The sequence below is a fragment of the Alternaria postmessia genome, assembly GCF_024291825.1.
Source record: "Alternaria postmessia strain BMP 2775 chromosome Unknown scaffold_45, whole genome shotgun sequence".
Lineage (NCBI taxonomy): Eukaryota > Fungi > Ascomycota > Dothideomycetes > Pleosporales > Pleosporaceae > Alternaria > Alternaria postmessia.
In genome coordinates this window covers 1-215,846 of record NW_026260118.1, presented here as the reverse complement: position 1 = coordinate 215,846, position 215,846 = coordinate 1, and the positions used below count along the sequence as shown (strand labels likewise).

Sequence of the window (215,846 nt, the reverse complement as noted above, 5' to 3'; positions counted from 1 at the left end):
TAACTATATCTCTTAATTATATCTAATATTATTGCGTTGTTGTAGAGCAATTGCGTAGAGCGTCGCGTCAGGTTAGGTGGGGTGGGCCACTTACTGGTGTGGGCCGCTTACTGGTGGTGCACGTTAGGTCTCAACTTTCACCCATTCACAACACGGAGTCACGACTGGTGCCTGTAGCCTCCATTGCATCCATTCAACATTTCTCTACCAATTCCAATTTACATGGTTTCCAACTTGTCAATGCATGAACTGTGTTGCTTCTGAAATCGGCACTGCATCTAGACTAGATCAAAGCCAAAAGAGACCTTGAAGGTATGTGTTGTTGAAACACGACCCTGAATACATTTGGTATTTTGTTACGCTCAAACCACCTGGGTCCAGAAGCCTTTAGATCCAGCTTGCTCGCGAGACCTATCTGGGTACCAAAACAAATCTCGTTCAATACCCTCATGCATTGTCAATGCGCCGACTGCAAGCACATACCAAAAGACCCCCGACACGCCACCATAATAACTAAATATGGCTGCAAAAAGCAACACATCGTAACAGCACACCCTCACGCTTGAGTCAACCCGATATTCCGGTATCGAGGGCATGGCCCGTCTGTTCCAAACTTTGCCCACACACATTGTCAGCTGTGGCTGAGCCAGAATCCAGACCTGGGAAACGGGTACCGCCCGTGGATAAACAGCTCATCGGAAAAATGTGGCAGCTTACTCTAGACGGCTACGACAGCCGGAATTTCCAGAGACCGGAGTTTTGGGAGATCTACGACGCAGGTCCGAGGCGTGGTCGATGTCAGCTCTATACAAGCGAATGGCATCAGACGTCCTCGCAGCTCTAGAGAATGCCTCCGCGATTGAAAAGAGTACGACCAAGCTATTGTCAGTGTGACCATCACATCAAATCTTCTCCGGAAGAATCACAGGGTTAAGCGGAAGAATATAATCATGGTGATAGTCAATAGATTCAGAAACTATATCTTCGCGGCCAGCACGTCCATTACATCTCCTTTGACAATAAACGCCGACAGCCGAAAGCAAAGTCCCAGTGGTATCGATCGAGTAAATGAAAAGCAAAACTACAAACTTGGTAGTACAGCAAAGAAGTTCGTTGGTCATGTTCGTTCGTTCGTTCATGGAGCCATGTCTGTGTGCGGGTTGCTGTGTAACCTTTTTCATGCATCCCATCCGTATCGCTCAAAACGCTCATGACAAAAACAAAATATCGTATCTCTAATCATGCTCAGAGAGCCCAGTCCAGCGATGCGGGCTCCATACCCACACCGTTGACGCCTCCAACAATATTGTCGGGCATCCAGGGGCCTCTCTCTTCCCTTGTGGCGCCATGCAGGGCATCTGCGCGGTTGAGGGTCTGGACGTCCAAGTCTGTGACGTACGACTTGCCATCAGGCAACTTTGTGCGTACTTCAAACTCCTGGTCGAGCATCATGTCATCTTTCCATAGCCTTCTCTGGCCATCATATACGCACAAGACGCGCTTCTTCATCTTCATCTTATCGGTAGCGCAGCCCCAAGATACCGGGTAGTTCTTGCGCTTCTTGCGTCCGGAACCGGTGATGGCTACGCCGCCTTTGGAGAAAGTGAGGCCAGCGCGAGGACCGGATTTTTGGATGCGAGAAGAGGAGAGGTGGTTTGTTAGGTGGTTACCATCCCCGGCGTGCTGCGTTGCGCCGACACCCCGGGAATGTGTTAGTTGTCAATCCTTCTTCGAGGATTTGATGCCTCCCTTGCCTGAGCGGCCGCGGCGGGAGCCGTATGTGGCATCATCGTGGTCATCGTTATCGACTTCCTCTTCCTCATAGTCATCTTCCTCATCCTCGGCATAGTTGGGTACTGTGTACTCAATGCTCTTAGATAGACCGTTGCGATCGAGAGTCTCAGTGACGTCCGGATCCTCTGCAACGGAGGTAAGAAGGCGTTGGTTGATGGCTTCACTTGGGTCGGTTTGCTGTACAACACGCAGCACACAATCGTCCAAATGTTCGTAGAACTCTTGCGCGTTGGCAAAAGTAACCGAGCAAGTAGAACAGGTACCAGCAACGTTGGGCTGCGAGCCACCGAAAGCCTTGCGGCTTGATGGGCTCTTCTTGCGGCTGTTAGGAGGATTCTGCTCCACGCCGTGAACAGAGGTAAGGTGCCTCTTGAAGACATCAGCACGGTTGAACGACTTCTCAGCCGCTGAACCACTGCCTGGACAGAAACCGCAGACCATTGTGCCCTTGTAGTGCGTGAGCGTGTGACGGTTCTTGTCATATTTCCTCGCGAAACCCTTGGTGTTGTACTCGCAGGTCGCGATCGGGCACTTTTCCGGTCGTTCGTTCTGGTGGGTGAGCATGTGTGCCTTCAGGTCTTTGAAGACGCGCCCACACTCTGGTAGTGGGCACATTCCCTTCTCGCGGGTCTCATCGTTGTCGAAGCTGCTTCCACTCTTGCCTGAGTGGTGCGAGTGAAGAGAGTTGACAGAGCCTCGCCGTTGACCATTGTACTGGGGGTAAGGCTGGTATTGCTGAGTACGAAGATAGGGGCTGGCACTACCCTTCTTGATGCGTGCCGGACCGGGGCGCTGGCTGTGGGAAGAGAGTTGAGAGAGAGCTGGTGAGGGTGGTTGCTCGATGATGGGGAAGTAAGGAGATGGGGTAGTCCTAATCTCAGGGTATGGGCTCTGAGGCGCGAATGCGAATGGCTGAATGAGATTAGGGTCTGCTTATACTGCATTAGTCTCCATCATTTATAGCATTGGGAGGCAACCGACAAGTCTGAGAGAGTTGAGAAGATTGTGAAACTGAAATGACAGAAGGAGAACTAGTTGATGCCATATCACGCATGAGACCATGCGGCAAAAGAGAATTTCTCCGCTCATTTGGTTTCGAGGACCAAGTGGCTGAAGCTGGGGTCGTGGGCGTCTTGAATACATGCCTCTTGTAGATTGGCGAGGTAGGCGATGCAATGAAAGAAGAAGAAGAAGAGACCGTTGGTAAAGGAACTGTTGACTTACCCACATATGACTTATCTGTCGCTACCATTCCTGGGTACTCGTATCCAGTAGTCACCCCTAGTCCCATTGTGCTCCACGAGTCATTGAAATGTGGAACAAGTGATGGGGAGCCCATGGCGGAAGACGACACTGAAGCACCGGATTCAGAAGACGCAGAAAGAATGGGAGGCTGCTCGTGGAAAGAATGTGAAGTTGAGTGGGGAGAGCCGGCAGGGGTCTGATACTGGTAAGGCTTGACACCTTGTGCGATGGCATCATAATGGTATTGCAGGTCTTGAGGCCTTTGCATCTCTGCGAGGGTAGCCATGTGGTCATATGAGGCGCTGAAGGTGTGCTCCATGGCATATGTTGAGGCAGGCACGTAAGGCAAGTTGTGGTGAAAATCCAGATGCTGTTCTTGGTTGCTGGAGTAGAGCTCAAAGTCGTGAGGCATGCTCGGTGGATATTGTGCGTAGTCAACCATGATGAACAATGTGGGAGATGAAACAAAGCAAACTGGAACAGTCGAGTGTCGAGTTGCAGCAGATGCCTATATCGGTAAATGGAGTCAGCATAAGCACTGAGCATGTGCGATGGGATCGTTGGTGTTTGGTTGGTAGGGCTAGCGCAGATTATAAGGGACCGACAGGGGAAAGCTTACCTTCCCGGAGGAGGTGCCGATCCAATTCTAAGGTCGTCGTATGAGTCGGCGATAACTCAAAAGGCGTGGGAACTTTGTAGATCTTTTACTGCATCTAGGCACGAGAGTGACAAGGCGTCGTCCCTCTCTGTAGAGTAGTCCTGGCGGCGGCTGGCTGAAGCGAGGGACAAGTCAGAAGCGGGAAGGACTATGGTGCTGAAGAGAGAACCAAGGCGTCGGAAGAGGTCTGGATGAAGTAGTGTTTGCGTTGATCATAGGCCTGGATGGAGGACGATGCCTCGGGGGGCGAAGTTGGTTTATACATAAGGCCAGAGTCAAGACGGCCGTGGCCCCCAGCGGGAAACAGTGCACGAAGCCATACGACGGCAGGCCAAACCCCTGTCCTGGAGGCTTTACTGCCCTACGAGCTTGGGCCTCTGGCATAGGGTGGCAGATTAGGAAACGGTCAGGCCACGCTAGGAAAAATAAAAGAAGGCAGAAGTTACCGGCCGCCGTCAATTCACGTCCCCGCCTCGATCGCGCGCCCCGACTGCTCAGTGGTAGCACTAACCCCTTGGGAGTCGCGGTGTGCCCGACCCCTGTTTGCGCAAGTCGACGCACCAACAGAGCAAGCCATGCCGAAAGTGACGAGGGGTCGAAGCACGTCAGCGAGTAGGCGTGCAGAGCGTGGGAGCCGTCATGCTGCATCTGGCAAAGACAAGCGGATTAGGGATAGACCCTGAAGAAAACGCACGCTCGATCACCGCTTCGGTCGGGGAGCCATGGGCGGACTGGGGACAGGTCCTGTCCTGCCATTCCGCAAGCCAGGCGGCCCTTAGCGCATCTGATACGCGATCCTCTCGCTTTGCCCGCAGCTCGGACCGTCATGCACGAGCTGTGGCTGGTGACGCTAGCACGCGGCTGTGCAGGCTCATGACGTCTCATTGGACATGGGCACACTGCTAATCTTAGACCATTGCCCGCAACGGGGTCGCTAAGCGAGTCTTCGTGGGGCTCAGTCTGCGCTGCACTGCCTCTCCAACAGGCCGTCTCTTCGTGCTGACCTCACCGAGTTTCTCATCGTCACGTTGTGACATCGTCACTGCGGGACTCGATGATGCACAGTTTTCCTGACTAACCACCGCTCCAAATTGCGGTGCGTCATATCACAGCTCGACCGCAATGCAAGGCTACCGTGGCATGGCGTGACATGGTCCTCTGAATAATCGTCGTCGACCTTTGGTGTGGTGGGCACATTGCAGCTGGCCGGCTATCGCATGTGACGGCGCCTGTACTGGCCATCCTATGGTCGCGACCGAACACCTACCCTACAGCCGTTTGCTAGACTTGCGCCCGTCGTGGGGAGCCAAGTCAGAGCAATTTCGCTCTGGGGGCCTTGCGCTGCCACGGTACGCTATGTGCACACGCCGTGTGTCCTTGACCAGAGCAGAGGCTCCCGACTGCTAGCTGTCATACACGGACCTCATGTTCCGTACCATGCTAACGTACCATCTGGTAATCAGCGTGACATCTTGTTCCGCGTGGTGCCTGAACCCTTATGGCCCGACATCGTGGATAAGGTTTTGGAAGGCGTCAACCACACCCTTCCTGGGACCAACCATTCTATCAGCCATGCCGCCTGCTCTTGGCCAAGTATACCGGCTGCAGTGCAACTGGCGCATGATTGTCGAGTGCGTTGCTACACCCTGATGCACCTCAACCATGGAATGTAACACAGCTGCCCGACAATGGCTTGGATCCAGTCTTACGCCATCAGCAATACCCCAAGCTTCAGTATATTATGTCGCCATGGGCGCAGCACTAATCTCTTCGCCTGATGTATATCAAAGGCCGCTCACAACGGCGCAGGAGAGCTAGCTATAGCATATGCGGGGTGAGCCAGCCATGGAAGTCGCACTACTTGGATTCGATCGAGGCTATTTTAGTTGTAAAGGCTGCTTCCTGTCAATGTAGTCCACAGTTCTGGAGAACCACGCATTCGACGCGGTAGTGAAGCCGTGGCATCTGACAGGACGCAACTCTCCAGTGTAGCCTATGTCTGACTCACGCCGATAAAACCAACGGTTACATGCGAGGCCAAAGACTGCGTTAGACCTACGACTGGATAGAACCTGAGCGTCGTGGCATGATTGAGTTTCGTGTACGCAATTAATTTGGTCATGCAAACAACCCAAGCTCAATCCGAGGGCGTAATCAAGCTACTGCAGGAGCCAGACATCATGTCTCAGCGTTATGATTGCGCACCGCCACAGTTCTGTAGGTTCGCGATATCGCTAGCGCTAAGTGTATGAGCTCGATACCCCGGAGTAATCAAGGAACCATGCCGCAGCTTCTGAGAGACGTGCTTGGGCCGCTCAGGAAGAGGAGAAGGTCGCACCGCCACACCTTGTTGCGATGGCCTAGAACGCCCTGCGACCAGCATTGACCCTGCCTGTCCTGGATATGGGCATGCGGGACACAGCGCAGGAAAGGGCCGACCAGATGAACTATAGCGTAAAGGGCCTGTTTCGCGAAGATGCTGGTCGACCACGACCATTTCGTTTTGTGTTGCACATTTCTCCGAATGATAATTGACCAGATCACGATCGTCTTCGCCTGTATGCAGGACATGTTTCATTTTCCTCTCATGGTGTCCGCACCGGTAACCTTATTGGCCGTCAAGCAGGTTTGCAGGGACTCTGGCGACTTCCGGAGTATTGGTGAATAGTCTGACCCTGAGGATAAGCGCGGAGGGGCTTTCCACCACTGCCATGCTCTTCAAAACATTTCATCACCCCCACGTAATACAACACCTTGAAAGGGGCCTCCAAAATGGTGCCAAATGCCTCTTGGGGCGAGGAGTTGAGCCAGCGATGGTACAAAGTTTTCTTCCAGCATTACTAGTCGTGCGACACGATCTAGGCCGTCTTCCACGTCGCATTACTTTCTTCGCTTGCGTTGATTGACGATTAGACCAATGTTGATGCGATTTCGCTTGCAATAGAGCGCGGTGCTAGATTCACTAGTCGACGCATCCTCTTCTGGAAGGCTACGCAGAAGTGCAGCAGCAGCAAAACATGGACAGACACTGGGGACGCCCAAAGCCACTTTGACGGGTGATCAGCACAGGATTGCTTGCTATGCGAGTACCAATAGTCCGGAACCCTAGTTGAGATATCGGAATCTCAGGGCTCCATGCTATACGAACGATGGGAGGACGAATGACAGGTTCTCAATTCTCAATGGGCTGTAATCATGCTTGATTGATAGCGCCGTGCGCCATCACACACGAAGCTGTGTGAGCTCGTGAGCCAAATTTGGGCTCGTCATAATTGCACACCTCGCATTCTGGGTGCACAGTTCCGAGGAGAACAATGTGAGCGCTGAGCGGCATGGCCCGTAACAGGGCCCCTCCGCCATACTGACTGTCGACCACCGTTGACCGGGTTGACCGTGACATGGCGGAGAGGTAATTCGTTGGCGTCGGCCTCGCCTATGCACTAGCGACCCCGCAAGCAAGCCACAAACCCAATTGGGGGGATGAAAACACCGGCCAGATGGTTGATCATCCTTCCCGCGCACCATGTGCTATACCATGCTGTGTTGGGACGTGAGACAGACGGCGGCCCGAAAGCGAGCATGGATGCGAAGTGAACGTACGAGCAGTTCTTCTGCCGGTGCCCGCGCATGCTTTTTCGTCGCACATGCGGGTGTCCAGACCGTGGCTTCGGTTGATGGATTGCCCACCACGAGCAGAGCCTCATGATCCTCGCAGCCCTGTTGCAAAATGCGCATGACCGGATGCCCAACCCGTAAACCTATGAGTAACAGGGCAGGCATTGGGTTTATATTCCTCCTTGAGCATTATCTTGACAGGGGGACAGAGAAGTATTACTCAAGTATCCAAGGAAAGCCCAATCGTACGGGGGAGCAGACAAACTCTTTCGTCATCCTCCAAGGCGCCTACAACGCAGTCCGTTATTGTAGCGCAGCCTGTCGTTGCTTCGCGCGATAGAGTCCAAGACACGTGTCGGCAACCGTGACTACTAAGGTGTGTCTGTTATATCGCGAGCACGGTTACGGTACCAGAAAGTCTCGCCAGGCGCCGCCTTGTATCTGCAGGCTGGCTGGAGTGGCGCTGCTTCATGCTGCACATGGCTCCCTAGGCGGACCAGATTTCACCGTCGCGGTGGGGTTGAGAGGGGGGTTGAGACTAAGGCCGAGCAGGGCCTGTGATCAGACCACCTGGCATGAAGCAAAAGCAATTCTGCGCCGCGAAGGGGCTTGTGGGACCACGAGATAACAAAGTTAGTTCACCCTTCAACAACACGAAACGTTCCTCGAGGACCCGACGGCGAAGGACTTGATTGGCGCCAACTCTCTTTTAGCAGACCAACACGTTCCGCTTGTTCTGGCCCCCATCGTCGCCAACCCCAGTCCTGCCGGACAGCATCAAGGTAAGCGATACTCTCTCCCATATGCGCGCGCGATCGCATCAAGCTGGTGACAGAGCTTGGCGGTGGAGGGTCCAGGGTGTCTGCACATCAACCAATACCATGCTCTTTGGCTGATGCAGTATGCGGTATGCGAGTTTCTGTTCGCCGACCACTCTGTCGACCCTCGTCCAGTACGAATTATTTTGAGAGAGGTCCTTGCCTGCGCGTGACTTTAGATCGACAATGGTGGCGGAATTGAAGAATGCGCTGTCGCATATCGCAGTCCTGCCGGAACCAAAGAAGGCCGACAAAAGCGCTGTTGCTATACGCTGATTTCGCAGAAGACATGTAGTGTAGAAGTGGAGCGAGAGGTGTAGTCAAAGTAGAGTTGGTGGAGCGGATGTTTCCAGCATGTCGGGACCGGCTTCAGCTCTGGTGGAGGAAAGTACAAATGAAGCAATTGCGCCTAGCGTACGAACGCCATCTCATGTTTATCTCAAAGCTGCGGCGAATTTTTGGTGATATCGCTCGCTTTGTAGTCGAATCAATGTTGCGTCCATACCTTCGGTGTTGTTGTTAAGATGTGATCTATCCATGACCGATATGTATGACGTATTGGAACGGCCCGCAGCCGCTGGAAGTCGCCGCTGCTGAGCAGTCTAGAAAGTGATAGCAAAATGTCTTCTACGACAGACCACATACCACATTCAATCAAGTTCGCACTGTCGCATTCTTCGGAGATTGTGCCAAGCTCCGTAATGTTCACAACTTACACAGGCTGCCGCCTCCCATCCGAGAGCTGTGATCTCTCGCAGCAATAACCCGGAACCTGGTCACAGAAGCCATCCCAAGGCATACATAAAGATCACTTTAGACAAAGCATGGTATCTACACTGCCAGTAGGTACACGTGCGACCTTCTATTAAACGCCTTACAATAGCCTATCCAGATCAAAGCTGACCTAGAAGCCTGGAATAGAATTGCATGTCCTTGTCTACCGTCTATAAGTAACACTGGGAATCGAAAACAACAAAACGCGAAATGAAGTCGCCAAACGAACTTCCTCCCGATCCAAGATATTACAAGCTTGATCAAGCTTGATCATTTCGACTTCTATCCTGGCGCCAGTCGGTCTTTCCGAGAGCGAGTGGCCGTATCCGCCGATTTACTCGTCTTTGAGTCCTGCTACCATTGCTGAAACATCTTCTGCTTTCTTGCGTCCTGAGACGGCTCCTGCAACAGCCTCTGCCTTCTTCAAGTTCCTTCCACTCCACTCGTTATTCCAACAAGTCGCCGCTGTTTTAGCCTTCAAATAGGAATGGAAGTACCCAAACATAGGATAAGCAGGAATGGGCCAAAAATACAGCAAGAAATCGTAAGGATGTTCCCAAAACCACGGAAAGGTTTTGATGAGTTTGGTCAGCCATATGAAAGAGACCAGGAGAATGAGTCTCGTATTTCCATTGGGGGAGTCGAGATATAGTTCTGATCGACAGAAGGCAAGGATCGCCAAAAGATCCCATACCATTGCGAAGTTGTATATCCAGGGGAAATACACTGTCCACACCGAAATAGGCCATTTCCACCAGATAGTGCGATCGCTGAACAGCGCAATGGGATTTTGCCGAAATGTTGTGCGACTCCAGCGTTTGCATTGATCGATGAACTTGAACGTCTCTACGTTTCCCAAAACCGTGGTTATGGTTGCATTGGGCGAGGACTGGATCTTGGTGCTGTATCCATGGTCAATGGTCCATCGTGTGATGAAATTGTCATCATCGGCAAGAAGAGGCCCGAATCCGTTTTGGTTCAGGCCATTCTTCTCGAAGTAGGTAAGGATCTGGCCTGCAAACGGAATGTGCCACTTGGTCAGTCTGGTCAGCCAAGTGAAGACAGATTTGAGAACATGTTCGTTCAAGAATCGATCTTTGAAGTGGTCATTCCGGACGATTGATGTCAAGATGAACAAGGTTCGACCAGATACCGCAAAAACACCACCATCAGCGGTATTCGATGCTTGAGTCTCAAAGCTATGACGCTGGAGATACAGTGCGCCTATAGTGTTCCAGAGACCAGCCCAATACCATGCTTTGTAGTACTGCATGAGACTCATATTGGGATTACGGTTAGGGCGAATGTACCTCACCACTTTTCGCGTCCCAACAAGGCCGATTTCTGGGTCATTGAAGGCGGGAAGAGTTGCGTTCAAGAGCTGCTCATTCCAGATGGCAGTATCGTCGACCATGACAGTAATCCTAGTTTTCACTATGTCGATAGCGTGACAAGTCTGCTTGCGCTTGTTGGAATGATTGACACATGTGTACTTGATTTCCGTGACCATTTCCGAACCGAGTGTTTTGATCGAGTCCTCAATGTGGGCCATGATATCCTCTTGGGCGTTAGGGCTGTTGGCAGAAAAGATCAAGCAGGCAGGCTTGTTTCGGAGAATCTGTTCGGTCATCTCTCTAAACACTGGGTTGTTTGCGGGGCCGACTGTGGGTACAATCACGGTGCAATCTGATGGCTTAAACTTCAGATCCTGAAGGGAATCATTGGACGCTATTTCGTATCGGAAGTAGAAGTATAGAGCGAGGATGGTGCGATAGTATCTCCACGCCATTAAGGCCGAAAACCAAAGTAGTCCTTTGTCCTTGACCGACAAGCTTTTGAAGACAGTAGCGTTTAAAAGTGCCATTAGCACGACGTGAAGAAGATTCCACAGCTCGTGGGGCTTGGGACCTGGAGTTTTCTCTCGGTTGGAATTGATTATGGTGTAGTAGATTATGAAAACGAGCCAGCCACCTAGTGAGAATGTGCTGAAGAGATACCACCAAATTGGGTATGGAGTAGTAACAGGATTGGTGTCTAGACTCCGAAGCCACCAGATCCAGCCGAAGGATATGCTTCCGAAGATAGAGGCGAGCTTTTGCATGTTCTTTGAAGAAGACATCGTCTTCGAAGACGTGGTAGGGCTGCGTGAGCCGATGCTGTTCGTACTTTCCGTTGCGTTCCTCGTTGCTGTTGCTTCTCAGTTGTACTTTGCGGCTATATCTAAAGTAGAGTATAGTAAAATCTGTTCATATAGTCCAAAGGGAGTCATTGTACCACCGGAGTGAGCAACAAAGGCCCTACATTTTGGTGAATACATGAGTCTGCTACAATGCTTTTGCGAGTAGAAGAACATGACAAACGCTACAGTGAGTGATATTGTGAGTGTTCACCGCGGCGACTGCAGGAAAGTGAAGCATACCGAGGCTAGGTGTGAATGAAATCAGTAGTTTATAGTGTGAACAATGTTCACCAATACGTGCCTCTAAGGACTGTTCGCGATGAGTATGCTCGAGGTTTCAAGCGACAACACAGTCTTTCATCTTGCCGACTATCTATCTTGTGGTGCGTTCAACGGACATTTTCTTTCCATTAAAAGTAGCTTGCACCTCAGCACGCAACAACATTGAGTCAGTATCTCATTGGTTTTCCCACATTGATGCAGTGTGGTGAGGTTTTCTATATGACATTTCAGCTACATGACGCTCACGTACGAAGAGGGCGGAAACTCCACCTGAGCATAGAAGCCTTCATGAGTGGAAGTCAACAGGAGACTCATCGATTTTGTACCAAACATGCTCTGAACAGAGCTTTTGACTGCTAGTGTGCTGATCTCACGGTGATCCGCGATTATGTGCTTAGATCACAATGTCACCATGCTTCCACATCTTGAATGTGAGGAGGACAAAATCTGACCCTACAGCCAAGAGTCAGAGCGTCTTCAATCATCCTAAGAAGCAGAGAGAAGCGCATAGTATAGCCGGCTGGGGAACTCGGTGGACGATGCAACAAGAGTGACTGATCCGTTAAAGTCAATTTGGTTTTTTTATCCTCGACTCCCGATACTATGCCCAGATAGCTGTGCAACTTGAGTGCTATATAGTTGACTATAATCGTTGGAGTCGGCTTCGTAACTTCTAGCCAATGACACATATATAACGACAGCACACATGATGACTAGCTGTACGTGTAAGATGTTAGAATATCAGCTTTGGAACATGAAAAGTGATGAGTGCTGTTGGATAGTGAGAACAGAACAACTGAAGTCTATGCGTTGAGCAGATACGCTAGTGACTATGATGGGTAGCACAGCCAATATTCTCTAAGTGTCAGGTCTATGTCTTCTCTTTGTTCAAGCAAGCCGTGCGTCAACATATGCCGCTTCCAATACGGTACTGTATATGTACACTGACAACAGTATGATTGGTAGATCTGTATCCTGGAGGACGATAGGAATATGTTGGCTTCGTGTCACGGCTCCATCGTCTCTTGTCAAATACCATTCTTGGTTTCTGGAAGCCGCGTTGATACAAGGTTGTGTGTAATGGATCGTCCTCGACGGTCGCGACCGCAACTAACACATCAAGTTTCCTCGTCAGAACGATGTACCCGACCTGTTTCTCCGTGAATTCGATTGGAATTGGCTCTTCAGCAAGTTTCTATCGTGCGATTTGAGCGGTGAAGGGTTCGTAACAGGAGACCCAGAAGGTATGCACTTAGTTTCTCTAGTCGACCTAAGCAGTGCTACGTAGAACCACGCGAGCCCCCCGCATGCGATGCTAATCCGGGGTTGAGGCATACACCGACAAATGCGCCGTCGGAAAAGTCCCTGTCTGACGCGGGAGCCGCCCGGTGTGACCTCGAACATCATCAGATGCCACAACCATGGGGAAAGACACTGCGGGGTCGGTATCACAACTTTCCAAAACTTCATCTAAATCTCTTTGTTACCAACCGCAAATCGACTCATGTCGGTCCCGAGGCTCTGTGAAATGATCCTAGCATGAGTGGGAGAGCAAGATGCGTCGGGCAAAGTAGGCAGTCGCTGTTCAAGCGGTGACAGCGCTATCCCCGAACAGACCACGGAATGTACGTTGGACCAACGTCTGGAGAAAGCAAAGTCGTGAGCTCGGTTTCAATCAACTCCTTTTCACAGTCGCAACTATTCATTTCTCCCCAGAACACTTTGTCTTTTCCTCGGCTCACTTGTCGCGTCGCGATGCGGTCCGCGGGAACAGGGCCCGTTTGATGAAATGGCGATACCTCTCCACCACTCACGAGCCTCAGAAGCAGTTCACCAGCAAAACTACTGAAACCGCCAAACATCCAGCGAGCCTAACCGCCACTACTCCTACCACGAGGCTACAAGTGTCTAGACCTTCATCATGCGGCACGTCCACGTTTTTCTACAAGCAATTTCGAACTGCTCAACTGGGCGAATTTTCCGGGACCATTCGAAGTTTGCGACTACGTCCTCACAAGTGCTGTAACATTGCAAGGCTTTTGTCCCTAATCTGCTTTCGACGACCAATGGTATGTGTATACGGCGAGCCAGTAGGTCATGCAATCTCTCCGACAGGATCTCCCTCTGCCAAGTGCAGCCGACCCAAGTGTGTCGTTCGTCCTTAGCCAGGGGGCATATGAGCATGCACATATTCATTGCGAAAAAGATGCGCATGGCTATAAGTATATCAAACAATCCCGGCTTTGATGTCTGTACGACGACACATCTCAACCTTTTGTACATACAACATCATGTCCCTCAAGTCACTGTTCGTTTCTATTCCGTTCCTTTGGCGCTGTGCTACCGCACTACCAGCAGGACCTGGTTCATGGCCTAATGGAACCTCCTTTGTTTACTCCTCTTCAAATGATGTGCATGCATCGGCTGCCTACAACTTGATCGATACGTACGACTCGAGTAACTGGGCGAGCAAGTTTGATGTCCAAGACATTGCCGACCCCACACGTATGTTCGTTGGTCCTCATTCCAGTAGCATGGCCTGACAAGAATTGTAGATGGCTTTGTGGACTATGTCAATGCGCAAGAAGCCCAGCAGTTCGGTCTAATGAAGACACAGAACGGCCAGGTATACATGGGTGTAGACTCAACATCTCGACTCGACCCCAATGGCCCCGGTCGAAAGAGTGTACGTGTCCAAAGCAAGACAGCCTACAACCGTGCGCTTGTTATTGCAGACTTCGCACATGTTCCTGGGAGTGCATGCGGTTCATGGCCAGCTTTGTGAGTCATCTGCCTGCTCTTGTCATACGACGTCACGCTTACATTGCACAGTTGGATGGTCGGTCCTAACTGGCCAAACCAAGGCGAGATAGACATCTACGAAGGCGTACACATGAGCCCTTCCAATCAAGTCACTCTCCACACATCCCCGGGTTGCAACCCTTCCATCGGCCCAGGTGGGGAAACTGGAAGCCGTCTAACAGGAGATTGTGGTGCCGGCGGCGGCTTCAACGGCTGCGGCATCTCAGCCAACAACCCTGTCACATACGGTACACCTTTCAACGCTAATGGCGGTGGTGTATACGCCACTTTATGGACATCTTCTGGCATCAAAGTATGGTACTTTGCTACTCGGGATGTACCAGCGAACATCCGGAACGGTAACCCTGATCCTGCGACTTGGGGTACTCCGATCGCGAATTTCGGCGCAGGTTGTGATTACAATGCCAGGTTCAAGGACCTGAATATCGTATTTGACATAACATTCTGTGGGGATTGGGCGGGCGGCGTCTGGGGCTCAAACTCCTGCTCGCAGATTAACCCGAGTTGCAATGCTTATGTGGCAAACCAGCCACAGAGCTTTTCAGATGTAAGTCTTCATTGTGCTATGCTTTACACAAAAGTGTTTGTGCTAACAATAATTAGACATACTGGCTCGTCAACTCCGTCAAGGTGTACAGTGTCTAAAGACTTGAGGACCCCTCTCCTACTCTTTCGCTTCATCTTTTCCTCCAGTCTATGATCATCTGGTTTTGTTTTCAATGTAAATACCTTTTCTCCTACATTATACTGCTTTGGAGGGGCGGGTTTGGACAACTGCTCTATACCAATTTTCTCTTTGTTCAATATGGCTTTCTTGTACATACCTCTCTCTTTCTATATATATCTAAAGCTTCTACTGCGTGTGAACAGCTTCTCTCAATGCTTCGATTTCACCCTTTTGCCACTCGGTAACCTTGCCTTGCCACTTCTCACCTTTGCCGCCACCCTTCGCTGTGCTCACAACTTCCTTGACCTTCACGGCCATCTTCTCTACCAAGTCTGGTTTGCCAAACACAACAATGGATCCGGAGCTCTTAATCTCACCCGAACACAGCACAACAACAACTTCTCGCTCTTTAACGAAATCCTTGATTTCAAAAAGGACTAGATTGATGAAATCGAGACCATCCGCTCCACGATGCATGAATGCGGTGGTCTGGCCTTGCAAATGGCTCCTTATGCGGTCTCCCTCAAATGCTGCAATCTCAGCTAGTAACTTGTTGACTTTCTTTCGTCCTTCGGAGACTTGGTCGCTTATCCTTTGCACACCAGCCGCGACGTCTGCAGGGGCAGAACCAGATGATAATGACACAGCAATGGAGCGAAGACCGGTGATCGACTCGGTAGCCATCTTTATCGCACGATCTCCCGCGGTGAAGAACAGCCGGCAGTTGGTACCTCGTACGGACTGCATATGGTGTAATAATATGATGTTGATGTGCGACGAGTTTTGCAGATGCGTCCCGCAACAAGCGTTATAATCCATGTCACCAATCTTGATGAACCGTACAACGCCTTTCTCTCTGTCATAGTCTTCTGGTAGGCTGTCGCTTCCCTTGCCTTCTGGTGTTTCCACTGTAATAGGCATACTCTTCCTGATCTTGGCATTGCATTCCGTTTGGATGGTTTGAAGCTCCTCTTCTGACGGTTTCCGTGGCAGTTCGACGTAGTTCATCTCTCCAGGTTGACCCATACTCCACCCAAGGGTGGGCAGATCCATAGAGTCCATGACGGCGGAGAGGAGATGCTGACCGGTATGCTGTTGCATGAGATCCCAGCGACGGGCGAAATCGACAGTTTGACGAACTGGTGTTCCAGGCTCAAGTGGTGCAGGGGAGAAGTGGATGCAACGGAGACCATGACGTTGCATATTTCTTATCGGGATAGCTTCTTTGCGCTCGTCTTTGAGGATGGTGAGCACGCCGTAGTCTGTGTGCTGCCCACCACCTTCTGGGAATAGTACTGAGTCCGCGAGCTCAACAAGCCATGTTTTGCTTCCTGCTACATCCCCATTCTCAAGGCCCTTGGTCGGATCCGTGGACTTCTTCGTCTTTGACTTGCCATTTGGCTGTGAGGACTTTGGGGGCACGAATTCCTCGCACGATACGACTTCCGTGTCGAGCGTTTGCAGATAAGAATCTTTCTGGCATCGTAAAGCGCCTACAATGGCTGGAGTAATAGCTGTGGTAACTCTCATAGTGACAAGACTGCGCGACTGAAATCCAAGAAGAGAAAGTCGAACGGCAGGTGAGGTATGACTCGATGTTCGGAGCGAACTCGAGCGAAAGATAGAGAAGCCGAGGGAAATAGTGCACTTAGTCACAGCGTTGACTATGGACATGGATGGTCACGGCCTGGTAGACTTGCTGCAACCGTTCCAGCGCCATAACCAAGGAATCAAAGTTCTATACAAGCTGTATGGTATTGAGACATCTATGTGCAAACGGGTGGGATGGCTGGTATTCTGAGACTAGACCGCAATGGGATTAGCCTCTTTCCGTCGGATCAGAGCGCGTTGAAGGCTGTTACAATGCCACTTTCAATTGCTCTTCACAGCATGGCGTGACGAACACAGTCTTCAGAACGCGCTCTATTGTTTCCAGACGTGCATCTGGTGGCGACTTTCGTGATGGAGGACAGGGCGGAGTTCGAACGCCTACCGCTTCATGGTTTACAAGCGATGATGACGTACTCGAAGCCAAAAGTCGCAAAGCTTTCGAAGGTCTTTTTTTGATCAGTGCTAATGAACAGATTACTGACCTCCATCCTCACAATGTCGCGACCGAAGAAGCCCACACACGCGGCTGTGACGCGCTTCGTCGAGACGTTTCTACCACTGAAAGAGAACGATGTCCAGCGACTCTACCACGTACCACGACATCCTCGATACGACGCCCAGACGGCTGTAGTCGAGCAGATTGTGCTGAGCGTTACTCCTACGCCAGGCGTCTACTCATTGATCGGCTACCCACTAGACGAGAGCACGATCGGCGCAACGGCCACCATCCCCAAGATATATCCTCGGCCGCCACGGACGCTGTGCTTCCTGCATCGACCCTTCAACCTCGATAGGCGCAGTGTGCGCAAAGGGACGCTCGTACTTTCGAGTCACACGTCTTTTGATGAGGTGCTCACGGTGGGTTGGAACACGGTGCTGGCAGAACGTTTGGGAATAAAGACGACAGACTGTCTTTGTGTCCAGGGCTACAAGGGAGACCCTCAGAGGAAGATTGGGATTGTAGGCCAGGTCTCTACACCTCTTCACAAGCTTCTTGGTCGCATACAGGTCGAGTTTGGTGAGTCAGAACTCGCGCAAGAAGGGCACTCGGGCGAGATTAGTATCGTCGCGATCATGAACGCGTTTAACGAGGACGAGGTGCATCGCGTGTTGGAAATGGCTCAGGAGCGTGGCTGGATAGCAGAAGGTGGAGATGGTAGCCATGTCCTTTACTTGACTGGCCAACCAAGAGCCAGTGGCATAGAAGCTGCGAAAGCGCTGGGCATGTCGGTAGCCTGCGTGGGGCATCGGCAAGCTGAGGACTGGGGTATACACTTTCTAGGTGAAGAGCTCAGGAAGGAATTTCCTGGTACACAAGTGAAGGAGATTTACGAGGAGGAGATACCTATTGTAAGAGAGAAGAAAGTACCTATCGTGCAACATGTTGGTTAATGACGCCGCTGGCAAGCCCCTTCTGGTGTCCTACTCATCCTGCAGCACCTGTTGTCTTTCGCTCCTCCGTTACCTCTGTATGCTGGCTGCCAATCCTGCCATTCGCGTATCTCCACGAGACGTTCTTTCCCATGCGGAGAAGTTGCGGCACGACGCGGTTTCCTCTATTTCAAAGATTGTAATCTCGCGCACTTCATCTCAGGCTTCGACGCCAAGCAAGCCTACCTCCGAGCCTTGAATGATGCTCTTCCTGTGATATTTCGCCATCCATTGGTCTGGTCTTCAGAACCTTGGCACATTGCGATCATAGCCTTCCAGGATGTCCTTTCCTTGCTTCGATACCATCAGTACTGACGTTACTGGCCTATGGACGAGTCCCGGGAAGTGCAAGGCTCCATCGCTTGACCAGGAGCTTCTGAAATCGCCTCCCTCGAAACGCAAATCGAGCGTGAAGCCATGTCCTCGCTCAATGACCATCATCTGTGCTACCAGGCAGCTAGTGGTGGAGAGAGCACAACGCCCGATCTGTTTGGAGGAGAACAGTTGCACCTCAAATGATGGCAAGGAAGTGGCACTAGTCAAAATGGGACGCTCTCATGTTCTCTGCCGGGGGTACATCGAGACACTTTTCCTCGAGCACAAACTGTCCGCTGCCGTGCCGTGGCGCCTACCTTCCCCTACGACCGGATGCTTGCGAGCTGTTTGCCGCTGGGGCAAGTGGGGATACGCCGGCAGGGTCGCTTGTGATGTCAGTCCGTGCTAAAGAGATGCTTGGTAGCGTTAAAGATGCCCTTCGCCAGCTTGCTCAACAGGGTGACGCCTATACGCTATCAAAAAACAATAACACCGAGCAAATCCCCCTCACTCATGTTCGCACAACGCTGAAGCGATACTGATGGCAATACCACCCGGGACTTGATTTTGCTGAGCTACTTGACCCTTTCTTGCTCGCCGTTAACGTCCAGGATACTCGCCATCGCTATGGCCCAGAGCTTAGCGCACCCAAGCTCAACCATACTCACGTCCTATCCCGCGAAATTGATCCTGATGACTATCCGCTTGGAGAAGAGTCATGGATAGCTGCTTTCTTTCGTCAATGGGCTCTGGATCACGAGGAGGAGCACGGAGCGATGGAGGAAGGCTGGGGCGTTTGATCTTTGAAGGCAGGTGAAGACGCGAGCTGGGAGTGGCCCTGTAAGCGGATACAAGCGCACAAGGCTGGGAGTGACGGACAGATTGAGTGTCTCGTAAATTGGGTAGGGCAACGTCACTTGGCACCTCGGGTCAAGAAGGAGCAGCTGGTTGCTGAGGCTCGCGACGTCTATGACAAAATACATGGGCTGGTTCACATCTAGAAAGATGGTAGGACTTGAGAAATGCACGGCCGGAGTTTGGAACGACATACATCACACTATTTGTTGTGTGGGAGGTTAGGGTTGTGGTCGCATATGATGTTTTTCTATCACTTCCTGTACTTCTACAATTCAAAGCATTGGAAGAATGCAAACATCACGCAACTGTTGTCGTGAAGATGCTACACACTATACTGTTCTGGCAATCCGCCACCTCGTTTTCTTACCTTTCTACTACAGTCGCTGATTATTGATGCAGATATTGCCTGTCTGGCCCGAGAATGCTACGCCATGTTACCAAAAAGCTCAAATGTGTCCTTCTGCCCACCCAATCCAAGTCTGACAAAGCTACAAGGCAAGCCAAATCCCTGCGAACGAATCGCATCATGTGCGTCTTCTAGAGACCGAGCCAACGGTTAAGTTGCATCCGCTGACAAGTTCAAGCCATCCTACGTTCCATCTCTTCATGAGACTCTCGAAGGAACTTCGACTTATGATATACGACAACATCATAGGAACTACGCGTCGCTAACTCCCTCTCACTAATGCCCGAATCTACTACGATTATTTACACTCAGCAATACTCCAGACATGCAAGCAAGTCGCAGAAGAAGCTGGTCCTATCCTGCACCGTCGAAGAATTGAAATTTTAGGCCCCCCAGTGTTGACCATTCGCATCAACCCGAACCGTTACGACAGCGCCTTATATTTCATCAAACACCTGCTTAAACTCATTGGTGAGTGTCGTGCAGCAGAGATTGAAGAAACAGGAGCATCAGCCAATGTCATTCTACCATGGTTGTTTAGCGGTGACAAAGACCGCAACATCCGAATAGGCACGTTGTTCTCTGTTGAACTCTCGCAAAGCAGTCCAATCACAAATGGCCGCAAGTTCCAGAATTTCTTTCAGCGCACGATGCGACACATGCGGCGGCAATCAACAGTCGTTGTTCGTCTCCTTGTTGATGGCCTGTTTCGCACGCACCCATTCAATATCATGGAATTCTGGAGTGAGACTGCTGTCGATCTTGAGCAATACTCTCGCATGATCAACTTCCGCTTTGTGTTCGTGGTGCCAAAGCAACAGCTCGAAAGTTACAAGGGGTTGGCGGTTAGGCCGAGATCTGTTCCGCCTTGGATTACGGAGGATATGTGGTCTGTCGAAGCAGCAAAGAGAGGTGGTGTTGATCCGGCTGTCGATTAAGTCTTACTGTTCGCTTAGATGTGAGATTAGGCATGCGATGCATATCTGTACATGTTTTCGAGGCCGTTGCATGTGTGAGACATATGCATGCGTGCTGCCGGCTTCGTATCACCAATTGGTGTTGCTGGTTGCGGCCCCCAAAGCCCGCCACGTCCTTGGGCGGACGCCTCACAATGTGCGCATGATCGCAGCTTCCTTTCTCTGTCTCGCCTGTACAGTCTTGCGGCGCGTGTAATTAACAAGATGCCGGAGATATCCTTTGTGTTTGGGCCGCGAAACAGCTTCTTCTTCGACTGTCCTCAAACCTGGAAATTGTAAGCATGGTAAAGAAAGACGCGAGGCATGGCTAACAGCGTGCAGTCATGAAATCCCGCATACGCTTCGTCAGTTGTTCAATAGCTCCATGAGCCCAGAATGGAGAATCGCTAGCCCTTATTGCCTCGCCCTCGCGCCCCAGATAGACTCCCCAGAGCCGATCTGGTATGCAGGTTGCAAGACTTTAGATGGGGAGGATAAGCTCTGTAAGTGCCTGCCCCGGCCTAAACTCCGCGGCCATGAAACGCATGGCAGATGGCGGTGCGGGCCAGGCCCCTCTTGTCCAATATGGAAACTAATCAAACACAGTCCACTCGCAAACGTACTTCGATGTCAACTATCCTGATCTCGCGCGATGGATCAAGTCGTTCCCAAATGCGGCCCGCTCCTGTTTTGTGACCTTTGGCCAGAACTTCAGCTACTTCGCATGCGCACCCGGACATGGCTCGATATGGGCCGGTATACCTTCGGACCTTGAGAGCAGAGTGAAGAAGTCGCTAGTTACACCAACTTGTGTTGGCATTGGAATGAAAGACGCTTGGTTCGTCTTGTTCTCAAACGGCGACTTGGCGTGGAACTTGAGAGGTTATTACAACTCTTTGAATAAGATCCTTGCTGAAGCTGCGCCGGGTACAGTCAATGTAAGTACAGAGGATATGTTCCGATTGATCGCATGAGTGCAGCACTGATGTTGCCAGTACGTCGCCATTTCGCCGTATAACAAGCAACACTACTTCATCGCATTCCAGGACCGGACCGTCAAGTACAACTTCCAAGGAGCTCCTTCAGAATGGATGCGACTCATGACTGAAGTATTCGATCTCTGGGCCGTTGAGCACTCACGAATGCAACATACCGTTCCGCTACAGGCACAATCATATGCGCATGCGCAACAAGTACCAGCGCAAACATATCTTCAACCGCAGTCAACGCATATCATCAATGCTTCGCGGCTACCTATGGCCATTCCGGTGTCGCCACAATCGGCACCGAGCTCACCATTGCCTATATACACAAGCCCTATACAGCAGAATGCGGTACCAGCTGTCGCATTCGTGGAGAAGACACCGCACTACGGTGTTGCAAATATGCCAGTAGAGCTACCTGGGAATACATTACTCTCTGCACCAAACACAGCGACAGGGTTACCGGAGAAAGAAACAGGAAAAAAGAGAAAAAGCTTTCTATCGAAGCTGTTCTAGGCTACCATCGCTCAGGTCTCAGATTCCGGTTCCGCGATTATCAACCTCGGAATTGCGCGATGTTGTGTGCTTGTGACAAGAACTTGCAGCTTGTATGCGTCGGAAACTTCGCAGATATGCAAGGTTCGTACTGACCTTCCTGATTGGCGCGGACTGCCGAACATGCACTGCCGATCGCGCTGGATATGCTTGTCCACCACAAGAGTGGGAGGGCTATCACGTCACGATGCAGGCCCTTTTCGGTGCTTCTAAAGATATGCCCTATCATCGCTAGATTCGGGATGCAGCTAGCTACGACATACAAGTACAGGTTCTCCGCATTCAAGTTCCTTACAGTATTCTTCCCGCCAGATACCAGTCAGCATCATGGCAACCATCACAAGAGCTTGGAAAGTGGGGGTCTTAGCAACGTGCTTCCTGACAACAATAGCGAGTGCTGCGGGGCCTACAGTCGCTGTTTTGAATGGAACATACGAAGGCTTACATCTTCCCTCGTTCAATCAGGACCTCTTCTTAGGCATTCCGTATGCGCAAGATACCGGAAGTCAGAATCGTTTTCGCATACCACAGTCTTTGAACTCGACATGGAACGGCACGCGCCCCGCCAAATCATACGGAGATACCTGTCCAGACCCATCAGATACTAGCTTCAGCATGAGCGAAGACTGTCTGAGCATCAATATTGTTCGCCCAGCCGGTTCTTCAGCTGGCGATCACGCGAAGCTGCCAGTTGCATTGTGGATTCATGGAGGCAGTTATCAAGTTGGCACCAGCGCGCTTGCGAATTATAACCTCACATATATTGTCCAGCGAAGCGTAGAGATTGGTCGACCTATCATTGCTGCTAGTATCAACTACCGTAAAGGCGGATGGGGTATGATGTACTCTCGAGAGATCCAGGGTACCGGCCAGACAAACCTCTCACTTCGCGACATGCGCAAAGGACTCGCCTGGATCTCAGAGAACATTGGAGCCTTTGGCGGCGACAAGAACACAGTGACCATCTGGGGCGAGTCTGCTGGAAGCTTTGCAGTAGGCCAGCTACTCATGTCCTACGGTGGCCGTACAGATGGCTTGTTTCACCGCAGCATACAAGAGTCCGGATCTGCGGCAACGGCTTGGTACAATGGTGAGTAAGAGATGTCCCTGTAGAACTCTATGTGATTGACACACACTAAATTGGCACACGCGCCTTCTAGGTACTGATTGGTATCAGCCCATCTACGATAACGTCGTTAACAAAACGAACTGCTCTAATGAAGTTGACACACTGGAGTGCCTGCGCACAGTGCCTTATGAGATTATGTTCCCGTTACTTGCGGCTCCGGTTCAAGGTCCCGGCTGGTACCCGACTGTCGATGGAGACATCATTCCTGCCTATCCTACGGAACTGCTCGCTTCAGGCCGTTTCGCTCATATCCCCCACCTCTACGGTACCAACTCTGATGAAGGTACCGACAACGCGCCTGCGGACGGTGTCATCAACACCGACGAAGATCTTCGTGCCTACCTCGCCGGCAGCACAGGCTTCGACTTCCCTGATACGGTTGTCCAGCATATCATGGAGCTCTATCCCAACGACCCCACCCTGGGCATACCCCTTAACACCGACGTGCAGCTTTTTGCAGAGCAGGGTCTCCAGTACAAGCGCATAGCTGCCATCATGGGCGACGCATTCTACCATGCACCCCGCCTCACGGACGCCCGCGCTTACTCCAAATACTCGCCCACGTATATTTACCGCTTCAACACGCTCCCCTGGCAGAACAACAACACTGCTAATGAAGGCGGCAGCGCGCGCGCATACAAGGGTGTCGCGCACTTCACAGAGGTGGCTTTTGTCTTCGCCAACCCCAACTTCTATGGGCCGTGGGAGGAGTACAGAGCGTTAAGCAATCAGATGAGCGCGCAATGGATTAACTTTGTTGCTAGTGGCGATCCTAATAGCAAAGCACTGCCACTGTGGCCGCAGTACAACGAGAGTGCACAAGGATTTGATCTTGTTATCCAGGCAAAGGGGAGAGGGTACAATGGGAGCTATGTTGAGGAGGATACTTGGAGACTTGAGGGAAGGGAGTATTTGAGCAAGTGGGCTAGGAGAAGACATGTTTAAGAACGCAGCCGCAACTTAAGTTCAGGTACTTCCCATAGACAATAACTACATTATAATGCATATTAGTAGCATGCGACATAGTCTGTGATGTAAGAGTACGTAGCAAAGGTATATACATTAGGTAGAATTAGAGGCATAACACTGTCGAAAGTAGGAGAAACCTAAGGTTGAATGAAGTGACACATCTTGTGCAAGAAGCACCAAGCTAGAGACGAAAATATAATCAAGTCAAAAGTGAAGTTGGTAAAAGACACAATCAAGCCAACAGGGGTTCTTGAGAGAGAGCAGCCATATCAAGTAAGGAGAACGAATGAAGAAAAAGGTGATTGATCAAGAAGTCAAGTCAAGCAAACAAAAGAAGAGGTCTTGTGAGGCAAATGGATGCATTGATGCTGAGGCGATACCATGAAGAAGAAGAAAGAGTGAAGTCCAACCCAAGTCCAACCAAGATTCAATCCAACCCGATGAAGCCCAAATCCACCAGCCATCAGCACAATGTCCAAAGCTCTCAAACCCAACCCAAACATCGACCACCGACTGCAGGTATGTTCACCTCGAGTCTCTCATAACCTTTCGCATGCTGCATTTCTCGAAGTTGATCCAGACCCATAAGGGCCGCCATCGAGGTATGCAGGGGTGATGATCTGGGCCGCGACGAACGACAGGCTAGCGGACTAACATCTCCAAGGTAGGCCCAGCTTAGTACCGAAGCACCATAGACTGTCTGTCCTCCAGCACTTTGATGTGAGAATGAATGTCCTCCAGATCATCAACCACCAGCCATGAGGTCTGCCGAAGCAGCCTTGTAGGCCCAAAGCGAGATCCCAGCGAGATCTGTATATTCCGTCTCTTACTGTCTTGACCATAAGTCCTGCACTTCCCACCAGTATGCCAATCCTCCATCCGCTGCTCGTAGGGCCACCTGCAATCCGTCTTGCACCCTGTACCTAATCCTCCTGACGTTGTACGACTCGAGCGGCCGTGAGCATGCGATGCTGCCGTGATGTGTGGAAGGCGGCCTGAATAGGGCTTGAGGATGCTGAGCAGGCTCTATGGTGGAGAGCTGAAGCGGTTGAAGCGGTCCGAAGGCAGCATGCTGAATTTGAAAAGGTTAGCAGGCTGATAATAAGAAAAGAAAGATGGGGGAAGAAACGACGGAGGGAGAGGATAGTTACCATGCTCAAAGTCGAAAGAGGAAGGCGAATGATTGACCATGGCTCAGGGTGATCAAAGGTTGTTGATGATCATCGATAGAGGTCATGTTGGATCAAGGTTGGACCAAGGTTGATTGAAGTGTCGATGACCAAGTAAGGTGTGAGTGTTGTTGAGCAGTGATGTTAATTGAGGAAGAGTGATGCTCATAACGTTGCAAGTGGCCGAGATATGCAAGTGAAGGTGTGATGTCATGTGACAAAATCGAAGTGATCCGGAGTGGTGTTGGAGTGTTGAGCCATGGTCGAATTAAGTTGGAGAAGAAAGTTTGATATAACGTAAAGTGACAGGATGATAGAGAGGTTTGAATTGAGGTAGAATTTGTTGTTGCTAGTAGAAAAAGAGTGTAGGTGGAAGGGTGGAAACGTCCTTTATATATGCGAACTACTGGCCCAAGCGCGGACAACGCTAGGAGCCGGGACTCAAGCTCCGGCCGGGGTTCTGCCGGTGACAGTGAGGTGTAGGTGGGCTCAATAGAGCGGGTATAGAAGGTCTTCGTCGGTAGTGGAAGGGCGGACGCGCGGGCATGGCTAGGTGAAGGTGGAAATCCACCCAGTAGGAGCACGCAAAGCGACATGGTCCGAGCGGCAACTTCAGGTGAGAGCGACTCGGAAATCGGGCACACAAGGCAGCAATTGAGAGTGTGCGAGACGCGTTTTGGCTTGATTGCAGTCACTGAGGTTGAGCTGAACAGCCAGTGCGACGGTGTAGGAGAAGAACAGACAAGCGAGCATGAATAGAAGCGAGAAGATCATAACATAAAACAAAAGATTGGATTATGCGCTCTCCTCACAGCAGACATGGATATTTACATCCTCAATGTGCAAGACCTCTTGAGCATGGCGCTCTGATGTACCTAGGTGACAACTAAAGAGGTTTTTGGCGAGCTTCTTAAAACAACAATCGCAGAAGATAGGCGTGGGAAGCAACCAAAAGCTTTGTTTATATAGTGTGAGCTTTGATCGCCTTAGAGAAAATCCTGCTGTAAGTCGAGTCAGTCTAGATGAGCTGAGCAAGTCTGTGTCTGAGAAGCAGTGAGCAGTGAGCTATGACGTGACTTCATGTTCTTCAAGTCAAAATCTTCATCGTCGACATCAATAATGACGCTCTCTTTGCGAGGAGTTTAAGATGGCCTACATGCTGACTGTTAATGAAGTGGGTGTCGGACTTGCAACTCTGCCAGCAGCAAGCTACGCATTCGCGCCTGCAGTGAACGCCGACACTCAAACGTTGACAGCGATAGATAAAAGCGCCTGCTCCGCTACTAACCGCGCAAAGCTTCTCACTCCCGTTGCTGGGATTGCTCTTAGTCCGCTATGCACCACCTCTGATGCCCACTCGTGCCGGCTGCAAGGTAACATGGAGGCTATATGGCGTGCTGCATGGGCACTGTACTCGGTAGACACATATGCTCCAAAGGAGATAGCTGGACAGCAATACTCGGCAGGACAAGAGTACTAGAAATAAGCCACCTACGGGATGCTGTTGTAGCAGCACGGCAGGTAGACAACATGTCACATATTTAAACAGCCTAGGAGATAATGATAGTTGCGAGGAAGTAGGTTGAGACACACATGGTATTGGCAGGATAGCTATTGTAAAAAAGTAGAGCGCACGATAAGCTAGGTGTTCGAATCAAAGATGTGGGAATTCATGGTCGATGCGGTGGCTACATTAGAAATGCGCATATATTGGGGGCTGACAAGTAATGCAAAACTTATCAAAAGAGTCCGGATCCTCTAGAGCGCCCTCGTAGGACTATGTGCAACCTTTGGGTATCATAGAGAGCTCATCAAGGTAATGTCGTGATTCAGTCCTGCCACGGACATGATTCGAAGAATCGCCCTCAGACTTGGAAGAATCATTTCGAAGTCGTTCTCGGATGCTGCGATTGCGTTGAGATGGCACTCGAAGAAACTTTCGCAACTTCAGTGGCCGCCGGAAGAACGCTCTTATCGAGCTGGTGGCTTGCAGCAAAGGGCGGTTACCCTGGAATAGAGCCATTCTGTGGTAACAGACGCTTCATGGATGCGATTCAACCTTCAGCGCATGTCTGGGACCAGTACAGCGCCGCGCCAATCACCTAGTTCTTGATGATACCGTTTCGTATACATCGGTGTCCCATCCTCATCCGGTATGCGTGTGGATCCAAAAGTCTCTCTCTACCATCCTTCCTTCATCGATACCAGCGAGTACTCCCCGGATCCACTGTGGCGGCCCAGGTAGTTCCCTCTTGCCTTCTGCTGTGGCATCCATGGCATGACCCGTCATTGGGCAAGTTAGAAAGCCACGGTCTTCAACTAATTTGCCCACCTCTTCAACTATCTTTAGACCCTCTCTGGCACTGGCCTTGGCAGCGTTGAGGTTGTCGCGGCGCTCTTGCAGCTTGCGCTCCATCCAGGATGAGGCCTCGTCGATGCCACGGGAAGCGAGGCGCTGGAAAGAACAGAGGAAGCGGTTGATTATGTCGATGAGTATACGATAGAGGAGTTCAGTCGCGATTGCTGTACCAGTCTGCTGGCTGAACAGACGCGACGAGATGAGCGAGGTTGAGTATGAACGTGTTGACAGCGCATTTGATGGCCCTGGACGATAAAGCGTGAGCGAAGAAGATGCCGCCATTTTAGGTGTGTTGCTGGTTTGATTGAAAGGGAATCTTAGTTATGAGTTTGTCAATGAGGGGCTTCGATGCGCTGGAGATGACTATCCTTAAGCCAAAGGCATAAGCAGCGAGCCTTCTACCTTTGTATGCATCATTCCTCAATACTATGCGAACCCTACTACTTATGGCATTTGCGATGCACCAATGAGCTGTAGAATTGGATGCATAGTGGCCCACCGGATAACTCAATATGTCCATGATCGGGGGTCATTACTACCGACCGCGAGATAGGCATCATGCGATCTGGGACGCCTCGCCGGCTTCCACGGACTGCGAGCTGCAGCGCCCCACAATGTCCAAGCTCGACCAACCAGGTGTTCCCATGTCTCTCAAGAGCTTACGCACGTAAATGAGACTCAAAATATTGCCGGCCGTATATCCCACCGTGCCATGCCATCTCTACAGTGTCTGCACGGGCAAATCCAACTCGACCAGCCAAGGTGGGTGTTCAAGCACGCCTGGCTCATCACCCTCCATTGCTGCGTTGACGCACAGAGTCTGCTGCTTATTCTCTCGAAATTCTTGAGCGGCGCCCGGAGTCAAGCTTCTGAATCCTTTCTTACGACATGAATTCTCTCCCATCCATACTTTCGATATCGATCCAATGGGATCGCCTTCCAGCACCGTTTGTCCTTCGTGCCTCAGCACATGCGCTTCGTAGAAGCCGCGACGCGGCGAGTGAATGTGCCCAAAGCAATGCAATCGTGGTTGCACCCTCGCGATAGCGCGTCGCAAATGTTCACACCCCGCACTATGACCGTCAATCTCGTCAAGTATGTATCTCGCTGGGCCGTGGGTCATGACGATGTCAACGTTGTTGGGAATGGTCGAGGTCTCGGTACCAACGTTCTGAGCCCACGACGGGGTGCCTGCAGAGTTGAATCGGTCTTCCTTAGAATGATACTGGAATGCCGATGTGCCGTAGACAGGAGTGTATGGTGATGCGTATATCCTGAAAGTCGCGCCGCATGCTAGCGTGAAGGTATATGTACCTTCCCATAAGAACGTGATGCCATTCTCGCTCGCCTCTGAGCTTGCCTTCGGGCTCACCATTCCGAGCGCTCGTTCTGCATCAGCTTCTTCTCCGCCCTGGGACAGCCAGTAGGACTTGTCCAGCGATATTTCGTGATTGCCACTAATGACAAGTTTCAGGTTAGCTTTAACCTTGCCTAGATGTTGGAGGGCTAGAGAGATGCTTTCTGGGGTGCCGTCTTCGGTCAAGTCGCCGCAATGAAGCAGCACATCGCATGGTGGCAGATTTTCTGGTAACTTAGCCCCATGTGTGTCAGATAGTATGAGGAATCGAACAGGCGTGGAAAGAGAGTGGTTGCCTTCGGGTCGGATTTGATCTGCGGATGTTGAAGCCATCATGAGAGGATTTTCGGGTCGAAGTGCACGAGGGTAGGAAGTATCGGATGAGTAGTCTAGCGTGCTGGTCTAGATAGGGACCATGGTAGACTAGTAACAGTCAGGGACCCATGTACCAGTCAAGTATCATAGATAGATTGTTGTATCCTATAGCACGCGCTCGAAATTGCTGTATGAAGTCACATCAAGCTTGAACAAGACTGCAATGTGCTAATCAAGGATAGTTTAATAATACAAATATTGAAGACATTATATTAGCGTATAAATGGAGATATCTGAATCGACCAAAGCAGTAGGAAACAGCCCGGTTGTTGTCCATCAGCATAGTGATCCGCCACTATATACTTGCTCCATCTACAAGCTTGCCAAAAGCTGAGGTAGCACGCTCTGGCTGGTGTAAGCCCAGCTGGAAGAGCTGTCATGCGCCCTCCACGCGGCACCTGTCCAGAAAGTGTTGCGCTTGCTTTGCAGTCCGTACAGGTGCTTGTAGAATCCGGCGCGGGTAGCCTCCTCACCGACCAACATGTTGTATGGGCTGTGGTTGCTGAATGCGACAAACTCCGGCTCAGTCTCAGTCATATTGTTGGCAGCCTGGAAGCGCTTAAGGTCCGCGATGATCGCAGCCTTAGCCTCCTCGTCGCTCAGATGCTGACCAACCTTGGTGCCGTAGTAGACGAGACTTAGAGTTGGGTTGGCGGTGGGGTTGACATTGTAGATAGCAGGCATGGGTGGCAGCGCGTATGGCTTGTCAAGAGCGAGATTCTGGAGTGTGATGTTCGTAGGGCCAGCGTTTCTGATGATAGAGGTGTAGTATCCGACAGATGTAAATTGGTTAAAAATCTTCAACTCATCGCCGCTAGGGTCGAATTTGGCGAGGTTCTCGGGAGTAGGGGGGATAGCCATAAGGATCTTCTTCGCTTGAATGAGACGGCAGCCCATCGGTGTTTCGACAAGGACCTTGACGCCGCCATCAGCCTTGCTCACACGCTGCGTCTTGGTGACTTTAGAGGATAGAAGAACAGAGTTGGTAGCCTGGAGTTCGGCTGTAAGTTTCTCGAAAAGAAGGCTGTTGTCCATTACCGAGCTGGTCTGAAAGTTCTGCATAGTCTTCAAGAGACCAAGGGAAAAGGTGCGCATCTGCTGCAGAGCGGGGAGCTCGAGGATGTCACCAAAGGCGGAAGTGAGACCGAAGATGGTTTGTACCGCATCAGCGATGTCGTACTTTTGGACGAACTGGCCGAAGGGCATGTACAGATCCTCGGGAACGGGATCTGGCAAATAGAAACCACCCTCGAGTTGAGGATATTTGGCGAGAACCGCACCGTACTTCTGCAGAGCAATAGCCATGGCTGTCTGGTTAGGAGCAGGCAGACCCTGCAAAACCTGCCCAGTCCTGAAGTCAACATTCTGCGTCGGGAGAGCAGGGATGTTGAACCGGGTAGTGGAAAGGTTGAAGCGTGCGAACCATTGGTGCACCAAAGGTTCGTCGTGGTATAGCTTCACACCCATATCAATGGGAATTCCAGTCTCGTTATCCATGTAAGTCTCTGTGTGACCTCCCATACGGGATTTGCTCTCAACGACCACAACCCTCTTTCCTGCGTCCTTGAGTTGGATAGCAGAGTAGGCACCCATACCACCCCCACCAATAATCACGACATCGGTATCGATAACCTGCTCCGGCTTATAGTAGCTGGCATCCATCTTGTTGGCCTTGTTGGGCGCTGCGATGGCCAAAGGAAGGGCGACCACCGCGGCGGCGGCAATAGAAGCAAAGGAACGCATGACTGGAGTAGGTTTGCAGGGAGATAAGAAAGGTAAGGAGTGTGTGGTAATACTTCTCTTACCGACCACCAGACGTGTTGTATTTATATGGTCAAAACATAGCGAGTGATTGTATATGCGGTGGCTCTTCCGGCTCGGTCCTACTGTGTAAGCTGAAGTGTAATTAAAAGTAAGATCGCACTGTCGGAACAATCGACGACAAGCATCACGACTAAGTTCATGCGGGTTGGCAACAGCCCGTCAATAGGGGACTGGGCCGGGGTCTCACGTGCTGACGTAGCGCCGTGGCTATTGCATTCGATGCGTAGGAATCAAGGGCTAGGATGTCGAATAGCTTGCGGTTTCACTATCTGAAGCCTAGAAGGAAGCTGTACAAGAGCGTTTAAGTGCAGTATGGTACTACCAAAGCTAAGTTTGTGATGGTGCCTGATGGTTTTGGGTGATGCTCTCTAGTGCCGATTGCAAGAGCGCGGACCTTGTGCCTTGACATTGATCACCGGTATTGCTGACCGTTGGACTCTTCTCCAGATCAGGCGCAGTACTTTGATGAGTCTTGCCGCTGTCTTAATGCCATTGCTCATGCTGACCCCGCTGAAGCGCCGCGTTCGGAGCGTTCGCCCGACTCTTGGAGGAGTTCGTGGTTTGTCGAGAGTCTGTCGTTGGCACGATCTTCGGTGGCATCTCCGGAGCATTGACGGTGTGTACGAAATGAGAGGAGGTTTTGACTTCACCCACCGTGAAGCTGCGTGGAGGTCTACAGGTGTAACCGTTGCGTAATCTATGTTTCTAATCATTCTCGTTCTGCTTCCAACAGAGTTCTTACCTAGCCATGAAAGTTCTGTACACGCTCATGTGTCACAGTGGATGCGCCTCCGCAGGGCTTGGAAATACGGCAGTGCAGGGCGTCCTTGGTATCACCTACCAATGATGATATTGCGGAGAAGGTTACCCTGTTTTCGAGACGGGGCGATACGTGATGGTAGATGTCAACAGTGTCGCCACTATTCTCAATGGGAAGCTAGCATCATGTGTCTTACATTGCGACGCGCGCAACGCGCAGTTGATGTCGGTGAAATTATGACAGGATAAGTTGTTGGTGTTGATGTGTGGTTAGAGCCCGCGGTAGAAAAGACGGTTAATGTCTAGCCTTGCTGATGGCTAGGTGCAGATCCAACGGTGGGTATTCGCTAGTACTTCCTCAACTACACTTGCAGTAATCCGCCGGCTGGGTACGTTGGATAAGCCAAGGTACCGAGAAGCCATGTAAGACGAAGATCGCTTTGTAGCTGTGTTCTGGGATACCCAGTTGGGAGTGGGACATGTGCTGTGGAATGATGGTAGCGACCCAGGCCGATAGCGCCAACGTGACGGCGCGTCGTTTTCGAGAACCCCGCCATAATTTGGCCGCGACGCTGAAGCGCGACGAGGGATGGATCGCAGAAGGCAGATGCTGATACCACGACAGCCACAAGCTCGCTTTGACCTTTATTGCAACGAAGATGTCGTTGTTTGGTGGTAGCGCCGCGCCATCTCGCTCCTCTTACGTATCTGATGCCTCGTCGTCACCTCCTTCTTCTCCTTCTGCACGCTCATCGCCGTCAGTTGAGGAGGTCTTAGACCCGCGCAACGCGCAAGAAGCACCAAATCTCCATGTGCCGATATCACTCGACATAGACGATGACCTAGACACCGATAGCGGGTCCGCACGGGACGAACCCGACGAGGAGGAAGAGGAAGAAGAAGAAGAAGACGACGACGACGACGACGAACCGGTGCGCCCGAACCGCTTTCTCGGCCAACCCCAAGCATGGCAGAGCCTCACCGAGGCCGATCGCCAGGTAGCAGATTCGCTCGCTCAGATCCAAGACACAGATCTTGCGGCACATCTGTACAACGCCCATGCGCTCAAGCGGCGGTTACGACGACCCGAGGAAGCCACGGCGCAGCTCGAAAACTGGCAGAGTAGGGACAACTGGCTGAAGGCTGGCAAAGACCTCGAATACAAGGATGCGGCAGGCTTCGTGCAGACGGCAATGGTGCCTTCCAAAGAGTGGACGGCATGGCCACTGCCCCCAGCATCACTCTTGGACTCCGACGACGAGCTGGGCGATAGCATGGCGGGCGGTCAGACCGTCGAATGGCCTTCTGCAGGCACAGGCACAGGCATAGGCACACAAGATGTAGGAGATGAGCTCCGAGACGAACTTCAAGCTGTATTTTTACGACTGGCCAAAGAGAGATGGAACTCCCGGGAAGCGGCCTCGTCTGAATCCGACGCCGGCGACTACACAACAGCTTCACGCAGCGAGTCACGATCTCAAAGCCCCAGTCGCGCGCAGTCGCGCTCTACGTCCATGGCTCCATTTCCACCGGAAGATGAAGACGAAGCACACGACGATAGCGACGACGATGAACGCCATCATGCGACTGGAAAGAAACGTGGCAGGAAACCTCGTAACGAGAGACTCACCGAGCCGACTTTGCTAGCCGACGACGCGAGAACACAGCGGCTTCTACAGCCAACGATCCAGGCCATGATGGGAAAGCTAGACGAGCTTGCACTGGCTATCCGCCGAACTCGTGCCAACCATTTCGGTCGCGGCGGGTCGGCAGATTCCTCCATGAGTGACTTCACATCAGGTGCAGAGTCGAGTGCGCCGGAGTCAAGGTCTACATCACGAGCCCGATCGAAGGGTGGAACAAGTCGCGGATCAAGCACCCGACCTCCTTCGCGTGCAAGATCGGCGCGAGCTGCTCACACAGCACAACCAGGAACAAAGACTGCCAAAGATGGAAGAAGGCCTCCCGATAGTGATGCTACCTCAAGTGGAGCATCTGACTGGGAGGCGTCCAACAACATAACCCGCGAACGAAAACGTCGCAGATCCTCAAGCAGCATCGGTGGTAGCGATGCTTCAGAAACACAAGAACTGCAGCTGAGGGAAGGCCTTATGGATTGGAGTGAAGTGCTTGGGTTAGCTGCTGTACAGGGTTGGGACAGAGAAGCTATTGCACGTACGGCTCAGCGTTGCGCAGCTCTGTTTGGTGAGAGCATGTCATTTATGCACTTCCACGAGACTCTTGCTTTGAAGCCTGCTTCCGAGCCTGTGTTCTACACACCTTCAGCTATACCGCCGCCGGCCGTCTCCTTAATCCCGCAGCCTCCAACACCTAAGCGACCCTTCTTCCAGATCGGCACATTGCGTTGTCCGCATGTAGATTGTTATGGGCACGAAAAAGACTTTGCTCTACCTTATCGCGTGGTCGAGCACTGCATGCGAGTCCACGGCTATGACCCTAGAACCAACGATTCTGACAACGAAGAGCGGACGTTTGGTGGTGTGCACATCGATGGGTTCCTACAGCCTGTCACGGCGAAGCCAGGATGGTTAGGGAATGGGCGGGCAAAGGCTGGTAGGGCGAACAAGATGCAAAAGAAGGGACAAGGTCGTAGTCGGGCTACATCAGAAGCTATAATGAGCACTGGAGAATGATTCATGGCCTTGCGCTGGACATGTCCGATATAGCAACACGACAACACATTCGGTATGAAGCACCTGTTCTGAAATGATCCGACCAACATGCCTACTATGCTACCAGCATCTCTTCTGTGCAAACGTCTGACGTATCGGACGTTCCGCTCCACATGTTCAGGCGGGACCCCACATTAGCTTGCGCTAGCGCGATAGCCAACGCGATTTGTCGCGTTGGCTGGAGCGCGACCACCTCTTTCATAATCGCTCCCGCACCCCGCATCGCGGCTGCATCTATCGAGCTCGTCCCTATTGGCCATATCCATCGATAATACATGATTATATCAGTCAATTTATGTTCTCTATGGGCTTTAGTGAGAGGTGACCTTGCATCGTGAGTTGATACCATGGCGCATTCGATCCCTCTTATCACCTCGCCGTGCCCACGCAGTACGTGTTGGCTGTCCCCCGTTGAAATCGCGAACCAAATTTTGAGCTCACACCGCTTGTATAGATGATTATGCGCTGGACGCGTATATGAATAATACCCCTCCGACTACCGGTCCCACGGCCGCTCCGCCGCAGTACTCGCATTACACTCCTTTGCGTTACGCTTCTTCCATAACCGTACCTGTCGAGTACCCCACGTACATGCAGTACCATTCCGACAGCTTGCTCCCGCCAATGTCGAACATGGAAAATATTCCACCTATGGCTGCATTGCGGCCAAACGACGCATCAGAACAGAGGCCAACAAAACGAAAGTCAGATGGAGAACATCCTGACGCCTTCAGAAAGCGACCTAGACAAGCCGTATCGCCAACCAGCCCTAGAGTCCATTCTGCCACGCAAGATCACGCCCAAGCCTATAGTGGGCCTCAGTACGGAACTCAACACAACCCAGTCGAGATACTTTCGAGCCCAGAGCCAACGAAGAGCATACCAAGGCAACAGATGACGAGCTCAAAACAACCTGTCCTGCCGCAAGATCTGCGGAATGCTGGGCTATATGTTCAGGAGCCCAATCTCTCCGCGAAGAAGATTGTATACTACGCGGTAGCAGGTGGGAAAGTGCCTGGTATCTATACAAACTATGATACCGTTCTCGAACAGATTAAAGGCTACAGTGGTGGTTGGCAAAAGAAGTTTCGTACCATAGACGATGCATGGAAATATATGAACGAAAACAGATACCGCGTCGAAATAGCGCTCCAGCGCCAAAGGGAGCGGCAGCAAGAGTCCTACAACTTTGCTCCGACATACGATGCGCACAGGGCTCAACGTACACCTTCACCTCCTCCAAAGTACACTTACCCCCTTCTAACCTCACCTTCCAATCGATTCCAAGGATACGCAAACTACGATCTATCACCTTCCAAAGCAGGACACGTTGTAGGGCAGTCACAGCTTGCAGCAAAGTCTCCAAGACCGAACACTACTGCTAACAAGAACGTTTCTGATCCCGAGATAAGATTGAGCGCAGAACAGCAGAGAGTCGTAGATCTCATCGTGGACGGCGGGAAAAACGTCTTCTACACTGGGTCTGCAGGATGTGGCAAGTCTACTATCTTGAAGGCTTTCGTTCCACTGCTCAAAAAGCAAGGAAAGAACGTTCGGATTGTAGCGCCAACTAATCTCGCCGCGCTTAACGTTGGCGGACAAACGACCTGGAATTTCGCTGGTTGGACAGTGGACAGCATGAACAAATCGTTGGATGTGTTGAAGGCAGCCGCTCACGGCAAAGAAACTTGGAAGAAGTTCGACATGACCGACGTGCTAGTCATCGATGAGATCAGCATGATTGAAAACCTCCAATTTGAGCGATTGAGCGAAGTCATGAAGGCCAGCCGCGCCGGCAAAGCCACTGGCCCATTTGGCGGCGTTCAAGTCGTTGTTACCGGAGACGTAAGTCACTCTACAAGATTCGATGCTGATATGCTAATTACCGTAGTTTTGTCAACTATCACCTGTGAAGCCCTTCCAGCATTGTATGGGGTGTGGATGGAAGCTCATTCATGAAAAGAGAGAAGGAGAGCTACATCATATTTGCGAGAACCTTAAATGTCGCTATGATTTCTGGTTCGACACCGACAAGTGGGCCTTCCGTAGCGAAGCGTGGAAGGTTTGTTGTATACTCCATCCGACTCGTACGGCAGCAACACTGACACAGGCAGGATTGCAAATTCGAACATATCAATCTCACAGAAATTCACAGACAAGACGACAGGAAGTTTATCTCCATACTCCAGAAAATTCGCAGAGGTATAGTTGCCCATCATTGAGACGCCACTGTCGCATATAATTAAACTTGAAAACATGTACTGACACATACTAGATGGTGAGATTGTTAGGCATCACGCAAATATCCTGCTCAATCACACAAAAGAAACCGAAGGCGCCATCCGACTATTCTCCAAGCGCTGGGATGTCGACCGTATAAACAAAGAAAACATTGCGAAGCTTCCTTCACAGCAACTCGCCTACAAGTGTTTAGATAACTTCGTATGGAATGATCGCGAAGACACATCTTTGGAAAAATACTGTGAACAGAAAGAAGATGGTACTCTCAAACAACTAGTATGACGACCTCTGCGAATGTCCGAATATCACTGACTGTCCCACAGAGAGAGCATCGCTACGAAGCTATTGTGCATTTGAAGGAGGGCATGCGCGTGGTGTTACAGGCCAATCTTGAACCCGACGCCGGCCTTGTAAACGGCTCACAAGGCCTGATCATCGGATTTGAGGAATTTGACCCTAACAAGCTACCCCGCGCAGCAGAGGGCAAAGACGATTACGGTGAGCTCAAAGGTACTCATGCCAAATATGCCCAAGGGCAAATTAAAGAATACGCCAATCGGAACCGCCGCCAGCCATGGCCAGTTGTTCGGTTCGACAACGGCCGAACTAAGGTCATCTACGCGGACTGTCCTTGCAACGAACTCGGAAATGTTGACGAGCATGGAGATGAGGGCAAGCTCAGCCTGTTATCGAGGGCACAGATTCCGCTTGTCGCAGGCTATGCCATTACTGTGCACAAGTCGCAGGGCATGACTCTGGATCGCGTTATTGTAGATCTCAAGGAGGCTTTTGAGGCAAGCCAACTCTACGTCGCTCGTAAGTTGCGCTTCATTGATAGAGCTGTAATATATAGACTAATATTTTGAACAGTCAGTAGAGCACGCTCGCTCAAGGGTCTCGACGTTGTGGCACTTCCAAAGAAACCTCTGGGGGGTGCCAATCCACAGGTCAGGGAATTCTTCAATAGATGTAAGTGTCTATGGGCGAGCAACGTGTTAGACATACACTGACTCCTTACACCCGGACACAGACCTTGACCCGAAACAGCCCTGTCCATCATCCCAGACACCGCAAGCATTACAGGCTTCTCAGTCATCACAGTCTTGAGAAGTCAACTCTCCGATGTTCTGCCGTTCCTCTGTGCGTCACTTGCGCGAATGGTGAGCTTCTTGCATATCTTTCATTTGGATACGACAATCTCTCTGGTGGTCGGATCTAGATCTCTGCGTATACCCCATGCCTTTGGTGTTTCGATACTATTTTTATACCAAAACGAATCTCGTTGAATATATTCAACAGCTGTTACTCCTGTAGGAGTAGACGTTGTTGATGAGCATGAAAAATCACAAAATTGCATCACATTGACGAATACAACGAATTAGGCCAGCAAGAAAGTTATGCATACTTCATCATTGGCATAAAGTCGGAATCATATCATGCATTCGAGGATACAAAGAATATACGCGAAAGAAAAGGGGTATCAACTTGTTAAGGAAACTCATCACGTCTCCAACCAGTCTACGTACCAATCTACTCCGTCTTCCGGATGAGACCTTCGCCAGGCTTCACGCGCTGCGCCCACTCGGTCCAGCTGCCATCATACAAGCGCCTCTGTTGTGCCGGGAAGCCAGCTTCTGACAATGCAGCGTCGATGATTGCCGCTGTGACGCCTGTACCACAGCTGTTTATGATTGGCTTAGACGGATCCACCCCCTTGGACTTGAAGATAGCTTGGAGTTCGGAGGCAGGGAGAAGCGTCTTGTCTTTCGAATCGAGAAGGTCCGTGATGGGGACAGAGGTGGAGTGCGGAATGTGCCCAGATGAAAGGCCTAGTAGAGTCAGCTTCACCATGTTGTAGTGTCTCTTATGCAGCTAGAAGCATACCTTCTCTAGGCTCCGGATCAATGCCCTTCCACCGGCCTAAGCTCCTCGCGTCCAATATTTGCACTTCATCCGCACCCTCCTTGCCCAATTCTCTTGCGATATCCTTGACCTCCTCAAAGGCGACGATCCTCTCTTCCTCCAACTTCGGCACTGCATACTCGGTCGGCGCAACCTCCTTTGGCTCTCCGCTCTCCGTTGGGAACCCTTGTTCGATCCACTTGCGGAAGTTGTTCAACACATGCACATTTGGATGTCCGAAGACTCGTAGCGTCCAACCAACTCTTGGGGCTGAGAAGATACCCAGCTCCTTTGTATCATAGACGACTACGCTGTCTTCACGGCGTATACCGAGGTGTCTCATTGCGATTGCGAAGTCTTCGGCAGAAGGAAGCATGTGCGGATATGGCGAGTGAATGTCCTTGACGGCGTCGAGATCGAAGAAACGAGCGCGCGGGATACGCTCTTCAATAAAAGTATTGTACCCATTCCTACCATCGTTGGGCAAAAACCAGGATGCGCAAAGCGGGACGATGCGCGGCTCTGAAGAAAGCTTGCTAGCATTATGCTTCAGAGCTGAATTGAGCTCGGATGGTGAGACGAGATAAGAAGAGAAGTGGTGGTGTGAAGACATTGTCCGTCTACTGCTTGCAGCTATGGGGAAGCGGACAGAGGGAGTGGAAGAGAGTGGGCGTAAAGAGCAGCGGAAGCGTAGGACGAACATATTGGAAGCTGGACGGTGGATACAGTGAACTAGAAAAGGTGTCCTGGTCGGCGAGAAAGAAGAAGGAGCGAAGATATGTGGAGTAGACGGCGAGGTCAAGCTTCCCTATCTGCATCCTCTGTACAGAGGAGGGTCCGCAGTAAGCTTCAAGATTAGTGCGGGGAACTCAGCAAATCTGTCGAAGTGCCATCTACCTTACGCGCACGCAATTTTAGTCGAGTATAACATCATGTGACGCGTTTTTTCGCGCTCGAATATAAAGATCGATTCAGAAGATGATAGCATTACGCGTTTGGATAACGGCATTTGTATGGTCTACGAATTTGTGATTATGATGACGCTGGAAGCTCCAGCTTGAGCTCAGACCCTACTGGTAGCGGAATTAACGCGCCGTGGCCCCTCACCGCCGTAAATCTGCCGCCTCAGCATGTTTTGGTGCTGTTGATCTGCGTCCCACTCAATCTGCGCGCCAACTTCGTGTTCTACCCATTGCGCGACAAAGGACAGGATGAAAGTCACTATACGGGAATGGAATGCTGTCGCCGCATGGCGTTGGGACATGCCAGATGACGATGTCTGTGGTATCTGTCGCAACCCTTACGATAGCACTTGCTCCAAGTGCAAGTTTCCTGGAGACGAGTGTCCACTATGTACGTTTGAAGATGACGAGGGTCGATGAAGACTAACATGATATAGTGCTGGGAGAGTGCAACCATTCCTTTCACATGGTGTGCCTACATCCTCAGAGAGTACCTGTTGCGCCCACAACTAACGTGTCTCAGCACTGTATTTTCTCCTGGCTCAAGCAAGAGAGCTCTCTAGAGAAGTGTCCCATGTGTCGTCAGCGTACGTACAGCTCGAAGCTCACAGAACACCCGCTGACTTGCATTCCCAGCCTTCAAGTCGAAGAGTCAAGACGCGCCAACGGCCACAGAAACCCCAACACAGCCGCAAGAACCCGATACAAGCCCACTGTAGCCTTCAGACCTTAGCACTGATGACGGACATCTCTGAAGAGGCTCGTTACCGACATGCTTCTCGCGTATAGGCTGGGAGTTGGGGCAGTAGTGCTTCACATTCGAAGCGATACTTGGATTATACAGTACTGTTACCATCGGCGTTTGGATTTGGATACCCTAAGGATTTCATTACATACCTCAGCCTATTCACACTGCGACTTTCTCTGTACTTCAGTACTTGGTTCATACCTACGTATCCTTGATGCTGGTAGGGTAGTGTGCATGGACCACGTCCCTTATCGATCGATCACGCATCTTACTAGAGCTCCCAGAACTCCGTTAACTCCAGCCTTCCATCAATCCCCACAACATGTCTAACAACCTCGACACTACAGAACCCCTCTCAGATATTCACGCGTCGTACTCTCCACGATCAACACCGTTGCAGCGCGCCAAACATTCTCCCGACGACGAGCTCCGCGAGCAGCAGCAGCCTGGCGATGCGCCAGAGGACGATGACGATGTACCGTATCCCGAGCCTAGTTTCGAGCAGCCGTTGCTACCACCACCGAACTTCCGACCTTTCTTTACTCTAATCGAAGATACAACGTCGGGCGAGCACTACCACCCGTATACACACTATGTCTTTGCAGACGACGACCCGACCATCATAACCGCCGCATCGATGCGAGGCTTAGGGCTGGATGATACAAAGTACCTCCCACAGGATGCGCCAGGTGGTGGTGAGAGACGACGCAACCAGGGAAGTGAAGAAGGAGACGAGCAAGCCTCACCAGTCGAGTCACCGCTTCCCCCACCTATACCGGGTGTCAAGGAACACTACCTCATAATCGATGTCGCGGCGGACGGACGAACCATCGCAGATGCGCAGTCGCTTTCGTCGGAGTGGCAGATAACGGAAACGGATGTGCGAACAGCTCCGTCGTTCGATGAGGATGCGCCAGATCAAGGGTACATGCTCCGGATTCAAGGCGTTGAGATACCGAGGAAGAGCAAGGGAAAGGGTCAGGCTGGACTGGACAGGCTGAACGAGGCGAGGGACCAACAAGCCGATATCTTCGATGCATTAGACGGATTAGTACAGGGTATCGAGGGAGGACTGGAGACTGCGGGCAAGATCTCGGGCGCGAGGTCAAGAATAGGCGAACAAGGCACACTGGCCGATGCTCGTGAGGATGATATAAGCAAGACGGTGGGTGATCAAGCATGATATCGGCGTGCTCAGTCGTTTCGCAAGTGGCATCAAGTCATATTCCTGGTTTTCATGCCTATCGATATTGAGCGTGCGCTTCAAAGCTGCTACCAAACGTTGACTTATAGAAGAATTGCGGTTGGTGCCGGCTGTGGTTGCCCACATCCAGCGTTCTCGAAATACCATCAATACCCAGCGCACTCTGTAATGAGCGGGTCTTTTATGTTAAGAGTAGCACCACGCTGTCTACCAGTCTATCGCAGGATACGATTCTTACTCAGATGCCATCTTCAACCCTGAAGACATCTCTAATACCGACCTTGGATGGTGCAAAAGTCAGATATGAATCAGCCTAGGATATATCACCTATAATTCGCTTCACAGCACGGTAAAGACAAGGTATTGTGAGTGTCAGTTCAATATGGTTTCTCTCACTTCACTACCCTGAGTCGCTCCTTCCCGCTACCTTCTCTCACCAGGCGAGACGGTATGTGCACGGGTAAATAGTCTATATGATTCAAACTTTCTGCGTCAGACCTCCTCGTCACTCTCGCGTTCCTCTTCTTATCCTTCTCCAGCTTCCACAGGAGTATTCAACGATGGCTATCTTACAAACCCTCCTCACTGTCGCCTCAGTGGCTTCCCTCGCCACGGGCTACGAGCTCAAGGCGACATACGATGCAAGTAATTTCTTCGACGATAGCTCCTTCCGTTTCTACAACGGCTGGGAGAAGTTCACTCATGGTCTCGCTTTCTATATCTCCAAGGAAGAAGCAACTGAACTTGGACTTGCCCGTATCGAGGACGGCAAGGTTCGTCTTGGGGTCGACACAAACCAAGTACTCACTCCAAAGGAGCCTGGTGAGGGCTATGGCCGCAAGAGCATACGATTGGAGGGAGTTCAGATGTTTGATAATGGGCTCTTCATTGCCGATTTTGATCATCTACCTAGTGGATGTGGCATGTGGCCTGCTCTGTAAGCTTGCCCACCTGGAATAACCACAGTTAATTACCTCCAAGGCGTTCAAGGCATTTCGCGCTTCCTGTTCTCTGTGAGATTCGTCGTACATGCAGCAGCTAACCATGTGCAGCTGGCTTCTACACGATAATGCTGACCAAGAGGACTGGTACTCCGAGTTCGACATTATCGAAGGCGTCTCAAAGAATAGTTGGAACGAGCTCAGCATCCACACTGCTCAGATGCCATGTAAGATGCGGGATAATGGCGGTACCGGACAGACGCGCGACGACCTTGAGTGTTCGAGTGGTCACAACTGTGGAGTCAATGGTCCTGACGGCTCCTTCGGCCAGGCCTTCAATGATCGCCACGGCGGAGTCTGGGCAGCAGAGGTCAGCAATAGTGGCATCAAGGCCTGGTTCTTCGCTAGAGGCAGTGAGCCCTCGGGCTTGGACGGTGATCATCCCGATCCTAGCAGATGGGGCAAGCCTGTGATGAACTTTGTTGGGGACAGCTGTGACATCCAGAAGACGTTGGAGAAGATGAAGATCGTACGTATTCCCGTATTCGTTCGTGCCAGTACTCACTGACATGGAAAGATTGTCAACATTACCTTCTGTGGCAAGAATGCGGGTGGCGATACCTGGGCTGGCTACTCAGGTTGCGCTGCAGAAACCCACGACGACTCTTGTAACCACTTCGTTGCAGCTAACCCTGATAAGCTCAAGGAAGTTTTCTATCTTATCAATTCCGTGAGAGTTTACCAGAACGGCGCCGGTAGTGATCTCCCGAAGAACAGCCTCGCATCCGAGATAGCTCAAACAGTCCTCAACTCCACAACGACTGCAAAGCAAGCTGTCATTCCAGTTGCAACGACTACCATCACCACTTCGAACAATCTCATGGCTTTGCCTACAACAATGATTCATGGTACTAACTGCGGCTCATACGACCCGTCAACATCTGCTCCAACCCCAACCACTCTTGCCTCTTTCTACGGCAAGCGTCTTCCAGCGCCGGTTTCCAAGACAGACCCTGAAGTGATTTTAATAGCAACTATCGTCACGACAACGAAAATCATGACGCTGCCTGCGACTCGGACTGGTGGTGATAATTACAGCCCGTACGAGCCTTCCGCCTCGAGAACACTCACCTCTTCCTACACTGGACATCTCTCCGCGATGGCTTCAGAGGCAGCTTCCATGGCTATCACAATCACCACGGTCATAACGGTAACGAAGGTCATGTCTTTGCCTGCGACTTTGACTGGCGGCAACAACTATGGTCCTTATGACCCATCGACGGCGGCTGTCAAGCCTACTGGCACAACCATTGGCGGCATAAACTACATTCCCTTTGATCCGTCGGTTACGTCTATCAAGCTCGTAGGCACAACCACTGGTGGCATCAATTATAGCCCTTACGATCCATTGGCAACATCCGCGCAGCTTGGTGCATAAACTGCCACTGGAGCTGTATCGGCGAAGGCGGTCCATGTCTGCGGATGATGTGGGAGCATATATCGCGCACAAATAGGGCTCTATTTTCTTTCATGTATACCAAGGCGTCATAGACAGAAATATGAGATGGAGATCACAATGTACGGATAAATGAGCAAAAGCGGCAGGACAGACGCAGCGATTTGATTTCAAGATACACCATACAAATGCAGAGATACACAGGTGAATGCAGCGTGCCCTTCATATTTCGATCTAGTATCCTTGCTACCAGGGGATTGTCACGCCGAATCGGTCGACCAATCTCCCACTCTCCCATCCTTCCTCGGTCATACTCGTCAAAACCCGCATACAATCCCCCACACTCTCCCCCACCCCAATTGCTCCTTCCTCCTTCCACTCCACCAGTCCCGTCTCCACCCGTCCCGGGTGCAGCATCAGAAACTGCACATCCGGTATATCGATGACGAAGCTCTTCACTACCGCATTCAGGGCCGCCTTGCTGGCACGATATGCATACCCGCCACCCGCCGTGTTCGCGGATATCGAGCCCATTCGAGATGACAAAATGACGACCTTAGGTTTTGATGAGCTTTGAGTAACAGCGGCTAGTTGGAGGTTTGACAAGAACGATCTGATAACGTTGAAAGTACCCCAGGTGTTGATTTCAAGGGTTTTCATCATGGTCGGGTAATCCATGGCTTCCAGTGTTTCTGCTGCCGCGACGACCCTGTTGCTATCTTTCTCATGAGCCACGATACGTGGAACAAGACCCCGGATACCGGCGCAGTGAAGGACTAAGTTGATGGGTATGGAGCTGAGTATCGATGCAAGGTCTTGGATCTTGGAAGTTGATGTTATGTCAATCTGATGGAATTGAATATTGGTCCCTTGTTGATTGTCAATTTGGATTGGGAAGGATTGGTTGTCGATGCCTATTATGTTGGGCCGTGATGGCAAGGAAGCATAGTGTTGTACGAAGGCAAGACCGAGACCGGAGGATGCGCCTGTTATCAGGATGGTTTCTGATGCCATTGTTTGTGTTAGGTCGGGGTTTTGCGCTGTTGGCGAGTTCGACAGCTGAGGCTTGTAGACACTTGAGAAGATGTGTATAGATACATGGTCAATGTACTCGTCTCAATGTGGCAATTTTGTTGGAAAGGACCTTTACTGCAAAAGTGATGGTGTCGGTATTAGTGGGGGGTAGAGGCACATGCCGCCTATGTTTGCCGATTCCGACAGGTAATGGTTCCCCGCAGTCTACCCGTTAACTGGCAGACAAAGACCCAAACAGGTGGTTCGGCTTTGGACAAGCACATAACGTCTACCTGAGGATGATTCGATGATCGGAAACTTCCAGGTCGATAAATACGGCTTTACAGATCTCCTAGGTATAAAAGAAGCGAATCACGAGAGATAGCTGTAGGGAAGTACACGTCAACGAAGTTGCAATGTTCTACCAACCTGGAAAAGAAGACCACGGATTACCGTACGATCCATTCAAAGTAAGTATGCTTTGCCAGATTTCCAGACGCCATGAAGACAATCAGAAACAGTATTCATCTATCAGAATTATGTACACTCAAAACTCTCTTAGCAGCCACTAAGCCCAACCTAGGCATGCGTCCTTCCCCGACCGATAGGCTGGATATCGACACTCTCACCTGATGGCCACGCAAATCTAGCTCCCTACTCTCAATTCAACAATCTCACCTTCGACCCGCCATACGTAATGTTTAGCGCCAATCAAACGCCTAGCAACTCACAGAAAGATACTGTCCGCAACGTCGAAGCTACAGGAAAGTTTATTTGGAATCTAGCGACGTATGAGCTAAGGGAGGAAGTAAACAGGAGTGCAGTGCAAGAAGAATATGGTGTTGACGAGTTTGAGAAGGCGGGTGTAGAAAAGGAGGACAGTAAGCTGAGTGGAGTTGTTGTAGTTGGCAATAGTGGCGAGGGCAGGAAGGAAATGATGATCCCAATGGTGATGCGCAGTCCGGTGAAGTTCGAGTGCGAGTACTACACTACGTTGCGACTTCCTGGAAACCCGCCTATGGGGTCAGCAGACGTGGTGATAGGGAAGGTAATCGGTGTGCACATCGATGAGCGCGTGTTGACTGATGGCAAGATCGATGTGAGGAAGACGGAGCCGATTGCTCGATGTGGGTACTATGAATATGCGGTCGTGAGGGATACTTTTGAGATGCGCATTCCGGGAGAGGACAAGGCAATTTTAGCGGGGTTAGAGGGGAGTGCTAAAAAGAACGAGATGTTGGATAGGGAAGGGCATGTAGACGATGACGCGAAGCGATGATAGGAGCTGCCATACCAGACAAATATCAGTGGAACAGCCGATGATACCAGTGTGTCTGCCTAAAGGCTGATATGACGAGCAAAATATATACACGAAACATTTTCGTTCCAAATCCCACTCCACAGTCCGGACTTCTGGACGCCAAAACAAGCAGGGTGTCCACGCGTAACAATATGGGCGCAATGATATCAGGTTCGATATCCATGGGACCTTGGAATCTATGTATTGGGACAGCCGCCGTGAAAAGCTTCAACCTATTGACTTGGCCCCAAACAAGGCTTTCTTAGGTAGTGCGATAGCTCCAAGGCAATCAAGCGACATCGCTCTATTGACTTCTCGTGAAAATTAGCAACATCTCCCATATTGCAGCGGCTTCTGGGAGTTCACGTACCAGCCATATAGACCAACTCTTCTATGAAGGCGTCATTCAAGTTTACTTTGTAGCACGGTAGCCACCAGGAAAGGTGTCAACGCAGAATGAGGATGTAACAGAGTCACTAGAACTTGGGCAGGCCAAGCCAACGCCCCAATCACGTAGCATTCGCGTTAGCACGTGGCTGCTTTCGTTCCGAACATGTGAGAACGAATGCTCAACGCCTGTCAAATATTTGGTACTTTGTCGATCGCGCGAGCAAACGGACGACTTTGCTTTTTAGAGAGACGTGTTTCTCTTGCGTAAAATCGCAAGCAGCGGTCGACGAGGAAAGTTTCTTCCAATGAGAAATGCAGAGGTAAGTAATTATGGGATAAGCATATTAAGTAGTAGGCGGAGCAAGCTTGGGATGAGTAACAAGAACATCGCTTATGCAATTTTTGTCTGGTATGATAAGTGCTACAGTAGCTACAACAGCATACAGTGCTCTTGATTCGTCCCATCATAACAACATATTTCCTAGTAAACATAACGGAAGTTGGGATTCTCCTTGTCCGTCAGATCGTCAAATCCGTGAGCGTTGCTAATCTCCTTTCCAAACTCGCGGTCCTTCTTCTTGTTGCGTAGCATGAGGTTGAATCTCAGGAAGGCAATGACACAAAGTAGCGCAGAATAACATCCGAGATGGATAGAGAGCGACTTGAGGTAGCGTGGGTCGCCGTCAAAGAAGACCTTGGGACCGATGGCGTTACCGGCACACCAAGCAAAGAAGTTCATGGTGATGCAGACAGACTTCTTGGTCTGACCTCCGACGTTTCGCGTCAGCATGGACATGCCGAGACCTTGGGCAGCCCAGAAGGTGAAGATGATCCAATAACTGATCAGTAGACCAGCTTTGGTAGCGTTGTTAGTGTTCTTGACAGTCATGATGACGATTGTGCCAGTAAAAGCTGGGATCATGAAAACGGCCATGGTCAACAGGTTTTGCTTTGTCTTCTTGACCATCCAGGCTGAGCCCATGAGTGTGGCAATAATGACTACACCAAGAACCATGGCGAGCAGTTGAACCTGGAGGACATCGAAACCGAGATCCTGAATGATGATGTTGTAGAAGGCACCGAGTCCAGAAGTGGGGAGGGTAGTGAAGATCTGGATACCCATGTAGCAGTAGGTCTGGGGATCGAGGAGAGCCTCCTTGAACTGGTAGGCACGGAACTTCTTGTTTTGGAGACCGGTCTGGTTAGAGCGGACACGCTCAACCATGAGCTTCTTGTCTTCTTCAGACCAGCACTTGGCGCGCATAGGGCTATCAGGAAGTGTAAAAATGACATAGAGTCCCCAGAGGAAAGAGATACAGCCGTAACAGATGAAGATGGCTTGCCATGACCTAATCGGCGCATTTCCGGGGTTCGCCTTGAAGCTAGGATGTCTGATTGTAGAGAAGGCGTATGCGAGAAGACCACCGACGATCTGTTGGGCACCGTCTAGATGAAGAGATTAGTCGTTGTTCTATGAGGTTGACTGTATTCCGCTCACTCATCATGTACCAGTAAGTAACGATCTGAGCCTGCTCCTCACGCTTGTACCAAAGACCAGTCATGATCAAGAAAGCCGGTTGGCAAACGGCCTCGAAGATACCGAGGAGTGTTCGGACAGCAACGAGCGCAGGGAAGCTGAAGCAGAGGGCGTGGCAGGCAAGTACGGTACTCCATGCGAGGATGTTGAAACCAAGGTATTTGGCGACTGGTACTCGTTGGAGAATCCAATTGGTTGGGTATTCGACGACAAGCACAGCGAGGTAGATACAGGTGGTGAGCCACCCAAACTGTCACGAGTCAGTACATGTTACTAGTGCCCACAGACTTTGCAACTCACAGTCTCCTTGGAAAGAAGGCCAGGAACATCGTCACGGATACCCATGATTGAGGTAGCGGACATGGTACCCTTATCTAGCGATTGCAAAAAGTACGTGATGACCATAATGGGCAGTACACGCCGATCAATCATCTTCTTCAACCGCTTGTTCTCTTCTTCAGAGACAAAGACTTCAGAAGCGCCTGCGTATTTGGCAACTTCCTGGTCAATACGGTTGTAGTCCGCATGCTCGCCTTTCTCGTCTCCGACGGAGAGTACGCGCTCGACCTGTGTGATGTCCTTCTTATCGTCCGATTGACGAACAGTCTCGGGTGCGTTGTGTACGCCATCGGCGCTGGCTCTGGCGGTGGCCATCTTGAAAAATAGGCTTCCGAGAAATTGACAGCGGAAGAGAATGAGGTTCAAAAGAAAGACCCCAGGACTCGCAGTGAGCTGGTAAAAAGTGGAAGAGCGGTCGAGTTGATATTTCTACCCGATTTTAGATTGTCCGTCCAAGCGTTCCCCGGCCTCCAGCTACCCCATGCTGGCAGGCTACTCCGCAAATCCTGGGATAAGAACCTGCACCTCAATGTCTAGCCAATATTGATGAGTCGTTGTTATCTCCTTTCTCCTTGTCTCCGTATCCCGGTTTGACGTAGCATACTGGAAAGGCGTGCTGCATGCGCGACCCTGTGGGCGCCAATGCTGCATCTTGAGTCGCTAGTCTCTGGGGTTCGCCAACCCCGCCACGGTGCCGTCCAAACAGCTTGTGGAGTCTTGTGGAGTGCTTGTGAAGGATCAAGCAGTGTGGAGAGCGCCACCACTTGGCAATGGTCCAAGTCTGGTAAAATATCGGCATAGATGATCCCGAACCGCCCCTCGGGTGTGAGAGGGAATGCATGTGATGGGTCAGGCTCGTGCGAGTGGCATGCGAAGCTTTGTTCCCTGGCATGCGGCGGCTGGTGGAAGATTTCGTCCGCCTGCATCGTCGGTGGCGGTTCTCCTTCCCAGGAAGAGTCGAGTCAGGCGGCCAAGCTCCTACACGGCGGTTCTCCTTCCCACCACGGTGCCTTCCGGCTCTCCAAGACATAAGCGATTGGTGACCCTTGACGTCGGTGCTATCGGTATAGTCCTCAACGAGCGTCGGCGTAATGCAGTGCGAGTGCGGCAGAGATCCCATTTTGGGATCTTAGCAGTGGACTTGGGAGGTTTGAGCAGTGGGCGTCAAAGGTCTTGGTGTTTGATGCTTGACACGAGAAAAGAGCCGCGTCTTCCAGGAACCCATCTGCTGGAGCAACACCACGTGTGCCCAGCTCCCAGTCGGGGTAGAGATGGACGAGTCGGTGCAACAGGGCACGAGATCTGGATGGAATCTGGCAGCTGCATGCAGTTCAGATGTAATAGACGCGGTTGAGGACCCTGAGACTTCCCCAGTTTTCGCTCCCCGCTCTGTATCTGGGTTGAGCTCTACCGACGCGTGTGACCGACGGGCTCTATGTAATACCCACTTGGCAGACTACGCGTGTGATAACATCTGGTCTTTTCGATACCTTCCTCCTTCAACTCTTGCCTGTCTTGCTCCAGATTTCGATTGCTTGCGACAAGCCCACCAAACACCTTCTGCGAACGCGATAAACCTCAACGAAGGCGTCCACCATGTCTACACTCACAGTTCACGGCCTGACCAAAGGCCAAATAGACGAGAAGATCCTCCTTCTAACACACAACCTGATCAACATTCACGACACAACGGGCGAGTTCCTCCTGAAACTCGACGATGGCCGCGTTATCGACACAAAAGGCTGGGACGGCTGGGAGTGGACACATGGCATAGGTCTTTATGGTCTGTGGCACTACTACACGCTGACGGGCAGCACTGCAACCATGGACATTATGAAGGGCTGGTTCGAGAAGCAGCTCAGCAAGGGTACAACCAAGAATATCAACACCATGAGCCCGTTCCTCACATTGGCATATCTGTATGAAGAGACAGGAAACAAGACGTTTGTGCCTTGGTTAGACACGTGGGCTGAGTGGGTGATGCATGGACTGCCCCGCACAAAGTTTGGCGGGTTCCAACACGAGACGTACAACTCGTTCAACAAGGATGAACTATGGGACGACACGCTTATGATGAGCGCACTGCCTCTCGCAAAGATTGGTCTTACGCTCGACAGACCAGAATACGTAGAGGAAGCAAAGCGCCAATTCATCCTGCACTGCCAGTACCTCTGCGACACATCCACAGGCCTGTTCTTCCACGGCTGGAAGTGGGAGGACAAGGGTGGATTGGAGGTCGGCCACAACTTTGCGCGCGCGCGATGGGCGCGTGGTAACTCGTGGTTGACGATTGCGATTCCGGATTTCATTGAGTTGCTTGACCTCAAGGAGACAGACCCCCTCCGTCAATTCCTCATCGGCATCCTTGAGTCGCAATGTCAAGCACTGCTGAAGTTGCAAGGCGAGAACGGCATGTGGCGCACACTTCTTGATATTCCTGTCTCAGAAGGCAGCTACGAAGAGGCGTCGGCCACAGCAGGTTTTGCATACGGTATGCTCAAGGCGTGTCGGAAACGATATATTAGCGGAGACGTATACCTCCAGAGCGCAGTCAAGGCGATCAAGGCCGTCATGGGTTGCATCAGCGCGGAGGGTGAGCTGGAGCAGACAAGTTTTGGAACTGGTATGGGACACGATTTGCAGCATTACAAGGATATCGCCATCACCAGTATGCCATATGGCCAGGCCATGGCTATCATGGCGCTGGGAGAGTTTATGAGGACTTTTATCTAAGAGATGGCTATATGAATACACGTATCAAACGACGAATGAATGACTGTACACCAGCACTCGTATGGAAGGGCATGTGGGTTGTGACTGACATGATTTCTTCCGCTCTTGTATACGACTTTTCTGTTCCCAACGATAGTGAGAGAAACATGAGTCGAAGCGGACCAATCTGACTGTCTGTGTGATTCTGAGTATTATTCATCACGGAAGCGCGTCGACCAGCTTGTAGCGTTGTTCAACCAGATGGTCGCCTGAAAGCGTGTCCCATTTGTCGCCAACATATCCTCTCAAAGGCCTTGTGTCCCCTCTGTTGTAGACGATGTCTGAGTCTCGCATCGGATCGGACGGGACGGGCGGTGCTTCGCAAGGCAGCTACGGAGTGTTAGCCATGGGTGAGGCTGTACAAGGCTGCGCGAGGCTGATGCTCTGGAGCTCGAGCGCGAGCTGGCACTTGAGCCACGCGAAACGGGAAGCCATGGCGGGCGTGGTGAGTATTTCAGTGCTTGATACGGACAGTGTCAGTAGCAGAGCAGAGGTTTCTAGAAGCAAGCTGCTCGAGCGTTTGCGCGAAGCTGGCGGGGACAGGCAGGCAGATGCAGAAGTCGCGATTGTTCTGCCCCTCGCTACTAGGCGTTGCCGGGGAAGGCGCGTTTGGCGGTGAGACACAATTGGAAGGGCTGCCCCACCCTGATTGGCTCCGCCGCGGCCTTCTCTGCAGTTCTGCCGCTCTGTCTAGAAGATTCTCGAGCTCCACCAAAGGCTATATCAGCCCCAAACTCGACGCCTCCCACTACTTTTTCTTCATCGAATTGCTCTCTCCCATTTCAACTACACAGACAACCTCGTCTTTCTAGTCTGCTCTTCACCACACGCTACAGAAGAGCCCAGCAAGTCGAACTACCCCGCCTAACTGTACGTCTTCCCCACACTCACACAGCCTAGTCGGCTGCACTGCATCGAGGCACCCATTGCGAGCTCTGTCTGACTCTCTCTCTCCTACAGTCTACTCCCACACAACCGCCACCATGTCTGGGGAGACCTTCGAGTTCCAGGCTGAGATCTCTCAGCTGCTCGGCCTCATCATCAACACCGTCTACTCAAACAAGGAGATCTTCCTGCGAGAACTCATCTCCAACGCCTCCGACGCCCTCGACAAGATCCGATATGAAGCCCTCTCAGACCCAAGCAAGCTCGACAGCGGCAAGGATCTCCGCATCGACATCATCCCCAACAAGGAGGCCAAGACCCTCACCATCCAAGATAGCGGTATCGGTATGACCAAGGCCGACCTCATCAACAACCTGGGTACCATTGCCCGCTCAGGCACAAAGCAGTTCATGGAGGCTCTGTCAGCCGGTGCCGACATCTCCATGATTGGTCAATTCGGTGTTGGTTTCTACTCCGCATACCTTGTCGCTGACCGCGTCACCGTCGTCTCAAAGAACAACGATGACGAGCAGTACGTCTGGGAGTCCAGCGCTGGTGGTACCTTCAAGATCACCGAGGACACCGAGGGCGAGCAGATCGGCCGCGGTACCAAGATCATCCTCCACCTCAAGGATGAGCAGATGGACTACCTCAACGAGTCCAAGATCAAGGAGGTCGTCAAGAAGCACTCCGAGTTCATCTCATACCCCATCTACCTTCACGTCCTGAAGGAGACCGAGAAGGAGGTCGAGGATGAGGACGCTGCCGAGGAGACTGCCGAGGGTGACGAGAAGAAGCCCAAGGTCGAGGAGGTCGACGACGAGGAGGAGGAAAAGAAGGAGAAGAAGACCAAGAAGGTCAAGGAGTCCAAGATCGAGGAGGAGGAGCTCAACAAGCAGAAGCCCATCTGGACTCGCAACCCTCAAGACATCACCACTGAGGAGTACGCTTCATTCTACAAGTCCCTCTCCAACGACTGGGAGGACCACCTTGCCGTCAAGCACTTCTCTGTTGAGGGTCAGCTCGAGTTCCGTGCCATCCTCTTCGTTCCCAAGCGCGCTCCCTTCGACCTCTTCGAGACCAAGAAGACCAAGAACAACATCAAGCTCTACGTCCGCCGTGTCTTCATCACCGATGATGCTACTGACCTGATCCCCGAGTGGCTCAGCTTCGTCAAGGGTGTCGTCGACTCCGAGGACCTTCCCCTCAACCTGTCTCGTGAGACTCTCCAGCAGAACAAGATCATGAAGGTCATCCGCAAGAACATTGTCAAGAAGACCCTTGAGCTCTTCAACGAGATCGCCGAGGACCGTGAGCAGTTCGACAAGTTCTACTCTGCCTTCGGCAAGAACATCAAGCTTGGTATCCACGAGGACTCGCAGAACCGCGCTTCCCTCGCCAAGCTCCTCCGCTTCAACTCCACCAAGTCCGGTGAGGAGCAGACCTCCCTTACCGACTACGTCACCCGCATGCCCGAGCACCAGAAGCAGATGTACTACATCACTGGCGAGTCTCTCAAGGCTGTCCAGAAGTCGCCCTTCCTTGACACCCTCAAGGACAAGGGCTTCGAGGTTCTCTTCCTCGTTGACCCCATTGACGAGTACGCCATGACTCAGCTCAAGGAGTTCGACGGCAAGAAACTTGTCGACATCACCAAGGACTTCGAGCTTGAGGAGTCCGAGGAGGAGAAGAAGGAGCGTGAGGCCGAGGAGAAGGAGTTCGAGGGTCTCGCCAAGAGCCTCAAGACTGTCCTCGGTGACAAGGTCGAGAAGGTTGTTGTCTCACACAAGCTTGTCGGCTCACCTTGCGCTATCCGTACCGGCCAATTCGGTTGGTCAGCCAACATGGAGCGTATCATGAAGGCTCAGGCTCTCCGTGATACTTCCATGAGCTCGTACATGTCTTCCAAGAAGACCTTCGAGATCTCGCCCAAGTCCGCTATCATCAAGGAGCTCAAGCGCAAGGTTGAGGCTGATGGTGAGGATGACCGCACCGTCAAGTCCATCACCCTGCTTCTCTTCGAGACCTCGCTTCTTGTCTCTGGTTTCACCATTGACGAGCCCGTTCAGTACGCTGAGCGCATCCACAAGCTCGTTTCTCTTGGCCTGAACGTCGACGAGGAGGTCGAGACCGAGCAAGAGAAGACCGACGCCTCCGCCGAGGCACCAGCAGCGGCTGGCGAGAGCGCCATGGAGGAGGTTGACTAAGCGCATCGCCCGTCTTGGCTGGTTTCGAAAAGTTTGATCGGCGCTCTGATATCCCTTTCATGTGTCATGGCTTTCTTTCACTTTCTACACCTCACTTGCATGATGGACGGAGCTTAATCTTCGATGGCGTCTTAGAGTGGTGGTACTTTATGCATCACGAGTAATGGATATCCCGAAATGTATCTTACGTAGACTTGCCTCTGGGTAGTTTTCATGAATGATGAAATGTTCAAAACAATCTTGACCTCGGCTGTTTGCTTTTCTTTTGCTTTTTCATGGTGTGCTAGCTAACATGCAGCAACAAGTGTTCATCGTCAATGACAAGATGGCTCCTATCTGTTCCATCATTTCTAGTACCTATTTTCGCGCACCTTGGTTTGACAGACGCCAGTTTGGTGTTGTGATCGATCTAACAACGTCAGGGTCAAGGCCGCCCATGTAACGGCGATCGTCCCGTGTCCGAAAAACAGGATCTCCACGGCCTGGGCCACTTTCGTACCTCCACAACAGCAAGGATGTGAAGGGTGCATGACGTATGAGGAAGCGCGTTCATGATGTCTAGAACGCGATTTCCTGGTACAACATCTGGACTGCTAAAGCCCATCCACGCTTGCTGCTGTTATTGCGATACTTGATCATTCAGCCTCATCTTCTAAAGTGCACGTTGCTATTCCAAAATGTCAGCCGTAGACCAGCTCAAGCAGCAGAATGCTGCACTCCAGTGTAAGCTAGCATATAATGTGAAGGACATGGACTAATCTGTTCCAGCGAGCGTCGGAAACATCTCCAAAGTGGCTGGATCAACCACAACGGCCCCAGCGAAAACAGCAACATCAGCTGCCAAAGCTACGCCAGTGAAGAAGCCCGCTGCGACAGCTACGGACACCATAGGATCGGCTGCTGCACCAGTGAAGAGAGTGCCGAGGAAGTTGAATGCAGCAGGCGCATCTGCTTCAACTCCAGCAAAGACCACAACCACGCCTGTAAAAGCGACTCCAGCCACGGCTTCAACGCCCATAAAGAAGCCAGTGACCGCTGCTTCAGCAAGCAAGCCCGTGTCTACTACTACACCTGTAAAGAAAACGCCCGTCACTGCAGGCAAGACCCCGATTAGTGAAGCTTCAAAGCCAGTACGCCAACGCACACCTCTGGGCACAACCAAGCCACTGCCAATACGTAAGAACCCGGTTACAGGCGCAGCGCAATCTCAGCCTGCCAGCGCAGTCAGTAAGACGACTGGCGCTGCGCCAGTGAAGAAGACCACAACTGCTGCGTCTTCTACTGTAACAAAGGCAACCCCCACAAAGGCTACCCCAGCCAAAGCTACTCCCGTTAAGAGGACGCCGGCCAAAGTGAATCCAGACGGTACGGTCCCTACCAAAACAAACCCTGATGGTACTTACCCAACCCCTCTCTCCGTAATAAAAGCTCATCCCGCTCCAGGCCAACCCACTCCTCAGTCCACGCTAGCCGCGAAGAAGCAACCGGGCATTGTTGGCAAGGGGGTCAATACCGCCACAGGCACTTTGAACAAGACTGTTGGTACGACGACTGGAGGTCTTAACACCATCACCGACTCCGCGACCACGGGTGTAAACAGCACAGTCAACGGCGTGACTGGGTACGCTGGCAAGGGGCTGGACAAGCTACCTGGTGGTGTAGGAAAGCCAGTCAAGCATGTAACGGACAACGTGGGCAAGACAGCTACAGGCGCGGTCGATAACGCATACTATACCGTCGGTTCAGCGACCAAGGGCGTGCAAGGTACTGTTAGCAAGACCACTGGTGCCATTGGAAGGGGTGATGTCAAGGGCACTGTCGCTGGTGCGACGAGTGGAGTTGGTACGCTCACCTTCCCCTACCCTAATCACATGGCGCGCGGTATATGAAGCTTTACTGACACCAGGTCTAGGAAACACTGTGACTGGAGTGGGCAAGGGGGTAGGAAACACGGTAGGCGATGGCCTCGCTGGTCTCGGGAGCACAGTCGGCGGTCCCGTCGGTGGTGTGGTCGGAAACGTAGGCAAAGGTGCCAACAACGCCGTCAGCGGCATTACCAGTGGAGTTGGTGACGGCGTCAGCAAGCTTGGAAAAGGAGATGTTATTGGCGGTGTTGGAAGCACCCTCGGTGGTGTTGGAAAAGGAGTCGGTGGTCTTCTTGGAGGCATCACAGGCTATGGAGAGGACAAGGAAAAATGAAGGTTCAAGGTCGAGAGGTGGTTGGATAGCGTTGAAGAGGTTGAAGATGAGGACGGGGAGCAGAAGAAGACTGAAGGAGATGTTGGGAAAGATGAGCTACACGACTCTGTACTAGAGATGACGGAAGCAGGTGTGCGTGCCCATGTTGAGCAATCGGATTCAGAGCATGCGCACGTCGGACACGATGTCCACGAAACCTGATATATTGTATGTACATCTATGCAAGTTATTATTGCCTGATCAGTAGCTTACCATAACCGCGTACACGTACACATCCATGAAAAATGTTGCTACGGTCAATATCCAAGAGCTGGCAGGTTGAAGATAAAACCATTTCTTCAACACTCATACAATACGCAACACCAATCCGCCTTGCACACTTATCATCACTCTGACTAACCTTGAAAACGCCGCCGGTAAAACGGTTATACAACACCACGCGGCCCTCATCGCTTGGAGAATACCTTGCGAACCTGCCGCTGATCATCTGGAGAAATAACGCCGAGCCGCTCCTTTTACGGCAATCTGCGTGACAGCCTATCATGGTAGCGTGTCTTGCTTGCATTGTCGTGATAGCGCCTCCTGGTGTTTCGCCATGGTATGTTTGGCTCACTTCGAGCGGGCCGTTGTGGCTTTTGAAATTAGGTGCGTGGATGAGGTGGCTGGTGTTGGTGTTAGTGTGATCTGCAAGTATCGAGGGATTTCGAGGAGGTGATGGTCGTTTCGCTACTTTGAGGCTAGGCAAGTGTCCCATGGAGTTGCATATTGCGCTTCATGCTCCATGCTCATATGTTTGGTCCGGATACGACCTGGTCCTTAACTATCGATAGCGTTGATACAGTACTGGAGATGTACTGCTTGGATGTAAAGGAGGCCCACCTGCCAACTCCCTCCTTCTGTATGCATGTCATGCCGTTCCATGGATGCATTGTCTGATCTTGCACGCCCTATGCACCTAGTCTTTCCAACCAACCACATGGTCATCACCAATTGTCTGGTTCTTTGCGGGCCGTTACTTTCATTTACTTCCAAATACCCCGGCTTGGGTACCTGCGCCACTTTTGCGTCGTCACCCCAAGTGCCACGCCGAAGGTTGCCGTGCTTCTCGTGTTTCCAAACGTGCTCAATTGGTACAATGGACATTCGGAGTTTGGGCCGGCCGCGGTAAAGATGAATGTCCTGCCGTCCCATCCGATGATGCTCCCGTCATGAGCTAGGGGAGGCCTTGCAAAAACGTTTGTTTGTTACAGGGTGAGATGAAAAAGGGCTGAGGTTTGACCATCTCACCAGAACGGGTGGCTTGCGTCAACTTTGTAGGATGGACAAGCCTCAAGGCTTGGTATGTTCTGACATACGTCTGCGAAGCTTGTTTGATGGGTGATGCTGGATTGTCGCTCCTATCAGCTCTCACATATGCTTTCTGGTGAGGCATTTTGCACATTAGCTTTTAGCTTGTACTTCGTATCGTCTCACTCCGGTCCCTTGAAGGTTTCGCGGCTCTCAGGTGCAAGAGGGCTTATTTCCTCGAATAAGACGTCGGACAACATCACACAACACAACACATACATCCTCTATTCCTTGCCCGTTGGACGACCATGCTCGGCGACATCAGCACCAGGCTTTTTTCGTTTCAAGCAGCCCTTTTCGCGGAGATTCAAGCCACATGTTCGGATGCATATGTGGCCAAAGCGTTTGCACTAAACCTCTCGTGGACCAATCCAGGGACCAATCCATCCACTTTCACGAGCAACGTGAAGAAAGTGTGGCTGGGCTAGGTAGTATTCCCGGCACCATTTCACTCACTGGAACAATAGCGCAGGCGCGAATTCGTACCACAGTCCTTTTCTGAGCATGTCACTACCCAAGACTATTGGCCTGCCCAGCGTAGCCCGCCGTCAATGCAGCGAACCTGGTGAGGCGGTGCCTGGAAGAAGATCGCTGCAGGGTATCATATTCACTCAAGCCAGTTGCCGAGGCCTAGCGCAAGATGTGAATGCAAGCGTGCGTACACGCTGTGACGCTTTCTCCCGCTCATTTCACGCTTGGTTCAAAGACTCATAAGCCACTCAGCTGCCCTCAACTACACGTGGCTCTTGAGACGATTATACCAAGACGCTGACCTCTGGCACCATTGGAGGGATTCTTGATACCGGGTGCGTCGCTTAACATGTACATACGAGAGTGAACGCGCTAACGAGGGTCTAGATCCCAGTGATAGACTACATATCACCACCCAAAGCAGACTGTCACTATATCGTGAGATTCCGCCCCGCGAGTGTTGGAGTTCCTCATCTTCCACGCCTCAACTCCAAATACCAGAACCATGTTCTTCAAGAGCAAACTACTCCCCTCATTCGTGGGCCTTGCTAGCGTCATCGCCGCTCCAACGAAGCAACCCCGTCTTGAAGACCTCCAGTGCCGCTGCCTCACCTTCTCCACAAGTGCCGCACCTACGCTTTGCTCTTACCAGGAACTACTCACACTCGACTGGGACACGGCTTACTCGCTTGCAACCGTCAACGATCTCAAGATACAGTTCGCTAGTAAGAAAGCCATGACCAAAGTTCTTGCACTTCCCAAGCCTGTGCCTACCAGTATCCTCTTGAGCGTTCATGAGGGACAGGTACGGCCATTGGACCCGGCGAAGAAGGTGCAGAATGAGAATAGAATTGTCTGCGGGTTCGGAGATGAGGTTGAGCACGTGGGGGGTCATGAAAAGAGCCTAGAGGTAGAGGTGCATTATGTCGGAACCGTGCTGGGGCTGTTCATGTTGCTCCTCATCATCTACCTTGTTGGAGACTATCTGTGGACTAGGTGAGCTGCTGCAATTTCTCCTTGAAGGAACTGTGCACTAACAGTTGTTCTAGATACATCTCTCGTGTCGGAAGCATAAAACTGGAAGGAGATGAAAAGACTTTGACAGCCGAGTTCGAAACGTCGACGAACAACTTGTCAATCGACTACCCTTGATCAACCTCGCGGCTTCGACTACTTTGTCCTACACTGTTCATATCAAAGACCTTCATTGAAAGGCATCTCAAGGGTGCAGTTGCACAGACGGGTTTCCCTTGTAAGCAGGGACCATGACAAAGAACTCGCCCGATCCGACTCCTACCTACCAACTCCAGCTGTGATTCCGGATAGACATGTCTGCAGAGCCTCATTATTCACACGATCGTCGTCGAGGTCTGTCACTCACGTTGACAGGAGTCAACAGAGCGTAGTACACTCCCCGAAGCCTTTGTGAGGATTTGGCAGAGCATCCCCACCCATGTGCGTTCCTGTAGAGGTGTCTCAGTCTGCCTGTTGTCTGTTCTTCGATAAGGGTTAAGAGGGCTACAACGCCAGGTGAAAGACGGCGAAGATTGCCATAAAGGGTGACTATCATCAGCGAACAATGCGCATGGGCGCCTCTTGCGAGAAAGTCGGCGATGGATCGTTGGTATCAAATGATTTTGAACATGTTCAAGGCATTCCTTGCTGCTCCATATGGCCCGCTGCTTGAAAGTTCTGGCACTCGTTGAACAGTCAGAGAAAGTGCATTCGTTCCACACTATCGTTCATACATTGTGGTTTTCTATTACAAAAAACTGGACTGTTTAGCACTATACCGCATGACTACTTGCTCAACAACCAAATCTATGATCATACATGATTATATATTCAGGCCTTAACAGCCCTATTACACGTCTTATATACATGTCTATACGCACTCATGATTCTCTTAGTATGTCCTCCGCTGTAAGCTTTCCTTCCCTTCCCTTTTGCTATGCAAACAAAAACAAAAACACGCTCATTGGGGGTATAATCGCTTTCACATGCTTGTTCCCGCGTATTACTCCGGAAGACAACAATGCATTTCTCCAACTCTTCTTGCATATATATACGCCAAACGAGAGTGAGGTCGTCTGACGAAGACGTCGATTGTACATGTATACGTACGAGGGGCGCTCAAGTGGCTGACTCAGGATAGCTGAGCTGGACTTTGGGTTCATAAAGCCTGTTGTTACAAGATTAGTCCCAGCTTCGAACAAGTTGCTCAGTAACGTAGAAGGAACTTACATGAACGTCTCGTAACGAACACCCCTCCTCTTCTCTCTATTACGGTCTGTGCCCTCAGCACCGACGCCGGCATATAGCTGTGGTTCCCAGTCCACGACGTCTCTCCACCGCTTCATCAGCTTGCGCCAATAACATGCTTCAGCTGCTTGCGTCAGATATCTTTCTCTGAACACTTGCACCGAATTGTCTGCGATGCGCTTTGCCTTTTCTGGGTGGTCTAGCAAGTCTTCCATGGCGGAGGAAAGGTCGGAGAAGTCGCGTTCTACTTCGACAAAGTTTTGGTTGGATCCGTTAGAACGGAAGAGGTAGTGGTGATGTTGTATCCATTGCAGTTTGTGCGAGACGATTACGGAGCGGCAGAGCTGGCGGTACTTCAGGGAGCCAGAGTAGGAACGACCTAGTGAGGACTGTTAGCATCGTTTTGACTAATGCCGATAGACACCATCATACCTTCAGCGTGGGCAATGAACATGTAATTACACTGATCCACTGGGCCCAAGAATTGCTCTTTGAAATTTGGATCTGTCCACTTGAGTTGCCCGACATCACTCCACGGTTTGCCCTTGGCAGCATCAAGCAGCGCTCTCCGCAGTTTGGGCGCGAAAGTAATCTTGCCTCTCCAGACCAACTTCTCAATTTTCTGATCCCACGACTCGACGGTTTCTCGCTGCACAGCCTCTTGCGCAACCTCTTCCAGCGTACCCAGTGCAGGCATATCCCAGCTCCAGAAGCCAAAATCGGGTATCAACCACAGGTTGTGGTCTTGGACACGACGGGTAAGGGACCATATTGGCTTCGCGGGCTGAGCAGGGAGGTCTTCAACAGAGAAGACAAACTCAATGTTTGGAATATCGGCGGTTGAGGGGGCAGCGAGAACGGCGCGATAGATGGCACTGAGGGTTGCAATGGCTTTTTGGCGGTTGACGTTATCGACCATGTGAGTTTCGAGGACGTAGAGCTGTGTCATATGTCAGCATAGGCCCTGCATTCCCCAGATAATCGCCAAGACTACACTAGAACGTACCTCTCGGTCATAAATCATAGCCCTGACCATGCCCTTTGTGAGTTCAAAACTGTTGAGATCCGCCTGTGTGACCTTGCCCCAGCGATTCCTGACTTTGACCGCGCGCTCAATGTCCTCGTATTGACCGGGGAAAGCGCTGTCGCACTGGGCCTCATCCAGGCCATAGTTGTTCTTATCCCGCGGATAGGTGAAAGTCCAAAGATTATGTTGCTCCAATTCTGTTGCATTGGTCGCGAGAATGGCCTGGTTGGAGGCACAGTCCAGACAAGTGTCGCATGAGAAAGTGGTACTGAACTCGCACAGACAGCGTCCTGCGGGCATGTACTCCTTGACTAGCGGCGGTAAGGAGGGGTTCTGTGTGCGCGTGCCGTAGAGGATGGTGCAGATGAGCAGGAAGAGCAGAGCGCATGCCGAGACAAAGAAGAAGGAGAGGACTTCTCCGCCGGTGGGACAGCGGCGACGGTACACGGTCTTGTCCTTCCGCTCCTCCACTATCCACATCTTCTTCATGAGCATTGGTGCTAACCGAAACCGGGAGACGCGAAACCGAGACACGATGAGACGAGAGCGTAGACGCGCGAACGTGGTCGGTCGCAGGTGTCTATATTATCGAAATTGGGAGGCTTCGAAGCGTGGATGGGGGCGACATGGATGGCGACACTACCAGATGGATATGCACAGGCGAAGGGGAACACTAGGACTGGGTGAAGGGTGAAGGGCGAGCGGCGATGCGGCTGGTGGAGGTGAAGGATCGAAGGCAGAGCCAAGCCCCGGGCGGAGGAAAGAAGAGGGGCAACAATGGGACTGATGGCGGGAGGGATGACAAAAGCGCTTTCACAGTGGATTTGGCATGCTTGTTGACAAGACGTTTACCTCCATTGGAGATACGGTGAGGCGTTGCGGAGTGCAGTGGGCGGGAAATATAGGGTCAACGCTTGCATAGGACAGGGGTGCGCCATTGTTTGTCGCTTTTAAGCATCTCGGCTGTAACCGCAGCACCAAGTACGAGAATCGCATCCAGCATGAGAATCCCATGCCTGCTGGGATACATAGGCGAGCATCGTCTTCGCTGCGCAGCCTCGGGCGTTCCCTGCGACTGTGTCTGTACGTCCGATTCTGACACTCTGTTCCTCGTGAGGTGCGACATCCTTGGAACTGTTGAACACGCGCGGCCTCTAGCAGCTGCCAGCCCAATCTAGTAAGGCGGCATGCGACCCACTGCATTTCCTTGATGTCACCTAAGCGCGCTTCTTGAAGATGCAATAGTCGCAAACATCATCGTTACTCTGGCCACAGGGCGCATGCATGCGCTTTTAGCTTCGCAGCAGCCGCATCTCCATGTGTTCGCATGCACACACAGATTTCTAGCTCTTGTACTTGGTGTAGTTGCGGCAGCAGAAACTCAATCCGTCGCCCAGATTCCCGACGATATCAAACCCGCTGTTAGTCGCCATTAAACCTCTGCATTTGTGGGCCGTCCCTGGTTGTCGAACCCGTGGCTAGTGGCTTCACCATAGCGCGATGCAGTTCTGCACTTCACAATTGCCGTGGTGGAGTATTACATCATTATACCATGTCGCGTGAAGTATAGGTGGATCTTGCGATAACTTCATGTCGATTTGCAATGCAGGCTTTTTTTCTTCTCTGTAGATCCAAAAAGTGTGATAGATCGAGCACTGTAGACAGGACGTCATTGTTTGCATGTCCATGTACAATTCAACAATAGGATGTTGCATCCTGTGTGATAGATTCAGGTTAACCCGCCAACTCCCTGTAGGCGCTCGACCCGCTGTATGGGGAGGCCATCAATGCTAAGCGTTACTCCTAGATGCAGTAAGACAAAAGAGACACTAAAAGATATACAAGCACAACGGCAAGGTAAAAGCCAAAACCAAATGTCAAAATGAACTGATTGGCAAAAATATGGATGAAAGGCTATGTACATGAGAAGCCTGAAGAAGAATCGGGATAAAAGGTATGTGACGGAAAACAAAGGCTGAAGAAGTGAATGTTGGGTGCTTGCTCAGCCAAGCTTGACCCTGTGAACATGTGGGATCAGCGACCAACAAGTCCTACAATATATTGCAGGAGCATGTAAAGTGCCGATAGATACGGCGGCGCTGATCCTCACATACATACTGTCGCTCACGCTGACAGCACATGCATGTCTTCATCCGCCTCAGGGCAGATTCGGAACGGTTGGAAGACAGTCGTCTTGCCTTTATGAGCGTGTACCGCTAATCCCATCTCACGCATGCGTTCTGCACCACGTCCGGGAGCGGGCCGCTTCTCTTTGGCGCCTTTGCGGTGTTGCTTACGGTACAACTTCTCTTTGCGTCGTTGCCTCTTCTTTTCGAGTCCGACCTTGATGTCAATGGCACGGCGGATGGGCATATCCGACGCATCAGCATCCTCATCATCCTCAAGATCGAATGGATTTCTCATAGTGATGGGGGTTCGAGGAACGGAAGCTGAGACTGTAGGTGCAGGGCGCTCGGCAATACCAGCAAAGCGTATCGACGTATCGCTGCGTTGACGTGTGGTTACAGGATTGACGGAACCGCGACGTGTCGGTGGTGGTGACCTGAGACGCATTGGAGGCGGAGGAGATTGTAGCCGCTTGGGAGAGTTTCCAAACAGCTTACGTGGTGGTGGCGAGCGGTGCACAGCACGCTTTGCAGGTGGAGGTGATCGCAAGCGCTTAGGTGACGGTAGGGGAGAGCGCTTCTTGGAGATATGCTGGCGCCCTCGTCCATCAATATTAACGGGGTCCATGCGACCATGGATCATAAGATGGTCAGACTCGGAGACTTTCTCATTCTCAGAAACCTCGTCCTCGTCATCGTCAGGAAGTTCGGGGTCCGACGTTGGGAATGTAGGGTCGATGTCCTGGGGCGTTGGCTTGTGCTTGGCTGCGCGCCGGCGCTCAAGTGTTGACATGTACGCAGCTTCGGCAGGCCTATCCTCGTCAAGAGTACCACAAACAAAGTCGGTACTGTCAGGCAGCTCAGGACTGGGAACACGGATGTTGACCGGCTTTGACTTTCTGCGCTTGGAAGGCTTATCCATGATCTTGAGACCTTCGCGGCTTTCCAAGGATCCAATCGACGATTCTGATACAGTTCGGTGAGTCTTTAGGCGAAGATGTTCCAAGTGCTCCACAGATGTCGCTGCGGTTGATGCTCCGGGTGCCCACCAATCGTAATCAGATCCAGCATCGTCCTCGTCATCTGAGACGGCAAATCCGTTCTCATCATCAGTCTGGAAGCCTTCATCAGTAGCGTCGCTGTAGGCATCGCTACCGTCCGCATCCTCGTCAAGCAGATCATCGTCATCGTCGTCCATTTCAACATTGTCCCCATCCTCGTCCTCATCCTCGTCTTCTTCGTCGATCGCCTCTTCTTCTGCCACCTCCTCGCCTAGCTTACGCAGGTTGTTCTCGATCTTGAGAGTATCCTGGACAGTAAGTCGGCTTCTGTGGCAGGTAACTTCTTGGGTCCATTCTTCAACCTCCTCTTCCGAGCTAGCAAACTCGTGGAAGCGGTATGCTTCGCAGCGAGCGAGGTCGGAGTTGGAACTCAAACGACGAGTTCGGTCAACCGGGCGTACCTTTCGGACGCTGACAGGAGAATTGTTGCGAACCGTAGAGTCCGAGTCCCGATGCACCTTGGTGGCAGGCTTTGGAGACGAAGGAATGCGGCGTGGTGGTGGTGCGGGACTGGCCATGCGCCTGGGCTTGGAGGATGCCTCTGTGGATGGCTTAGATGGACACGCGAACTTGATGGTGCAGACGCGCTTAGGGGGTTCTCCGGTTTGGGTTGCGGGCGCAGGTGCGGGCTTTGCAGGTGCCTCCACTGGCTTCTTATCCTCCTTTGGGCCGCATGCAAACATGATGCACCTCTTTCTTCCCAAAACGGCTTCAATGCTCTGCTCGGTGCTTTGAGGCACCGTCTTCGGTACCGGAGTGACGTTCTCATCATCGTGCGAGACAACAGATACTGGTAGCTCCAACGGTTTCTTGTTGAACGTAGGCAACATGTTGTGGAACGCTCCCGAGGGGGGCGGTGGGCTCGGTGTACAGGGCCGTGTGCCAGGGCTTGTGAAGCCTCCGTCGCTTGTGAGATCAGCTGTACCGCTGTTGTTGCTCCATGTCGAAACGCACGACATGCCGCGGACTGGGCTTGCATCCGAGTGTTCTTCGACAGGCGAGCTCGCGTTCGAGCCCGACTTGAGTGCAGAAGTGAGAAGCGATTCCTTGCGATCGAAGAGAGGTTTCGATTTGGTGAAGGATGTTGTTGAGGAATGACGAAGGGCCAAGGGTGCAGGACGCTGCGCGCGAGGTTCAGGGGGCTCGTCCAGATCGCCCACAATCTCGTCCTCGGCCGTCATAAGCGGTGGTGAGATATTTGACATGTTCTGCGGGGTGTCTGTTCGCAACGCGCCTTGTCTACCAATGTAATCCTGCTCGTTCGCCATGTGTTCTACAGCCGGGTGGGTGTCGATGGTGGAACGTGCGCAGAGTGGGTGCGAAGTAGTAGGAACAGATGCAATTGTTGAATGGGGCAATGATGTTCGAAGAGTGATGCGGTAATAGTGAAGTTGTAGAGGCGTGATGCAAAATATCGTCGTCGTCCAGGCTGTTTCTTTTTGGCGCAACGCACCTGCCGCAGCGTTCCTGGAGCCAAGTTAGACCAGGAGGTGTGTTGTGTCGATCGTTCGAAAGTCTCGGTATTGGAGTCGGTGCTGGCGTATTACTGCTTGGCTGTATCGATAGTTGTGTGCGAGGGTGGGGCCCCAAGGGAGGCGAAGTGTTATAATATCGACAGCAACATGGCGGACAAGTGTGAAATTGAACCGTGAATGGAACTAAAGGCGGGCTTGAGGACGTGTCAGAAGCGACAAGCGTCGGGCAGTGTCGAGTGGGAAGGGGTACCTGGTGAGGGTGAGGGAGAGTTACCCACCGCAACGTGTGGCGACGGGCCGCAGGCTAGGAATGAGCCCGTTGACAAGTGATGGCTAGCGGGTGTGTAGATCAACGACCGAGTCTGCTGTCAGACGACGACGCTGCGCATGAAATGCTGCAATAGTAGTGTGGCGCGGCGGGTGGGACTTGACTTGTAGGAGAGAGGAGAGAGAGGAATTTGATATGCGCTCTGGCGTCTCGGCACGATTTGGTTTGCAGAAGCAGGAAACAGTGGGTAATCGGCATTTTAATTCGTGCCCACGGACACCAGGCACAGCGCAGCCAATACCACGCTTGGCCTTTGTCAATTGCGCAGTGCCTAAGCATGCACCTGCTCCCGTGCTCCTGCTCAATTCACGCTGCCGCACCCGGGCGATGCGAGCTTGGCCGTCAGTATTGGCAATTTCTGCTCTGCCCCGTCGTTACCACTCATCAAACACTTTGTTTGTTGAATCGGCTTCTTTGTCTGTGCTGGTAGCATGTCATAGTCGCCCACGACTAGAATACACCAGAATCCGGTTTCAGTCTCCCAGGGCCCTCCGTGGACAGCTCCAGCACAGCCGATGCAAGACGCAATCGAATTGCGCACATCCTTGATTCCGCATGCTTCGGAACAAGGACCCTGATCAACGCGAAGGAAGCTCTTCAGGGCCACTTCCCCTCGAAGCGCTCTATCCCGCCGACGACGCCACGCTAGCGACGCCTATGCTCATGCCTCACACCTTCTTTCGACCATCCGTCCGACGTCGCATGCATCCTGCTGCAAGCAACACGACCACATGCACGCGCTGTATGCATCTCTGCTCAGCTCGACTCCAACCACGCCAGCTTACCTTTTCTCAAATGCCTCACTTCTCGACACATCTCCAGAGCTCCATCCAGAGCTCCACTTGCTGCTTCATCTCTCTCCATCAACTCTTCACCGCTACTTGACCGCTTCTTGTACTTTGCGCCTCACCTCCTAGTTCTAGCATGGTGGACGCGTCTACACTGTAGTACATCATCTGACTGTCTATGGGGCGACGCCATTCAAGCCTTCAAAACAACGGGATACCGGTTTCAACCACCGTGCCCTGCATCAATCTGCAAGATACTGCTCGTGCGTCGCCGCGCCCTTGTGCGCAGTGCCCAGCAATAGGGTCCATCAAGCCTGGGATTTCGTTCGCTGAAAGCGAATATGCTCGCCTACACCATCTCGCCAGCAAGCGCCTCAGCCGGCTTAGATCAAGCTTGTTCCAGTCGCCGGCGTTGTGCACGCGGGGAATCAGCCGAACGCTAGGATGCTCTCCAGAATCTCTGAGGCTAGTTTCACGCAATATCAAGTACCGACTACCCCCACGCGCGGTTTTCGCGCCAGTGCTGAAGTCCTGTGTCTTCTATACGTGTGTTGCATACTTGTCAAGTACCCCTCCACGTTACGAAGTTTAGGCATTACCCGGCATCCGGCGCGGCTTGCTACTTGCGGTCAGGCCTAACATTGCTGTCTTCTTCTGAGATAATCCTTGTCTTACCGCAATGACGTAGTTCTCGAAGCCGATAGCCGCTTTGCATATGCGCGTGATATTCAGCACTCGATACGCCCCTCATCGGTCTACGGCGTCGTAAACACTTGTCGTTGCTTTCGATCCCCACGTGTCGAAGGTGGACCTTGGGTGCCAACAAGGTTCCCCTCACTTGCTAGTTGACTCGGCAGTGGAGCGGTACTTGCGCCATACTTGCCTGGATGGTTGTCTTCAAACTTGCCAAAACACTAGAGGCCGAGACGTGTCGCGACGCACTTACAAACGTACTCGAGTACACCTTCTGCAAGAGCCGTTTTGACAAGCTAACGTCCGGTTGAGCGCCAATAGATGTTATAGCAACATTAGGTGACGGAATGCTGTGAACAACTCATCTGTACTCGATCTCGATCCTACACCCACACGCAAAAAGCAGTCTTTCACATGTCTACGTTTTTTTCTCTTTCTACTCATCTGACATCACCCGACATCTCCTACCACACCTTCCATACAGCCCTATCCAACACTTCAACCTCTGCACACCACTTCAATCTTACCGTCGCACAACAACGTCCCGTCCATCCAAGCCAAGCGCGCCTAAGCAATACATAACCTTTCCTCGCTTCAGCCAAGTCCTGGGCATGGCTGGTCATCTGCCTGTTTCATAGATGCGGATCATTTGCAAGTAATACCGAAAGCCAAGCCACATACTCGGGAATAGTCTGGGGGACTTGTGTCAGACTATGGGGTTGGGGAAGACGTGGAGTAGGTACTGTAATCTCCGAGAACAGAAATGGAGGTTGTTTCGCATGACTGGCTTCCATGAGTAATCTTCCGGCGCTGCTTCGAACTAGCGCGTTGGTAATGAAGTAGGTGATCTTGGAGCCGCGAGGCTTAAGGAATCTACCACATTGAATACCTCTTTTTTTTTCAGGAAGCCATTTCATGAGTCGCCTGGATGTCTTACACCCTAGATACGATGGTTAGAATTCAAACTCAAACAATCCTCACTGTTGGAAAATACTACATCACTTTTGGCCAACCCATAAGATTTGTTCATATCATGTAGTGTGCGATGGTGATTATCTCGAATGACTATGACTGCCGTTTGATCGCCCGTAAAGCATTCTAATAGGGCCATGTGGTTGTAGCAATTTTACTACACACACTCCATTAACACTACTCGTTCGAACTGGGTATGCTCAACGGCCTCAACTCTTGAATCTGATTCCCTAGTTGTCTCCCCTCCACTCGCAGCTCCTTCTTCCAATTGTCTCTGACAAAGTCCAATGTCCTCGCAAACACCAGTTCTCTCTCGTTGCGCTCATGCTGAGGCACAAACGTATCTGGAAACTGTGTCCAGCCATGTCTGCAACCGGGCGCGTGCCAAACTTCCATGCCTCCGTTCTGCGTGCTAGGCACGTTGGAAGATCCAGCTTGTCCGCCCCGGTGTCCGTCCCAATCGCCCTCTCGTCCGTCGCCAAAGCGCACAGGACCATTCCAATCATTGTTGTTCATCTTGTCTACCCATACATCGCTTTGTACTGCTAAGCTATCCTTTTCAGGCAAGACGAGGAGGATGGCAGCGTTTTTCTGGATGTGTACAGGATCGTTCAAGCCGGGGCTCGCTCGTGGATGTGGTCGCAGCTTGCGCGGGAGATATGTTGGACCCATGATTGAAAACAGTCCTGGTGCTTTCGGCTTCTGCTGATGGTGATCGTCAGGTCTCAGCGCGTTGGGCAGAGGCTTCATGGGACGCTCATGTGGCAGTAGTCGTGCGTCCAGCGAAGGGTAGAACAAGAGAAGTGGCAGCATGCGAGGCTGTGCTTGGGGTGGGGGTAGGAGAGATGGCCACGACTCGAAAGGATCGTCCAGTATTGTGGCTCTGCGGTTTTCGGGCAATCTGGGCGACATGGTGTCCGCAGGGGCCGGACCATTGGTGCGCGAGTGAGGCCCTAGTGTAGTCGACATTCCAAGCTCGGGACACGGAGGTACTGATATAGCCATGTTCAAAGCAATGTTTCCTCCTGCTGAGAAGCCCGAGATTGCAAGACGTGTAGGGTCGAGAGTGATGGTCTCGCAGTGCTCGACGTGTGGAGCAGTAGGTTCCTTCTTGTTTTCCAGCGCATCCGATCGTATTATCGAGTAGTACCGCTGAATTTCCTCCCTAAGGACCTTGCCGGCCTTCGAAACCCCACTTGTATCGAGTATGGCTGATAGAACGTCTTCGGCGTCGTGGATTGCCGCAGGGAATTGATGGAAAGGTCCTATGCGATACGACACGCTGATGACAACGGCCCCGAGCTCGCGAGACATCATTGAAGCGTACGGCGCTTGTTCCAACGGCGATCCCATTATGAAGCCTCCACCTGGTTCCGTTAGCCTCGAGTGTCCCTGACGTTATGCACCTCGTATCCGGGCTTCATACCATGAAAGTCCAGCACCACAGGCACACGCCATTTTCCAGTCTCTTTCCTGTCTTGATCGCCATTGCCCTCAAGATCGACCGGTTTTGGCGGCACAAAGACGTAGATATAGATGAGGTTGCCTCTTCGACTTGGCAGCGCTACGAGAAATGGATGCGGCCCCTTAGGCGACGTGATGTGTAGGATGGAGAGGGGAACAAAACGCGGAATCTGCACGAGTGCAGTGCTGTGATGCAGTCAGTAAACATGTCATAGATAATTCGCAGTATACCATACCGCCATTGGATGCGAAAAGGAAGGCGGAAGAAGTAGGCAATCGAGTGCCAATAGCTGCTCATCATTACTATGACATGGAGGTAGGTAGGGTGGCGACGTTCATGGCGCGAAGGACTCGTCGTATGCGGCTGCGTCACGCATTGAATGCTGAGTGAGCAATGTGTGTGGGCGCGATTGAGGATACTAAGGGGGACGCGGACTGTGTGCCCAGCTGGAAAGCACGGAAGCCATGGAAGCCATGGGCTGGTGTGACGTCAGATGTTGTTCGCGTGTTGCGATGCAGGTGAAATCGTGCCCTGGCCGAGAATTGTTGATTGTGTTTCAGTTTGGTCCGGGCTGGGCCAAAGCTTAAATGAGCGAAGCATCGCATCGATAATGCATCCATACTCAGACAAGTTATAGCAATTGCAGATCACGTTAGCGTCATGCCCGTCATCTGAAGACATCAAAACGTTGTTCGCGTGTTTGCGCGTTTGCGCATCGTTCCAGCACCCAAACGTAAAGGCATGCAAACAATCTGTAGGGTAACAATGGGGTCGCGCGAACACGGAAGACGCACTATGAAGCCAAGGTTGTGTCCAATCGTCCAGAACACATAAAACATATCAGTCTATTGAAAAGCATTTAAGTACCAAACACACTGTGAGATTCGGTTTATCTAGAGCAGCTGACCATGATCACTATGCCATATGTTGGCGTAGGCGGAGAGCGCAAGCCGCCTGAAGCAGGCTAGGTATCACGTACTTTTGAGCGACACAAGACGCAGACATACCAAAGCAGCCTACCAAGCAGCCACCTTGTCGTCGGCATCAACAGAGAAGCCACCACCACCAAAGCCACTATCATTGCCACCGCCGCCAAAGCCGCCACCGAGACCGTCGTCAGACTCGTCATCAGTACCGTCATGCCAATCGATAGTGGTAGGGTCGTCGGGCATGTGCTCCTGAAGAAACTTTGGAATCTCTTGCTTCGACTCGCTGCAGAGGTGAAGATACAAAGTCAGTGTATGTTTCATGCATTTAGATCAGTCATAACTTACCAGAGAATCTTGCACAGATCTGGACCAAGGTCTTCGTTGCGGTCATTGTAGAAAGACGTGGCCTTGCCCTCGTTGCCGATGCGCGCGGTACGGCCGATGCGGTGGATGTACTCGGTGATACCGTCGTGCATGGTAGAGGGAAGGTCGTAGTTGACGACATGCTTGACATTGGCAACATCAAGACCACGAGCAGTGACGCCGGTAGCAACCAGGATAGGGCAGCGGCCGGTACGGAAGGAACGAAGAGCATCCTCGCGCTCGCGCTGAGTACGGTCTCTAATATGAAGTCAGTATATGTCCCACGTTGGGATCGTACAGGATTGTTGCATACGAGTGAATGGAGGTGACAGGCAAGCCCTTGTTGTACAGATAGTCATCCACCATGTCGCACTTGACCTTCGAGTTAGTGAAGACCAGGGTGCGCTGGGGTCCTTCACTGAAGATCAAGTCGAACAGCGCCTGGCTCTTGGCGCTCTCCTCAGTGAAGATGATCTGCTGCTTGATGTTCTGATGGGTGCTGCCAACCCTACCGACCTTGATACGTACACACTCTTCATCCATATACTCTTTCGCCAATCGGCGAGCAGACTTGGGGAAGGTAGCAGAGAACATGAGGTAAGTGTGGTCAGCATCCGAGTTCTGATCTAGAGAGATTGTTAGCAGATGACGGAGAAGATGAGTCTAATAGCAAGCTATAAAGATTAATGTTTGCAAAGGCTAGCATACCCGAACCCTGGAACAGCTTCTCCATGGCCTTCTCCCAGCCAGTCGAGAGCAGCTCATCAGCCTCGTCGATGACCGTGAATCTTTTTATAATGGTCAGTAATGTGATCACGTTGCGAGCTTGCTTGACTTACTTAAGACGGCGGAATGACAGCAGGTTGACATTCTGCATGAAGTCCATGAGACGACCCGGAGTGGCGACGAGGATGTCACAACCCATCTCGAGCTGCTCGCGCTGGTTCTTGGTAGGCGCACCACCATAGACGACGCAAGGACGCAACATAGTGCGGTAACACAGTCGACGCGCCTAAAGTTTGTGTGTATGCAGTCAGTATGTGTCTCATCTGTAAAGTTCACCCTAAAGGTGCACGCTGTGTTTTATGTTGTACTTTGTACATATAAAACACAGCGAATGCCCTCGGGATACTCGGCAGTGCTAGGAAATATCTCTCACCTCATCGAAGATCTGGCAGGCGAGCTCGCGAGTGGGACAAACAATGAGGACGAGCGGCTCAGCGCGGACTTTGTCAGTCAAAGGGTTGCACCGGACTGGGTTTGGACGCGGAGCAGCTAGTTGACGGGCCTTGCCCATGAGCTTTGACAGAATCGGAAGGAGAAAGGCAGCAGTCTTGCCGGAACCTAAGCAGTGTCAGCGAAAAGAGACTGGATTGTGTTCGAGGTGACTTACCTGTCTGAGCAACAGCAACGACATCATGTCCGGACAAGATGGCGGGGATGCAGTAGGCCTGGATCGGAGTTGGAGCCCGGTACTGGCACAACTTGACGTTGTCGAGCATGACAGGGTGAAGACCAGCATCCTCGAACTAGAGAGATTAGCAGAAGCATCTACGAATACACACAAGTCAATGTTTGTGTGACTCACGTTGCGGACAGGGCTGATCTTGGTGGGACCCTCGAGAGTTATATCGAACGAGAGCGCCTTGATGGCACCGCCGGCGCGCTGGAGATACTGGTCGTCGAACAGCATTTTCTCCAACTCTGGGTTGGGCTCGCCCACGTCACCGAATTCATCGTCCCACTGGTAAATGGCGGCATCGGACAGCCAGACGGCAGTGTCGCGGGTCTCGTCCTCAGCGGGAGTGCCACCAACGACGGTCTCGTACTGGAAAGGGACAGGATTATTCCATCCAGCATCTTGAGCACGCGCGAGATCAGCTGCCTGCTGCTCCTTGCGGGCTGCAGCGGGATCGGTCGCAGTTGCCACAGGCGCTCCAGTGTCAGACATGGTATAGATGAGAGGATGTAGTGCGTGCAGCTACTGCTTGAAAGGGGTTATAAATTGCAGCGTGGACGAGCGTTGGGTGGTCAAGGTAGGTGAGTTGGAAGTCACGGTGAGAGTAGCCGTTGTTGTTTATATCGACAGAAGGAGCAGGAGCAGTACGCAGTAGTGTCTCTTAGCGCGCCTTCCTGGGAGATCCTGGTGCCTGACGACGACCACAGCAACAAGCGAGAGGCGAGAAGCTTCTGTGGCTCAGGTGAAGGAGGAAGATGTCATTATGAGTATGTATGGGTAGCCTGTGTGTCAACTGATATGTACGCTGATGCCAAGGTACCACAAGGAGATGCGGTGTGGTTAGAGCAGCTGCAAAGTCTATGGCACAATGTGGGGCAAAGATGTGACTGATCAACACGATATCCATGCTCTTTTGGAAGAACGAGTTTCTTCGTAGCCACGACACAAGGTGATGAGCGGTGAAGCACCACTTGAGGCCAGGGACCCAAGTGAGAGAAGGAGGAGGAGAAGAAGAAGAAGAAGAAGAGAGAGGGCAGAAAGCCTCCGGTAGGTTTGAAGATAATGAGAGAGTTTGTACCACTTACGAAAGATATTGGCAGCTATGCTAACTGACAGACATATGAAGGGTAGGTATAAACGTCCGACATGTTCAACACCATAGAATGAGAACAAAGACTGTATTGATCGATGATGAAAATCACCACAGCATAACGAAGCGAATCTCACTCAGCACTGCTATATTCCTGTGACATGCAAGAAAGCCCGATATTACTCTTTGCCTCTTGCACGAACAGTAGTCTGAGATGATGACTGCCAGCGCTGTCGGATCGTTTTAGTAACCGGTGATCAGATACTACTCTTGCTAGATAGCAGTATGTGGTTTCTGAAACGAACTATTGTGACGACTACGGCGTTTCGTAGAGATGTCCACTGAGACGTGACTGAAGGAGACTGAGAATGGAACGGCGCAACATGAACAATTCATAGATAAACTCACAAATCGGGTCCGTCGCACCATGCTTTATTGATCTTGGAAACTAGAGTCTTCCCCAGAGTGCGTCGTCTACCTGTCCATAATGTAGGGCTGACACGCATTTCTCACTTTTTACAAGATGGTGCGATGTGTAATTAACCTGCTATATGTCTTTTTTGACAACACATAGCGCAGCAGAGCGTCGCCTCTACGGCGAGTTCCAGTCGTATAAGAGGGCGGAGAAGGCATCTGCAGCGATTGTCGTCGACAAGACCGCCATTGTATACTCCATCTAACTGGAAGTTTGTCAGCACTGTTCTTTCATTTAGGCTCAGAAGCATATCGATCCTTTTCACAACAAGAGAGCATTGAGTTGTGTCAACTCGACTAGATTTGACTTACTTGTTTCACTTACTCTCTGCACATCTGACACCTAGGTAGTTTGCTCGTGCGTTCGAAACCCTCCTGCCTTGATGGAACACTCTGTCTTTCGAAAGACGGCCCTCGGAACAACATCAAGGCCCCTAGCTCGTGAGCCTTTGCGATTGATAACTAGTATTACACACTCTGGATGTTAGAGTTGTTCACTGTGTTCACGAATGAGGACAGCGGATTAAGTCTTGCTCGTACAAGGTCCATAGAAACACGTGGCCATCCCGCTGGAACTTGCATGGGGTACATTGTCAACCTCCAAAGCAGTTATCCAGCAAGGATAGAGTCTTATTCCGCTGCTTTCGACCGTTTCCGTCGTAGTAGTACAAACGAACAAGGTAATATGGGCTTTGGCTTGACGGACTGCCCCAAGACAACTTTCGAGACAGCTCTGCTACATCAAAGTAGACCGCTGGATTCTCTGATACCATAGGCCGAATCAAGTCAGTGCTCACTTGTGCTCGTAGATACACTATCCGCCGTGCCATCACTCGAACAAGTGCCGCGATCTGACCATTAGTTCATTGTCGATATCCAGTGCCCTCGAAACTACGCGTACCTGCTTCTGTTGACTATCTGCATGTTCCCCCGCGGTATCTGCAATAGGATTTTGCAAAGACGTGATACGCATATCACACAGATAAGCATCGTCGGAAAAATGAACGTATTGACGATTCAACGTCCAGTTGCGAGGCAACCTCGTGTATAGTCCAGAAGAGCTACTACGAAGCATTTACGTTAGTTAGATGCCATTTGAAAGTCGGGCCGATAGGCTTACCTGCATCACTCAATACGTCTCTTACATTTCTCCATTGACTGTACTAGAGGTAACTCCTTTTTGATGTTGCGGTCAAAGCAACCAGAGATTGGTGGCTTGTTCCAGTTAGCGAGTGGCCCGACCGGGTGTACGTCATCAATTGTTATTTCCTGGCGTTGTCCACGCGACAACCCGCGCATCTCGCGCATCTTGGTTATCTCACATGCACGCCCCTCGTGCACACGCCTGCAGGTCGTCTTCGTGGTTTCATTTCTTCTTGACGCAACATGCACCTAGACTCATTTCTACCAACTCTTCTGTTCAAGACCCCACGGTTTGACTGATCATGAACGATCCCGGCCTTGATGAGCCAGCCACAGAGGCAGCGCAAGATGTAAACAACAGAGTACACGCCGAGGACGATCAAGCTGAGCAGGAAGAGCGAGAATATCTCGATCCAAGTTATGTTCCCCATTACCCCGGCCCCGCTTCGCATACGCTGACGAATTCAGTCAATGGTGGTTTGCGTCCACAGCGAGCCCCCTCATAGCAGGAACATTCGGGCCTATCGCCAACGGATTTTCGATTTGCGCGCTGGTTGAAAAATGGAGAGTGTATATTCCTCCTGGAAGCGATGAGGGACATGGATCGAAGATCACAGATCCGAAATGGCTTATCGCGGTCAACTCAGTCTCTCTTGTCTTCGCTCTGAGCGCGAACATCAGTCTGCTCCTCAACATGTCAAGGAGACTGACTTTCGAAATTGCGCAGCCTATTACCATCATCGGCTTCTATCTAGCTGGCTTCCTTCTGATGGCGCTTGTAGCTGTCGCTTCATCATCCGTGTTTCGGATCCAGCCTATGGAAGAGCATGCCTTGAGCCAAGCATTCTACTACGCTATTATAGCTGCCGGCATCTACTTTATCATCGCCTCTCTTATGGCCTTTACTGCCTTCGGGGCGTACAAAGGGCACTACGCCAGGGAGTTTCGATTGACAGCTAGTCAGAGGACGCTAATGTTGCAGACTATCGCCTTCATAGTGTATCTGCTTGTTGGCGCTCTGATCTTCTCTTACGTAGAAAACTGGATGTTCCTGGACGCCGTGTTCTGGGCCAACTTTACCCTCCTAACGATAGGATTCGGTGGAGAATTTGTGCCTAAAACACACACTGGTCGCTCACTCTTGATTCCGTATGCAATTGGTGGCTTAGTCACAGTTGGTTTGGTTATTGGTTCCATCCGATCCCTCATTCTAGAGCATGGAAAACAAAAGATGGCTGCTCGATTCATGGAAGTTAAGAGACAGAAGGTCCTCGAGTCTATCGATGGTGACACACATACCATACGCATCTCAATCTTTGAAAAGGTCAATTTCTCTTCAAAAGGGTTGACAGAAGCTCAAAGACGAGAGCAAGAGTTTCGTATAATGCGGCGCGTTCAAACGTTGTCCGAGCGGAAGAGAAGATATACTGCATTGGCTCTGTCAACCACTGCCGCACTTCTGTTATGGTTTCTGGGCGCTCTGGTCTTCATGTACTCGGAAAAGCCCCAGGGATTTACCTACTTCGTGGCGCTATACTACGCCTATGTTTCTCTCCTCACAATTGGTTACGGAGACTATGTCGTCCAAAGCAATGCCGGGAAAGCCTTCATGGTGTTTTGGAGTTTGCTCGCAGTCCCAACACTGACGATTCTTATTTCGAACATGGGTGATACAGTTATTAAGGCTTTCAAAGACTTTACTATCTGGCTGGGTTCACTCACGGTCCTACCAGATGAAGAAGGACTGAGCGCCGCACTTAAAGTCGGATGGAGAAGGATCAAATCCGGCAAGATCGGTGAAGAGGAAAGAGTGGGCTATCATGAGGGTCCTACCAGTCCAAATGAACAACGCACTGATGACCGCTTAGCAGCGTACCTTGAAGAGGAGGAGCTTGGAAAAGCACAGGAGGCGGACGAGCATGGAGACTATCTTGAGCGTGATATCCGATTTTATCACTTCGTTCTCGCAAAGGAGGTTCGGAAACTGATGAAGGACGTTGAGAGTTCGTCGTCGAAACAGTACGAGTACCATGAGTGGCAGTACTACTTGCGTTTAATCGGTCAAGACGAAGATGACGCTTCCAAACATCGACAACCCAAAGCCAATACTCGACACGACGACGGTGAGGCCCCTGATATCGGCTCTGCAGATGACGGAAAGAAGCTCGCATGGAGCTGGCTCGGCATTCGCAGTCCGCTCATGGGCAACCAATCCGAGCCTCAGTGGTTGCTGCAAAGATTAGCCATGAAACTGGAGTCGGAGATGCGCAAGATGAGCTCACCTGACGAAGAAGTAAGAAAGACCAAGCCACCGATCTCTATGGCAGAGTTGAGAAAGAGAAAAGGCAGCGGAAAGACGTCGGACGATGCGCATACGTTGCAAGTAGACGTCGAGGCCTCGACAGTCGATCGATGCGCGAAGAAGGAAGATTGAAGGCGTGAAGGGGCGATATCAGTGCATTAGACGTGAAGTGTGCGTTATGGCGTTTGCATGTATTGATTATGGAGGGTTCATATACATTTTCTAATACATCATAATTGCCTACACCGCAGAGAGTTCTATTCTCTTTCTATGACTTTAGAGCACCACCAACAACAACTCAACTCTCACTATGTCGTTGGTAGCCATTTCGCTGCCGACTTTATGGCTTGCACCTCCTCCAGGCTTTGCTGCTTCTTCACATGATCCCAACATTGAACCTGCATTTATCGCTATCAGTGCCATTTTCGCTAGCCTTGTCGTTGTCCTTGTTGCAGTCATACTTAGCAAGAAGAACAGAGGCAGTTTTCTTGATGACACCAGTGAGCACATAGAGCGAATGGACAAGCACCTCAAGATTAGTGGGCCACTGGAAGACGTACTGAGAAGGAACAATGCAACAGACCACCAACCCAGACCAAGGCTATGGTCAGGGTTTTCCAGTTCCAATTCGGATATCGTTCGAAGAGATCATGAAGTCGAAGATAAAGAAGCAGAAGCAGCAGCAGCAAGTAGAGGAGCTTTTGAACTAGCCAGCAAACCAGTTCGTACACCAATCTTCCACATTATCGCACCACATCCCCCAAACGCTGTTGGGCTCGAGGTCCGTCCGCGTTTATTCTTACAAGGCCATGGATTGCCTACTCGAGATGTTTACCTACCGCCACCCCGAATTCCCCAGTCTGGTAACTACAGCGGCAGTAGTAGCAAGAACAATGCGCTTCTGCAGACGCACTCTGCACATACTGCCAGTCGACATCCGCACTCCGAATTCGGCGACGATAGTACGGTCGTGGGCGACAAAGCCGAAGTCGAGACTCTGCGTAGCGATCTGAATTTTCCGGATACAGACTCCGATAATGCATCTTATGACGAGAGGCAATGGAAGCTAATGGACAACAAGGCACTCGGCTTGCTAGGCAGGCACTGGGAGTGATTTGGAAGAGTACGGAAACATCGATTAGAGTTGGAATTAGAGGTATCAGTATTGTATCAAATCGATGTGTCATCCACATTCCTGCCAGCTCAAACTCTCACTTCAGCCGCCCAAAATCAGCCTTGAGCTCGACGTCTCCATCTTCATCCAAAACTTTGCCTCGATCCCACTCCCTCGCCTGGCCCTTGCTTGTCCACACCACATCCTCCTCATTCTGTGTGTCTCCTCTTTCCCACTTCTTCACCTGCGCGTCTGTGAACCCTGCGGCCTTGAGTCGATCAGCGCCTTGTTGCTGCCAGTGGGCACGGTCGCGCAAGGCTTCCAGAGCATCACCCCAGTCGTCTTCCACATCGGAGGTTACGCAAACGTCTGTAGAGGGGTCGTAGGTGGAAGAGAATCGCGATTCGATGCCCATGTTATTTGCTTTGTAAGCACCACGTCCTTTGGAACGTACGGTGGGTTCGCAAGGTGGTGGAATTGGGCCTACGATAGCTTCGAGGGGATCAGAGTCGGATGCTGGGGATGCGGATCGTTTATTGGAACGTCGGTCGTCTTCATGCGAATTGGTGGTAGTGTGCTTCTGCTTTGGACTTCGAGAACGAGTTCGGTCTCGATGCCTACTACGTCTCCTATGTCTTTCGGTATGCCGTGACCGTGATGGCGAAGATGTTCTAGAATGCGACCTGTGCCTTGTATGTTTGCGCTCGGTGTCGTCTCTCCTTCGAGGTCTCCAACGCTCTTGCTCTTCATTGTACTTGTCTTTGCGCGATTTGTCTCGGGGAGACCTCGATCGTATCCGTTTCCGACGGGAACGGTCTTCCTCTTCACTATCATGTTTTCTCTTATGTCGATACTCATCTCTACTTCTGTCTCGATGTCGACGGGATGATACACCCGCCGAAGCATCCCGTTCCCTGTTTCTATGCTCTCTCCTATGCCTGCTCTTATCCTCACTTCGGTCTCGCCGTCTGCGCGGCGTTGCGTCGTGGCCGTTACTGTCGCTTGCTGCTGTGATCAGCCGTCCTTCGGGGCCTCTGCCATTGTCCTCTTCGCGACCGCCCGCCCTTTTCCGGTCGCGGTCCATCTTCCTAAGCCGGGCGCGTGACTCCTCCGCCTCTTTCGCAAGGAGCGCAGTATTGTGGCTATCAGTCTGGCGAATAAGGTGTTGCAAAAAGTTCTTGTTCGGTCTCGGCGCGCGAGAATTCATCCTGTGGACGTGAGCCTGAGAAATCCCGCAAACGAGTGCTTGTGTACTTTCAACGCGTATGCAACGGCATCGCGGGTACGGAAGCTTGTAACGCACCTCCTCGGATTGAAGGCATCGATGCCAACAAGCTCATATGTCTTTGTGGCCTTCTTCGCATCTTGCTTGAGTAGTTCTGCAACGTATGCATCGTCATCTATGTCGCGCGCCATGACCGGCGGCTGTTGTGTGGGTGGATGGAAGAGTCGCTGAAGTCTGGGCTCCCGAGAACCCTGGACGGCCATGTGAAATCATTCCGGGCCATGCGACGGGCCGGGCTAGCTGCATGCGGTAGTCGCCGCGGGGAACTCAGCCCTACGCGGGCAGTCGCGATTGCCCAAACAAACATTCAATCCCTCTGCAAATCAACATACATACGACGAGCAACATGGGACCCAAACGAAAATCGGCTCCGCCAACACCGGAATCAGTACTGGAACAGTTACAGCAATCCAAGTCGCTGAAGCTTCTGGCCATTGCCGAAACATTATCGCCAAAGGATCTCCCACAGGCTGAGAAGAAGCGCAATTCTGCAGCATCAGAGGACAGCGAACAGAACGGCGACACCCACCCGGCAGCCCTTGAAGCTGATCTGCTCCACTACAAAGTTTGTGTTTTCGCGACCCTACCAAGAATTCACGTCTGACCAAGGATGCAGGAACTCTTCAGCAAACTACGCTTCAGCTATGTCGAACAGGTCACCAAAGAGAAGTTCCTGCGCAGCATAACGGAAAACCCACCCCGCTTAGTCGAGGCTCCTGAGAATGATGAGAAGGAGAGAGAGATACTGGCTCTGAAAGCAGAGCTCAAGGAGCGCAAGTTGGAAGTAGCTGAGATCTTGAAGCAGCTGGAGGACAAGGGAAAAGAGCTTGCGTTGCGCTACGAGGGGCTGCAACTACGCACACAACAGCTTGAGTCACTTCCAGCCGAGATTGCAGGCCTCGAGGCGAGACTTGAGCAGTTGAAGAACGACCAAACACCAGTATCAAAGAACCCTGAGTTGTCTCTGCCACTTCCTGAAACTCAGCGAGTACTCAGCGAACGAGAAGCGGAACTCGCAGCCCTGAATGCGCAAATAGCAAGTCTCCAAGCTACCATCCCGAACCGGACCAGAGACCTGGAGAAGCTCGAGCGTGAGCTGAGACCACTAGAGACACAGAAACAGGGAACCGTAGCGGCAGCCAAAGAGGCCCGGAGACGGAAGGAAGAAGGCGGTGGGATCGGAGATGAGCTAGAGGAGAGAGGCAGATGGCTCCGAGCGTCTGAAAAGGCGCTAAGGGAAATGCTGGAGGTTGAAGGATGACGTCTTTTGTGATGAGCGTGTATGTGATGTGTTTCTGTCGGCGTTACGGACTCGAGATACCACTTGGAACAAATTTTTCTCTTTGCACAGTCTCCTTCCTAATGCACCTGCGAACACGGGGTTGAACATGCCGACAAGCCTAAAAGTCCTAGTGACCGTTCGCCTCATTGCCAACGCATCGCAGTTCAAGGGACGCGCGAGCTAATCGGCCTCGGAAACCAGAAATTCGCGTTGAAACATAATCTGGGCGGCTGGGTGCAGGGGTTTGGGGCGTTGTGGTTGGCCAGCCCCAGCCACTCACCGCCAGAGACCTATCGATTACGTTGCCAGGCCATTCGACCCATAAACATAGGCGCAGGTGGATCCCTCGACGAGCTAGTTGAGCTGGCTACCGATTCCATCCTTTCGTGACATCTGCAGCTGCATTGCTTTGGACAAGATTTCGCAACCTGCATTCCTCGGAAACCTCTTCGCCCAGACGACGTCGAACCGTACGGCGGCGACAGGAGCTGACGTTCCCCCACCACCGTGAGCTGTCCACACGGACACGCTCTACACTACCACACCACCGCCTGGTCTCAGCCTGCGTGTAATTGCTCCACGGCGCAAGGCTCACATTCGCTATTCTTACGCCTGTCACGACGTTACGACTCTCTGTTTCCAGTTCATCGTTGCTTGCCTGCGTTGTTAGCGAGATTCCGGTTTTCTGTCGTTACCTCGTCCGTCAGCCTGGTGTGTTTAACGACTTACGCATCTATCTCACGACTGTTTCTGAACGAATTCGCCTTTGATCTGGAAACGAGTCTTCGCCGCAACAATGTCTGGACTTTCGGATCCGGGGTCGAGTGTCTACGACTCGGCCACGATGCACGTGGGAGACGGAACATGGGATTCGCAGCGCAACACTTTTCTGCTGCCCAACTTGCAAGGCCCAAACTTTGAGACGATGCGATTGAATGGTGAGAAGGCACGCCCTTAGAAGAAGAATGTACCCGCTGACCTTTTAGGCATGGGCAATCGTTTTCGTAGCATGGCCGGCTACAAGGCTCTCATCACAGCGCACGGCGTTTTAGCTGCCATTGCTTTCCTGTTCGTGATACCGGCAGCTATCTTTATGGCTAGCTTCTACCATCGGAACCCGCGAACCGCATTGCGAGTCCACATCTGGTTGCAAGTGCTGGCAGTTCTTCTCTCGACTGCTGCCATCATCTGCAGCTTCCAGGCTGTCGGCCTCGAAAGATCCCTGACCAACCCGCACCACGGTATTGGCGTTGCGCTATATACTCTTGTCATGGTGCAAGCTCTAGGTGGCTCTGTCATACACAGACTAGAGAAGGGCAAGGAACGGTTCAAGATTCCTCTCAAACTTATGGTATGTACAAGACACGAGTCATCTCAACAATTACTGACATGTTCAGATCCACCAATGGCTAGGCCGTACTATCGCACTCCTTGGAATTGCCCAGGTTCCCCTGGGGTTGACTCTCTACGGATCACCGCTAGCTTTGTTCATCCTTTTTGCCATATGGACGTTCATCCTAGTGGTCCTCTACTTCGTCCTTTCGTACAGGACCCAACCAGAGATGGACTTTGACGATCGTAGCACCTACGTAACCGACATGACCTACAGTACCAGGAGAAGCCGGCGGACGAGTAGAGGGCCTGGCGTTGGAAAGCTTGCAGCAGCCGGTGCAGCCGGTGCAGGATTAGCCGCGCTGGGGTCAAGAAGATCTCGAAGCCGTACTCGCAGCCGACGTGGCGGTACAGTGATCAGTTCACGACCTGGCTCTCGTTCTCGGCGTGATTCACGTTCTCGTGTCGCCGACTCTGAGTTCACGGAATCCTACTTGAGCGACGAAAAATACGGTGGTGATCGCAACAAGGGTTCCACATGGAAAGATCGTCTTTTAGGAGCCGGTGCCGCGGCTGGAGGCATCTTCGCCGTGAAGAAGCTGTTCACTCGCAAGCCGAAGCATCCTCCAACAGAGACAGGAAGCGATTTCAGTTACAGCCGCCCAGTTGAACCCTCCGAAGTCACCCAGACCGACCTTTCTAGACTTGAAGAAGGAAGAGCGCCTGAGTCTCCAGCAAACCGTCGTGACAACTGGCGTCGTGACAATCCGCAAGCATCGGCAATGTCTGGAAGTAATCTACGGAGTGGTCATCGTCCAGCTGGAAGTGTAACATCGATCGACTCTTTCGATAGTCGGACCAGTCTTAGCGAAGAGACCGAGATGAGACCTAGGGATCGATCATATGGACTTAAGGAAGGAGTCGCTTCGCTTGGTGTGGTTGGTTTCCTGAAGCATTCTCTGAGCCGACGCAGTAAGAAGAAGGAAGACGAGCGTGTGGAAGAGATGAGGCAACAGGATGAAGAAGAAGAACGCATCGCTCGCATGAACAGCCAACGTCGTAAGAAATACACGGGCGACGGAACGCCGAGAGGCAACAGACCGCCATCTACTATTCTGTCTGACAGCGACATGACCGGTATTACACCTTCAGTGGCACCACGTCCACCCAGACCTATGGACTCTACCGTCACGCCCAACCCTAGTCGCCCTCCTCGCGCTGGTGTATATAGTGTCCTGTCCGACTCTGGATCCGAAGCCTATGACTCTCCTGGAGGCCGTCACCATAGCCGACGTCGCACCGGAGACAATCCTGTGCTGCCCGCTGGTGCGGCTGCAGCAGGCACGGTGACTTCTGCTGGATCTCCTTCTAAGAAAGAGCGCCGCGGTAGTAGAGACGACGTGGCATCTCCTCCTGTATCAGTGAAAGTCAAGATGCACAATGACGGTCGGCATGTCACCCTACGACGACTAAACGAAGAAGAAGCAGCAGCAGAACGTGAGGCAAGGAGGAAGGACCGTCGAAAGAACCGCGCTGGTAGTGTCAGTTCACTGAGTGGCGTTGGAGGAGACCACTGGCGCAGGACGGAAGCCATGGAGGCAGCACAGGCACAAGAGATGGCACAGCAATCTGGAGTGCCTCCGCCAATGCCCATGCCTAGTTCGAGCACCTTACGCATGCCCGAGGCCAACATTCCTCCTCCTCCACCAGGTCCACCACCGATGTTCGGTAACAACCAAAACCTATCTCCGGACTACGGCAACATCCCACCTCCTCCGCCGATCCCAGCGGCGGACACTGTTTTGAGCGGTAGTCCTATCTACGGCAATGGCACGGAAACGGACCTTAGTAATTACGATTCCAACAGGCGTAGGCGGAGAGCAGAGCGCGCACAGGCTAAGCAAGCTAGGTTAGGAGGAAGTCGCGTTGAGTTTTCATAACGACTGTCTGATGGTGATGAGGAACAAAGGTATGAAAGGATGATTTCGCGAGTTGCATTTTCTCTGGCGTTCTGGGTATCGAGTTTTGGCCGTTTGGCCTTGCCGCAGATTCAGCGTCATGAGCATCACATGCTGCTGGTGATGATGAGTAAATAGATTGAGCATAGCTTTTATATACATGTATCCATCTACGCTTCGGCGTAGTATAAGTACTCGTCTTTGCTAATTTTATGCTACAACTTGATAGATGCATCTTGACACACATCGTACTACAACGCGCCACTGGCAACTAAGGCCATGCTCAACAAATTATACCACAAAACTTAACTAGCCGTATAGTAGCTTATCGTAGGTGGATAGTCACCCGTCGGCAGACCATGTGCTCTGTTCTCGTAGGGCCTGATCTTGCTCGTGTCGACGAAAGATTGCATAATGGTAGGGTGTTATAGAAGCTGTGGTGACATGAGCAGGTACTAATCAAGTTGACGGCACTAAGATCGATGACGGCCAAGGTATTGTACAGAAGATCGAGCACTGGTAGGCCTTATCGTTGGGAATTAGCATGTATACTCTAGGCTGGAGGCTATGATGAAAGTATTTGGTGTTCTACCTTACTTCCATGCCTCGTCATCTGCTTTTTTTTTTTGCTGTCATGAGAAACATCCCGTTTTTTGTTTGAGCCTAGCATTGGCGGAATGATGCCCGAATCGGTGCTTTGGGTTCGAGTAAGAGTGCTTCCTGAATGGGAAATCTGTGAGGATTGGGGTACGCCTAAGTTTTCATCCAAAAAAATAATAAGCTGGACCCCAGAATAACGTGTAGGGCGTCCTCTCGTGAACATAGTGGTGTCTTGATACATACATCATGATACTGATAGTTCAATACTGTATGGGTTATTCAAACAAGTCATCGCACAGCCATTGCAGAGTCTGTTGTTACCATAACACCTAGGTACCTTGGTTGGATATTATCATGACTACCTAGGTACCATGGTTGAGCATGGAGATGGCTACTTCAGGCGCAGCATGGTAAGCTGTCCTCATCTCTCGCTACAATATCAACCAAGACACACGTACGCACTCAATCGCTCTATGCAAGAAACCTCACGCAGGTACTTGGTAAATATCGAAACTGTCCAAGGTCCCCAATCAAGTTTCTGGAATAAAACCAACCAAGCTCGAGCACGCAGACTAGAGTAAGTCAATGTCGAGTAAGGTATTCAGGATGCAAGATGTAGCTCGACCATTTTTCTCGGTTCGGCCGAGCAAAGTACCCAGGTAAGTACATGATCATCTATTGGCGTACCAAGACTGATTTCGTGCGGTGACAGACAAACATCCGGTGATACAACTATGAGCTGCTACTACTATGACGCTTGTAAAGTACCGATTTGATGCTACAATTAAGAGACCACTTCGAGAGACGGCAGTCTGAGCTCAAGGCACTGACTCCCGAGGATTCCCAACGTTCTTCGTCAAACGCATGCGACAACAACACAACGGACATATTGCCGTATGCAGTTCTTGATCTGCCGCCTCAAGATACATGAGTCAGCCAGCATGGGTGGACGGACGGCCTGAAGATATCTCTCCAAGTCCTACTAATGATGACTTCTTCATTAGGAGACGCTGTCCGGTTAACGGTGCTGCACACCACGATGTTGCTATCGAAGCTGCTTCATCGTGAAACGCATATCTATACTTGAGGAAGCTGCAATGCACGCTGCACGCTCTAGAACGCCACGTTCATGCTAACGGGTGACGTTGCCTTGTGTCCTCCGCGGAGCCTATGCCAAGCATCACGAATCTTACCAATGGCGCTGCCGCTAGCGGAGCATAGACGAGGGAGATACATAATTCCAGCTCCCCGGATCTACGACAAGCCTCAACACCATCGCTTATTCACACGTTACCAAGACTTCTCTCGCGAACTCCTAAGTTTCTTCCAGTTGGTTGTATTACTATCCTATGAGCAGTGACGTGTGGCGTACGCATGATACCGCTGGTGGCAAACCTACTTTTGGAGGCGGGTCCAGCCTCTCCCATTCGCGGTCTCGACGCCGTTGAACCAATTTTGATCGCTGCCGGCAGCATCTCGGAACCTTGACTGTCTCGATCCGACGGTGGAGACCGCAAAAGGCCCTTTAGGACAGAGGATATAAGCCATGAGGGAGTCGCTACTGTCCCAGTACAAAGAACTCTGTGTTTGCTGTCCTGTACGGAGAAGCACAGTTGTCGACAACGCCTCGTGGCGAATTCGGCATCCCGATGCAACCCTCACTCGCTACGCTTACCAGGGGTTTTTCCCGCGAACCTTACCAACGCATCACCAGCTGCGCCTCGCTGAAACTACCCATCGAATACGAAATCGGATCATGGCTACAGTCTATCTTCCTCCAAACCAGATGCATGAGCTCTGTCCTGCTTGTTGGGTGGCATGACGACGATTGCGGCAAGCACCGGTCCATACCGCCAATGAAGCGCACATGAAGACTCTGAGTATGGAGCAATTGTCGGCGCCATCGCCCCGTTTCTCTACCATCCGTGGGACATGCCCAGTCAGTACCGAAATTCATGTTCGGGAAGCGGTCAGTCCGGAGTTTAGGCCATGAGTCCTGTCAGGTACAATGTTCAGAGCCCAAGATTCCGCCATGGAAACCGCGTAGCGTCATGGACGGAGCCCTTTCAACCTTGCCATGTCAAAATTGCCACAATTTGAGTGCACAGTACCCTTTACATATTCGCGCGCGCATCAGCACTTGGAAAAAATGATCACAAAAACCCTAGGACATCCATTACGGAATACCTGCCCATAACAGCCCAACGGGGGAATCTCGGCTAGTTACAGGTCACCCTAGTATGGCACTAACGAAGCTCCCGTCGCTCTGCAAGAACCGCCCGTGCCATCGCTGCAGCATGCCCAGCGGTCAGCCTAGGATGTTTCTCCAAGCAAGGTCCAGCCCACCAGACCGCCTAAGCCCCATGGCTTGCGACCGTGTGGTAGGCGTTTGACCGGCGTCCGACGCGCTGCCCTGCAGACTCTTTCCCCAGCCGTGGAACCAGGGACGCAGGCCGCTTCTCCATGTTGCATCATTGGACTCGCGAGCTATCAGCCCCATGTCGACTGGCGCAGTGATGCTAACTAGTTGAGTCTAATATGCACTTTGGACGCTTGGGCTTCTCAATCGTCCAGGTTAACCAGGTGCGAATGAGCATTCATTCAAGCACAATGACACAAGGAACCTTCGATGATATCTCCCCGAGTGTAGGCGCAACATGTCTGTTGTACTAATAGGAACCAGCGGATCCGCTCGGCGACTGCATTCCTCATCAAGTAGATGACGAGACGTTCCCACACTAGCTTGCACTCCATCATGGCTTCCACTCCTACCACAACTGCTCCGGTCAAGCGAGCCTGCGATAGGTACGTATCGTCGGTACACATTCACATGCCACACCACTCATTCTTTCTCGTAGCTGTCACCGAAGAAAGGTCAAGTGCATTGGTGAAGGCACGGCCCCTTGCAAGAACTGCGTCTCTGCTGGCCTTGCATGCACATACAATGCCATCCCACAGAAGAAAGGCCCTAAAGGCAGCCGCGCCAAAGTCCTATCTGAACTTCGCGAAACTCAACGCAATGCTCAACTTGCTGCCGGATTCCCAACCGATCTTGGATTCGATGGCCGGACACTATCCTCGACATTTGCTCGCACACCTGGCCTTATGCCCCCCGCTCTCGTTGAGAGCTGCATAGAATACTTCTTCGCCCATGTCTACCCCTCAGAGCCTGTCTTGCATCGCCAAAGAGCGCAAGAAGCCGCAGTCGGTATGGACCGCTCGACAGAGGCATACTGTATGGTGGTTGCACTATGCGCCTACGTCATGATTCAGGCCAACCACAAGCCACCCGTCAGCGTACTACCACGACCAGAAATGGCCCACATGTCAAATGTCGGCATCGGCCATGTCCTGCTGGAAGAGTCGGTTCGTGTACGACAAGGCTACGATCACCGCGAGAATCCCACCCACTACAGCGTGCTCACATCATGGTTCTACAGTGGCTGCTACTTTGGACTGGCGCGCGAGAACACAGCATGGACATACCTCCGGGATGCTACTACACAAGCGCAGCTACTTGGTATGCATGACGAGGAGACCTACAAACACGACCCTCTCGATATATCACGCAAACGAGTTCTGTACTGGCTGCTCTTCATAGCTGAAAGGTATAACTACAAGTCAAGATGTCTTCTCAGTGCGCGCAACTAACTGCTTGTAGGACATATGCGTTACACAAACATCGCCCAATTACCTTACATCCAACCATCCACCCGCCTTCGCTAGACGAGGTTCCTTCCGATCGACCCATTGCCGTTGGACTGGAACTTATGATCAACATGTTCAAGATCATAGACGATACATTCATCAACCTCTGGAATCGAGTGCACAACACACATGCAAGCGCGGCATGGATTACGCAAGTCCAAACCCAACTTTCAGAGGCCGTTCCCGCATATTTTGAGTGCACAGAAGTCCAAGAAGTTCAAATCCGCATCACACAACAATGGCTGCGATCACAGGCATGGCAACTAAGTGTTTGCCAGGGCCTTGTGAGCAGCGTGTCAAATGACATCCCCCTCACATTCAAATACCCCATCGAAATCGCCAGGGACCTTCTCACTATTTCGCACCAATTTTCCCAACAAGCCATGGAAATGCACGGCGTAGGACTGGTAAGCAGTTTCTCATTTTTTTGCTCGTCAGCCCCAAAGCTGGAGATTGTCTCCGTTCGAGCCCCTCCATCTCTCGCTGGAACCATCCCTGTTGTATTTCGATCGCACTAGCGCCGCACTAGGCAACGTCTATCTCTGACGTCCATGCCCTGACTAGCCAAACTGGCTGGTCCGTCCCTCCACCTACACCCCTGCCACGTTTTGCCCTATCTGTCATGCCAAACGTTAGCTAACAGCGCTGCAGATCGAGAAGCTATTCGACATTGCTTGCTGTCTGACTGATGTCGTTGCATGCACATCCTTTTCGCCTGATGCATTTGCTTTGGGCCCTCGCGACTATGTGTCGCGTTTCCTCACTCTCATATCGACCCTTCGTGGTGGACAGACTCGATACCTTCCTCTTCTCCTCGCAAAGCTCTCCGAAGTCCTACCCAACCTTCCGCTTCCCCGGTCACTGAACCTCCCCCAGACGGTTCCCGCAGGCACGCTCGGCCTTAATGCTACTGGCTCGGGGACACTTCCCTCCAATGTCGCCGATGACTATTCGGCGAATCCCAACGCAACGTCGCCCTCGTATCCTTCAAATGATCTGATTCGTCGACTCGCCGCCCAGACCGGAGCCCAACTTCCCTTCAATACATCCCAGCATTCCATGGTCAATGTACCTACTACGCATGTGGGCGACATGTCCCTGTACGACTCCTCACACAGTACAGCACATTCGCACTCATCTAGCTCAGCTCCCAGGAGCACTTCTACGACACCTGGCCCCTACGAGACTCCTATGTCACAACGGGGGTCGCAAATCGTAGGTCACCCGACCATGCAACTCCCCACCTCGCACGGGCACATGCAGAGCCACCACATGGGCGTTAATGCTACAGCATACGACCCACGTTTTTCTATTCAAAGTTACCCCGTCGACCCCATGATGTACAAGCAATAGAATCTGGGTGTGAAGAGCAGGGATATCAACAACGGCGCAGAGGAATTCCTGGTCCTGACAGCGGACCGATTTAGATTTGGTAGTATGGTATAGCTTTTGACCATTCAAGTACATGTTCAGCCTTCGTATCGGCACAGCCTTACAATCATCGAGTGACCAAAGCTTCAAAAAAGGAGCACGTGGAACACGGACGACGTTGAACCGCCTCGTCACGAACCCGGAAGCGTCACCTGCCAGGGCTTAGGACATGAATTCCGCGATTCCCGGTTGTCAGCGATCTCAAGGCTACGAACGTCAATCCTCCGGTAGTTCTTCCGACGGGAAGGAACACTGTCAGCACACGTGCGGGAGGAGGTGCTTGCATGCAGCACCAAGCCCACCGTGGATATTTTAAGCGATTGACATGTGTCCCATGGGTTAATCGATGCACCGGCTTGCCTCTTCAAGATGATGAATCAAGGGCAACCCATGCGCTTGATTACCACAGCCATGGCCCGGACCCCCTTCTCGATCTCAAAGATTACGAAAACATGGCCAAGAGACAAGCACTGTCACTCGTGGTTCTTGGAGTGGGCATGATTGACGGTCGGAACGAGGCGGTTAGGTCTGGGAAAGCCGGTTTTGACATGACATGGTCGTACACCAGTGCGGCTGTGTAGCTTCCACGGGACCCGCAGCCAGGGAAGGGAGGGTATGGCAATCCCGGCCTGTCGTTATTACAACACGAGCTCGGAATCTACCGACACGCAGATGAAGATCATGAAGCAAGGAATGCGAATCCGGATAATTGGTTCGCAAAGGAGAAGTGAGACCTAGTACGCCTAGCATTGTACACGCGTTCAAGTTACTTGCAGTAAAGTTCACGACATGGATGCATTAAAATCCAAATAGCGAAACATGATAGGTGTCCATGTAACTACACCAGTGTTAGTTACATAGACAGGTCGAAAACGTTCAAGTCGCGAAACACACGTCATGCCACATCCCACGCGACTTTCCCATATGCAACATGGTACCGACTCATGTCCATTGGGCTGCAACAGGGCTTTCATTACCACCTGGGCACCAATCACACGATTCGCGTTCAGAGTGTCTCAAGCTTTATCTCTGGGGTCGGCCCGTCTAACGTCGGAGCGTTTTGTTAGCTGCTCTTCGCAAAAGTTTCCTCCGAGTGATCACTGACAGCCGGCGGGGACGGGGGTGGACCATGTCGCGGTTCTGGCGCTGGAGGCGTGATGGGACCCTGGGGATCAGGGACGGGTCAGCCTCGTGGAAGAGGCTTGGTCTTCGAGAAGATGTCGATTGCGCGTTCCTGTCTTGGAGAGACTGTCCAACGGCGACGGAAGGCTTGGCACAACGTGATTGATGGACCGTGACCCAAGGGAAGGGTAAGCGTGGACTCGTGATTTTACTGTCATAGTGTTCGCTATCATCCGGTGGCCTTTGCATCATCCCTGGTGGAAGAGACATTGCGCGATTAGTCGTACGTTGCAGTCGCGTACAACGTTAGTATTGCGAGGTCTGGGGCATAGTTTGGTACAGCGCACGCACTGAGTCTGAGACTGGGTGTTTGAGCATTAGCATTGTTGAGATTTGCTGCAATTACACCTGGCCCAGCTGCCCAACGCGGTCTGCGACGTCCTGACGCTCGACCATATGGTCCATGGTCTTCAAAAACTTTATTCCTCTACTCCTCTTGTAGCAAGTGGCGAATATACCAACTCACTCATGCCCTCCCATGTAACGGTATATTCCACTTCTCAATTTCTGTCCATGCTTCCTCTTGTCGGCCCGATTTTCGCCGCGCTAGGTTTCGCACTCCGCTGACAACCCAGACGGAGACACCGAGTGATCAGGAACCGATCGCCAGGCTCCTCGAAATGGGGCTTCTTTCCCCTCCCTGGGTGCTTGGAGGAAGAAAGGGTCTCGGCTTACGGGTTAGTCATGGAAGATGGCGGCAATCGTTCACGTAAGTTGCAGGTGGTCACATCAGGTCTTTGCACTAGTCTGATGTGGTTATTACTGATGACTAAGATTGGGTCAAAATTTCATTGGCGGGTAACATCGCCGCCTGACTCGTATTCGCTTGTACATGCGGCATATGTTTCCCAAGCGGTGGTAGTTCTACATCCCCGGATGCTCCCATTCGCTAGTAGTTAGCTGCACAAATTATTATTGTTTAATCATATGGGAACAGGAAGGAACGAACGGCATGCAGATGTAAGATGCAATGCGACATGCACTGTCTATTCCGCTGATACACGCAACACTGGAACGCGTGCTCATTTCGCATTCCATTCTTCGCAGAATCCACAGCGACATCGGAACAGATCCCTATTTCGCAGCTTGTTCCCATTGGTGCGGAGTGTAGCTTGACTCGCTGGCTCAACTCCCTGGGCAGAAAAAACCTAAGCTGAAAAGACCTTACTACGTACGTAGTCCTTGCACCACACTACCAGTTGCTTTTGGTGGCACCGCTGCACGCCATTGCGTCTTGCAGCTCACAGCGCACCGGCTTGAATTTCGGGACGTCGTGGCTGGCATGCACATGCGCACCGTTGCACCAGACTTGCGCGCCGTCGCTGCGCAAGGCTGCAAACGTCCAGCGTTGCACTTCAAAGGTCTTGTGATCCCAGCCTCGACGCCTTGACGGGTTGCGGTATCGATCGTGACGACGCTTTTGCTTTTCAGCTTTGCATCGTCAAGAACGCTTGGCCCAATCACAACAAGGATGGCAGAATCGATCCTCGCTTGTCCAGAGCGCGTGCGTGCGACCGCGCATTGCGATCGCAGCAATCGCAGTTGGAAGAGCGATCGAAATTCGAAAGACCTCGGGATCTTCGTATATCGCAGCCAATGACACTGGCTACGAACGACTCCTCCCGTGCAATCGCCACTCCTGTGTCCAGAATATCAAACATGTGAAGTGATCGCGGTTCCGCTCCAATGCGATGAATCTGCTGCAATCGGTGTGCCACAAGCGCATGTCTGTTCCGAGCATCCGGAAGCGCGGATCGCCTTCTCCCGTTCAGGGTCTTGTCGATTTTCGCAAGCAAAGTCTCTAAATCCTGCACTTTCCTAGACGCATGCGCTGAGCCGAATCTTGTCCAAGCGATGGAGGTGCGGAAACGTTGATTTTTGGCTGATCGGTGTGTGGTTGCATGGCATGCTTAAGACAGCAATTCTCCAACTGGCTCCTGTAAGGTAAGAGCAGGATGTGGCTTGACGCGGCCTCGTATGTTCTGAATGCTCGTATGCCCGAAGTACAAAGCGACCTCACTTGAAGAGTACTTCCATATTGCTCGGAATAGGAGTATTGCTGCACGGAGATCATACCTGAAAGACACTAGACAATCTTGCTCTATCTTGAGTAAAATGCGCCTCTCAAAATTCTTGCGCTCTACCTACGTATTCAAGATAAAAAATCAGCCAGGCCACCAGCAAATCGATTCCGAATATCTCGTATGCATAGTAGTTTTCACTTGCCGTCAAGGACTAACACGAAGTAGAGCACCGGTTCCTCGATTCCTGATGTTGTCGAGTACATATCCATCCACAGATAAGAGCATGAGTCCATACTCGTTCCCGTTTTTCTGCACCAGCCTCCAATTCCTATTGTACGACTCAGTCAATCCTGGATACCACGCAGGGCCTTGCATATATCGTGATAAGACTGATATCACTGCTTATCGTGCCAATATTTCCTTTTCCCCGAAGCATGTTGTCATCGTGTTCTCGTACATTCCACCAACATCGTTGCCCTCCAAAACACACATTCCATGGCAAGACCAGACAGCGGTCATTCAAGCATTTACCCGTCCTTATTCCCGCTGCTGTTCTATCTATTACTCTGGATTCCGATTCCCCGACTGATACGCGTCCGCGGATATAAGAACAGTACCCCGCCAAGACTCATCACACAGACGTGATATCGACGTAGCACAACTTGGCGCACATGTGAAAATGGTTGATTGAGCCGCAAAATCCAGGAAACACACGCGCGATACACGGATCGACTCAGTAAAACCCAGTACCTTGTTGCCTATTGTCACTTCGCCGAGCCGCATTCAATTCGGCGACCACATTCACTCGCAATATGGAAACAACTTGCCACGTATCTCCTCCACAGCGGCCATGAGAAGACCACTCAAGGAACCTGGTCTGCCGCCCACCTCCACTTATCATGGAACGTCTTTTTTCGTTATATCCGGAATTACAATCACGATGTTGCTTTTTTCGTTTCCTTTGGGCGAATTCCCGATCCTCTTTACTCTAAGATGGAGGCAGAAAATGCTTCCAACCGAGCTGCGGAGACATCATTCACACATGTGCAGATGCTAGTTCCGTTGTATGCCGATGTTGCCGCGCCGTCGGCATGGCCAAGCGTTTGTGGGCCGTTGTTTCTGTATCTGCATGTCTCCAATGCCGCTTGACAAACGAGCATAATCCAGGCGTCGCCGAGAATTTCCAATGCATGACTTGTATACACGTCCGGCTTTGATCCGGAAAGGTTAAGACTTGCTCCGGCCTGGAGTCTAAGCGTAAAACCATTGTCTAGTCATGGGTAAGCACCATGTGAAAAACCTGAAGACACGCTGTAGACGCATCATTTCATAACCCTTAATGGCGACATACTGGGAGGTATTGCTATGTATAAGAAGGTGATTGACGTAAGCAATCGAATTAGAGGGCTGCTGAAGCATCCAGAACGATGTGTAAAATATACGAAGATATGGAAGTCGTCGAATGACTAAGGGCGTATTCCTCTACGGTCTCTATCTAGCCTCGACTGTTGCCCATTACGTGCTTGAGATCGTGGAGACTGATTAGCAGTCAAGCGGCAAACTCTCTACCCACCACATTCCCCCCCACTGTATACCCTCCAACATGTCTCTTTCCATCAGTCCTCAGTCCTCCTTCACCTAGTACCTCATCTCCGCCCACGCCTTGCCCACGCGCAGATATGATGGAGGGGGTAGAACTCCCAGCAGTGATACGCTATCCATCGTTAATGATACCACGCGGGACGCGTGATCGCTGTCCACTGGCCCCGAGCGCCAGGTCTTGCCCCTGGACACGTCGAGCAAGCTTCGTTAGCTGTTGCAACAATCACAGCCTTGCAGCGTACGCCGAAGCTCCCTTTATCATTCTTGCCGATGGTCTTTGTCAAGACACAGGCCTTGTTCAAATCCGCCATTCCATTTCAGGCCTTGGTCTGAGTAGATCCTTGAATGTATCGCATCAGCTTTTACTAGAGAGATACCTTCAGTTCTAGGGGCACAACCTCTTTCCACTCACCGTCCAGTCGCAGAACCACCGAAAATCGTGGATCGCTTGGTCCCATTTCTCCACACTGGGACTGTTGCTCGTTGGACTCTCCGTAAAATGCTGGGAAAAACTCCTCACATTACAAGGTGAATTCCGTATACGTAGATAGTCACTCGGCTCCACCGATCTTCCAGTCATGCGACAAACATCATTCCGGGATGAGAAACTAGATGCACTAGCTAGCCTCTCAAATACTGTATCATAGGCATCCCGATTTGCAGATTCCCACACATCGCGATCCACAGTCTTTCCCTTTTTCAGGCCATCCCAATCCTGCCTTCCATACGTCCTCCGTTCAGCAGAGATCCATGCCGGCATACTCACTATCCGTACAAAGTCGTCGTTAGCGAACACTGCTTGGGAAGTCCTTTGCGAGCTTTCGATACGTGCACACTCACTAAACTGGTTCACCGTCTGCGTAGCTGTCGCAACCCTGCATATAGTCCTTCCTGATACTTATACAGCAGCTAGTTGATGTCTGCCAACATTCGCTTCCCCCTATGCTCAGACGCATACGCTCTAGCCATACTAGTTTAGGCCCTCTGCCTGAAGCTTTAGTGTTCGTTGTCTGACGTTTAGCTTGTTTCGGACTAGGTATTTGTGGTGTGAAGTCGCAGCGTCACACAGAAGAAAATTTCGATCAGTGAATATCTAGCAGAGGCAGGAGCAACCACGTGGCAAGCAGAATGGCACACGTTCTACTCAATGAAAACCAATATCATGATCGAGGGCATGAGAGAATTGAGAACCAGGCTACTAGTAGCTGCTCATGATATGCTATGTACTTTCAACCATGTTTTGTTCAAGGTGTGTGTTCCTTTAGGTGTTAGACGCGACTACCTCTGCTGGGAAGCGAAGCATGCCGCTGAAGACTTCTGCTTGAAATCGCACTGAAACATTATTGCGCTCTCCCGCCCTTGCCCACGGTCACTCAACGTGGTTACCATCCCCCACTCGTGGTGATAACGAAGATTCTACGCACCGTGCACGACCTCCAGCTGGCGCTCTGAAACATCGAGGAGAAATTGGAAGAGAGTGCTAGGCTGTAAAGATTGGATGGTACCCGCTGTAGCCGGAGGAAGGGCGAATAGATGTGACCATGCGTAACATCCATCAGACGAGGGCAGCTGTCAATACGAAGGAGCGAGGTCCGTGACGAGTATTGTGGTAAGCCTAACAAGTGCTCATGACTTTGACGTGTTACTCACTGGATGCAGACGAGACCGAGCTTGCCTCGATTGAGATCCAAGAAGTGGACATGTTATCGGAAAAGTATTGGAAGGTTGTTGTGAGCCTTCACAACATGGTTGAAGCAAGCACCGAAGTTTACCAGAGGGAAAGTCCAGTCGGAAACAGATACAATTTACGTTGGACCGGGAGAAAAAAGGCTTCGGGATTTAACGAGGTATCATGCTGGTTTGAAGGGCACGACGGACAAGATGCTTTGTAAGGTAAGACAGCATATGCTGACACTGTAGATTCTCTATTGAGGAAGGCGTGGTATGCAAGAGTTGAAGTTGATGGTAAGGCAAGCCGAAAGTCTGCCCTCTTTGATCTAGGAACACAGCTTAGAAGATTTGAAGGCAAAGGTAGCACATGCTGACTCTGTTGCTCCTTTGTTGGAGAAGCATGGTATGCGTGTTCTGAAGAAGAGTGTAAGGAAGGCCGGGGGCTCTGGTTCCTGTACTTGAGAAGCATGATATGGAAGGTCCGAAGGAGGTCATCGCGGAGGGAGAGGCTGCCTTGGAGACGGAATAAGGGCCTCAAGAGACGATCCTGGAGGAGAGGTGTAAATCTAAGGAATTGACAGTGTCCTACGAAAGGAGAGTAGAAAAGTGTGGGCTGCTCAGTGGTGAATCGAGTAATTTACGTGGAGTGTTGGCCAAATCGCAAAAATGGTTGGTGAGCTGAAAAAAATAGGTGCAGCGATACTAGGTATCACCGATCGATTGATAATTAGCCCTCTCGCTTTCAAGCATACCGTATAGATGGATCTGACAAAGGTTAGAATTGGTGTCACTAGAATGAATCCATACCGCAGATGAGGCTGTAACAATGAACTATGAACTATGAATGCTTTAGTCTGGCGGTGGCATGACTTCTAACTCATGCTCAAACTCTTAATCGCCAGGATCGTGCGAGATAAACCTCGTAGCCTTCTTTTGCTAGCGAGTCTCCGCCCCTTGTACTTCCAGACCTATCTGTTCTTAGTCACCATCTAGGTCGCCTATTCAGAATCCCATTATCCGCGACAGAGGAGCAAATGTGTCACTTCACAAATTTGCTTTTTAAACAAGCCCCAATCCCCTGTGCCCATGTTCAAACCATAACTTACAGCTTCTCAAAGGGGCACTCTCCTTGTGCATACGCTCGTCTATGCCTTCCATCAAAAATGATACTCCGATCTCATTAGTAGTGAGGGCAAGAAGAAAAGTTTGCTTGGATGTGAAAATAAGGATAAATGCCTGATCTAAAGATTGAAATTGGGGATAGAAAGAACCCTGTTAGCCAACTAGGGCTGATGTATAGCAACAATAACAATGAAGTGCGTGTCTCGAAGTTTGAGAGCTTGGACCTTGGCTCTGAGAGCCGCTGCAGCAGACTCACATCGACTGGATCCGTCCATAACCCTTACATACTGCGTCCTGAAGAATGTAGGGGCGCTGTGGCAACTGAGAACAATGACGGTTGTACCCAGATTCTTTCACCCATTCATAGCACACACCTTGAGACCAATAGGGCTCTCTTCACGATAATTTACCTGCAAGATACGTCATTCCATTCCAGATATTGATGTTTCCCGCTAGTTGTACGTATCGCGTCTCACTTAAAAACCCGGCGCATGTTGGTAATACTCCGCTCGTGTGACCTCGTCTCCACTTGGTGTTTGCTGTTGTGTGTGTAGATGGAACTGCTGCACATGTGAATGTAGCGTTGGTGCGTTTCGGTGTACGTCTTGCTGCTAGTAGGCGTTCTGAGGCACTTGGTAGCCACCCATCTGCGGTTGCTGGGCCTGTGCTTGCATCTGCGCCATTTCCTGCTGCCTCTGTGGCAGGTCACTGAACCAGGGATGCTGAAGTGCGTTCGCAGCGGATATGCGCATCTCTGGCCGCAACTGGAGCATACAGTTGAGGAGGCTGAGACCGACCTGGTCGACTTGTGGCAGTATAAGGCGTAGGTCCTGGGTGTGGTAAACAGGAAAGTTGTTCTTGTACTCTGGCAGCTGCGAGATGCCCGGCCATGATCGTTCAGATGGTGTGCCCATAAGCCTGAAGATCTTCTGAACCTGGTCCTCGTTGGTGGTTCCTGGAAAGAGTGGCCGCCCAGTGTACATCTCAGCCATGATGCAGCCTGCCGACCAGATATCGATACTTGTGTTGTAGGTTCTGCTGCCGAGCAGGACGTCAGGGGCACGGTACCATAGAGTTACGACTTCATTTGAGAAGGTATTTACGGGGATGCCGAAAGCGCGAGCGAGACCGAAGTCGGCCAACTTCAGCTGGCCGCGGTTGTTGATCAGGAGGTTCTGGGGCTTCAGATCACGGTGGAGGACGCGGGCCTCGTGGCAAAAAGCGATTCCTTTCAGCAGCTGGTACATGAAGGACTTGATGGTTGCAGGATCCAGAGCACCGCGGTCACCCCGCGAGTCCATATACCTCTTGAGATCCTTGTCCATGAATTCGAAGACCAGCATGAGCTTGTTCTCAGTATGTATGACATCGTGTAGCAGGACAATGTTCTCGTGTCGCAGCTCCTTCATGAGCGAGATCTCGCGGATAGCGGTCGAGGGCGTGCCTTCCTCCGAGTCAAGATGTATCTCTTTCAGGGCTACCAGCTCGCCCGTCTGGCGGTTGCGACCCTTGAACACCTGAGCGAGTTAGCATGCAATGTGTGAAGTGCATCGTGGCTGCCTACAGTAGCATATGTTCCCTCACCAAGCTTCTCCAGCTGCTGGAAGGAGCTGGGGTGTCTTCTGTTGTCCATGGTAGGTACGATGGGCACAGTGTGGCCGTCGCCGAGGTTGCGGACGCTGATGGACGAGTCGGTGCGCTGCGGGGCTACAAGAGTGCCGGCGTGGACTGGCTTGAGACTGCCCGGGGGCGCTCGCGAGGTAAACTTGGGGTCCCAGAGGATGGCCGAGGCGGTCGTGAGCTGGCTAGCAATGCGCAGAGGTGAGGGCGGGCGGGACTTGTCGGGGGTTGGGGCTGGTGACGCCGTTTTGGTGATGTGGGTAGAGAAGAAGTGAGCGAGGGGGGATGGTTAAACAAGGGTCCGGTCGCGATAGCAGCAAAGGTGGAATGGATCTTCGTCGGCGCTTGTGTCGAGTTCAACGTTGCGCGAGTCGATGAGTGGGATGTGGGTGGATTTGGTGGGGCGCCAGAACAGCCGCCTGACTTTGCGCTACCGCCGACAGCCACCCATCGAGCCTTCTCGCCCTGTCCGTGTGCATGGTCCTTCACCACACTAGCTGCTATTTCTAGATGCAGTAACCCACGATGGTGCTTTGGAGCATTTCCATTGGACGCTACAAAAAATGACTGAGAAGAACAATGGCAACCAACGCCACATCAACGGCGCGAGGAGCGCGCATACATGGACATGCTTCAACAGGGCGCTTTAGCAATATACTTCATTCGTCATTCCATGAGTGCTACGCCTCAAGCATACTCTTTACCCACCCAGGCACAGCCGGTCTCTTTTCCCAGCCCTCTTTCCACCCCTCCCTCCACCCTTCCTTACTGGCAGGCATAGCAAACACCGCCGTAACCAACCACGCAGTTTCCCCTTTCTTAATATCCTTTTGCACAATGGGCAGCACCGTCCTACTCTCGACAAGATTGCTGTTCGCATCAGCCAGGATTACACTACCCTGTCGTTGGCTCTGGTAGATATCCGTGATGCCGACTGCGCCTGTACGGGGCGAGGCTGCGAAGGCGGATGCATGGTCTGAGGAGGCGCCTTCGGGGACTGAGGTATCTAATTTACGCAGTGTACCGTTCCATTCAGTGAGGAGGCGACCGTCAGACTCGCGTGCGCCGTACACAGCCCATGCGCCTTCTGCGCTCTTGACGTCTCGACCCGAAATCACACGATGGACGCGCAGATGCCAGTTTGGTGTATCCTCGGCTGGCGGGATCAGATACGATGTTATCTCCACATCACTCCATGGCTTCATGCTCGACACCAATACAGGCACTCCATCGCGATCGTCAATCCGCGAATCACCGTTAAGTGCCCTCCGCATTTTCCACAGCTCGCCCCCGTCGTCAGAGAAGGCGAGTTGCGACTCTGGCACGAATTGTTCGAGTTCCTGGTAACCAGTGGAAACAGAGTATGCAAAGGCGGCGCTGTAGGCGAACTTACCGTACTTGGCGTTGCTGTTCTTGATAGCGTAGTGGCAAGACTGACCGCTCGAGAGGAGGAAGGTGTGGCCGCCGGACCGGCAAACGATTTGACGTGGATGAGGGAGCGAACGCACAACGCGGGTGTTGGCAAAAGGATGTGGCTCTTCTTTAGCAGACCAGAAGGGATGTGACTCTGGGACTGCGAGACAAGCAAAGGCGAGCATGCACCAGTATGGACTTTGCGGCGAGTTGTAGTTCTCGGCTAGGTAGTAATTGGGGTACGAGTAGCCCACTGTGAGCATGCCGTTGGACTGGAAGATGTCGTGTTGCGTTGTCCACCAACGTAAATTGCGCATCCAAATTCCCTTAACTACGCCCCAGGAAAGAGGTTCAGGAAGCTCGAGGTCGGCGTAGGCGACGGCGCCCCAAAAGGCTACCATGGCCCATCGATACGTCAACGAGCGACCAAAGGTAATGGCGCGGCCTTCAGGGTCGAAGTAATGGACAAAGTCAAGGGCGTACATGTGTGCGCGCTTCTTGTACTCTTCGGCTTGCTCCGGGTCAATGTCTGTGGCGAGTTTAGAGTAGAGGAGCTGCAGGTATTGGATCGCAAAGGAGCCGGAGTAGTAGTCCATCTGGCGATATGTGTCAGGTCCATCGTTGGACCAGCCATCACCACGATAGTACGTGTTCAGCTGCTTGATATCCTTCTCTAGCTGCTCTTTTGACCACTTCGCCCCATTCCTCTCGAGTCCCAGATTGGCGAAGACGCGGAACCAAAGCCTAGCAAAAACTTAATATCACATCTCAAGATACAGCATGACAGGGACTTGAAGAAACAAATGGCTAGCATACCAGTTTGTATCCGGCATCTTCTTATCGTTCATACTCCCTAACCACGTCTCCACATTCTTCTTCTGCTTGTCCGTCAATGGATCCCAAAACTGTTTATTCGCAACAGCAAGCGTGAATCCAATCGGGCACGCCTCCACCATCCTCTGATCTGTATCTTCCATGTACCCCCAGAATTCTGGGCTCTCAGGATCCGTGCCAGAAATGAGGCCTTGAACAAACTTGTCGGTTGCTGGATACTTGCCGCCACCAGCTAGCAGCGATGCGAGACCCCATAGTGGGCGTGCGAAACCCTCAACCTGAGCACCTGTCTCATCAAAGCGTGTACCTGTGGAGCCTACCTTGATCAAAGCATTGTCTGGAGAGAAACCAGGAATGAGGGGATCCAGCAGTGAACCTACGGCGGCAACAACATCGTCACGCGTCTTGAGCGGATTCGTGGAGAAAGGGTGCAGGTCGAAAGCCCGATTGGTATTTGCTGTCGTGGCTGTCATGCTTCCGGTTTCCGGTGCCCTAGGGTAGTTGCTTCTGCAAGTGGCTGACCACAATCGATACGATACGTCTCTACCTGGGTGGACCGACTGACGGTGAATATGCAATGCAAACTTCCGTGTCCGCTATCTCCGCTGCGCGGGCGATTATGTTCAGTTTCCTTGGCGATAAGTTTGTCCAGAAATAATCTTGACGTGTGCTGCTGATGGATTGGTATTGGTGGTGTTAAGCGCAGCCGAAATGCCCAGGAGCCCAGAACTCCAAGACGGAAGCAACCTGTACAAGCTGCGGATTCGGGCGTGATGAGGCGAAAAGGCTTGATTCCGGTATTGATTTTCGCCGCAGTCGTTTACACGAGACGAACGTTTATTTCAGTATTGACAGTCTTGAGGCTCTTCTTGCGTGGGGCTGGTGGTGCGTCTTAAGTGGTGACTGCAGGTGTTGAGTGTCGCAACTTCCACCGAGGTTCGCGACACCAAACCCCGAAGCTTCTCTTTTGCCTGAAAAGCTACAAAGTATCCATCACCCCACGACCATATTCGACAACTCGTGGACGTCCATTTTGCCTACATGAACCGTCACCTCTCCACAGCATCCACAATCCTTTGCAATCGACCCATCACGCGTCGGCGCGACCGTGGGGCATCCATGACCCCGACCACTTCGCAGGTCTAATACGCGGATAAATGGCCACAACAACCGTAGCGCCTGCTATCAGCGGGGGTCAGCATCTTACCAAACCAAACACGGAAAGGCTGGCCGTTGCTCAATTCTCCCCCAACACTCGAGAGTGGGGACACCCCAGACTGGTCTGCCGACCTGGGGACATGGCTCTTGGCAAGTCTTGTTTCATTGAAGTTGCAACGCCACGCTTCCTCGCAACTGGACGGAAAAAGGCGCGGACTTGGCGGTTCCAAGACGGCCTTTCACTGACTCCACAAATCCCACCACGAGGTTTCCGCCGAGCCAAGACAATATCACCACCATGCTCTCTTTGAGAAAGTGCGGTGCTGGTTCTGAATCGACCCCATTGGCCGGAGCCACGAGGACTCGTCCATCTAACGATCTAGCTACCTGGTCTGGGGAAGTCGGTTGGCTCTAGCGGCAGCAGTGAGAGCTGTCTGTGGAGGATTTGGAACGTGGAGTCTGGGGTCTAGTCTGGGGTTCACGATAGCTTGAGGCAAGATGGCAAAGACCGCGGCGTTGGACCAGGCAGTTACCCCGTCTTGAGCAAGGAGCTAGTGCTGCGAGGATAGCGGGATAGCGCATGGGCCGCAGTACCATCCTGTTTATATAGATGGTCATGCACATCCCACTGGGGTTTTGAACATCAGTCTGCGGAGACATCTCTCTCTTCACTCATTCCCTTCGAGCTCCATCTGGTGCCGTACACCAGCGTCTGGTCCAGGGTCAGTTTGAGGTTTAGCAGTCGCACATCGACAAGGTATGTATTCTGTCCTATGTTACACAACATCATGCATGCTAACGATAAGATAGATCTTTATAGCCAACCGATACGGTAGAACATCGCCAACTATCCGCCGTCATGTCGTCTCCATCCGCCGGTGCGAAGTTCATTCGCATGATTGTCAAGAACGACTCCATCAAGACTGATCCTCATGAGATTTACGGATGGCGCGCCTTCGCCATGGCTGGTTCAGCCTGCTTTGGTGGCATGTTGTTCGGATTCGATATCGGAACCATTGGTGGTGTACTTGAGCTGAAGGAGTTCCAAGAGTATGTGCTCCCTCTGCACTTATTTCCGTCTTCACGACACTGACATGACATGTAGCAAATACGACATTACCAACCTCGACAAGGTCGGCAAGGCCAACTTGAACGCCAACATCGCCTCAACTCTCCAAGCTGGCTGTTTCGCCGGTTGCTTCGTCGCCTCGTGGTTCGCCGATCGCTGGGGTCGTAAGATGGCACTCCAGGTCGCTGGTCTCGTGACCATTGTCGGTTGCGTTATTCAAGCCGTTGCCATGGGTTCACTCGAGGCCATGTACGTCGGTCGCTTCGTCGCTGGTCTCGGTGTCGGAGGCGCCTCCATGGTTGTCCCTCTTTACATCTCAGAAAACGCTCCTCGTGGTATCCGTGGCGGTCTCACCGGTCTTTACCAATTGGTAAGTTGTGCCTCTACGAGATGCATGTGAGACATACACTGACTCGTATTTAGTTCATTGCTACAGGAACCTGTAAGAAATGGCCCTGTACGAACTGCATGTGAACCAAATACTGACAGAGATAGGTCTCGCGTTCTGGGTGAACTACGGATCGCTCATGCACCTCTCCGGCGGTGCGCAAGTCTACATTGTTCCTCTCGCTCTTCAAGCTCTTCCCGCTGTTCTCCTTGTCGGCTGCATGGCCCTGAACAAAGAGTCGCCCCGTTTCCTCGCCAAGCAAGACAAGTGGGAAGAGGCCACTACCGTCCTTGCCCGCATGCGAAACCTGCCATCGTCTCATGCCTACGTCCAGGATGAGATCAAGGACATCGCCGATCAGCTCGAGCACGAGCGTATGCTTGTTGCCGGTGCTAGTGTCAAGGATCTTCTCAAGGAGATGTTCACCATCCCTGGTAACCGCAAGCGCGCCCTCATCTCCATCGGACTCATGATCTGCCAACAGATGACTGGAACGAACGCCATCAACTACTACGCACCTCAAATCTTCGCCGCCCTCGGACTCAAGGGTAACTCGGTCAAGCTTTTCGCTACCGGTATTTATGGTATTGTTAAGATGGTCGGATGTTTCGCCTTCTTGATCTTTGCCGCCGATTCTCTTGGTCGTCGTCGTTCGCTCCTCTGGACCTCGATCGCACAGGGACTGGCCATGTTCTACATTGGTATCTACATGCGTGTTGACCCGCCCATCGCGGGAGAGCCCGTACCAGGTGCCGGATACTTTGCCCTTGTCTGCGTGTTCCTCTTCGCCCTCTTCTTCCAGTTTGGTTGGGGACCAGTTTGCTGGATCTACGTGTCTGAGATTCCCGCCGCACGTCTCCGTTCCCTCAATGTTGCCATCGCTGCTGCTACTCAGGTAAGTTCTGACTGTATGAGATGCATGTGGGTTATGTACTGATTTTATACTAGTGGCTCTTCAACTTCGTCGTCGCTCGCGCTACTCCCAACATGATGGCTACCATGGGTCAGGGTGGTTACGGAACTTTCTTCACCTACGGTTCATTCTGCTTCACCATGTTCATCTTTGTCTGGTTCCTCATTCCCGAGACCAAGGGTCTGTCGCTCGAGAGGATGGACGACCTCTTTGGTATCACTGAGCTTGTCAAGAACATGGAGGCTGATCGCGAGAACCACGCCCATGGCACTGAGCTCGACATGGACGGCAAGAACTCGACTGTTGTCCGTGAGGAGAAGGTCGGTCACTAGACGACTGTATGCGAGATTTGTTGCTGCCAGTTTGTTTCTGGTCGAGGCTAGGCTGTCGTTACTTAGCATTAGCATGATGATTTAATGAAGTCACGAGCTTCGTGCCACTCTTTGCACAAACACTTGTTCAAGACCGCATATGGTTATGTGGAGAATGTGACATGAGAGAGAGAGAGAGAGAGAGAGAGAGAGAGAGAGAGTAGCCGCCAAAGCAGCGAGCAGCAAACTTGATTCATGACGTGATGTATACTCATGTTTGCAATAACCGTACAACTTGGAAGAAGCTCAGTGCAACCTCAAATGTGTGACAAAATTCCGCTAACGCCATATGCATGAATGGACAAAGTCAGCAGTGTGACTGTCGCCGGGTGCGAAGCTCAAGCATCCTTAACAGGGGCTTCGTCAGCATCCAGAATGCCTTTCTTGACAAGCTCTTCCGGACTTGGCCTGCTCTGCAGCCCCTTCTCCAGACTATCCGCTTTCATGTGCATCTCGAGTTCCTTCTGGTGTCCCTGTAGAGCAGGCGCAGCGTTGGAGGCGGGGAGGATGTTGCGGTCGACGAGCTCGGCGCGTTCAGGACGGGAGTTGAGGCCCTTCTTGAGGTTGTCGGTTGCGCGCTGGCGCTCGAGCTCGAGGGCCTTGGCTTGGAGAGCACTGTTGCAGATTGGGCGTTAGTGAGGCTGTTGTAGAGGAAAGAGCTCCCTCCAGTAGAGCTCCATGAGCTTGCCGGGGTCAGGAACATACGGCGCAGTAGTGGTGTCTAGCAGGATATGCCTGTTCTTCAGATCCTGCGGTTCCGGACGATGCTGCAGGTGCTTCTCCAGACTGTTGCGCCTGTCTAGAGAGCGAACGGGAGAGATGGGCGTCTCGTCGACAATGTCAGTGTTCTCGGACGTCATGTTGGCAATTGTTGTTAGTCGCTCAGGAAGATGGGGTAGTAAGTGAGGTTGGTGACTTGCGATCAAAGGGGTTGCTACGGGTACTTAAGGAGAGTCTCAATGTGAGACGAGAGGGGAGAGGTGCCTTCCAAGGTTGCTCTGTTGCATCGCGCCTTGGTTGCGGGGCAGCCGCCTACCGAATCCCTGCAGCGATACAGCAGGGATCAGGCGCGTGCCGTCACCGCGTCACCTTACGTCGGATGAGCAAAAAGACGCACCCCCCAAGGCGGCAAGACATGATCGTGCTGCCTTGATTTTCGCGTCAGACGGAGCGTTGGCTGACCAGCATCGAGTCCATGCGCGAAGCGATGAGCACATGCCGCACGTTTCATTCCTAGCGACACTTTCTTGACACGGCGCCGAAAGGTTGCCATGTGAGGCGGCTTGGGCATCTGCAGTCGATCTTGTCGAGGAATGCCCAAGTACCTGGACTAGCAATCACCGCCCCACTGCTAACGTTTTTGTGTAGATTTCGCGTCCTGGTATTCATGGTATGCTAGATACTACGACACATCAACGCCAACCAAGCTGCCTTTCCCCACGTCTAGTCATTGTCGCACCTCCCAGCATCGTCAATCCTTCTTACAAGCCGTAACTGTGGCAGTTGCAGTTCCTGGGACCGTCGTAGAAACCCGGCAGCCCTACAAATGTCACCATAATCAGCTTTCCCAATCTACGATGCTTGGAAAGAGACACTCACAAGCCCTACGCCTAAAACCTTCGTCTTTAGCGCGCATCCCCCGCAGTCCGTGTACACAGTCGAAGTAGTCGTGGTTTCATAGAAGGTGCAGTTAGTCTGGCGAGGTGGCGATTTGAATACATTGACTGCGCAGTCTGCCGATGGTGTGGGCGTGGGAGACGGCGAAGTAGGGCTGACCGAGAATGCGCTGGGTTATATGTCAGGGTATGGAAAACGGCGCGGCTGGAATTATCTTACGGTTGCATAAGAAGTGCCGCAAGCACAATGGTAAGGACTGACGATAACATGGTAGGCTATAAAGGTCTCACTAATGAATGATCAAACTAGAATACAACGACACAGCCAAGAACACTTGAATATATAAGCGGACCTGAACGAGGGGATCGGGACACGCGGATCACCATTTCCATGTGGCACATCAGATTGAGTGGTTCGGCGGTAAGCCGGGACGCGGTCCTGACCAAAGTACGAGATCAATATCATTATCGCATTAACTACATACGTCCACATCATGGGCGTCCAATCCCGTACCTATTGACAAGCCCCCCAACTCCATTGATGAAAAGCTAGATCATTGAGGAGAACTACTGACTAAAAGGACAGTAGGAAACAGACACATGCCGCGTAAGCTTTTTCTTTCATCCCAGGTTCCGGTCCCATCACAGGCGAACCACTCTTGTCAAAGCATTCTGTAGTGAGAGTAATACAGATTAGTGCATTTAAGCACCGTCGTCCTCACCAATGCGGATGGCACCCTCACGGCTGAGACCGTTAGCCCAGAAGCCGTTGAGCTCAACATCGCTCTCGCGCATGTTGGCGTGGGCAACAAGGAGCCAGGCACCGAAGACAGCCTTGGCAAGGACATCGAGGATAGCGTAGGAAATGATCTCAGCATCAACGCTAGCCTTGCGGGCACCGTCGGCAACACCCCAGACACTGCGAAAGTATTAGTGTCATGAAGAGAACGGATACGATGACGGATAAACTTACATGGGGTAGGCAGTCCAGAGGATGGCAGTGTAGGCAGCGATGGAGACGAAGAAAGTGCGGAGCTTGTCACCCTTGGCGCGGGCGTTGGCGCCACCGTTAAGGCCAAGGTGCCAGAAGATGAAGATGAAGGCAATGCAGGCAATTGTGTACCAGCCCCACTTCTGGGGAGTGTCCTCAGTGCCGAAAGCAGCAAACAGACCAGTAAGAACCATGATCAAGTCGGCAACGATCATCATGATCATGTGTCCTCCAGACATGCCAGCAAGGAGACCGAGATCGAGGAGCAGGAGAGGGGTGGTGATGCTCCAGTCGACGTAACGGGCCCAGTAGACCTGGCGGTAGGTGGTGGTGTAGGTGTCGGGAACGTGGTCATGTTGCTCGCGCTCGACAATCTTGTTCAGGGAAACACCGTGTCCAGTGGCCATGGCGAAGTAGGAGAGGGCTGCGGTGAGGGTGATGATGGTGGTGATGACATGGTAGAGACGCTTGTTCTAGTAGGTGTTAGGCATTGCGTTTCAAGTCACTCGGAACGGGGTCCTTACCAATGGGACCTTCCATGACATGACAGTAAATCCAGCAGAGGCGATCAGCATAAGGACAAAGACGACCCAAAGCGTCTTCTGTCCAGCATCGCCAGCAACCTCGTAGACGGGCTCGCTGCCGGGGATGACAGTGGGAACGGGAGCAACCGAAGGCAGAGATGAGGCCGTTGCCGTGGGCAGCGGGAACATCTCCGAGGTCTTCTTCAAGACTTCCTCAATCATGATGGCGATTTGGTGTTGTGAATTGACTCCGGGACCTTGACAGCAACTGTATGTGCTGACGAGTGATCGATGGGAGAGTTGACAGTGAGATGAAGGAACAGAGTGAGACAAGGCGGAGTTATAAAGAGGAGAAGCTAGGCAGCTATGCGGTCACCTGTTGGAGCTGCGGCAGGAGCTATACGAAACAGGAATCGAGACGTCATAGCCCCTCACGGCATGCGCTATTGATTGGTTCCCGCTACGGCCTGCGTGAGAAGCAAGGATGCACGAACATCAGCTCGCGCCTAACAGCTTCAAATTAAGGGTCTGAACTCTCTGCGCGAATGCACTCATTAATGCACTGGAGCTGTCATGGCGGCCGTCAATGGCGTCCTCTGCACGCGTGGTTGAGGCATTGGAGTGACCTCGTCGAGTGGGGCTGGTTGCTACGCGAAAGAGTACCTTGGTACATCATCAATGCTTCACCGCGCCAAGCCGTCCAGGATGTTCCCCACAGCAACAAAGCGCAGTGTGAGTGCACGCCCTCGGCTGCTCGCGTCTAGCCTCACAAACAGGTTTCAGTACCACCGATTGTATTAACTTTTCGATCCCCCTCTTCCGTGCGCCGATGTTCATTTCCATGTTGCATGTCTCGATCGCCTGGATTCCATCAAGTCGCTGACATCGCCATGGCCATCGAACCCAATTGTACATGCGACGACCCCGCCCTGTCGCGCATTGGCGGGTACTCTACATCTCACCAGTCAATAGCCCCTCACGGTGGTGTGATCTGGCCCAACCATTCAGAGCTTCTGGAGAGCTGAAGCGGGCCGAAGTGCATACGTTTTGTTGTTATAGGGAGTATCCTGGACTCTTTACTGTCTGAGACGACGTGCATCTACATTTCTGTCTTTGTCGACGATGCCCGGTACATATCCTCGGATCACGCGGCAGCGCGTGAGGAGACTGCGGAGACTGCGCCCATCACCACATCAGTTGCTTCCGTCTGAACCTAAATGCAGTTACAACGAGCATCGCGACACGCCCAGCCTCAGCACATTACTCAACGGGGCCGTTTGCCAAGTTTTGTGACAGCCTCGCCATCTCAACACAAGTATCCCGCTACTTTCTCACCATTCCATCACGGCGTAGTTCATATTCTTACTTTCGCGCCTGCATCCATAGGCATGTCTTGTTGGGTGTTGAGCTCATCGGAATTTGGGTTGTACTTCGGGTGCGGACATGCTTGCGATGTTCATTTTTTTTTCCCTTGGTTCGTCAAAGTGCGCGCTGAAGGTGTCGTGTTTCCAGATTTATCTCAGTTTCAGCCACTCGATACCGCCCCAGAGTTTAAAGTGGACGCGAACTTCTCCATGGTAGGATTGTTGAGGGTTCGCCTCGAGTAAGTCGAATCGCGCTAGCATCGTGGCTGACTAAGTTGGCAGTTGCTGAACGCTCGTTCGCTGCGTACTAACAACTTCATCGTCGCGCATGCTGAATACCAACACCATGGTTGACACAAATCCCACGTTCTTTTCATATCCTAATAGCTCTTCAATACGTCCCCCACGAATGACAGCCACAGTCGACGCGATAGGCCTCTTATCGATGCACCAGTGGAATATTCGCCCTTAGCGCACCATCACGGTACTCTAGGTAAAGCTCTTTTGGCATATGGCCCGTCGTCACATCCTCCTACCAGCGCTGTGCCCCGTCAATTCTTACGAGGTCCGTCAAGCATTTCCTTCTATCCATCAGGGTGCTTAATTGCCGTCAAATGCCCATTATATAGTGCTTGTTGTTGCCCAAGACTGTACAAGACACGCACTGCCGAGCCGGAACCAAGCTTCTCTGCATACCCAAGAAAGCTTACTGGATTTTGCTGCTCCGCTGGACCACTACCAGATTTCCGGGCCCGAACCAACGAGAGATCAACAATACTGGAGACCCTTTTGGTCAAAAATACCTTAGGCGAATACTTTGCAACACCGCCCTTCTTCATCTACTGCAAGCTCTTTCCATACCACCATGGCTTCTACCGCTTTCGATATTGCACGCCTTGTGCTGCGTCAAGATCAGGGTGCAGAGACACAGCCCGACGAGGTCATCACTTGCGGCAGCGACAACGAGTACGATGGCCGTATGGGTACCCGCATCTCGTCCATTTTTGTCATCATGGTGGCATCTAGCTTCGGTATGTACAACAATCCCACCTTGATCTTCGCGCACTAACACCACACAGGTGCCATGTTCCCTGTTCTGGCAAGACGTACGCGCCACAAGTTGGTACCTAACTGGGTCTTCTTCGCTGCAAAGTACTTTGGTTCAGGTGTGATTATCACTACTGCATTCATCCATCTTCTCGCACCAGCGAACGAAGCACTGGGTAACGAGTGTCTGACCGGTGTCATTGCCGCATACCCCTGGCCTGAGGGCATTGCCCTTATGACCCTCTTCCTTATGTTCTTCCTTGAGCTTATGACCATGCGCTACGCCAAGTTCGGTAATGATCATGATCATGAGCACAGCCACGCGCCTGCAGGAATCCCACCCGCGGCGCACGCCGAAGACTACAGCAGCTTCGACAACAACTTGAAGGAGCAAAAGGCGGGTGACATCGAAGGGTCCGCTGGTACCAACCCTAACATGCGTGGAGAAGATCATCTTGGCCACCAACGCGACCACGTTGACCACGAAGCTGAGTCGAAGTCCGATATGACGCCTCGCGCTCTCGTGCCAGAAGGTTACGCTTCCCAGCTGACGGCCGTCTTCATCCTCGAGTTCGGTGTCATCTTCCACTCTATCTTCATCGGCCTTACACTTGCTGTCTCTGGCGAGGAGTTCATCACGCTTTACATCGTCTTGGTATTCCACCAGATGTTCGAGGGTCTGGGGTTGGGAACGCGTCTGGCTGAGGTTCCTTGGCCAGCATCCAAGCGCTGGACGCCGTACCTCCTTGGTCTAGCTTATGGTCTCTCCACCCCCATCGCTATTGCCATCGGCCTAGGTGTCCGACAATCGTTTGCTCCCGAGTCACGCACTACACTGCTTACCAATGGTGTTTTCGATTCCATCAGTGCTGGTATCCTCATCTACACTGGACTTGTCGAGCTCATGGCCCACGAGTTCATGTTCAGCCCTTACATGCAAAAAGGTCCTGTTAGCCGGACACTCAAGGCTTTCGGCCTTATGGTCCTTGGTGCTGGTCTGATGGCGCTCCTGGGTTACTGGGCTTAAATTAACGTGTCATGCGGCTCATGGTTATCTTTTCTTCTATATGTTCATCGTTTGCTTTTTTGGATACCCGTAGATCAATGCTGGCTCTATTGTCGCTTTTCTGTTCAGATAGGGGAATATGTGATAGAACATTGCAATAGACAAACATCTTCAGACGGATTCGAAATATTCACTGTCTCAATATTCGACTTGATCTCGTCTTACAATGCTTGGTCCCGTGTACGTCACAGCTGAGCTCGGCAGGTCGCCCGAGCGATCATCGCAAAAATGGTACAGGCTCTACATGGCTAACAAGTGAAAAAGTGATGTATATATTGGCTATGTATGTGTTTGTATGTAAACGCTTGAAGCGGGGGGTATCATTAAAACTGACTGACTGCACACACAAAAGCCCAATACGCGACCCAATCTTGTCAAAGATTGTTCAAGGCCGTAGATTCAGACATTATCAAATAAACGAGAGTGTACATTGCGGCCGTGAAAAGAACGAACAATCAAAAACAAAGGAAACGGTCGTAGGGGCGTCGAAATCACATTCGACGCATTGTGCCGTTGTGCGCCAGTGGGGTGAAGATGCAGACCGGCAAAGCTATCCTTTATAGTAAACGCCTGTTCCCATGCTGCAAACAAAAGTTGGGTATGTAAGGTGGGTATGTGCAAACTGGAAGAAGCGAAAATTTATATGGTTATGACGCTTCCAGGGCGTCGATAGACGCATGGAGATACCTGATTCGCTCTTCAAATGGCGAGCCAAGTGGGCTGAGGGTCTCGTGCTTCTTCAGGTCCGTTTCACGTGTCGTTGCGTACGAGATCCATTGGCCTGGCAGTTTGGGACGGAACTCTTTCACAGGACTCCTGGATGGGCCCTCGTCCACCGGAGATGCTGCCCGAGACTGGTCGCTGTCTTCCTCCATGTGTTCGAGACCTTCGAGGTCTATGCCACTGTCTCGGTCGATGACTCGGCTCTGTTGTGGGAAGAACGGAGAGTCCAGAGCTTCTATGGCGCTGTGTATTGGACTCCAAGGGCTGAGGAGGCCCCTAGATTCCCGCTTTTCGCTGATATCGTTGTCGTCGTCTTCTGGAACAAGTACGCGGCCACCTACTTTGACATCGCTGATGTGCACTTTGTACTCCAGTGCCTTTTGACCATCCTTAATCAGTTGCTCTGTCCACCCGAGACATTTCTTCAGACTCTGGTTCATCTTCTGACTGTCGTTGAGCATCTCTCGATGTTTTGAGAGGTCTAACTGGAGACGCTTCTCGTCTCGTGAGCGATGTGTTTCATCCCGCTCCAGTTGAGCGCTTGGACTCAAAGCGCTGTCGTCGAAAGAAGAGTCGCTGCTTTCCGGGTCTTCCTCCTCCTCTTCAGGTGTTTCTTCTTCTTCCGCCTCGGACATGTCAGACAGATCTCCTATATTACCAGCGCCAATAGCCGAGGTTTCCAGGGGTTCGCCAGCCGTGTCAGCAGAAAAGACTCCAGCTCGGCTCATGCGACGGAAGCGTCTGAGCTCAGCCTTTTGCTTTCGAACTTCTTTTTCCAAGGACCGGTTGATAGCAAGAAGCGAGGAGTTACTGATCTCAAGGTCAAGCACTTTACGTTCCCTTCGTGCGTTGGCAGCAAGCTCGTTCATCATCTCGAGCGCACTCTTGCCATCGCTATTTCTCGATGGACTGCCGGATACCGGAGATCCTATAGGGGAGAACGCAGTCAAGCGTGGAGAGGGCGTAGCTGCTGCATCGCCAGGAGCGCGATTTTCAGTATGTAGCGGGCTTGGTGCCATAGCGGATGATTCAGCAGTCGGTGCCTTTTTCAAGCTAGTCACAGAATCGATTGACGACAGGCTAGAACTCTTGACATGTCCTCGCTTTATAGTAGAGGCAACACTGGACCTGCGTCTGGTGCGATCAGACACATCCGGCGTATTCGGTCCAGCCAAGATGGCCAAAGCCGAGTTTCCAGAACTGCCTCTACTAAGAGCTGGCCGGACCTGAGAGGCTCCTTTGCGATACGACAGATGCGCGAAGTCCTTCGTAGGCGATGGTGGACGCAGCGACTGTAGGTTCTCAGAAGGCGGGAGCAGATCTGGCGACATGGGCATAACTGGCGGAGTGAGGGTCGGCTGGCGATCTTTTTTCTCGGAAAGCGAGTCTGCGTGGAAGAACTTGCTCTCTGGCTGAGCCCTCCCCACGGATGATAGCGGTGGCGAAGGCACGTTGTGTTTCGGAGGGGCGTCATCTTGTCTGCCATCAGCGTAGAAGAAGGTAGGTGTTTTCTTTGGGGGTGCTGTTGCTAGTACTGGTGCCGGTTGCTCGTGCGGGCGGGCGTCGTTGGCATGGAAAAACAGCGACGAAGCGTCTTTCCTGGAACCCGTCTCGGACGGGGGGTTGTTGTACGCGCCAATCGAAGACCTCGGGGTTGGCGTGACATGGCTGCTGCTTGGTCCCGGTGTACTCCGCGGGCGGACTCCGACTGAAGAACCACCGCTCTTTCCCACGGCACTGTGTCCACTGTGAAAGTCTACCGTGGATCCTGGCCGCGAGCTGCTCGGTGTGGCGGAGGGTGTGCCGCTGGGTGTCGACGACGTGCTGTCTACACCAACGCGGGATTTCCTCGAAGAAGAGCGAGGAGTCACATTGCTGCTCAGGAAGGCCTTCACAGGCGTCACGTCGTTGTGTGAGGAAGCAGCAGGCTTGGCCGGGGTGGTTCCATTGCTGGTGCGGGTGGTGCGGGTGCTCGATGAGCTAACGGTGGAGGAAGCGGTGGGCGCAACCGCAAGTCGAGGGGTCAAGGGCGTCTTCGCAGCAGTTCGGTTACTAGCGAGCGTCGGCTTCAATGGCCGTGGGTTATTTCGGTCGGTTCGTTCGATGGGCATCCTCTAGGGAGTAGTGCAGCTATAGGGTGGGTGTTATGCTGCGTGTGCGGAGGGAGATCATGGCCTTCCGGGGAGGCTACAGGTGGTTGCTCGGGGGGTAATGGCGGTGTTGATGGTGGTATGTTGATGGCCGCTAGTAGCGTGTCGGGTGTCTGCAGGGTCGAAACAGCAGCGAGCTCTACGTGTATTGCCCCACTTCTACAATGCCAGCGGTGGAGGGTTGTAGACGGTTGGTGTCCAGTCCATTGTCAAAGGGATGGACGAGAACAGGAGAAGGGTTTCGGACTGTGCGGAGCGAGTGTCTGTGTTGGTGTGAGATGATTCTGGTGGCCCTGAATATCCTGGAGAGCACGGTTTCAGGGAGGCTAGTCCCAGCTGGGCGCAAGCGTGAAAGCGCGTCATGAGTCTTCCACGCCTCATCTCGCGTTTTAGTGGGCCATCATCTCGTCCTCTCCCGAAGATGACCCCCCACTTACCATGAGCGATGCCGCAGGGTCTGCCCATTCACTCGTACCATGCGAGCAGCCTCATGGTTCGCCCGTCTCCCACTATGGCCTCAGTAGTCCAACCCTCGACGCGTTCGATTTGCCTCCCGCGCCTACCTCACCCACCATGACCACTCCCGAAGCAGAATCTCGAGACAGACCAGAGCGTCCACAGCCCGCACGAACAGCCTCGGCCGAGCACGACTCCTTAAAGTACCACCTGCTCGGCCCCTCGCTCACAAAAGCCGGACAAGATACTGTAGACCAAACAAAGGTCTCCGAGGTCATCTACAATGCATCCAAGGGCTCCAAGTTCTTCAACAACGAGGAAGTCAAGGACAAGAATCTTACAGAGAAGATCAACAAGATCCTGGCAAAGAGACGTCAGCTGGAGAAGATTGACTTGACCTCTGACCAGCGCAGAGCCGACGACTATATCGCTGAATTGGAGCTGAGCAGGGACCTGAGTCAGGTCATTGTACACCTCGATTGTGATGCTTTTTATGCCGCCGTAGAGGAGCTCGATCGCCCGGAGCTGAAAGACGTTCCGTTTGCGGTCGGCAAAGGTGTGCTGACGACCTGCAACTATCATGCGAGGAAGTTTGGCTGCCGCTCGGGCATGGCCGGTTTTGTTGCCATGAAACTCTGTCCACAGCTAATTTGCGTCCCTATGAACTTCGCGAAATACATGGCCAAGGCAGAAGAGGTCCGCGAAGTCCTTGCACTGTACGATCCTAATTTCCAGAGTGCGAGCTGCGACGAGGCATACCTGAATCTCACAGAGTACTGCCAAGAGCACCATATGACCCCCGAGGAAGCAGTCAGCCAAATGCGCGCAGACGTCTATGAGAAGGCCAAGATTACCGTCTCTGCCGGTATCGCAGCAAATGCCAAACTCGCCAAGATTTGCTCAAACAAGAACAAGCCAAATGGGCAGTTTCTGCTCCCCAGTGACAGACAGACGATTGTAGAGTTCATGAGGACCCTACCTACACGCAAGGTGAACGGCATTGGTCGCGTCTTTGAACGAGAGCTGGATGCTATAGGCGTGAAGACCTGCGGAGACATCTATGCACATCGAGCATATCTGGCGAAGCTATTCGGTCAGAAGGCATTCCAGTTCTTGATGCAGTGCTATCTAGGTCTGGGACGTACCATTGTCAAACCTGCGGAAGACCGTGAGCGCAAGAGTGTCGGGACAGAGACTACGTTCAGGGAGCTAGGGGATCGCGATGCCCTGCGCGACAAGCTTCGTCACGTCGCCGAAGAGCTCGAAGGAGACCTGAAGCGCACTGAGTATAAAGGGAGGACCATCTGCATCAAGATCAAACTTCATACCTACGAAGTGCATACACGACAGACGACACCACCATTTGCTGTTAACAAAGCGGATGACTTATACAGATACAGTCTCCCTATGCTGGAGAAGCTGATGAAGGAAATACCGGACCTGAAGTTGCGTCTCATGGGCCTGAGAGTCACACAGATCATCAGCACAAAGAAGCCTGGAATCGACTTCTTCGGCCGTGCAGCCAAGACATCGTCGACTTCTTCAAAGGCTTCCACCTCAAAGAATGAAGGGACATGGGAGACCTGGCCCGAGGAGGAATTTGAAGAAGCCGCACAACAAGAGCGCAACGACGAGATGAATGAGTTGGAGAAGCTGTCTCAGGAACAAGGGCACCAGGAAGAGGAACGATCGGCGCCCGAACCGCAATGGCAGTGTCCCATTTGCTCCATCTCTCAACCGCCAGATGACGCGAGCTTCAATGCCCATATCGACTTTTGCCTTTCGAAACAGACTATCAGGGAAGTCGTCAAATCTACAGCGCCGTCACCAGAGAAGCAATCCATCGCCCCCAAGCCAATAACCAAAAAGGGAAAGCGTGGAAGACCGAAGAATGAAGGGTCAATTTCAGAACAACAGGCGAGAGAAAAGAGAAGGGCTTTCTTCTCGCTTGGCAACAGCAACTAAAGATAAACATGTGATACCCAGACAAAGATGCTGAAACCTATTAATGCACCGTTGCTTGACTTTTTCTGTACCCCCAGTAGTACCCAGCATTGCGACCCTGCAGTTTTGTTCTCCTTTGCTAATCCAAGAAAGAACACAAATGAAAACAAGAGGGTATATCCAATTAAAAATCCACGCGCATGCCAACTTCCGCCTTCCTACCAAGTCCACACTAATCCCACCCACTTCTCTCATGCACCCTTCTAGGTGTCCTTCTCATCCCCGTGCCCTGCATCCCTTCATTCCTGCCCTCACCTACACCATCCCTCATACCAAAGTCCATGGCTCCATATCCTTCCCCTAGCACTGTGCTCTCCCTCCCTTCCCTCCACGAATGATTGCTTTCATTGTACCCTGGGGGAACCGGCCACTGCATCTCATTTTCATTCACGTTGAAAGGGTAAGCGCCCAGATCGGTATTCAGACTGTTCGTATGACTGTGGAGACCCGAGTGGAGTGCAGGTGGTGAGAGGGAGGCTTGCTGACGGTCGATGAAATCGTTGGTGTGGGCATGCGGCGAGAAGTCGGATTCTGTGAGGCGAAAACTGTCGTCCATGCGCGATTGGCTTCTGGGTGGCGCATCGCGGTCGCGGGAACGTGGGAGAGAATCCATTCGCGGGTTGAAGGTATTGTCAGTATTTCTGTCGCGAGCTGCTCGAGGCCCGAACGTCTCGCCTTGTAAACGTGGTTTGCGATCGGTGAATTCGTCTTGTATGACTTTCTCGTTTTCGCGGCGGCGTTCGAATTCTTGACGGAAATGATTGCCAGCGTTGTGAGAGAGGTGGAGGTTGTTGATCTTCTCTCCTAGGCGGCGGATGTCGTTCTGCATCGGTGTTGCGCCGTCGAGACTTGGTGGGGGTGGAGGAAGTGCGTGCTGCGGTGGGGGAGGGAGTGCATGTTGCGGTGGTGGACTAGGAAAGTTATGACCTGCTATCTCAGCGTGTCGTGCATCTTCATGGTGGCTCGTACGTTCGCTGTTCGGTGTTGCATCGAGCTCTACAGGCGCAGGTTGCGCAGGCATTGGATCCCATGCGCGCTGCCAACACCAAGATCGTTGCTGCCTAGCTTCTAGATGCTCTATCTGACCGTTGCTTACCCACTCAGGCATGCGCTTGAGATCGGTGTTCAGGAAGTACCGTACGCCGTCCGTGTGCTTCAGGCTTTGGACGTCGACAGATAGAGTTGACAAGACTTGTAGCACGCCGTACAGAAGCACCCAACGTCCTAGACGTGCTTCGCGCGGTGTCATGTGTTTCAAGTCGGTGGTGAGCTCGAACTGTTCGAACTTGTCAATAAGCGTAGATCCTAAGGAAACGTCAACACAGCCCGACAAGTGTCCGTTTTTTGTCAATTACCGTTGAAGTTAACGTCTAGTTTCTCGATATTCGTTGCATCGCTAAAGATAATGGAGAGCTGCAGTTGTGCTTTTGCGTCCTTTGTGGTATCCTTGGGCTTATCCTTTTTCAGTGAAGAGAAGAAGCTCTTTTTCTCCTTGTCCTTGCCCGTCTTTGGTACCTCTCTAGGAAGTAAGGGGTACGGATGCGGAATGTGTGCATACCCGTTCTTTGCATCGTAAGTGACCAGCATATCCGTCATACCGAGCTCTGGCAAGTCTGCACTGAAATTGTCATTTTTTCGATGAGCCATCTCCCATTTACGAGATGCTCGCTCCTCTCGAGGATTCCATATCACGTCTCGGTCGACGAAATAATCGTACAGAGAACCAAAATCTTCTTGCATAGCGTTCACAACCTTGCGATTAAGCCATGTCTTGTCGGAGGTCGGTGGCCAATTACCGTATATGCGGGTGAAATGACCAATAAGGAACTGGCGAAACGACTGGTAGCTCTGATAGACTGGGCTATTCGCAGTTTTCAGTGTGTCTTCCCAGAGATCACTGAAGTCGAAGTTGGACAGTTTTTCCTCTGCTTCCATGACGCGCAATTGCAGTGTCTTCGCAGCTAAACCGAGGTTCCGCCTTGTGACCACAGAGAGGCGTTTGAAATCCGGGTGGTCCTCTATTTCCGGTGTCATGACACCAGCTAAGTGTACAAAGCTCTCGAGGTAGCCTTGTCGCCACTTGATAGTGTCCTGTTCTGCCCATGCCAAAAGCCCAAGAGCTCGTCGAATATTGTTGCGTAAGTCATCGATACCATATCGGCCAAGGTATTCTGTAATCATTTGGACACTACGTTCCCTAGCTGTCATTCCAGATCGAGCGTCCGTGTCAAGATCGTACATGATATGTATCTGGGGTTGGAGTGTACTCAGCATGTCATACACGTCTGCTCCAACTATAGGTTTGCCATGCAATATGGCCAGGAAATTACGAATAGCAACGTGATGGAGTCTCTGCCCCTGAGGTGTCCTTATGTTTTCGGGCGCGGTGAACCATATCTCGTGGGTTGGGTTGCGTTGGAAACTCTGTTGAAAAGGAGGTGGCGAATTGGTGTAGTGTCGATGGGAGGCTTCAGATGGATGATAAGCTCTAGAAGTAGTCCGAGAATCTATGCTATGTGACTGGTCGATGTCAAAAGGCGGCGGAGATCGTCCGCCTGGTGATGTTGGACCTAACATCCGCCGTTGTGTAGGTTGTGGAAAATTCGGGGAGAAAGGCTGCGATGGTGAACTTGCGCTCTCCGAAAGCGCCCAGTCATCGACGTCGTTATCGTCTATTTGACCGTACAACAAGGCATTACTCAGCCAAGTGGAGCCTGAATTTTGAAGGACCTCCAAATCAGCCCGGATCGAAGGGACTGGGCGATCCTCGTCTACCTGCTCCTCTTTGAAATAGATAAGCACACTACCGTGCTGCATATCTTCATCCTGAAATACTGCGTCAGATGGATTTAGCTTCTTCATGCATGCTAACAACTTACGTAGTCGAACCCTCCATATGGGCGCATGCCATCTTTGCCATCCGTCCAAACCTTGAAGTTCAGCCATGTTTTCTGGTCGGTTGGAAAGGCGTAGGACGCGGACGATTCAGACCTAAAGACAGGAGGCGTGGGCGTCGGTGCAACGCTCTTCTTTATTGGCACTCCTCCCCCTCTACCGCGAGGAGCTTTTGTATCTTTACCTTTTGCCTGGTACTTTGTCTTGTCCTTGCCTTTTGCCGAGTTGTCTGATACGGATTCGGCTCTAGAAGAATTCGTTGGCGGAGGTCGACTTCCGGAAGAGACGTCGGATGGAAGAGTATGTAGTCGTGGTCGACTGCTGCTGCCACCATCGTGCGTAGAACTGCTTCGCGATGTTGCATGACTGTTGTTGCTGGAAACTGTAAGGGAGCGTTGAATCCCACCCCTGGGATTACTAGAGTTTGGTGATGGTCGCCACTCTGTAAACGCATCATGGTTTTCCTGTATCCGTTCGGGAGCCTTTCCCTTTACAACCGCCTTCTTCTCTTTCTTCTCGACTTCTTTCTGCTGTACCTTTCGACTACGTGCGCCTCGTGCCGACATATCTTGCTCGAGTCGTTGGTAGGGCTATAGATTCGTCGGTGGTCGGATGTAAAGTTTGGACAAAGGAGATCGTTCTATATTTGCATCAAACTTGAGATGTTTTTCTATACTGAGCTTCGAACAAAATCAGGAAGAGGCAATATGATTGGCTCTGGAGTATCGTGTTGCCCGCTTTCTCGCCTATTTCGGTAAATGCTATGCCTGCCGCAAGAATCCAGGAACAACAATGAAACAAAGGCGTCGGCCGATGATGTGGTGGTATTGATTAGAAACAAGCGGATGAAAGAGTGTGGGATGGCATTGAGGCTCATGCGATCAAAACAACATGGGAACTACCACGCGCAGAAAAGAACGCGAGGGGTTAATAAGGCAGACACGTTCGCGGTACCAGGTCGTATATATCGAACCTATTCTCGAAAAAAACCCATGTCCGCTTGTCCCGGCGCTCAGGATGCGGAGCACAGGGCAGTGTGTCGAATGCGGTCTGGCTGCTGATAAGAGACTCATCCTACCGAGTTGCTGCAGGTTAATCCGCGAAGCGAGCGGCCCAGTGCAATGGCAATCCTTTTGCAGAAGAGGTGCATCCGCAGGTGGGGAGACCAATAGCGACCCCAGTGTTATGGCTTGGATGGCAGAGAATGGCAGGCTGTGATAAGGCCGGCTGATTCTTGTGCCTCTCGGCGGTCAGCAATCCCATCACCATGCAGCACGAAATGAAAAACAATCCTTAGGCGCAGACTGTGGGCTGAGGCAGAGCGGCACAGGCGAGCAGGTGAGATTTGACGTCTAGGAGCTCCACGGTGCTTCTCCATAACGTCCGGATTCACGCAAGGTAGCCCTTGCATTGGGGAGCTTGGGCCCAAGGCTCTGGGTGATGAGCGCAAAGACGTCTGGTCGGGTCGAATTTCAGGGCCAGGTGAGTGCTGGCTCAACGGCCGCTTGCTCGGCGGTTCTGCGAGGATCCACGAATGATGGCGACGCCCACATGCCGTCTAGGCTGATGGGAGCGGGTTGGGCGCCGACAGCTGTCCAGACCCACGCTCAGCTACGGCGTGTGTGTTGCTGTTCCACGCGATGCCGCTAATGCGCGTCGAGTATCGAGCCGCGAGCGTCGAGGCATGGCAGGATGCGAACACATTTTAATAGTCGAAAACCAGTTCTGCCGCCGGTGCAGGTCGTGTTTAAGGGTGTGGTCTGTCCGTCGCGTTTTTTGGCGGTTTGGTTGGCTAGAAATGAGGAAGGCACGATCCAGCCACAAAGTACCAGCCTCCCCCGCCTTCACCATACCCACCACCCGAGTAGGCATCCCACTTTAAAGTATACATCCCGGTTTCCATGCTCAATACGTCACCTTGCAACACCGCGACCATTCTGCAACCCGATCGCAAAACAAGACGCATCCTGGTCTGTCCTATCACTGTGAGATCTTAAAAGCGCGCTGCCCTGCATTTTTTTTCGGCGGCTTGTCGTCGTCCTGCATCTCTCTTGTCGCATCGCACCTGCTTCGTTACACGGCATTAACCGACCGTGGTTCAGCTGACAGCTCGACCAAAGCAAACACCTCTTCTCTCGAAGCACTTTTGCGATCCTGCCAACTGCCATCATGTCGTTCTCCGGACTATCCTTCATCTTTTGGCGCGTCTTCCAGATCATCACCTTGATCCCGTGCCTGGGCATGCTCGCCTGGTTCGTCGACTGGTACAACAGCCGCGGCCTCCTCACACCAACGTCAATCCTCGTCCTGTTCATCGTATCGGTGCTCGGCGCAGCATGGGCTATAGGCACCCTCTTCCTCTACACGCGCGCGAAGCACTCTGCCAAATTCGTGGCTTTCATCGACCTTCTTTTCATGGGTGCCTTTATCGGAGCCGTCTATGCTCTCCGAGGGATTGCTGATGCTGATTGCTCCAACTGGGAAAGGAATGGTTCCTACAGCGCTGATCTTGGTTTATTCACTGTCAGTGGAGACAGGTGGGGGTTCAACATCGACCGCCAATGCGCCATGCTCAAGGCTTCATGGGCTTTCGGAATCATGTAAGTTCAATTTCAGAAAAGGTTGGAAGCAAACACGAATCTAATACTGTGCAGGAACATCATTTTCTTCTTCATCACTGCCATATTGGCTCTACTTGTGCACCGTCACCACCGTAATGACCGAGTCGTTGTGAAGCGCGAAGTCCACCGCTCCCGTCACGGCCACCGCTCTCGCAGCCCTCGCTACTCGCACCAGAGCCACAGTCGGAGCCGACGCAGCTATGTCTAAGCTAATGGGACATGTCAAATAATGACAGGGTATTCGGGGTATCGGAGTTGGGTTTGGAGCATCTGGCACTGGCTATGGTCAGAATTACGAATTTCTTTGGACATATTCCCCCTTGCGCCAATATTTGAAAGTATTGGCGTGTGTATTGAGATGATATGGAAGCGAAATGGTTACGACATTGGTATGAGAATACATCCCTGGACCACGGGAATTAGAACGACTCTGTAGATAATTGCTTTATGAGAACTATGGTCGCGAGCAAGTCTACACTCTAAGCAACGTGACAGAACACGTCAACAACAACAATAATGTATTGCTGCCCGAGTGTGGTAATGCTGTCTTAGTGGACAGGCTGTCCATGTTGCGAAGTTTTTTTGAACCAGGATATTCGCTGTACACGACTGGTAACGTTAACTCGGATCCACTTGGATTTTGCACCCCTCCAGTCCAACCTCTGTACCAGTGCACCGACGTGTTCGACCAAGTTTCTTCGCTGATAGACTCAGGGTCTAGGATCGTGCAGAGGTCAAGTCAAAATTGGTTGTGACTGGGGTTGATATTCTACAGTTGCGTATGGCGCGTTACTCCTATGCAAGCTCCATTGATGCAATTCCGCTCCATCATGATACTGGTACAATAATGTCATACAGTCCATAGCCATATATGCAGCCTTCTTCCACTACCACACTCTGCAAAGCGCCATACCACCCAACTGTCGCTCCACACATTCTCTTGCCTCGAGTATTCCTCGGTCTGTTGTAAGGAACATGCATTCTCCGGGATGCGTCAGTCCCTTTACGTAGCTCGATTCGCGTGTCCTCGTGATCTTGCCCAAATCCTCGCTCGTCAGCCATATCCGCCGTGTGGGCTTGGAAACTAGCTTCATGTTCTTCAATACGGGCTCGTTTTGCCAGTACTTTAGGCCAAGCCATAACCGTCTCCGCGCCGGGTTCTGAGGTACATGTATATCGTGGACCTGCTCTTGACCTAGTGGTGCCTTCTCTCCAGTGCCTGCTGGTGCATCAATGGGGTATGCAAGCCATGGCTCCTCCTTCAGCTTCTGTGCCATCATGTCTAGTTGCTCGGGATCTTGCTGTGTCTGGAGGAGAAAGGGCTTTGGTGGTGTTGGCCCGCCGAGTGTGACTGAAGAGAGGAAGCCTTCGCGTTGCAGACCTAGCGCAATGTTGACGTGCATCTTGGAGACTGGTATTGATGTCAATCCAAGGCGAGCTTTGGAGGCGTTCTGCATGTGCGAGCAGACATGTGCGAGGTTGACGAGAGACATATTGGCTGCAGTGGTGGTGGGAATTTGCCCTCGACGGGCTGCGGCAGCAGGCGGGCGCGATGGCCGATGTGATGATGAGAGCGACCGTGTATCTGGTAGCGAGTATCAACGGTGAGGCTCGATGCAGCCTCCAGGTACGATTGCGCGTGGTGTCGTCGGCGGATGCTCTACGCAGCAAATTTCTGGATTGGCTCGGAGGTCCGCAAGTCACGAGTGGATCGCTGCTGCCCGCTCCATTCGGCAGAGCTTGGACCGGCGCCTACTAAAGTCGACACTAATGGGCGGGCGCTTCGAGGACGACACAAATAGAAGACCGCGCAGCTGTTGGTCGGAGCTGTCGTCGGCTTATATGACAGCCTTGCGACCCTATATATGCCTTTGATCTCTCCTGATGATTCTCCAAGAGTACTAACTGTTCGTCTTACTACTTCTCTACAGCGTCTCCACATCCTGGGACATCTTGGGCTGTCAGACATCTTGGACGCCCGATAGACCATCATCGTACACTAACACAATGCCTCCACAGCAGGGCGAAGTGTCCCTCTTGACGCTGTAAGTAGTAAGAGATGCTTGGGCCTCGAAGCTGTACTGACATTTAGATAGCTTTGCAGACGTCCATTACTACATCTCCCCACCTACCCAGCAACCCCCACATCATCGCTTCGACAAAGGCTCCTATGTCTACCTTTACCACAATCCCATGCGCCAGAGTGGGCGCATAGAAGTAGCGAACCATGCGGGCACACCCAACCAGGATGCCTTTGCCGGTCAGCTGGACACCATCAAGATTGAGCAAACATACAAGCACCCGTGCTTGTTCACCCTCACGGTCGATGCCTTCCAGAGTCACACCGGCAACGCGAGTCCGCATCATGACACGTCACAGTGGCACCTTCCCACACCCGATCCCTCGAACCAGGGCAAATACATGTACAGGCTGCACACGGTAGATTTGTATTTTTGGACACCAGAGGATGCGAGCCTCTTTCTTGACTCTATTCGGAGAGTGCTACAACCGCACCAACTGCAGATTACGCGCAACCCCAATGCCACCCCAACGCACTCGGAACACAAGAACGATGCCCTGAGTCCTGTCATCGCGAGGCTGGAGAGTGCAGCCATATCACACACTAGTCGGACTCCGAGTGTCAGTACAACGCAGTCATTCCCTGGCCCTCCTACCGCACCCGCACCAACATCACCCCCTCCCAGCGAGCAGCCGCCCAACTACGCTCCAATGGCATACAACCCGGCAGCTCCAGCCGCGCCAGAGCCTATCGCGCATCGTGAAAAGACACCACCACCGCCAGACGCAAACGACGGCACTGGTCTTGGGTCTGCTGCTGTACACGATCAGCATGCCGCACAATACAGCAACCCACTACAAGCTTCATTTGCGCCCCAGCCGACATCAGGATCGTACTTTCCAGGACCACCAGCGCCAGGCCAGGGCTTTACTGGTCCACCGAGTGTGCACCGTACAAACACGGCGGGGTCAGTGCCGAGTGCACCACAAAGTCCGCCGTCGTTTGCACCACCCCCATCTGCGCCTCCACCAGGCCAATACAATGGCCATACCCCACCACCTCCCGCCATGAAGCGAACATCCACCATGCCAGTTCAGCAGTACGCCAACTACCCGAACTCGCCCGGATTTCCGCCTGCCCCCCAATCGCCGCCTGCGCATTCTGCTGTACCGTCTCCTGGATTTCCTCCTCAGCAATATCAACCAATGGCATCCCCGGGCTATGCACAATATCAGTATGGTAGCACAACAGCTCAGCCTCAAGGACAAAATTTGCATCAACAACTTTACAGACCAACGGAGACTGAAGCCGCGGTGCAAGATCACGAGAATCCCAACGCGCCGCAACGCAACTCGAACATCGGAAAACGGGTAGATAAAGTGGAGAAGGGTATTGGCAGTTTCTTGAAAAAGCTGGATAAGAAGTTCTAGTATAGTGTCAGTGCGCCAGTTCTTGTATCTAACTTGAGTTTTGCCAGCCAGCGTAGTCATTGACGACTTTGGAGATCGAAGCATATACCCTTTTGAATAATTTACGGCCACTATTACGACCAGCGTCGCCTGTGCCACTCTTGTAGATCAAGCATGTGAATGCGATCATTATGCAGTACGAGCTCCAATCAGTGCCCGGCGCTAGCGTATCCTTGAATCTGGGAGAGACCCTAAAATAGTAGCAGGTTTCTGGAGATGACATGAGCTCTTGCTTTTGCCTCAACCGCTGTGAGGAGCCTAGCGGCCATGGTACAAAACCGTTGGGAGATCGCTAGAGGCTCAATTATTGCAGTGTTGCCGTGCTACACTTTACTGTAGATTTAATGTCTATTTGCGCTCGCAGCCGCCGCCTCCCCAGCCACAGAGCCCCTGGTCACTGCTCCCCATCATCCCAGCATCCGCATTAACCCTCAGCTGCCAAGGCAAGCATCCGGGCGCAGGCCTAGCCAGAACATCACTCGCGGCTTTCCCCCCATTGTTGTTAGTCGTCTAGTTATTCCCAGACTATATACCTGACACCGATCCCCAATATCCTAACCACATCTACGACTCGCTCACCGCCGCTGCCGCTGCCGCCGCCGCCTGCTTAGACGTTTCGACGCAACGGTTCGACAGCTCCTAGTGCGAAACAGTAACCAAGAACGCGGGCCTTCCGAAGCTTGGGCGATCCACCTTTGTCCAAACAAGTGATCTCATTGTGAAAACAAGGCTTCGGCAACATCCTTTGGTTGAAGCATTTGACGTTTGACATAACTGGTGTATGGTTGTTTTGGTATCATGTTGTTACCTGCGCGGCATGCAAGGGAAGGCGCGTTGGAGCGGAGAGAGATCTCCAAGCAAGGCAGGACCTTTGTTGTTGTAAGTTCTCCGCGTGCAACCTTTCCGTGTTACCCTGGAGCCCTGACTGACCCTGATTGCCTAGGTCGGAGTCATCGCCGTTGCCATCTTGGTTATACTCATCATCACATACTTCTCGACCCTCAAGTTCCGAGCACCATACCGCGCCGCAAAGAAAGCACAACAGTCGTCCAACGACAAACTACCTTCGTTATTCTCCTGGAAAGCGTTCCGCAAGCGCCCACGCCGAAATGACTACTCGACGAGTCTACAAGACACGGAATACCGGGGCAGTACAAGTAGGGCAAGTGGTGAGATGAGCGGAGCTGCGGCTGGGGATCCTGAGAGGCAGATGAACAGCACCACGGCAGCTGGGGTTGACAGGAACACGTCGATTCGCAGTGTTATGACGCTGCCCGCCTACTCCTCCGCCGCACGAGAGAACGAGAGGGTATTGGCTCGCGAGGGTGAGCGCGCGGGCGTCGACACGGTCGTTGAGCTCCCAGAGACACTAGACGAGGAAGAGAGACAACGAGAAGAGGAGATGGAATCCCTATACCAAATACGACTGGCACGACGTATCGAAGCAACGGATCGAGAAGCACGCCGGCAAGCGCGAAGAGAGGCACGCGCTCGTGGAGACGTCCAAGCACTCGCAGATATCCGACGAAGGGCCGAAGAAGCTGCAGACCTCTCTGTATCACAAATGCTCATCGCTGAGCACCAAGCCAGAAATCGAAGCCGCGAACAGCGGGTATCTGCCGTAGCCTACGGCGACCTCGGTGTTGCAAGGCACGACGGCACTCGACTAAGGGCCAATTCTTCCGAAAGCGATAACCGACCCCTCTTAGATTCTGCGGCGTCATTCTCTGGTCAAAGCCGTGGCCGCGACGCACACGCACGCGGTCTTTCCGTTACCTCTCTCGCACAATCAGTTGATTCACACGCATCCGACGACTACGACTTTGCAGATGCCTCGCGCTCAAACTCGCACTCAACCGGCCCCAACAGCGAAGGCTTTGAGGTCGTGCCGCTGAACCCAGAAAGGAGTCATAGTGGAAGCGGCGGACCGTCGCCAGAGATACCGCGAGAAGATGCGCCCGCATACGAAGATCCGCCCAACTACGAAAGCCCCATCAACACCAGGGCGCCACAATTGCCAGCACTGAATCTGGATCTCGAAAGACTACCTAGCATCCAAGTCACAACGGAACCGACTCCTGTAGAAGGTCGAGCACCATCATCCCTTACATAAACTTCTCGCATAATATCGCATTTCCAGCCTCGTGCTATTGTACACATTTGGGTATAGCCATTTCGAGCCATTTCGAAACAGCATTCATTGTTACTCGTCAACGATCTCACGAAGTCACCGCTGTTTGAACAGCGAGTTGTTGTTCGCACTATTGCATTTCCTCGGTTATTATGGCGTGGCGCGATAGGCGCACTAGAGGGAGCATATGTACACATAGGTATTGCTCAGACCTTGAATGTCCCATCCCATTCTCTCACCTATATTTGTGTGATTGCTTTACATGTGCCAAGCTATTATCGTGTAGGCAGCAATAGTGTACTAGCACTTGTTCTTTGCATAGCACAGAAGATCCAGTGTTTCAACTTCCATGTAGGACAGTCAACACCTGAGAAGCCGATCCATATATATATATATATATTGAGATCATCCTGGACAGACATTGCAAGCCCCTTCAAACCTGCAGCACCTTGCCCTCACTAAATGTGCATCTCATATGGACATGATCATGATACCACCGATGTACTGGACTTTGGAGATCAGTACCGCACAACTCCGGTTATCCTCGAAGGGTACCGTAATCGCCTATCCACTTCCTATGCCCGTACAAGTTACCTTTCGCCCACGATATTTCGCCGCAGCCTTCACTGCCAACTTCACGCTTGCAGGGATGTTGAAAGTGTTGACTCAACAGCGATCTACGAATCACTCGTTTATATGGCAATTTTTGTGTTCAGTAAGTGGCTTATATTCGATGCTGGACGTGTTGTTGTGACTGAAACCTGCTATTCGCGAGTTGCTATAGTAAACCCAAAATCATCCTCTACCTTTTCCGTTGATTCCCCTTGCCCAAGATCCTTCCCAAATCATCTGGAGAATCAAAATTCGAAAGGCTCTTCGAACCATCCGCTAGCACCGGGCCTTCTTCACTAGTGTGATCGAGAATCTCCAATATAATTAATGCTCGAACCTTCTTTGATTGCAAGGTGCATGCATACTAGACAATCCAACCAACTCAGCAAGATAAGTAGAACAAGATAATACTAATAACAGTATCAAGCCGAAGCTCAAACATATAGCTAGTACAATCGAGAACTAAGAAGAACTGAAGGTGAAGTGATCCAGCGAAGGATAGAAAGGTGAAGGTGACAAAAACGATCCATCGTAAAACCACGAGAAGCCGTAAGAGATAAAGAGAAGAGAGAGGGGGTGAAACAGATGTCCTATCCTCGGCTTCGTGGAAAAAGTGCCTCCCAGTTTGTGCCACCTAGCCTTCCATGAAGTCAATTGCAAAACGCCACAATATCGCTAAGCGCCAGAAGAAAGAGAAGAGTTTTACCAAAGGGACAGGCAAGATCGAAGCAGTATCAGATGCCCTCAATAGATTATCTAGCGCTTCAATGGCCAGAGTCGCTTACACGTCTTCTCCGCCCACGGCTACCACCTTCGGGTCGCTGAGCAAGGACGTCTCGGAGTTGAGGGTCATCTTTGTCCTTATCAGTGTGATGAACACGTACGTGTCTACAGCTTCTATTAGCTTGGCTCAAATTGAGTTTCTTCAGGAGTGTACACACCTTTGCAGGTTGTCTGGCCTCGGATACTTGTGCTCGCGGTCTGGACAAAACGGGCATACGTATCCAGGTGACTGATGCACAAGCCCATGTCGTATCATTTCATTCTTGCGTTTGAAACCTTTGCCACCTTCGCCTCGTGGACAGTCTTTGACTGGACAGTAATGTGGTCTATTTGACGAATGCACGTTGGTGTGCGAGCTGCATAAGTCAGCACCTAGAATTTTGGCAACGTTGACCTGAAGAGCGAGACAACTTACTTGAGAAGATATTGCGTCTGGAAAGGTGCAGCAGTGCAGCCTGGATAGTCGCACTTGAAACATCCAACGATATGTGGGGTTGATTGCTGCTGTAACCCAGAGTTCAATGGAGGTGGAAGCACTCTCGACGCGAGCGCACCATCTAAACTCATATGCCTTTGCCTTGGTTCGATGGGCGTTGGCTGTGTACCAGGACTGAGGCCATCCGAGCTCTGATAACTGTCACTGGTGGATGTGGAGTGCAATGTGGCTGTGTAAGGACTGTTGTCTGATGCTGCATGTGATGGTCTCCGAGCATCTGTGCCAAATGCACCTCCCCCTGAGGTGCGTAGAAACAGATCACCTCGGTGTGGTATCTCATGAGCACTCATGGGCGAAGAGGCACTTAGTGGGGGAAATGGCGTTGTCGGAGAGTGAGAGCTAATGGACAGAGCACGCACTATCGATGTTGGCGATTGTCCTACTGAAGATACGGATTGTCTATGTGGGAAGCTGATGCTGTTGGATCTGGTTGCTTCGTGATCACTCGTTGCAGACCTCGCTATATCGTCCATATGTCGGAATGAGGGTAGTTGCTGACTGGGCGAGCCTGCTGCTGCATCACGCGCAGGAGATGGCGCCTGTAATGCTGGTAGGGTATCTGCGGAAAGTCCCCCTCGTTGCGGAATGGTTAATTGCCGTAGACCAGGAGATGTTGCTGAGTCATGCTCCTGGGAGAGACTGTTTGGCAACTGATTTGGTGGCTGCAATGACACGTTGGACAATGCGGTTGAGATGGATGGCGTTCTATTTGTTCCGTTTATGTTAGATCGTACACCATTCGGTGCTGTGTGGACTGCAGATGGTTGAGAGGTGCGCCTGTCTGCTGCCGCAAAGCCAAAAGGTCTAATGACTTCGTCTTCGATCACGGAGTCTCTGTGGGTAGCTGTCGCTTTCGGATCAGGTGCTGAGGCAAGTACTTCTAGCAAAGTAGGTTGCTGGTTGGCAGGACGAGTAGTCGACGGCACTGACTGACCATGATTAAGAGGAGACTGGGCAGTTGCCGTGTTGGAGGTTTCAGCATCTAGCATCTCGTCGTCCCCAGAGCCAGGTCCTTGATCAGATTCAGAGTCAGAGTTCAGGGCCTGCTCGCTTGCTTTTTGGGCAATATCTGGGCGATTAGGATCCATTTCACGAATGAGCACCCAGTCTCCTTGGGTCGGCCGGGTTCGGATCTTGCGAGAATTAGATTTTTTTCGGTTGCGGGATCGAGATGGACTGACACTCTGGCGAATGAGTTGATGGCGGACGACTGTCGTTATCTGGGGTGGTGGGGTCGGAGATGGTGTTGCCTTTACAAATCTGGCTTTCAAGAGGGGTGATTTTGGAAGGAATTCGTCGTCCTGGTAGTATTCCACGGATTGGATGGCGTCGAGCATTTGGACAGCGGGTTCCGCGGGTTAGGAAGATGGTTATCGAGATGATGGAACAGAGGGATAATTATCCCAGCGAGCGCTCAGCGAATGCCCCTAGAGAAAGACCCAGGCGGCGATGAAGAGAGCGTGTGGCACAGCAAGACCAGTCTTGAATAGCTGTCTGGAGGAGAGTCAGCAGGGCCATGGGCTGCATTCTTCTCGCGACGATGGAAGAAGAAGGGTCCAGAGCAGCAAGTCTGGCGGAATGGATACGATAAACAGAGATGAGAAAAGCGAGGTGCCGTCGGAAGCGTGCCAGGCTAGAGACGCTCGGATCGAGCGAATGGGGCAAAGCAGGGGTGACTATGTGGAAAAGACGGGTTGTTGGTCATCGGAACTGAAATATAGCGAACAGTATCATGAATCGCGAAATATATGTGGAGATATGATGCAAAGTAAAGACGCCAACGTTGAAGCGGCTCTGCGCGGTGAAAACATACCCGAGGGTGCCAGTGCGACGGCTCTTTTTCAGCCTCAAGGCGGTGTCGAAGGGCTCTGCCGATCGCAAACATCAACTCGCGCAGGCTGCGATGGGGCAGGCGTTTGTTCACGGATGGCATAGATGATGGTAACAGTGTGCGAGCCTTGTCTGCCCTTACGGCATGCAGGAAACGGATAGCTCTTGAAGGGGGGGAGACTGCGGCGGGTGAGGAGGCTGACTTGCGGGGGTTGTTGACTGGACGGCCCTGTCTGCGGACGCTGGAACAGGCGGAAGGCGGGTTAGGTCAGCGGTGCAAGATACAACAAGCAATTGGGCAGCAGGGCAGCGAGGGTGAAGGACAGCGCGTGCAAGTTGGATGCTCTGCAACGACGATGGATCTAGACGGAATCATGACCGTCGCGCCAGTCGCCCTTCTTTGGCTCCTGCGAGGCGCAGCCCCAGCTTACCACCAGCGCGAGCGAGGCTCTAATCCAATCCAGTTTTTATGAGGCTCCCACCGAAGTTTCCATCCCCGCACAGATAGCCGCTAGCTGCTCTTGGACCCCACATGCACTTCTAGCTACTCCACGGGGGACCGAGCCCAGCCCCGCCTCTTTCACGCCCAAAAGCCTCCATCGGCCCTATTGTGACTTTTGCTCTTTAGTCCGTCTCCTAGACTTCCTGAACTATCCTTCGGCAAGCTTCGTGCTAATTCTCTCTCTCACGGCCAAATTTGTCAGATTGGCTATTCGCGGAAACTCATGCGGCGTGGTGCCATGTTGCCCTGCTGCGGCTTGCTGTTCGCTTGACACGCCGCACCTGGATTGAGCTACCCTCTATATTAACTGCCCAGTCTGAACGCCAGACTATGCCAGAAATCCTCCTATTCTATCTACCCGGACACCTGTCGACTACATGTGCATGCGTGGCCGACTACAGCATGCAGTCCACATCTGTCTTCCCCTCTCCTCCCGCTGTCAAATGCAACCGCCCTATCGTACAGTCTTGTGCTGCATGCTCTCTTGTCTATTATTGTGCCGCTCAGAAATGCTCCAACAGAATTGTGACAGACACGCCTACCCCCACAGTCACTGCCAACTAGCGAGTAAAAACATGCTCCTTGGTAGATCAACGCCCCAAAACAACTCGTGGCTGATAAAGCTGTTGTTGGCGCCAGAAACGGTATCCCGCCCATAAATTGGCCAATCCCATTTTATCCCTCACCCGTAATAACGCACATCGGCTAAGCACCTGCATTGATTCTATCACGCTTCCGGCTTCTTGCCGAATCCGGGAATCCCACTGAACTTGCTGCCGGCGGGCAACTTGGGTCGGCCAAAGTTCTCGTCCAGGTCGAGGATTACCTTGAGCGCGTTGCGGCTGCGCAGGTACGGCAACGGCGCCGTCGCTTCCTCAAGCCCGACTGATGGCTCCAGACTTGCCGAATCATGGCTAGATCCTGGCATCGGCAGAGCTGTAGATATGTTAGTCGGCCATGTGCGCAACAAGGTGTCATGCAAAACTTACCTCGCTGTAAAACTTCATAACCAGCCAGCGTGAAACCGAATTGTGGAGACGATCGCATGATACGGGCAGGCCCGCCCTTGAAGAACGCCTTGAAACCTTCTTCCTTGAAGATGGTTGTCGCCGCATGACGAAGACCAGTGTATGCCACTTCGCCCTTTCGTGCCTCTACCTGTAACCTGGTCTTGATAACGTCGCACGGTGTGGTCAAGTACGCTGCAGGCATACCAGCGATGGCACCAGCGCTCAGCATTTGTAGTACGCCTAGTGACTTTTGTGGACTCTCGCCGAAGAAATCTCTCTTCAGATGGCTGTAGGTAGGGAAGTAGATGGCGGAGAAGGGAACTGATGGACGGGTCAGCGACATCGAGATGCAATAGCAAGCAACACGTACCGTCACGCAAAAGACATGCGCTAGCACCCTTGTAGAGACCAACGAGACCCAAGTTGCGGACGATCCACATGGCGGACCGCCTAGGAACACCCTCAACGTTCTTGGAAAGTTCACCCTGGATCTGTAACCGAATCTTGACAATCTCGAGAGGGTTTGTGAAGACCTGAACATGGCGTGTTAGCAATCGTTGTTACTTGAAATGATCAAGACAGGGGACAACGTACAACTTGGCAGGCACCAGCAGTACCACCAGCCAGCATCTCAGCGGGAAACTTGATCTGGCCTGTTGCCTTGTCTGTCATCTTTCCACGAACGAGGTCGTTGACTGTGAGCTTGATAGCTTTCTCCGGTGCTACACCAACAAGCTGAGGCAGGACGCCAGAGTAGAGTCCCTTGAAACCCTCATTCTTAATGACCTTCTTTGCACAGTCGAGCGAGTTCTTGTAGAGGACATGTCCAACACCTGAACTTCTCTGGTTCTGCATTCTCGTCTTGACCAAATCAATAGGGTAGACCATAAAGGCACCAAACGCACCAGCCAGCGAACCGAGGGCGAAGTGGTGGATCGACTCAAGAATGTCGTGCCATATAGACTTTGTGGTCGCAAAGACCTTTTGGCCAGCTTCGGATATGCCGGCGGCCGCCAAAGATCCTGCAGTGTGCCACGATGGATCGAGGACGCGGGCAAAGTCTCGCAGACCAAGGCGTCCGGAAGCCTCATCCAAACCAGCAAAGTGGAAGAGAATGTCTGCTTCCATGGGCGTGTAGAGGTTGAAGCGACTTATCCGCGCGGCCTCGTTAAGGAAATCTGTACGGGTGATCTTGCCGTCAGAGCTCTTCTGTGTGGCATTGCGGATGATGAGCTCGATCATGTCCATCTGCTGGATGACGTTCTGGAAGGCGCGCACGTTGGCGTAGGAGATCTTGCTGCCAACCGAGATGTTGCAGAGAGTGGGCAGGTTCTCGAGGAGGTAGTCGGAGAGCTTGTGGCTCGCAGTCTCGCGTATTATGCGCTGGAAGTGCTCCGGCTCGATGAAGCCGTCCTTGTTCTTGTCGAAATAGGTGAAGCCTTGTCGCACACGCTCTCCCTGTAGCCCTCGCAGCAGCTGGGCAAACTGGGGGTAGGTCATGGTGTGCCTGTGCTTCTTGGAGCCAATGTACAGCGAGGCCCAGCCGCCCTCCCAGTCGAAGGGCAGGCTGTCCTCGGTCTTGTGCGCCTTCCATGTCTCGTAGAAGTCGTCGAAGTTGATGTAGCCGGTCCGCTGCTTGTCGAAGAAGCGGAAGACGACCTCGTACTCGGCGTCGGGTTTGGCGAGCAGGTTCTGGAAGACGGACCAGTCATGGATGCTGACCTTGCCCTTCTGGTCGCGATCGGCGACCTGGAAGAGGATGCCATACTGGTACCGCTTGATCTTGTGCTGGAAGCGGGCACGTCATTAGCTTGGATGACTCGATACTATGCAGACAACCCTGCTTACGTAGTCCTCGCCCTCGGGCGCGACCGCTGTGATGAATTGGTCTTGGTCGAGATAGTATTCGCCTGACTCGTCCTTTTGGGCGTGTTTCATAAAGGCGGCGCGCGTGAGCTGCGACAGCTGGGGCTCGTCGGTGGTGCCCAGCAGCACCTCGCGCACTTCTTCCGTGACGGTCGCCATAGTGAGGGAATGACAGCAGCCCGGGCAGTTGAGGGTGCAATTGGCCTGAGCGAGGTCGTTGGGTCAGTTGAGGGAAGGTAGAGAGGGACACAGTACAGGGTGAGTCGGCCAACTCGCCGTCGACAACAGCTCGCGGGTGGCAGCGAGCTCGGAGGTAAGCTAATTTTTAATTGCGAGCCATTGGCGGGGGTCGGAGGAAACGTGGGGAAGGCGCGGCTGCGAACAACGCCCTGAGCTGAGCTACTTACTGCAGGTGTCCAGGGGGAATCTTCTGAATTCTCAGTACCTAGTGTAGTGCTGCCTTTCACCCTGTGTCTTGTCCGTCTTCACACAAAGGCATTTGCCGCCTGCTTCCGCCTCGCTCCCGCATTACCTGTTTCTCGACATCGCCTCATCGCCTCATCGCTTGTAGCCCCTGTCAGATTCTATTAAGAGAACACTCTAATCGAGAGCCTCATGCGCCCATCGAGCCACATACCGCTCTCCAGGGATAAGTAATCAATCTAGCGCAAGGGCGAGTTTGGTATCACTGAGAAGGCCATCTACCCCGGACTGGTGCGCGCTGTCAAGCTTTTAGCGTCGCCCATTGCCCAGGCACACGCGACCCTTTGCACTGCTTCTTATGCGTCGTCGAGCACCGGCGGCTGTCAGAAATCCGTCCATCAGAGACTGAAGCATTCCAATCAGTACCAAGTCACCTTGTTCGGCTCTGCGACATCGCTCTCACAAGCAGCCAACATACCCGCTTCGACCCGGCACTCGGATCACTAGTTCCATGTACAGAGGCACCTCGGGAACCATGGCCAAGAATAGTCAAAATATGAGAGAAAGGCGACCGTTATAGCGCGCGCATCCTCAGCGCAGGTAAATCTATCTCGGTGGCCTTTAACACACTTTCCAAGACACTGCAGTGGATGCACACGACCAAGGAGCCCTATAGCATGAGCAGGCCTGCGTCAGCTATGACGACACGGCCAACGTCGTTGCATCGACTCCACCTGCACCTTCCCTCCAAGCCCACGTGAAGGCTTCAACTTCGCAATCACATCCAACATCCACCAGCATATACAGCAATCTCGCCTTGTGCTGATGATGTGATGTCGCGGTTTCCTACACTCTAGGCACTACCTTCCTATGACGAATTCCACAGTGCTAGAATATGGCCTCTCTTAATAGCTGCTCTGATTGACCCCACAACTGCGATCCCAATACACGGCCAGTTACAGACACTTCGGAGCACGCGCGGCCTTGAGAGCCAACTGCTTCAATGCGTGTTTGATGTATACAAGTCTATTGGTAGAAAATTCCTGCACCCTGTGGTCCTCCAAGGCGGAGACAAGACAGCGGAATTTCTGGGCAAGTCTCATGCACTTGGCGGATCCTCACCACGAGCAGCAACATGGTATCGAATCCGCACTCCAATGGCTGAAAGCAATATATCTGCGCTCCGACCCGTCACCAGATCCTCGGCGCCCATCTTCCAGTATCTTGTCTTCTGGGCACGTCTTGCCATCCTAAGCCCGGCGTCAAGCCGACGCCCTGCACTGCCATGTGCTACATACCTACTCGGGTTATATAAGATTGACCATGTTCCCAGGAACCAGGATTCTGCCAAACACAGCTCTACGCCTGCACAATCAAGATGGCGCATCCAGTCACAGCCAAGTATGATTGGATTCTTGCAATTACCACCATTGCCTTCGTCTTCTCCGCCTTCGGAAACGGTGCCAACGATGTCGCCAACGCCTATGCTACCTCAGTCGCCGCTCGTACCTTGACCATGGTACAGGTTGGCCCGCTTGCCGTAATAACAGAATTCATCGGTGCTGTTGCGCTTGGAGCTCGGGTGACCTCAACCATCAAGAACGGCATCATCTCTATCGACCGTTTTACAGGCAACCCGGGCGCGCTCATGTTGGCCATGGGCTGTGCTGGTGAGTATTTTCACTCTGTATCAGGAGCTTGAGCTAAACATGGACAGAGGTTGGTAGCGCCTTCTGGTTGATGCTTGCCACGCATCTGGGAATGCCCGTATCGACTACTCAAACAGTCGTTGGCGCTCTTATTGGAGTCGGATTTGCTAGCCAGGCTCCTGTCAAATGGGCGTGGGAGTCCGGCTCTGTATCGCAAGTTGCTGCTTCTTGGGGTATCGCACCTCTGATCGCTGGTGCATTCTCTGCTATTATCTTCGGCACCGTCAAGTACTCAGTTCTTGAGCGCAAAGATCCTTTCAAGCACGCCATGCGCCTCATTCCCTTCTACTTCGCCATGACAGGAGCCATCCTAGCCCTGTTCATTGTCGTTGAAGCACCTACAGCACCATCCCTGGAAGAGTTTGGGGCTGGCAAGGCTGCTGGAATCATCCTAGGAGTATTCTTTGGATGCTTGGCCATCTGCTATATCTTCTTCATTCCATTCTTTAAACGCAAGCTTATCATGAAGGATCCTCGTGTCCGAATCTGGCACGTCATCTTGGGCCCCCTGCTCCTCAAGGAGACTACCACTCTTTTCTGGCCAGGCAAGGGTAACGAATACGTCACCGATTACTACGAGGATGCCTACGGCGAAGTCCATGCTGGAACGAACGCGAAGCAGGCTGTGACGAATTCGACTAACGACGATGAGATCAAGAAAGTTGATGCTGGATCCCCATCCGGCTCAGTGAACAACAGTGGCGTTCTCCCTAGCGATCCAGAGAAGACAAAGCTAGAGGAGAGTGTTGGTGCGCCTGTCCGAAAACTGAAGAACCCAGAGCCTTACGAACGCTGGATTGTTCCCGTCAAGCATCTCTCATGGGTTAACCCTCAGAGGTGGTGGTCATACACCAAGTTCATCTTCCTCCGAGGTGTCACGTGCGATGTCATTACGCACGACAACGACCTTTTGCGCGCTATTCACTCCAAGGCCATTCGTTACGATGTTCGCGTCGAGCATCTATGGACGTACTGCCAAGTTGTCTCCGCTATGATGATGTCCATCGCTCACGGCTCTAATGACGTGGCCAACGCTGTCGGTCCATGGGCCGCTGTTTACCAGACATACCTAGCTGGGGAGGTTGCGACACGCTCCCCTACCCCCGTGTGGTTCCTGGTTGTCGCTGGTCTCTTGCTCGGTCTTGGTTTCTGGTTCTACGGATACCACATTGTCCGTGCGCTTGGTAACAAGATCACTCAAATGTCGCCAACACGCGGTTTCTCGGTCGAACTGGGCGCTGCCATCACCGTTTTGCTTGCTTCTAGACTTGGGCTTCCAGTATCAACAACTCAGTGCTTGACCGGTTCAGCGGTCGGGGTCGCCTTGATGAACTACGACCTTGGTGCCGTCAACTGGCGCCAACTGGCTTTCATCTTCTCAGGATGGGTAAGTTTCCTTCACATTACTTTGACTTCTCATCTCTAACAATTCTAGGTCATGACCCTACCCGTTGCTGGTCTTATTTCCGGTCTTCTTTGCGTCATGGCGCTCAACGCTCCGAGCTTCTAATCAGCTTCGATATGGCATGAGTCCAGGTCGATTTTTGATGTGTTTCGAAAGCACATTCCTGTAAATCAAATTGTGAAGGAAGTACAAGGATACCCATAGGTGAATACCATCTGTAAAATCGATCATTATGTTTTGTTTTATCATCTGCTCGTACGCCTCTTGCTCTTAGCATCTCCAGAGAGCGTCACAAATTCGCGTGACTTCTTTGCCTATGGACACGAGGGACACTTATCATTCCAACATGACGACGTCTCCCCTCCTAATTTCGTCCTTTCGAACGGATACCACAACACCTAGCGCAGAAATGCAGCTATGAAAGCAGGAAGCATGGATTACAGTAAATGGCAGATTGTGGCAAATAGTGTACGATATGAATCCATGTTCTGGAGATATTTCATGACATAAATACGATTTCAGAGTTACACATTTCAAAAGAGAACTCCACAATCGTGAGAAAAGAAGCACGGTATAAATTCGCTTTTGCACTCTTCTAATGACTACTCATCTAATCTTACTTCAAAGAACACAACAATGCCAGTCCTCCTTCCACCTCTCTATCTCGCCTTCCTGGCTACTCAACTGTATGCACTGAGAATTCACTGCCCGCACCCACCATCCGGCCTCGTCTATCCAACTTCTATCCAAGTACTCAAATTCTTCTCGGTCGTAGCTGGATCCCTTTCCTGGACGCTGATCGTCTCGCTTCCAACTTCCACGGCCATTGGCACTACGGTTGTCATTACCTTCTTCCCCAGCAGCTCACTGTTGTTAACATGGACTGCACTGACAACACTCTCCCGCACCTTCTCCGTAATCTTTGGCCGTGTGACACCAAAGTACATTGTTAGCACGGCTCCATTCGCACATGTTAGGCATCCAACGTACATCTCTTATGCATCGGAGTTGCTGGGCGCTGTCTTTTTTATATTGGCTTCTTACCTACCTACATACTTTTCCAAAAGAATCGATATTGAGGGCACCGGGCTGTCGATGCCCGTTCGCTGTGTGGGTCTTGTGACAATGGTTGCGGGGTTTATGTGGTTGTATAGGAGATGAGCGAAACTGGAGGAAGAACAATTTATGAGGAACCAAGAGATTGCTGGTGAAGAGAAGACGGTGGAGGACATCGGATTGGTGTGTTTAGCGTACATCAGGAGGGTGAAGAGTTGATGGATTTCGAAGGTGGTTTGAGGTGGCTCAGGAAGCGGACGGAGATATACATGCTGTGTCAATATTGTATTCCATTAAATTACTGTACAATGCTATCTATACAAATGTGGTAGGAATTATACTTTTGGTGGGTCATGCAAATTCTCACCTTTCGTGCATATCGTCAATCATGCCATCTGACTATTTCGGTGCGCTTCCATCCTCGCCTCGCCCTCTTCCTGCATCTGCTGTTGCATACGCGACTCTCTTCTTCTACCCATCTCTTCTTCAATAGCCTGGTTGGGTCCTGGTACCAAGCCCCATGGGCCTTTGCCAATCTTAGCACCCTTGTACTTGACGGCTATTCCGACGCATACAGGCCCAATGATTGTGTTCAACAAGATAGCCCAAATGGCTGTTATGAAGCCCTGCTGAGAGACGTAAGGTGTGTTGTTGTAGCCAATTTCTACAATTAGCAGACCAATCTCTCCACGTGCGACCATGGCCATGCCAAGCAAAATCATGGGTGAGACGGAGGATTGTATCGCAGCTTTGCGGGACGGTGAATCAGGAGATGATTTGACTTTTTCGAGCGAATTTCCGTTCTCGGCCGCGGACTCTGCTTGTGCTTCGTGCGCTTTCTTGGGGTCATGCTTTGCGGCAGCCCAAATGGGTATCCATGCACCCACAATCGCCTTGCCAAACAGCATGAGTAAGGTATATACAACGCCTCTCCAGATGGCTTCTCCAGTCCAGAGGTCCAGGAATGGAATTGCGAATCCTATGCTAGCGAAGAAGAGGGGCGCTAACACGTATTGCTGTGCGTCCAAACAGTAGACTTCGAAAGTATGCACGAACGTTGGAGATTTATCTTTGGAACGCTCGCCTTCCTCCCTACTCATGACCACGAACGGACCTTCCGGATGCGTTGAAGGAAGATACGTCAAGAATGCACCGGCGAGGAAAGCTCCGAACAGAATGGAAGTCCCTGCGTAGGCAGCAATCGAGATGAAGGCTGACAAAACCAGAATCATCAGTATGATGTTGGACAAGTGGTCAAACTTGTGAAAGTGCTTCTCGATGTATCTCCGGAAGACAGGAGCGAAAAACCATTTGGTGAGGACTGGGGTGAGTATCGCCATAGCCGCAGATGCGACGATAGGTCGGCCAATCAACCATCCCAAGTTGACGTCGCCTCCAGAAGCGATACTACCCAAGTCATGGATAACACTGGACATGACGAGACCTGTGACATCGTCGATGACTGCAGCGCTGACGAGTACAGCGCCGACTTTGGTTTGACTGAGATCGACGTCCTTGGAAGCGCTTGAGATGACAGCAAAGGTAGTGCCCAGGCTCGTGGCACTCAGAGCAGCGCCGATGATGAACGTCTCAACAGCGCCGTAGCCGAACCCAAGATACAGCAAGAGATAGCTGAAACCGATTGGACACAGAACGCCGGTGGCAGCTCCACAGATCGACAATGTGAAGTTGGCCTTGAGCAGATCCAAGCGAGTGCTCAAACCACCCTCAAAGATAATCAAGATCAAGCCAATGTAGCCAAGATATAGGAACGTTTCTAAATGCCGGGGTACAGATTCAGTAAATGTCGCAAATGAGCCATCTTCTGCAGCAGGGACACGTACCAGCCCAATCATGTTGGAGAATGTTTGCCAACGGCTCGCCGTATATGATGCCTACTGCAATCGGCCCAATGATGCCGGCACGGATAGTCTTGGCCGAAACGTACTCGGCAAGCCATAAGAAGGTGAAGAAAGATACCAGGATAAGAATATCGACGACTTAAGCTTGCGTTAGTTGAGATCGACATTCCAGGGAGGAAGGTGGACAAGGCGACGCGCTTACTTTCGGGCTCGTGATACTGCAGAAACGGCGCGGCGTCAGAATTCGAAGACGACATGCTAGGTTGGAGAGGGTGTTGAGAGGCTGGGAGGTCAGCAAGCAACTGCTAAGCCGTTGGGAAACTCTCGGCTGGAGTGAAGAAGCAATGGACCCTGGTGCATTTTGACGACGTCATCTTGAAGGCCCGGTGCTGACCACTTCCAGCCTACAAGCTATCAAAACTCTCAACGGCCAAGACCACGTGCAAGGACTATAGTGTCATGATAGTGACATCTCGCCCAGTTCGCAGTAAATCTACACGCGGCTCCGGCATCTCGATCCACACTTTTCTTCACCACCGCGTCCGTGCGCCGGGGTATCTCCGCTCAGTCTCGACTCCGCCAACCTGCACGATGCACCCCCAGAGGACCACTCACATTCAAGTCGGACAAGGCTTGACGCTCCTGATGCGAAGCTTGAGTCTGCGAAACGCGTATCGTCTGCTCCACCGCGGCATTGAAACGACAGGTTCTGCATGAGGCCAGTTGAAGAGGCAGGACCAAGAAGATCCTGAGGTGCCAAGGCCATGAATGCCGCGTAGCCGTGACCTCACAGCAAACCCCCGTAATGTGATGAGCACTCAATGGCCATCTCCATCGCCAAGGGTGGAGAAAAGTTTGCTCGCTAACTTGGCAGTGGCCCTCTGAATACCTTGGCGGGAACTCTCGTGACGCTTGGCATGTCTTTGCAGAGCCGTCTTCCCACACCGACTTCCCCACTGCTCAACATATATCTTGAAGACATCTAGGACCTTTCCACGTTTCTTGCTCTTTCCTACCACCAACCTCTCGTCGGTATCTTCACGTTCTCGCTCCAAGTTTGCTCCAAACTTTGCCAACACTCTTACATCGTCAACTCCAAACCCACCCATACAAACCTTACAACTCGCCAATCACGGCGTTGAATTAGGAGGAGTCTGCACCCCCGCCCCGTTCTGAAGTCCTCTATGTATACTACACTCAACACCCAATCCAACAAATTTGTCCACGTGGCCATAGTCCGCGGGACAAGAGTACGCAGAAGACTAGAGCGTTGATCTCAGTCTCGTCTGCCGATATCCGTATACACGCAATCACCCCATATTTACAACCCGACTACCGAAGACCCACCTCTTTCAAATAACAAAAACAATCCTCGGTTATGGGGAAAAAAGCAACGACCCTGGAGGGTCACGTCAGTGGCCAATGCAACAAACCCATGTCACTGCCCGCTCACAGCCTTACGCTCGAACAAGTCAAGACCGAGCTGAAGACTGAAGAATGGCATGGTCTGGACGACGCCGAAGCCAAGCGCCGTGTCGATGAGTACGGCTCCAACGAACTTGGTGAGGCTGAGAGCGTCTCGCCAGTAAAAATTCTGATTGCTCAAGTCGCCAATGCCATGACTCTAGTTCTCATCATGGCTATGGCCGTCAGCTTTGGTATCAAGTCTTGGATTGAAGGTGGTGTCGTCGCCTTCGTCATCGGACTGAACATTGTCGTTGGCTTCTTTCAAGAGTGGTCTGCCGAGAAGACTATGGATTCTCTACGATCACTCAGTTCACCAACCGCCCGTCTCATTCGTAGTGGCCAACAGGTCACAGTACCCTCCGCTGAAGTCGTTCCCGGAGATGTCATTGAGGTCAAGGTTGGAGACACCATCCCTGCCGATATTAGGGTTTTTGACGCAGTCAACTTCGAGACTGACGAAGCCTTACTTACCGGAGAGTCCCTTCCTGTTCGCAAGCAAGAGGACGCTACCTTTGATGAGAAGACTGGCCCTGGTGATCGCCTTAACGTCGCCTACAGTTCGTCCTCGGTCACCAAGGGCAGAGCCAAGGGAATCGTTTTCGCGACTGGCGCCTACACTGAGATTGGCGCCATCGCTGCTCAACTCCGTGAGACCAAGTCGAAAGTTCGACCAGTCAAGCGAAAGGAGAACGGAAAGGCAAAGCCACATCGTTACCTCGAGGCTTACACACTTACCACTACCGACGCTATCGGTCGCTTTTTGGGTCTCAACGTAGGAACACCTCTCCAGAAGAAGCTTTCCAAGCTAGCAGTATTGCTCTTCTTCATCGCTGTTGTTTGTGCCATTATTGTCCTTGCAGCCAACGAGTTCAGTTCTCGCCAGGAAGTCATCATTTACGCTGTCGCGACAGGCTTGTCCATGATTCCAGCTAGTTTGGTCGTTGTGCTCACAATTACTATGGCAGCGGGCACCAAATCCATGGTCACGCGAAATGTCATCGTCCGTAACCTCAAGTCCCTGGAGGCTCTCGGTGGTGTTACCGATATTTGCTCCGACAAGACAGGAACACTCACCCAGGGTAAGATGATTGCCCGCGGTGCTTGGGTTCCAGGCGTTGGAACATACACTATTGAGGATTCCAATTCTCCCCAAGACCCAACCGCTGGTCACGTCCGCTTTGGCTCCGCAGCTCCTAGCAAGATGGACCTCAAGGCTGGAGGTGATGCTTGTGGTGAGCGTCTCTCTGTCGACAAGCTTGAGGCCCACAATGTCGAGGGCTTCGGCGAGTTCCTCAAAGTCGCATCTCTGGCTAACTTAGCTGCTGTCAAGCAAAACAACGAAGGTGCGTGGGAGGCCCACGGAGATCCCACCGAAATCGCTATCCAGGTTTTCGCATCTCGATTCGGTATGAACCGTAGCCATCTCGTAAAGGGCGATTCTGCTACGTGGGAGGATCTTGTTGAGCTTCCTTTCGATTCCGACGTCAAGCGCATGTCCGTTATCATGAAACACGCAAGTGGCAACTACGCTTTCACCAAGGGTGCCGTAGAGCGCGTTATCCAGAGCTGTACCACCTACCTCGCCGATGGCAAGGAGCAATCCCAGCCTGTCACTGAGGAGTTCCGTAACGAAATCCTCGCCCACATGGCATCTTTGGCCGGTCTTGGTCTGCGTGTCTTGGCTTTGGCTAGCAAGAAGTATCCCGCCGACGTCGAGAAGGGCGCCGAGGTTGAACGTGCCTCTGTAGAATCTGAGCTTGTCTTCCGTGGTCTGATTGGTCTTTACGATCCTCCCCGCCCCGAATCCGCTGTCGCTGTCCGCCAATGCCACGAGGCTGGTATTGAGGTCCATATGTTGACTGGAGACCATCCAGGTAAGCTTCAACTGTACAAGATCCTTGCGAGATATACACTGACGTTGTACCTCTTCAGATACGGCGCGCGCAATCGCTATCGAAGTTGGTATCTTGCCATCCGCTGAGCGTTACAAGAAGATCTCTACCGATGTCGCCAAGAACCTTGTTATGACCGCTTCCGAGTTCGACGACCTTTCCGATGACCAAGTCGATGAGCTTCCTGTTCTGCCATTGGTTGTGGCCCGTTGTGCGCCTAGCACCAAGGTCCGCATGATCGAAGCTCTCCACCGCCGCGACCGATTCTGCGCCATGACTGGTGACGGTGTCAACGATTCTCCTTCGCTCAAGCGTGCCGATGTTGGTATTGCCATGGGACAGGCCGGTTCAGACGTCGCCAAGGAAGCCTCCGACATCGTCCTCACAGACGACAACTTCGCGTCCATTCTCGCCGCCATTGAAGAAGGTCGTCGTATTTTTGACAACATCCAGAAGTTTGTGTTGCACGTCTTGGCTGAGAACGTCGCTCAGGCTGGTACGCTTCTCGTTGGTCTCGCCTTCAAAGACAGGACTGGTCTTTCCGTCTTTCCTCTCGCTCCTGTACAGGTTGTCTGGATTATCATGGCTACTTCAGGATTGCCAGACATGGGTCTCGGTTTTGAACGTGCTGTGCCTGACATTCTGCAACGCCCACCTCAATCTCTCAAGACAGGTATCTTCACCTTGGAGTTCCTTGTCGACATGGTCGTTTATGGTCTCTGGATCACTCTTCTCTGCTTGGCCAGTTTCGTCCTCGTTGTCTTTGGTTTCGGTGATGGTGAACTTGGTACGGGTTGCAACGAGACATACTCCGAACAGTGTGAGTTGGTGTTCCGCGCCCGCGCTTGCACATTTGCCTGTTTGACATGGTTCGCTCTCTTCCTCGCCTGGGAGATGATTGATATGCGTCGGTCTTTCTTCCGCATGCAGCCTGGCAGCAAGCGCTACTTCACCCAGTGGATGTTTGATGTATGGAGGAACCAGTTCCTCTTCTGGGCCATCATGGTTGGTTTTGTTCTCCTGTTCCCGCTCATCTACATCCCCACGCTCAACACAGTCGTGTTCAAGCATGCGCCTATCGACTGGGAGTGGGGTATCGTTTTCATCGAGACCGGCATCTTCTTTGCAGGTATTGAGTTCTGGAAGTGGTGCAAGCGCGTCTACTTCCGCCGCAAGGGAGCCAAACACGGTACCGGAAAGGTTGACAAGAACATGGAGATCGAGGACCGTGTCTTTGGTCGTTACTATAGCCGCGACTCATCCACCACTGGCAACGAGAGCGTGCAGGAGAAGGCTTAGGCGTTCAGTCTGAGATATTGTAAAGAGACAAGGCTGCAGATGCGTTCCACCAGCAGAACACCTGCCCAGCACAAAAGTTAGTTACCTTAGTATATAGAATGATTAGAAATGACCACGACAACGTAGCTTGCGTTAACAATAAAATGATATTATATCAAACCCCTGCCTTTTATACACTTGAATCACATTGCAACTCTTTCACGCTCAAAGTCGACAGTATGTAGCGTTCCTCTATCCGCTGCATGAGCGACGAAGTTTCCTCAGTCGCCCGTGCTCTGGGACCCATCCATTACACTAGCCGATTTGGGCGACACGTAGAACGAATGAACTCGGGTTGAGGTGGAAATTCGAATTCAGTGATAACGGCTTGGAGATGCACAGATGGGGAAAGTTGGTGCTCTTGAGCACTTCTTCTGTGAGGCGCAGCAGCCAAAGGTAGACTGCGGCATTTTGTTGATGTGACGGTAGTGGTTGCGGCATTTTACTTACCACCAGGCCTACATGAGATGAGATCGTCAAGAACACCATGTCTACGCAAGGAATCATTAGAGCAGCGTTATGGAAAATAATGGTTGATGCACTATGTGAGCGAACCTCCAGTTGAGCTACTGGGGAAACTGCAAATTACGTGGTGAGGATGCGAGGGGAACGCGATTTGTGTACGTCAAGTGAAAGCCTATCAAAGGAGCTTGGAGATTCTCGCGCTATTGTGAGAGATGGACATGGATGAAACGCTCGTCTAAATATTGGTATTCATGGTCAAAGTGTAGTGGGGATGGCTACCTCCTCTAAGCACCTCTCGCCCAAGGTACATAATGATACAGATCGCGGTATTTGAAAGGGTACTTGATTGTCTCCTACACGACCAATCGTCCTGGCTCAACCTCGAGGACGGTCTTGACGCGCTCAAGGAAGATGCGGCCGCGCTTCTCGTCGCCTTTGGGCACGCTTACGCTGAACACATTCAGGGGTCCAGCAACGCCTGCTGCGCCGGTTACGGATTTCCTAGTGGAAGCCTTCTTGCCAGCCAACATGTCAAGGATGTCGGACTTTGGTGCTGGGGCACGCTTGCTAGGAATAGCAGTCGGGGGTAGCGCAGTCACTTGTGGGACGAAATTTCCCTGCGAGTACTTTCCGGCTACCTTGTCAAGGCCAAGGACTGCATTGAATAGCTCGTCGGCAGATGGCTTCGCGACTTTGGATCGCGGGAGGTCTTCGTTCGCAAGCTCGGCAGCACGCGCAACAAAAGTGGATAACGGTAGGAAGACGCCTATCGAGTCCTTGACGCGCTTCTGGCACTCCATGACTGCGGTGAGAGAGACGGGCAATGCCACCTCAATCGAGAGGTCCTCAACAACTGCAGGCGCTTCAGCTGCAGTCTTCTTAGGCGCCTCCTTCTTTGCCATGACCTTGATGTTGGAGAGATCGAGGTGGGAGAGCTTGGTGAAGCGGCTCGCGAGCTCTGAGGGGTATGCGTTCTCGATCTGACCAATGTATGCAAGTACATCTCCCTTGAGTAACCTGCCACCAGGCCCAGTCGCAGGGATCTTGTCAGCCTCCTCCTTGGGCAGCCCGTTCAGTGTGAGCAACTGCTGTACAGAGGGGTATAATGGATATGTTTGCTTGGAGGCCTTGCCACTGGAGGCTTTCTTGGAAGCATCGGACTTTGCAGGCGGGGCAGAGGTTCGCTCCTCCTTTGGTACGGGTGCGGGCTCCTTGTTGGACTCTTTGGGCGCTTCAGCCTCCTTCTTGGGTGCAGGGCTTTCTTCGGCGGGTATCTCGAGGGTGCTCAGGTCGTCGCCAGGCTCTGCAGTGACTGCTATCCGTGTGCCGACCTGGACTGCTTTGGAACCGTCTTGGACCTACGGCCTCGATTAGCCACGAACTGAAGCAATGCGTCTTTCCCACGTACAGTGATCTTTGCTAGTATGCCGTCATCCTGCGCCTCCACGTCCATCTGCGCCTTGTCCGTCTCGATCTCGAGGAGCACGTCGCCGGCGGAGAAAGAGTCTCCCTCCTTGATCTTCCAGCTCGCGATGTTGCCCTCGGTCATGGTCGGTGAAAGTGCAGGCATGTTGAAGTTTTGCGCGGCGAGCGCGGCCTGGCTTGAGTGAAGTCCTACCCGTCGTGTCAGTATATTTGTGCATTCTCCGGTGTTTTGGCGTGTCTTTTGTACCTCTCCGGGCGCCATGGCTGCGCAACTGCTGCGAGGCAGCCCGCGCTGAGACCCTACATACCGCGGCGAGCGAAGCCATGTGGAATCAATTGGCCGGCGGAGACAATGGCAGTGGGAGGGTTGTTTGGCGACGGGGCTGATCTGCTGGCGGAAATGTTGGGCGGAACAAGCTTCGGAGGTGTCTGGCGGGACGCGCTTGGGCCCGCTTTCTGGTTGGACTTTTTCCCGATATATCGCGACTCCATCCACGCTCACATAGCGACGCATTGACTTGCCCGAGCATGCACGCCTCATAGCGGTACATCGAGTATCCCATACTAATACAGACACCATGCCCGCCTTTTCCCGGGGCTTCGACGCCTTCATGCGCCAGAATTCCTTCCGCCTCCCCTCCTCTCTCCGCGCAGCCCTCTTCGGAACACGAGAATCCTTCTTCACACCCACCACGCTTCGCCAAAATCGCTCCTTCACCTCGTCCGTACTTCGACGCTACCAATATTACAAGAGTACTGTTGTCACACCAAAAGCCAGTGGATTTGTAAACAACGACCCAGTCCTACGCCAAGTAGTCCAAACCCGTCAGCCTATCCTACTATACCAAGCGCCTAAGAACAAATGGTACTATCTCAAGGTATACGGAACGGGGGCATTATGGATAGGAGTTGGGGCATATTCCATCAAATTCAATGACGACATCAAAGACAAGGGATTGTCCTTCTTCGTACGACCAACGTATATCGTGGTAGGAGTGAGCTTCGTTATCATCGGCTGTTATATCTGTACAGCGCCTAGCAATCGCATGCGAGCGTTGGAAATACTCCCAAGTTTGCAGGGCGGGCCCATGCAATTGCGCATGACTGTCAAGCCAGTGCCGTGGCTGAAAGAGCGCGTCATATACTCGAATCTAGGAGCAGTGACGATAAGTGAGAAAACGGAACCCATGGTGCAAGAGTTGCTTGAGGCAGAACGTTTCAGGAAGCAAAGACTATGGGACGACTTGGGACATATGAACATTGCGGCCCGTGTCTGGGAAGGATCTGCGCGCTGGGTGCATCAGAAGTGGACAAACTTCTTCTTGAAGTTTAAATTCGCAGTACTGAGGTTCGGTATCGCGAAGGTCAAAGTGGGGGGAGACGAGTGGAAGATCGACTGCTCGGGCTACTTGTTGGAGAACGGCAAAGGTACGACTTCATCATCATTGTTCTCAGAGTAATTCTAACGAGACATAGCGGTCGACCGAATCATTCCCGAAGAGTAGGAAAACCTTGCGCATCCTTCTGGAAGTGATCTTACAAAACACTTTGAAAAGTTGCTGCCTATTTACGACCACGAAGGGCCCGCCGGGATAGTGAAAGCACTTGTCGTACAACCGGTAACAAACTTTGCAGGCATTGCAAGTCACGTTAGTTCATAAACTGACCACATAGGAGCTGTTGCACTCCTTGGAGGTAGGCGATCTACTTGTATATTAAACGGCAGACAGCTGTAAATTTATGTAAGATACGACCCCAGCCCTAGCAACGGCATGGTATTGCCGAAAACACCTGTGCAACAAACACTCTCATGCAAAGCTGGCGAACGCAGTGTCAGCCTCACATGCTTTATGTCTATCCTGAAAGCAGTCGTCTTGCCTTTGGTGAGAGATGCAGGGAACTTGGGCAATCCACTACTCAAATCGCGAGCGATCACACCTACACTGTCACTTCCTTTCGTCCATTTGTCACGGCCGGTTCCACAGCCATGCCTGTAGGTACCAGGTCTGTGCTTGCATACAAGGCTGAATCGGTTGCAATGACAGCTAACGCTGCATACGGCATGACTTCGTAGGCGGGCTGAGCATACATAGCATAGGCAAAACCGCCTATTGTGGATACTACTACTGTCGATCTCATTCCTGTAGGTTCTATGTGGTAGGGTAAAAGTTGTTTTCCAAAAGTGTCTGAACAACAAAATGACGACTTAGAGCTCGTTCAAATTTAAGGGTAGAGTTTGCGTCTTACAATGCAGACTCTCGAACTCAGGAACGGCGAGCTCCGCCAACAAAAAACATTCTTGCCATCCTATATATACTCGGGACTGCAAAGCGCAGCATAGAAATGTTACTATGTAGTACCAATCATATACATCTCTTCGTAACGTTTGTCGCACTATACACACTACCATAATCACAACGCTATCCAGTACGCCACACCCCCAGTCCCCTTGTAGAATTGCGTGAAAGCACCGACCGTCGAACTGCACCATTTGTCAACAGCCATTCCAGAGTTCATTGTTGGCCAGAAGAGACAACTTACCCTCTCATCTGCTCCTTATCCTTTGCTTTTTGCCAATCTTTCCAGCGCTCCTTCTCACTAAGATTTGCATCACGCCATCTCTCTTTGCCCGGTTCTGCGGATTTCGATCGCCGTGAACTGGAGTGCGAGGAAGAGCCATGAATATGGAGTTTTGATCGCCAGGATGTTGCAGAGGACGGACGTTCTGGTAAAGGGGATGGAGGCTTGAGGGTCGTGGACGATGTTGTGGTAGTGGACACACTATCCACGTCTACAAGAGGAGTCGTGGGCTTTTTCATCCAAGCAGAAGGCTCGGAATTTGTTGTTTTGTATGGATCAGTCATGGCTGTGATGATTTGTGCAGATATGAATGCGCAACTATGGAGTTGTAGACGAAGATGTTCACGACAGCGTAAAAAGTGCGCAAGATGAGAGGATACAAGGCGTGTCAGTAGTTGAGAGCAGTCATTGTTAACCACATGTAGATCAAGGCGCAAGCATGTTGTGTCGAGAGTCGGGCGTGGCTGTGAAGTCGTATAGCATGACGGGCGCAAGGCGTTTACTGGGCTGAGCTTACTAGCATTTATCCGGTATTGTGGCGCAAGCGCCCAGGTGTGGCGTTATACATAGCTACGTGGAGCCAACCAGAAAGTTGCGGTAGAGATGTCCAATTAAACATACTTTACGCTGCTAGCTCTACGTCGTCAAGGTTCTTCCGTATGAACTTTGTTACAGCATCCAGTCCATTTTGAACAACATCTGTCTGGTTAACATAGCCGATCCTGACGTAGCCCTTGAACTCTTCGCCGAAACAGGTGCTGCCAGGTACGAACATGACGCCTGTCGCTTCCAGCAGCTTTTTGCAGAAGTCGATCGAGTCGACGGGCTTTCCTTCCCTGTGAAACTTGACGAAAGCTGTAGTGCCAGCAACGGGCTTGACCCATTCACACTCATCTTCGTTTTTGAGTTGAAACTTTTCTAGAATGGCCATGTTTTTCCTCGCAAGTTCGAGGTTGCGCGCTAGCAGCTGATGCACGGTTGCCGAGTGTAGCGCATATGCTGCGATGCATTCATCAAAGTAGGAGACAGAGATGGTGGTGTAATGACGCGCTGAAGCGATTCTCTCAATGATCTCAGAGCTACGAGAAGCTATCCATCCTATGCGGATACCGGCAAGTGAATAGGCCTTTGACATGGAGCCCGTGACGATGACATTGTCGTAGCCCATGGATAGGAGAGACGGTGGAAACTCCTTGTCCAAAGGACTAATGGAATGGAACAGTGGCCGATAGACCTCGTCACTCATGATGGTAATATTCTTTTCAGAAGCAATGTCGATGAGTTCTTGTAGGAAAGTCTTGCCTAGGATGGCACCAGTAGGGTTGTTGGGGTTGTTGATGACGATGAGCCTGGTGTTGGGCTTGATAAGCGACTTGAGGTCGTCGATTTTGGGTACCCATTTGTTCTCGGGTGTAGCTTTCCACAAATCGACTTCAGCGCCCAGTTGCTTAGGGACCTCGTAGAGAGATTGGTAGGTGGGGTAGTGGCAGATGACATGGTCTCCAGGGCCAGCGAGAGCGTATGCAGTCAGATAATTTGCTTGAATGGCACCAGGAGTGATGAGGATGCTGTCCGGGGAGAGTGGGTTTGTGACTTTTGCAGAATACAGTCGGGCGAGGTTGTTACGTAGCTCGTCACTTCCTCTAATGGTACCGTATGTGAGGACACGCGAGGTATCGAAAACTGGTCGGTCTTTGTCCTCGGACAGCTCGCGTAGCTGATCGACGGAGATTGAGGCACAACATGTTTCAGCGACGTTGTACTTGCACTTTGTCTCGTATGCGTCCATCCACTGGGGACGTTAGTTTATATATTCCCCACGTGGAGGAGATGCGGGGATGAACCTACGGACTCGACGGCGAACTCGTCGATTTTGACCATATTGACGGATAAGAGGGTTGGTCTGTTGTTACAATGAGAAGAAAAACACACAAAGGCCACTTGTTCAGCCTGGAAGTTTAAAATGTCAACTTGGGGATTGACATAGGGCGCACATGGCCTCGAGATGGCTCCGCTGGAGCGGGCGAGCTAGCAGCTAGAGGGCTCCGGCGGCCAGGTATGCCCGAGAAATGCGGCGGCTCTACAGGTGTCGCGCGGTCACGTTGATCACGTCGCTAGAGATGAAGCATGAGGCTGCTAGTGGCGTGATGCGCGTACCCATGATTTCTCTTTTGCATGTTGCAAGTCAGATATCGATGACGAAGACCATGGTGCCCACGGGTGCCTGTTGGCTTGTGCCTCGGTCTAACGGTCCGCCATGATGCTTGGCTGGAGACAGCCCAGCCTCCACGAATCATGGTCGGGCAAGGCCGATGATAGCAGCCCTCATCTGGCCACCATCGCCGCGTCGTGTCCCTCGTCACTATCACGAGCTGCCTAGCTCTGTTGCCGTTCCTTTGACAGCTGCTCTCTGCCATCGCGTTACTGCTGCCATACAACGAGACACCCGACGTGTCATCGCAGCTATCTAGCATAGCTTGCCTCGCGCCGCAGACACTCCAAGATGCGCCAACGAACGTGGGCGACATCGCTGGCCACCATCCTGGGCCTGGCATCGACAGGAGGCGCCTACAAGACGTTCGCAAACTATTCCGTCGCCGAATCGCCCCAGGATCTCTTCTCCATCTACGGCGACCGACCCGACGGCTGTCCCCCGTGCTTCAACTGCAACCTCGAAGACTTCAAGTGCAAGCAGTTTGCTGATTGCAGCAAGGCCAACGGACGATGCAACTGCGGCCCAGGATTTGGAGGCGAGGACTGTTCAGAACCCCTTTGCGGCGCGCTGCCCGATGGCAAGAACCGCTCACCACGAGGAGGCGCAAAGCAGTGTGAATGTTCAGAGGGCTGGTCAGGCATCAACTGCAATGTCTGCCAGACCAACGATGCCTGCAACGCCATGATGCCGGATGGCGAAGGCGGAGTCTGCTACAAGGACGGCCAACTGGTCAAGGAGAACTTCCAGATCTGCGACATCACCAACAGGAAGATCCTCGACACACTCAAGGACAAGAAACCCCAGGCGACCTTCTCTTGCAACGCCGAGTCGGAGGAATGCAATTTCCAGTGTAAGCTTCACACCCACCCTCTCATTCATAGCTAACCATGGCAGTCTGGGTCGACCAGAGGGAATCCTTCTACTGCGCCCTCGACACGTGCTCCTCCCAATTCACCGCCGAATCCGATCGCAACATCACCAAATACCGATGCGAAAACATAAAGTGTGAATGTGTGCCCGACAGGATGCTTTGCGGAGAGGACGGCTCCGTCGACATTGGTGACTTCTTGAAGGAGTCGATCAAGGGACCTGCTGAGTTCAGAGGCATCTCAGCTATCAACAGCAAAGACAGCGGAAGCGTCTTCTCCGAGCCTGCCATGAACGACCTCATCTCGAGCGTCTTCGGCGACGAGAGTATCTTCCTACAATGCGACACGGGCGAGTGTTTGTACCAGACCGAGGTACCAGGCTACGAGAGGCCCATCAAGAAGATCAACACGCCTCTGATTGCTGGTGTCATCGCTGGTTGCGCCCTGTTCATCGTGGCTGCCATTCTGGCTGTCTGGTATCTCACGCACCGTGCCGAGAGCAAGCGATACGGTCCCATCCACCTGTCGGACGACGAGGAGGACGAGGATGCGAAACTGCTAGCAGACCACAAGCCAGCTGCTTTCCTCTTTGAGAACGTCGCATACAACCTCAACGGAAAGCAGATTCTCTCCGGCATCTCTGGCGCAGTCCACCCCGGAGAGCTCCTGGCTATCATGGGTGCTTCAGGTGCTGGAAAGACTACCTTCCTCGACATTTTAGCTCGCAAGAAGAAGATCGGAACCGACAGTGGCGATTTCTACGTCAACGGCGAGAAGGTCCGCGATGACGAATTCAGAAGCGTCATTGGTTTCGTCGACCAGGAGGACACTCTTCTACCAACCCTAACTGTTCACGAGACGATTCTTGACTCTGCTCTGTTGCGCCTGCCCAAAGAGATGAGTCGCACTTCCAAGGAGCAAAAGGTTGAGGACGTCGAACGTCAACTCGGTATCTACCACATTCGCAACCAGAAGATTGGCTCTGAGGAGAGTGGTCGTGGCATTTCTGGTGGAGAGAAGCGTCGTGTCGGTATTGCCTGTGAACTCGTCACATCGCCCAGCATCCTCTTTCTCGACGAACCTACGAGCGGACTAGACGCGTACAATGCTTTCAACGTCGTCGAATGCCTCGTTAACCTGGTCAAGAACTACAACCGAACCGTCGTCTTCACTATCCACCAGCCACGCTCAAACATCGTCGCCCTCTTTGATCAGTTGATACTGCTTGCCAAGGGTAGGGCTGTCTATTCTGGACCCTTCGAGAACTGCCAAACCTATTTCGATGAGCTTGGCTACACCTGCCCACCCGGTTTCAACATTGCGGACTACATTGTAGACCTTACTATGCACGCAAGCACTGCACGTCAGCCTATCGACGAAGACAGCTCAATCTTCAACCGTGACCTCAACCGTGATGGTCTCACCACAAGCGCAAGTAGTGCCATTGCCGTCAAGTCTATCCCTAGTATCAATACGTCGGAGCTCGAAAGAGATATCGCTGGTAGCCCTAGCAATTCGAGCATCTTGCGACCCAAGAGCAAGAGAAGGACGTCCATCAAGCAGCAGCAAGAACGCGAACTATTCACAAGAAAGAAGAGCTCTGCTCCTGTTAACGATGGTGCAATGTCCCCCAAGACTGACGACGAGGCTCCTTACGATCGCCGAGGCGCTATCAAGGCTCAGTGGTTGAAGCTCACACGTCAAGGAGGTAGCGTACCTCCCCAGATCCTCGAGGACCCAGATGAGCTCCCACCACCCGCCAACGGCGCCACCGGAACGAATCTGGATCTCTTGATCAATGCTTACGCTTCTTCCGACATCGCCGCTACAATCCGTCAAGACATTGCCACTTCGGTGGCCAGCGCAAACCAAGCCAACGGCACTAACGGAGTGCACGAGCAGAACGGCTTCGTTGCAGCAGGCAAGTTGAAGGGTTTCAAGAAAGTTGGTCTCTTTGGCCAGTTCAGGATCTTGTCTCGACGAACTTGGCGCAATCTCTACCGTAACCCGATGCTCATGCTTACTCACTACGCTATTGCCATCGTCCTAGCAGTTTTCCTCGGCTTCCTCTTCTACGGTCTCACAGACGATATCAAGGGTTTCCAGAACCGCCTCGGTCTGTTCCTGTTCGTCTTGTCGCTCTTTGGCTTCAGCAGCTTGACCATTCTTACCGTATTCGCTCCTGAACGACTACTCTTCACCCGCGAGCGTGCCAAAGGCTACTACTCCCCGCCTGCCTACTTCGCCGCCAAGGTCATCTTCGACATCATTCCTCTCCGTCTGCTTCCTCCCATCATCCTCGGTATTATCGTGTACCCAATGACTGGCCTCATTCCTGCATGGCCCAACTTCCTCAAGTTCACGCTTTTCCTCGTCTTGTTCAACCTCGCAGCCGCAGCCATCTTCCTCTTCATTGGTATTGTGTTCCGCAACTCTGGCGTGGCCAACTTGATTGGTGTGCTAGTCATGCTATTCAGTCTTCTCTTCTCTGGCTTCTTCCTCAACAAAGAGAGTATTCCTGCCATAGCCAAATGGCTGCAATCGGTAAGTCGAAGATCTTCCTTCCTTTTGATAGCGCACCTATACTAACAGCATTCAGCTGTCAATCTTCCACTACGCATTCGAGGGCCTCATTGTTAACGAAGTCAAATACCTTTCTCTTATTGATCACAAGTACGGCCTTGATATCGAGGTGCCTGGCTCTGCCATCCTCAGCTCGTTTGGTTTCAACACGCAAGCGCTATGGAAGGACTGTATCGGTCTGGGTGTGTTTGGTGGTGCATTTGTGCTGCTTGCGTACCTAGCCATGCATTTGCTGCTTGTGGAGAAGCGGTAGTGGGGGGAAATCTGCTGGGGTGTACCTCGTGTTCAGTGTCTTTGTTAGTACATTTCATATCTATCGTGGAGGTGCATAGATCCTGTTTTGCATATGCGGCGTTTGGTCAATGGGACCTTTTTCCTTACGATGCTAGAGGCTCTGATATCTTACTACATGCAATCTTGTCGACCAAGGCTGGCCTTGAGCTTGATCAGTGCGGCCAACTGAACCGTAATGAATAATGTGCATGCATGCATATGTCTATTTTGTTATATGTCATATTGTGCCATTTCTAGTTCTTGCTCTACAATGGCCCACACACGGCGAATCACTGCAATCTTCACTCTCCAACAACCTTTCCGTCTTCCTTCCCACCTTCAATAGCCGCTCCGCCCTTGAACTTGAATCTCTTCAATCCCCGCACACCGACATGTATCTTGAAACAGCTGCCCGCGTGCTCGTCAACAGGGCCTCCGTTCTCTCCACTCGTACCACCGGAGCTAGTGATGAAGAGCTCTTCGCCAACGAAGCAAGGGCATGTTGGCTGGCTAGTAGGCACCTTGATCTCGGCAACAATCTCACCTTGAGGCGAGATACGTAGTACATGCCATCCACCATGAAGAGCAGTCCACATGTAGCCCTCCTCATCAATGCAGTGACCATCGGGCACGGCATCCTTGCCATACCGGTTATCCTCCGGCATGGTAAAGAAGGGGCGCTTGTTACTAATCTCACCCGTCTTTGGGTCGAAATTGAACTGGAAGATAGTTTTCGTTGGACTGTCAGCAAAGAACATGGTATCGTCGTTCTTGTTCCATGTCGTGCCATTTGGAATCGTGATATCGCTCATGGGTCGATCAAGACTCAGATCGGGGTTGAGGCGGAAAACAGCACCGTCCTCTCTCCACTTAGAGACCATGGGATCGAACATGAAGCCCGCCCAGAAGCGGCCTGCTGAATCAACAGCGCCGTCGTTGCCGCGGAAATCTTCGTGCTTGTTGGCTGATATCTCGGGCTCGGACCAGACTTTCTTGATCCAGCGGTATTCGCCGGTTTGCTTGTTGGCAATACCGAAGCCATACTTGCCGCCAAAGATGAATTCCTTTTCGTTGCCTTCGATGTCGGCGGTGCAGCCCATGGAGATGTCGTAGTCTTTGATGGTCGTCAGGCTAGAGGGGCCTTTAGACATGTCTACGCGGAGTAGCTTCTTCTTTTCAATGTCGAGAAAGCGGATTGTGTTTGTCTCTTCTTCCCAGAAAGGACCTTCTCCTAGTGAGTAGTATGTCTTGAGCCATGGCTGGGAGATGGTCAGTAAATGTACGTTCCTATGAAACAGAAATAAGTTCGCTCTTTTGTGTCGAAAATGCGACCGTCTGATAAGTAACTGACCAAACATTGAAGCTGGCTGTCACGATGCTTAAGATGCGGTTGTATGACCTCAGCGGGGCTAGGCCATCAAGTACCCCTCTGACGCCACCCTGAAGAAGCTACAACAACGAATGCAGGTCGACATACCTCTGTAATTTCATACTTCTTGATTTCCGACATTTCTGTAGAGGTATTCGCAATCTTGTTCAGGGTGGGAGTGTCGCTTTCTTCGTCCTTTTGTTGGTCGCCAGTTTGTTGATGTTGTTGTAGTGTGTTGTTGCTTCCCGAAGCGCCCGTCACGGCGGCCCTCATCGAGGACCACAATTTGGATAGCGTCGCTCCCATTTCCCGTTATGACGTCCCGATGAGCCGCCAATGATGCTAGAAATGCCCGTTTTTCGTCTCCACTATCTTGCCTTCCGCGTCCAACCTTCCTTTAGCCCAGCGAACACGCAACGTATCTTCCTGCGATTTAATCACTACGGAGAATTGGAAAACTAGGAATATGGTTTTCGAGGTGAACTAAACAAGAGATGTTTCTGAAAATCACGGACGCATCAAATACATATGTTTTCCAGGAGCGACGTTTCTTGCTGGGCTGCAAGGTTTACTGCCGTTCGTGCGGTTACCACAGGCGCGCCCTGACCACAGCTGCACATCTCAGCAAGAGCACCGTCTGGCAGGATAGGTACACAAGCAGTATAGTGAGCGGTATTACTGATGAAATGTCGCGTTGATGAGGCGACGATGATGAGGATTTGCCGGCTAAACGGTCCGCCAACGCCTACAAGAAGAAGGCACGTTTAACGATAGAGCGGGAATGTTGTATCTTTGTTCCGGCTGAACAGGGCTAATCTAGAGACGCAGGTAGCTTTGTCACGGGCCTCTGAAAAATCGTGCGAAATTTCCAATTGATTGCAGAGGACGACTTGGGTTGGTTTTTGATAACAAGCTGCTTATAGGTGATCTGGCCTTTTTGGCGACTTCGAACCCCTCGCACTCGTCGCTGTTTTGAAGGTTTCTGTTGGCACTGCGCGGGAGCCTGCATGATCTTCCGCCTACAGAGAGTCCGTCAGCATCAATCTAAAGACGTTGTCTTCCGCACCTGGCCGTCCGGATAGCAGCTCATACATACTGGCAAAACTCTGGCACGTTGAAGTATCGGAGATGGCTTCTAAAGACGACACACTTGACATGCGTGTGTATTTCGACCTAGCCAATAGTATCAATACCCCTAACGCTCACCTGAGATTGAGGGTTGTCCACTCAGCCATAGAGGCACAAGTCACATCGTGGTGCATGCATGGACCGAAAACCACCAGTTATTTGTTATCGGTACACACCTTATTCTTCCGTTTCGAACTCATCTCACCAGAGGGAGCTATCGTCCTAAAGTACTCCACTTGGTGAAACAATGTTCTCGCTGATTGGTTGACCGCAGCCTTTTGCTGCAAACTAGCCGACGTCTCTGAATTTACCAGCTTCTGGGGATTTTGATATGTGTCGGTCCGTCTGGTCCTTCCTGAAGTTTTTTGTCGACACGTAAGGCATCTATAGTCTTATTTGGCAGCAGCGTCAGATTGAGAGAGGTTCCTCAACGACCTCGTCTACTCGTCCTTCGTCGCTAGAACCCTCTTTGCGAGTGAAGTCTCTATTGAAAACTTTGATGTATCGTTCCTGCATGTCTGGTTCAGGGTACAATTCCAGGAGTGGACGCTACCTGGATTCGATGGTGTAAGGGAGTGCTTCTCAAAAGGTTTGGTAATCAGAATACTCCGCATATTCGAAACATGCTTCTTAGGCATGTTTAATCCAGTCTTCTCCCAGCAATGATGGCTCAGGCTTTGTTCCAATGCCGTTTGGGCTGCCATGGCCCTCGTGATACACGACAGAACTTCTTGAAGCGATATTAGCTGTTAGGCACCTGGATCTTTGCCCTGTGCCTGACACCTTCTCATACGCATTCAGACCTTGGAGATCCTCTATCGGTGCGCCACTACCTTGAAGGAAGAAAACTGAACATCTCTTTAGAGGAAAGTACTTATACCTACTACAATAAAGCGTGTTAAAACCTTTCTAGATATAGATAGAGAATCTAGAAGTCTACAATGCTATTAATCTTTCTAGAATTTCTTCTTAGAAGCTAACGTAGGCGGTAAACTAGGACTTGTTATCTCTATACCCATTCGAGTTTTCTATTGTATAGGGTGGCGCTGTAGTAGTACTTCTCGAGAGTTCGATGGATTTGCTAGCCTCAGTACAGTTGCCATAATGAATGAACCAAGGGTTTTCAGGCTGCTAGTCCTCTGTGTATCTGATGCGTTGAGACTAGGCCGGTTTACATCTTCCAACAGCGTTTCTGGTCATGAAGAGGGTGAATCACGACGACCATCGCAAGACTGCGGCATGGGCGGCGGACTTGTAGTTGATCTGACCTTAAGCAGCTTCTCATCTTATATCTAACAGTATCACGCGTCTCTGGGCCTCTGGAGTACACCCTATGATCTACTGTGATATCTCACTTGGGCCTATACGTATAGAGAGAGCATATCTCTATACAGAATTGCTGGAGCCGGGTGCGCTTCACAATCTGTTGCTTCTAACCTCGCGACATCACTGGAGCAGAAAGAAGAACAGCTCGATACACTGCATGGTCACAACCACACCAGCTCTGATAGTAGTCGGAAGACTTCTGCATCGAATCATCGCGTGAAGTGCTTGAGGTTTGGGTCTGCTCATATAATTTATGATTGGTGAGTACACTCATTATGCCAATGTCCATCTAGGTAACATTGGTGACTCTCGGCACCATGAGCGCGATGGAATTTTCTACGACATTTCATGCAGATAGACCCCCTTGTAATTGACACCACTCAATTGCGGGTGCACTAGGTCTAAGTGAGGAAGTAGTTAACGACAATGGTGAAGAACAACTGTCGCTAACCCCTGCAATCTTGCTAGGACAAAGATCGACTAACAAAGACAACAGCGGACAATGTGTACTGCACGATCACGACTTGCGCCTACCTGTATGATCATGGATGCAGCAGCAGTCCGGGTTCAGAGCGGCGGTGAGCTCAATAAGACTATTGGAGGTCAACATGGTGGTCACCCTCAACGTAAGGTTCTAATTACTGAACTTCGCAGCAGACATAATAGATGGAATTGTCCCATTAGTGAGAGGTGCTACCAGAGCGGTTGCAGTCTCCCGATTTCCAGGGTCATGGACATATTGCAGACTACCACTTAGGTGATCCTGCTAGGATTAATACATTGTACAAGCGAAGACGCCTTCCAGTCTAGTTAAGTGACACATTTTTGCACGCCATTCTACGGTTCAACGATGATGTTACAGCCACAGTATAACCGAGGAGTACATCAATGCCACTGTGAGTGTATGACCTACGCTGTACTTACCGCAACTTGGAACACTTGCAACCCGTTACTCAGAATCTACACGTGTGCGGCGTAGTCCTGCTGATCTCTTGTTCGCACCTTTCCTATCGGGGTCTCAGGTCGGCGACTAAACATGGTATAAGGCTCACCACACGTCCCGGCGCACGCAATCGATCGAGAGGACGATACCCTGCGGCTTCTGTTGCGTGCGAGCTACATGCTCAGGATTCTGCACGTTGCTTCAATCAGTGGCCAACTGCGCGTCCGAGGCGTAGAAGGGTTGGAGGGAGTTGGACATGAGAAGTGATGTAAAGCGCGTGTCTATGCACACCATGCTACGTCTAATTTGCTGGTTCTTCGAAGGCGGAAATATGGGATCATTTTGGAGCGGCAACTAAGCAGTGCACCTCTCCTTGCTTAAGGAAGTGGGGATACGCAATGCGGCACAGTTCGGGTATTGAAGCCGGCCGATATCCTTCTCGAATGTGTTGGCGAATCCGCGATATAAGATTGCATCTCAAGCAACCGAAGATGTGGATCTTCGCTACGGTGAGTCATGACCTTCGGTGATGATTCGCGTTGTCCTGGCCGAAGCGCATCCTTCTGTCGCGTATGTAGCGTGTATACTTCTGAATTGGGAGTGAAGCGAGTGAAGCACACGCGTGATAACGAGAACAAAAGGTTTCAGGAGGCATACACAATGTCATAGTGACTTGGTTGAACGTCGTTCCGAAGATCTTGGAGAGGAATGTGGCACATGTCCATTTGCAGTAGGTTTGGGCTGTAGTATGCGAGTATGGTGACGAGATACTGTCCATCGAGCATGAGCACGTTACCGAAGAGTGTGATGGACTCATATGTTTCATATCATATTTCAAGAAGGATGTGAAGACGCCGAACTTCATATCCATGCCGAAGACGTGAGGGGACTGCTTTTAGGTAGACCAGGATGTTTTCTATGTATCATTATGGGAAGTCGTATCTGAAATCCATGGCCGTGTCGTCATTCTTTTCAAGCTATCTCACAAAGCTGAGTTGGTTTGAAGAGAGAGAAAGTACATCCAACTGAACGACTGAGAATCTGATCAAGGTTTGCATAAACTTGTGGTCAACGTTGAAAGTTTGTTGTTGAGGTTCCAAGTCAATAGTACTACAGTCACGGTACAAGTCAACAAGCGCTGACTCAGAACTGGTCAGACTTATCAAGCGGTGGCAGAATGGGCGGTAGGGTTTCGGGGGTAAGATAGTTTTGACAAAGGGTTCTCGGTTATTTCTATTCGCCTTCCATGCGTGTAAGAGGATATACAGGCATGGTATGCGAGCAAAGAAAAAGAAAATAATTCGATCGTCCTGTGGGTGCTTGTCGAACAAAGGACAACTGGATCTGGGAGGGGTATTACCGTACGCTTGGAGACGCAATATTGGTGAGAAGGGCCGAAAGATCACCGCCGACAGATTGGTAGTGAGCAGGGTAGTGAGACTGACAGTCGGCCTGACTACGGTTGTCCGGAACTTTTATGCAGCTTCTAGCGTTTTTTGACATGCTAAAAAGGTATGCTGATCTACTAATGTCCATCGAGTAACCCGCATGTGTGGAGTTCATTCCGTGTAAATCGTATCGTACCATTGGGTTGAAGTTCCTCCGTATGTAATGGACGATGAGCAGATGTTTTGACAAACATGATTATTGTGGGGGTAGTTCCTCTTCTTCAAAAGCCAGATGATGCCATATAAGTGACACTCGTCGATTCGTTTGGCCAGCAAGAGGGAAAAGACCCATCTATACAGGCTCCGTCGCATTGTCCCCATTGCTCTGCGCATCAGGAAGCTATCAATGACTGGCCCGTTGACTTCTGTTTTATGTGGGTCTTGAATGTGTTGGCTTACCAGCTGGGTGGTAAGTTCATGTATGTTTGTGCCTTGGAGGACGACATGCAGGGCTACGTGCGAACATTTGTCAAAGCTCACTTGCGCAGGCGGTCATTGGATGGCAGAGATACCCGGGAAAGACGCATATTTGACACATGATAGACTGAATGATCAGGACAAGGACAAGGAAGTGCGAGTCGACAGTGCACGTCTTCCTGGGAACACGACCACCGTAGGACACATACTCAAGGGTCAGCGAGAATCTGATGCATGTATAATGTCTTGGAAGATATGCAGTTGCGATGCTTACCTGTGGTAGGTGCCGGCGATGCAGGCCGAGCGGAACGTCATTCAAGAGAAGAGCACAAAGACCGTACCAAGCAGGAAGCGATGAGAAACAACCATCTGGGTTGAACAACCCAGTCGGGATCCGTGTGCATCAGATATCGCCTCATGTATTATGTGCAGCAGGGTAAGAAACGTCATCTCCCGCTTCTGGGCTATATAGCGGATAGTATAGAGTGATCCGAGTAACGAAAATGTTACGATGGTGAGCCTTGCGCAGGCGGCTGGAAGGATTCTCAGCTCAGGGTTTTCTTTTGTGTAACAGAGAGCGTGTGAAGCGAGCCCCATGATGCATGTTTCGATACGAATCTGCTACAAATGTCAGAAGTCTGTCTAGCGAGGACAAGCCCATATCGGGAATGTTGTGAGAAGCTACGTTGTGGTATATGCTGCAAACTGCGGGTGTTCAAGGGTCGTAAGAACCACACCCTATTGGGCTGCGCCCCTCCGTGCAGGAAGCGATAGACAAGCACTTCAAGGCTGCGAAAGCGCCCACAGCGAGCGCGTTCAAGAGTATCAAGGCGGCCGTGCTGGAGCTTGGACCGTATGCGGATTGTCCACTGGTTCGATCTCTACCACAGGGTATCCCTTTCACTTCAACATGACTGGACACGTGCCTGGAGGAAACATCGTGGAGCATCGGTCAAGTGCCGAAGGATTGTCGCCTCGACGAGCACGCGCCGGCACCTGCCACCATTATCGCGTGCTGGATCTTCACAACGCGCTAAGCTTGTATGTGACGATGTCGACATGGTCGCGGAAGGAAACGGCAGTCTTGCCGTCTCTGTCGCGTAGGGAGGTGGGGTGAAGGAACACAAAAGTGGACGCAAAGTTCACCTGGGTACCCAGCTTCACCGGAAACGCCATCTACGAACAGGTGCAACTGCACCGAGACTACGAGTCATTTCCGTATCTCATCTCGTCTGGATCAGTCTTCTAGATTGAGATGGCGATATGATCCGGCGGGTTGGAACAGGAACCAACCGCTGTGCGCGGCTGTACCGTGTATATGTGATTAGTCCATCACGTGTGACGTAACCTCCTAACCCGGTGCAGTCTCCCCTGAACTACAATCTTGGCTGCGCAACCGACAGCCTGGAGCCGGAAACTGGTGGAGAAAATCAGCCAACCGAAGGCTGAGATCTATCTGTGGCGCCGTGTCCGACCACGGTGCTGGTCGTAAGCTATGACGATTTCGGAACATATCCCTGGCCAAGGCGCTCGCGAGGGCGTTCAGTTTGCGTCCAGAAGCAAGCGGCCTCGACAATTCTTGCAAAGGGTGTCTCTTGGAGTCATTAGGAGCACCATACCTTCCGCGATTGCCCGGAAGAAGGACTCGTCCCCGGTGGCAAGATACACGCCGTTGTGGCCGTCGCACCTCTGCTCGAATTCCAGCCCTACACAGTGTGAAACGAGAGCGGATGAGATGTGCGGCATGGAGATCGTCTTCATGTCCTGCAACATGCACGCCGTTACCAGTGCTTCGGGTATAATTGTCATGGAAAGGGTTCGAGAAGCAGGAATCACACATGGATTGACGCCAGCTAATTGTTGCAACACGACACGAGCTAGCCCTGTTTAACATGGTGTGCGTCTGTAGGATCTTGAGGCGGACACCTGACGGAATTTGCAATGCGACAGGGGCCAGAAGTTGAAGCCCAACGTGCTAAACTTGAGCGCAAACTCGAAGTTGCGCTGCAAACGAGACCTCGCATCGAAGGCGCCATAAATTGCGCAATGCTGGTCTCGCCATGCCAGCCCGACGTGTATGGTACTTGCACACTCATGGCTGACGATCAGACCCATCACAAATCTTGTGCTGGGATGCGGCATCTGTATCGTGAGGCGCTCCACATGCTCACCACCCCCACGGCATGCGCGGGGAACTGTGACCAAATCCTAGTCATATTGCTCAATGTTATCACCACGGCAGGCCGAGGGCTACCATGTCACTGATTCGATCGAGTTTCAGAAGGCCGTCATCCATATCAACAAAGGCAGAGATGTCTATCATGCCGTCTCATCAACTTGTTGCTACCCCCACATGGCCACTGCAACACGTCCACATGAGGAGCACGTTCTCGACACGCACGTTTTCCAAGGCGGAAGCGATCGCTCCTTCGTGGCTGCATGGCTGCATGGCGTGGGTGAGCCAATTTCTTCTGTCATCCGCAGCGAGACGAGGCGTTGCCGCCGCTGACCGTCCCGAGACGTTAGTGGTGCTGGCCGGGTCGGAAATGCAGGTGTACAAGAAGCAACCCATTGATGAGATGAGACATGCAGCAGCGGTGCTATCGATCTCTCTGGCCAAAGCGTGAGCATGGCGATCGATGCACGAGCAGCTCGGGGCGAAGCTGTGCGTCGTGTTTTGTGCAGTGCGTGTAGCGCGCGAGGCACAAGCGGCATGTTGGCATGTTTCGGGGATTTTAAATTCGCGATTGGCTACCAATGAGGCGCGCTCAACAAAGCAAAATGAAGAGCGAGCACAATTCATTTCACAACGAGCGGCAGGCGAAGGGATGATGTGCTGGGGCACATGATGAGACATGGTCGTGCGCATCACGCACACGGTGCCCGCTACCGCTGGCTTGACCGGCCCTAGCAGGGCTCGAGGACATGAGAGCGAGCCAGCCACCGGTGGGCTTTTGCAAGTGGAGGAGGGAGGGCCGGCGAGCTGCAGATGAGATGACAGGACGTCTTTCCGGACTGTCTCCCGCAGGTCAGTGCTGGAGGCTGCAGGGCGCGGCCACATCGACGTCGTTCCTTGGCCGCCGCCGCCAGCTGCGCGTTGTTGCGGTGGGGGGATTAGTCTCTCTTCCGCTTCCGCGCATCGTCACTGTCGAACATGCAGTAGCGCGCAAGACGTGCGTGCGTAGCTTGCCAGCATATCCTGGCAAGCACGAAGGCACCGCCTAGCGCGTCGTCAAAGCCGCCGACAAGGCATGATGTACTTGCTGCCCTTCCTCGCGCAACATGGACCAGGCTTGACAGGGGCATATGCACCCTCGATGGTTTGCTGCCCGGTCGGCGCTCCTCCGACTATTACACCGCAAAAGCCTTATATCACACCCGGTCCTGGCGCGACCACTGCCGATTGCGGGCGTGCCAGATCTCGACTCCCAGACTCTTTACCAGTTCCCTCGACGTTGCCTTGCAGCTTCATTTCCTCCTCCACGCTTCACTTTACCACTGATCTCCAGACCTTGTTCCTGCAGCGCCCGCCGCTCACGCCTAGTATAGCATGGACGTCAGCCCCACACTGCCTCAACTGCCCTACTAGGAAATTTATCCTCGCCTCGTCCTCCTGCTTCACCGTTTGGACTGCCGCCATTCTCTGCCATCCACAACCTTTTTTCGCCTCCAAGACTGTTTATTACCTTGACGTCTTCTGGGTTGTCTTCTAGGCGACCCAACCAACCAAGTCATCCTGGCTACTCAAACTCTCCCCGCTATTCGGGCCCCTCTCCCTCACTACCCACGACGCTTCCAGCCCTCTTTGACTCCCCCATACCACAACGATCCAAAACCGGACGGCCCATGGTCCAGTCAGGGCGGCCAAGGGGGCTCTGGCGATAATTATTCCATGTCCATCCTGTCGGCAGGAGAGCCTCGTTCAGAGCGGAACACCCCACAAATGTCACCCATTCAATCCTATCCCCCAATGCAACCACCGTACAGGAGTCCGCGGGAAGCCCCAGTGAATCCCCCCGTTTCACTGCCACCTCTTCGCCATCTTTCAAAGACTCCACCCACTCCGTCTGACCGAAGATTTGGGAATCCTTTTGGAGTCCACTCAATTCTGAACCCCCAGGCCGAACTCGTCGAACAGCAACGAGCTTTGAGACGCAGTAATTCTCAGATGGACTCACCATCCCCAGTCGATACACAGAATTCCCAGAGCCTGCCCTCTATCAGTCGACCCAACAGCGTAGACTCTACTCAATCTACGCAGGAAGGGCAGCAGCATGCCAGGCCATTCCAGCCCCCAGAGCGTCCTCCAATACGGTCTCTCTACCCCGAGAAAGGAATCAGGACCCACAGCTTGAGCAGATTGAACCCGCCCACGGGTACAATCGATGCACAGCAGTCGCCCTTTTTAACTGCAAGTACCCGTCCTTCGGAAATAATGACAACACAGCCTGCTTTGCCTACACCTCCAGCTGGCGGCCGGACGCACTATTTCCCAGCTACAGCTCCGACGCCCCCACCGAACATGATGCGAACAGAGATCCGCCGACCAAGCGTAAACTTCCCCCAATCTGGTAGTGCTAGTCCAATCGCACAATACTCTCCTTACAGTCAGCCCGCCTCCGTTGCGTCGAGTCAATACGACAACAACAGTACCCAAGGCCAATATGGACCAATGCGTAGACATACACCTACTCACGATTCCCGCCAGGGATCTGTATCCATGGAGAGTGAGCGTAATAGTATGATAGCCATGGCACCATCCAACCAGAGCAGTGTCCAGCTCATGACAATTCAGAGCCAGGATGGGTCTCTGCACAATATCCAAGTAGAAACACAGACCGCTTCCAAGGGTGCTGATGAGAAGAGAAGGCGTAACGCTGGTGCTTCCGCACGTTTCCGTGCCAGAAGGAAAGAGAAGGAACGTGAGGCCTCTATAAGCATATCCAGATTGGAGCAGAACGTCCGCGATTCAAATGAAGATGCTGAGTATTATCGCTCCGAGAGAGATTACTGGAGATCGATTGCAATGCAAGCTCAGCCAGAACGTCACATCACCCGACCACCATCGCCTCGCCTAAGGCGTGTATCGGTAGCGCCGTCACGGGCACCGTCTTCTACCACCGGGCATGGCTCAGAAGCTTCTTACGACGGCTACGAGGAAGAGATGCGCGAAGAAGAGCGCAATGTTCGAAGAAGAACTAGCAGCTACCATCCGGCCGTCGGTCCTCACCACACCGATGTGTCTGCTCCTAGCCATGAATCACGTGGTTACCCTGCATCTACCTTTGGGTCAGTGAACCATGCTCCTACTCAGGGACATCAGTACCCACAGCATCAACAGACACAGTCTGCAGGTCCTCAGCCCACAGCCAAACGGCCAGCCTATCGCGATTCATTTCCTCCTGAGGCGAATCGGTATGAGCACCGCACCTGAACCCAAGAGAAGATCCAGGGAGGGAAGCAGTGATGCTTCTATCCTATCACATTACTCCTATATTACTTTTCTGAAACTTGTATCCAAGATGCATGTTTCACATCGCGCGGGTGGTTTCTTCCAGCTTCTGCAATTTTGCGAGCACAAATCTGCGTTATACCCTATGGCTTCTCGTTTCTGTTTTTTTTTATCAATACTATGGACAAATTGCATCTAGATATCTCCGTCCTCGCGGACGTTTTGGTTGTCATCGTTATCATCGTACCAGGATTGAGGAACTTCGTTTCGCCAATGTACAATACTTCGTCATACGTACCACTTCGTGGGCAGCATTATTGTTTTATTCGTCCGCTCGCGGACACCAAAGAGAATGAAACGCCTGTTGTTGTACAAACTAGTTCCAACACTCACTATCTACCATATCAAACTACATAGTGTCTTTCTCGATACAATCTAAGAAACGCTACTGCCTAGGCCTTCGCGGATAATGTATTTTGTTTCTCAAACCCATTTCCCTCTGGCCTTCCACCCTGAGACTTGCTTTGCGAGGGCACCTGGCAAATCCAAATCACAATCTCACATTCGTATGCGCCCAACGTATCACAAAATTCGACCAACGAGCCTATCTCCGCTACGGTGTTCGAAAACAGACGGTCATCGAAACTGAGTTTCGGATGTGGGATGACGAACTAAGAAAAGCCGCCGTCAACTCTCCAAAATCCATATCAGGAACCGGCCCTAGCGGATGAGGCCAGAACCATACCGAGTGCAGCCTCAGGCTGCTGTACACGGCCGACAAGAAATGAGCTTAGAACTGACGCCTTCACATCATACAACCCGCATTTTGCGCATAGCGTCTCTGGTCAAGGCATCCGTCGAAAGTTTAAAGCTCACCGTAGGTAAGCGACCCGGAGCGATGGACGTTGACTCCCAGACTATATGGTTTAGCAGGTCGGCAGTCTTCCGCGAAGTCCAGGCCGTCGTACCCGAGTGTGTTATGATGCCTTTCTCTTGTTTCAGAAAAGTGCTTCACGTTGTTCACAAGCGCGTAGCATTGGTCGTACGCCCTCGAATGTCACCAGACATGCCACGTTGAAAAGGCGCCCACATGGCATAAACTATTGTAGGCTACGCAGACACGTGTACAATCACAACCTCGCGCTCAAAAGACCGATGTTGATTCCACTGCGCACAGTCCACAAAAAACCCGTCAGAGAGGTCCGTAGCCACCTGACCATCGTGCTGGAAAGCAGCCGAGGATGTGAGCTGGCCAGAATTTAACTTCCGTGTTTCGCATACTAGATGCCGGAGACGCCTCCGGCGCGGTCCGTTGGACGATTCGGCGCATTCTCTGACCCACGCCGGAACTTTATGTACGGCATTATAGCGCCTCTATAGTTGAGGCCCTTTACTTCTCTCAACTAGGAATTGTATTATCAGTCCGCCACTGTGCGCTACTAGTCCCAAACTTCAACGGACGCCCGTCTTCCTGTCATCTTACGCGCTAGCTTGAGAACTCTGCGGATATTATTTAGAAGCCCGGTGTTGACGGTGTCGAGTGGAACTTCTCCGGTGGTCGATTTTACCACACCACAACGTCCCACAGTCGCAGTAGCTTGAACCTTCCTCAAAACGGTCCGAATCTCGCCACCTCCTTAGCACGGTCCAACTAGTAGCTATCCCGCTCTTGTGCACATCTTACTTCGTACAGCGATCAAGGGAACAGGATACCGCAATCGGCCGGATTAGAAGTTTCTCCAAATTGCGGAAGCCGCATTAAGCTGACCAGAAATTGCCTACCACATTGTTTCCTCAATAGGAAAGTCGACGGTGAAATAGAATATCGACGGCCTTTTCTTCGAGACTAGGGACTGACATGTTGTTAATGATGTCCAGGCAGACACTATGACGCCCTGCAGGTCTTGGACACTCGCATGACAAGGCATGTCAAGACAGGTAGGGAGTAGCCGACCTATCGCAAGCTGCTCAACTGAACATTAGCCCTGCACCAAGGCAGCACAACAAAGAACGATGTCGCATTCGTATTATCCATATCGCTAATCAATCCGACCCTTCACTTTTCCATGACGACCAATCAACACCCTCACGGATTTCAAGACTAACTGTTGTGCCGCTCTATGCACGACATGCCCTTGATCACCATCCTCGTCATCGGGCCTAACCTTAGATTTGCCGGGCCCCCGAAGCGCGCACGGCGCACGCAACATCTTCACCGCCATCTCTCCACCTTCGATTCGATGCCATCACGTCCGCGAACGCTACCAGCATCCGGTGTGATGCTGACTCGCGACAAAGTTACGGGTGGGCATACAAGAAGAAGCACTAAGAAAGTCTCCACGCTGCAGAATGTGCTGCAAGGATACAACCTAGCTTGCCCACGAGCCAGCCGCTTGTCCCGTGATCCTACGTCGTGAAGAAGAACTACCTAGGCAGAGCCGCTGTGGTGCATGGGTACTGATTGATGACATGCCGCAAGTGGGGACGGATACCCGCCCAATCAAAGGGAACTGTGTATAAGATCAGCACTCACTCACCGTTTACCTCTGCGGCGGGTAACAAGGCTGTAAGACTGCGCATGCTGCAGCGGATCCAGCCCATGATCAGCCTCTGCTGTGCTTACCCGATTTCTGTTCGCTACTCGGGCCGAACGTGCAAGACAGGATAGATATCTCGGGCTGCGTAAGCACGTTTTGATTGCTTCTATGCAACTGCCGATGGTGTTTTCACGTTTCTTGCTTCACCACCACCACCACTACCACCACCGCGCGACCTAGTCATGTTGCTGGTCGCGGGATGCCATACCCTACTGGGATGCGGTTTCCGGACTAACTTCCTCATTTTTCAGCCTTTACAGCTGATGTTTCTTTGACTTGCATGATGGAATCCATTGACGTACATCCGCGGGACTTAGGGGCTCCACCCACATCCAGATGACCGACTCTCGACACGTGTACCTATAATTCACACCGTATCTTCCTGTCGTGTTGATGCAATACCATCGACGTCTTTTGTACGGGATTCGATCTGCGCTGCGCGAACGTTGTCTCTCTCGGCAGTGCGTGTGTGTCTATCAAATTACCTAGTCACGCGTTGACTTCGCGCTCCTCCGTCTGCGCGCAATATTTGCTTTACCACATGACAATGTATCACATTCAGCAAAGCAAGCATAGCTAGAACACTCACCGGATTGTGTGACTGACTCAATGACCTTGTAGATGCAGCGCTTAGGCAGGCACTGTGATCTTTTGCGCCTTCGGTCGCAGACAGATCATGCACATATTGCACAGCATCGCCTTCACCTAAGCAATCAAACCATGCCTTCATGTATTCACCGAATGCTCAGAACAGATCTTCTGATGTCCTACGACTTGAACAGAATTGGTTGCCGTACCACAGCACAGATACTCGCACCTTCAAAACTTCGAGGAACCTGCGAGAGTGCGGGGTAGAATTTTCTCTGCCACCCAACTATATGCGCAAGTGCTGGGTCTTCGATGCGAATTACACAACCGATGTTAAGTAGGTAGTTGCTTGATTGCAACAACTTGATGCTACACATCCTGTTACAAGAAGACTCGTCGTTGATTTACCTACTGTATATACCTAGGTAGGTGGTCTTCGTAACTGGCACGGTTACCAAGAACCAGAAGAAGATGGGTACCAGGTACCAGGGAGTGAGTCATGTACAGACAAGGTAGACACCATCTACTCATGTTTTCTCTCAACAAGGACTGCTGGAATGACAACTTCAGCTTCACTATCAAATCTTACATAACGCACCGCACCCTCGCCAGTTCCATAATCCCGCACATACCCACACCTCATGATGCAGCTAGTCCAATCGCCGAACCACACTGCCGGGCCCCGCATGCACTTGCGCCAGCATCATCCTTGCCCGGTATGCGCCTCGCCTTTCCCAGGACTCTGCACTCAGAGCCCAACCATGCAAGCCACGCGGTACAACACACACACACACGCGCACACACACCGTGCCCATGCATGTAAGCAGTGACAGCCATCCAAGGACGTGACGAGGACCCGCATCCCCAATACCGTCACGTGGGCGCACTAGTCTCTTCCAGAAATGCGATGCGAACAAGGGACGGGGATGCAAACGTGTTGGCCCCGCGCTGCATATCATATCATATCAGACATCTTACTCGCAGGAAAAGCAGACCCCGCCAATCAGATAATTCTACGCAAAGTCTGGATTGGGCAGGGTAGGGATGTCCGCCAATCGCTGCGCTCCCCACACGCATCTTCTCCGTCCGTTTCGAGGGGGTGGGACATGTGGCCCCATACTATTCTTAGCAGGTGTAGATGGGAAGTTGAGGCGAATAAACCATCATAGGGATTTTGGGTTTCGGTGCGTCGTTGGACGTTCCGATCCGTTGTTCCGTTCTAACCCGCCCTTCAACCAGGCGTGCGTCATCCGCAAGCATGCAGTGCGGTCACAAGTGAGGCCATGGGACGCAACACACGCATATGGGAACGGTTGGAGGCTCATCGTCTTCATCGGTTTCACTACCTTGTAGATTATGTTATCTACCCCACACAAAATCGCATCTCGGCACCCAGGACACAAGTGCTTTCCGTCCCGTAGAGATTAAGTTTGGGGGAGCAAGAGCATAACGCGGCTCGCGCGAATCGCTACAAAAGGGCAACCGACACGAAAATGGCCATGCAGGGTCCTCCAAAACTTTCCATAATGGGTTTGCTTTTGTTAGATTCCATGTTTGCCATGTGGAAATTAATATGCATGACACAACGCACAAGTGATCGCTTTGAGATAAAGGCGCGATAGGTGATGCTTTTGGTGGGTGGGTGGTAGAAGAGAATACACGCGCGTCGACTCCGTTTAATCCCGCTTCACAATCAGGTTCTGTGAACATCCCACGGACAAGTATTGTTTCCGGAAGCAGTATGCCACTCCATACACACCACTAGATGCCTCTGTACAGGAGTACTCACGCCACGTTTGCGCACGCAATGTGAGACTTGCAGCCAAGCGGCACTGCTACCCGCCCGTGAGATCTCGCATGCTGTGCATGTCGCTACAACCGCTTGTATATGCCGTTAGACGAACCCAGATATTGGACAGCACAGGCTCTCCAAAATGGGAACGAACAGGCCCGTCTCACACACACGGAGATTCGCGAGACACTACAATTCGCCACTGGTGTGACGGCTGATGACGGGCGGCATGTCGTTTAGTAAACTGGCGCCCATGAGGCTCTCATCGGTGTGCAATGCTGTGTGGACATGCGCAAGTCGACGTTGTATTTTTCATATGGATGTTCTGGGAGAATGCAGGCATGATCTGATCTGTGCAGGAAAGTCAGGCGCGTGGAACAGCCACAAGGTTGCATACACACCAGTCGTCAAGGCCGTCCTAACGCGGCCTTTGAATACCGTCGCTGGTATAAGGTCACTGCGACGGTGATGAGTATTGGTGGTTGAAGTAGATAATGTACGTAAGACAGTTGAATCGATACGGCTTAGCGTACTACCAAAACAGCGAAGTGGATGATTCTCGACACCTTTCTATCCGCCTGGCTTTACCAACGATCCTGTACCAGATGTGCTGCAAGATGCCGACGTAGCTAACAACCTCTGAGTGTCTATGTCGCTACATCTAAACAATTCTCGACAATCAAAGTCAGTGAACGCTTTTAGCTCAAACCGCTGCGGGGTTACGCGCTCGTCGAGCTCAACCACCACTAACTACAGGGGGGGGGGGGGGGGGGGGGGTGGTNCCCCATCCCCCCCCCCCCCCCCCCCCCCCCCCCCCCCCCCCCCCCCCCCCCCCCCCCCCCCCCCCCCCCCCCCCCCCCCCCCCCCCCCCCCCCCCCCCCCCCCCCCCCCCCCCCCCCCCCCCCCCCTGAAGAATTTGGTTCCTGAAAAGGCTCTACTACCATGCCAATGGCACACGATCGAGTTGTTGGCTTCTACGAAGATCCCGTAGACAGCTTTTCTCGCCCCGTGAATGTTGCGGAGAGCTGGGCGGCCTACCATTTCGAGGTGCATGCTCGGAAATGTGCATACTGTCACAATTCCTACGAGGTTTATCGCAACCGGGAAAACCTATGTGAGGTGGGCCATGGTCTAGCCCAACAAATAGCCCGGTAAGTCGATGGCTTTGAGGCAACAGCTTAGTGGTTGACATTGTGAATCATAGATACATATACATGAAACCTGATGGCGAAATTTACAGTACTATTGAGGAAGACAATAACTTGGTTCGCCTCGAATTACCTACCGGATATGTAGAAGTCCAAAGTCTCGTCAAAGCTGTCGAACGCAGTATACATTATAATTCACGAGAGCCCTCCACTGGTATGGACAGATCTTATCATGTTTCTCCGCGAACGGATCTGGTCTCTACAAGCAGGTCTCACCCGATCAAAGTTGAGCAAGAATCGACAAACAAACGAAGTTCTCAGTCGCGCGACGGTGAAATCGTTGATTGGCCATATACTCCATCGCATGAAAGAGACTTAAGCAAGCGTCGCCTCTGTGGAGTACTGTGATGTGTACACCAGCGAAGAGAAGTTATCAGATGTCTCTAATAAAACTGAAGCCCAAGATCTTTCAAAGGGCTTTGGCGCTATAACCAAGGGATTGTCTTGTATTGACCAAGATTCAGACTCGCCTTTCACCTGTACAACAGATACAGAAGATGAAGATAAACCAGGTACACGGAAAGCAACATCAGACATGCCCCCGTACAATAAAGGTCGATTCGCGAACTCCGATCATGAAGACGACGTATCAGTCACATTGTCTGACGATGATTCCATATTTTATGTTCCGTCACTTGCTTCATCTGCTAGTGAAATGTTGAAAGGTAGTGGGTATTTGGCAACACAAATCGCGATAGCAACCAAAGAGGTCCTCTCCATATTTCGAGATGACGGGATTCTTCAACCACTCTACACAACTGCAATATATGGCCCTATTGGACCACGAAAGTTTGGGAACACATTCAGACGGCTGCTAAAATCATTCTCCGAAAATCTAAAAGACGAGGCACAAGATCGCTTAGACTTTCTTGCTGCTCGTTTGGTGGCACTGAAGGTACGAGACATCGCGGACGCAATATTAGAAAGATACCAACCGGGCCATGCACCCGCATTAGATGCAGATGGAGGAAAAGGACAATTGCCCTTGGACTATGATAATCAGGACCCATCAGATGAAGATGCGTACGTCGACGAGACCATCTTCGGTGATCTTACGAACGTGCGAGAGTTTCTGGTCCAGAGTGCAGCATTCAAGCTACTTCAGATGAACCTGCAGCGCTTTGTATTCTCGAAGAAACCGTCATTCACGGTTTCGAATAAGCAGGACTACAAGATTCACCCAGAAGAGCGAACAACTCAATTCCACGAAGTTCTTGACCGGCTCTCTCAACCCTCAAGACTTAGACAGACTGCCCTAGACGATGACTGCATTGACATATTACAACATAATCACGCCCTACGCCAGCTCCACACATACACCTTATCTGTTCTGGGGGAGGGCTGTTTCGTTACTGAGTACTCAGAGTTACTGTCCTGGGGCTACAATGCCCAAAATAAGAGTATTGAACATCGTTTGAGCACCCAGATGACAACAGACTGGACGTGTATAGTGTTAGACATTGTTAAGTATTTGCAAAATGTCGACACTTGCAACTCAGACCCCAAGGGCCAAACGTCGGACAGGCAAGCAGACACGACTTTCTTTCAGGTTTTGTTGACCAAGAAAGTGAACTCCGATTGTACTACAGTTCTAGATCTTCTCAGTGGAGATCTCGCGCTTTTGATTTTACGCAGACCACTACGGGAGGCCATTGCGTCTGCACCGAAGATTACTATAGAATTGTCTTCCATGAACAACACATCTCTCCTGAACAAGGCCAAGGCCTTGTTCCAGGATTATACGATGGCAGAGTGGGATTGGTGGCCTTTGACACCTCGCATACCTGATATTGCAGCAACGTTGACCAGGTCCACTGCTAGTCGATCGTCAAGCTCTTCAGTATCATCGAAAGCCAGTCAACGCTATACTCCCACAAACTCCTCCGCGGTGCCAAAATCAAGGAGCAACTCTCAGACTACTGGTGAAACTGATACTAACTCTCTGGCAACTGACAACGACAGCTCATCACCACAAACTTCTGGTCAATCAGCGACGGTTCTTGCAGCCACTTCTCCAGATCCATCAAAACGCGTCCTTTTTGCCGTGCAAGGGTCGCGGTGTTCTTTGGAAGTCGAACGGATCAGCATCACAACTCTGCTGAATGATCCTATATTCGTTCGTGAGCTCAAAACACGATACAAAAAGCATCGAACTTGGATCAAACGGCTCGCATCACCATTTCGCTTCCGGTTCTGTCGATTCGTAAAGGTACCGTGTCTTCTATCACTACACCTGCAAAATACCAGGAGTCTAACTCTTATAGCTGGAGAAGTTTGATATCGGGCGCGTCCTTTCCCAAGGCGAGGACCTCCCAGACTACCCGGCTTCGAGAACGACTACGAATACGACCCAAGACCAGGCACAAATCCCATGATCTCTCCCAAGACATTCGCAGTCTGTCTCAAAGTCTGCGATATAGATTGTAGATGGTCATGGCTCAACCCGTGGCATGATAGCGCAGTCTGTATGAACGACAAGGCAGGCTCACGCAGTGTTCCAAAGAAAAAGAGCGAGTTTGACATACAGTCCGACGACACCATGGCTGTTGCTTGGGGCTTAGAGGCTGAGCATGCGATATCCTTTGCGTTCATGGCGGTATATCATCTCGTTCCGTTACTTGCTGCGTTCGGCTTCTGGATATATTGGCTGATGAAGTTTCCTGGCGATTGGCAGAATGCAGCTGTGCCGGTGCTCACGGTTTTGGCGCTTTTCGCAGTATTATGGGTGCCTTTTGGCAAGCATCTTGGGACGTCCTAGCACCAGCCAACAGTCTCGCTTCGTTACATATCACTTGTCTCGAGCGAGAGTGGGACCATGCACACTTTGACACGCGATCATACCATAATGATGTGATAGCCCCGCCACACAAGCCCCTTTACCGTTCTGACTTAGGTCGGTGTTCAACATGCATAGATGATCGTGATCTGTTTGACACACATGGTTCATTACACAATTACGCATTGCATGCATATTGCTGGGGTCCAAAATCCCTGGCGCCACCAATGCATGCAATAAGCCTGTTGAACCGACATGGCAACGGAGAAGGAACGCGTGGGGGCAGACGAGCCGAACGTGCATAGGTTACACGGAGGCTTCCCCCGCTGCACGCAATATTTCATTAGGATAATATGCATGCAACGTCACAGCAATGTGGTCACCGCGGAGATGCTTGAAACACGTGGATCGGAGTAAGGCGATGATAAGATAACGTCTTACTTGCTTCATCCGCCACCCACACCGAACCGAGTTCGCAACGTATTGAGCCGCCGCAGCGTCTCGGGCATGTCGTTGTTGCCGCTTTCGGTGCGCGTCAAGCGGTAAGCCGAGTAATCCCTGTTTTCCTGAAGGAGGGTATCGATGAGAGTAAAGTCACCAATTACACATTGACCGGAACTGAGAAGTTCAACAGCGTCCATATGGCCAGACTCAGAGGATGGCAACAGGGCATCCTCCTCGTTGTCGGGATCTATGCCCAAATCCGACAAAGTATCGGTTCGGTGTAGCACACCTCGCTCCTCGTCATCGGCATCTTGGTCCCGGGCCGCGTTGTCGTTCACCGCTGCCGAGTCTGACGTGGTTCGGGTGTTGGTGGTGGTGGTGGTAGTGGTGCTTGGTGCACCCCCACCAGCTGACAGCTTCGCTAGCTTCTTCTTCAGCTCCCGCCTCTTGACGTGTACCGAGACCATAACGAGCTGCAGGAACAAGATGCACATGTCAAGGGCCCCAAGCTTCCACCTGCTCGTGGGTCCCTGCTGCCCGATGAAGTCTATCATCAAGCCGCCATGCAGATAGCCTCGGGTGTCCTCGCCAGCCGAAGGCGCGGGATATGTAAGATGCAGGAGGAAATTGACTCCAAACGAAAACAGGAGCAGCGGCAGAAAAGGCCGCGGTTCGTCTGGTGGGCGGGTGAGGGTCGCGGTGTCGGGGATCGGCGTCAGTAGAAAGCCATGTGTAAAGGTCTTGAACAGAAGCCAGAAGAATGAGCAGCTGCGGCCATGGTTAGCGCAAAGAAGCAGCAGCAGTGTGCAAGTGGTAAGCGTACTCCAAGTGGTAGAGTGTGATGAGTTCCAGGTAGACGACCATGTCCAAGTCGCGTAGAAGCTCGCCCAACATCTGGATGCGCTTCCTCTTCGCATCCAGTCTTCTCTGCTTGGTTGCCTTGTCCTTCTCGCGCTGTTCAGCCTCCTCAAAGCGTGCTAAGGCATCCTCCAGATCGGCCAGGTGGGATGCAGCATCATTCTGGCGCTGTGGAGCTCGAGACGACTCGGCCTCATCGTTCATGGCGCAGCGAGAGGAGTTTTGCCTGCCGCCCCGTCTCTCATTGAAGGCGACGTGGTAGGTTGGTGTTGGTAGAGATGCTTGACCCAGGCAGTCGTTGTTCGCGAAGCTCTGGTGATGTAGGTACAGCTGCGCGCATCGGGCCTGGAACATCAGGAAGGGCCGATGGCCGAAGTGGTGAGATAATCGATTGCTCCGCATCTTGAAGCTATACACAACCCACTCTGCACGTGTGATAGCGCTTCCAGAGCTTCTGTACAGCCTCAGTTTGCGCATCCACACATAGCGCCGTGCTCCAAGACTGCAGGTTCGTGCAAAGAACCTGCCACTGTATTCACATACCCACGCGACACCTCCGCCACCTCCGCATCTGCATACCACCCACCATGTCTTTTGGACCTCCAAACAGCGCGCCGCTTCCCTCTTCTTTCGATGAGAATGCGTATGTAGAGACTCAGACATTGAATCATGTGCACATGGAATTCGTCTACTAACGATTTGCTCAGCGACTTTTACAATGAAAACACCATCGACAAGATATGGAGACGCCTTCGCGAAGAGCCCCTCGTTCCCCTCGGCTGCGGTCTCACCGTCTGGGCCATTGTCGGCGCCACCCGCTCAATGCGAAAAGGTGACCACAAGATGACCAACATGTACTTCCGCCGACGTCTATATGCTCAAGCCTTCACAATCGCTGTACTGGTAGCAGGAAATATGTACTGGCAAAAGGATCGTGTGAAGCGCAAGGAGTACGAGAAGCAGGTTGCTCAGAAGGAGCGCATGGACAAGAGGGACAGGTGGCTGAAGGAGTTGGAGATGCGAGACGAGGAAGACAAGGCCTGGAAGGAGAGGATGGCCAAGAAAGCGAGGGGAGCAGCAGAAGAGGCCAAAGGTGTCACTGACATGGTGGCCGAGAAGACAAAGGAGCTGAAGGATCAGACTGTCGGCAAATAAACATGAGAGGTCATAAAGAGCTCAGCTACGGTTGAAGATGGTAGCATCACGGGGATTGCTTTCAAGAGGAGGATTATAGAGGGACGAAATGGAGTGCATATCGCCCTTCGAACGACACACCCTCGTTGTATATATACTGCACACTGTACGAGTATGGTCTGGGAATTTGGGACCGTTCCATCATGAGCAATCTGTCACTTCACGAACTGTAACATAAAACAACACATCATACCCAATCACATATTCACATTTTGTCTATACTGCCGCTCGCCACTTCAAATTGACATTGAACAGAGAGAACAACATTTCACCTCGTTGCTGTGAACAAGAGTGGTCTATATATTGTGGCTTCAGTTCATTGTTCTCTCTGAGTCAACCCCCAACGTCTGCCATGATACTGTCCAGACTCGAAATAGCAATGTCTTCTAACCCCTTAAATTCAACGCCATGCTGCGAGCAGTGCGATACGCCCCGAACATACGATCAGTTCATCGCAAACCATACGACTAGCAAGCCACTAGGACTGTTCGAAGCGCACGACGTCTGTGCCATTTGCCAATTGCCCTACGGCAGCGAGAATCTCGCCTTCGAAATGCTCGACATGCCACTAGAAATCACGAATATCTTGGGCTGCAGACACGTCTTCGGATCTGCTTGCGTCAAACAAATGAGTTGGGATAACATAGATGGGTGCCACCAGTGTTGTCCACTCTGTCGAACAGAATGGTGGCTGGAACCAGATCCCTTGAACTGCGATATAACCGACGCTATCAAACATAGGAGATCCGAGAACATAGCCAGAGACTTTCAAACCGACTATGGCACAGCTAGGCATCTTCTGTACAACGAGCCTGAGTATGCTGATTCGTATGTGCCGTTCGGACTCGAAGAGCTGTGGTCGAAGCTCAACCTCACCCGTATGATAGGCAGTGCTTTGGCCACGGAGGCGATACAGAAGCGTATACAAAGACTGCAAGAAGGGCGTATCATTTCCATAGCTGAGATCGCCTACCACCCAAAGAAGGTCCTGGAGGGAAATTTAATGGTTGATCCTTTTACATTCAACAACTATCACCTACCGATAAACAGTATGAAACATGCTATCCTCGGGACGCTGGGGTCGATGCGAGGTTCTCGGCTCTGGCAGATGTATATAGATGTGGTGCCTCAAATGAACGGGGTTAGAGATGAGTCCTGTTTGGTAGCTATCGAGGATGAGTGGGTGAAAATGTTTCCAAACGATCAAAGAGATTGGGTTGGACTGGTACTCAATATTCTCTGGATAGTGGATCTGGTCACTCTAGAAGAAGACGCTTTAGAGGACACGTCACAGGAAGCTTGAGTGAGATTTGAGAATATCGTAGCGTAGGAAATAGGTCACCAAATATCATTGGCTGTATATATGAGCAGTTCTTTGAGACAGTAACGACGAGAATGATGTCTTCCTGGATATGTTTGGTGACCACAACGTAGTTTGACAGATGTACTAAGTCTGACAGGTTGTGCTCGCCATAGATGTGAATGCATAGGAAGGAAGAGAAACTCGAAGCGAATTACTTGCTTGAAAACAAAAAAAGAAGATGACCTAGCATCCTGGTCGCGATAATAATGGGCGCTGAAAGTCTGTAGTAGCCAAGCTGAGGAAGAGCATGGAGAACTAGCGCCGGAACATGCCGCCCAAAGTCTTGGCAAAGGACACGCTTACGTCTGTGTCGGCGCAGCGTTGACAGCTCCGCGTTCACTCTTTCCGAATCAGCAACGATGAGGGTTCTCCAAGGTTTCGTTTCTTCCCTCTTACTCTCGGGCTCGGCCATTGTGTCTGCAGCTTCTTCTTGGAGCTTTGAAGATGCTACCGTGACTATTTCCAGCAAAGGTGCTGGTGTTGGCGGAGGTTCAAAGGACAAGTGAGCTCAAGCTTGCATTCGGTGCAATGGTTGCAGGACTAACCATCATACAGACTGAGTCCCTCGACACCGCTGGGTAAATCTGTATCTTTGGGCGCGACCGATACGTTGAAGCTCGTCCTCACAACCCTCGACGGAAGCACTGCGAAGCGACCTCATCAGGCGTTCCTTACTCTGACTGAGCCAACGACGGGCTTGGAGGAGTCTTTTGTGTTCAATGTGAAGGACAGTGGCAAGGGAAAGGTGGATTTGGTATGTTGTACGTGCCAATGGCTGGCAGCACAGCTAACATCTCCAGTCTCACAAAGACCTACCCCACCAATTCTTGACCTCTGAGAAGCCTATCGTCGCATCGATTGTCATCGGATCGTTTGGGTCTTCCGCACCATACAAGAGCAAAGCGTTCGATCTCGCCGTTACCCGCGACCCTAGCGTCCCCCTCAGCGTCCCCGCGCCGCCCGTCCGCTACGCCGCCGAATCTGAGATTCACCACATCTTCCGCGATGACCCCAAGTCTCCACCCAAGATCATAACAATTGTCTTCGCGGCTGCTGTTGCTGCTGCGCTACCTATCCTGCTTGGCGCGTGGGCTATGCTGGGCGCAAATGCTAATCATCTTAGCAAGGCGCTTGGCAATGCACCTGTGTCGCATGGCCTCTTCTATGGCTCCATACTGGCCATGGAGGGCATTTTCTTCCTATACTACACTAGTTGGAACCTCTTCCAAACTTTGCCAGCGGCAGCTGTCGTAGGAGCTGTTGCCTTCTTGAGCGGTAGCCGGGCCCTGTCGGAGGTTCAAGAGCGGAGACTCGCTGGACAGAGATGAACAAAGCTCAAAACTCGGTCTGATCATGTACGTTGGATGTATAAAACTTAGATGTAAGAGGAAACGCCAGAAGAGGGAGACGTTACTCTGAGGTATGAGAGAAGGCAATATTGCGAGTACTACCACAGAAAAGCATAAATGTGGAGTAGTCTGCTTAAAAGTTATAGGCTGTGGCTTCACTGCGATTGCAATCAGTCCACGCATGACTGACAAACTCGTATTCACATCTGTTCCCTGTGTTTCTCCCACTCTCTGCGTGTTTGAATGAAACTTTGTCTCGACTAAAGGGTAAGCATATACTGAGTGCGATTGGCTACCCAGATATGTCAAGTTCTTTTTGTACGTAGCCTCCTCATCACAGCGCTGCTTGGGTATGGCGCAGCTCGACGCAGCTTCAAATTGCATCTCCCCACCATCATCATCCAGTTAACACTCATCTTTCCCCAAGTCAACGTTCCTGACACCTCCACTCGTGCAATGTTTTAGTTTCATCTTACGAGATACTTTAGTAACTATCAACAGCCTGGAAGAACACTAAAACGATCGAGGCGCAAGGCTGGCGCAATACGTCAGTCTCACTTCTCGCGGACAACATCCGGGCAGATAATACATCCTCCCCTAATCAAGACCAGATTAGGATTATGGATTGGTTTCAAGAAGAAGAAATGTTACTTTTAAGAAACCTTTTTAGCGTAAAGCAGACATTCTGCTAATATAAGAAGAAACAAGCCCCTACTAGTAGTTAATAGTTATTAGCCTATGCGGGTTTTCTGCAAGTGTAGGCGCTACCTAGGATAGAGGAGAGTCTAGTAAAGAGAGATTACTAATGAGAAGTTAAAATCAGCATATTAGCTGAATCCGCAAACTACGCATGCGAATACCGAGAGGGAAAGCTTCTGATTTGGAAGGCAAAACCACAAATATCACTATACCGCATTGCTTTGAACTCTTTGGGTAGACTCACTCTTTATAGTCCCGCTAAGAATGGTTGAAAAAGCTCTATTGACTATCTCGAACTGAGGGCCGAGGTCTTTGCTTTCTAAATCCAGTTCAGTAAACCATCGGCATTCTCTCGTCCTACAATACCCTCTTCAATTATCTGATCCAACACCTTCGGCACATCTGCACTCCTCGCCTTCCAAGTCTCTCTCGACATTTCCGAACCACTCGCCACCGTCTTCAATATCTCTGCTACAACTGCCTTGGCATCTGCCGTGCTCCGCACTCCAGTCGCACCAGCTTTCTCTGCGTAGCTTCTACCTCCTCGATAGAAGACGCCAGCATTGGAAACCAGAGTTGGTCCGCTCTTCGCCCAAGCAGGCTTCGCGTTTTCGAAGAGCGAGATCCGGAAGCGGAAGAGATCGGTATCACCTCTCGCTATGAAGACATCGGCCAGTCGCGATGCGGATAGAATGGAGGCGTACGGTGCAGCGGATAGCTTTGTAAGCAGATTTTGGGTCTGCGTGAGAGCTGTCCATTGGATATCGATATCTGTGCTGAAAGTGGGTGCTGATGGAATGTATTGAGTGCCATCCGCAAGTGCTGAAGCGAGATCCATGAGCGCGTCAGCATAGGCGGACTGAACGTTGGTTGATGCGAGATCAGGACTTGAACGTTGTCCGGCGTTCTGTACCATGTCGCTGAAAATTTGCTCCACGGTTTCTGCATACTCTGTCGATGTCGTTCTGCCACTACGGTATTGTACTTCCGCTACGCTGGCCTGGAAACTGGCAGACGCGAGGATAGCGTCATCTTTGGGTGTTGTTGTAGCTTCTTCTGGTGTAGAACCTATCGAAAGTGTTGGGCCTGCTTTGGGCTCATCGACAGCTTTCGGGGCTGGTGACTTGTCAATAAGGTCTATGAGCGTCGGAATTTTGTTCGTCGCTGTATCTATTCCATCTTGGGCTTTCTTCTCTATGTTTGGTAGGTCTGTAGCGGAATTATACAGTCCTAGTAATGTTGTCAATGCACTAAGTTGCGCCGTGCATGTTTCCAAAATGCTTTCTGGTGTCAGCGGCTCTTCAACAGTGGCCCAATCGCCTGGGGCCTCCGAACCCCCCGAATCGGTCTCCGTGTCTTCTTCCTGCGTTTCTGCTGGCTGTTGTCGCTCACCTTCCCAGGCCTCCTGGTACTCACCGGATGCTTGGATCTTGGCAATTTCAGCTTGCATCTGAGAATACTCTTGCTGTTGGTTTTCCAAACACTTGGTAAAGATTTCAACCGCTTCCTCGAGTAATGGTCTTGCATCATGCCTTGCGGTAGCTTGCGGGCTAGCTTCCAGACCGGCTTCCGCTAGTGAGGTGAGCACCTGCGCAGCGTTGAAGAGGATGTCGGTGTTCGTTGGATTTAGTGAGATGGCAAAGCGATGCGACATCAAAGTCTCCTCTAGCAAGGCAATCCTATTTCCAAAATGTGAGATAATGCGCTCATCTTCGGAAATGGTGTACTGGAGATTTGCTCTAGTCTTATTAGCATTAAGCATACAATTATATGAAAAACGCCTTACTTATTGTAGGCAAGGTCGAATGACTGAGGATGACGCTTTAAGCCTTCATTGTAGGCGTCAATCGCTCGGTTGAAGAAGCGAACGGCTTTCGCGGCGTCGCCTGCGCGCCATTTCCCTGCCGCTTGCTCGAATTCATCTGCAGCCTCGAGAAAGTCATTCTCGGTCTCTGGCTCCGGCGGCTTTATCTTGCCCTTAGGCTTCGGCTTCAGAAATTTCTTCGGTGGCATAGTGATGGTTGGACGTAATAAAGAGGTTGATGTAGTGCGGGCCGTATTAATAGCTAGGTATACGTTGGTAATCGACGTCTAAGTGGCAAATTTGCGCAAGTGCGACAAACGATTTCTCAGCAAATGGACATTGCGCGAAACACAATTCTCAATCAAGCGACCTCGACAGGACTGTGCCTATTGCCATATCACTAGGTCGCGAGCTTTCTGCTGCACCAAATCTTCCCGATCGCCCCGCCCCCACTTGCCCGAGCCTCACGAACCTCGATGCTTCCACAATCTTCACCTCAACTTCTCCACGTTGAATTCATCCCACAGCAAGGTCTTGTCTACCAGAAACCCATTGTCGTCAAACACCACCCCCTCGTCTTTTAGCAGCTGCAATTTCGAGTTTTGGTTCTGTCCGCTGGGGGCTTTCTCCCAGTCACCCTTGTATCCGCCAACGAACTGTCAATATTAGTGCCGACGCTCGCATACTGGAGCAAGCATACGTACACCAGTACTGGCGATACATCGATGACACGGCACCTCTGGACAAAACGGATTGACACGCAGCGCGCCGCCTACCGCACGAGGGGAGCTGTTCAAGGCCTTTGACATGGCGGCGTAGGTCGTGACGCGTCCTTCCGGAATCATCTGGAGGGCTGTATAGACGCGCTCTTGATATGGCGTAACCTTTTGCTGCTTGGACATGCTGAGGATGCGATGCAGTTGCATTGACGCGTCTTCGGGACGTTTTACGTTGGCGCGCTCTCACGTGGTGTGCTTTCAAATTGACCACTCACAGACCAGAGTCACATGAGCTACCCAAATCGGATGTTTTGCAGGAAAAGAAAATCACTGAAGACACAGCAAGGACAGAACATGAAAAGAACAACAAGATCGCTATACAATTGGGAATCTTGCCCCAAGCGGTGCTCTCAAAAACTCGTACGAATACACACGAAAGTTGACCAGGAAAAGTCAAAGACTGATTGGAGTACTGCGTAACAAATCCTTCAAAAGGATATGAGACTCTGTACAAAGGTACCAAGTGAACTTCAAGGAGCGGTACTCCGGCACATACGCTTGGCTACCACCCCTAAGATCGCCATCAATGCTGCGACCAAGAAGTGACCAGTCTTACCTGGACTTCAGGCGCCTCGCAGGACTTGCGGTTCTCAAGATGTACATTATCCACGCAACGATTTTCTCCGCTATCGGGACCTTTTGCCATTGTGATGGGCATGAGAACAAAAGAATGTACACTCGACCGCACGATCGGCCTTCTTACTTCGCACAACACACTTCAAAAGGATACACGTCCGACGAACTGCAGCTAGCAACATCATGAGGCGTCATTTCTGGCAACCACACTCGATGACTGCCCTATAGTCTCACAGATGTCTCAGGTCGGCTTGACCACCAGCGCGGTCCAGCGTCTTTAGGTTTGGCACTAAACAGTCATCATCAATTCCGCACGGTCACCTCGCAACGACTTGCTCTGATCTGGTACCGCAGCGGGCCGAGCTCCACCAGAGCTCACAGGGCTGTATAGCACTTACGTCTGGTGATTCGTAGACACTGAAGTAGTCGCGCCGTGCCGCCCTCCCTTATCCTTCTTGCTCCGTTTGACTAACGGGTACGATCAAAGCATGAACCTGGACAGGGTCGTTATGGCCCCGCAGTGTTCAGTCTCTTACAAACACATACTGTCAACGATGTATGTCATATCTGTGATATCTACGTCGGCGGCTACCAACATCCAGCGGTTAGATTGCATGCAACCAGCAGCCTAAAAGACTAGGTCGATTCTAGATGCAAGGCATCTCAACACAACGGCTAGTAACGTCAGAATGTGTCCGGCACGCAGACGGTTGCTTTTGGGAAAGAGTCTAGACTGGATGACGATGAGGAGTATGGAAGAAACACGACTCTCTCGAGGTTCCACCAACAAAACTTTGACAGTCCTCCAAACGAAATGGACCGTACTCTGGCATTATGCTGATTATAATCATCGCAAATTCAGAACGGTCAAGCTTCGCATCGCAATCATCAATAGGTAAGAGGTGTTTGCTGATGAGACCTCTGACCCCCCTGCATGTAGACGCGTTCAGTGTCAGCGTGATATGCCGATTTTGACATCTCATTGGCAATCTCCCTTCACTAGACTCTCCTCTATCCCAGGTGGCGCCCACACTTGCAGAAAACCCGCATGAGCTAACGACCACGTGACTACTAGTAGGGGCTTATTTCTTCTCATATTAGCAGAGCACGAATGAGCGTGCAAAACCAGGATCAGCTGGTGTGGTGGATTAAGCGCGGCTCTGACGGTGGAGGGCACTATTGAGAGACCGGCCCTCCGCCCGACTCGTAAGTGAGACCGTTGAGATTAGCAGAAAGGAATATTTTCACCGTCGTGAACAAAGGACATGTTGGAATGTTCCTGATGAGTCGCGACTGGCGAGGCTTTTGATGCGTTGTCAACGTGGCGAGGCCGATCAAGCGCTCAGCCTCAAACTAACCTGAAAAGAGCCGAGGTGATGCACTTAGCCACACTTCAGCTTGCTGAAGACGGACCTTCCGGCTCGACGGCATAATGCCACAACCCAAGAAGCGAACCTGCAGGATTTTCGTCAATGCATGAAGATGGTCACGAGAATAGCAACAGGAGTTGCAGGAACCGTTGGTCGTGCCTCGCGAAAATCGCTCAGAGAAGCATGACTCTTCTGCATGGGCAGGCCGCCTGTTGCCCTGCGGGTCCTGATTGAACAGTCAGACAACCCTCGACTGTGAAGGCTTCTCAACGAATGTGCTTTCTGGCCTGTTCAAGACAGGTGCATGCGAGCCCTGAGTGCCTGTATCGGTCCTTCTCGAGTGCGATGGAGTATCCGATGGCTGATCATCGCGTGCTTTGAACGGCTGAATGCACTCGGGGGGAACACTGGTGTAGCTGGACGCATATTTTTGCAAACGAGTGTCGTCGCGACTTGACGACTGCATTTGTAGGCCACTCGCTAAGTCTTCAACTTCAGCTCTCTATCATGCCAGCCCTGTCACGAGACGAGTGTGAAAAATTGATAGCAAACACGAGGCTTCTGGCAAGGGTTGCTGAGCATCTGAAACGGCATCAAGTTGGTGGGTAAACGACGGGTAAGGGCAACCTGATAGCCAATTGGGCATTCCGCTTGGCTGGCGCGCTCCAGGTCTGTCTACGAATCGTCACCCACCATGGCCGTTCAGCAACTCAACTGGCTGCCCCCAATCTTCAAGCCAAAGACCTCCACCCGCCTATCCAGGCGCAAGCGCCCGTAATAGCCCACCATGTCTCCGTGCCGGATCAGCCCAACTTTGCAAGGCCGCCGACGCCGGTTCTTTGCAAGAATAAGTCTGCGCGTATTGAATGCGTCCGTCGCGACGTTATACATATGCAAGCCTACGCACCCCGCAACCGCAACAAGCGTCAAAACGCTCCTAACCAACAGATCGCGCCGTTGAGCTTACCAGATTCACTATACTATCGCATCAGCCAGGACTGCTTCATTTGCGCATCTGGACTGGTCCTCCGCTTTCAAGACGGCTCATCCGCGAAAGCCCCACTGAGGCGACTCACGGAGGAAGCCCCGCGCTTGGACGGTTGACCCTGAGGGAAGAATAGACGGGACGCGTGAGCAAGCTCGAGTATAATATCACTCGTCGTCTCGTTGCTCCCTGTACGCGTCGTTGTCGATTTTCCTGGTCCTAACTGCGATATCCCTGCACAGCCCCAGCTCGGGCTTTGCCGCTGCGCCACACCCATCTACGATCCTCGGGCCCGCCGATAGATGTGGCACACGAGAAAGAGTCTGAAGACCTCACCGTAACTCTGCACGGGGACGTAGGACTGCATGTACTTTGTGGCTGGATGACTTATATTGATGGACTTGCAATCTCACGCCTTTGTAATATTCCGAATCGCCACCCCCGTCCCGTTATTCTAGTCTTCCAGCCATCAGCCGCTCGCACCGTCAATTCGCTTCACGGCTTCCCGAGCTGAACCAGCTGACAGTTCCGGACTTTCGACTTTCTGGTACCCTGCGTTCAAGTTACTCAATTCAAGAGTCTTACAGGTGGAGAAGCACATGCTTTCATGAGTCTCTCGGCGCACACAGGGTTCCGTTGTACATCAATCCGGGCTACACAGGGTTACCCGAAATGGCTTCCTATAAGTCACAATACCCTCCACCTAGGAGGACGGAGGACCGGGCGCCTACTACTCGGTTGCCTCAACGATCTATTACTCCTACCACTATCACCACAATCACATCCAACCCACCTACATCAAGCCAGTCTAAGCTGCAAAAGAGAAGGCCTTCAAGGGATGACGAGTTAAGCTCAAGAGGTCTTACAGGTCAACAAGGCTCTACGCAAGCAGCCAGCTCTCGTCCAAGGAAGACCAGCCGGTCTACACCTATGTTTCCTCAACACCCAAGTGTCACAACCTCGAAACCTTCGCCACAGATCTCGACCTCAAGATTACCCAAGCTTGAAGTTCCTCTAAGTATACGTACGCCTTCGCTCGCCTCGGGCTCATCCGCGTCGACCATTGAAAGCCCTCGCTCGAATGTACTCAGGAGAAAACAAACAAGTGTTGGAGCCGCAAGTGGTCGGCAAGCCACGCGGATAAGAGACGACTCTATATCGTCCCAAGATGACAGGCAGTTGATGGAGGGCATACCTGGAGGATATAAAGATCCTTTCTCGGAGACAGTCCTGGGAATCTCTTTACCCCCATCTTCGACTATCCTAGCTTGTTCAGAAGGACAGATCGACTCGTACAGTAACCCGCTCTATGATTATGAGATTGGCCCTACAGACATACTTCCCCTCCCAACACCGCAGTACGCTCTCTCTGCAACACCCTCGACTCGATACTCAGATTCACCTGGACCTTTCAGTGTATCATCCACTCCTACGTCGATGTCGTCCTACTCGCCGGGGACAACATTATCCAGAGCCTCAAACCGAACTCGGCAAGCCAGTCCACTGCAGAGCAGGCCACCAGTCACTCGGCACAAGACTCCAGATGAAACCAACACCCGTCACCCTCACACACTTTCTACTGTCAGGGAATCCTCCACCTCGTCATCATCCGCGTCTACCGTTGTTACGGATGTAGCGAAGCACAAAGATGTCCAGTCCCCTAACGGTCTCGCCACCTTACCCCAAAGTCCTCGAGTATCTGAAGTTATGTATAGCGCAGAAGAGAAATCTCGTATCCAGGCACCTCCGGAGTTTGCTCATCTTGCTGATCAGTCGCCTGCACCGGTACCGACTGCAAGGCGACCTTCGAGACCTAGTAGAGATGGTACTCCTGAACTATCTGGACTCCGCGGTCCATCACCAATAATCCAAAGCAATATGCTCAACTTTCCGTCTCAACACAAAAGAACTCCCTCGTCTGAATCTAGGACTGGTCTCACTTATGCGAGATCTAAAAGCAATACATCAGCCAAACCTTCATCACGAAACCCTTCGCCAAATCCCGCTTCGGCATTGCCGACAGCTACCAGAGCACAAGTTCGTGGACCGACACCTGATTTCCAGCATGATCGAAAGCCACGAAGGACCAGTACCGGACCTGCACCAGCGCCCGCACCTGCTCCAAGCCCGAGTAAAACCTCTAGATTCGGGTTCTTCACGCGTCGTACCAAGACTGAGCCTACCCCAGTAGCGAAGTCTGAGAGCAAGCTTCACAGAAGAGGACCAGCTGCCGGTACTGGCCACGAAGGCTATGGAAGATATGCAGTCAGAGGTCGCAGTGGAAGCTCAGTCAGTACCAACAGCATCGGACGATCCGCTAGCGCTGGAACTACCTCTGAGAGCTTGGACAAAACACCCTCAACTCGCAAAAGTAGTATGACTAGCACAACAAGCGGGGAGGTGGATGACTTTTTCCTCAATCGCCTCGCTCCTGTCGTTATTCGAGGTACGGGGACTAGCTCGGAACTCTCAAGAAGCCCAGAACCAATGCAATCTAGCAGCAGCCTGGATGTCTCCATCAATCAAGGATTCGAACTAAACAAGACTATGAGCAACTCATCACAATCGGTATTGGAGAAGAACCGGCCAACACTGTTACCGTCCGCGATGCCAGACAATGTACGCAATGGATCTCCCATAAAAAAGATGACTCTAGGACTGCGAAGGCCTTCTGAGAGCGACGATGATACAAAGAGATCATTCCTACCTGCCATGGCCTCAAAGCGGACATCACGGGCTTTGCAAACTGCCCAGGGCCCTAGTGTACCATCAGGCTCGACAAGTCGGATCGCTGGAAAGGTTCGCAAGAACTCTATAAGTGAAGCTGCCGCTGAGATCAAGGAGGGTAGCTGGTTGAAGTCCTCAAAGAAGACCAAAGCTGAGAAGGAAGCCCCCAAACCTCCGAAACGATGGAACTTCTTCCAAAGGGCCCATGCCGGACCTCGCACGGCGACACCAGCGGCTCCTGCTGTCAGTCCCGTGAATCAAGCGACTGCTTCCCGCTCCGTTGCGCATTACGCATTGATGGACCAGTCTGGTCTTGAGCTAGACGACATCGAACAGCTAATGCAGGAGGTTGACGAGGGAACCGAGAGCGCCCTCTCTGACGATGAACCAGGAAGAAGAGAGCGAATGCAGTCTATGCTGCTTCCGCCCAAAGCAGTGATGCCGTCCAACTCTGCAGCAGCTGTACGCTCGGCTTCGCCTAAGGTCTTTCTGCGCTCAGAAGCACAACCACAGCCGGAACATCAACAAAGTAAACTAGGTATTGATACAAGTTTCCGAGCGTTATCCCGAAATTCGGAACGTTACTCGCTGGCAGATTTGACTCCGGTCACGGATCTCTCTCGACCCTCATCACCCTTTGGTGAGCCATCGCCAGTTCGTGACGAAGATCCTGCGCCACCTCTCGAAGCAGTAGCTCCCTCGCAGCCTGAGCCTGAGTTCGCTCCCGAGGTACCTGCTCAAGATGAGTTCGTACTTCCTCAGGATCTCCCATCACCTGGTCCACCGCCTATGAGCCCACCGCCTCGCCCAAGTCGCTTGGCTCAGGTTGGGCGTATTCCTCAGGTCGTCTCAAGTCGTCGTCAGCCACACCAGCCGTCTTCACAGTCATTCTCTCGACCCTTTGTATCGAATCAACCTCGTCCGGCAGCTCCTCCCCGGACATCTTTTGACTCAATTGGTTCCGTTGTTGCCTCTGCCGGTCCAGTAGAGCCATACCCTATTCTGCATGGCTTGAACGCCCTCAATCATGGGTCGGCTATAGCTACGATCAGTCCTATGGAGGACGAAGCCAACCGTCGAAGCGAATTCTTCAAGTTTCCACCTCGCAAAGACTCTGAAGTATCATACTCGAGTAGCTCAGGCATATGGAGCTTCGCCCCCGCTATTGGTACCGCTGTCGTGCCAAGTCCCAGCGCCCCGTTGTCAGAAGATGAACTTTGGAACGAGTATGACGATTTGATCGACGAAGTGCTCTCGCCTGTCACCTCTCGCACGAATGAAGACAAAAATAGCCTTCGCAGCCACCCGTCGCTCGAACCAATGCCCCTGCGACCTAAGGCACCGCGTAACGTTTCAGCATCAGACAACGACGATGAGGTTACGAACCCCTCACTTCATCTTCGTCGCTCTCGCCTACTGGCTGTTCTGCATTCCACGCAGTCTCCTACTTCGTCGATCTCTTTCTCAGAATTCATCTCAGACTACGGCGAACGGAAGATCAGTGTCATTGACCCTGTTACCGGGAGGTTGAGTTTGCCTTCCAGTCCTCAGCTATCGACTGGTACTGCTACAAAACGTTCGACTCGCTCCAGTTTACCAGCTTCGTTGTCGCAGAGCGCCCGACAATCCAAAGTCACTATTGCGTCGAAGTCGAGCAAAGATCGTGAAAGTATCGCAACAAACCGATACAGAGACACGCGCCTAATGGATATTGCCGAACGTCAAAATGATGGACTCTTGTCTATGGCCAATCTTCGTTTCGGTGCCCTCATGACGAGCAAGTGGCTCTCATTTGGTCGTGTCCTATTCAGCCCCGTACACTTCGAGTTGAAAGACCCGAACGAGGATCGCGTACTTGTCATTGATGGTCTTGGCAAGGACTGGTCGTACTATTGCGCTCTCACTTACCCTGAGGCGACTGTGTATGACATGGGCCCTGATCCATCAACAAGTACGTCATCCGAGGGTGCGTCTGAACCATGGTCAACATTGAACAACCACCGCCACATCTGTCACCCCTCTCTCGGCAAAGCGTTCCCGTTCCCCATGCACTTCTTCGCTTGCGTCGTGCTTCGCTTCCCAACTGCACTTCCTTCGTCAGAGCACCGCTTCATCTTGTCTGAGGCCAAGCGCGTCCTGAGACCCGGCGGCTACCTTGAATTTAGTGTTCTTGACATGGACTTGGTCAATATGGGCAACCGTGCCCGTCGCGCTGTCCGCGGTTTGAAGATGAGAATGCAAGTAGCGGACGACAGCATATCGCTTCGAAACATCAGTGACGAGGTCATGGCCGGTATTGGACGCAAAGGCTTTGTCGACTGTAATCGCTGTGTTGTTGGCGTTCCAGTTGCCGGCAAACTCCCCAGCCTCGACGACGTCAAGCGTACAACTACGAAGAGGAAGGGCAGCACAGCAAGCTCTGCCAGCAACACAAACAAGACTATGCCTCTGCCCAAAGGACCAAAACCGGAATTGTCCTTCTCTGACCTTCTCAATGCCTCTGCGTCCTCCGATTCGACCGACAACGGCATCACCGACATGGTGGCGCGCGTAGGTCGTTGGTGGTACTCACGCTGCTATGAGTCGCTTGTCCTCCCTGAGGCTGGCGAACCTGGTGCCGCTGCTTCCGGTAACCTCCTTGAGACTAGTATCTGGCGCGATGAAAGCCTCATCAACGAGTGCGAAAAGCGCGGAACGAGCTTCAAACTCCTCATTGGCTACGCGAAGAAGCCTGAGGTTGGTGTTCGACGAACCGTCAGCGTCTAAACATCTTTTTCGATTCTCCTGAGCTGTGCTCCCAAAGCCCAGTGGGTTGTTTCCTTCACTACTGCTCGTAATGAGTCTTTGTTTTCTTCGGTTTCACTGGCGTTCTGCTGCGTTCAAGCGTTTGATTTCCCTTATACCCTCGTTCTGTTCTTCTTTCACTTAACTGCATAGCAAATGGCGGCTTAGCATTACAACTACTACTCAGAACGGCGCAAGCCTGGAAGCATCATCACGACCACGACACGCACAAACATCTATGTAATATCTTCTTCGACCTGGTTGATAGATGCTGGCATTGGACAACATTTGGGACGATTTGAAATTTAAGGGTAGTTTGATGGAAATAATACCCGGGGATGTCGATATGATACGAAGCGCTATGTAGATACGAATCACGGTCGCTGATCGATACGAAGAATGAACATAATCTATTCCGAAACTTCTGAGCGCAAACCCTAATAAATCAAGATGGTGAAAGAACTTACAGGCAGCCCTTTACTACGGGCTCCAGGTGCCAAGACCGCCAATCTCAATGCCTACAAGCGCCCCGTGCTTAAACCACTTTCATCAACCAATCACTTCCACCATCTGCAAGCACCTTCTCGCTTTCACCTCGCCCTTCATTCCCCTGCTAGCACTCTGCAGTCGCCCAGATCCGGATCACTATTTCTTTGAAAGAGTTGGAACGCAAGCGAAAGAAGTAGGAATCACGAGCAAAAATGAATCAAAACTTCCAGGGCGCGCCTGATCGGGAAGATATCAGGCTGTTGGATCAGCTTCGTAGTCAATTGATGCCGATGATCAAGACTATGGATCGATTGCAGGCGGAAATGCAGTTTAAGATGAGCCGCGGAGAAGCCGTAGATTGGTAAGTGAGAAGCGGAAAGCGGCGATGTTTACGTTGAGGTGTGGTTATGTTTGCCATGCAGCCTTGTTTCGTGCACGCGTCTCCTGGTGTCATGGTGACTAGATATGTCTCCTCGATGTTCATGACGGTATTTGTGCCGATTCCATAGTCTCTATGAGCATGCCTAAGATGCGCCGCTCTGATGGTTTCCTATTTCACAGGACACAAGCTAAAGAGACGCCAGGCCACAAATTCACCGAACAACACAGCTGGTAACATCTTACCTAAATTCGATACATCTTCTTATAAACGGTGGCTACCGTCATCAATCCAAACTCATCACCCAGAAACACCACGTCCCTTCAAAGGACGCCGCTGGTAACCCTGTGGTAGACAGCGCCGGCAATGCAGTCCTCGTTGAGCGCGACGTCCGCCGGAGAATGACCAGCATACAGGCCTTACCCCCCAACACAGCAAAGTTCGAGGCTCTTCATCCGTTTCCTAACCCTTCATTTCCGATGAACGCTGGTGGCGGCATGGCGGCGGGTATGGCAGGTACCTTGCTACGAAAGAGGCTAGAGCCCATGGAAGAGGGCTGGGTAGAAGAACGTATTCGCAAAGCATCAGAATGGTGTTTCGTGCCTGAAGAATGGGGCATTGGTCCTCGGAAGCCTGACGCAACAAGTGCGACAAAGCAAGACGCAACCGAAGACGAAGACGACGAAGATCAAGTCCCAGAGTCGGAACGTCTGGACTCGGAAGCTATACCGACTACCCGGGTCAAGAACCCACTATCTGCAGACGAGATTGTCGATTTATGGAAACATGCGCATCAGGAGGTCTTTGATCAAAAGTATCTGAGGCAGAAATACCCAGCTAGTTACCCTGATCCAGGTGCTCAGGACGCGGGTGAAGGCGAGGAAGAGGAGGAAGAAGGCGACGAGGAGGAAGAGGAAGAGGAAGAGGAGTTTGAGGATGTCATGGATACTTCTGGTGGGGCGGAAACAGCAGGACAGGATGCGGTAAAAGCGAAGGTGGTGAAGAAAAAGGTTACAGTAGGGAAGTTGCCGGTACATGAGCCGGTGGATGGTGTACCGGTGCTTTCGCTTGGGTTTGCGCACAAGTTCTCGGAAATCGGTGAGGTGTAGATGAGGGTTGGAGCAGTTCTGATATCACACGACTGAGGTTTATGCAAGCATGGTAATTGAGTCGATTCATCTAAAGTCTTCTGGGGTATCATAGTTCCTGCGCCTGACACCCTAACTCACTAACAGCAGGACTGCCTATGCACCTACTCGGGTCTGAGTGCGTACATCCTAACGGGGAATAGTTCCCTGGGCATTCCTCTTTGTTGCTCCGTTGCTACAATCTTCAGCCCCGCCTCTTGGAACAAGGCTCTGAACTTTTTGTCTGACCGCGTGACGCTCGAGTCCTCATCGTCGTAGATGTCCTTGTGGTGGATGTCGGTAGACATGTTCTCCTTGACTACGACCCAGCTCTTGCTTGTCGCATCTCCTTGGGCCGCCTTTTTCAAGCCCTCGCTACAACGGCGTAGGTAGACAACGAGTTGGGCGTCGGTCAAGTGTCCCACACACCACTGGTTCCAAATCACGTCGTACGCGCCGGGCTCAGGTATCCAGTCCTGCAAGCCTAGGTTTATGACCTCGCCCACCTGACCCTTTCTATCTTTGCTCTCTCCGTCACCGGCGTATTCTCCGTTTCCGAGGCTCTGCACCAACTCGTCTGTGAACTTCTTCACCGGCTCTACTATGTCCACCTTGTTGCTCACACCCAGCAGCAGGCCCTTTGTTATTCGTCCGATACCCGCACCGCAGTCTGCTACACGTTCCAGAGGCTGCAGGGGTTCTTTTGAGGCCTGGGATTTGCCACGGCGCAATTTGGTCAGGAAGTTGGAAGAACCCTGCAGGTCGATGCGCGAGGTTTGAGGAAAGCCGCCCAGCATGCCATTGACGTCTGGCGAGACGCTGTTCCAGTATTCGAGCGAGTGAGTAACGTCTATCGAGGCATCGGGGCGTTCGGCGTCGGGAGTCACCAGGGGTGGCTCTTCGGCCAAGTCCATTGTGGGGTCTGAAAGGGCGAGAGGGAGTTTGGAGAGAATCTGCGGAAGTTTGAGTAAGTGTGCTTGTTTGTGGGGACGAGTCTCGGTGCGAGCGTCTCGCGACATTGTGTGACGAACTTGAGTTTGGGCCGGTGCGTGGCAGCCAAAGACGTCAATTTGCGCAGGGCGGGAATAAGAAGTTGTTGGATGCGCGCGTCGAGCTTCTCATCGTGGTGGGGTGGGGTAGCTACAGGGCTGGTTGTAGCCGACTGTTGACGCCGACGCGTCGCGACTGTCCGCTACGCCTGCTCACATGATGGCGCCTGCCCCTCAACCTTCCGCGATGGGCAGGCATGTCGCGTCTCTAGTCTTGCGTGATGAGTAATTCAAACCACCGCGATGCTGTCGATAGGCGTGTACAAGGTGGAGTTGCAACAGTCGGAACAGGCAGTTGCATGCGGATAAGCTAGCTAGCTATGGGCATTTGGTGGGCACACGCGGGGTCCACACTATCAATCGAAGCTACCATTGTCCCCGCGGTCGTCATCAGCATCTTACATGTCTGCAGCCTATAGATAGCGAGCTGTCTCCTCGCCAGCCAAGGACATGTCCTGTCTCTTCTCCGCCCTCACACGCGCCTCACTTCGCTCCAAACCATCTCCTCCTTTCAAACCCTCAATACGCAGAGCTCCCACAAGTAGTTGCCGTCCTTTGTGGAAATACTACAGCACCCAAAGCAACATGTCCGACCTCTTCGTTGAGCTGACTGCGCCCAATGGTCGCAAGTACCAGCAGCCAAGAGGTCTTTTCATCAACAACGAATTCGTCAAGTCCAAGTCAGGTGAAACCATCACTTCCATAAACCCGAGGTATGCCTGTCCGTTTTCTTCCTTGGAAGTGGTTGACATTTGGTAGTGATGAGAGCGATATTGTATCTGTATATGCGGCTGGGCCCGAAGATGTCGACGATGCCGTGGCAGCTGCACGGAAAGCCTTCAAGAACCCAGACTGGCGAGACATGGACACTAACGCGCGAGCTGACCTTCTCTACAAGTTTGCCCAGTTAATCGAGGAACACAAGGAAACGCTAGCGACGATTGAAACCTGGGACAACGGCAAGCCTTACTCCGTCTCACTGAATGACGACTTGGGCGAAGTTGTCGGTACTATCAAGTACTACGCAGGATACGCCAACAAGATTCACGGCACAGTCATTGACACCTCACCTGCCAAGCTGGCGTACACAGTCCGTGAGCCACTTGGTGTCTGTGGCCAGATCATCCCGTACGTAATCATCCATGTCGAAAACATGCCCTGCTGATCACGGCCAGATGGAACTTCCCTCTTGCAATGGCGGCATGGAAGCTGGGACCTGCTCTCTGCACCGGCAACACAGTGGTCTTGAAGGCCGCCGAACAAACACCCCTTTCTATTCTGTATCTTGGAAACTTGGTCAAGGAAGCTGGCTTCCCTCCTGGCGTTATCAACTTTATCAACGGTGAAGGAAGGAAGGCTGGTGCCGCTTTAGCCCAGCATCTCGACGTCGACAAGATTGCCTTTACTGGATCCACCGCTACAGGAAAGGAGATTATGAAGATGGCAGCTGTCAACATGAAGAACATCACACTTGAAACGGGTGGCAAATCGCCACTAGTAGTGTTTGATGATGCAGATCTTGATCAAGCAGTCAAATGGAGTCACGTCGGTATCATGTAGGTCATCTCCTTTTTTTCTAATAAGCTAAGCTGACACTGTGGAGGTACAACCAAGGCCAGGTTTGCACGGCGACTTCAAGAATTCTTGTGCAAGAAGGCATCTATGATAAATTCGTTGAAGCTTTCAAGGAGCACGTCAAGACCACCTCTGTGGTTGGCGACCCCTTCAAAGACGACACATTCCAGGGACCTCAGGTTACCAAGACGCAGTTCGACCGCGTTCTGTCATACATTGAGTCTGGCAAGTCAGAGGGCGCCACTCTTGTAGCCGGCGGAGAAGCGTACAAGAACGTTGGCGGCAAGGGCTTCTTCGTCTCGCCTACTATCTTTACTAATGTCAAGGACAACATGAAGATCTACCGCGAAGAAGTGTTTGGTCCGTTCGTCGTCATCAGCTCGTTCAAGGAGGAAGACGAGGCGATTGAGCGTGCTAACGACACGACATATGGTCTTGGCGCAGCAGTCTTCACTGAGAACATCACCAAGGCTCATCGTGTTGCTAGGCGGATTGAAGCGGGTATGGTCTGGATCAATTCAAGCAACGATTCTGACATTCGCATCCCATTCGGAGGTGTGAAGCAGTCTGGTATCGGCCGAGAGCTGGGAGAGGCTGGACTCGAGGCATACACCAACAAGAAGGTACGTCGCACCAACAAAGAGACATTCAGGGCCGGCTAACATAATGACTAGGCCATCCATGTCAACCTAGGAAACAAGCTATAGTGGACATGTATACTATGCAAAACCAAGATGCCAGTGACAAGCCTCGAAACTGTGGCCAGGTGCTATGTGTGGAGTCTTGCAAGGACACCAAATAAGGTCACATGTGCACCCAAGATATCCGCCCTTGGCGCCACGGCTTGGGCTGTTGACGTGCTAAAGGAAGTGGAGAAGGCACAAGTCAACATGAATGCAAATGTCGGTGAAAAGTGTTTGTCGTAAAGCCATGGCTCTCCTGACACGTGTGACGTTCTGCAGGTACGCGCTCAATACCCCTTGGGCAGCGAGAGAAAATGTCGCAACGGCGGGATGTGGAAAGTGACCTTGGGCGCATGTGCAACAGTGTAGTCGCGCCGCCTAGCAGCGGAGCAAGAATGCTTGCGTAAGCTCTCGAAGGCGACTAGCGGAGAACAGGGCTCCGAGGAGCGTTGGAACTGCAAGTTTATTTATTCCCACAGCTTGGGCGAACTGCTGATAGTGGGCCCATGATGTCGTTCGTGGGGTCAGTGTGAGCGGCTCTGTGAACAGGATTGGCATTTTGCAGGTGTTTCCATGGGCACGTGAAGGTGTGCAGCGGCGCGTGTACGCTGTCCATGGCAGCGTCTGTGATGTGTCGCTCAGGATGTGGTCGGATATACCGAAAAGAGGCGGTTCGCTTTGGGTGCCCAGTCGTCATCCTTGTCCTTATCTTGGCAGCCTGCTCTCTCCAACTTCGCTACTGTCTGCGGCGCACTCTCTCCACTGTGTCTGCCCCTCTCACGAGAATCACTCGAGCTGTTCCCTTGTTGCTGTCGCCACCGTCTTCTCGCAGTGCAGGTTGTGTACTGCCTCGACTTTGTGGTTGTCTGGGCTCCTGCTAGTTTGCCCTCGTTGATGCGCTAGTGGTGCTTCCAACGCTGCTATTCACCGGTCCGCAGAGCCCGAACGACGCCAGCTCGCCCACCAGCGTCACTGCCCATGCCCTGGCTCCAACTAAGGTTTGCGGCTGACATCGCAACTAAATCCCCGCTCTGCTCGCGTAGAGGCTGATATCATCGCTGCTACTACTACTATTATCACTACCACGACACCCAGTCCCATCAGCACAGCCACTGCCCGCACATCGTGAGCCTGCCCAACCCGCCCACAGCCCGCACACCATCGACCTGGCGCGCACGCTGGAAGACGATCGCTCCCCCGTCGCCTCGCCCAGCCTCGCCTGCCAGTCTCTGAGGCAGATAACGACAGCGCCGACGGAGGCACGCTTCCTTGCTTTTCTCGCTCGCCTCTACCGACCGCCCTAACGCCCTCTCTACGCGTGGCCTACCTACCTTTTCTACACATCACCTGAGAGCGTGCTTGCACTTGGCATCGTCGCTTCCGGGCATCTCTGGAAGGAACCAAGCGCACCATCGCCGCGTCTTTCACACACCAACAAACACCGCCGCTGTCGCTTTCCCACTGTATGGGAACAGACACGACTGCTCTCTTCCAAAACATACACACATACTAGACTTGTATACACGCTCGCTTAGTCCACAGTCGCCATCATGGGCAACCAGCAATCGAGCGGCAAGGACAAGAAGGGCGAGAAGGGCGGTGCTGACGGCGTGCCCCTCGGTCGCGAGTACTACCGCTCCTTCGAGAGATCGGACACCAAAGACTCTACGCGCTCACTACGCAACTCACTACGGAACAAAATACCAGGGACCGGCAAATCCGACAGCCCGCGCAACTCAGTCGCTGGTCTTAACGATGTCAACGGCAAAGCTGACAAGTCAGATGCAGCTTCCACCAAGTCGAGAGGTTCGCGGCGGGGCTCCGTCGCTTCAGCTTCAGCAACCGTGCCACCAGATGCGTCTCCAGATGTTGCTGATAAGGCTGATCAAGATCAAGACGAAGACGAACCGCAAGCGCCGCCTTCGCCTGTCCACGGTGCAACTCTCGGAACAGGACATGAAGGCGTGAGCAAGGCTCAGCGAACCGGTGAAGTCGACCACGTCTCTGACGTCCCTCCAACAGGAGCAGCACAGCCTTTGGCCTCTGCTCAGCCGGGAGAGTCAATTCTGCAGAGGAAGGACCAGCCAATACCTAGACTCCCAGAGCCCCCCGCGCCCACTGACGGTTCGGGCTCTCCCATGGAGCTCACCGCGCTCAAGACCATGGATCTCGACGATATGATTCAGCGACTCTTGGACGCAGCTTATGCCGGAAAGGTCACAAAGACAGTCAGCCTAAAGAACGCTGAGATATTCGCAATCTGCTCGGCCGCTCGAGAAGTCTTTCTCAGTCAGCCCGCGCTGCTTGAGCTCGCTCCACCTGTCAAGATCGTCGGCGACATCCACGGACAGTACACTGATTTGATCCGCATGTTCGAGATGTGCGGATTCCCACCAAATTCCAACTACCTATTCCTAGGCGACTATGTAGATCGCGGCAAGCAAAGCTTGGAAACCATCCTACTCCTTCTCTGCTACAAGCTCAAGTTCCCCGAGAACTTCTTCCTCCTACGCGGCAACCACGAATGCGCAAACGTTACACGTGTATACGGTTTCTACGACGAATGCAAGAGGAGATGCAATATCAAAGTCTGGAAGGCTTTTGTGGATACATTCAATACACTCCCTATCGCGGCTATTGTTGCGCAGAAGATTTTCTGTGTGCATGGTGGATTGTCCCCAAGTTTGTCACACATGGATGATATCAGGCAAATTGCGCGACCCACCGACGTGCCCGACTACGGCTTATTGAACGATCTGCTATGGAGTGATCCTGCGGATATGGAGAATGACTGGGAGTCCAATGAGAGAGGCGTCAGTTATTGCTTTGGAAAGAAGGTCATCATGGAGTTCTTGGCAAGACACGACTTTGACCTTGTTTGCAGAGCTCACATGGTGGTAGAGGATGGTTATGAGTTCTTTACTGATCGAGTGTTGGTCACTGTATTCTCAGCACCAAATGTAAGTGCTACTGAAGCTCTCACTATTAGGTTTCTGCTAACACTGCCTAGTACTGCGGCGAGTTCGACAACTGGGGCGCCGTTATGTCAGTCTCAGGAGAATTATTATGCAGTTTCGAGCTTCTCAAACCCCTCGACTCGAGTGCACTCAAGAGCCATATCAAGAAGAGCCGAAACAAGCGTCAAAGCATGCTCAACTCACCAGTACGTATCGCAACTGAGCTTACTGGATCTTGTTTGATTCAGGGCTCCCCATTGTATCTATAGCAGTACTGACTTTGGCTTGTAGCCCGCACACTACGCACCTCAAAGTTACTAATCTTGTACTTTGGTGTAGGATGCCGACGGTTTCCCTTTCCCTGAATCGCCAATTATCGCAAAAACGGCAACCATACCACAAGAACAAAACTTTCAAGAGTCTGTAGATGCTGTTACTACGATGATGGCGATGACAATGACGGATGAACCGGTGAGGCGAGGTCTGTCCCAAAAACTGCGACGCGTGCGAAGGAAGCCGGGGTTGGAACAACTGGGCAGTCAAGATGATGGTGCTGCCATAACAGCTCCTCACAAACAAGGACACAACAGAGCAAACACATGGGCAAACGAATGGCGACAGGCTGTTACATTGCCCACGAGCCTGAGCGAGCCACAGCTTTTGCGGCGTGCACAAGGATACATCGCAGACGCTCCGAACACGGAAAGACGGAAGCAGAAGCTTGGAGAGCAACGGACGTTGTGGGAGTCGACTTTGCCTAAGACTCCATCGGATCGTATGGGCTACTTCTCAACCGGGCATCATCTCGACCATGTGCACCCTGATGAGACGCCGCCGCTGTGAAGGACCTTGCACAGGCGTTTCAATCTCATTACCTCTTCGTTTCACTATATGTGTATTCCGCATTGACAGGCGCCGGCGCACAGCGGCATGAGGCATGAACTTTGGTAGCCTTATCGATCATTGGACTATGGATGCTTGAATTGAGACTTTTCTTTTCTTGCCATGCTCCGTTTGCAGTATTGACAGACGAAGCGCGTTGTATAGCATATAGCATACTGATGACATATCATCGTCTTCAAAGTAATCTTGTTCTTAGAGCTACCATCTTATGTTCCTGTATCCATCAAGATACTATTGCTGCATACCCTTCGAAATAGTCGTTGCTGAGATTTATGATCATGTCGTCTTCACAATGAAGCCGGACTAGGCGGTAGCTCACCCGTTGCCCAACGACTAGGACTGGTTCCCATCACATACTCCATCGTACCACCCTTCTCAAATACATCTTCCCAAGCTACCCACGCTTTGTCCCACGTCTTGCCGTTGACCTTCAGGCTCTGCACGTAGGGTGCCGAGTTTCGATCGCCACCGTCACTGAAAGTGGTAGTAATGATAATTTTATTCCCATTCCCAAGGTCGAGACTAAGCTGAGGGAACCAGGGAGAAAGCACAAGGAAGGTAGTTTGACCTGTCAGTGGATACAGACCAATCATTTGCCACTGTTCGGAACGTTAGTCACGACTCCAAAGAAGCCTAACCATGAGAATGAGATGAACTTACAAGAAGATTTCCTTCCATGGCACCAGCATCAGAATTCCCCGGTAACCCTTCCACCCCAGCGTTGTACAGCCTGCCAATCGTCCTACTTCTCTCCACACTCCGCCATTGCTCTCCGACCACAAAATTGTACAAGTACGGTATCGTGAAACTAGGTTCATTCCCCGCGTCGAAGAAACCCAATTCGAAAATTTTGTTCAACCGGTCGATGAAGCGTTCGTCGCCGCCAATACGCCGCTTTAGCTCCGCGACGTCATGGATTGCATTCATGCTGTAGATCCAACTACTGTCTTCATAGTACGCATCACCCCAGTAACAACCACCGCAGTCCGCAGGATCCTGCTTTGCGAATGACCCATTTGCATAACGCGGGACCATGAAGCCAGTGTGGTTGTTGGACGTAGCTGCGTCATCCCAGTGGTTACGCCAGTTGCGGGATCGGTTGAGGTAGCTAGATGCTTCTTGGGTTCTGCCTAATCCCGCTGCGACAACATGAAGACCGTAGTCGTTTGTGGAGTATTCGACAGCGCGTGAAACAGCGCGGGTGAAGCGAGGCGTGATGTACCCGTGCTGGAGCCAATCTGGGAGGGCTCCCCTTCCTTCTTTCGTTGAAGAATCAGGCGCTTTAGGGTCGAAATTATTTGGAGGTACGACTTCGGCGTCGGTACGCATTGCAGAGTAGCCATCTTCCCAACTTATTGCTCCTCGAACGCCTTTGATGTAGGCGTCCGCGAGCACGTTGTCAGGGTTGGAACCGCCCTGGACCCGGCCGTTGTAGTTTGAAGATCGCGCATCAGGCATGAAGCCGTCGTGTCGCCAGATGTCAATGAGGGAGCGAATGAATTCTCCGTATGCCAGGGGGTGGATGATGTGAAACAGAGCTGTGTGGCATTTGCTTGTGTCCCATAGAGAAAAAACGTCATCGTAATAAGGTTCCCCTTCGTTCCAATCGGGATTTTCGCCTGTTCGGTTTGAGGGAATGAGAAACATGCCATAGAGAGAGCTGTATACCAGCTGCAAGTCTTCTATGTTTTCGGAGGATATCTGGACTTTGCTGAGTATCTCCTCATTCCATCTAGTTCTTGCAACTTCGACTAGGCTATTGAGCTCGGTGTCTTGTGAGATTTCTTCTAGGTTCTCGCAAGCTTTGTCGGTAGAGAGGAATGAGATACCAACACGAGAAGTCACCTTTGATGTGGGGAATGTGAAAACACCACCGAGCCGTGCAGTTCCAGATACCGGCTCGCTTGTGGCGCTAGCGTTTCCGATGAATGTCCTTGATCGCAGAGGTTGCTGGTTGAACTTGCCGCAGAAGTAAATCGTCCAGTCTGGTGAAAGATTCCAACCATTGTTGTAAATTCCAGATCCCTCATAGTGACCATCTTTAGAGATACTAAAACTACCGCCTGAGTAATGTTGTTCCCAACCAAGGCCTCTAAAGCTGGAGAGTACACGCGAAACATCGACTACGATAGATGACGATGTGTTATCTGGAAAGGTGTACAAGTACAAGCCGGCATACTGAGTAGCACTCAGCTCTACTGTGATCCCATTTGCCAACGAAGACTTGTAGTATCCTACACCTGCTTGATCCGGTGATGCTCGCGGTTGTGACAAATCTGCCAGAGGGTCCGGTACATCACCCGTAACGGGCATCTGACTTACAACACCGTATTTCGGCGCGCCTCCAGTTCCGGACTCGTGCATCATACTGAACCCGAAGATATTGCCTTCGGGGAGGTAACCGGAGTAGGCGTCAGCATTTCCATTCTGAACGTCTGGTCCAAGCTTGACCATGGCGAACGGAGCGGCAACTACGCCTGGAAACCTGTTTCCACCACCCTGTGTTCCTTGACTAGTGGCTGTGAGTATCTTAATGATGAAAATGGAACGTGTTACTTACAACACGTTGACATGTTGGCTGTAGTCATTCTGTGCCTGCACGGATACAGCTGAGATGAGTATCAAGGACCGACAAACAACCGTAAGGACAGATAGTCTCGCAAAGACCGTCATAATCGCAGTCTGCAGAGGAAACATGCTGTAAATCATTCTGTGATGGAGAGCCTGTCAAGCTGGGTAGGCTACAAACATGCGCCGTTTTGTACGTAGCTAATTACTAGTCGCATCCACACTCCCAGCGTCACTGGTACCTCGAAAAAGAAATTAAACAGGTACCAGTCAATGCTGCCCAGAGAGCTCGGATTCCAATGAGCGGTATCCGCTTGACGGTATGTATAGCGCAATATCTATCGTGTGGCTAACTTGTGGCTATGCGTGCCGTATGTGCCGTGCATGCCGATCGGTCCGGGCGGTTCAAGCAGTATAGGGGTACGAAGAAGATGAAGATAGACCAAGAGTACGAATAGAAACGACCGACAACCGTATATAATGGCCCATGTTCCGCTGTTTGTGCCGTGCTATATGCTGTACCTTTGGTTATTGTGGGGTGTAATGAGATAGCCAGCTGACCAATGAGATCTCATGATACCAACATGTGTGAGCGACAAGTCGCTATTAAGACTGTAACACCTGCGTCAACCGATCAACGATTAGGAAGGAAGGTGTATCTGACGTAGATGTTGGGAGACAACGTAACTGATTGGAAAATTACCACCCGCCTGCTCGATTACTGAGCAGCGGCTGAATTGTCTCAGTGATTTACACCTGCCGGGCCGTATGCAAAGCTACCGTCATGTAGGTAGATTGTACAACGCAACGTGCAAAAACATCATCCGAAGTCCCGATATGTTCATGTTCATGTTCGTGTGCATAGAAAGCTCGCACTAAGACTTGTTCTGAGAGAGCCTTAGTCCTTTGACCAACCCGCGAGATTCTGAACGATAGGGTTCCTGCCACCCCTTGTGATGATCCAAACGACATCCTCGTCGCTCTCATTGATCTCTTGATGCTCTGCATACGCGGGTATAAGTGCAAAATCTCCCGGTGCTAGCTCTTGTCTCTTGTTACCATTTGATCCGCTCACGATGGCGCCATGGCCCTTTGCTGCGTACACAATGGTGTCTGCCAAGTTATCAGATTGCTGCTTCTGTAAGATTGCACGAACGCTGGTTCGTGTAGAGCGGATGATACGGGTGCACGATTCGAGACACACCTTCTTCGCCGTGATGATGGACTGCAGAGGCTGTATGAGGTTTCGCAATCATGACTATCGCCGTCAGCAGTCGTGGAATTAGTAAACTATGTCGGTCCTACCAGTGCCACATAACTGATCTGACATGTTTACGATTGCAGGCATGCGAATCATGCCATCGGTCTGCGGACCATCCGGAGCCTGGATCTCGGATCCTTTTTTTACTTGCACCTCTCGAGACATGGCGTATTGCAAAAGTACTGAATCGCGAACAGCAGGCAAGTAGGAGGTTTCATGACGAAGTAGTTGGAGGCGTCGAGCTATGACGCCGGCTTGATGCGGAGACCCCACACGCGACGCGTTGGAAGGATTGCCAGTCAACTTGGTCTGGGGTCCTAGCTTGACGACGTGAAATGTCGCGTCCTACCCAGGATCAAAGTAATCATGTCAACGGGTCGTCAAGCATCTGAATGTCAGCCTCTGCTTGTCGGCATGTGAAGAATGCGCGCCGCGGAAATGTCGACACGTGAGCGTCCCGATGCAGCAACCTTGAAATGACCTCGGCATCTACGCGTATGACGTTAAGTTTCAAACAGCAAGTCACCCGGTCAATGACGGCAGCGACCAATTGCAGCGCTCGCAAAGCAGCGCACGAGATCATCAGACAGCGGCTCGCTGCACTCCGAAATGCGCTATATGCGGCCGACCTTCAGCAGCTGGCGGTTTCCCCGGATTACCTTGGCGCGTGGAGCAGTTGCTGGCATGTGAAAGGATCCCGAAACTTGCTAAGCCTCTTATAAGTCAGTAAGGGTTGTCTTGTGATTAGTGACACCTCATCGTTCTGCTCTCCTTACTCGCACCCTCTCCTCCCTCTGCATATTGACAGATCAACATGTCGAAACGCTTCTCAGCAGCTGACGTCGCGTCGCACAAGACAGCAAGCGACCTATGGATCATTGTAGATGAGGATGTCTACGATCTGACCAACTTCCAGGAAGAGCATCCCGGAGGCAAGAAGAGTACGTCGGCGCTTCTTCTGCAAACCTCAAACCCAAGACTAACTATTCCAAGTTCTTTCGCGCGTCGCAGGAAAGGACGCCTCAAAGCAGTTCTGGAAGTACCACAATGACAGCATCCTCAAGAAGTACCAGAAGCTCCAAGTCGGATCGCTAGACACCAAGGCTGCTCCCCCGGCTCCTCCAGCAGCGGCTGCCCCCGAACAGAAGGCGGAGAAGAAGAAGGATGTGGTCAAGCCAGAGGCCAACTCTGGTGTTATAGCGCCACAGCCAACTGAGGCTGCTGCTGAGGAGGCTGAGCCTTTCGATGCTTATGGCGACCTAATCCCTTACGCAGACCCATCATGGTACCAAACGGTACGTCAACCTACGGACGACACATTGGCGTCGCTAACACAAAGCCTAGTACCACTCTCCCTACTTCAACGATACACACGTAGCCCTCCGCGACGAAGTCCGCCAATGGGTCGAAGAGAAACTTATGCCCAACGTGACTGAATGGGACGAAGCAAAGAAGGTACCCGACGAGATATATCAGGAGATGGGCGAGCGCGGGTACCTTGCTGGTATGCTGGGCATCCACTTTCCCAAAGAATTGACAGACCGGAGAGTTCAATGTGTGCCACCGGAGAAGTGGGATCACTTCCACGAGATGATCATTACGGATGAGCTGTCAAGAACAGGCAGTGGTGGTCTTGTCTGGGGTCTGATCGGAGGATACGGCATCGGCGCACCGCCTCTGTTCAAGTTCGGCAAGAAGGAGCTTGTTCAGCGCATTGGACCAGACATCCTGAGTGGAAAGAAGAGGATTTGTCTCGCCATCACTGAGCCTGGTACGTTCTGCCGACCTGGTTGAAATTTCCGAACAACTTACTGATCGTGACAGACGCTGGTAGCGACGTTGCGAACTTGGGCTGCGAAGCCAAGCTCTCCGAAGACGGGAAACACTACATCGTAAACGGCGAGAAGAAGTGGATCACCAACGGCATCTGGTCTGATTACTTCACCACCGCCGTACGCACAGGCGGCGAGGGCATGAACGGTGTATCGGTACTCCTGATTGAGCGCAGTGCCGGTGGTGTCTCCACACGCAAGATGGACTGCCAGGGTGTATGGAGCAGTGGCACCACCTACGTGACCTTCGAAGACGTCAAGGTCCCCGTGGAGAACCTGATCGGCAAAGAGAACCAAGGCTTCAAGGTTGTCATGACCAACTTCAACCATGAGCGTATCGGCATTATCATTCAATGCTTGCGCTTCGCCCGCGTCTGCTACGAAGAGAGCGTCAAGTACGCACACAAGCGCAAGACCTTCGGCAAGCGCCTCATCGACCACCCCGTCATCCGCCTCAAACTGGCACACATGGCCCGCCAGATCGAGGCGAGTTACAACTGGATGGAGAACCTCATCTACCAGTGTCAGAAGATGAACGAAATGGAGGCTATGCTGAAGCTTGGTGGCGCTATTGCCAGCTTGAAGGCGCAAAGTACCACAACGTTCGAGTTCTGTGCTAGAGAAGCAAGTCAGATCTTTGGTGGTCTGAGCTACAGCCGTGGTGGACAAGGTGCCAAGGTGGAGAGACTATATAGGGATGTCAGGGCCTATGCCATCCCCGGTGGCAGCGAGGAGATTATGTTGGACTTGTCAATTAGACAGGCCTTGCGGGTACATAAGGTGCTCGGCATGAAGCTGTAAACCTTCACAACATTAGTCTAAACCATATGTACCAATACCATACATCGTCTTCAGTTGCGATGTTTGAGCCTGTTGCAGAGTGTCAATGTTCAGAGTGATGGCGCCAGCCGCGAGAGATGACAGCTAAAATCGTTTCTATGATTGGAGAATCCGTCATCACTCCACAACATTAGTTTCGCAAAGCAACTCGACGACTACCACAAACATTTGCGACCGTTCATACCGGACACTGCAGTCAAAATTCAAGCCATCCGCGACATGCCGGCAGCCCTAAGTTCTGGTCGAGGGCCCCCGCGGAAGCCCCACCAGCTGCAGTTCCATCTACGGCAGTTGCTGCCCAGCTGCCGATACTATGGTTGAAGCAACTTGTGACTGCATAAAGATTACATCCCATTATCTCACTGGTAGTCTCGCAGTGGCGAGTAGTATCATTACGCCATATTTGTGGTATGTCCAGGCGTCCTGAATATAGGTCTTTACCCATACAACGTATAGATGACCAACGTACAGGGTACATCATCTCCACGTGTATGTTGTACACTCTCTGGATGTATTCGTGAGGCGTTGCAACGCGGAGAGAAGATCGTTCTAATCAATCGAACAGCAGAGTCCACTCCTTTTACACAGCGTGCTACAAGGCTGCCCCTGTAATGGGTCATCTTGGCTCTAGATGCCGACCTCACCGTAGTACTGGTAGCTACATAGGAAGCGGGGTACGAAGCAACGCCGTCAAAATTTGGGTCAAGAGCAACATGGCTCAATATATCACCATCTCTGCATCTGGAAACGAAACAGATGATGTATCATCGAGATGAACACCAATTAACAGCTGACCGGGGACGACATCTCAGCTCGCATACAAAGCATGTACATCAAATACTGGTATAAAGTTTGAATAGAATGTGTAAAAGCACACAGTCAACCACCGCAGTCTCGACAAGATCAGACACACCAGATCCTCCGTACAACACCAAATCACACCAACAGACAACATGGCTCCCGTAACCGAAGTACCCCGAAAGGTCGAATGGAACGGCAAGCAGGTTCCGGTCTACCCTATGGAGACAATCGACTTCTCTGCGATCCTCTCCCAAGAGCCTGCCGAGCTGGAGAAGCTTCTCCAGTGCTGCAAAGAGCAAGGTTTCTTCTACCTGGATCTCAACAACGTTGATGGACGTCGGTTCATTGACGACCACCAGGAGCTGTTGAAGCTTATGCATCGATTTTTTGAGTCTCCTCTTGAGGTTAAGAACGAATATGGACTGATAGCTCCTCATCTTGGGTAAGCTTAGAAACCCAGATAGCATATGCCCTCTCCATATACTTACAATTTCCAGATACGAGCCAGTTGGTTCGCGCAACGGCGTTCTCGAGGACACACGGGATGGCTACGAGATGGTGAAGGTATCTCGCGATGAGATTCAACGCGAGTCCCCTCACATTCCTCGCAACATCAAGAATAGCGGTGATCTCAAGATCCTTGAGAATGCCATCTCTGGCAACAACATCATGGGGAAAGCCATTCTGGCAGCTCTCTCGACGGCGTTCGGCCTTACTGGTGCTGCGCGCTTTGAAAACTTGCATCGCAACCACCGCCCTTCGACAAGCACTTTGTCCATGATGCACTATATCCCGTCCAACCCTGCTAAGGACGGTAACGTCGGTCACCAGAAGCATACTGACATCAGTTCGTTGACCGTACTCTTTACTGAGCAGTGGGGTCTCCAAATCCGCCCACCCGGCAGCAAGGAATTCGGCTTTGTCGAGCCCAAGAAGGGTCAAGCTATCATCAACGTCGGTGATTCATTGCGCTTCGCTAGTGGCCACACTTTCCAGTCGTGCATTCACCGTGTTGTGCCGTACAACTACAGCGAACATCGCTACTCCGTTGCATACTTTCTGCGCGCTGAGGACGAGACCATGTTCCAGGACAGCGAGGGCAGATTCGTTACAGCACGCACGTGGCACGATGAGAAGTTCTTGGCTTTCCTTGCATCGCCTGCAGACCAGGCTGCTGCTCCAAGCTCTATGTTGTTGGGCGGCATGCAGGAGGATGAGACTGATGTTTACAGCCTGCCTCAACCAAAGCCTGTTGCTGCGGACGCGGCCAAGAGCTCTACTGTCGAAGTGACCACCGTTGAGATTAGTGCTTAGTGGAAACCCCTCTGGTCCATGTGTTCCGTGGCACGATCTTACGAAATGTTCCAGATAAATTGTATATAGCAAGCAAAATATCTTGTGCAAAAGTATATATGGCTATGTGTTATCTTCAATGTCCAATGGTATCGCGATCACAAGTTGAATGTTAATTGCCTGAGAAAAGACGTGATATTCCCTATTACATCATGATTCACACGCATACAGACACTAAAGTCAGGGGTATAAGTGCGTATGGGGAATACTCCACATAAGGCGGCATCGAAATAGAGTACATTTACTGGGATGTGTCAAACCCTGGATATTGGCTAAAAAGCGCATTTTCCGCCACTTGGCACTATACGTAACCTTCGAAAAACCTGGGTGAAATACCAATTTCACCGTCTTCAAGTACAGCATTGAGGCGACCGTCATGCTACTCATTTTGGCATTGCTTTATGCTCCCAGTGTCCACGCATGTGACAAAGAACACCATTACCGCCACCACGATCGCCATTTGGAACGACGCGATACTGCTCCTGTTTTCCCGCCAACTTTGACGGTGAATGAAAAGCTTTTGGCATCTTCCTTTGATAACACGTCTATAGCATCGTGGTCGAGCTACTACTGTAAGAACTGGTTTGCTGATCTGCTGTTCTCGTCCTTTGAAAATGCTCATCAGGTCTCACAGCACATAGACGAAACCTCGCAGGCGAAGGCGAAACGGTTCCAAAGTGGACTGCAGAACGCTGGAATGAGCATGGCTTCGAAACAAGACTAGACAGTTATCGTAGGTAGCTTCTATTGGTTGCTCAGACATGTGGGCTGATCGAACCTAAAGACGTCTACCTTGATTACCCAGTTCATCTTTCTCTTTCTCTTGACCATGGAAACGGTAGTACCTACCACGCAACACTCGAAGAAGAGATACTCGAAGAGGATGGGCCTACCGGCGATGCTGACAGAGTTCCTGCTTTTCATGGGTACTCTGGGTCAGGTGATGCATCGGCTGAGTACATCTACGTTGGTACGCGTTCCTCCAAAAAGCACATGCATGAGATCAGAAGCTGAGTTAGTTAGGCCGAGCTTCTCAAGAGGACTTCAAACGTCTTCTAGCCCTTAATATCACCCTTGAAGGCAAGATTGCTCTAGCAAAATACGGTGGTCCATTTCGCGGCCTTAAAGTAAAGAATGCGCAGACTTTTGGCATGATTGGAGCTGTGATCTTCACCGATCCGGGAGACGACAGGAACATGGCAGCTGGAAACTACGCTACGTATCCCGATGGACCTGCAAGGAATCCAACAAGTATCCAGAAAGGCAGTGTGATGGATTTGAGCACCTACCCAGGAGATCCCACGACACCGGGATATCCGTCTAAAGAGGGCGTAGTGAGAAAGGAGAAGAAGACTGTACCGAAAATTCCGAGTCTACCAATCTCTTGGCTTGAAGCAAAACCACTGCTGGTCGCTCTGAACGGTCATGGTTTTGATGCAAAGACTGTGAATCGACTGAATTGGGTGGGTGCAATAGATGGGGTTGATTACAGCACAGGACCGTCAAAAGCTGTGCTGTCGATAAGCAACATTATGAGGGGCGAGACTAACTGGATTCATAATGCTATCGGTATTGTGAATGGTACGAACGAAGACGAAGTTGTTATCGTAGGCAACCACCACGACTCTTGGATGATCAGAGTTGCTAACAATCAATCCAAACTGATGAGACTGACTGACTGACTGATTGCTTGGCAGTCAGTTCAGTGTCAGTTTAGAGCTCTCGTCTTATCAGTCAGTTCAGTTTAGAGCTCTTAAACTGA

The 215,846-nt window shown here is 51.9% G+C and overlaps 72 protein-coding genes across 72 annotated transcripts; 38 read left to right on the top strand and 34 right to left on the bottom strand.

Annotated features, from left to right (window-relative positions):
* Positions 1–1,245: 1,245 nt before the first annotated feature.
* J4E82_007106 (uncharacterized protein) lies at positions 1,246–1,515 on the bottom strand (the record flags this gene model as incomplete). Its single annotated transcript, XM_051733355.1, has 1 exon — positions 1,246–1,515. The coding sequence occupies one exon, from the start codon at positions 1,513–1,515 to the stop codon at positions 1,246–1,248; it is 270 nt and encodes an 89-aa protein (XP_051586957.1).
* A 204-nt stretch (positions 1,516–1,719) lies between these two features.
* Positions 1,720–3,481, bottom strand: J4E82_007105 (uncharacterized protein; the record flags this gene model as incomplete). Its single annotated transcript, XM_051733354.1, has 2 exons — positions 1,720–2,723; positions 3,019–3,481. The coding sequence occupies 2 exons, from the start codon at positions 3,479–3,481 to the stop codon at positions 1,720–1,722; spliced, it is 1,467 nt and encodes a 488-aa protein (XP_051586956.1).
* A 5,757-nt stretch (positions 3,482–9,238) lies between these two features.
* Positions 9,239–10,768, bottom strand: J4E82_007104 (uncharacterized protein; the record flags this gene model as incomplete). The annotated part of the gene is made up of 1 exon (XM_051733353.1): positions 9,239–10,768. The coding sequence occupies one exon, from the start codon at positions 10,766–10,768 to the stop codon at positions 9,239–9,241; it is 1,530 nt and encodes a 509-aa protein (XP_051586955.1).
* A 2,888-nt stretch (positions 10,769–13,656) lies between these two features.
* On the top strand, positions 13,657–14,833 carry J4E82_007103 (uncharacterized protein; the record flags this gene model as incomplete). Its single annotated transcript, XM_051733352.1, has 4 exons — positions 13,657–13,870; positions 13,921–14,146; positions 14,198–14,735; positions 14,792–14,833. 4 exons carry the CDS (start codon positions 13,657–13,659, stop codon positions 14,831–14,833), a joined length of 1,020 nt encoding a protein of 339 aa, XP_051586954.1.
* Positions 14,834–15,041: 208 nt separating this feature from the next.
* On the bottom strand, positions 15,042–16,385 carry J4E82_007102 (uncharacterized protein; the record flags this gene model as incomplete). The annotated part of the gene is made up of 1 exon (XM_051733351.1): positions 15,042–16,385. One exon carries the CDS (start codon positions 16,383–16,385, stop codon positions 15,042–15,044), a length of 1,344 nt encoding a protein of 447 aa, XP_051586953.1.
* Positions 16,386–16,931: 546 nt separating this feature from the next.
* Positions 16,932–17,858, top strand: J4E82_007101 (uncharacterized protein; the record flags this gene model as incomplete). The annotated part of the gene is made up of 1 exon (XM_051733350.1): positions 16,932–17,858. The coding sequence occupies one exon, from the start codon at positions 16,932–16,934 to the stop codon at positions 17,856–17,858; it is 927 nt and encodes a 308-aa protein (XP_051586952.1).
* A 3,110-nt stretch (positions 17,859–20,968) lies between these two features.
* On the top strand, positions 20,969–21,931 carry J4E82_007100 (uncharacterized protein; the record flags this gene model as incomplete). The annotated part of the gene is made up of 3 exons (XM_051733349.1): positions 20,969–20,990; positions 21,039–21,370; positions 21,428–21,931. The coding sequence occupies 3 exons, from the start codon at positions 20,969–20,971 to the stop codon at positions 21,929–21,931; spliced, it is 858 nt and encodes a 285-aa protein (XP_051586951.1).
* Positions 21,932–22,297: 366 nt separating this feature from the next.
* Positions 22,298–24,044, top strand: J4E82_007099 (uncharacterized protein; the record flags this gene model as incomplete). The annotated part of the gene is made up of 2 exons (XM_051733348.1): positions 22,298–23,060; positions 23,131–24,044. 2 exons carry the CDS (start codon positions 22,298–22,300, stop codon positions 24,042–24,044), a joined length of 1,677 nt encoding a protein of 558 aa, XP_051586950.1.
* Positions 24,045–27,383: 3,339 nt separating this feature from the next.
* On the bottom strand, positions 27,384–27,878 carry J4E82_007098 (uncharacterized protein; the record flags this gene model as incomplete). The annotated part of the gene is made up of 1 exon (XM_051733347.1): positions 27,384–27,878. One exon carries the CDS (start codon positions 27,876–27,878, stop codon positions 27,384–27,386), a length of 495 nt encoding a protein of 164 aa, XP_051586949.1.
* Positions 27,879–28,317: 439 nt separating this feature from the next.
* J4E82_007097 (uncharacterized protein) lies at positions 28,318–29,286 on the bottom strand (the record flags this gene model as incomplete). The annotated part of the gene is made up of 1 exon (XM_051733346.1): positions 28,318–29,286. The coding sequence occupies one exon, from the start codon at positions 29,284–29,286 to the stop codon at positions 28,318–28,320; it is 969 nt and encodes a 322-aa protein (XP_051586948.1).
* Positions 29,287–29,640: 354 nt separating this feature from the next.
* Positions 29,641–31,071, bottom strand: J4E82_007096 (uncharacterized protein; the record flags this gene model as incomplete). The annotated part of the gene is made up of 1 exon (XM_051733345.1): positions 29,641–31,071. One exon carries the CDS (start codon positions 31,069–31,071, stop codon positions 29,641–29,643), a length of 1,431 nt encoding a protein of 476 aa, XP_051586947.1.
* Positions 31,072–32,570: 1,499 nt separating this feature from the next.
* J4E82_007095 (uncharacterized protein) lies at positions 32,571–34,565 on the top strand (the record flags this gene model as incomplete). The annotated part of the gene is made up of 1 exon (XM_051733344.1): positions 32,571–34,565. One exon carries the CDS (start codon positions 32,571–32,573, stop codon positions 34,563–34,565), a length of 1,995 nt encoding a protein of 664 aa, XP_051586946.1.
* Positions 34,566–38,375: 3,810 nt separating this feature from the next.
* Positions 38,376–39,360, bottom strand: J4E82_007094 (uncharacterized protein; the record flags this gene model as incomplete). Its single annotated transcript, XM_051733343.1, has 2 exons — positions 38,376–38,674; positions 38,730–39,360. 2 exons carry the CDS (start codon positions 39,358–39,360, stop codon positions 38,376–38,378), a joined length of 930 nt encoding a protein of 309 aa, XP_051586945.1.
* A 598-nt stretch (positions 39,361–39,958) lies between these two features.
* J4E82_007093 (uncharacterized protein) lies at positions 39,959–40,428 on the top strand (the record flags this gene model as incomplete). The annotated part of the gene is made up of 4 exons (XM_051733342.1): positions 39,959–40,100; positions 40,147–40,178; positions 40,233–40,296; positions 40,346–40,428. The coding sequence occupies 4 exons, from the start codon at positions 39,959–39,961 to the stop codon at positions 40,426–40,428; spliced, it is 321 nt and encodes a 106-aa protein (XP_051586944.1).
* A 351-nt stretch (positions 40,429–40,779) lies between these two features.
* Positions 40,780–41,640, top strand: J4E82_007092 (uncharacterized protein; the record flags this gene model as incomplete). The annotated part of the gene is made up of 1 exon (XM_051733341.1): positions 40,780–41,640. One exon carries the CDS (start codon positions 40,780–40,782, stop codon positions 41,638–41,640), a length of 861 nt encoding a protein of 286 aa, XP_051586943.1.
* Positions 41,641–42,221: 581 nt separating this feature from the next.
* J4E82_007091 (uncharacterized protein) lies at positions 42,222–44,040 on the top strand (the record flags this gene model as incomplete). The annotated part of the gene is made up of 3 exons (XM_051733340.1): positions 42,222–42,598; positions 42,714–43,131; positions 43,180–44,040. 3 exons carry the CDS (start codon positions 42,222–42,224, stop codon positions 44,038–44,040), a joined length of 1,656 nt encoding a protein of 551 aa, XP_051586942.1.
* Positions 44,041–44,304: 264 nt separating this feature from the next.
* J4E82_007090 (uncharacterized protein) lies at positions 44,305–45,072 on the bottom strand (the record flags this gene model as incomplete). The annotated part of the gene is made up of 1 exon (XM_051733339.1): positions 44,305–45,072. The coding sequence occupies one exon, from the start codon at positions 45,070–45,072 to the stop codon at positions 44,305–44,307; it is 768 nt and encodes a 255-aa protein (XP_051586941.1).
* A 416-nt stretch (positions 45,073–45,488) lies between these two features.
* Positions 45,489–46,351, top strand: J4E82_007089 (uncharacterized protein; the record flags this gene model as incomplete). Its single annotated transcript, XM_051733338.1, has 2 exons — positions 45,489–45,542; positions 45,656–46,351. 2 exons carry the CDS (start codon positions 45,489–45,491, stop codon positions 46,349–46,351), a joined length of 750 nt encoding a protein of 249 aa, XP_051586940.1.
* Positions 46,352–47,243: 892 nt separating this feature from the next.
* Positions 47,244–48,953, bottom strand: J4E82_007088 (uncharacterized protein; the record flags this gene model as incomplete). The annotated part of the gene is made up of 3 exons (XM_051733337.1): positions 47,244–48,208; positions 48,261–48,549; positions 48,600–48,953. The coding sequence occupies 3 exons, from the start codon at positions 48,951–48,953 to the stop codon at positions 47,244–47,246; spliced, it is 1,608 nt and encodes a 535-aa protein (XP_051586939.1).
* Positions 48,954–50,234: 1,281 nt separating this feature from the next.
* Positions 50,235–51,371, top strand: J4E82_007087 (uncharacterized protein; the record flags this gene model as incomplete). The annotated part of the gene is made up of 1 exon (XM_051733336.1): positions 50,235–51,371. The coding sequence occupies one exon, from the start codon at positions 50,235–50,237 to the stop codon at positions 51,369–51,371; it is 1,137 nt and encodes a 378-aa protein (XP_051586938.1).
* Positions 51,372–52,393: 1,022 nt separating this feature from the next.
* Positions 52,394–54,502, top strand: J4E82_007086 (uncharacterized protein; the record flags this gene model as incomplete). Its single annotated transcript, XM_051733335.1, has 1 exon — positions 52,394–54,502. The coding sequence occupies one exon, from the start codon at positions 52,394–52,396 to the stop codon at positions 54,500–54,502; it is 2,109 nt and encodes a 702-aa protein (XP_051586937.1).
* A 677-nt stretch (positions 54,503–55,179) lies between these two features.
* Positions 55,180–56,701, top strand: J4E82_007085 (uncharacterized protein; the record flags this gene model as incomplete). Its single annotated transcript, XM_051733334.1, has 4 exons — positions 55,180–55,225; positions 55,271–55,897; positions 55,946–56,344; positions 56,415–56,701. 4 exons carry the CDS (start codon positions 55,180–55,182, stop codon positions 56,699–56,701), a joined length of 1,359 nt encoding a protein of 452 aa, XP_051586936.1.
* A 2,323-nt stretch (positions 56,702–59,024) lies between these two features.
* On the top strand, positions 59,025–59,671 carry J4E82_007084 (uncharacterized protein; the record flags this gene model as incomplete). Its single annotated transcript, XM_051733333.1, has 2 exons — positions 59,025–59,515; positions 59,569–59,671. The coding sequence occupies 2 exons, from the start codon at positions 59,025–59,027 to the stop codon at positions 59,669–59,671; spliced, it is 594 nt and encodes a 197-aa protein (XP_051586935.1).
* A 981-nt stretch (positions 59,672–60,652) lies between these two features.
* J4E82_007083 (uncharacterized protein) lies at positions 60,653–62,303 on the bottom strand (the record flags this gene model as incomplete). Its single annotated transcript, XM_051733332.1, has 4 exons — positions 60,653–60,701; positions 60,764–61,160; positions 61,214–61,721; positions 61,788–62,303. The coding sequence occupies 4 exons, from the start codon at positions 62,301–62,303 to the stop codon at positions 60,653–60,655; spliced, it is 1,470 nt and encodes a 489-aa protein (XP_051586934.1).
* Positions 62,304–63,932: 1,629 nt separating this feature from the next.
* J4E82_007082 (uncharacterized protein) lies at positions 63,933–66,263 on the bottom strand (the record flags this gene model as incomplete). Its single annotated transcript, XM_051733331.1, has 1 exon — positions 63,933–66,263. One exon carries the CDS (start codon positions 66,261–66,263, stop codon positions 63,933–63,935), a length of 2,331 nt encoding a protein of 776 aa, XP_051586933.1.
* A 3,165-nt stretch (positions 66,264–69,428) lies between these two features.
* Positions 69,429–73,959, bottom strand: J4E82_007081 (uncharacterized protein; the record flags this gene model as incomplete). Its single annotated transcript, XM_051733330.1, has 10 exons — positions 69,429–70,618; positions 70,678–70,901; positions 71,737–71,928; positions 71,991–72,266; positions 72,322–72,634; positions 72,717–72,796; positions 72,848–73,020; positions 73,168–73,352; positions 73,402–73,537; positions 73,597–73,959. 10 exons carry the CDS (start codon positions 73,957–73,959, stop codon positions 69,429–69,431), a joined length of 3,132 nt encoding a protein of 1,043 aa, XP_051586932.1.
* Positions 73,960–76,476: 2,517 nt separating this feature from the next.
* J4E82_007080 (uncharacterized protein) lies at positions 76,477–78,608 on the top strand (the record flags this gene model as incomplete). The annotated part of the gene is made up of 2 exons (XM_051733329.1): positions 76,477–76,536; positions 76,593–78,608. 2 exons carry the CDS (start codon positions 76,477–76,479, stop codon positions 78,606–78,608), a joined length of 2,076 nt encoding a protein of 691 aa, XP_051586931.1.
* A 178-nt stretch (positions 78,609–78,786) lies between these two features.
* J4E82_007079 (uncharacterized protein) lies at positions 78,787–79,590 on the top strand (the record flags this gene model as incomplete). The annotated part of the gene is made up of 1 exon (XM_051733328.1): positions 78,787–79,590. One exon carries the CDS (start codon positions 78,787–78,789, stop codon positions 79,588–79,590), a length of 804 nt encoding a protein of 267 aa, XP_051586930.1.
* A 97-nt stretch (positions 79,591–79,687) lies between these two features.
* J4E82_007078 (uncharacterized protein) lies at positions 79,688–81,006 on the bottom strand (the record flags this gene model as incomplete). Its single annotated transcript, XM_051733327.1, has 2 exons — positions 79,688–80,798; positions 80,894–81,006. 2 exons carry the CDS (start codon positions 81,004–81,006, stop codon positions 79,688–79,690), a joined length of 1,224 nt encoding a protein of 407 aa, XP_051586929.1.
* A 215-nt stretch (positions 81,007–81,221) lies between these two features.
* J4E82_007077 (uncharacterized protein) lies at positions 81,222–82,136 on the top strand (the record flags this gene model as incomplete). The annotated part of the gene is made up of 2 exons (XM_051733326.1): positions 81,222–81,440; positions 81,492–82,136. 2 exons carry the CDS (start codon positions 81,222–81,224, stop codon positions 82,134–82,136), a joined length of 864 nt encoding a protein of 287 aa, XP_051586928.1.
* An 817-nt stretch (positions 82,137–82,953) lies between these two features.
* On the top strand, positions 82,954–85,429 carry J4E82_007076 (uncharacterized protein; the record flags this gene model as incomplete). The annotated part of the gene is made up of 3 exons (XM_051733325.1): positions 82,954–83,095; positions 83,144–83,508; positions 83,555–85,429. 3 exons carry the CDS (start codon positions 82,954–82,956, stop codon positions 85,427–85,429), a joined length of 2,382 nt encoding a protein of 793 aa, XP_051586927.1.
* Positions 85,430–88,802: 3,373 nt separating this feature from the next.
* On the top strand, positions 88,803–91,108 carry J4E82_007075 (uncharacterized protein; the record flags this gene model as incomplete). The annotated part of the gene is made up of 4 exons (XM_051733324.1): positions 88,803–88,852; positions 88,906–89,655; positions 89,709–90,162; positions 90,407–91,108. 4 exons carry the CDS (start codon positions 88,803–88,805, stop codon positions 91,106–91,108), a joined length of 1,956 nt encoding a protein of 651 aa, XP_051586926.1.
* Positions 91,109–99,398: 8,290 nt separating this feature from the next.
* On the bottom strand, positions 99,399–100,858 carry PHO85 (negative regulator of the PHO system; the record flags this gene model as incomplete). The annotated part of the gene is made up of 3 exons (XM_051733323.1): positions 99,399–100,304; positions 100,352–100,641; positions 100,855–100,858. The coding sequence occupies 3 exons, from the start codon at positions 100,856–100,858 to the stop codon at positions 99,399–99,401; spliced, it is 1,200 nt and encodes a 399-aa protein (XP_051586925.1).
* A 229-nt stretch (positions 100,859–101,087) lies between these two features.
* On the bottom strand, positions 101,088–103,127 carry J4E82_007073 (uncharacterized protein; the record flags this gene model as incomplete). Its single annotated transcript, XM_051733322.1, has 2 exons — positions 101,088–102,564; positions 102,637–103,127. 2 exons carry the CDS (start codon positions 103,125–103,127, stop codon positions 101,088–101,090), a joined length of 1,968 nt encoding a protein of 655 aa, XP_051586924.1.
* A 1,544-nt stretch (positions 103,128–104,671) lies between these two features.
* On the top strand, positions 104,672–106,514 carry J4E82_007072 (uncharacterized protein; the record flags this gene model as incomplete). The annotated part of the gene is made up of 5 exons (XM_051733321.1): positions 104,672–104,862; positions 104,918–105,251; positions 105,305–105,323; positions 105,377–106,164; positions 106,218–106,514. The coding sequence occupies 5 exons, from the start codon at positions 104,672–104,674 to the stop codon at positions 106,512–106,514; spliced, it is 1,629 nt and encodes a 542-aa protein (XP_051586923.1).
* Positions 106,515–106,891: 377 nt separating this feature from the next.
* J4E82_007071 (uncharacterized protein) lies at positions 106,892–107,413 on the bottom strand (the record flags this gene model as incomplete). The annotated part of the gene is made up of 2 exons (XM_051733320.1): positions 106,892–107,168; positions 107,259–107,413. The coding sequence occupies 2 exons, from the start codon at positions 107,411–107,413 to the stop codon at positions 106,892–106,894; spliced, it is 432 nt and encodes a 143-aa protein (XP_051586922.1).
* A 1,458-nt stretch (positions 107,414–108,871) lies between these two features.
* J4E82_007070 (uncharacterized protein) lies at positions 108,872–109,906 on the bottom strand (the record flags this gene model as incomplete). Its single annotated transcript, XM_051733319.1, has 3 exons — positions 108,872–109,088; positions 109,143–109,633; positions 109,685–109,906. The coding sequence occupies 3 exons, from the start codon at positions 109,904–109,906 to the stop codon at positions 108,872–108,874; spliced, it is 930 nt and encodes a 309-aa protein (XP_051586921.1).
* Positions 109,907–111,913: 2,007 nt separating this feature from the next.
* J4E82_007069 (uncharacterized protein) lies at positions 111,914–113,122 on the top strand (the record flags this gene model as incomplete). The annotated part of the gene is made up of 2 exons (XM_051733318.1): positions 111,914–112,079; positions 112,128–113,122. The coding sequence occupies 2 exons, from the start codon at positions 111,914–111,916 to the stop codon at positions 113,120–113,122; spliced, it is 1,161 nt and encodes a 386-aa protein (XP_051586920.1).
* A 686-nt stretch (positions 113,123–113,808) lies between these two features.
* J4E82_007068 (uncharacterized protein) lies at positions 113,809–115,995 on the bottom strand (the record flags this gene model as incomplete). The annotated part of the gene is made up of 1 exon (XM_051733317.1): positions 113,809–115,995. One exon carries the CDS (start codon positions 115,993–115,995, stop codon positions 113,809–113,811), a length of 2,187 nt encoding a protein of 728 aa, XP_051586919.1.
* A 477-nt stretch (positions 115,996–116,472) lies between these two features.
* On the top strand, positions 116,473–118,455 carry J4E82_007067 (uncharacterized protein; the record flags this gene model as incomplete). Its single annotated transcript, XM_051733316.1, has 2 exons — positions 116,473–116,527; positions 116,627–118,455. 2 exons carry the CDS (start codon positions 116,473–116,475, stop codon positions 118,453–118,455), a joined length of 1,884 nt encoding a protein of 627 aa, XP_051586918.1.
* A 211-nt stretch (positions 118,456–118,666) lies between these two features.
* J4E82_007066 (uncharacterized protein) lies at positions 118,667–121,955 on the bottom strand (the record flags this gene model as incomplete). Its single annotated transcript, XM_051733315.1, has 3 exons — positions 118,667–119,799; positions 119,850–121,320; positions 121,374–121,955. The coding sequence occupies 3 exons, from the start codon at positions 121,953–121,955 to the stop codon at positions 118,667–118,669; spliced, it is 3,186 nt and encodes a 1,061-aa protein (XP_051586917.1).
* Positions 121,956–123,558: 1,603 nt separating this feature from the next.
* On the top strand, positions 123,559–124,223 carry J4E82_007065 (uncharacterized protein; the record flags this gene model as incomplete). The annotated part of the gene is made up of 3 exons (XM_051733314.1): positions 123,559–123,989; positions 124,044–124,102; positions 124,186–124,223. The coding sequence occupies 3 exons, from the start codon at positions 123,559–123,561 to the stop codon at positions 124,221–124,223; spliced, it is 528 nt and encodes a 175-aa protein (XP_051586916.1).
* Positions 124,224–124,897: 674 nt separating this feature from the next.
* On the bottom strand, positions 124,898–125,503 carry J4E82_007064 (uncharacterized protein; the record flags this gene model as incomplete). The annotated part of the gene is made up of 1 exon (XM_051733313.1): positions 124,898–125,503. The coding sequence occupies one exon, from the start codon at positions 125,501–125,503 to the stop codon at positions 124,898–124,900; it is 606 nt and encodes a 201-aa protein (XP_051586915.1).
* A 514-nt stretch (positions 125,504–126,017) lies between these two features.
* J4E82_007063 (uncharacterized protein) lies at positions 126,018–127,460 on the top strand (the record flags this gene model as incomplete). Its single annotated transcript, XM_051733312.1, has 2 exons — positions 126,018–126,055; positions 126,107–127,460. 2 exons carry the CDS (start codon positions 126,018–126,020, stop codon positions 127,458–127,460), a joined length of 1,392 nt encoding a protein of 463 aa, XP_051586914.1.
* Positions 127,461–128,297: 837 nt separating this feature from the next.
* J4E82_007062 (uncharacterized protein) lies at positions 128,298–129,612 on the top strand (the record flags this gene model as incomplete). The annotated part of the gene is made up of 2 exons (XM_051733311.1): positions 128,298–128,378; positions 128,443–129,612. The coding sequence occupies 2 exons, from the start codon at positions 128,298–128,300 to the stop codon at positions 129,610–129,612; spliced, it is 1,251 nt and encodes a 416-aa protein (XP_051586913.1).
* Positions 129,613–131,006: 1,394 nt separating this feature from the next.
* On the bottom strand, positions 131,007–132,858 carry J4E82_007061 (uncharacterized protein; the record flags this gene model as incomplete). The annotated part of the gene is made up of 3 exons (XM_051733310.1): positions 131,007–131,130; positions 131,184–131,381; positions 131,441–132,858. 3 exons carry the CDS (start codon positions 132,856–132,858, stop codon positions 131,007–131,009), a joined length of 1,740 nt encoding a protein of 579 aa, XP_051586912.1.
* Positions 132,859–134,580: 1,722 nt separating this feature from the next.
* On the bottom strand, positions 134,581–136,888 carry J4E82_007060 (uncharacterized protein; the record flags this gene model as incomplete). The annotated part of the gene is made up of 5 exons (XM_051733309.1): positions 134,581–134,789; positions 134,843–135,184; positions 135,234–135,396; positions 135,458–136,651; positions 136,712–136,888. The coding sequence occupies 5 exons, from the start codon at positions 136,886–136,888 to the stop codon at positions 134,581–134,583; spliced, it is 2,085 nt and encodes a 694-aa protein (XP_051586911.1).
* A 1,642-nt stretch (positions 136,889–138,530) lies between these two features.
* J4E82_007059 (uncharacterized protein) lies at positions 138,531–140,371 on the top strand (the record flags this gene model as incomplete). The annotated part of the gene is made up of 3 exons (XM_051733308.1): positions 138,531–138,822; positions 138,870–140,248; positions 140,297–140,371. 3 exons carry the CDS (start codon positions 138,531–138,533, stop codon positions 140,369–140,371), a joined length of 1,746 nt encoding a protein of 581 aa, XP_051586910.1.
* A 1,337-nt stretch (positions 140,372–141,708) lies between these two features.
* On the bottom strand, positions 141,709–143,441 carry J4E82_007058 (uncharacterized protein; the record flags this gene model as incomplete). The annotated part of the gene is made up of 3 exons (XM_051733307.1): positions 141,709–143,099; positions 143,167–143,322; positions 143,387–143,441. 3 exons carry the CDS (start codon positions 143,439–143,441, stop codon positions 141,709–141,711), a joined length of 1,602 nt encoding a protein of 533 aa, XP_051586909.1.
* A 1,121-nt stretch (positions 143,442–144,562) lies between these two features.
* On the top strand, positions 144,563–147,842 carry J4E82_007057 (uncharacterized protein; the record flags this gene model as incomplete). Its single annotated transcript, XM_051733306.1, has 2 exons — positions 144,563–146,525; positions 146,584–147,842. 2 exons carry the CDS (start codon positions 144,563–144,565, stop codon positions 147,840–147,842), a joined length of 3,222 nt encoding a protein of 1,073 aa, XP_051586908.1.
* Positions 147,843–148,699: 857 nt separating this feature from the next.
* On the bottom strand, positions 148,700–150,097 carry J4E82_007056 (uncharacterized protein; the record flags this gene model as incomplete). Its single annotated transcript, XM_051733305.1, has 3 exons — positions 148,700–149,704; positions 149,755–149,960; positions 150,019–150,097. The coding sequence occupies 3 exons, from the start codon at positions 150,095–150,097 to the stop codon at positions 148,700–148,702; spliced, it is 1,290 nt and encodes a 429-aa protein (XP_051586907.1).
* Positions 150,098–150,349: 252 nt separating this feature from the next.
* J4E82_007055 (uncharacterized protein) lies at positions 150,350–151,276 on the top strand (the record flags this gene model as incomplete). Its single annotated transcript, XM_051733304.1, has 2 exons — positions 150,350–151,199; positions 151,248–151,276. 2 exons carry the CDS (start codon positions 150,350–150,352, stop codon positions 151,274–151,276), a joined length of 879 nt encoding a protein of 292 aa, XP_051586906.1.
* A 907-nt stretch (positions 151,277–152,183) lies between these two features.
* On the bottom strand, positions 152,184–152,635 carry J4E82_007054 (uncharacterized protein; the record flags this gene model as incomplete). Its single annotated transcript, XM_051733303.1, has 2 exons — positions 152,184–152,253; positions 152,313–152,635. 2 exons carry the CDS (start codon positions 152,633–152,635, stop codon positions 152,184–152,186), a joined length of 393 nt encoding a protein of 130 aa, XP_051586905.1.
* A 338-nt stretch (positions 152,636–152,973) lies between these two features.
* J4E82_007053 (uncharacterized protein) lies at positions 152,974–154,232 on the bottom strand (the record flags this gene model as incomplete). Its single annotated transcript, XM_051733302.1, has 2 exons — positions 152,974–154,143; positions 154,200–154,232. The coding sequence occupies 2 exons, from the start codon at positions 154,230–154,232 to the stop codon at positions 152,974–152,976; spliced, it is 1,203 nt and encodes a 400-aa protein (XP_051586904.1).
* A 4,361-nt stretch (positions 154,233–158,593) lies between these two features.
* On the bottom strand, positions 158,594–159,801 carry J4E82_007052 (uncharacterized protein; the record flags this gene model as incomplete). Its single annotated transcript, XM_051733301.1, has 2 exons — positions 158,594–159,550; positions 159,769–159,801. 2 exons carry the CDS (start codon positions 159,799–159,801, stop codon positions 158,594–158,596), a joined length of 990 nt encoding a protein of 329 aa, XP_051586903.1.
* Positions 159,802–168,865: 9,064 nt separating this feature from the next.
* Positions 168,866–170,356, top strand: J4E82_007051 (uncharacterized protein; the record flags this gene model as incomplete). Its single annotated transcript, XM_051733300.1, has 1 exon — positions 168,866–170,356. One exon carries the CDS (start codon positions 168,866–168,868, stop codon positions 170,354–170,356), a length of 1,491 nt encoding a protein of 496 aa, XP_051586902.1.
* Positions 170,357–179,781: 9,425 nt separating this feature from the next.
* J4E82_007050 (uncharacterized protein) lies at positions 179,782–180,841 on the bottom strand (the record flags this gene model as incomplete). The annotated part of the gene is made up of 2 exons (XM_051733299.1): positions 179,782–180,547; positions 180,603–180,841. The coding sequence occupies 2 exons, from the start codon at positions 180,839–180,841 to the stop codon at positions 179,782–179,784; spliced, it is 1,005 nt and encodes a 334-aa protein (XP_051586901.1).
* A 383-nt stretch (positions 180,842–181,224) lies between these two features.
* On the top strand, positions 181,225–181,792 carry RCF1 (Respiratory supercomplex factor 1, mitochondrial; the record flags this gene model as incomplete). The annotated part of the gene is made up of 2 exons (XM_051733298.1): positions 181,225–181,280; positions 181,345–181,792. 2 exons carry the CDS (start codon positions 181,225–181,227, stop codon positions 181,790–181,792), a joined length of 504 nt encoding a protein of 167 aa, XP_051586900.1.
* A 1,761-nt stretch (positions 181,793–183,553) lies between these two features.
* On the top strand, positions 183,554–184,522 carry J4E82_007048 (uncharacterized protein; the record flags this gene model as incomplete). Its single annotated transcript, XM_051733297.1, has 3 exons — positions 183,554–183,696; positions 183,750–183,948; positions 183,995–184,522. The coding sequence occupies 3 exons, from the start codon at positions 183,554–183,556 to the stop codon at positions 184,520–184,522; spliced, it is 870 nt and encodes a 289-aa protein (XP_051586899.1).
* A 1,039-nt stretch (positions 184,523–185,561) lies between these two features.
* J4E82_007047 (uncharacterized protein) lies at positions 185,562–187,255 on the bottom strand (the record flags this gene model as incomplete). Its single annotated transcript, XM_051733296.1, has 2 exons — positions 185,562–186,981; positions 187,029–187,255. 2 exons carry the CDS (start codon positions 187,253–187,255, stop codon positions 185,562–185,564), a joined length of 1,647 nt encoding a protein of 548 aa, XP_051586898.1.
* A 282-nt stretch (positions 187,256–187,537) lies between these two features.
* J4E82_007046 (uncharacterized protein) lies at positions 187,538–187,972 on the bottom strand (the record flags this gene model as incomplete). Its single annotated transcript, XM_051733295.1, has 2 exons — positions 187,538–187,702; positions 187,751–187,972. The coding sequence occupies 2 exons, from the start codon at positions 187,970–187,972 to the stop codon at positions 187,538–187,540; spliced, it is 387 nt and encodes a 128-aa protein (XP_051586897.1).
* Positions 187,973–190,278: 2,306 nt separating this feature from the next.
* On the top strand, positions 190,279–190,875 carry J4E82_007045 (uncharacterized protein; the record flags this gene model as incomplete). The annotated part of the gene is made up of 2 exons (XM_051733294.1): positions 190,279–190,368; positions 190,441–190,875. 2 exons carry the CDS (start codon positions 190,279–190,281, stop codon positions 190,873–190,875), a joined length of 525 nt encoding a protein of 174 aa, XP_051586896.1.
* Positions 190,876–193,243: 2,368 nt separating this feature from the next.
* Positions 193,244–196,249, top strand: J4E82_007044 (uncharacterized protein; the record flags this gene model as incomplete). The annotated part of the gene is made up of 1 exon (XM_051733293.1): positions 193,244–196,249. One exon carries the CDS (start codon positions 193,244–193,246, stop codon positions 196,247–196,249), a length of 3,006 nt encoding a protein of 1,001 aa, XP_051586895.1.
* A 719-nt stretch (positions 196,250–196,968) lies between these two features.
* J4E82_007043 (uncharacterized protein) lies at positions 196,969–198,244 on the top strand (the record flags this gene model as incomplete). The annotated part of the gene is made up of 2 exons (XM_051733292.1): positions 196,969–197,117; positions 197,341–198,244. The coding sequence occupies 2 exons, from the start codon at positions 196,969–196,971 to the stop codon at positions 198,242–198,244; spliced, it is 1,053 nt and encodes a 350-aa protein (XP_051586894.1).
* Positions 198,245–198,387: 143 nt separating this feature from the next.
* Positions 198,388–199,281, bottom strand: J4E82_007042 (uncharacterized protein; the record flags this gene model as incomplete). Its single annotated transcript, XM_051733291.1, has 1 exon — positions 198,388–199,281. The coding sequence occupies one exon, from the start codon at positions 199,279–199,281 to the stop codon at positions 198,388–198,390; it is 894 nt and encodes a 297-aa protein (XP_051586893.1).
* Positions 199,282–199,896: 615 nt separating this feature from the next.
* J4E82_007041 (uncharacterized protein) lies at positions 199,897–201,548 on the top strand (the record flags this gene model as incomplete). The annotated part of the gene is made up of 4 exons (XM_051733290.1): positions 199,897–200,024; positions 200,071–200,439; positions 200,487–200,867; positions 200,915–201,548. 4 exons carry the CDS (start codon positions 199,897–199,899, stop codon positions 201,546–201,548), a joined length of 1,512 nt encoding a protein of 503 aa, XP_051586892.1.
* A 1,571-nt stretch (positions 201,549–203,119) lies between these two features.
* On the top strand, positions 203,120–205,369 carry J4E82_007040 (uncharacterized protein; the record flags this gene model as incomplete). The annotated part of the gene is made up of 3 exons (XM_051733289.1): positions 203,120–204,529; positions 204,580–204,732; positions 204,866–205,369. 3 exons carry the CDS (start codon positions 203,120–203,122, stop codon positions 205,367–205,369), a joined length of 2,067 nt encoding a protein of 688 aa, XP_051586891.1.
* A 347-nt stretch (positions 205,370–205,716) lies between these two features.
* J4E82_007039 (uncharacterized protein) lies at positions 205,717–208,138 on the bottom strand (the record flags this gene model as incomplete). The annotated part of the gene is made up of 3 exons (XM_051733288.1): positions 205,717–206,028; positions 206,090–207,941; positions 207,990–208,138. The coding sequence occupies 3 exons, from the start codon at positions 208,136–208,138 to the stop codon at positions 205,717–205,719; spliced, it is 2,313 nt and encodes a 770-aa protein (XP_051586890.1).
* Positions 208,139–208,895: 757 nt separating this feature from the next.
* J4E82_007038 (uncharacterized protein) lies at positions 208,896–209,423 on the bottom strand (the record flags this gene model as incomplete). The annotated part of the gene is made up of 3 exons (XM_051733287.1): positions 208,896–209,110; positions 209,202–209,255; positions 209,303–209,423. The coding sequence occupies 3 exons, from the start codon at positions 209,421–209,423 to the stop codon at positions 208,896–208,898; spliced, it is 390 nt and encodes a 129-aa protein (XP_051586889.1).
* Positions 209,424–210,072: 649 nt separating this feature from the next.
* J4E82_007037 (uncharacterized protein) lies at positions 210,073–211,891 on the top strand (the record flags this gene model as incomplete). Its single annotated transcript, XM_051733286.1, has 4 exons — positions 210,073–210,199; positions 210,252–210,553; positions 210,603–211,029; positions 211,083–211,891. 4 exons carry the CDS (start codon positions 210,073–210,075, stop codon positions 211,889–211,891), a joined length of 1,665 nt encoding a protein of 554 aa, XP_051586888.1.
* Positions 211,892–212,883: 992 nt separating this feature from the next.
* J4E82_007036 (uncharacterized protein) lies at positions 212,884–214,045 on the top strand (the record flags this gene model as incomplete). The annotated part of the gene is made up of 2 exons (XM_051733285.1): positions 212,884–213,173; positions 213,229–214,045. 2 exons carry the CDS (start codon positions 212,884–212,886, stop codon positions 214,043–214,045), a joined length of 1,107 nt encoding a protein of 368 aa, XP_051586887.1.
* Positions 214,046–215,006: 961 nt separating this feature from the next.
* Positions 215,007–215,691, top strand: J4E82_007035 (uncharacterized protein; the record flags this gene model as incomplete). The annotated part of the gene is made up of 2 exons (XM_051733284.1): positions 215,007–215,010; positions 215,144–215,691. Coding segments are annotated over 2 exons (552 nt in total), but the record flags the coding sequence as incomplete, so codon positions are not given.
* Between the last annotated feature and the right edge of the window lie 155 nt (positions 215,692–215,846).